The sequence below is a fragment of the Prionailurus viverrinus genome, chromosome A1, assembly GCF_022837055.1.
Source record: "Prionailurus viverrinus isolate Anna chromosome A1, UM_Priviv_1.0, whole genome shotgun sequence".
Taxonomy (NCBI): domain Eukaryota; kingdom Metazoa; phylum Chordata; class Mammalia; order Carnivora; family Felidae; genus Prionailurus; species Prionailurus viverrinus.
The window spans coordinates 115081849-115367332 of NC_062561.1; the positions used below are offsets into that span (position 1 = coordinate 115081849).

Here is a 285484-nt window from a genome sequence, read left to right on the forward strand (position 1 = left end):
TTAATAAAATAAAATCTTAAAAAAATTAAATTACATGAACAAATTATATTCAAAACAAAGATGACAAGTACTCAAAATTAATCTTTTCCTAATTATTTTCTGACATTTTACTATTATCTATACTCTTAAGGTTATTTATATGTCTATTACACCTATATGATAGAATACTATATAATGATGTGATACTGTTCATTTCTTCCTAAGTCCATGATGGTAGTTTGAAATAGGCCATGGTGGGAGTATTTACACCATGGAAATCAACAAACTCTACCAATCATGGCTTCTGTCACACCACAGCTGGTTGTTAAGCACCTACTTACCAGCATGCCATTGGTTCAGAGACACTCTTGTCTTGTGACAGGCCCACTCTACCTTCCTGTCATCATCTCCTGTGGTCTTCAGATCCAGATTTCCCTTCCTGGAAAAGAAAAACCAAGAGTTGGATCATCACTTAAAAACTAACGAGAGAGGGACACCTGAGTGGCTTAGTCAGTTAAGTATCCAACTTGGGCTCAGGTCATGATCTTGTAGTCCATGAGTACAAGCCCTGTTTCGGTCTCTGTGCTGACAGCTCAGAGCCTGGAGCCTGCTTCAGATTCTGTGTCTCCCTCTCTATCTGTCCCTCCCCTGTTCTCTCTCTCTGTCTCTCTCTCTCAAAAATAAATAAACATTAAAAAAGAAAAAAAGAAAGAAAACTAATGAGATAAAGGGGCACCTGGGCAGCTCAGTCGGGTAAGCAGCCAGCTCTTGGTTTCAGCTCAGGTCATGATCTCAGGGTTCGTGAGTCTGAGCCCCACATCAGGCTCTGTGCTGACAGTGGCAGAGCCTGCTTGGGATTCTCTCTCTCCCTCTCTCTCTGTTCCTCCCCAGCTCTCTCACAGTCTCTCTCTCTCAAAATAAACTTTAAACAAACAAACAAAACAACTAATGAGATAGGATGGCTGGCTTAGTTGGTAGAGCATGGGATTCTCAACCTTTGATGGCAGCCTACTTAAACAGTCAAGCAAACAATGAGACAATAGAGTTGGGGTTAAGGAAATGGATGCACAATGACTGTAAATGATTGGTAGACTCCAGTGTGGAGTGTCTATCTCTGGCTCATCTCTCTGTCCACATGAGGGACTTCCATCAGTCCAGTACAGGGATCTTATGTAGACATAGACCCAAAGCACCCCGAAGAAAGCATTGGTTGTTCTCTAGGTATCTGTCTTACAGATCTGTCCTGATGGCCAACTGAAGGATTCAAAGATAAATAAGATGAATCCATATGAAGAGCCAAGGAAGACAAGACTTCCCCATTTCTGGCCTATAATTACCTTGGGGACTAATAAATTTTGTAAACCTTAAAAGTAGGATTACAACATGTAGAAAGCTGGGGAAGTCTATAGAGGTCATTCATTGTTCAACATTTTCTGCATTCCCTCATTTTACGATGAAAAAACTGAGTCCACGTGGTAATAAATAGTTTACCCAAGGTTATACCACAAATTAGTGGCCAAAGCAGAAGGCTCCTAAGACCTGGGAGTAAAGTCCTTTCTTAACATCCTAAATTCCCATTGGAGAAATTATGTGAGCTTTGGAGAATCTGAGCGGAAGCATACACAATGTTTGCACACAAAAAGCTCACTACCTTCTCCTCTGTTTCCTATAGGGGATACAGAATAATAAGACCCAGGTGCTCACACACAGGAAGTGAATGTGGAGTCATTCCTAAAACTCTTTCAAGGAGCATGGCGGGGACTACCTCAGGGCTAACGGTGCTCTGACCCAACAGTGAGTGGCATGGAAATCAACGCTGCTGTCTTAAGAAGGTAACGTTTAAACATTAGATTCTTTTTTTTTTTAATTTTTTAAAATGCTTATTTATTTTTGAGAGGGAGAGAGACAGAGACCAAGCAGGACAGTGGCAGAGAGAGAGGAAGACACAGAACCCAAAGCAGGGTCCAGGGTCTGAGCTGTTGGCACAGAGCCAGTGTGGGGCTTGAACTCACGAACCATGAGATCATGACCTGAGCTGAAGCTGGACGCTTAACCGACTAAGCCACCCAGGCACCCCAGACATTAGATTCTTGACTGGGGAAAGTAGGAGGCAAACTCAGTGGGCTTTTCCCAAGTGACTCAAGTCTCAGATACCTCTTTTACCCAAGGAGAGAAGCCCACAAGCAAGCAGAGGAAGACAGTTAGTTGCTGGGCCAAGAGGCAGAGCTTTAGTTCATTAAGGACACTTTGCATTTGTGACATTCGCACGTATCCTCTTAGAAAAATGAAACAGAAAAAAATATATATACAAATTAGGAGCCCAAATTTCTTATCATTAGATTCAGCATATCTAAAATTATTACATCAAAATGCTGTAAAAATTTCTAAACACTTTCATTTCTGTACTTAGGTAACAGGTAACAGTTCACACACTAACACCAAACCTAGCCCATACTTTGAGTGCACTGCCCTAACAAATAAAAAAGCCTGATCACTCCTTGGCCCCTGGAGCTCCTTTGGTTGGGGGGAGTGCTTGAGCTCCCTTTCTCACCCAAATCAGGCGCCAGAGGGCTGGGATATGATCTGGATATTCAGGGTCACAGGGTGCTGAGTCAGGATGGTGCCTCCTCAGCCCTAGAAAAGAGTTTCACCAACCAAGTAGGAGCTCCACCCCTTCACTATGTGCCCAAACCTACCTAAATGGTGCCTCAGGTCCCTACTAGGGGCCACAATTTCTTTCATTCATTTGTTCATTCATTCATCTGTTCACTCATCCAGGCATCATCTCAAGCACTAAAGTCAATCTAGAAGAGAGATTCCTGGGGTGCCTGGCTGGCTCAGTCAGTAGAACATGTAACTCTTGATCTCAGGGTCATGGGTTCAAGCCCCATGTTGGACATAGAGATTACTTAAAAAACAAAATAACAAAAAATAAAATAAAACAAAATTAAATTAAATTTAAAAATAAAATAAAATATTCTTGCCTAAGGAGCTGATGTCCTAGCAACAGACTGGTGTCAGAAGGGCATCAGTCCTGGGATGCCTGGATGGCCCAGTCAGTTAAGCGTCTAACTTTGGCTCAGGTTATGATCTTGTGGTTTGTGAGTTCAAGCCCTGTGTCAGGCTCTGTGCTGACAGCTCCGAGTCTGCTTCAGATTCTGTCTCTCCCTCTCTCTCTCTGTCCCCTGCCAACTCGTGGTCTCTTTCTGTCTCTCTCACTCTCTATCTCAAAAACAAAGAAAGAAAGTCATCAATCTTTTCAAATACAGCCCTGGGTGGCCCGAAGATTGATTCTCACATGTAAAATGAAAGACCTTCTAGGAATGAAGGAAATTTACCAGAATTTACTTTGGTGGAATGTAATAGAAGGGCCTGTTACAGAGATACCCTCCGAAGTGATCTGTTTCATGGTCCCATGATTCCATGACTTTACAGTCACCAAGGAAGGAGGTAGGAAAGGTGCATTCACTTACTTTGGGAAAATGAGTAATAGAGGGTCCCCAGTAGGGTTCCTCTATAATTACTAATATTGGGGAAGAAGGCAGGACAAAGAGTGAGGTCTCACTGACAGATGAGGACACTGTAAATCTGAGGAATTGGTGACCTATCTTGAGGGTTAGGAACCTCATCTGCTCCAGCCTACAAGACTCTGAGAAACGAGCCATCAAGTAGGAAGAGACAAATCTGATTTATAGAGGAAAGAAATCTCAAGGGTAAGGAAAGGCTTCAGCCCTTCTGTCAGCCTGAGAGGGAAGAAGGGCTGGCAGGGCGGGGTGGGGCGGGGCTTTCCTTGGAGGTTTTGGGCTGAGTCCTTCCTTCCTGGTCCCCCATTGGGTCAGTGGCTCCTGCAGTCCTGCCAGTGAGGGACAAATGAGAAGAGCTGTTGATTTTTCCCCCTTGGCCATTCAGAATTTCCCCACGTAAATACTGAGAAAGACCCTGCCCTCTCCTCACTTCTCTGGAGTTGGCCCTGGGCTGGACCTGGTCCCCTGGGGGTGAGCAGGGCCATGGGAGACCTGTTTATGCTCAGGGTGGCTATTGGCATATGTTATGCCACCTTCAGTGCCTCTGCCTGGTAAGTCCTTGCCCCCTCCCTCCTCCACCACTCCCCACCAAGGAAACCCCCATTATATCATCCCCATTCACCACTTGCCTCACTTTTCCTCTTTTTGATAGGTCAGTGAACAATTTCCTGATAACAGGCCCTAAGGTAGGATGGTCTCTGGCTTCTGTTTTTACCCGTCTGGGTTCCTAAGGGAACTCTTTTGGGGAAAGAAAAGAGGGGAGGGGAGACAGACGGGGGGAACCCATAAGTTTTCCTTAATGGAGAGCTAACCCATTTGAGTCCTGCCTGCTCCCCTGCTCCCCCCAGACAACCTGACCTGAGCCAGAGCTGAACTTCATAGCCCTTTTCCCTTTGCCAGGCCTATCTGACCTACACTACTAGTGTGGCCCTAGGTGCCCAGAGTGGCATTGAGGAGTGTAAGTTCCAATTTGCTTGGGAACGCTGGAACTGCCCGGAAAATGCTCTCCAGCTGTCCACTCACAACAGGTTGAGAAGTGGTAAGTTTGTGCACCTGCACAAGGGGGTATATGTACATGGAGGTGGGTTTGTAGTATGTGTATACGTTGTATGTATGACATATATATGCACAGTGAAATGAAAAAGTTATCAGTGATCAGCTGATCTGCCATTTCCTTGCTGTGAAACCTTGAAATGAGTTACTTCCCCTCTCTTACCCCAGTTTTGTCATTTGGTCAATAAGGCCAGCTCTATTTAGGTCACCAGGAGTAATGAGGGCTACCTGGCTTAGGAAAGAGAAAAGGACTTTTACTTCCTTCTGACATGAAGCGGGAACCATGTAATAATCATAATGATCGTGGCTACCATTTATTGAGCTGGTATCTTACTAAACTCTCTAAAAAATCATTGTCCCATTTCATTTCCACACACTCCCCATTCTGAGTGTCTACTCCATGAGAATATATTTCTCTTCGTCACTATCATCTTCTTTACTACTCCCCACCTCTTCTCAGGCACCTCTTTATTGTTTCTATATAAACAACTTTTATGCAAACTACTACACACAGTTAAAAACAGCTGCACTGGTGCATACACACACGCACACCTCCACATGAGACACAGCTCAGTGTGATCTTTCATCATCTCTGTTGTTGGGATTTTATGACAGTTGGGCAAATGGGAAACTCCTCCAAGGCGACAAACACAGAGTCCTTTCCCTATTTTTATTTCATGTAACTCAGTGCAAGGTAAGTGTATACAAACACACAAATATGGGCATGCATTTTAAAAATAGAGATTATTACATTTTATAGAAATACTTTTGGGGGCACCTGGGTGGCTCAGTCAGTTAAACATCCTACTTTTTTTTTTAAAGGGTAATTTTAAAATTAAAAAAATTCTTTTTCACTGTTTATTTTTGAGAGAGAGACAGAGCACTAATGGGGGTGGGGCAGAGAGAGAGGGAGACACAGAATCTGAAGCAGGCTCCAGGCTCTGAGCTGTCAGCACAGAGCCTAACACAGGGCTCAAACCCATGAAAACCCATGAACCACCAGATCATGACCTAAGCCAAAGTCAGATGCTTACCTGACTGAGCCACCCAGGCACCCCTATAATTTTTTTTAAGTTTATTCATTTTGAGAGAGCGAGTGAGCCAGGGAGGGGCAGAGAGAGAAGGAGTGATAGAGAATCCCAGGCAGGCTTCACACTGCTAGCATGGAGCCTGATATGGGCCTCAAACCCAAGAACCATGAGATCATGACCTGAGACGAAACCAAGAGTCAGACACCAGCTGAGTCACTCAGGCACCCCAAGCATCTGACTCTTGATTTCAGCTCAGGTCATCATCTCATGGTTTGTGAGTTCAAGCCCTTTATCGGGCTCAGTGCTAATGGTGCAGAGCCTGCGTGGGATTCTGTCTCTCCTTCTCTCTGCCCATTGCCTGCCTCTCTCTCTCTCTCTCTCCCTCTCTCTCAAAATACATAAACAAACAAACAAACAAACAAACAAATAACAACAAAACAAAAAGAGATATTTTTGTATTCACCTCACTGAGTCCTCACTGCCTGAGGACTAGAAGCAGTGGCTAATGAACAGAAGCCCAGGCTGGTTTTCAAGACAGCAGGGTCTTGGTCCCAGTACAAGGGGTAAGGAGAGTGGCTTTGATCTCATCACTGTCTCTCTGGGCTTCACTTTCCCCATCTGTACATGGGGATGCTCATGTCTGTGTGAATGACAGTAAGGACGCTGGAAAGACATGCACTGTTCTCTCAAGTAGAAGAAAGTATCCTCTTCAACCCAAAGGGAGCAGGGGACAGGGGAGAGAAAGAGCATTGCTTTTCCAAAGCCTCTGCTTTTTTGGGTCATCAGAGCCCAAGTTTCCAGTCCCCTCTCTCTCTCCAAAGCCACCAGGGAGACTTCCTTCATTCATGCGATCAGCTCTGCTGGAGTCATGTACACCATCACCAAGAACTGTAGCATGGGTGACTTTGAAAACTGTGGCTGTGATGAGTCAAAAAACGGAAAAACAGGTAAGTTGTGCTCTCTGATGTGGGTGGGAAGAAGTGAGGGATGCAGAGCTACATTCAGGCTAAGGTCTTCCAGGAAAAGGTGGACACATTTCCCTCAAACCCCTAGATACTAGCAGCAACTTCTTGGTGGGAGGTCCTGAACCTATAGTCTCCCAAGAGTTGAGCCTGGGTCCCTGATTCCAGGATCACCAAGTAGCATTGAACTCTAGAACTAACAAGGCATCTAGGAATTAGAAGACCGAAGAGAGTTTAAAGCTAACCCTCATATTTCAGTCTGAGAACAGTTTGGCCATAATCCAGAGCTACTCAGTTACTTGTACACCATCTAAGAGAATCAGATTTGTCATTAATGAGGGAGGAGATGACTCTAACAAGACTACTGTAAGATAATGGTACAGAATTCCAGAATGTTTGAGCTGCAATGAACCTCTGAGATCATCTAGGTCAGGCTCAGTATGCCTTCTTTACTGTGGGTATAGAAACTAACTGCCTAGAGATAGAAAGTACCTGAGGATGAGCACTTGGCTTTGGGAACAGGACCTCACCCACCCACCCTGAGCACCTCCACGTACCTGTTTCACCTGCAGCTATAGCCTTACACTCTTCTAGGGCTCTTGGGGGATGGTTAGCCAAAGTGACCTTGACTCTTCTGAAATTGACCAGGGAAATGTGTGCAGAACTTACTCTTTCCTTATGTATAGGAGGTCATGGCTGGATCTGGGGAGGCTGCAGCGACAATGTGGAATTTGGGGAAAGGATCTCCAAACTCTTTGTGGACAGCCTGGAAAAGGGAAAGGATGCCAGAGCCCTGATGAATCTTCACAACAATAGGGCAGGCAGGCTGGTAGGTATAGGAGTCCACCAGTGAACTATCAGTTTCAGTACTGGCAATAGCCTCACATCTGTACAGCTTACCAAGAGCTGTCTCATACCCATATGTCATCCATACAGCAGTTATCAGGACTGGGAGGGCTACCCCCAGTCTCTGAATGACAATGCCAGTCAGGCTGAGCCAAGTGGCTTGGCCAAGGCAGTACAACTAACTAATAAGCGTCAGAACCAGGCAATAAACTCAGATCTTCTACTTTAGTCTTATCCCTAGACATTACGGTCTAGCCCCTTCCACAGGCAGGTTTCTGAGAACACAGAACAATATAGTACCAAAGCCTCGCTTCTATGACTTAAAATTTTACCCATTTCAACTGCATGTTCTAGGAAATTGATGGGGGTTTTCATCCAACCTGTGTCCTAAAATATGTCTGGGCTTCGAAGGATTGGGACTGATCTGGGCTTCTCTGGAGGGTCTATTTTACCCCAAAACTTCTGGATTATTCTGAACTCAAATCTGGAAACAAGCTGGATTTAGTGCTAAGAGCAGAAAAATTTCCCTTTGAACCTACATCTGGATGACCTAGTTGCCCAGGGCAAGGGTAAGAGGTTTTCAAGGCAATTAATTACACTCATGGGTAATTGCCTCAAGGGTAAGCGTTCAGACTGCAGGAGCTTCCCTCCCTCTGGGAGAGGACAAATCAAAACCCTTACAAATACTCCAGGTCCCACTTTCAGGACAATAACAGTGCCAATGATCATATTTTCCCCTTTACACAGTACTTTCTTGATCATTCTTATTCCAATGAGAGAGAGAAACAGGCTCAACAAGTGATGGAGTTGGGCCTAGAGCCCAAGGTTTCTGATTCTAGTAACCTCAACACTTGTCTGACTTTCCCGAAGAATACCCAAGGGAGCTTTAAAATTACCCACACTGAGGCCTTTATACCCCTGAACATTCCAATTGAGAAGATCTGAGGTGGGGCCCAAGAATAAGTGTTTTTCACAGGCCTCCCCAGTAATTCTGATGCCCTCCAAAGTTAAGAAGCTCAACTCTAAAATATTCCATTTAATTACTAGCCTTTGGTCTTCCCTACCCAGAGTCATTCTTTTTCGTTCTCTTTCTCTCTCTGAAGGCAGTGAGAGCCATTATGAAAAGGACCTGCAAATGTCATGGCATCTCTGGAAGCTGCAGTATCCAGACATGCTGGCTGCAGCTGGCTGACTTCCGGGAGATGGGAGACTACCTGAAAGCCAAGTACGAACGGGCCCTGAAAATCGAGATGGATAAGCGGCAGTTAAGGGCTGGGAACAGTGCTGAGGGCCACTGGGCACCCACTGAGGGATTCCTTCCTAGTGCAGAGGCTGAGCTGATCTTTTTGGAGGAATCACCAGATTACTGTACCCGCAATTCCAGCCTGGGCATCTATGGCACAGAAGGTCGGGAGTGTCTACAGAATAGCCACAACACATCCAGGTGGGAGCAACGCAGCTGTGGGCGCTTGTGCACCGAGTGTGGCCTGCAGGTGGAGGAGAGAAGAACTGAGGCTATCAGCAGCTGTAACTGCAAATTCCAGTGGTGTTGCACAGTCAGGTGTGACCAGTGTAGGCATGTGGTAAACAAGTACTACTGCACAAGCTCCCCAGGCAGTGCTTGATAGCACCCCACTCAAATTCACTTGCTCAGTTGCATGACAATGGAAGCGGACACAGCTTCTTTCGCAGAGAGAGTGAATTCGAAAACAACTGGAATATCACAGGGTTGGCCTGTAGTCGTCTTTGTATCTGCTATTCATGGGGGGAATGGAGGCCCACAGCATATTCTCCACAGAGTTGAAATTGGAACCTGGGGATTCTAACTTGGGCAGACCCCATTTCATCTTTCTTGTAAGTTATTTCCTGGTCTTTGTGCCTGTACTTTTGCAGCTTGTTAAAGGGGAGTTTGGTTTGGGGGTCATATACAGAAGGACCCTCAAAGTACTCGTTGCTGTAAGTTTCAAATCACATCCAACCCAGCTGTGCTGCTGAGAATCAGAGGGAATCAAAGAGTTCTGACAAGACTCCTGAAGGAGCAACCTTCCCCTGTGCTGTCTGGCTCCAGGAAGACCAACTATATGTTCATGAAGACAGATAAGTGGGGCAGAGACCTTATATCTGCCCAGTGGGAGGTTTTTAGGGTGTTGAGTTTTTCATCTGAGTATGCACTTTTATGAAGTTCTCAGGGGGCTTGCCTGGCTCAGTCAATAGAGCATGTGACTGTTGATCTTGGAGTTTTGAGTTCAAGCCCCACATTGCGTGTAGAGCTTACTTAAAAAAAAAATTCTCCTCATAAAACCCTGGGGAAACCAGGACCCCAACATAAGCTGAGGACTTTTCCACCTCAGAAACCATCTCTCTAGCCATAGAAAAAGGATGGTCACAGTAAGTGGACAGGTGACTCCAAAGTTACCTAGACAAGTCTCCTCCTGCCCCAATCATGCACCCAAAGAGGTATTTGTCCCCCCAAAAAGCTGTAAAATGACTGTTTTGTTATTTTCCCAGATTGGGAATTCAACCTCATTTTGCAATAAATGCTAGAATATATATCAATCTGAGACCTTTTATTTCTCTCTTTGTAAACCTTAGGATAAGAAAGGGAATGGGAAACCCTGCTTCTATATTCCAATTATACCCAAGGCTAAGGGGAAAATGGAAATATCCAACCCGCTTGATATAAGTGTTTGAGAGAGAATAAAATTGAGGACCAGGAACTGGCCAATAAGAAAATAATCCAAACTCCTAGATTTAGAAGGTATTACCCTTAATACAACCTAAGAAACTTGAGGAACAAGGAAGCCCTTTCAACTTGAACCATACTCAAAGTGTGTTTGTGCTTTTAAACTTGGGCTTCCTGGGGTGTCTGTATGCCTCAGGGAGAACGTGGGCAAGAGACTAGGAAAGTTATGGATTCTATCTTCTTCATTTGCACTTCTACATCTTCCAATGGCAAACTTTGGAGAAGGAGCTCCTGAGGGCTCAACAACTGGTCTCCTAAACCTGAGCATCTCAGCTTTAGGAGTCTCCCCTCTGTGCAAAGGCCAACCACCCTGCAGGGAGGAGGTATTTCAGATATGTTGAATACAAGTAAAATGAACGATCACCAAGAATGGAAAAACATTCTCAGCTTAATGTTTTAAATCAGAAAACAATTGGGGTGCCTGGGTGGCTCAATCAGTTAAGCTTCACCAAAGTCAGGTCATGATCTCATGGCTAGGATCCTGAGTTCAAGTCCTGCGTCGGGGTCTCTGCTATCAGCACAGAACCTGCTTCAGATCCTGTCTCCTCCCCTCTCTCTGCCCCTCCTCTGTTCTTTCTCTCTCAAAAATAAATAAACATCAAAAAAATAAATTAGAAAATAATTTAAATGTTCAACAGTAGGGCAAACTAGTTAAATCATGGCTCCACAATGAAATTATCAACCATTAAAATAATATTCTCGAGAAATACTTAGTAACATGAGAAACACACATGATATATTAAATGAATAAAATTAATCATAAAACAGCATGTTGAGGATAACCCAATTTTGTTTTTAAAAATATGAAAATACTCGGGCATCTGGCTGGCTCAGGTGGTAGAGCACATGACTCCTGATCTTGGGGTTGGGAGTTCAAGCCCCACACTGGGCATAGAACTTATGTTTAAAAATGTGAAAATATTTGCTATCATATAATACCAACATAGAGTGATTTGTTTTCCTTTTTGGGTTTTTCTGTATTTTTACACTTGTCTACAAAAAAACAAATATTTTTCTTATCAAAAAATAATGAGTTATTGGGGCACCTGGCTGGCTCAGTTGGTAGAACATGCAACACTTGATGTCAGGATTATGAGTTAGTGCTCCCTTAAAAAAATAAGTACTTAAAAAATACTTGCCATAAAATACTTTTTTAAAAAAAGAATAAGGGGTGCCTGGGTGGCTCAGTCGGTTAAGCGTCCGACTTCAGCTCAGGTCACGATCTCGCGGTCTATGAGTTCGAGCCCTGCGTCAGGCTCTGGGCTGATGGCTCAGAGCCTGGAGCCTGCTTCCGATTCTGTGTTTCCCTCTCTCTCTGGCCCTCCCCCGTTCATGCTCTGTCTCTCTCTGTCTCAAAAATAAATAAACTTTAAAAACAAAACAAAACAAAAAAAAGAATGAGAGGTGCCTGGATGGCTTAGTTGGTTACGCGTCTGACTTTGGTTCTGGTCATGATCTCACAGTTTGTGAGTTCGAGCCCCACATTGGGCTCCACGCTGACAGCTAGGAGGCTGGAGCCTGCTTCAGATCTGGTGTCTCCTTCTCTTTCTGCCCCCCACCCCCACCTGCTCACACTCTGTCTTTCTCTCTCTCTCTCAAAAATAAACATTAGAAAAAAATTTTAAATTACTAATTTTTTAAAATGCCATCAGGAAATAACCCACCTTTTCTTTCTTTCTCTTTCTTTCTTTCTTTCTTTCAGTAAAAAGGAAGGTGAAATATTCCTTCTGGTGCGTTTACAACTACCATAGATGCCAGAGACAAGGAGAAATCCATAAAGTGCAGCCTATGTCAAGGAAAGGGAAGATTTCCTTTACCTCTGTCCTAAGGAAGTTTACAGAAAGACACTACAGTTAGTGACACAGGAAATGTGTGTGTGTTGGTAGTGGAAAGGGGAGCAAGACACTAAGCACAAAAATTATGGTGAAGAAATAGGTAACCAAAACAATATTACCCTGGGGCTCTGAGGAAAAAAAAATTATAAAACGATCTGGCCTTGAGGTCAATCCTTTAATACACATAGATGCCAAAGTGTCCATTATGAAACCTGAGTTGTGACACTGTGCTAGGGAAATGAACAAACTAGATATTCTCCCTTCATTCCTAACTGAATCTCCATCCAAAGGACCCAGGTACCTACCTGATGCTTTGACATTTTCCCCCCAGGACCTCCCCGAGGTTCCCAAACAATCCTGAAGTGGGGGGGGGGGGGGGGATTCAAAAACAAAACAATTCCCGCTGCCCTGTACAAACATGATCATTCAAGAGGAGCATGCCTTGTGTTTTCTGTGGCTTTATATCTGAGGTTTTCACAGAACAACTGAGAATTCCTACTTCCCCAAAAAGCTCATAGTCTAGCTCCTTCCAAGTCTCTTCCATCCTCATTCATCTTACTTTCATGGCAATCAATCACATCAACCAATCTTCCCACATAGACCCTGAGCCAGGAACTAAAGGAATTTAGATTCTCTACATCCATCACCTTCCTGTCAGGGATTCATTCCAAGGCATTACAGTGTTATTCAGATTCACTAGTTACAACCCTACACTCCTTCCCTTTTGGCTTGTCCTTAACAAACTGGCTATCATTAAGGTGACAAAACAGTAAAACTCCTATGTTCAATAGGTTCAGGGCTCAAGACAGGGAGATTGGCCACAGTCTATGGTAGGTCTTGAAAACCTATTGAAAAAGGAACCAACTCAATAAGGGAATCCTGTCCATGAGCCTATTTGCATATTTCAGATCCAGGCACTGCTTCACATGGCCTGGAGAATAGAAGCCTGTATTTTCTCGGTCTGGATTAAAGGAAAATATTCTTATGCTTGCCAAGCCCCTCTCACCTCATCTCTGCTCCTCTCCCTCTCACCTCCTTTCTCCTCTCCTCCTCCTGGTCCTCATCCTTGTCCTAGTCCTCCTTCCTATCTGACCTTTGCCATGGGTAGAATCAGGGGCTTCTAAGAAAACCATGAGGCTTGTTCCTAGAGTCTCCTAGGGTCCCCTGCCAATTTCCTCAGGGCTTGCTACAGCTTCCTTGTAACAGTATGGTGAAAATAAAGTACTTGACCCACTAAGTGTCAAGTACTTAGTATCTATTATATCCTTCAATCCTGGGAACAATCCAATTAGAGAGTTACAATTATTCCCTTCTTATTACTGAGGAAACTGGTTCAGAGAGGTTAAGCACCTAACCTAAAATTAAACACAGGGGGGGGTGAATTTGAATTCACGCCACTATCACACAAACCAAACCCATACACTTTCTTTACACCACTTAGGCTCTGGAAGCCCAGGGATCTCTGGTGACATTCTTAACTGTTCTGACAGCTTTGTAGAATGACTACCATTCATATGCAGTGAAAGGTGTCCTCTTCTTCCCTCTCTGCAAGTAGGAGAGTTAAATTTCTCAGCCCTTCTCCAGAATGTAGAAACCTAACTTTTGACTTGCAAAGGCCTTCCTTAGAATGATAAAGCAAGATAGCCTGACTCCTGCTGACTTGGGAGGGCAGAATCCTGGTTTGCTAGGGGGTACTCAAAGAAAAATGCTAACAGTTATGGTCTATATTAGAGGTCAAAGTTTCAAAGGAATGTCAAAGGAGGAGTGTTTATTTTAGAGGGTCGAGGAAGGAAAAACAGGATCCAGAGAAAGACAAATTTCTAGCCCCAGATCACAAACTACTTACAATAATTGATCACAAAAGACAGAGAGAGACTGGGCCCAGATACAGATGTTTGGATTGAGGGGAAATGAAATGAAAGCACGGACCAGAGCAAAGTCTTTAGGAGAAGTTAAAGACCTTTGAGTAGGACTATAGCTCTAAACTAGCTAATCCTGCTGCATTCCCTAACAAACAGGGGAATGTTGGGTTCAGAGGAAGAAAGTAACCTGCCCAGGGTCACCAAATGAGATAAGTAAAGAGGTAACACGAGACTCCAAGGCCCTGAACATTCTCCACAGTTGGTGCTCTGCCTACCCTGCCAGAATGCCCTTTTCATCAGAAAAGGGATGTTTGGTGACCAGTGGAAGCAATGGGGAAATTAGGCCAAGGCTCCAGGAAGCCTCAGACCACATTAGGCCAGTAAAGGAGTAGGGAGACCAGATAGGGGAACAGAGGACGTAGGTAAGGGAAAAGGCCTGGTGGTGCACCAGGAACCCAAATTCATTCCCACATTCCTCTCTGATTCACAGTTAACTGTGCAAACCTATGTTGGGACTCAGAGGTATTGAAGTCCCTTATCATTTCTTTACCAGGAGCTTCTTGTAGTCTATATGAGATCACTTGATTCAGCCATGTGCTTCTTAACAGAAGAGTTCCTAATCAAACACCTAAGGAGGAGCATACTGTACACTCTTGAAAGACCATCAAGGGGGAAGGAAGCCAGTCCTTCCTGTCCTGTGATAAACTGCTTATCAGTTGCTGCAGGTCTAACCTGAATCAGCACTGCTTTATTTTAAGCCCACCAAATCTTCTAGGATCTCTCATTATGAATCAAGCCTTCAAACTCTCCTTTTCTCCAAGCTAAATAAACCTAATAACTCCAGTTTCTCACTAGTTCTCTCTCACACTCTTTTTCCCAGACTATGTTCAAATGCACCAAATTTAGGCTTCTATGAATAGTTAAGCAGGATGCAAACCACATATCCTTCTCAAGTCTCACTGCCATATCCTCTTTGCCCTCAAGTATCTGAAGAATCTACCTGTTCTCTGCCAACACAGCACTTTGCCCCTTCAGGCCCTATTTGCATTTCTCCATACCCCAAATTCATTTCTAACCCCCTTCATTTCAGCCAAGTAGCCTTGGTTCTCATCTCCATCAGCTGGGACCTCAAGCAGCAAAGTCCTCCATAGCAAGGGGCTTGCAGTGGTGCAGGGGCTTGCAGTGGCGCAGGGGCAAGAACATGAAACTAACAATCAGGACACACTTTTTTCTCTGCTTTCACCCTTGGAGAACTTACCTACTCTAAAACTCCAGTTTTGTTTCTCTGCTGATGATTCCTAAATCACCACCTCTGTGTAAATTCTAGGCACCACAGCTCTATTGTTTCTTACCATTTCTACCAGAGGGACAGCAGTGACTTTCTCTTATGACTTCTGTTTCTGTCAGGTGGTGTAAGGAAACTTTGAGGGACTGAGGCTTACTCCTGAATCTTCCCAGACTCACCTTTTCATACTTAATCGTCTTCCTTTGGTTTGCCTTCCAAATCTATTCCCTTCTCTTCATTGCCTTTGCCTCCAGTGGACTAACACTGTTGTACCGTGTAGATGAATTTTGCACTCAATAATTTGTATCTTGCTTCTCAACTCTCTATTTAACTCATTGTTACCACATTTATCTTACTAATATACTACATTCAGTTCATCATCATTTGATCAAAAAACAAAACAAACAAGGACACCTGGCTGGCTCAGTTGGTAGAGCATGCAACTCTTGATCTTGGGGTTGGGAGTTCAAGTCCCCATGTTGGGACATAGATTGTACTTGAAATAAAATTTTTAAACCTTTTTTAAAAAAAGAAACATGCAATGTCCTAGAGAATAAAATCCCAGTTCTTTGGCCTATGTTTGAAGTGTCCTAAACTAGACAATATCCCACAGTAAACATTTAAAAAATTTTTCTATACATACATTCTCATAAAAAATATGTTTTTGATGAAAAAATTCAAAAATTCAAACAATTTAGAAGTAAATAGATCAGAAAGTGAATAATCAGCTTTACTCCCTTCTTTTTCCAAGCCACTGCCCTTCCTACAGGTCACCTGCTCCTAACTTGCTTTTCCAATTTTATCCTTTGCTTCCTCAGCTCCAGCCAGACCAAGTCATGACAGTTCCTCACATATAGCATTCCCATGCAACTTCTGTGTCCCACTAGAGACCATCTTTTTTCTCCCTGAAATACTTTTGCCCTAACGATTGACTCTCCCTCTCCAAATACTCTGTCCTTAAGGTTTATTAGATGCTCTTTGAAATTGCCTGCCAATTATTTGATAGAATCTAAATATCGCTACCTATGATATCTAGGCATTATGTCTTTTTCTATGTCTCAACAAGAGGGCTGACAAATCTCCTCCTTGGAGGTAGAACCATGTTACCACCTCTCAGTGCCTCTGTAAGACTCTCACAACACTCTGCATGTGGTGGGTGATTACTGTTCTCCTGACATTAAATAGTTCATGGAATCTCAGAGAAAGGAGACCTAAGTCATCTCCTAGAACCCTCTCACCTTGCAAAAGAGGAAAGTAATTTGTTCACGGTTATTTGCCTATAGGTAAAAGTCAAGATGAAGATAGATCTCATGTCTCCTAATTCTAAGTTCAAGCAAACCCTAGGTCTTTTGCTCTGGGGTGGATCCATACTATTCTCAAAACTAACTAGTGGGGGCAATAACTCAGATAGGTAACTGATGGGCGAGGGCTTGGGTGTGCTATGTGAAATTAAAACAATTTTTTAATAACAAGAAGAAAAGAGGGGTGCCTGGGTGGCACAGTCAGTTAGGCTTCTGACTCTTGATTTGGGGTTAGGTCATGATCTTGTGGTTCATGGGATCAAGCCCCGCATTGGGCTTGGCACTGACAGTGCAAAGCCTGCTTAGGATTCCCTCTCTCTTCTCTGTCTCTCCCCTGCTCGCACTCTCTCTCTTTCTCTCTCTCTCTCTCAAAATAAAAAAATAAACACTAAAGAAAAAAAGAAGAAGAAAAGAGAAGAACATATGATGTTCCCAAACACACCCTTACCACTTAAGCCCAAGAAGAAGGAAAAGGTCAGTCCATTCCCTACTCTTCACTGCATGTCCCTTTCTATAGTACTCATTTTAACTTGGCTTTACCCGTATAAAAATATTGTAAGGCACAGGGATGCCTTGTTGGCTCAGTTGTAAGAGCACGCAACTCCTGATCTTGGGGTCATGATTTTGAGCCACACATTCGGTGTACAGATTACTAAAAAAAAATAAATAAATAAACTTGAAAAAAATTGTTGTAGGGTACTTCAGAGTACTTTGGACTTCTTTTATTTCTGGAAACTCTAGTGCTCTTTTTATTGCTTTATGATTTACCCCTATTGTCCCAAGTATAAATGTAATTGTGCTTCCTTTCACACTGAAAAGTTTCCTGTCTTGATGATGGTTATACACTGATCCTATTTATAACCTATTTCATTCATTCATTCATTCATTTAATAAATATTTACTGAGCACCTACTCTTTTATAGGCATAGAACAAATGCAGGTGATACAGAAGTTCATGACACTGACAGGTCTCTCTCTGCCCTCATGGAACTGGCATTCTAATGAGAACATATACAATGAGCAAATAAAAAATTAAATTATCACACACTGAGATAGAAATAATTATGATTGTTATAAGGCAGCAACATCTTTAGATAAAGTGGTCAGAGAAGGCTTTCTGTGAGTTGACATTTAGGCTGATACTCAGATGAACAGGATCCAATTATAAAAGCTTCAGGAAAGCATATTCCAGAAAGAAGTGTTATAAACAATAAAGTCCTGGGGCTTCTAGGTGGCTCAGTTGGTTGGGATTCTGACTCTTGATTTCGGCTCAGGTCATAATCCAGGGTCATGCAGTCAAGCCCTGCATCAAGCTTCACACTGGGTGTGGAGCCTGTTTAATATTCTCTCTCATTCTCTCTCTCTCTCTCTCTCTGAAATTTAAAATAATAAAGGGGGAGGGTGCCCGCGTGGCTCAGTTAGTTAAGCGTCTGACTTCGGCTCAGGTCATGATCTCACAGTTTGTGGGATTGAGCCCTGCGTCAGGCTCCAGGCTGACAGTTTGTAGACTGCTTGGGATTCTCTTTCTTTCCGCCTCTCTCTGCCCTTCCCCCACCCGCTCTCTCTTGCTCTCTCAAAATTGTAAATAAATAAACTTAAAAAAAAAAGAAAGAAAGCAATAAAGCCCAAAGCAGAAAAGAGCTTGAAAAATTCTAGGAGTTGATAAAAGCTTGATGTGACTAGAGCATGGTTTGTATGTGGTGGCATGAGGTGAACTTAGAGAAGCAGGCAGAGGTCAGATCATCCAAGATCCAGTGGGTCACAGTAAAAAAGTCTGAATTTTACTTCAGAGAAATGGGAAGCCACTAAAAGATTTTAAGTGGGTTGCTGATTGGATCCTATTTACTTTGTAAGAAAACTCATACTGGCTCATATGGAAAATGGACTGGAGAGAGACAAGCATGGATCCTGAAGACAAAAGGGCAATTATATATTAGGCCAGGCAAGAGCTGATGTAGCTTGGAATAAGGTAGGGTCAGTGCGACTAGAGAGAACAGGAAAAATGAGAAGTATGTACAAATGAAGTAGAACCAATAAAATTTGCTGAAGCACTGGATGTGGTGGGTGAGAAAAGAGGAGGGATCTAGGAAAACTTCTGGTTTTCTAGCTTTAGTAAGTGAGTGGCAGATGATGCCACTTATGGACATCAGCAAAATGAGAGAGGAAGACATTAGGGCTAATGGGAAGACAGGAATCAAGAGTTTCATTTTACCTTATTTTATTTTATGTAGGCTCCATGCCCAACGTGAGGCTTGAACTCATAGCCCTGAGATCAAGAGTCACATGCTGTACTGACTGAGCCAGCTAAGAACCCAAAGAGTTCCTTTTAAACTCAGTCAGTACAGCACAGGACTCTTGATCCTAGAGTCATTAGTTCAAGCCCCACTTTGGACATAGGGCATACATAAAAAAATAAAAATGAATTGCAAAGAGCTCCATTTTAAGCATGCAAACTTTGAAAATATTCTGAGACATTCAAGTGGAGATATCAGACAGGCAATTGGTTATTAAATCTGGGAAAGCTGACTAAATTAGAGAAGATATTTGAGATGGAGATGTAAATTTAGGAGTCATACACATACAGTTTTGAAGCCATGGGAATAAATGAGACTTCTACGAAAAGGAGGAGGTGAAGGGAAGAGAGTACAGGTTCAAGTCCAAAGAAACACCACACTTCTCCCACTGATGTCCACAAGTGCCTAATGAGGAAGCTAAGCAACTGGACCTCTTTTGCAATCTGGGAACAGACAGGTACAGACTTGTTGGCAGGTAGGGAAATAGATGAGCTGAACTTTGTGGGTTGGCATCTATCAATCTGTTCATTCAGTGAATGCCTTCTATGGGTCAGGGGCACAAAGATGAAGCGACATAGCCCTTTCCAATCCAGAAGGAAAGCACAATTGTGCCCATAAAAATGTGTTATATAGAAGTATTCCAGTGGAAGTATATATACAGGGGCAGTGTGAACACAGGGAAGACAACAAATGTCTGCCTGATCCAGAACCTAAGCAAAGCTCATTCAAGTGAGAGGAGCTGGATATTACAAGGGCGCTCTGAAGCCAGAAGGGCTTTTTCCCCCACCTCTCTTTGGTTGTTTGTTTCTGTTTTGAAGCAAATCTTGGGCCTCCTAGAATAAAGGTAAAATCCTGACAGGTTGGGGGGGGGGGGGTGTAAAAAAAAGAAGGCTTTGGTTTTCAGACCATTGACAAAAAAGAACAGTCCTTTTGGATGAGCCTTAATCAGGTGTGGGGTGGGGGTAGGAGTTGGAGGAAAATGTGGAAGATGAGAATGGTTTATTGCTGTTCACAACAAAAGCAATAAAATACTTTGCCCTGAGCTGCATAAGGGTCATAATCAGTATGATAAGCTATCATTTAACATGAGGAGGAAATTGAAGTTTCATTTCCTTGCTTTTGTGGCACCCCTTGAATTGAGTTGATGACACCATTCAGTCAGTCAGCATGAGGCCTGCCTTACCAATTTTGTTTTGCAAAACAAAGCCAGTCACGGTCAAACTCAGTTGGTCAATTCCATAGATTAACATGAGAGGCCCCAGGAAAGCAAGACAGCTGGGATAACTCTGGCTGGGAAATGATGGGTTAATCCTAGGCCAGCTTGGCAGGAAACTTCATAAGATCTTTCAGGTCCCTGGTATCCTCCCACTCCTCACCCCTCCAAGAGCTTCCCACACTCACTAGTGTCCTGGGGTTGACTCTGAATAATCTCCAGAGTTTGAAGGACAGGGCTGGGCTGAAGGTATGGATGTGGTTCCCCACTGTCATATAATTCTCCTTCTCAGTCTGATTTTAGACCCAGGCTGGGTAGTACTGTACCAAAGAAAAATGTGTGACCTGAATCTATATGAGCACAAACTGGGAAGAATGAAATTGTCTCAAAAATTTGACAACACAAAATTTCTCTTGAATCCTGGTCTCTAATAGGTGTACACACATAACCCACAACCTAAAGAAAACACTGAAGATAAAAATACTGTTAAAGCTATATTGAACAGCCAGATATTTTTGTTGCCTCTATGGCTAAAATACTAGAAAAGAATTGTTGATTTTCCTAGAGGATGACCCAAACCCATCCCAATTCCTCTCCGTGATCAGAAGTTGTTAAAAACTGAGGCCACTTTAGAATAGCTCACAATTTGGATATTTTCAAAGTTCCCATTTAGCTGAGATAATTCCCTTTTTCTCTCTTTCTGAATTCTGATGTTTCTGGTGAAAAAAATAATTCTGCCAGTAACACATAAGGACTGTTGAAAAGCCAGGAAAATCTGTATATGCAGTGAAGTTGCCTACATAATATGGCAGTTCACATTTCAAGGGAGATTAAGGTAATGTTTGATTTTAGTTCCCTAAAGGTTATATTTTTCCAAAAGTATTTATTCCTGCTATTTTTGTGATATCAACACAATTTAATTTTAATTTTCAAGTAATCAAGTAATGCAATTGGGCATTATTGGAAAAGTTTTGCCGATTTTGCCACAGATTTTACTATAATGCCATGCAAATCACTTCCTGAGCTTCAAAATCGTTACTATAAAAAGAATGGGACTGGATTCAAATGCATTAGATATGCACAAAACTTTTTCAGAATTCTAAAATTCTATTCTGAGCCCCTAAGTTCCTCTATCCTGACAGTCTGGCCTTCATATGATGTCTCATGCCAATTGCCATACAGAATAAATTAGAACTCCCTTTGGTTTCTAGAAGCTTATAGCCTGTAAAACAGCAATAGTAAGATGTTCTTCAAGTACATATGGTCTTATGATTAGATTTCAATAATTTGAATTTTGCGCTGAAGGCAGCTTATTTGTATATTATAATTTTTTAAAGGTTTACTGTTAAATTAATGCCACAAAAAAGACTGCAGGTGGAGGCTGTTAACAGCTTATAATAACAGTCTTTTCAAAAGTGCTTCTTCTCAAGGGGCTCCTTGCATAGTAAGTAGCACTCTGGATGTGATCCAGGAACCTGGCTCATCAGCCATTAGCTTGATGTGTGACCTTGGGCATGTCTCTTAGCTACCCTGCTTCAACTATAAATGAAGGGGTTGTATTATGTAGTTTAATATTCACTGGTAAAGCTAAGCAAGAACAAGTAGTGGTTAAATGTTGGGGCGCCTGGGTGGCGCAGTCGGTTAAGCGTCCGACTTCAGCCAGGTCACGATCTTGCGGTCCGTGAGTTCGAGCCCCGCGTCAGGCTCTGGGCTGATGGCTCGGAGCCTGGAGCCTGTTTCCAATTCTGTGTCTCCCTCTCTCTCTGCCCCTCCCCCGTTCATGCTCTGTCTCTCTCTGTCCCAAAAATAAAATAAAAACGTTGAAAAAAGAAAAAAATGTAAATAAAGGCATGAAAGCCTTTAGTAATATGGAAAATGAAAAGGGATTTGGAGGCATTTCATTTGTGATAAAGGAAACAAAACTGTGATTACCAGCCCCCAAAAGCAATAGCATAAATGTAGGAAAGCTCCAAGTTCCACTTCACTGATTTATACAAAATAAGTCCATTAAATGAATGAACTTGGTCTGTACACAACACTTAGCAGGACCTATGAAAAAAACAAGGTTTTCTAGGTCTGTGAAAAAAACACTATGAAGTCACGGAACGGCTTTTGAGCCAAATGTAACTAAGTTAAAAACTGTAGCTCTAATAATTCCTAGATATGGCCTCTAGATCCAATCATTTAAAAGAAATTTTTTAAAGAAATTTCTTAAGAATTTCTTAAGAAATTTATTTTGAGAGAGGGAGAGAGAGTGGGGGTGGGGGAGAGGGGAGTAGAGAAAGAGTGAATCCCAAGCAGGCCCCACATTGTCAACATGGAGCCTGATGTGGGGCTCGAACCCACAAACCTGAATTGAAACCAAGAGTTGGACACTTAACCTACTGAACCATCCAAGCACCCTGAGATCCATCATTTTAACCTCAAGATTGTTGTGAGAGTTAAATAATAAAAGTGCTTAGTATAGCGTTTGGCATGTAATAGGTAATAGGAGAAAGTTCTTCCATTAATGGTGGGAACATAATCCATATATAAATGAGTTAAAAATACAGGAGGTAGGGGCACCTGGCTGGCTCAGTCTAGTGGAGCATGTGACTCTTGATCTTGGGATCATGAGTTCAAGCCCAATATTGGGGCTAGAGTTTACTTAAGAAAAAAATTCATAATTAAAAACAATAATAAAATACATGAGGCAAATAATGATAGCTAACATTGACTAAGTGCTTACTCTGTGCCTCCAAGGTACTGTTGGGTGCTTTTACATTTCACACTTAATTCTTACAACAACCTGTCAGGTCAATACTATCATTATCCTCAATTTACAGATGAGGCAACAGTCTTAGAGATTAAGCAACTCCTCCCATGGTCACAGAACTAGGAAGTCATGGAGTTATGATACAAAACTGCTTTACTATTTCCAAAAGCCAAATGCTAAACCATTTGACCATATTACCCACTACATTATGTCTACGGAGTATATTATTAAGTGCCAGAGAAGTCAGAAATTAAGCATGAGTATTTCACAGGCACAAGAAGCAAGCATATTTTATTTTATTTTTTTTTAATTTTTTTTTCAACGTTTATTTATTTTTGGGACAGAGAGAGACAGAGCATGAACGGGGGAGGGGCAGAGAGAGAGGGAGACACAGAATCAGAAACAGGCTCCAGGCTCTTAGCCATCAGCCCTGAGCCTGACGCGGGGCTCAAACTCACGGACCGCGAGATCGTGACCTGGCTGAAGTCGGACGCTTAACCGACTGCGCCACCCAGGCGCCCCAGCAAGCATATTTTAGAGAAAAATTCTAGGAAATTGCCTTCTAAACTAGGAATTGCATAACCATAAAAGAGTAGGAGAGTCATCCAGTATTTGTGATGTGGGGATGCAGGAGTAAAGGAAGAGACTGGCTTCAGCAAATGAACACAATTAGGAACGAGCCACTAGACCACTCTAGCTAGAGCAGTGTTCATAAGGGCAAGTTCTGGTGTGATAAAGTTGGAAAGACAAGCACTGGCCAGTGTGTGAGAGCTCTGAATACCAGACCAACAAATATGATACTATTTTTAACGCATTAGGTATACATGAGATACTCAACAAATACTTGTTGTCACAAAATAGAATGAACGTCAAACCTAGCTACTCAATGGAAGAAGGAAACCTATTTTCATCATGGGCAGTGTCTATTCAACTTGAGTCCCCAGGCCAACTAGAACAGTAACAAAGTATGACAGCATAATGTTTTTAAGTACTTTAGTCTGTGATGTGCTTCATAACTTCAAAAAATCTTTATCTTTTTCAGTTTTATTGAGATTTAACCAACAAACCCAAACCTTTATAGCAGCTTATGTTGAGGTCAGGAATACCAAACTCACTGGTAAAGATAAAAGGAAATGATGATCAAGAAAAAAATGAAGAGACTTTAAGAATGGAGCTGTGACAGTAAGAAAAGTAAAAGAAGATGCAAGGGTGTGGAGTCCAGGGAAAAGGCCAGCCAGGTGGCTTAGGAGAGCCTACAGTCAGGCCCTGAGAGTCAGGTAACTATTGAAAGAGCTGAGAGAAGAAGGCAGGTAGGGGTATCCAGACCCGTGGGAATCTCAAGAAAAGGTCTGGCTTTCCATACACAATAGTGAATTCAGGCTTGGACCTATCGTATTCGCAATAGAAAGGGGGATGTAACATGGTGATTTGGCCGATGAGACAATACCTTAATAATATTACATTTTTACCTAACTCTAGTATTGTATTTCTCAGCACAAAGGTAACAGTGGTTTCAAAATTTCATTTTCTTACACCCCTGAGAGGCATGAAGGAACTCATAAAAGTGTGCCATTTGTGTGCTGAACTTGCATCTCTGAAAGGTGCAAACAAGTTAAACTAGACTAGAACTTGGGAGTCCTATCAGATGTAGTATTTTATTTCAATTGAACTTTGAAAGTAAAGACTGAAGCTTTAAAGCCTAAAGATTTTCAACTGGGATATTTAGTCTACAGCCAGTCATCAGATGGCTAGAAGTCTGGCATGACTAATTCTTCACAGTCCATTTGCTAAATGACACATTATAAAAAAGCAAGTACCACTGAAAAGGATGTGCTTGTTTTCAAGGCCTCAGCTTCATTGTAGACTGACTGTTTTATATTGGTCCTTGTCTAACCATTTTATGGTGCAAGAGGCTCTAACCACATATATATGTTAACGACTCCTTGAAATGTTCTCACATTGCAAGGACCAGAGACTAGATAAAGTCCAGAGAGGCTGTCATTCTGGCCTCAACATAAAGGCCACCCAGAAGGATCAGGGTTTTACAATCTTAAGATAAGACTTATTAACCCCTGAGATGCTTATTCTCATACAATAGCTTAACCCCTCTATCACACTATTATAAAACTTGTGCTGAAAAGTAACCAGATCCCAGAAGAATTGAGAATGCTAATTAAGTAAGCTCTGAATGGCTGCTTCAAAATAAAAAGCTGAACACAGAGAGTAGTAACAGAAAGTTTAAAGAAGGATCTAGAAACTATAGTTCAGGTGACAGACACATTGTTGATAATCCGTGTCTTTTAGGGGCTTTGTCTATTTCATCTAATTTGTCAAACTTATTGGCATAAAGTTATTCATAATATTCCCTTATTGTCCTTTTAATATCTATAAGGTCTGTAGTGATTTGACAATACTGGGCCCAATAAACAGAATTGGTTTAAGAAAGAAAAAAGGAAAAAAAAAAGAATTGAGGTTGATTTGATAAACAATATTGAAGCCATAATTCTTCCAAGAGGCATTCCACCCACTTCAGCTAAGAAATGCAGATGAGGCAAGTGGGGGAGGGGCAGGGGAAAAAGAAGTTTTTTATGGTTCTAGTGATGGGGCTGTCGGTCAGATTAGCTGCCCATTTGTCTGCAAGCTGCTTTCTCCTCCCATTCGGTGTTACTGGCCATCACAGTGCAGCTGCTGGCCAGGAAGCCTGAGGAAGGGGCTCCCTCTGGAGCTGATGGCAGTGGCACTTTGGAAAGTGCTAGCAGGGGGTGAGCTATAAAAAACAATTTGGTTTGGGGACAAAAGGTATCAATCAAAGCAATGTCATCAACCCTTGATTTGGATGGGAGAGAACTTTTTGGGTCACCTTGCAAGCAGGAAAGGAACAGACAATATCATTTTCTTTAGTTATCCTAGTCTAGTGGACTCAAGGGTCTAATTTAATAGGAAAGCCATGCACGACTGGTCCACAAAGCTCCTCCTTTAGTCATGTCCTTTGGTGAGGTAGGAGAAAGCTAACTCACACTATCTCAAATTGCCAGAAATCACTGGATTCTACCTTTAGAAGTAAATTCTGTTAAAGTTTCTCCTAAGTCTGACAGGGCTTTTGGAAAACAATTATGGATCTAAAATGAAAGGAATAAAGTTAGGATAGGGACTGCTGTTCGTGAGGGGACTAAGGAAAAGCATTTTGCCTTTCCAGGCAAAGCATCTGAAGTGAGAAAAATAGCAAACAAAGAATTGGGCCATCTCTGAATTAAGTCAAAGCTTAATTTAAATAGTTCTTATAAAGAGCTCCATAAAAGCAGTAGTAATATTTCTGAGCTAGGCAAGCACTTCTCGAAAGTATTTGTGACACTTTCAAATCAAGGTAATCTGTAGCACTCTTCTGCCAGGGCATATACACTACTGCCAGGAGCTCTCTTCTTCAAGCAATATTCTACCCTTCAAAACCCCCCAAACATATGCTGAGAAGATATGCCCAGGTTAGACATGTTATGCCATGTTTCCTGGCTAAGTATAAGAAGACTGGTAACAGGCACGGGAAGCTTCTAGATGTTATCCTGTATCTAAACTTCTACAGAAGTAAAGAAACATCTGAACCATTTAGTTCCAAATAATAACAGAATTACATGCTTGCTTGCTTGCTTTGGTCTCTTGGAGTCCTGGAGAAAGGAACTGAATTGAAGTGATCTATCTTGATTAATAAGGATATGACACTATCATTCAGTGTGAGAGAGATGCATTAAAGCACTTAACGATGACCTGTATGGGCACAGTACTCTGGTACTACATAAAAGGTTGGTCAGAAAGTGGTCTACTCCCTTCTCCAATGATCCAGGAAGTAAACAAGAAGGCGGTCTTCTTGGGCGCCTGGGTGGTTCAGTCGGTTAAGCGGCCGACTGAGCGGCCGGCTCAGGTCATGATCTCACGGTCCGTGAGTTCGAGCCCCACGTCGGGCTCTGTGCTGACGGCTCAGAGCCTGGAACCTGTTTCGGATTCTGTGTCTCCCTCTCTCTGACCCTCCCCCGTTCATGCTCCATCTCTCTCTGTCTCAAAAATAAATAAACGTTAAAAAAAAAATTAAAAAAAAAAAAAGAAGGCGGTCTTCTTGTTTTCCTATTCACCTTACGCTACCCTTTGCAGTATGGCCCATGAAATAATAACCTAAAGTTAAGGAATCCTGTGGCTAACTATAAATGTTTCCATGTGCATGTATTTTTGTCTATCCGATCTCCCAAATACATCTCAGATTAGTCTGTTTTCTCTCACCCCACTGCCCCATTTTTAAAAAACAGAAGACTGGAGCTGACTTCTAGAATGCAATTTTTCTGCCATATACAATGCTGCCTCTCTCTTCCACAAGAGGAATCTCTTGTGGTGGAAATGACCTCCTGAAGCTGTCACACTGGACTCTGATTGTAAAATTTGCTTTTTTCCTATGTGCTCTTGTCCATTGCTCAAAATACAACAATCTATTACTTACCTTGTTATTAAGATTTTGGTTGGTCTTCCCAACACTGATGCTGAAGGTGTTTTGAATACAGCAGGCATATTAGTCTCAGGAGGAATACATCCAAAAATTCAGATATACGCCAGCACTAAGAACTTGTAAAACATCTTGCCCATAGAAAGTCTATTAATAAAGAAATGTTGCCAACAATTTTAATGTTGACATCTATTAAGATGTTTATCTTTCTCAACCTTAGAAAAAATTACAAAAGCAGTAACATGAACACTGGAGAAATGCAACTGGAATTGTACTGAAAATACAACTAAGCAAAAATTAAAAAAAAAAAAAAACCAGCATCTTCCCACCTTCCAGACATTTTATAATAATAAGATATATAATAAGTGTGTATCCTTCCACATCATATTCTACATGTATATGCATATATGTATTTTTTTCATCAAAGTAGGATCACATTGTGCATACTGCTTTGTAATGTGTTCTTTTGGGTTAACAATCTTTACCTTCCAAGATAATACATTTTCATCTCATCTAATACTCAGTCTGAATTCAAATCTTCCCAGTTGTCTCTTCAAAAAGATCCTTTGCCCCTTGTCTGTCTAAACCAGGGTCCAATCTAGAAACAAGAATTGATTCTGATTATGTATCTTAAGTCTCTTTTAATCTAAAGTAGTCCCTTTTCTCATGACACCAATGTGTTAAGAAGATGGGGGCAGCTGTCCTGCCGAACATCCCATCTTCCAAATTTTTCTAGGTGCTTCTTACATTTTTTTTTTTAAGATTTTATTTTTAAACAATTTCTATACCTAATGTTGGGCTTGAGCTCACAACTCCAAGATTAAGACTTGCATGCTCCACCGAATGAGCCAGCCAGGTACATCTCTAGTTGCTTTTTTTTTTTTTTTTTAAGTTTATTTTTGAGAGAGAGAGAGAGAGGCAGAGTGCAAGCTAGGGAGGGTCAGAAAGAGAGGCAGACACAGAATCTGAGGCAGACCCCAAGGCTCTAAGCTGTCAGCACAGAGCCCAATGTGGGGCTTGAATTCACGAACCATGAGACCATGACCTGAGTCTAAGTTGGATACTTAACCGACTGAGCCACCCAGGGTACCCCAAGCATGCAGCTCTTGATCAGGGTTGTAAGTTCAAGCCCCATGCTGTATGTAGAGATTAGTTAAAAAATAAAATCTTTAAAATAATCTTAAGGTACTTACATTTGGCTAGAACACATCATAGATGACTAGTATATTTCATTTTGTATCAAGAGGTATACAACATCTTAGGGCGCCTATGTGGCTCAGATGGTTAAGCGTCCGACTTGGGCTCAGGTCATTCTTGTGGTTCAGGAGTTTGAGCCTTCAGTCAGCCTCTGTGCTGACAGCTCAGAGACTGCAGACTGCTTTGTGGATTCTGTGTCTCCCTTTCTCTCTCTGCCCCACTTGTTCTCTGTCTCTCTCTCTCTCTCTCTCAAAAATAAAAAAACATTAAAAAAAATAAAAACTAAATAAATAAAAAAAGAGGCATGTAACATCTGAATGTCTCCCTATCAATGATGTGAAAAACTTACTAGATTATGGTGATGACAGATCTTTTCTCTCTTTTTCCCCAACTTTATTTATTTATTTTATTTTTTTTTTAACGTTTATTTATTTTTGAGACAGAGAGAGACAGAGCATGAATGGAGGAGGGTCAGAGAGAGGGAGACACAGAATCTGAAACAGGCTCCAGGATCTGAGCTGTCAGCACAGAGCCCGACGCGAGGCTTGAACTCATGGACCATGAGATCATGACCTGAGCCGAAGTCGGCCACTTAACTGACTGCACCACCGAGGCGCCCCTCCCCAACTTTATTTATGAATAGTTTTAAAGCACAGAAAAGTTGAAAGAACAGTACAATGAACACTAGGGTGCCTACCACCTAGACTGAATAATTGTTAAATTATTTTGCTAACTTTGTTTTATCAAAAATGTATAAAAATATTTTCTTGACAAACCATTTGAAAATAAATTGCAAACATCAAAAACTTTATCCTAAATATTTCAGAATGCATGATCTAAAAATAATTACATTCTCCTTTTATGATCATACCATTTTGACCCTATGAAATTTAGCAATTATTCCTTATTACCACCTAATATTTAATCCATAGCTAAATGTCCTTAATTGTCCTCTAAAGATTTTTTAAAGTTTTTTTGTTGTTGTTGTTTATTTATTTTTGAGACTGAGTGCAATTGGGGGAGGGGCAGAGAGAAAGGGAGATAAAGAATCCAAAGCAGGCTCCAGGCACTGAGCTGGAAGTCCAGAGCCCAATGTGGGGCTTGAACTCAAAAACCATGAGATCACAACCTGAGCTGAAGTTGGAAGTTGAATGACTGAACCACCCAGAAGCCCCAAGATTTTTTTTAAGTTTATTTATTTTGAGAGAGAGAGAGCATGAGCAGGGGAGGGGCAAAAAGAGAAGGAGAGAGTATCCCAAGCAGGCTCTGCACCATCAGCACTGAGCCCAACGTGGGGCTCAAAGACATGAACCATGAGATCATGACCTAGGCCGAAACCAAGAGCCAGACACTTAGTCAACTAAGTCACCTAGGTGCCCCCAAGGATCTTATATATATATTCTAAAGTTTATTTATTATTTATTTTGAAAGAGAGAGAGCACAAACTGGGTGGGGGGGAGGGGGGAGTTGGGCAGAGAGAGAGAGAGAAAGAGAATCCCAAGCAGGCTTCACACTTGCCAGTGCAGAGCCTGGTGTGGAGCTCTAACCCATGAACCATGCGATCATGATCTGAGCTGGAATGAAGAGTTGGACACTTAACCAGCTGAACTACCCAGGTGCCGTGTGTGTGTGTGTGTGTGTGTGTGTGTGTGTGTGTATTTTCGAGACAGAAAGAGAGAACACAAGCGGGGGGGGGGGGTGCAGAGAGAGATGGGGACAGACAATCTGAATCGGGTTCTGAGCTGACAACAGCAATGCAGGGCTCAAACTCATGAACCATGAGATCATGACCTGAGCCAAAGTCGGATGTATAACCAACTGAGGCACCCAGGCACTCCCCTTTTTAAAACCAGGATCAAGTCACGATATCGTGAGATTTGGTTAGGATGCTTTTGGTTGCTTTTAGTTAGATGCTTTAATTTTAGAGGTCTCTTTAGTCTCTTAATGTAGAAGTTCTTCCACATTTCCACTTTTTGTTTAATAATGACATTGACTTTTTGAAGAGATTAGGCCAGGTTAAAAATCTGTTAATAAAGTGCTTTACAACCTATTTGTTCGTTTGTTTTTGAATAAATTAAAATTAAAGAATTGAGAAGCGCCTGGCTGGCTCAGTCAGTAGAACATGCAGTTCTTGATCTCAGGGTCATGAATTTGAGCCCCATGTTGGATATAGAGATTACTAAAATAAATAAATTTTTAAAAATTTAAGAAGTGAGAATTTTACATTTTCTTTTGAAACTAGTACCTTATCACAAAAACATAACTGGGAAATACTAACCTAAGGACTATTTGGTAGAGTGACCAAGCATTCCATTTTGCTCAGGACTAAGAAAGCTCCAGGATGCACAACTTTCAGTTATACAACCAGCAAAATCCTAGGCAAACAAAGATGAATTGTTACCCTACTCTCTGGTAATCCTTGGAAGGCACTTGTTGAGGAAATAGTTATATATAAGTGATTGGTTAAAATCATAATCTGGTTCTATTTTAATTATACAAAATGATTATTTAAACTTTTTGAACTAAACTGTCTGAAATGTGTATTAATTATGCATCTACATATAGGATATATGCTTAGGAAAATATCATAACTACAATTCTGTCTTGGGGCGTCTGGCTGGTCATTTGGTAGAGCATGTGACCTTTTAAAAAAAAACATTCATTTTGTAATTTTTGAGGGAGAGAGAGAATGTGCATGCATGAGCAGGAGAGGGGCAGAGAGAGAAGGGGACAGTGGATCCAAAGTAGGCTCTGTGCTGACAGCAGAGAGCCTCATGTGGGGAACTAACTCAGGAACCATGAGATTATGACCTGAGCCGAAGTCAAACACTTCACAGTCTGAGCCATCCAGGCATCCCAGGCATATAACTCTTGATCTCAGGGTCATGAGTTCAAGCCCCATACAAAGCTTAATTTAAAAATAAATTCCACGTCTTACTTCTCCAACTTAAAAAATAATAATAATACAGCAACATCTTTTATCAGTCTCCTATTACTTAATGTTACATCATTGTCAAAATCATACCATAAAATGACAGCCATTGCAGTACTCTGAGCTCTATAGGGACAGGACTAGGGCAAGTAAGAACCAGATGGGCAATGTGTGACTCTGTGTCACACTGGAAAAAAAAAAAAAAAAAAACTAAACATGGGCAAAGAAGATCCTAAGAGGCTGAGAAGCAAAATGTCATCATATGTACTCTTTGTGCAAACTTGCCAGGAGGAACACATGAAGCAACCAGATGCTTCAGTCACCTTCTCAGTTTTACAAAAGCACTCAGAGATGTGGATGACCATGTGTGATAAAGAGAAAGGTAACTTTGAAGATATGGCAAATACAGACAAGGCAGTTATAAAAGAAATGAAAACCTATATTCCTCCAAAAGGGGAAACAAAATGAAGGTCAAGGATCCCAATGTACTGAAGAAATCACCTTCAGTCTTTTTGTTTTTGAGTACTGGCCCAAATCCAAGGAGAACACCCTGGCCTATGCATTAGTGATGCTGCAAAGAAACAGGGAGAGATGTAGAGTAACACGGCTGCAGAGCACAAGCAGTCTTAGGAAAAGAAGGCTGCTAAGCTGAGGAAAATTACATAAATCAGATTGCTGCAATACCAAAATATGAAAACAAGCCTATGTGGCAAAACAAAAAAGTCATCAAGGCTGAAAACAAGAAAAAGAAGGAAGAGAAGAAAGATGGAAAGGACGAAGAGGATGATAATGAATACGTTAGTACTACTTTTGTTCTTGTCTGTAAAGTATTTAAACTCCCTGTACACAATTCACCCATTTGGAAGAAAAAAGGGGTGAAATCTAAGGCTGCATGAAACTTGTTTTTAAACTGTACAGTTTCAGGGTGCCAGAGTGGCTCAGTCAGTTAAGCTCAGGTCATGATCTCGTGGTCAGTGGGTTCCAGCCCCACATCAGGCTCTGTGCTGACAGCTCTCCCTGCCCCTCCCCTGCTCATGCTTATGCTCATGCTCTGTCTCTCTCTCTCTGTGTCTCCTTCTCTCTCTGCCCCTCCCCTGCTCATGCTCTCTCTTTTTCTCAAAAATAAACATTAAAAAAAATTAAAATGTACAGTTTCAGGGTGCCTGGGTGGCTCAGCTGGTTAAGTATCCAACTGTTGATTTTGGCTTAGGTCATGATCCCACGGTGATGGGATCCAGCCCTCTGTGTTGAGTGTGGAGTTTGTTTAACGTTCTCTCTCTCCCTCCCTCTCTCTCTCTCTTCCTCTGCCCCTCTCCATGGCTTGCGTGCTATCTCTAAAAATAAATAAACTGTACAGTATCTTCTTTTGTATAGTTAAAACACTATCAAAAGTATCTTTACCTAGTCTTGTCCTAGTGGCATTTTCAGCAGCCACTACCTTTGCTGAGTACAGTGTGGGAGTGTAAAGTAGCATGGAAATTTAAGAAAGGTTCTTTTTGGCACACAACATCAAGTAGTTATACATGGGGATGAGAGTCTTTTCATCTTCAGTTGTTTCTAATCCATCTTATTTTTTTGTAATGTATATTTATTTTTGAGGGAGGTACACAGAAAGAGAGAGAATCCCAAGCAGGCTCCATGCAGCCAGTGCAGAGTCTAGCTTGGAGCTTGAACTCACAGACTGCGAGACCAAACTGAGCAGAAATCAAGAGCTGGTTGTTTACCGAATGAGCCACCCCAGTGCCCCTCTAATGCATCTTATATGAATTAATTGTTCTCTTAATTGCAGAGTACCAGTCTGCAATTGCAAAACACTTAGAATTGTTTCATTAACATTCTAAATACTTCTAGATAAAATCAATTTTCTTATTAGAAAACAAAACCATACCCTAAACCTGTATTTTACCTTAGATAATGTTATCTTATGCACAAAACACATTCTTTTAAAACTTATAAAGACAATTTATTTCACATGCAGTTACTTAAACCCTTAGGAAGGTTTGTTTCTTTTATAGTAGAAGCGTGTCTTTTACATTAAGATAGTGATTTGTCCTTGGGGAACTTTATTTTACTAAAGTTCTTCTGCAGTTGGATTGTGACAAAGCTTTGGTTTGTTGGGATTATTTTTCAGCAGCCAATCAGCTAGCCAAATCTATGGAAAAAAGAAAAAAACTCTTAAGTTAATAAACATTTAATTATAAATACTATAAATGACAAATACTACGAATAGTATAAATATACTATATAAACATACACTACAAATAGTATAAATATGTACTATAGCAATTTATTTGTTGTTAAGTAGGCTTCACACCCAGCGCAGAGTCCAACATGGGGTTCCAACTCACAACCATGAGATCAAGACCTGAGTGGAGATCAAGAGTCAGATGCTCTTTTGCTAAGTTTATTTATTTATTTTGAGAGAGAGAGAGAATAACCATGTGCACATGTGAATGGGGGAAGGGGCAGAGAGAGAGGGAGAGAGAGAATCCCAAGCAGGCTCTGCACTGTCAGCACAGAGCCTTACATAGGGCTGAAACTCATGAACCGTGAGATCATGACCTGAGCTGAAACCAAGAGCCAGATGCTTAAGCCAATGAGGCACCCAGGTGCCTATATCAATTTAAAACCTAGTACTATATCAATTTAAAACCTAGCTTTCAAAATCACTCTAAGAATGAGAAAATGACTATTAAAAAATTAAAACATTAAGTTTTATATTATGCAAGATTATCAAGTAGAGATCCAAACTGGCAAAGAAGTAAAACTATTTCCTTTTACAGATGACATAATCCTATATATAGAAAATCCCAAAGAATCCACAAGAAAGTTACTACAACTAATAAATGAATTTGGTCATTGTTGAATCCAGACAAGATGACTTCAAAGACCATGTTTAGTAAATGGAACCAGAGGTATCTTTTTCTTTTCTTTACATTGTTCAGTAGTTTCAGGTTTCTTACTAAATAAACAGATGTTATTGTCACAATGAAAAGGAATTATTAAAGAAATAACCTAGGGGTGCCTAGGTGGCTCAGCTGGTTTGAGTGTTGGACTCTTAATTTTGGCTCAGGTCATGATCTCACAGTTTATGGGATAGACCCCCATCAGGCTCTGCGCTGCCAGCACGGATCCTGCTTGGGATTCTCTCTGTCCTTCTTTCTCTGCCCCTCTCCTGTGCACATGTGCATATACTCTCTCTCTTAAAATAAGTAAACATTTAAAAAAAGTAAAAAGTCCTGCCTAGGGGCACCTGGTTGGCTTAGTCGATAGAGTGTGTGACTCTTGATCTCAAGGGTCGTAAGTTCAAGCCCTACGTTGGATGTAGAGATTACTTAAAATAAGTAAATAAAATATAATAAAAAAAGAAATATCGTTTGTTTTTGGTAAAAGTGACAAAATTAGTAGGAGAAATTAAATCTTTGTCTTCCAAAGGGGATTCCCTTTGAGAATGGTAACAGAGGCTAGAGATAACTATTTTATCAGGGCTGGTATTGAAATAACCTTCCCAGAGGCACCTGGGTGGCTCAGTCAGTTAAGTGTCTGACTTTGGCTCAGGTCATGATCTTGCACTCCATGAGTTTGAGCCCCGTGTCAACACAGAACCAGGAGCCTGCTTTGGATTCTGTCTCTGTCTCCCTTTGCCCCTCCCCCACTCATACTCTGTCTCTCACTCTCAAAAATAAAATATACATTAAAAATTTTTTTTAATTTTTAAAAATGTTTTTATTTATTTTTGATACACAGAGAGACAGAGCATGAGCAGGGGAGGGGCAGAGAGAGAGGGAGACACAGAATCTGAAGCAGGCTCCAGGCTCTGAGTTGTCAGCACAGAGCCCGACGCGGGACTTGAACTCACAAGCTGTGAGATCATGACCGAAGCTGAAGTCAGACTCCCAACGGACTGAGGCACCCAGGTGCCCCCCAAAATATTTTTTAAATAACCTTTCCTGAGTTGCCTGGAGGGCTCAGTGGTAAGATCATGCCACTCTTGATCTTGGGGTTGTGAGTTCAAGCCCCACGTTGGGCACAGAGCTTACTTTAAAAAAATAAACACAGGGGTGCCTGGGTGGCTCAGTTGGTTAAGCGTCCGACTTCGGCTCAGGTCATGATCTTATAGTCTGTGAGTCCAAGCCCCACGTGGGGCTCTGTGCTGACAGCTCAGAGCCTGGAGCCTGTTTCACATCCTGTGTCTCCCTCTCTCTCTGCCCCTTCCCTTCTCATGCTCTGTCTCTGTCTCAAAAATAAAATAAACATTAAAAAAAATTTTTTAAAAATTTAAAAAAATAAATAAACACAATAAAATAACCTTTCCTCATTATCTCTGAGTCTTCAAATGAGTGAGAGTACCTGTAAAGAAGGAACCAGGAGCCTGTTTCCGATTCTGTGTCTCCCTCTCTCTCTGCCCCCTCCCCCATTCATGCTCTGTCTCTCTCTGTCCCCAAAATAAATAAAAGTTGAAAAAAAAAATTAAAAAAAAGAAGGAACCAGGAAGACATTTGGCCCTTGACAAGCACCCTAGTTCCTCCTATCCAACCATTCTTTCACCTGACTGAGCAGTAATGAAGTATCTAGGGATGTGAACAAATATAAATTTTCTAAGGGTGCCTGGGTGGCTCAGTTGGTCCCACTCTTAGTTTCAGCTCAGGTTATGATCTTAAAATTTATGGGTTTGATCAAGCCCTGGGTCAGGCTCCATGCTGACAGCACAGAGCCTGCTTGGGATTCTCTCTCCCTCTCTACTTCCCCCCACTAGCTCTGTCTCTCTTTCAAAATAAATAAATAAACATTAAAAAAAGTTTTCTATGAAAAAAAGTTAGATATCATTAAAAATAAAATGTCGAGAGGCATTTGGGTGGCTCAGTTGGTTAAGCATCCGACTCTTGATCTCAGCTCAGGTATCGATCTCAGGGTCATGAGTTCAAGTCCCACGTTGGGCTCCCTGCTGGGCGTGAAGCCTACTTTTAAAAAAATAATTTAAAAAATAATTTTGAATGTATTTAAATATATATCTAATTTTATCATGTGATTATATAAATCATACACAAAAACAATGCTCTGTAATTAAAGGATGCAGTATTGAAAATGTATTTAGAAACAATGTTTTTTCTTTGTTTTGTTGGAACAATTTTTTAAAAAATTTTTTATTATTTTTTTAATGTTTATTTATTTCTGAGATACAGAGAGGCAGAGCATGAGTGGGGGAGCAGCAGAGAGAGAGGGAGACACAGAATCAGAAGCAGGCTCCAGGTTCTGAGCTGTCAGCACAGAGCCCAATGCGGGGCTCGAACTCACAAACCGTGAGATCATGACCTGAGCTGAAGTCAGTTGCTCAACCGAATGAGCCACCCAGGTGCCCCATTTTTTTAATTTTTTAATGTTTATTTATTTATTTTTTTTTGAGAGAGAGAGAGTGCAAGCAAGAGTGGGGGAGGGGCAGAGAAAGAGGGAGACACAGGATCCAAAGCAGGCTACAGGTTCCCAGCTGTCAGCAGAGAGCCTGATGCAGGGCTTGAACCCATGAACTGAGAGATCATGACCTGAGCAGAAGTCGGATGCATAACTGACTGAGCCACCTTGGTGCCCCTAAAAACAATATTTTTTAAGAGGTAAAACACAGTAAGAGAATAAGTAATCCAAAGTTATACATAAGGGAGTATCTAAAATGTATAAGAGATAGTTCTTAAAATGCTCATTCACTGTTTCAAAAAATTTAATGTTTAAAATATTAAAACTATAGACAATTTCTTTAGAGTGAATAAAAACATTTCTTACAAAAGGATCTGCTGGTTTCTCCTTACAAAGGGCTGTGAGTCCTTTAAGCAGAGTTGGTGTTACATATAAATTTAAATAGTCCTTAGCAGCTTGTCCAACTGGAATAGGCTCAATAATCACTGTAAACACAAATGTATTCCCATTAAAATTAATACAAATGATGAAATATTATATAATCATTACAAAAGAAGAAATTTTAGTGGCATGATACTTACAAAGTTTTTTTTAAAAAAAGGAAACAAAACTAGAATATAGCATACATAGTTTGTTCAAAAACACATAAGCACACACAGAGAAATAATAAGACTATATAAGACAGGCAAGAAACAAACCAAAATGCTAACAGTGATCATGTATAAAGTTCTGATTATGTTTTCTACTATATCCTTGCCTGCATTTCCATTTCCATATTTTTTATAGTAAATATCACAATGGACAATGTCATGAAAAAGAAAAATATGAATATCATGTAAAATCTAGGAGATTAATTAATTCCAACAATTAATTGCTGCCAACAAAATGGCAGGCACTTTACAAAGTGGTATAGATATAACGGTGTACATGTATTTCTTGTTCTCTTATAGACTACTGAATATACACATAAAATCTATTTGTGTCTATGTAATATATATTAACACTCCTGCTTATTTTCAAGTTTTTAAATAAATTATATAACATATAGGAAAGTTTTAGTCTTTTTAGCTTTGTTTGAACACTATGTAGGTCAATCAGACTCGTAGTACCAAAGAATATATTTATACAAGGAAGAATGTAGTTTACAGTCTTAAGTCTTTTGAGGATGACCTCCATTAATGTGCAACTTTCAATAAAGATGGGGATGCAAAGCTACTGGTCTCACATGTTCAGATCTAAATCGTTACTGGCCCAAGGAAAAAGAGGGTGGGAAGAAAGATTTCTGTGTGACTAGTATATGGGCTCAATCTCAATGAGAGATACAACTAACAACAGGAGAGTCCTTTGCCAGGATGGCAGGTAAAGCTAGAAAACATCACAAAGGATTGGAATAAAAAGTTCCTTTCCTATTAGTCTCATTATAGCACTCTTTTTTGTACTGATTGTTGTAATAATTTTTAGTTACATAAATATTTAAGTTTATTTTTGAAGTGGGGTGGGAGGTTACAAGAGCATATGTGTGTGCATAGGGGAGAGGCAGAGAGAGAGGGAGACAGAGAATCCCAAGCAGACTCCTCACTGTCAGTGTAGAGCCTGACATGGGGCTTGAACTCACACACCGTGAGATTATGAGATTATGACCGGAGCCAAAATCAAGAGCTGGAGTGAATGAGCCACCCAGGTCCCCCTCCCCAGTGATTAATTATGTTTTAACACTTTTTCATGTGCTTATCAGCACATATCTTTCGTGAAATGTTTATTCAAATCTTTTACGTGTTTTTTTTTAATTTTTAAGGTTTTATTATTTATTTGTTTATTTATTTTAGAGAGAGCAAGAGCATGCACATTTAGGGGAGTGGAGCAGTGGGAAAGAGAGAACCTCAAGTAGGCTCCAGGTTCAGCACAGAGCCTGATGTGGGGCTGGACCTCATGACCCTGAGCTGAAATCAATAGTTGGATGCTCAACTGACTGAGCCACCCAGGCACCCCTGAAAGGTTTTATTTTTAAGTACTCTCCACACCCAATGTGGGGCTTGAACTCACAATGCTGAGGTCAAGAGTCACATGCTCTACTGACTAAGCCAGCCAGGTGCCTCTGCCTGATTTTTAATTGCCTGCCTTCTTTTTACTGAATTGTAAGAGTTCTTCATAAATTCTAGATACAAGTCTTTTATTTCATAAGATTTGCAAATATTTCTTATCACACTCTGTGGCTAATCTTTCCAATATTTTTAATGATGGCTTTTGAAACATAAAAGCTTTTAATTTTGATGTAGTCTAATTTATCAGTATTGTATCAGTATTGTATGGATCATGTTTTGAGGTCATATGCAAAAATCCTTTGTCCAACTCAAGGTCATGAAGATTTTCCATGTTTTCTTCTAGATATTTTTAGCCCTTATGCTTAGGTCTATGATCCATTATTGTTAAGTTTTCTAATTGGTAAGAAAAGAGGATCTGAGTTCTTTCTCTTTTTTGGCATGAGGATATTCAGTTATCTTACCATCATTTGTTGAAAAAGACTATCTTTTCCCCATCAAATTGTCTAGGCACTTTTGTTGAAAGTCAATCGACCATAAACGTATTTATGTAAGTATTTATTCCTAGATTCTTAATTCTGTTTCATTGATTAATATGACTCATACAATACTGCCTTAGTTACTGTGGTCTCATAGTAAGTTTTGTTTTTTTTTTAGTTTATTTATTTATTTTGAGAGAGAGAGAGAGAGAGAACAGGGGACAGGCAGAGAGAGAGGGAGAGTGAATCCCAAAAATTTCTGCACTGACAGTGCAGAGCCCAATGTGGAGTTGGAACCCCTGAACTGTGAGATCAAGACCTGAGCCAAAATCAAGAGTCCAACGCCTAATTTGACTGAGCCACCCTCATAGTAAGTTTTGAAATCAGGTTAGTGGAAGTTATCAAACTTTGTTCTTTTTGAAAGCTGTTTTAGCTTGTCTAGATCTTTTGCAATTATATATACATTTTTTAATGTTTATTTCTGAGACAGAGGGAGAGCATGAGTGGGGGAGGGGCAGAGAGAGAGGGGGACACAGAATCCGAAGCAGGCTCCAGGGTCTGAGCTGTCAGCACAGAGCCCGATGCGGGACTCGAACTCAAAGATTGTGAGATCACGACCTGAGCCAAAGTCAGACACTCAACCGACTGAGCCACCCAGGCGCCCACAATTACATATACATTTTAAAGTCAGCTTATCAACTTCTACATAAAAGAATGCATGGATTTTGACAGGGATTGCATTAATTGATCAATTTGGAGAGAAATGCCATCTTGACAACATTGACTCCTCTGATACATCAACGTGTGAGGTCTATTCATCTTAGATAGTCTTTGATTTCTTTCAGTAATGTTTTGTGCTTTTCATTGTACAAGAATTTGTACTTCTTTTGTTAAGCTTATTCCTAAGTATTTTATTATTTATTTAATTCCAGTATAATTAATATACAGTGTATTATATTAGTTTCAGGTGTACAATATAGTGATTCAACAATTCTATATACTACTCAGTGTTCATCAAAATAAGTGTACTCTTTTTTTTTTAATTTTTTTTTCAACGTTTATTTATTTTTGGGACAGAGAGAGACAGAGCATGAACGGGGGAGGGACAGAGAGAGAGGGAGACACAGAATCGGAAACAGGCTCCAGGCTCTGAGCTATCAGCCCAGAGCCCGACGCGGGGCTCGAACTCACAGACCGCAAGATCGTGACCTGGCTGAAGTCGGACGCTTAACCGACTGCGCCACCCAGGCGCCCCAAAATAAGTGTACTCTTAATCCCCACCACCTATTTCACCCAACACCCCACCCAGCTACCCTCTGGTAACCATCAGTTTCTTCTCTCTTTTTTTTGTTGTTGTTCTGTATTTTTAAGAGTCTAATTTTTTTTGTCTCTTTTTTTCTTTGTTCATTTTGTTTTGTAAATCCCACCTATGAGTGAAATAGTATTTTATTTTTTTGATGCTATTGTGAATGAAATTATTTCCTTAACTTTAGTTTTGGATTGTTCCTACCTCATCTATTTTTGCTGACCATTTATTATTTGTCTCTAGCAACTAGGGCCGGATGGATTAATGTGAAAATAAAGAATCTTTTCATGTTTCTTACAGAGATGAACCTTCATTGAACTTTTTGAAGCTTTCTAATAATATTTATAGTTTATACACTGCATTGCATATCTATTTTCATAGATTTTTAATATGTGATCATTTTGAGAGCAGGGACATATTCATCTTTGTATTTCTGGCACATAGTAGGTAATACAATAAACTTGTTGAAGCAATGGAATGTAACAAAACTTTGAGTTAGCCATCTCAAATCAAAGGGAAGCAAACTATATTTTTCAAAGGTTAGGAACATGTCTTTGAATATCTTTATAACTTGCTTGAGTGACTCATCATACTGAGTTTTGCACATAGTTCTTTTCATTTTTTTTAATGTTTATTTTATTTATCTTGAGAGAGCATGTAAGCAGGGGAGGAGCAGAAAGAGAGGGAGAGAGAGAACCCCAAGCAGGCTCCACACTGTGGTGCAGGGCCCAATGTGAGACGCAAACCCACAAACCACAATATCACGACCTGAGCCCAAACCAAGAGCCAGATGCTTAACTGACTGAGTCACCTAGACATCCCACTGCACATAGTTCTTGAGTGACTGATAAGCAAGAGGGAGCTCATATCCCTAACTGAAAATTTACTCCAGAGAGCTTCACATTCTCACAGCAAAAGATCTGCAACATAGTAGGTAATTAATCTTTATATTTATCCTGCAACAGCTGCTTCTCAAATGTCTGACTTTATCTCGTAAACTCATGTCTAGAGGACTAATTAATGGTAAAATCAAAAGCAATCTAAAATAACAACTGAGGAATATAATCCTATGAGTAAGAAGAGCTTTCAAAAAAAGGACTAGAAAAAACAAAACAATAATAGGAGTTAATATTTGAGCACAGATGCACAACACATTTTAAGAATTTTATATATATATGTATACATTTAACCCTAACAATATCCCTATTAGGTAGGAAGGTACTAATCTATTTGCATTTGACTGATGAGAACAGAAAGACTCACAGAGAGGTTAGATGTCTGGAGCCAGAAGAAAAGTCTAATTCGTTAGTACCTAGACTAAATCTAAGTACTATCACGTTAAAAAGACATTTCATGGGGGCACCAGTTGGCTCAATCATCAGAACATGTGACTCTTGATCTCAGGGTCGTGAATTTAAGCCCCACATTGGACATGAAACCTACTTAAAAAAATAAAGGGGGGCAGGGTGTGGGTGGCTCAGTCAGTTCAGTGTCTGACTTCAGCTCAGGTCATGATCTCGCGGTTCTTGAAATCGAGCCCCATATTGGGCTCTGTGCTGACAGCTCAGAGCCTGGAGCCTGTTTCAGATTCTGTGTCTCCCTTTCTCTCTGCCTCTCCCCTGATTGCTCTTACTCTGTGTCTCTGTCTCTCTCCTTCTCAAAAATAAATAAACATTTTTAAAAATTTGAAAAAAAGACATTTCATGTTTGAGATATAATTCAAAACAATATAGAAGATTGAGAAGTAGAAGCAGAGGTTATAGATGAAATAAGACTGACCAAAATTATTTAAATTGGGTGATAGTTTCATTAAGGGTTTATTATACTATTCTGTCTACTGTTGGTCATGTTTGGAGTTTTCTACAATAAACAATTCCAAAAAGATACCCTAATGGAAAGGATATGTGACAGAAATTAGCAAGAGTAAAATATATACAAATCCTTTTGGGTACAAATATCTATAAACAGGTGTTGTGGGGTGTCTGGCTGGCTCAGTTGGGCCCCATATTGGGCGTAGAGATTGCTTAAAAATAAAAAAGTAAAACAAAACAAAACAAACAAAAAAACACACCAGGTTTTGTTTAAGAATCAGGACTTTTAAAGTTCCAAGAGAGTTTTCAGTTTTCTTTGAATAAATCTTTCATAGAAAATACTGAGGAATAAGTCTAAATGACTTAAAAAAAAAATAGGCCAAAAATATTCTATGCTTCTCAATGCTGTAAGTTTTTTTAATGTTTATTTATTTTTGAGAAAGAGAGAGCTCACACAAGCGGGGAGGGTCAGAGAGAATGGGAAACAGAGGATCTGAAGTGGGCTCTTCACTGACAGCAGAGAGCCCAATGCAGGGGCCAGGGGCTCGAAGACACCAACCATGAAATCATGACCTGACCTGAAGTGGGATGCTCAATTGACTGAGCTACTCAGGCACTCAAATGCTTTACATTTAAAAAAAGATATTTATTTTGAGAGAGAGAGAGAGAGAGAGAGAGAGAGAGAGAGCACACATGAGCAGGGGACAGGCAGAGAGAGAGAGAGGGAGAGAGAAAAAGAATCCCAAGCAGACTCTGCACTGACAGATGGGGCTCCATCTCAGCAACCATGAGTCATGACCTGTGCCAATATCAAGACTTGAATGCTCAACCAATGGAGCCACGCAGGTGCCCCTACATTTTTTTCTGTACAACAGAAATCACCAAATTTTCTTCCTGATCTAAAAATATTACTGAAATAAACTAAAAACCTCAAAGCTGTTCTTTATTATGCCCATTTCTAAAAGGTTTACAACATCCATAACAGGATGGAAAAAAAAAAATGGGTCTGAGAACTATTAATTTCACAACTGCATGAGTATTCATTAGGCAACCAGTAGAGAAAATGTTACATCTATCCTAATTTGCAAGGGAGATTCTTTTTTTCATGTGTAACAAACTTTACTGACTCATTAGGGATAACTTAAGGAATTGCAACAAAGGAGAAGAAAAACCCTAAATAGGGCTAGTCTAAGAGAAAAGATAAAAAAAGCAAACCCTTCTCAAAAGATTCCCTAGAGGGCACAATTTAGTTATGAGGGAAATAGTGAGTTTTCCATTTTTGGCTTCAGATTTTTAAGTAACTATAACTTGAAAATATGACAAAATATATTGGAGAAAACCCCTGCTATTTTTCTTTCCAGCTATATCACCCAAATAAAAGAAAAAGCAAACAATAGGAACATGCAATACTCATCGATAACTCACCTTCAGGAAACATGAATCGAATTTCTCTTTCTGCTGCAGCAAAGTCATTACTCCCATGAAGTGCATTCCTTAGGTCATCTGTGCCATAAATTGCCCTTAGACTAAAAGCAAGTTAGAGATGATAACCATCCAATGTGATATCCTTTCCTTACTCTTTACATATGCATTCTGCTCAGGAAATTTACAGAAGCATTGCCACTTCTCACATATATGTAAGTTTTAATCTATTTTGATTTTAAGCCTAAATCTATCTAGATGAGGGTCAAATATATTTAAATCTGCAGGAGAGATACACTGGGAAAATAGGAGTTCTCTGGGTTAAGAAGAGGTGGTGTTTTGTGAGAAGTGAAAAGGCAATGCATATTCAAAAGTGCAAGAATTCAATGTCCTCAAGTTCCCAAACTTTAATGATAATGCTGAAAATCTGGTTTTATGGCCCTTTATTACCAATATTATTTTAAAAAGCCATGCCAATTTTCCTATGAAAAATCCCACTTCAGTGGCGGTTTGATTCAAGGATGAGAGAAGAATGAGGCTAATCAACCATAAATCAGACATTCCCTGAGGCCTTTTGTGGCACTTAGTATTAACACAGACATTTAAATAGCTACAGTGTAAAACTGACCTCCCTACCCCAACCAAAATACCAAAAAGTTGATTTAGGAAAACTTTCAAATGCAAAGACACCCCTATTATAATGAAATCAGTTTTTTGTTGTTGTTGTTGTTTGTTTTTGTTGGATTCCTTTTTTCCCCCTAGGAAAGTTACCTGTCTGAGTGTGTCTCCTTAGCTACTAAGGTATTACTTGGTCCCAAAAGTTCTTTCCAGTAAGAGATGGCTTTATGTCTAGCTAATATCATGGCAACAAGTGGTCCAGAACTCATGTAAGCTGTCAAATTGGGGAAAAACATTTTCCCATACTGTTCCACATAAAAGTTACTACAGTGCTCAGGGCTGAGATGTAGTTTTCTTCTCTATAAGAAAAACAAAGTCAACAAAAGTATTTAAAATGACAATTCAATAATAACTCATTGTCATTAGTAACTTGAAATTAATACTAATCTCATTACAAATTTGAGATTTTTGTATTATGAAGAAAGGGAGAGGGAAGAAAGTTAAATATAGGCTATAAATAAAATTCTATAAGTTATTTAACCAACACTTGCTCACTGTTGATATGAATGTAAACTGGCGAAACCACTTGGAAAACAGTATGGAGGTCCATCAAAATATTAAAAATAAAACTACCACATGACCCAGATCAAGATGTCATATGGATCAAGTATGTGTATGTATGTTTGCATATATATTGTATATACACTTAAAATATATATATATATATATATATATATATATATATATATATAATGGAATATTAATCAGCCTTGAAAGGAATGAGATCTTGCCATTCATGACGTGGATGGACCTAAAGGGTATTATGCTAAGTGAAACAAGTTTGAGAAAGACAGATACCATGATTTCACTTACATGTGGAATCTAATAAAACAAATGAATAAACAAACAATAACATACTCTTAAATACAGAGAATAAACTGGTAGTTGCCAGGGGGTTGGGAGGGATGAGCAAAACAGATGAAGGGAATTAAGAGGTAGGAACTTCTAGTTACAAAATAAATCACAGAGATGAAAAGTACAGCATAGGAAAGAGAGTCAGTAAAATTGTAATAACCTAGTATGGTGACAGATGGTGACCACATTTACTGTGGTAAGCTCTGAGGGATGTACAGAATTGTCAAATCAGTATGTTGTACACCTGAAACTAATATAACATTGTATATTAATTACACTTAAATAAAAAAGAGCTATTTAACCTAAGAAAAACTATTCCTATTTGGCAGTCTCCTTCAATATATGGTTTGTTAATGATGAATTCAGCTTATCTCCTTAAAGTAAAAAGACTACTATCACCAATATTTTGTTAATATATACTTTGTATACATTGAAGTAACAAAATTAGATTTTAGAACATTCCAAATTCATCTTTTACCTATTTGTGTGATATTTTCTTATTTATTGTGAAACTTTCCGACATTATTTTAGGGAGCTGGTCTCATTATGGTACTTAGAAATAACACCCAGTATAATGATGCTATAAACAAGTTTTTCTCTTGAATGTGAAAATTGTGTATTTATTCTGATTCTGCCATAAATATGTAGATTGACTGTGATGTTAAGAAAAAATAGTTGGTATTAAGTGTCTCAATTTGAAAGAATATAAATTGTTGAGGGCAAATAAACATTATTTTCTTCACAAATGAGACTATATGAATGAATCAGTAAAAATATCATAGAAGTCAGCCGTTCTTCTGGTTGGAGATCATCCTTCTCTAAAAGCAGCTATTTGAATGCTTTTTTTTTTTTTAATTTTTTTTTTCAACGTTTATTTATTTTGGGGACAGAGAGAGACAGAGCATGAACGGGGGAGGGGCAGAGAGAGAGGGAGACACAGAATCGGAAACAGGCTCCAGGCTCTGAGCCATCAGCCCAGAGCCTGACGCGGGGCTCGAACTCACGGACCGCAAGACCGTGACCTGGCTGAAGTCGGACGCTTAACCGACTGCGCCACCCAGGCGCCCCTTGAATGCTTTTTAAAAATCATCCATTAACGGGGCACACGGGTGGCTCAGTGGGTTGGGCATCTGACTCTTAGTTTCAGCTCAGGTCATGATCTCGTGGTTTGGGAGTTCAAGCCTTGCATCAGCACAGAGCCTGCTTAGAATGCTCTCTTTCTCCCTGCCTCTTCCCTGCTCATGCTCTCTCTCTCTCTCAAAAATAAATAAATAAACTTTAAAAAAATCATCCAATACTACTGTTTCTCAGTTCCACTAAAGGTGTATCATGAAGGAAAAGACACAAAATATAAAAGAGGGATTCAAAGCCCTCATTAAGGAAAACTTCTGGCTAGAGTAAAGATGATCAGAATGTGAATAAATCACTAGGTCAAAGCTACAAATCTCCATATTTAAGGCAGAGAGCTATCTTTCTAAAGTGGGTTAGATGTTCCTAAGAGTATAGTGTGAAATTTACCAAGTGATCTCTTAAAACTTTTTTTTTTTAATTTTTTTTTTCAACGTTTATTTATTTTTGGGACAGAGAGAGACAGAGCATGAACGGGGGAGGGGCAGAGAGAGAGGGAGACACAGAATTGGAAACAGGCTCCAGGCTCCGAGCCATCAGCCCAGAGCCTGACGCGGGGCTTGAATTCACGGACCGCGAGATGGTGACCTGGCCGAAGTCGGACGCTTAACCGACTGCGCCACCAGGCGCCCCAGTTCTCTTAAAACTTCTAATACTATCACGTATCCTCAGGTTTCAGAAACTTGGCCAAAGTGCCTAAAGCAAGAAATGGGAAGATGCTTACCTAGGTGGGTCAGCATTGCTGTAAACAGGCTCTACTGACAAACTTAACATTCTCACCAGCCAAGGATCAGCTACCACAAAACAGGTGCTTGGATCTGTTCTCATAGTGAAATTCATATACTCAAGAAAAAGAAACTCGAGAAATTATAAAACCCCCTGATTTAATATAATCCTTGATTCTTTATTTAAAATAAAAGATATGTCAGTATTTGTGATTCTTATGCATATTGGTATGGGGGGTTTGTTGCTGAGTTAAAAATAAAATTTTGATCTGTTAAAATGTAAGCCCTTGTCACACACCCCTTAACAACCAAGGGAACCCACCTTCTGCAGGTGTGTCACCTAATGCAGCATACTTACAAAAATTAAGAGCTCCTTTTATTTTTTTAAGTTTATTTATTTTGTGAGAGAGGTGGGGGAGGGGCAGAGAGAGAGGGAGAGAGGAGAGAAATCCAACCAGGCTTTGCATACTCAGGGCAGAGCTCCATGTGGGGAACAAACGCAGGAACTGAGAGATCATAACCTAAGCCAAAATCAAGAGTCAGAAGCTTAACCGACTTAACCACCCAGGCACTTCCAAGAGCTTTTTTTAAACTAAAATTGGGGGGCACCTGGGTGGTTCAGTCGGTTAAACGTCCGACTCTGGCTCAGGTCATGATCTCATGGTTTGTGAGTTCAAGCCTCACATTAAGCTTGCTGCTGTCAGCATGGAGCATACTCCGGATCCTATGTCCACCTCCAACTTGTGCGCCCTCTTTCTCAAAAAATAAAGTGAAATTAATACTGAATCAGTAATTATATTGATTTAAAATTACATCGGGGCACCTGGTTGGCTTGGTCAGTGAAACACGCAACTCTTGGTCTTGGGGATGTGAGGGTAAATATTTTCACAAAGAGAAGTAGTATTAAATGATATCAAAAAGGAACCATTAGTTTCTAAAAGAAGAAAGACTGCCACCTACTGAAAGGATACATCATTTTTCAGAAGGTTTTCCCTAGATGGGACAAGAAAGCCTCAAGTTCAATGGACTCCCAACTACAATAAAGCCTGCTTTAAAAGCATTCAATACAAAGAATATATACTATACAACTCTACTTACATGACACATCTAGAAAAGTCAAAGTCGGAGAGACAGAAAAAAACAGAATAGTGGTTACTAGAGGCTGAAAAGAGGGGTAAACAGAATGAGTGATTAATAAGCAGTCTCAGTTTCAGTTGACAAAAATTCTGGAGATGGATAGTGGTGATGGCTGCACAACAAAGGGAATGTACATAATGACATAATGGTACTGAACTGTACACCTAAAAATGGTGAAAATAGTAAATTTTATGTTGTGTATATTTTATCACAATTAAAACAAACAAAAAAAAGCATACAGTATACCAAGGCCTTCTTTGCTATGAAATTTACTGCTGATTAGGGAAAGTGTTAAATATTACCATTCATACTAATTTTTCATTCATAATTTAATGTATACTTAAATTTTCACTAATTATTTTTACTAAAATTTTTTTTGTTTACTTTTGAGAGAAACAGAGACAGAGTATGAGTGGGGGAGGCACAGAGATAGAGGGTGACAAAGAATCTGAAGTAGGTTCTAGGCTCTGAGCTGATGCTTAACTGACTAAATCACCCAGGCACTGCCCTGGGTAACCGTTTTTAATCTCCTAGTGTTTCATTTGCAAATATTGGCAAACATGAATATATATTACTTTTTCTCTTTCTACCACACAAGATTCTTATACACTGCTCTGCATCTTATTTTTTCCATAGCAGGACACAAACAGGTTCCTCTTTTTTCATTTTACAATTAGCTGCACTGTATTCAATTTGGTGGTTTCACCAGAGTTTACTTAACTAATTCTTTTTCTAAAGACTTTTTTTCTTTTTTTTTCATTTTTTAAAATTCACATCCAAATTAGTTAGGATATAGTACAACAATTTCAAGAGTAGATTCTTTAGTGCCCCTTACCCATTTAGCCCATCCCCCCTCCCACAACTCCTCCCATAACCCTCAGTTTGTTCTCCATATTTATGAGTCTCTTCTGTTTTGTCCCCCTCCCTGTTTTTATATTATTTTTGTTTCCCTTCCCTGATGTTCATCTGTTTTATCTCTTAAAGTCCTCATATGAGTGAAGTCATATGATTTTTGTCTTTCTCTAATTTCACTTAGCATTATACCCTCCAGTTCCATCCACGTAGGTGTAAATGGCAAGATTTCACTCTTTTTGATTGCTGAGTAATACTCCATTGTATATATATACTGCATCTTCTTTATCCATTCATCTATCGATGGACATTTGGGCTCTTTCCATACTTTGACTATTGATAGTGCTGCTATAAACAAGGGGGAGCATGTGTCCCTTTGAAACAGCACACCTGTATCCTGTGGATAAATGCCTAGTAGTGCAATTGTTGGGTCGTAGGGTAGTTCTATTTTTAGTTTTTTGAGGAACCCCCATACTGTTTTCCAGAGTGGCTGCACCAGCTTGCATTCCCATTTTTGAAAAAATTTTTTAATGTTTATTTATTCTTTGAGAGAGAGAGAGAGAGTGAGAGCATGAGTGGGGGAGGGGCAGAGAGCGGGGGAGACACAGAATCTGAAGCAGGCTCCAGTCTCCAAGTTGTCAGCACAGAGCCTGATGCAGGGCTTGAACCCATGAACCGTGAGATCATGACATGATCAGACACTTAACCAACTAAGACACCCAGATGCCCCTCTAAATACTTTAAGTAATCTCTATATCCAACTGGGGTTCGAACTCACAACCCTGAGATCAAGAGTAGCATGCTCTACAGACTGAGCCAGCCAGATGCCCCTATTTAACCAATTTTCTAATGCTAGGTTATTTTTAATCTTTTGCTGGAAAATAAACAATACCACAAAAAATAACTTGTATACATATAATGTCATATTAATACATGGGTCACAGGAGGGATCCCCAGCATTAGAAGTGCTAAGTCAAAGGGTAGATGCATCTGTAATATTGATAGATAACTGCAAGGTTCCCTTCTATAGCGGTTGTGCCATTTACTTTTATATTTTTGCCAGATGGTATTTCAGGGCTGTTTTCATTTGCTTTTTCCTTGTTAGAGATTGGTCATTTTTTCATATGTTTAAGATGCATTTGTTTTTCTTTTTCTGTGATCATCCACATGATCTATCCTTTTTTCTTTTAAAGTTTATTTCACAGAGAGAGAGAGCACCAGTTAGTGAGGGGCAGAGAGAGAGTGAGAGAGAATCCTATGCAGACTGCACACTGACAGTGCCCGATGAGGAGCCTGAGCTCACCTAAAGCAGGGCTTGAACTCACAAACTGTGCGATCATGACTTGAGCCAAAGTCAGACACTCAACTGACTGAGCCACCCAGGCACCCCAACATGTTCTGCCCATTTTCAACTGAATTTTTATCTTTTTCTAGGAACTCTTTATGTATTAAGGAGATTAGCCCTTTGCCTATCATGAATTGCAAATCTTTTTTCTAAGTTTTTATTTGCTTCTGACTGACTTTGTTTACAATGTTTACTTAGCTATGCAAAAGTTTCTTATGTTTATAGTTGTATCAATCTTTTCTTTTATGGCTCCTAGACAAGAAACCACAGTAAAAAAAAAAAAAAAAAAAAAAAAGGCTGTCCTACTCCAAGAACAAAAAGAAACTTAAGCATCTTTTTTTCTACAGTTTATATGTTTAATATTAATTTTTATTTTTTTAATGTTTTTATTTATTTTTGAGAGAGAGAAAGCAGGAGTAGGGGAGGGGCAGAGAGAGAGAGAGGGAGACATAGAATCTGAACCAGGCTCCAGGCTCTTAGCTGTCAGCACAGAGCCTGACTCAGGGCTAGAGCTCACGAGGCAAGAGATCATTATGTGAGCTGAAGTCAGACGCTTAGCTGAGTCACCCAGGCAACCCTATGTTTAATTTTTAAATACTTAAATCTTAAATCCATTTGGAGTTTACCCTGCTATACACAGTATAATATTTGAATCCAACTTTTTTTTTAACGGTTACCGAATTTTCCTAACATTTATTAAAAAGTTCTTAACCTGAGTCTTTTAAATATATTAAATATTTTATTATACATTCCTGCACTTTTTCCTTATACTTTCTTGTACCATTCCTACACTGAACCTCTACGTATCCTCCTAAGCTTATCTGAAATTCCTCATCTTTCCTGAGGACTGAAATTTTCTTTTTTCTTTCATAAAACACTGACAAAACAGATAATATGACACTGTAGAAATAAAAGAAAATTTAAAAATCCTGGAATTTTAAGTAGGGATGGTACAGAAAGGATTACTTAAAATATCCTGGGGTGCCTGGGTAACTCAATTGATTGAGTGTCTGGCTCTTGATTTTGGCTCAGGTTATGATCTCACCACTGGTGAGATGGAGTCTTGCACCAGGCTGTGTACAGAGCCTGCTTGTGATTCTTTGTCTCCCTCTCTCAATCTCTCTCAAAAACAAATATTTTTAAAAATCCCATTATATTTGATGATAATCTTTTAAGTTTATTTATTTATTTTTAGAGAGAGAGGAAGAGAGAGCATGAGTGGGGGAGGTGCAGAGAGAGGGAGGATCTTGGGATCCACACTGTCAGCATGGAGACCAATGGAGGGCTTGAGCCCACAAACTGTGAAATCATGACCTGAGCTGAAATCAAGAGCTGGACATTAATCGACTGAGCCACCCAGGCACCCCTAATGATAATCTTTAACAACACTCCTTTTACATACATTTTCAAACCTCTAACAACTGCAGAATAAGTGTAAGGCTTAACACTTTAAATGTCTGTAATAATTGAAAAAGAAAATACCAACAGTCCATCAATTGAGGAACAAGTAAATAAAGTGTGGTTCATTCACACAGGGGAGTATTACACAGAAGTTAGGAAGAATGAGAGATTCAGATGTAATAACATGGAATGCTATCTAAGCAACTTTGTCAAGGGAAGAGAACTGTACTATCTTATGGAGGGAAATGTTTGTAAATGCATTGAAAAATACTGAAAGGACAGAAAGCTTTAAGTAGTTGCCTTTCCCTGGAAACTGAAACTTGGGTGGGAGAGGAAGGTGGAGGAAAAAGGAATTTTAATTCTCATTTTAGATCCTTTTGAGGTGTGAAAAGCTTTTTAAAACACATATAACTTTTATACTTAAAATAAATGTTAAATTTAAAGCTAAATACTAGCAACTAAACAGGTTAACATGTTTACATAAACATTTAAAAAAGAAAAAAGGAAAGAGAAGAAAAAAACAAGATCATTATGCCCAGAAGTTACCTGAACAATGGTGAATCCAGATCTGAGAATAATATCTTGTATCTCCTCCTCTTTGTCAACAATATCCGGTTTGATAATAGCCAGAGTTTTTTCTACATATATCTGAGGTGGGGGCATTGATATCTGCATTCTGCCTTTTCGATGTAAATTTAGGAGACTCTCCACAGGAATCAACTGCAATGACAGGCATCAACCCCACCGCAAATTTAATGTAATTGTGACTAAGAACAGAGTTATTAGGCGCTTGATTTTATTAACTTATAAAATTAGAAACTGAGGAGTCTTTTTCTATAAGCAGTGTCTTGATATGATACGAGGTAGCAGGGAGCCTGGCTGGTTCAGTTCCAGGAGCATGAGACTCTCGATTTCTGGGTGGTGGGTTTGAGCCTCAGGTAGGGTATAGAGATTAAACTAAACTAAAACAAACAAACACCATTTCTCCTCTATGTCTAATTCATGCCCTTGGTTTTCCTAAGCGCTTTCCTTGAGGGGGAGAGGCAAGGGGCAGTCTGAAGGCCTGGGCCTGGCTCAGACGCTCAGGGTTGCAGGTGAAAACTCTGTTGGCCACTCTGCAGCAACTCTCTACTCTAGGGACAGGTAAGCGGCTTCGTTCCCACCCCTCCTGGAAGACCACACATAAGGCTGGCCTGGTTAGAAACCAGGATCGCCAAATTGCAGTGCATTTCCAAAGTGTACTGCAGATTCTGAGCAAGGACCTCATCTATGCACTCACCCTAGTGCCTGCTCCTCTAGTGCCGCCGTAGCTTGTTGCTAGGAGACCTGAAGCACAGTTCAGGGATGGTGGCTGCACAGGGCCAATCCAGCAGAGGGCCAATCCAGCAGAGTGTATCACAGGCTCTGGCTGGTTTCTTTTTTTTTTTTTTTAATTTTAGTATTTTTTAAATATGAAATTTATTGTCAAATTGGTTTCCATACAACACCCAGTGCTCATTCCAACAGGTGCCCTCAATACCCATCACCCATCTTCCCCTCCCTCCCACCCATCAACCCTAAGTTTGTTCTCAGTTTTTAAGAGTCTCTTATGTTTTGGCTCCCTCCCTCTCTAACCTCTTTTTTTTTTTTTTTCCTTCCCCATGGTCTTCTGTTAAAAGTTTCTCAGGATCCACATAAGAATGAAAACATATGGTATCTGTCTTTCTCTGTAGGACTTATTGCACTTAGCATAACACTCTCCAGTTCCATCCACGTTGCTACAAAAGGCCCTATTTCATTCTTTCTCATTGCCACGTAGTATTCCATTGTGTATATAAACCACAGTTTCTTTATCCATTCATCAGTTGATGGACATTTAGACTCTTCCCATAATTTGGCTATTGTTGAAAGTGCTGCTATAAACATTGGGGTACAAGTGCCCCTATGTATCAGCACTCCTGTATCCCTTGGGTAAATTCCTAGCAGTGCTATTGCTGGGTCATAAGGGTAGATCTATTTTTAATTTTTTGAGGAACCTCCACACTTTCCAGAGCGGCTGCACCAGTTTGCACTCCCACCAACAGTGCAAGAGGGTTCCCGTTTCTCCACATCCTTGCCAGCATCTATAGTGTCCTGATTTGTTCATTTTAGCCACTCTGACTGGCGTGAGGTGGTATCTGAGTGTAGTTTTGATTTATATTTCCCTGATGAGGAGTGATGTTGAGCATCTTTTCATGTGCCTGTGGGCCATCTGGATGTCCTCTTTAGAGAAGTGTCTATTCATGTTTTCTGCCCATTTCTTCACTGGATTATTTGTTTTTCGGGTGTGGAGTTTGGTGAGCTCTTTATAGATTTTGGATACTAGCCCATTGTCCGATATGTCATTGGCAAATATCTTTTCCCATTCCGTTGGTTGCCTTTTAGTTTTGTTGGTTGTTTCCTTTGCTGTGCAGAAGCTTTTTATCTTCATAAGGTCCCAGTCGTTCATTTTTGCTTTTAATTCACTTGCCTTTGGGGATGTGTCAAGTAAGAAATTGCTGTGGCTGGTTTCTTTTATCCAACAGAGCATGCCAGCCTACAGGCATCTTTATTCCCCCTTGGGAATCTTAAGAGCACTAGATGTTTTCTAACATTTTCATCTTATTTCACCCTCCTAGCCATTTGAAGGACGCTTCAATTATCTCAACTTTATAAATACGGAGACAAATCATAGACACTCTCGCTTCATCCTACACCATCCAACTGCAGACAGTATATGTAAGAAACCCAAATAAGTACCTTACTCATTCCACCAGATACTGTCCTTTAATACAAGATTCTGTAATCATTAAAAAGCAATCTATAACTTGTGAAATAACATTTATTTACAGAGCAGTTATAAGACGTTTAATTTAGTTACATCTAAATCCAGCCTATGGAACAAAGCTGTGGGCAACATTTATGGCTGAGCCCCAAATCTCAGCTTTCCCTGTTTTATGGTATGTCCACAGGCACCTTTGACTCCTTGGTTGTGAATTAAGGCATTTTTCTTATTAGAAAAGACAACAGAGAACTGGTAAACAAGTACTGGGATCTTCTGTAACTATCAATAAGAGGTCCCAAATCCAGAAAAGGTCAGGATAGCAGTTCCTGGTTAACAAAAAGAGGTTTTCCAACATCCACAGGCTTGGCTGGTTCTCATTCCATACTACTTAAGTCTCTTCTTTTGTCTAACCAAACACTCAGCACCTACAAAGACAAGGTAATAGCAAGCTATGAATCTTAAAAATTACAGAGATTTGACTGTGATTTTATTTCTTTTTCTGCAGTAAGATCTGACTATGCTTTTTTTCTTTAAAGTATGGTCTTGCCCAGAAAAGAAACTCTCTGTCCTCTTTTGGCTACCATGTCTTACCCCTATAGATGAGACAGTGTAAACATACATTAATATCAATAGGTAGAGCAACCAAAAAATGGAGTGACTCCAGTCTTTGGTTTGCATGGTTAGCCCCCTGATTTGAGGCTCTGGAAGTAGGAGCTCCTGTTACTTCTGTATTCCCAACTCTCTTGAGACTTCTTCACTGCTGCCTATATTCCTATACTACTTTACTTCATTATTCTATTAAAGCTGGTCCTACAGAGGTTTAGGGTTTTCCAAAGCAGTAGGTACAACGTTAGTACCTCAGGGATTTTAATCACCTTTAAACATAAACTCTGAGAACACAGGTCATTTTAACATCACTCTTATTCTCAGACTTACTAAAATCAGATTCCAGAGGCTGTACTCCTTCTTCTTATAAATCTCTTACATACACTACCTGAATCTGCTCCAAGACTTCTCGTTGCATCTCCACAGCCATATGGTACACATGATGATCAGAGTCATTGTACATCACAGCATTTTGGAACATCAGCATCAGGTCTCTCTGGAACTGAGCCATGGTACGAATCCGTCCCTTAGACAGATTCCTTTTCAGGCTAGTTAAGTCCATGGGTCTACAGATGGCCAAGAAAAACGAGAGAAAATCAAATTTTCATGGTGAATATGTGGGACCTAACATGCTCTCATGGAAAACCAGCTCTCCAAGTAGTAAATGAAAATAGCAAATAAAACAGTAGCAAAGATAACAATACCCATCAGATAATAAAATGCCAATAGCAGCTAACATTTGACTTCTTACAATAGGCCAAGAGTTGTGCTAGGTACTTTCTACATTAACTCACTTATCCTCTCAATAAACCTATAAGCTGGCACCTTATTATCACCAATTGACAAAGAGGAAACACATCTAGAGAGGCTAAATACTTGCTCAAAGTCACATAGCTTGGATTCCAATTCAGAGGCAGCCTGACTCCAGAGCCCACAAGCCCAGCTACTATACTCTTACTACTGTAGGAGGAATGCTAGCCCCAGGTACCAAAGTTGTAAAGAGCTCCAATGATGAGTCACTCCCATCGTACTGACTGACTGACTGTTTACAATGTGTAGTCATATACTTGTTTAATCTACTTCTCTTACTACATAATCAAAAGTTAAAAATGTCCTTCTCCTTGTGTGGAGATAAAGAGTGTGAATCAAGTCAATGTTTACCTAAATAATTATTTAATGAGACACAAAAAGTGGGTATATAAGAGAAGACACAGCAGTGTACAAAGAGGACTGAACTAGAAGTTAAGAACCGGGTTTAGCAATCCCTATCAAAATAAGACTAGCATTCTTCACAGAGCTAGAACAAACAATCCTAAAATTTGTATGGAACCAGAAAAGACCCCGAACAGCCAAAGCAATCTTGAAAAAGAAAACCAAAGCTGGAGGCATCACAATCCTGGTCTTCAAGTTCTTATTACAAAGCTGTAATCATCAAGAGAGTATGATACTGGCACAAAAACAGACATGCAGATCAATGGAACAGAATGGGAGAATCCAGAAATGGACCCACAAACATATGGGTTTCCTGCTTTGACAAAGCAGGAAAGAATATCAGATGGAATAGAGACAGTCTCTTCAGCAAATGGTGCTGGGAAAAGTGGACAGCAACAAGCAGAAAAATGAACCTGGACCACTTTCTTACACCATACACGAAAATAAACTCAAAATGGATGAAAGACATAAACATAAGACAGGAAGCCATCAAAACCCTGGGGGAGAAAGCAGGCAAAAACCTCTTTGACCACGGCTACAGCAACTTCTTACTCAACCCATCTCTGGAGGCAAGGGAAACAAAAGCAAAAATGAACAACTGGGACCTCATCAAAATAAAGCTTCTGCACAGTGAAGGAAACAATCAGCAAAACTAAAAGGCAACAGACAGAATGGGAGAAGATATTTGCAAATGACATTATCAGATAAAAAGTTAGTATCCAAAATCTATAAACAACTTACTAAATGCAACACCCAAAAAAACAAATAATCCAGTGAAGAAATGGGCAAAAGACATGAATAGATACTTCTCCAATGAAGACATCCAGATGGCTGACACATAAAAAAATGTTCAACATCACTCATCATCAGGGAAATATAAATCAAAACAACAATGAGATACCACCTTACACCTGTCAGACTGGCTAACATTAACAACTCAGGCGACAACAGATGTTGGCAAGGATGCGGAGAAAGAGGATCTCTTTTGCACTGCTGGTGGGAATGCAAACTGGTGCAGCCACTCTGGAAAACAGTATGAAGCTTCCTCAAAAAATTAAAAACAAAACTACCCTACGACCCCAGAAGCTGTACTACTAGGTATTACTCAAGGGATACAGGTATGCTGTTTCAAAGGGCCACATGCACCCCAATGTTTATAGCAATGCTGTCAGCAATAGCCGAAGTGTGGAAATAATCCAAATGTTCACCAATGGATGAATGGATAAGGAAGATGTGGTATATATACACAATGGAGTATTACTTGGCAATCAAAAAGAATGAAATCTTGCCATTTGCAACTATGTAGATGGAATAGAGGGTATTATGCTAAGTGAAATTAGTCACAGAAAGAATATACGACTTCACTCACATGAGGAATTTAAGATACAAAACAGATGGAACATAAGGGAAGCAAGAAGAATATAAAAACAGGGGAGGGACAAAACATAAGAGACTCTTAAACATAGAGAACAAACAGAGGGTTGCCGGAGGAGTTGTGGGAGGGGGGAAGGGCTAAATGGGTAAGGGGCATTAAGAAATGTACTCCTGAAATCATTGTTGCACTATATGCTAACTAACTTGGATGTAACTTAAAAAAAAAAAAAAAAAGAATCTGGCTTAGATCTAGTTCTGCTATTCACTGTTGATCACTCCCAAGTCATGAGCACATCTGAGCCTTACTTTCCTTATCTAGAGAATGAAGTAGTCTGTCTCCAAACATCCTTTCCTGATCTTTTACACTATTTATACACTAGTTTATGACAGCATTTTAGGTGAACTATGCTATAAAAATCCAAAATAGTGCTATCAACCAATGTGTGTAAATAAACATTTGGAGTAGCATCTTTGCCTTAGCATACCTACAACTGCTTGAATGAATATAGCATTCTTTTCAAAGTTTCATTCCAGGGGCGCCTGGGTAGCTCAATCAGTTAAGCATCCAAATCTTGATTTCGGCTCAGGTCAGGATCCCACAATACATGAGATCAAGCCCCACACTGGGCTTTGTGCTGACAGCACAGATCCTGCTTGAGATTCTCTCTCTCTCTCTCTCTCTCTCTCTCTCTCTCTCTCTCTCTCTCTCTGTCCCCCAACTCAAAATAAATAAATAAACTTAAAAAAAAATAAATTTAAAGTTTTGTTCCAAAAGAGCAGTATCAAACAGTATCAAAGACTAATATAAGATGAATGGATATTACTTAAAAATCAATGCTGAAAAAGAAAACAGCCTATTATTTATCCTTTGTTCCCTGCATTCCTTCTCAAATGAAGACCAAACTTACCATAACTTTACAAACTTGTTCAGCTGTAAAATATATCTTGAGTTTATAAGTAATGTAAATGAAATAAAGAAGTAATCAGGGTGCCTGGCTGACTCAGTTGGCAGAACATACATCTCTTGATCTCGGGGCTATAAGTTCAAGCCCAATGGTGGGTGTAGAGATTACTTAAAAATAAAATCTTTATGGGCCGCCTGGGTGGCTCAGTTGGTTAAGTGTCTGACTTCAGCTCAGGTCATGATCTGGCAGTTCATGGGTTTGAGCCCAGTGTTGGGTTGTGTGCTGACAGCTTAGAGCCTGGAGCCTGCTTCAGATTCTGTGTCTCCTGCTCTCTCTGCCCCTCCCCAACTCATATTCCCTCTTTCTCTCTCTCTCTCTCTCTCTCTCTCTCTCTCTCTCTCTCTCTCTCCCTCTCAAAAAAATAAACCATTAAAAAATATATTTAAAAAGTAAAATCTTTAAAAAAAGAAAGAGAGAGAAAGAGAGAGGAAGGAAGGAACTAATAAATGGGAAATAAAAGTATGAAAAGACAGATATAAAAGCAACCAACCTTTTTTGACCCCTTTTCACTGACCTTTTCACCACATCCTTGTATCCCGGGGCCTGCCTTTCTGATACAGGCTTCAGAAAAGGACTGCTGAACCTGTAAAGGGACAAACTCTGACAGGATGAAGAAACCCTGGAAAGTCACTGTAAATGAGAAGAGTGGCTGTGAATGCCAAGAGTGGTGTGGAGACCTACCTGTGACTGGCAATCATCTTCCAGACTGGCAAGAGAGTCTTCTTAAATAGCAAGTGATCCTGAACAGGGTCACTCTGGCCTAGATCAGACCTATGGGATAAAACAGGACAGAAAGGAAACAGTAACTTCACAAATGGTATTCTGTCTCTCCCAGGTGGGTAATAAGATTTTCTTAATACATAGCACTTCTAGTTAATATCTGAAGGGAGTAACACCATAGGAGTAAAAACATATTTAATGCTTCCATAAGAGACCCCAAACTCTATAAATATTCTCTTAATAATCACTATTAACCAAAAGTAATATCAAGTTTTATATTTCAAGTTAAGAGAAGCTGCTTTAGTATTTTTGAAAGAAGATTTTGAGTATTAGACTTGAGGGGCAACTTGACTGAGCCAGGTTTCCTGAATAAAAATAGTAATTAGAGAGAAAAGTTATTTATGAAAGAGATTCTCAATGTTGATGAAACAGTTTTTTTTTAAGTAGGCTCTACACCCAATGTGGGGCTCAAATTCACGACCCCAAGATCAAGAGTTGCATACTCTACTGACTGAGCCAGCCAGGCACCTGGAACAGATTTGTTTTATAAGAGGAAAACATACAGACTTCTATTTGTACAATAAAATTATATTTAAATCTACTTCTAGTGTTTTACAATTCTAATTTCCTTTAATTTATAAAAGTAATCCATGTTCATGGTAACAAATTCAAATAGGCATAAATAAGGGCACCTGGGTGACTCAGTCGGTTAAGCATCCGACTTCGGCTTGGGTCATGATCTCACAGGTCGTGAGTTTGAGCCCTGCGTCGGGCTCTGTGCTGACAGCTCAGAGCCTGGAGCCTGCTTCACATTCTATGTCTCCCTCTCTCTCTGCCCCTACCCTGCTCATGCTGTGTCTCTCTGTGTCTCAAAAATAAACACTAAAAAAAAAAACAAAAACAAATAGGCATAAATAAAAGTCTGAATCTTAACAACCTTGGATAAAAATCCATACTTACGACTTTGAGGAGGTAGCACGGCTGAAAAGGATATCCACCAAAGGAGTCTCCTGAATGCTGAAGCCTTCATCACACTCACCTGAACAGGGCTGGTCTTCCAACTCTGACACATACCCTTCACCCTTGTCCTCCTCTTTGGATTCTTGCTGAACCTTCCCCTGAGAATGCCAGGCAACAAAGGAAACTTTACAAAGAGATTTACTATCTGCAAGGTAATTCTATCTGCACGGGGTAAATGAAATCTGACCTTAAGATAAGAAGGGTCAATTATATAAAGCTATAAAAGAAATCAGAGAAAGGTGACTTAACTAGACCTACATCAATGATTTCTTGCTAACAATATGTCTGGAGAACTGTGATTCCATACCCCAAGAAAAAAATGAAAAAGCAATATACTAATTGCTAGATGGATGCTGTATTCTTTTAAAACTGTCAGCATGACATGTGGACCTTAAGTTAACTAGTCTAGCGGATCAGACAATATTAATGACAATGGCATTCTAAATTTTATCCATTGCTTACTATGACCCAAGTACTAAGCTAAGAGCTTTACACGAAATGTCTCATTTAGATTTCATAGCAAACCTAAGGTAGAGAAAGCACCATTATTCCATTTACAGCAGAAAAAGCTGAGGTTCTAAGATGTTCACTGACACACCCAAGGTCACACAGCTAACTGGTGCTAAAACCAGGATTTGAGCCCAGGTAGCTAACTCACTGGAGATAACCTATATGCAGTAACCACTCTGTTCTGCCTCCCTGGACAGACGACCAATCAGTCAGATGATTTAAGTTATCCACTTACTTCTTCACTCTCTGTGCGTAGTTGCTGAATTGCACAAACATCTGAGGGAGCTGGAGCCACCTCTGGCCTTCCATCTTCTCCCAGTGACTTCTTAGCTACTAAGGTGTCTACCCAGGCTGAAAGCTGTCCGGGCTGTCTACATGGTTCTTCTCCTTCAGTAGCTTCAATTTCCCTTCCCTCCTGTTGTTTGGCACCAGACGAAAGGCAGCAACCTTCACTTGATTCTTTGCTGCTAATGCACAGTGGCTCCATTAAATAAGCTACCTGCAATCATAGTTTATTATTAGATGCATAGGAACACCAATAGAAACGATCATCTACATATTAATATTGTTACATGATTATACTGTGAATGTGACTAAGTTTGAGATGGAAATGGATTAATTCATTCATTCCATCATTTAAAATGTATAAAATATCGGGGCACCTGGGTGGCTCAGTTGGCTGTGTCCAACTTCAGCTCAGGTCATGATCTCGCAGTTTGTTGGTTTAAGCCCCGCATCAGGCTGTGCTGACAGCTCACAGCCTGGAGCCTGCCTCAGTTACTGTCTATCTCTCACTGTCCCTCCTCTGCTTGTGCTCTCTCTCAAAATAAGTAAATAAACATTAAAAAAATAATAAAATGGGGGCGCCTGGGTGGCTCAGTCGGTTGAGCATCCGACTTCAGCTCAGGTCATGATCTCATAGTTTGTGGGTTTGAGCCCCATGCCAGGCTCTGTGCTGACAGCTCAGAGCCTGAAGCCTGCTTTGGATTCTGTGTCTTACTCTCTCTCTGTCTCTCCTCCACTCACACCGTGTGTCTTTCTCAAAAATAAATAAACATTTAAAAAAAATTTTTTAAATAAAATGTATAAAATATCTCATATACACAGACACTGGACTAGTTGCTAGGCACCTAACAGTAAACAAGATAGATATCGTTCTTGCCTCTTCAAGAAGCTTGCGTTCTCATTGTTCACGTTGTGTCAACCGTGATCAATTGGGAGTGGCAGTCTAGAAAAATGCTGAAAATTTTTATCCACCATGGACAATCCAGATAGAAGGAACACAACACAGGAGTTGGATTCTTGCTGATCTTTACCTAGGTTCTCCTGAATGTGTGAAGTTGCCACACAGACTCTGTCCAATTTAGTTTATTGCTGGTGGTAAACCTTAACCAAGGTAATAAGGACACTGCAAAATACTGCCTTCAAGTCACATTATAAGCTTCAAAAAGAGTCTGGGCATTGCCTCCCATAACTCAGAAAAACAAACTGCAATGCTATTCATAAGGTAGTCCTAGACAGAGAAATCCCACTTCCTATGACCTTGGGCTTCTAATACCTGGAATCTTAGAACATTCAGCCAAAAAGTACGTATTTGGCACACGTTTTGTATTAGCACCAAGTGCTAGAGACATAGCCATTAACTTAGTTCTTGCCACTATGGAGCTTTTGTTTTAGTCAACAATATCAAAAGTGGTAGAAATGTGTATGGGTAAGCATTCTCTTAGAAACTTGGGACTTCCAAACTTTGGAAACAATGGCTCCCCATTACCTCAGAAAGAAAGTGGAGCAGATTCTGGCAGCTGACTTGCTCTGCCTCTTCCTGAGATTCCTCACTGCTTCCGTCCCCCACAAGCAGCTCACTAGGTTCTCTCCCTGGGCTGCTTTCCTCTAGTTCCTCAGCCCCTGGCTCCTCTGTTTCTCTCCAGCTTCCCACATCAAGATCCAGACTGGAATCCCATGAGCTGAAGAGGGACCTGCAGTCGTTGCTCAGCTCAGAGTCATTGGGATAGTCTTGCTCTGAATCCAACCAAACCCACTCATGCCCCATCTGTAAATACACAGAAAAAAAATGCATTAAATTCACTCACATCACTGTTTTCAAGACGTTTCCATCTCCAAAGTTCAGTAGAAAGATAAAGGATCAGAAATTTCTTTCTACTCACCATTAGAAAGAATAAAAGCTAGCTGAAGGGAGACAGGAGAGGAAATCTTTGTCATTGGGAATAAAATGAAAAAGCCCCATGTCAAACAGTTAAAATAGTTTAACAAAGGTATTACCCAGTAATTCTTTCTTGGGTTTCCTTATACTCAAGGAAGGATGGAAGGATGGAAGGATGGAAGGATGGAAGGATGGAAGGATGGAAGGAAGGAAGGAAGGAAGGAAGGAAGGAAGGAAGGAAGGAAGGACAAGAGCATAGTTAGCTAGTTGAACAGAATTCCTCTATCCCAAATCACCCTTAAACTCAATTGGAAGGCAATCCATTTGAAAGACAAGAGATACTTTGCTCAGTGTACAGGCATTTTAAATTTATCAACCATTAAATCCTCAAAACATCCTTTAAAATTACCTGAAGCACCCTCCAGATCATATTTATCACTCACTTCTCAGAATGAGAACTGCAATATCAAGTTTTAAAAATACCCTCCTTCTCATTTACACTATCCTGGTTTTCTTACCCCTTTATCCTCCCTTTTACAAGTTTCAAGAAATCCTTGTCTTCTATATTGCTTGGCCTCTGCTTCCTCATGAATACTTCCTTAAAATAATGTCTGTATTTTAAGGTTTCAACTTTGATCAGATGACTCCTATTCAAATGGCTCCTAAACCTCTACCTTTACTTATGTGTATTCTGGTCTCATTTTTCCATGCATCCAAAAGTCAATTCCCCTCAGGTGCTCTACCACCTGCTTCAACTCAACATTTCTAAAACTCATTATCACTTCCTGAATATCTCCAAAATCATTTGCTCTCCCCAATTACCTTATGCCCACCATCAACGCTATTTACTTAATCCTCTTTCCTTCTCTGGTATTCAGTAAGCAAGCCCACTTCCCCATTTTCATCCACTATTTTTCTCAAAGTTCATCCTCTGTTCCGGAATAAATGTCATAGCCTCGTGGTCAGTGTCTTGATCTTTAATCTAACCGGCTCTGCCAAGCTTACCCATCACCTTCTCTGCCAAGCCAAAGTCTATGTCCTTTAACGGATCTCCTCCACAGTCCTCTCCAATTTTTAGGGCCTCACTGCTTGTATCACATGCAAGTTTGTAGACTGCTTTGAGAATATACTACTGTTACTTAATCTTCTAACTCCTGGATTGACTGAACTCTTTTCTATCACTTCACAGGAACATATCTTCTACTTCTTGAGCATCATAACAAGCTATATGGTTCAAGCCATAAAGATCCGCAACTTCCAATAACTTTCTTAAACACATCTTTCTTAAGGAGGTTCTACATTCTAGACAATACCCTATGTCTATTTCTTTTTTATTGACCTATTTCTTTATAATAAGGCTCATAACTATTTCGTTTCAGTTATTTAGTAACAAAATTTAGAATAAACTTAGATGATAAATTTGTTAACTCTTACATGGATTTTAGCCTTCAGATAACAATGAATTTATTATTTTTATTTTTTTGAAGTTTAGTTTTTGAGAGACAGAGCATGAGTGGGGGAGGTGCAGAGAGAGGGGGACACAGAACCTGAAGTAGGCTCCAGGCTCTGAGCTGTCAGCACAGAGCCCGATGTAGAGCTCAAACTCAAGAACCGCGGGATCATGAGCCGAGCCAGTCAGATGCTTACCCGACTGAGCCACCCAAGCACCCCAACAATGAATTTTAAACTACACATAAACCCTACATATAGAAATAGGAAGGAAATAGTATAATGTCCTAAAAATATCATCTGCAAAGACAGTACACTAGGTAGAACCAATGTCTGAGAAAAAGGTCAGTACGACCTATGTCCATGCTCTAATCCTCTTCAAAAGCAATGCCATGAACAGAACACTGAGAACTTTGTTTTCCCAAACATTCAAGAAAAGCTTAATAAGATTATCCTCATTGCATGATACAACACCTTAAAACATTACTTCTAAATTCAGTCTTGGTTACTTACCTTCTCCAAGCAGTTGAACAGCTCATATTTATAATACCACTCCCCCCGCAATAATCTTGTTTCCAGAGATGATAAAACAATTATCATGCAGAAAAAAACCCCACAAGTTTCTCATTCGCATACACAGAGAGAACACACCAAAGACTAGGCTTTTCTTTCAGAGTTTATTGTGTATTGTGTACACACACATTTCACAGGTGTTTTTCTGTTTTTGTTTTTTTAAAAAGTCTGTACACTTCACAAGACAGTACAAACTAGCTACAATCTGCTAGCTACACATTAGGACATTAACACAGCCCATGATTTTTGCCCTAAAACAGGCAACTGTGCTACTCCAACTCTCTGAGAGAGATTTCCCCAGCTCATGTCACATGGCCCAGATGCCTCCTCTTCTGTAACTTCCACTTCTGGAACTGGGCCCACAAGCCCAAGCTCTATCTTGTTTACTTCTACTTCAGGTTCAGCTCAGTGAGGGTACTCTGAAGCTTCACTTTTTCATCTTCATATCTGCTTCAATGGCACAGCGGCGCCCCCTGGTTCCCCCATCCTAGATGACAGGCAGACAAAGAAAGGGAGCATGAGTACAAGTTGCTGAGGAGGTGAGAGAGAAGTTGCAACAATATTGGGGATTTGGTTTCATGGGGAAAGAGGAAGAGAATCAGCAGAAAAATCCAGGATATGAAGGGCATAGATCTGTCTTCCCACAGAGTGGGCTAAAACTTCCTGGCAATAGTTTGTGAGAGGTAATGCAGGACAGAGTATCTTGCTCCTGCCCACTACAGAGGTCACTGGGGTTCACCTGGGGTCCCAAAGAATGACTATTAGTCATCCCACCCAGGCCCCAAACCATGTTCAAAGGAAGAGGAAGAGTAAAAGAAAGGTGGGAGGGTCAGAAAGGGCAGTGGATAGTGAGATTCTTGGCTAACATACCTGTCCAGCTGTTGGTCCCTATAAGAAAGGCCTTTCCTGCAGACTGACCCTGGCACTAGTTCCCTAGCACCTCCTGACAGTTGTTTTCCATGAGATCAGGACAATCAGAAGGCTTCTTTCCATTTGCTGCTCTCTCCCTGCAGCCCAGCTCCTTCCTCTCGTGCAATACTTTGCTGTCTTCAATAGATAAAAGATCCTATTAACCAGCTTTGCAACAGCCAGCCAACTGCTTGGGGATCCACAGTCATTGTTGCAGGCCAATAGGAAAGAAGGGAGATTACAGTGTTCCGTCTGTGGTACAGGCTGAATGAAGCCTGTAGGCAAGATGAATCAGTGAACACTTTTGCTGGGCTAGGCCATTTTTACATTCTTAACATGCAAGGACTCTAAAATTTTAAAAGCTCATGAACACAAGTTGCCTTTGAGGCGACATGAAGAATAAAAATACCACCTTGCATTTGTATAACACTTTAATTTTTTTCAAGCCAGTTCCATACTTATTATCTCATTTTATCCTCACAACATCCCTGTGAGGTAGGCTGGACAGGTACCTCGTTATATGAGCTCCATCACACAGATGAGGAAAACAAGGCTCCAACGGATAATCCAGTGAGTTTCAGAACATGTGGTTTTCTAGCCTGATGTTCTTCCATTACATCATGCCTCAATGCCCCATATGAACACAGAGCCAGAGGATTGTTCAATTTACAGAGGAAAACGATAATTGTTTAGGGCTAGCTTTACTAAGTTTATCTCTAATTCTACCAGCCACTACTATATGTAGTGGTCACTGTTCCTAAGAGCCTTATCTTAAATTGTATAGAGTGTTTGTGTATCAGGCATCAGTCATGCAACTTAATATTAGGGGAAAAGAAAATAATTATGTGCTGGGCATCTGCTGGTATGAGGAACACTTTTTAGAAGCCAGCTAGTAGCGGCTGCTCTGAGCAATCATTTATTTGTAAGAAAAGAATTGGCAAAAGGTGGAGTCAAGAAATGAGGAGCAGATGCATCCTAGATCCTTACCAAGAGTACCTCATTTCAGCCCAGTGAACTCATAAATAGTCCCTACCCAGCCCACACACACACACATGCAGAACGACAGAAATGCAGAAGAGACAGTTTCTTAATGACCTGAATAAAGAGAAGTTCAAGACACTGCCACGGTCTGCATGTTGGATTTCCCTCTGCCACCCACCCCCAGCAGGAGCTGAGAATTTTTGTGGCAACACCACCCCTTGCAGCCATTCAATACTTACAAAGAGAGAGAGAAGGAAGGCAGGAGAGCCCATGGGGACACTGTCCTGTTAGAGGACAAACAAACACTGATCAGGTTCCACAGAAACTCTCAGCCACAAGCACCCCAAACCTCAGGACAGAGACACAAGCACCACATACACAAAGACAAAATTAAAAAAAAACTCAAGAACAAGAGGAAAGAGAACCAAAAGCAGTCTGGCCATTATGCGTCTGGAACAGGAACTGATGGTCCCTGATCGCTGCAAGTCATTTCCCCCACCATGCAAGCACTCACGCAGAGAAACTAATAATTCACTCATTCAGCTCACAATTTCTTGTATGACTGGGCCCTTCAGTCACAGCAGGTTTCTTCAATGTTTGGATAAGTGCAAACTACCACCATCTTAAGATGTACACATGTCTATACACCACTGGAATGTAGCAGCCCAGCAGTTACCAAGTAGCAAGTAGTAACATAAGGCTCCTTAGATGCTTCAGACTTCTAGCACTGGAACACTGGCATACAAGGCTCCTTCTTGGTCTCCTCACCTTCTCTGAAGAATCCTGTTTGCGGGTAGAATCTCTCCCTCGAAGACTTTTAGCACTGATCCCAGACTCAGATGTCTGCATAATCAACTGTGTGGCGAGGAATTGCTACAGGGAAAAGAAACAGGGTTGGCCCCAAGATCTGAGCCAGTATGGAAGAATTCAGACACTTCTGGCTTGTAAACAGGATTTCATGTAGTACCCTTTTGCAAATAGCATTCAAACACTTCTCAACTGATTACAAGTTTTGCATTTCAGGTTTTAATTCTAGTTACATATGCTAAAGGAACTAAAAATGCTAAATATCTATAACCTTTTTTAAAATATTAATATTTGAGAGAGAGAGAGAGAGAGACAGAGACAGAGAGAGAGAGAGAGAAAGAACAAGTAGGGGAGGGACAGAGACAGAGGGAGACACAATCTGAAGCAGGCTCCAAGCTGTCTAAGGTGTCAGCACAGGGCCCGACACGGGGCCTGAACTCCCAAGCTGTGAGATCATGACCTGCACCAAAGTCAGATGCTTAACCTACTGAGCCACCCAGGTGCCCCTAAATACACATAACTTTTTTTTGGCCATCATACAAAATAAGTATCTCTTAAGAATGAGAAAGAGAAAAAAACGTGAACCAAAAGTCATTAGGCAATTTACTTTAGCAGACAATAGACAGATAACATCCCTTGGAAGCCCAATATCCCAAAGGGTGTCTGGTAATACTACTATAGAAGTCGATTATCTATGACGGAAAGAATAAACTATATCCTGTTTACTATGTACACACTTGATGTAATTTTTAAAAAGGTGTTTACCATTTTATAAATGAATTATTTAAAAACTTCAGGAAACTGAAGTTATTTGCCCAAGGGAGAATATTCTCATAACTCTTTTACCAAGCCAACATGAGAAAACCAACATGAATCCAGCAAGAATAAAATTTTATGTTCCTAATTGTGTCCCTGATGAATATTCTATGTAAAAGCCACAGCACCCTTTTTTGACATCAGTATCAACCCTTCACCTGAGTATTTTCATTTCATCCTTGCTAAAATACTAAAGATCCTCAAAGTACCTGGATCTGCTCTAAGACATCTCGCTGCATTTCTACTGCCATATGATAGACATCATGGTCCGAGCTATTATACATTACAGCATTCTGGAACATCAGCATAATGTCACGCTGAAATTCAGCTGTGCTGCGAATCAGTCCATTTTCAATGTTTTTCTTAATAGTTGACAAATCCATAGGCCTAAAAAAAAACAAAAAAAAACCAAAACAGGTAAATGGAAGAGAAGAGGACCCAAATGGATCTGAATATATTATTACCATATACATCTTCTCATATATACCCTTAGTCTTAGCTGCCAGGACTCAAATACTAACCCCCTCACCCCAAAATATGCACTTAATCCAAAAACCAAAGTTAATCTATACAGTAAGTATTGGCTGGGAAAGGTAATAAAGGGGGTTCTTTTAGACTATCTTTGGTGATCCAGCCACTGAAATGATTAGCTTACCACCTGGTTACCTTTACTCACATCAAAAACATTTGCTTTAAACTTACTGTCTAAAGCAAAAATCCATTAAAACTAAACAATTTACAATTCAGGCAAGTCAGTATGCTGAATGGATCATGGCTTACCTCTGTACAATGCTATGGTAGCCAGGTGCTATATCATCTGTAACAGGCTGCAGGAAGACATTGGCATATCTGTCCAAAAAGAGTAAGGTGCAATTACTTACCTATCCTTCAGAAGCAGGTGAGGGAACATGATTTAAGTAGCTAAAGGTTGTTAAGAGCCAATGCCACCAATCCCATATAAACCTACTCAGACTCTTCTCTAGTCACAAACATGCAGGAGGAATAGGAGAAAATGTTCCTACTGACTGGTAAAGCTCACTCACCTATGATTAGCTGCAGCTCTCCATACAAGCATGATAGCTTTCTTCCAGATTTTCTGTGCCTGAATAGCTTCTTGATCCTCACTACAGACGGAGCTGAAATAAGAGAGTCCCATTAAGCAGAAGTCAAAAAAAAAAAAAAAAAAAAAATCCTCATCATTTCTTGTCAACTATTAGTTCCAGACCAAGAAAGAGAAGATGAAAAAGTAAGACTCTCCCACTTCTCACCTCCACTATATCTTGACCTCAAAGAAGAATCTCAGATACTCACAACTGTGAAGAAGCAGGGCTGCTGGGGATGGAGTCTGCCAGTGTATGGGACTGCAGCGTAGCATTGTGTATGCTAAAGCCATCATCACTCTCGCTCACAGGGGGTTCATTATCCATTTCTGACAAATAGCCTTCTGCTTGATCTTCTTCCTTAGCCTCCTCGAGGCTGGCCGCTTCACTGACTCCATCTTCCTCCTCATCCTCACCTGGGGCATCCTTAGACACAGTGTGCTCCGGTCAACAAATGCAAGCAAAGCTATCCAGCAAAGTGTCATTAAACATGATCTTTTGGGTTAGATCAGTTCTAGAAAATGGCCTCACACTGTTTCCTGACTGAGCTCTCTATCACTTATACTACCATCTACTTACACTAACTGATCAAGTTTAATTTAGAACCTGGACAAAGAAGAAGACCCAGGATCTTTTTAAAAGGAAGAAAAAAAAAAGCTACTTACTTAAGACTAAGCTAAGAGGCGTTCCTTCTTTCCCCTTGCTCTTGAGAGGAACTCTGACCCTGGGTACAAAGTTATCAAAAATAGTTTTTATTTTGTGTCTCATCTGATGGAGCAAGCTCACATCGCATCACTTTAAATGTTTATTACTGTTTACAACTACTTTAGTAATTCTAAAAAGAAAACTCTGGATAACTTTCTTTGGATAGAGTAATAATTTGATTTCTGGTATGTTCTCCCTGACTCTGGCATCCCTATTTACTCCAAATCACTCTGAGGTATCAAAGTTTCTTTGTGCATTATAAATGCAAAAGAAAGCTCTGTGTGAAATTCACATATTCTTTCAGATGGGAAGCACATATGGCCACAGTACTGCCAGTATGCCTGACTGTCCACTGCAACTTTTCCCCACGCAACTCCTTTAACCAGTCTCATCTCAGAAAAAAAGATGCACGTTCACTGAAATTTATTACAAAGGTAGTGCTATTGGGAAATCTAGTCACACAGCAAGAGGAATAAAGAAAAGTCTGAAATACCTTTATCTGGCTTCCAAAAATAGTCCCTGATTCTTCTTTCAATGAGTCTGCAGAGGAGAGAAAGACTACCTGAAGATTTTTCCACCTTAGCCTTCCCCTTCCTATGGACAATAATCCCCTGCAGCTCTCCTTTCCATGCTGACCTATTCTACCTCCTCTACTTGCCCACAACCCACAATCCCTCAAGAAGCCTAAGCAAAGGATTTCAAGTTAGTTACAGAGTTCAGATTTCCTGGGCTTATTATTTACCTGACATTTCAAACTTGTGCTGAGTCTCTGCCTCTAAAGGATCTTCAATGGGATTTGAGCCATGTGATGGAGACAACATGCTTTCAGGGGATGCCTGAAGACCAAAAAGAATACATACCCTAAATACTGATACATCACTTCAGCTACAGAAGTTTATTTTTTCAATGTTTATTTCTTTTCAAGAGAGAGAGAATGAGCAGGGAGGGGAAGAGAGAGAGGGAGATATAGAATCTGAAGCAGACACAGGGCCCAAACACATGAACTGCAAGATCATGACCTGAGCCAAAGTCACATGCTTAACCGACTGAGCCACCCAGGCACCCCCAGAAGTTTATTTTTTAATGATCAGACTACAGAAGAAACTCTTAGTCCTACCCACGTAAAAGGAATCTAATGGTCACCTTACAAGGAACAGGATAAGCATATATAGCAATGATCACACCTATAGACTATGGCCACATCAACCATGTGACAATTCAGGAATGCAACAGGAAAACCAAAGGCCTAAGCATCACTTTTTTTTAAACATTTATTTCTGAGAAAGAGAGCGTGAGAGGGAGAGGGGCAGAGAGAGAGGGAGACACAGAATCTAAACCAGGCTCCAGGCTCCGAGCTGTCAGCACAGAGCCTAACGTGGGGCTCAAACTCATGAACTGCGAGATCATGACCTGAGCCAAAGTCAGACGCCCAACCAACTGAGCCACCCAGATGCCCCTTAAGCAGTCACCGCTTACCTAAAGTATAACCCTCCATCCTCCCAGGTCGATTTTATTTACTTATTTTTTAAAAAATGTTTTAGGGGCGCCTGGGTGGCTCAGTCGGTTAAGCGTCCGACTTCAGCCAGGTCACGATCTCACAGTCCGTGAGTTCGAGCCCCGCGTCAGGCTCTGGGCTGATGGCTCAGAGCCTGGAGCCTGTTTCCGATTCTGTGTCTCCCTCTCTCTCTGCCCCTCCCCCGTTCATGCTCTGTCTCTCTCTGTCCCAAAAATAAATAAACGTTGAAAAAAAAAAATTAAAAAAAAAAAATTTTTTTAAAGCTTTTCTTTAAAAAAAAAGTTTGAGTAAGAGAGAGAGTGGCCATGAGCAGGGGAGGGGCAGAGAGGGAGAGAGAGAGAGGATCCCAAGCAGGCTCTGCACTGCCAGCGCAGAGCCCGATGTGGGGCTCTAATCACGAACTGTAAGATCATGACCTGAGTTGAAACCAAGAGTTAGACACTTAACCAACTGAGACACCCAGGCGCCCCTAATATTTATTTTTTTTTTAAGTTTTTTTTTTTTTTTAACATTTATTTATTTTTGGGACAGAGAGAGACAGAGCATGAACGGGGGAGGGGCAGAGAGAGAGGGAGACACAGAATCGGAAGCAGGCTCCAGGCTCTGAGCCATCAGCCCAGAGCCTGACGCGGGGCTCGAACTCACGGACCGCGAGATCGTGACCCGGGCTGAAGTCGGATGCTTAACCGACTGAGCCACCCAGGCGCCCCTATTTTTGAGAGAGAAAGAGAGCTCGCACACATGCAAGTGGAGGTGCAGAAGGAGGGGAGGGGGGGGGAGAGAGAGAGAGAGAGAAAGAGAGAGAGAGAGGGGGGGGGAGAGGGGGGGAGAGGGAGAGAGAGGTTGAGAGAGAGAGAGAGAGAGAGAGAGAGAGAGAGAGAGAGAGAGAGAGATTGATTGATTCCCAAGCAGGCTCTGCTGACAGCACAGAGCCAGAGCCACAGCTGGGGCTCAGTCCCAGGAACAGTGAAATCATGACCTGAGCCAGAATCAAGAGTTGCCTGCTTAACCGACTGAACCATCCAGGTGCCCCTCCCAGGCCAATTTTAAATACCTCTGTCTTCACAGTTGTAAGTGGAGTCTCATCGCCTTTTCCACCGGAAACATCTGCTTCAGCAATCTCTCCTGGGGCAATGTTTCTTGGTTCCTCATCTAAGTCTTGACTTCTGAGTTCTGGTGGCTCCATACTTGTGGCTGGAACAACTCCAGCTACTATTTCAGGACCTGAGATGCCTTGCTCTGGTTCTGCAGGTTCCATTTTAATCTCAACACTGGGCTCCCTGATGTCCACCAGTTCATGGATTCCTTTGTTTTCGGTTTCCTCAAAGTCCAGCCTTTCTTGTTTGACTGTCATCTCCGGTGCAGGGAGAGATACTGGCTTGTCCCGCTCCTGCTGGATAGGGTGCTCCCAGGGGCCAGGCAGGGACTGGGGATCATCATTCTCTTCACAGAATGACAGTGCTGCTTCTACTGCTGCCACATCCAGCACTTCAGGATGATCATCTACCTGTCCCATAATACATACACTGTTGAAGTCAAAGAAAGAAGCCCAAGTCCCTCAATTCTGTTAGCACCAAATGAAATGACCTGAATCTATAGCTTCTCTCTCCATCTTCTCCATGTAGCAGATGCAACCAATGGGCAGGCACCTGTCCTATGCAAACCAGTAACACAGGGATGGCTGCGAGAGGACTAATGTGAGCACCAAAGGGCTTGGGACTATGGAGATGGAGATGGGCAGAAGCAGGAAAAATGTTTATGTACCTACAAGAAGCAAGGAGAGGCTGAGGAGAGAAGCCTATGTAGGACTGATGAGAGATTCTTTTGGGCTCTGTGAATAGTTACCTTGTCCTCAATGATGGCAATGATGTCTCCAACGGTCTCAAAGTCCAGCTCTTCACCTGTGTAGGACACAGCAATATCCATCTTCTCAGCCAAATCTAAATCTTCCTTCCCATCTATGCTGGGAGGCTTTGATCCTCCAGGAGCCTCGGCTACCCCTGATCGGAAACACTCTTCTTTGATAGAATTGATGATCATGGAGATTTCACTGCTATCCATGGAAACAGTCACAGTATGTGGATCCCCCACAGCCTCCATGGGGACACAGGTGTCAGGCTGATTCACTGAATAACAGGAAGAGAAAAGAATTTCAGAAGCTTATCTAGTACCAAGTGACCACCTGGATATCAACCAAGGCTATAGACAGATGTCAAGTACCCACACACTTAAGCTCACAAAGTTACCTTAGATCTACATCTGCCTATGTTTTTTGGTTCTCACTTTTATCTAGAAAGTAGGGTGAGCACACATTCTCAAGCCTACTCATATGTGTACACTTAGCCCCTTTCCCCCAACACATAAATGCCCGCCCACATCTTTTCATTCTTGTTTTTCTAAGGATAGAGATGTCCATGGAGAACAGTTACAGAAGCATCTGAATTGGAGATGATGCTCTTGGTCAGCTTTCTCTAACTGAAGCTCGAGATGAAATTCTGGACCTACTGGCTGCTCAGGGCGTGGGTCAGGGACGCACCTGGAGCTACACTCTCAGGAGTGGAGACAGCCGGAGCAGAGGATGGTGCTGGCAGCGCAGGCATCATGACAATGGTAGCCTGGGACACAGACTCTACAGGGGGTGGCACAAGTTTAACTGGAGGTTCACTGGCAACAGTAGTGAAGGAAGCAAGAGGAGTGGTGAACTGTGTAGGACCAGCTTCTAAAAGCCGGGAAAGAGTAGGAGCACCTAACAGACAAAGAGGTACACAAAATGAGGTAAGAGGAAAGCACATGAATACGAAGCAAGAGCCACTTTAAGACTCAACCAAGAAAAGTTTTAGTCCCAAAGGATGAAAGGAACTCTTCTTTTTTTTTAAGTAAGCTCATTATCTATTTCCTTACTTTTTCCAAGCTTTCTAATAAAGATCTTCTTCCAAGTTAGGAATAAACCAAAATACTAGAACACACAGGGTGTATGAAAAACAGGTGGAAATTTTTCACTGGAAGAAAATCAAACAATAACAAAACCACAAAAAACTGGTATGAATAAATCTGTCACTTCTGCTTCAGTTAAGCATGCTGTAAACCACCCAAGTTCAACACCATTCAAATATCAATAACTGAGGTTTGATATTTTGTAAAGCTTTTCTCTTTGCTTTACTTTTTCTATCTCACTCAATTCTCTCAACATCCTTGTAAAGTACATTATGTTGCAATTAATACAAAAGCAAAGTGGAGCTCAAGAGTTAAGTCATCTCGCCAAAGTCACAAAATCATTAATGTAGGAAGCCTGAGACTCAAGTCCAGTTCTCTGGCTCCAAATCTTGATCCCCTATACTACAGCCTCAGATATCTCTAGCGCCTTTCCATAATTTTGCAAGCCCCAGAGAAGCAGCTTCACTACTAACTTCACTATTCTTCTCATCATTATCTATGCTGTGGTCATCCAGAGATATTACTATTTAGAAGACAGAATGGATTTACAATCTGGGGCACTATGTGGTTTAACAGGTAAGGTAGCTCCAAAAAAAGTTGGGCTTTACATCTAGGATTGACAGTTGCTTATTATCAGAGGCTAGAAACCAAAGATAGTCAATACTAAAATTAACATCTTTGAAGTAAAGTAGATAATGGAAAAGTATTGACTTACCTGAGGCAGCAGGGGAGGCTGCAACAGTGTTGGGTGTTTGCTGCATCTCCCCACCATGTATCATGGGAAGAACCCCGCCTACCTCCAGGAGGACACCTGTACTGTTCAAGTGGCCAGAAGCCACAGCCATTTCACTCTCACTGACCTATTAGGGAAGAACAGAGGTGAAGGATACACTCAAGCTTTCCTTTACTACCATTTCCCAAAAAAGCTTCAGCAGTTGACCAAACTTCATGAAGTTAATATCCATAGAGAATAATTTCAGACACAAGGGAAGCTCTACTTTTTAAAACTTATTTGACAAGAGTTCTCTGTAGAAGAGAACCAAAACAGATGTGGTTTCAGATAACTCAGGACCCGAGGATACTATCAACTTATTGGTTTTTTGTTTCTGTTTTTGTTAAGTTAACATTTAATTAGGAGATCTCTTTCTCTTTTGAACTTTTTTTTTCCATGTCATATTTTAGGTCCCAGGCACTCCCTTCCAAAGTACTAAATCACCACAGCTCTCAAACACCCACAGAAGTCTCCATACCAGTCTGGGGCTAGTAGGCAGGAGGCTGCCCTTCTTCAAGAGCTCTGACAGCAGAGGGGAGGGGGGTGGAGTTGCTTTCTGTCCAAGCATCTTTTTCTGGGGTGAATCATCTGTTACTGGGGTCATGGGGGCTTCTAAGGGTGCAGAGCCTGGAGGAAGGGTGTCAGGAATCCCAGGAAACGAGGTGACTGGGGTACTCGGCAAAGTCCCAGGGGTTACCTAAGAGACAACAGAGAACCTTTATCTGACTTCTCATACTCTGGAAGGTTCCCTACTAATCTGGATGGGTTAGTGTGTCTAACTATTACTTTATTAGTCCTGAGTGTAACTGCCCAGAACCCTCTACCCCTCCTGCTCTCAGCCATATGTTTCTTCCAGGTTTCTCTGTTCCACCCAAACTCACAGTGACCCAAACATTCCACCCAACCTGCCTTTTACAAACTCCTTAACCACTACCAATATTATATTTACAAGAACACTATCCCTCATTTCAGCAGAAATTTTAAAAAACTAGTTTACTTACAAACAACTTCTTATTTTACCTATCTCTCAAAAGGTCAAAAGGCTCAACATTTTTAGGTCCATCCTTATCTTAAGAGCACAGAACATGGTAAATTAAGTCTTTGGCCTTCAGACCAAGAGAGGAAATTGCCTCTAGGCCAAAAGTGGTTTCCTCATCACTCAGCTCTCTGCTGGCTTATTGCCCCTTTGCTGATCAATTCCTGCAGATGAAAATATACTCACTCCAGAGGTGGCCTCTTCCATAGTGGTTGTGGTCAAGTCTCCAAGTGGATAATCACCTCCTGGGGAGGCAGAATCTATAGGAGAGCGGACCATCACAGTGGGTAATCTCCGAGGGGGTGTCTTTACTGCTTGACGAGCTAAAACATAAAAAGCAACAATTTTTAAGTTTTCACGATTAAATAAACGAAACTGGTCACTACTCTGCTATTACATAAAAGACAAATAGGGACGTTGCCTGATGAAAGCAGTATTCTACTTGTGGGAGACAGATACCTCTTTTTTAAAAGTTTATTTAAGTAATCTCTACACCCAACATGGGTCTCAAACTCACGGCCCTGAGATCAAATGTCAAATGCTCTCCCAACTGAGCCAGCCAGTCACCATGAGACAAGCAACTTTTTAAGACTCATTTTTCCTAAGCATAATTCTCACCCTAAGCAAACCCACTGAACTATCTCATAGGTTCTTGGAATAGGAAGGTGGCTTAAACATCCTTCAATATCCTCTTCAACAACTTATTATTACGATTTTGTTTTTAAGAAGAGAAAAGACCTCACTGGCTCAGAGCTAGAGCTACAAATGCTTATATTCTTATCCAATGACTGGGCTATTCTTAATCTTCTTATAGAGCTTTGCTTCCTAAAAACTTAATTATATTCAACATCTGTATTATCAAGCCTTCGCGTCCTAAAAGGACCCTAAGTCTAGTGAGAACAGAGCAGAGCTCATTTTCCAAGAGTTTCTTCCTGGATATAAAGGGATGTTTTTATTGTGGTAAAAAAGAAGAGGACATAGATAAGTGTGCAAATAAAATGAAATTAGTGGATTCTATGTTACAATATAGTCTTCAACTGTTATTAACATGCAGTACTGTATATATAGTTAACTGCTAAAGGGAGTCAGGAGGAGGTTCCATTTACCTTGATATGCAGCATCTGTAGCCTTCCTCTTTACTTCAGCCTCCTCTTCCTCCAATTTCTTTTTCCTAAAGCGGGAAGTAAGGGTAAGATCCTAGCCAGCTCTAACTCCTCCACAGGTCATAACACCCTCACAAAGAAATTTCTGCCAGGCTAGCACTCTATGGAGGAAAGGCCTAAAAAGGAATACTTCTCAGCAAAACAGGAAATTTTTAGTGTACTGCCAAACTACCAGCTCTTCATTCAGGCAAACTAAAGCCGCTTTTAAGTTAAAATTAAGTTGTATCTTCACACTGAAACATTCCACATTATTGTCTACAACTCATTCTCCCCTCCCAGCTACCAGGCCATGGGGCAGCTTTTCCCTTCCAGAATCACTCCAGACTAAAAGGATGGCAGATGGAGGAGATAAGCCAGAATATTTGAGGAGAAAAGGGGTAAAAACAGAGGAAGGTATACAGAAGGAAGAACAATATAATATAACCCACATCACAATGTCATTGCAAAGCTCATCCAGTCTGCTGTCCATGTGCCCAGCTTGAATTAGTTCTGCATCTCTTTTCAGCCGTCTAGAAATAAAGAGAAATGAGTTAACTGGGTCTTTTAATCTATTATTTAAAAAATTCTGACCAGTATCAAAAGTCAGCCCCTTTGGGGGCGCCTGGGTGGCTCAGTCCGTTGGGCGTCCGACTTCAGCTCAGGTCACGATCTCACGGTCCGTGAGTTCGAGCCCCGCGTCGGGCTCTGGGCTGATGGCTCAGAGCCTGGAGCCTGCTTCCGATTCTGTGTCTCCTTCTCTCTCTGCCCCTCCCCCATTCATGCTCTGTCTCTCTCTGTCTCAAAAATAAAATAAAAATGTTAAAAAAATAAAAATTAAAAAAAAAAAAAGTCAGCCCCTTTGGTCTCTCCCAACCATTTGGCATTCCCTCTGCTAAGTACCTATATTTTTCTTGGGTTTCCTTTATCACTTTCTTTAGTTCCTCAACTCGTTCAGCAGTCAATTTCCGAACAATGACATCTTCAACGGTTTCTACCACTTCGCCCTTTTCACCCCTTTTCCGTCTGTAGAAAATTTCAAAACAAAAATGCACATTTGCATAAAAGAACATTTGTTCCCACTCCCACTTGCTTTCTTTGAGCCTCTCCACCATCTAACCATAGATAACTTCTGCTCTATTTTTATCACCCAGTAATACTAATAATATAAATATATTATTTATATGTTATAATCATATATTATAAATTTATATATATTTAAAAATACTTATATATATATACAAATATATTATATATATATTTATATATTATAAATAATATAAAACTGACAGGATTCCTCAGTAAACATTCTCCACTAAAGAGATGTGGCTTGAACACCTGGCTTTGTACTCACTTTGGGGTCTCAGTGGTCTCTAGAAGCTCTGAGTACTGCGAAGCACAATGCTATGAAAAAAAAAGTAAAAATATGAACAAGCCTGGAAAGGAATGATCTTTCAAAGTTTCAACATCTCAAACTAAGGCTTGCAAAGAAGAGCTATATGTAAGATGAGTGGTCTCTAGAAGGGCAAATACTTTGCAGTCAAATCAGTTCAAAACACTTAGTACCAGGACATAGAACAGGGAGTCTTCTAACCTAGAATTTATATATGCAAGGAAAAGCAACCCAAAAGCCAAATGTATAGTTAATATCTACTGAGTAGTTACCACATGCAAGGTATTGTGCTATACGCTTTACTGGTATTGCCTCAACTAAATCTTTACAAGAATCCTGAAGTACCTTTTATCTCCATTTTACAAATGAGACAACTGAGAATCATGGTCTAAAGAGTCTAAGTGAAGTCATAGTAAACTCAGATCTTTTTAACTCTCAAGCTTGGACCCTCCTTACCTGTTAGTTACACAACAAGAAAAGTTTATAATATGAACATACATGGGTAGACTGGCCAACAGTGGGGAAAAAAGGAAACAGTATTCTCAACTCTTCTCTCTTTGTGGTATAAAAGACTTGTGATTAAAGAGCAAGGCCTGGAAGGGAATGCATTTCACGTTTCTAAGACTGCTATAAAAGAGCACTTGCCATTTGCACCTACATGGATGGAACTAGAGGGTATTATGCTAAGTGAAATTAGTCAGAGAAAGACAAATATCATAGGACTTCACTCATATGAGAACTTTAAGAGACAAAACAGATGATCATAAGAGAAGGGAAGCAAAAATAATATAAAAACAGGGAGGGGAACAAAACATAAGAGACTCTTAAATATGGAGAACAAACAGAGGGTTACTGGAGGGGTTGTCAGGGGGAGATGGGCTAAATGGGTAAGGGGCATTAAGGACTCTATTCCTGAAATCATTTTTGCGCTATATGCTAACTTGAATGTAAATCAAAAAACATAAAGTAAAAAACAAAAACAAAAACAAAAAAACTCACAGGAAAAAATAAATAAATAAAAAATAAAAGAGCACTTGCTTGGGAACTTACTTTTTGAGAGAACCAGTCTGGAGGGCGGCCAGGTTCTGCAAAGGGCTTGATTGCTCTGCTAACTGATACCCTACACAAAATGAGAAAAGCCTATTACACACTAAATAGAAAAAAAAGGGGGCGGGGGTGGGGGTTGAGGGGAAGCTATGCTAATAGTTCAAGGTTTGGAGTACAAAATTTAGAATAAATTGCCACCAGAAAGTATTCTAGAATATGTGACTATGGAAAATGACACAACTACTTTAAAATCATTTAGAGGTAAAGAATCATTGTGAAACCGTTCTCACAGGTGATATATTTCCTGGCTGAAGTGAAGGTATTAGTCTAGTACATCATCATTTCTGTTCATTTGAGAAAGTATTTTCATGTTGATTTTGGCTCTTTTAAAGAGATCTGTCTTTTGAAAATCAGTTTGTAATATATTTCAAACTAAAAAGTTATCTTTTAGGGTGCATGGGTGGCTCAATCGGTTAGCATACAACTTCAGCTCAGGTCATGATCCCACAGTTTGTGAGTTTGAGCCCCGCATCAGGCTCTGACAGTAAGGAGCCTGCTTGGGATTTCTCTCTTTGGCCTTTCCCCACTTCCACTCTGTCAAAATGAATAAACTTAAAAAAATTTTTTTTCTAATAAAAAAGTTATCTTTTGATCCACTAATACAATTCATAGGAATGTAATATAAAAAAATAACCTAACAGGGGTGCCTGGGTGGTTCTGACTCTTAGTTTCAGCTTAGGTCATGTTCTCAGAGTACCATGAGTTGGAGCCCCACCTCAGGCTCTGTACTAGTAGAGTGCAGTAGAGGCCCCCCTCTCTGCCCCTCCCCCACTCGCACTCTCTCTCAAAATAAACTTAAAAAAAATAGTAATAATCCAACAAAAAAGCAACTACCAAGAAGAAAGCATGATGTGGACTTGATCAGAACAACAGTTAAGTTTTTCCTAAATGCCTGCAAGGGATTTAACTTATGGCATTTCACCTCAACAAAACATTAAATAGACCATAAAAATAATTATAAAATGTATGTAGCAAAAAGAAACATATGTACTACATAATATTAAGTGAAAAAATGAGACAAATTTCGGCTATCATGTAATCAAGCAATCTTTTAAAAAGTTGTAGATAAAAAGACAAACAGACAGAAATAAAAACAAGACTAGAATGGGATCACAGTGGTATGCAAAGGGGCTTTAATTGTGTCTATGTTTATTTCTTTAAAAGGATGTGAAGAAAATATGACAAACTATTAAGATTTATTAAATCCAGGTACTGGATACATGGATATTCTACCTTATTCTCCACACTATATGGTTAAAAAACTACATAACTTTATTTTTTATTTTTATTTAAAAAAAAAATTTTTAACGTTTATTTATTTTTGAGACAGAGAGAGACAGAGCATGAACGGGGGAGGGGCAGAGAGAGAGGGAGACACAGAATCTGAAACAGGCTCCAGGCTCTGAGCAGTCAGCCCAGAGCCCGACGCGGGGCTCGAACTCACATACCGCGAGATCGTGACCTGAGCTGAAGTCGGACGCTTAACCGACTGAGCCACCCAGGCGCCCCAAAACTACATAACTTTAAAAAGAAGTTTTTTTTTAATTTGTATTGAGATAATGGTATCACACAGTTCTTTTCCTTTATAATATTGTTATTATGATATTGTTATATGGATAGCTATCAACAAAAAATAAAGTTCGATACATAATTTACACCTTGTACCAAGAAAAGCCCCAAATGAACCAAAGATTTAAATGTTTAAAAAAATTTTAACTAGGGGCACCTGGGTGGCTGTCAATTAAGCATCAGTTAAGGACTAAGTTAATCCCTGCTTGGGAGTGTCTCTCTCCCTCTCTTTGCTCCTCTTGCGCACCTGTTCATGCGCGCTCTTGTGCTCTCTCAAAATAAATAAACTAATTAACATTAAAAGAAATTTAACCATGGAAGTACGAGAAAAAAATCATAGAATTATTTTATAATCTCAGACTAGAGAAGAACCTTCTAAATAGGTCACAAAATCCAGGACCTGTCAAAAAAAAATTATTAATAAACTAAGTGTATTTTAAAAGTCTTAATGTAAAAATATTACCACAAGAAAAGACAATGGCACACTGGTTTTTAAAAAAATGCATGTCGGGGCACCTGGGTGGCACAGTCGGTTAAGCGTCCGACTTCGGCCAGGTCACGATCTCGCGGCCCGTGAGTTCGAGCCCCGCGTCGGGCTCTGGGCTGATGGCTCAGAGCCTGGAGGCTGTTTCCAATTCTGCCCCTACCCCGTTCATGCTCTGTCTCTCTCTGTCCCAAAAATAAATAAACGTTGAAAAAAAAAAAATTAAAAAAAAAATGCATCTCATAGCTCAAACAAATGGCTAATCTCCCTAGTATGTAAGGAGCCCTCTCCCAAGTAATGAGAAAAGACAAATAATCAAGAAGAAAAATGGAAGAAGGCATCTTACAAAAAAAGCACTATAAACAGCTCTTTAACACACAAAGATATTCAACCACACTCAACATAAGATAAATGTAAATGAAAAATATAAAAATATGAGAACCATTTCTCACCTTTTATAACACTGTGAAAGATCGAACCAAAAAACAAGCATTGTGATATATCACCAACGGGAATATAAATCGAAACAATTGGAGTAGGTCAATTTGAAATATTTATCAAATTCTGTATCATATATTCTTTGACCCAATAATCCTATTTTTATTTTACATACAAATATGCAAAGTCGTATTTGTATTAGGAAATGTCCATCAATAGAATACCAGGTAAATAAATTACAGTTACCTTTATCACAATACCACACAGACACTTAAGAAAAAACAGAATGAGACAGAGCTTCACATACACTAAGTTACAGAAAAAAAGACAAGCAACAGCAAGGTAAAGAACAGTATATATAGTATAAAACCATTTGTGTTTACAAAGTAGGAGGAGAGGGGTGCTTGGATGGCTCAGTCAGTTTAGGTGTCTGACTTCGGCTCAGGTCATGACCTCTCGGTCCCTGGGTTCCAGCCCCATGTCGGGCTCTGTGCTGACAGCTCAGAGCCTGGAACTTACTTCAGATTCTGTGTCTCCCTCTCTATCTGCCCATCCCTCACTCATGCTCTGTCACTCTCCCTTTCAAAATTAAACAGTAAAAAAAAAAAAAGGAGAAGAAAACATGTATTTGCTAATGTATATAAAATCAATGCCAGAGAAACACAAGTAATGAAACTCTAAGAAAATGCTAACACTGGTAGATGAGGTATAGCAATGGAAGACACTGTATGCCATTCTGAACTTGGAAACTTATGATTTAGTACCTCCAAAAAAAGAAATGCAATTTAAAATTTCAAAGTTTTACTTAAGTGTTCTTATACTATTTTTAATTTGTGATTTATCAAATTAGTGTGATGCATTTTGTCTTAGGGTTTACCATTTGATTTGGTTTAAAAACAGCTATTACCTAGGATATCCAGATTTCACCTTTGAAAAGTTATTTGAAGGGCACCTGGGTGGCTCAGTCGGTTAAGTGTCCGACTTTGGCTCAGGTTCTGATCTCACAGTTCATGGGTTCAAGCCCCACATCAGGTTCTGTGCTAGGCTCGGAGCCCGGAGCCTGCTTTGGATTCTGTGTCTTCCTTCCTCTCTCTCTGCCCCTCCCCTGCTCATGCTCTCTCTCAAATATAAATAAACATTAAAAAAAATTTTTAAGTTATTTGGAAAATATATAAAGCTGCAGAAATGTTAAGTGTAATGAGCAATGGTGCCTCTGTAGACTCATTTGAACAATTAAAATAGCAGAGATGTGCCACAAAACACAAATTTGTTTATTAAATAATTAACAGGCTTAAGACAAGTAAAAGGTGTCTTTTGATTCTGAGGAAAAACAAGCAAATGTTAAAAATAAAAACGGGTACGTCCTAGAAGTAAAAAAAAAAAAAAAAAAAAAAAAAAAAAATCGGAAACCAGAGTCCTTACTTTCTGGTCTCTAAAAAGAAATACTGAGTGCCAAGACAATTTCAATAGGAAAAGAACAGTCTTTTTAACAAAGACTGGAGACTGAGACAACTGCAAATCTACATGTAAAAAAGATCCCCGTCTTACAACCTACAGAAAAATTACTCAAAATGGATCACAGACCCATATATAGAGAGCTAAAACTATAAAGCTTTGGGGATGCCTGGCTGGCTCAGTCAGAAGAGCATGCAATTCTTGATCTCAGGGTTGTGAGCTCGAGCCTCCCACAATGGGGGGAGAGATTAAATAAAAACATAAACAAAATAAACCTAGCTTTGAAAACATAGAAGTAAATGGTCTCTTAGCTATGACACCAAAAGCATAAGCAACACAAGAAAAAATAAATTGGACATACCAGAATTAAAAACTTTTGTGCCATAAATTAAACCAATCAAAAAAAAAAAAAAAAAGACAACACACAAAAGAAAAATCTGCAAATTATCTGACAAGCAATTTGTGTCCAGAATATTTACAGATCTTAAAGCTCAATAATAAATATATAGATAATCCAAAGGATCTGAGCAGACATTTTCCCAAAGACAGACAAATGACCAATAAGCACCTGAAAAGATGCTCAACAACATTAATTATCAGGGATATACAAATCAAAACCACAATGAGATACCATTTCATACCCACTAGCATGACACACAGTAAGTGTTGTCAAGTATACAAAGAAAATTCATTGCCTGTGGGAATATAAAGACCATGGGGCCCTTTTATTTAAAAAAATTTTTTAAATGTTTACTAACTTTTGAGACAATGCGAGAGACAGAGTGCAAGCAGCAGAGGGGCAAACAGAGGGAGACAAAGAATCTGAAGCAGGCTCCAAGCTCTGAGCTCTCAGCCCAGAACCCCACGCGGGGCTCTAACTCACAAACCCTGAGATCATAACCTGAGCCGAAGTAGGAGGCTTCACCGACTGAGCCACTCAGGCGCCCTAAAATGGGGCCCTTTTAAAACATAGTTCTAGGGGCGCCTGGGTGGCGCAGTCGGTTAAGCGTCCGACTTCAGCCAGGTCAAGATCTCGCGGTCCGTGAGTTTGAGCCCGCCTCGGGCTCTGGGCTGATGTCTCAGAGCCTGGAGCCTGTTTCCGATTCTGTCTCTCCCTCTCTCTCTGCCCCTCCCCTGTTCATGCTCTGTCTCTCTCTGTCCCAAAAATAAATAAACGTTGAAAAAAAAATTAAAATAAAATAAAATAAAATAAAACATAGTTCTGCTATTCCTCAAATTTCATTTATATGAAATGTCCAGAATAGGCCATCTAGAGAGACAGGAAGCAGACGGGGTATTTTTGCCTGAGGGTGTGTGTGGGGGTGGATATTACGACTGTCAAGTGGCAGCTTAAGGAAGGGATAAGAGACTACTTTTAAGAGTAATGAAAACGTTCTAAAATTAGTCTGTGGAGATGATTACACAACTCTGTGAATATACTAGGTTACTTTTATGGTATTTGAATTAAATTTCAATAAAGCTGTTAAAAAACAAATACTGCTTAAAGGTTAGTATGATTAACTGTAAGATTGCACCAGTGTAATAAAAAAAATACCCAACAGTTTCTAAGACCCAAGAAAGCAGCCATCTTAGATGCCTTACCAATTTTGATCTCCACTCCTCATAACTGAAGAGGCTAAACAGAGCTTCTCTCGGATGGACCATGGCTCTGTAGGGCCAGTACTCAGCAGCTTGTGTTCTAAAAGGAGAAAAGACTTAGAGAACAAGCCACCCAGACACTAGTTCTAAGGCCCAAAGTAAGGACTAAAAGCCTAATGCAAAACATCCCGGATTCTAAGAACAAAATGAGTTACTATCACCGAATATTGATTTTCACCTAAGAAAATACCACCACCGAATGATTATTCCATATGAATTGCACTGAATATCTGGGAAACCTTTTACTTCTTCAAATGACATGGCTACCGTTTTATTCTAAAAATGGAAGGGGGGAGGTCAGAGTAAGATAAGGCACTTCCCGGAGAGGCCCAGTTTTAACATTTTATTCAAATTTGAACGCAAAGGCTTCTTCCCAGGATTCCGAGCGGCCACCCGCTCCTCCACCCCGAGCCTAGTGCCCTGCCTCCTTCTTAGCATAAACTTGTTTACTTCTCTCAGTACCTCCTCCCCCAAGTAGCTGTCGGGCCTAAAAGACCTTTTCAGTGTATCCAAAAGAGGAAAATGGCTGAGACGCAGAAAACGCAGTTTCCCTAGTGGCCGAAAAAACTAACAGTTAAAGTACCCTGTTTCTGTGGGAGATAGAGTACGGGCCTCAAAAACGTTGGTCAGAAAACGAATGGCTTTTGGAAATCAGGCTACTCCGTACGGCTACCGGCATTTCTTCGTCTGCACACCCAAGACTCCAGAGCCCCTTTATCTCTCACCCCGCAGAGCTCCCAAACACACAAAGATTCGCGGAGCTGCTCCTCTCAAATCTCCGCAGCCTCCCTGAAACACAAGACCGTTCGCTTCTGGGCGTCTAGTCGTTGGTCTTCACAGTACGGTCGAGCGCAGGTCTTTGAAGACCCTGGGTTCTTAAGCAAATCATTGCACCTGTTCCCTAAGCGCGTGACAGAAATGTGGTGCCTAGTCTCGGGTCTAAGAGGCCTTCCACACAAAAACAGCGGACATACTTACTACCCGTTCCTGTCGCCATCTTGGCCCCGAAGACTCCAACCCCCTCTCAGGGAGGACTGCCTGGTGGGGCTTAAGCCCGGGAACTCTGGGAAATAGATCGCTTGTTCGCGATGCCTCCTGGGAAGCGTAGTCCCAACCTTCAGGACTAGCAAGCTCCCTAAACCAGGTTTTTTGAGCGATCTTAGGAAGCAATGTGCTAAAAAGGATGGCTCTGAAGCCTCAGAATTTCCTTTAAGTTTCTTAGAAAAGAAACGCGTGTATCCAAGGAAAAGTGTTAAGCGCGAAAAATTCTAGGCTTTCCCAAATGCAAACTCCGACAGTTGGTAACCCGGACCCGCATGAGCAGGGTAGAGGTCAGACCAGAGCAAACGGTCTAAAAGGCTCCACCGCCCCCTTTGCTTGCGCTGATTGGCAGCTGCAGGCTCCGCTATCTGATTGGCCGAACGAACGCAGCGCGTAATTTAAAACATTGTATCAGTAACAAAGGTGCACCTCGTGGGTGGAGTTGTGCTCTCAGACTGCGAAAGTCCAGGTTCGGCTGCGGGGTGTGAGTGAGCCGGTACCGGAGGAGGAGCGAGTGTCGCGTCTTTGGTGAGTTTGCGGGTCTCCTGAAGTCCAGCGGCTGTACGAGTTCTTGCCCTCCCGGGATAGGTTTTCAGAAAGCGAAGCTGCCGCCATCCCTTTTTTTCTTTATACGTCTGTCCTGCCTTTGGGCCTGGGGGCCGGCTTCGAGAAGAAGCCTAAAGCTAATTATACCACCTTCTCTACACCGGTGGGTTAGGCACCCTAATTAGAGTGGGGATTTTGCTTTTGGAGTGAGGTATCTGTTCATTCCTCATGGCGGTCGGAAATGCCTAAGACTGGATTACATAATTAACCCGTCTCATCCCCTTCTTCTCTCCTGGCATTTGAAGGGAAAAGGGAGTAGGAATTCAAGCAGCGAGAGGAAGGTGTCCTGGGGCAAGAAAATTGTTTCCTAGCTAGAATTTGCAGCCCCTTGTGTCCTTTAAGGTTCTCCTCCCTACCCACTCTTGTCTCTTTGTAGACCTAAGCTGCCCCTGCTGTCATGTCGCAAGGGATCCTTTCTCCACCAGCCGGCTTGCTGTCAGATGAGGAAGTTGTAGTCTCCCCCATGTTTGAGTCCACAGCTGCAGATTTAGGGTCTGTGGTACGCAAGGACCTGATAACAGACTGTTCTGTCATCTCCACCTCCCTGGAGGATAAGCAGCAGGTAAAGGAGTTGGACAGTGGCTTGGCAGCAGAAAGTGATATCTTCAGCCTACTAGTTGTCCATACAGAATTAGTTTCAGGGCAAAGACCAATAATCCTGAGGGTCTGGGAGATGAATTCCAAATTAAGATCATGACAAGTAAAAAATGTAAATTTGTGTGTCCATAGGAAGAAACATTATTTACATTGTAAAAATGAAACATTCTCAAGTGCATACTCAGTTAATCCTGTGAGAGAAAGCTAATAGTTCTCTCTTCTTCACTGTGATGCCTAGATGTGTTAATTTACACAAGAGCATACTGCCCATTAAGTAAGGTTTTAATATCAACTGTAGCTTCCATTTATGGAGGCTTTCTGCTAAACTGGGGTTTCTTAGCTGCAGCATTAGTGACATTTGTGGCCAGATAATTTGTTACAGGGGGCTGTCTTCTACCTTGGAAGACGTTTAGCATCGTACCTGGCCTCTACCCACTAGATGTCACTAGCTCCTTCCCACTTGTCACAACCAAGGAACTTACCCTGACATACCTCAATGTCCCTTGGCAGGAAAGTGGCTCTGGTTGAGATCACTTCTACTGATAAGTCTCCTCTTTTATAGAGAAAGTTTCATGAGAGTAGGAGCCTTAAGAAAGTCCCTGACTCCAGACTACCAGTGCCTATTAAAGTTTGGGGGCCATAGTAGGCAGATCTCTAAATATCTGTTGAATGAATGAGGTGGGTTCTATTATTAACCCCATTCTACAGATCAGGAAAAAGAGGCAGAGAGTCTAAAGAACTTGTTCAAGGTGTCATTGTTCTAAGTGATGGAATTGGGACTGAAATTTAGGTGTGTCTGCTTCCAGGGTGCTTATCTGTTGTGTTTTGCCAAAATACCACATGCTGATTTTCATACCAGTTAACCAGTTCTGATTCAGAATGTCATTGTGGCAAGCCAGGTTTCCAAGATACTAAAGATAGTGAAGGGCGATGAAGTAGTGAAAAAACACATGTGGATTGAAATGATTATAGAACTATAGAGTAGCTGTACAGAGACATTTGAGGTGAAATGGAGGTAGTGTTAGCATGATTCTCTGGAACTACTCTATGTTTGCCCATCTGTTTGGAAGTAACTGCTGATTCCAGCCTGGAATTCTACCACAGGTTCCATCTGAGGATAGTACAGAGAAGGTGAAAGTATACCTGAGGGTCAGGCCCTTGTTACCTTCAGAGTTGGAACGACAGGAAGATCAGGTGAGTTTGTGAGGAGGGAGGATTCAAGATGGAATGATGCAGAACAGAAGGGGTTCCCAGGATTATTTTCTTCTGTGACAACCGTTTTCTTCCCCCTTCTCAGGATTGTGTCCGTATTGAGAATGTGGAGACCCTTGTTCTACAGGCACCTAAGGACTCCTTTGCCCAAAAGAGCAGTGAGCGGGGAATTGGACAAGCCACACATAGATTCACCTTTTCCCAGGTATGGAGGTACTGGTTTATGAGCAAGGGACCAACATGTAGAGACAGCTTTATTCTCTCTTTAAAGGGAAGCTTTTTACTTGACTCTAAGTTCCTTATATATGCATGTCTACAATTTTGGGGACTCTTGTTATGTGCTAACCAGTGCATCAAGTACTTTATGTGCATTAATTCCCAACATTTCTATTATTATTATTATTATCCCTATTTTCCTGATAAGGATATTATAGCTCAGTGAAGGTTATGTTGTGGAAGCCATGTAGCTAGTCAGTGGTAGAGTTGGGACTTGCACCTAGAGCTACCCATCCCCAAAGCCCACGCTTGTGATCATTGTGTTACCCCATTGTGTTTGCAGCATCAGATTTAGTGGCTAGCATTCCTTACGTATTTGTTGATTTGGATGAAAGATGCACTGGAAGAGAGTGGTTTTAATCTTTAATGTTTGTAGAGCAGCTGGCAGCACTGTAGGAAGAAGTTGCTTAAGTAGTGTCCAGAGGCAGTCACCCAGGAAGGGATGCTTCTGCCTCTACACAGATGAGGGATGGGCGTCTGAGAAATTGGGTCTATCTCTAGATCTTCGGGCCAGAAGTGGGACAGGCATCTTTCTTCAACCTGACTGTCAAAGAGATGGTAAAGGATGTACTCAAAGGGCAGAACTGGCTCATCTATACATACGGAGTCACCAACTCAGGGAAAACCCACACAATTCAAGGTGAGTTAGTAGGCCTCACAGAATTGCTGATTGGCCTGTAATGGTGTTTTCTTTGCCTTTTGATGCTTTGAATTGGGGAATAGCACTTAGCTGTCCATTTTTCGCATGCTTCCAGGTACCATCAAGGATGGGGGAATCCTACCCCGGTCCCTGGCTCTGATCTTCAATAGCCTCCAAGGCCAACTTCATGCAACACCTGATCTGAAGCCCATATTCTCCAATGAGGTCATCTGGCTAGACAGTAAGCAGATTCGACAGGAGGAGATAAAGAAACTGGCCCTGCTAAATGGAGGCCTCCAAGAGGTGAAGTGTTCATGTTCACAGAGGTGGGGATAAGAGGATAAATCTCTGGAAAGTTTTGTGCTTATCTTTTTCCTGCGCCCCTCCAGGAGGAGCTGTCCACCTCCTTGAAGAGGAGTGTCTACATTGAAGGACGGATGGGTACCAGTAGCAGCTTTGACAGTGGCATTGCTGGGCTCTCCTCCATCAGTCAAATGACAAGCAGTAGCCAACTGGATGGTATGTACCATGATTGAGCTTTGTGCCAAGTAACAGTAGAAACCCACTCCCTTGCTCCCAACAGCTGCCAGGGGTAAAGACCAGAGGTTGCAACCCAAGTTGCTCCTTCTAAGGCCACTGCAGACCATAGGGGAGATGGACTACTCTAGGGTTGATACCCTGTACATTGGCTTCTTCCCCAGAAATGAGTCACCGATGGGCACAGCCAGACACTGCCCCTGTGAGTGTCCCTGCAGACATCCGCTTCTCCATCTGGATCTCCTTCTTTGAGATCTACAACGAACTGCTTTATGACCTGTTAGAACCGCCTAGCCAGCAGCGCAAGAGGCAGACTCTGCGGCTGTGTGAGGATCAGAATGGCAATCCCTATGTGAAAGGTATGGGAAAGTGGGAGGCAGGGGACAACCCTGAAAGGGGACTTGGGAGAAACCAGGAAAAGTTAGGTGCTCCCATCTTATGCATTCCTCTCTCTTCTTTGCTTTAGATCTCAATTGGGTTCATGTTCAGGATGCTGAGGAGGCCTGGAAGCTGCTCAAAGTGGGTCGTAAAAACCAGAGCTTTGCCAGTACCCATCTGAACCAGAACTCTAGCCGCAGGTGAATGGGTTGTGAGAGTCAGCTTTTCACTGTGTTCTAGGAAACGTTGGTCCTCTACATAGTCATGGAAGATATACAGTAACTTCTCTTTTTTTCTTGATTTCCAGTCACAGCATCTTCTCAATCCGGATCCTGCACCTTCAAGGGGAAGGGGATATCATCCCCAAGATCAGCGAGTAAGTTTTTCCATTTAGAAATTTGGGCTTTGGAGCGCCTGGGTGGCTCAGTTCATTGAGCATCTGACTTCGGCTCAGGTCGTAATCTCACAGTTTGTGAGTTTGAGCCCCCTATTGGGCTTGCTGCTATCAGCCCAGAGACCCCTTTGGATCCTATGTCTCCCTCTCCTCTGCCCTTCCCCCTCTTGTGATCTCTGTCTCAAAAATAAATAAATCTTTAAAAAAAAAAAAAAAAAAAAAGAGGGGCGCCTGGGTGGCTCAGTCGGTTGGGGGACCGACTTCTGCTTAGGTCATGATCTCACTGCTAGTGAGTTCAAGCCCCACATCGGGCTCTGTGCTGACAGCTCAGAGACTGGAGCCTGCTTCAGATTCTGTGTCTCCCTCTCTCTGCCCCAACTCCCGCTTGTGCTCTGTCTCTCTTGGTCTCTCAAAAGTAAATAAACATTTAAAAAAATTAAAAAAAGAAAGAAATTTGGACTTCTTGGTCATAAGTGGTAATAGAAATAGGGGATAAGGGAGGGCCTCAGAGGAATTACTTCTGTTAGAGTCTCGCTCTGCTTCCTTGAGTACAGAGATTCTTGGTGGGTCCTCCCCTCCCCAGAACAATATGATGGGCTGGAAAGCTCATAACATGTGGGGTCCTTATGTCAGATCCTGTCCATTCTTCAAGGTTATCACTTTGTGATCTGGCTGGCTCAGAACGCTGCAAAGATCAGAAGAGTGGTGAGCGGCTGAAGGAAGCAGGAAACATTAATACTTCTTTGCACACCCTGGGCCGCTGTATTGCTGCCCTGCGCCAAAACCAGCAGAATCGGTGAGCTTCTGATTACAAGCCATGCGCTAGGATGATCTGGAGCACTACAGTTTGCTGAGAGACTTCCTGGTCACCACTGGGGATGGTGCTGGGTTACACCAAAGGCTGAAATTCTGCTCAAAGCTCTGTTCTCCCTGCTAGGTCAAAGCAGAACCTGGTTCCCTTTCGTGACAGCAAGTTGACTCGAGTGTTCCAAGGCTTCTTCACAGGCCGAGGCCGCTCCTGCATGATTGTCAATGTGAATCCCTGTGCATCTACCTATGATGAGACCCTTCATGTGGCCAAGTTCTCAGCCATTGCCAGCCAGGTAAGAAGTTGTAGGTGTGATGGTTGTGCTCACTTTGGGCTGGTACCTTTATTTAAGGAATCTACTAGGGACTAGTTATGAATTCAGTTGATTTCCCACCCCACCCCTAGCTTGTGCATGCTCCACCTGTGCAACTGGGATTCCCATTGCTACATTCATTCATCAAGGAACACAGTCTACGGGCATCTCCCAGCTTAGAGACAGGAGTTAAGACAGATCCAGGCCTTGATGAGGACACTGAAAATGAAGCTGACATTTCCATGTATGGCAAGGAGGTGAGAATGCAAAAAAGCTTTGGTGTATCAGCTTTATGGCCATGTATTTTCCATGCTGCCTTCCATCTGATCGCCTCTGTGTTTCTCCTAGGAGCTCCTACAAGTGGTAGAAGCCATGAAAGCACTGCTTTGTAAAGAACGGCAAGAAAAGTTGCAGCTGGAGATTCAGCTTCGTGATGAAATTTGCAATGAGATGGTGGAGCAGATGCAGCAGCGGGAACAGTGGTGCAGGTACCAGCTGAGTGACTCCTCTTGGTCTGTCAATAGGACCAGAGGGTGGGAAATAGAAACTATCATAGATCTTGTGCTTCAAGATCTGTCTCCCAAGCTTGCTTCTCAGAATCTTCACTCACTTATCTTCTCTTTTTTTAAAAAAATGTTTTATTGAAATATAAATGACACACAATGTTATATTAGTTTCACATGTACAACCTAGGGATTTGACACTTCTGTACATTATTCAGTGCTCACAATAGTAGTCACCATCTAGGGCACCTGGGTAGCTCAGTTGGGTAAGCATATGACTTTTGATTTTGGCTCAGGTTATGATCTGACAGTTTGTGAGTTCCAGCGCAGAGCTTGGTTGAGATTCTCTCTCTCTCCCTCTCTCTCTGTCTCCCACTCATGCATCCATGCTTTCTCTCTCTCTGTCTCAAAAAAAAGAAAGTGTAGTCCCCATTGGTCAACCATACATTATTATAATATTATTGAGCGTATTCCCTGTTTTACTTTTCATCTCTGTGACTTATTTTATAACTGGAAGTTTGTACCTTTGAATTGCTTTTACCTATTTTACCCATTTCCCCTACCCCCCTGCCCTCCAGTTTGTTCCCTGTATTTAACAGTCTGTTTTTTGTTTTAAAGTTGAGACCTGCATGGGGTGAGCTCGAGCCTTGCTTTAGGCCTCATGCTGACAGTGTGGAGCCTGTGTAGGATTCTCTCTCTGCCCCTCAGTCACCTGCACCATCTCTCTCTCTCAAAAATAAATTAAAAAAAGGGGCATCTGAGTGGGTCGGTTGAGCATCTGACTTTAGCTCAGGTCACGATCTCACGGTTCGTGAGTTCGAGCCCCACATCAGCTTGCTGCCGTCAGGCTGTCAGCGCAGAGCCCACTTCCTTTCCTCTGCTCCCCTCACTGGTTTGTGCTCTCTAAGAAAACAAAACAACAAAAAAATAACAAGACTGGGGGCACCTGGGTGGCTCAGTCAGTTAAGCGTCCAACTTCTGCTCAGGTCATGATCTTGCAGTTTGTGGGTTCGAGCCCCACATCAGGCTCTGTGCTGACAGCTCAGAGCCTGGAGCCTGCTTCTGATAGTGTGTCTCCCTCTCTCTCTGCCCCTCCCCTGTTCACTCTCTGTCTCTCAATAATAAATAAATGTTAAAAAAAACTTTTTTAAGTGACAAGACTGGAATAAAGTCTTAAGTTTAAAAATAAATAATTTTAAGTTTAATAGTATTTTTAAGTTCATTTGTTTTTAGATTTCACATATAAGTGAAATCATATGGTATTTTGTCTTTCTATTTATTTTGAGACAAAACATGAGTGGGGAGGGTCAGAGAGAGGAGACAGCAAAAATCCCAAGCAGGCTCCACACCAACAGGGCAGAGCCCATTGCAGGGCTCAAATGCACAAAGTGAGATCACAACCTGAGCCACAGTCAGATGCTCAACCAACTGAGCCACTCAGGTACCCATCTGATTTTGCTTAACCGAAGACTTTTCTCTGTCCATCCATATCACTGTAAACGGCAAGATTTCATTCTGTATAGCTGAGGAATATTGTGTGTGAGTGTGTGCATGCATGTGTGTGTATGGATACCACATCTTCTTTATCCATTTTTCTCCTCTGAAAGTGAACATTTGGATACCCAAAAGGAACTGTTAGAGGAAATGTATGAAGAGAAACTAAAGATCCTCAAGGAGTCACTGACAAGTTTTTACCAAGAAGAGCTTCAGGTGAGTTGTCCTGAACCAGCCCCAGCCAGCTACTGATTCCCATCACTGGGTTGCCTGAGATAAATAGATGTTATAAATGCTGGTACAGCAAGAATATGTAATTCAAGTTTTTTCTAGTGTCTTTGGTACTATATATGTGTCAGTCTATGAATTGATTAAGGATTTGTTTGGCCTAGAAAATGGTATAAGTGCTAACAGGCATTAAGTGTCAGGGAAGGTTTTATTCACCATTTGGCCATCTGTTCCTGTAGGATTTGTCTGACTGTGGATGGAATTGTGTTCTCTGCTTCCCTCTTAGGAGCGGGATGAGAAAATAGAAGAGCTAGAAGCTCTTTTGCAGGAAGCCAGACAGCAGCCAATAGCCCATCAACAACCAGGGTCTGAATTGTCCCTTCGGCGGTCACAAAGGTTGGCGGCTTCTGCCTCCAGCCAACAGCTCCAGGAGGTTAAAGCTAAACTGGAACAGTGCAGAGCAGAGCTACGTTCCACCACTGAAGGTGAGAGGTCACAAAGCATGAGAGTGGTTCAGAGAACTGGTTTTCAAACTTGGGCCTTCTGACTCCAACTCCAAAATACTTTCATCGACTTGGACCTGTATCTCCCTAACCTCTCACTCTAGATTGCACATTGCCTCACTTTCTGTATTTGTTGCAAGCTACTGTTAACTCAGTTAAGAGGGAAGTCGAAGGCTAGAAAGCCTACATTTTGAAGTTTCTTTTTTCCTTCTCTCAGAACTACAGAAGTATCAGAAAATGTTAGAACCACCACCATCAGCCAAGCCTTTCACCATTGATGTGGACAAGAAATTAGAAGAGGGACAGAAGGTAATTGATACCTTTCTCTGCTACCAAGGCTCTTACATAAAGCAATTTCCTTTCCAGTCTGATTTACATGAGGACCAGGGGGTTTTTGTGCTGTCCTGGAGAGTGGCTACCTCATTTAACTGACTAGCCTTTCTAATTTTACGTCTCTCAAATGGCTGTTGAGTGCCTCCAGATCATTATCCTGGTTGGTCTTGGCCAGTGTGGTTCCTACTCGTTTTTTTTCAGAATATAAGACTGCTGCGGACAGAGCTTCAGAAACTTGGTGAGTCTCTCCAGTCAGCAGAAAGAGCCTGTTGCCACAGCACTGGGGCAGGAAAACTTCGCCAAGCCTTGACCACTTGTGATGACATCTTAATCAAACAGGTAAGGACACCCTATATATTTCCTTCTCTCACATCAGCCCACCCCAGAGTATATGTGAGAAAGAATGAGAAGCAGATGAGAAAGGCAGACATTTGGGGGCTGATTTTAGAATAAGGAGAGTTTGTTTTCTTTGCAAAGTAAAAATAACCATTCACTAAGTACAAGGCACTATGCTATGTAATTTATAGGTGTTTTCTCTGTTGTAACAACCTGATGAAAATAAATAGTATTGTATTTCATCCAAAATGTGTAGACTTTAAGGGGTGCCTGGCTGGCTCAGGCAGTAGAGCATGAGACTCTTGATCTCGAGGTCATAAGTTTAGTTTATTCTTTTAATTAAAAAAAAATGTTTTTAATGTTTATTTTTCTGAGAGAGAGACAGAATGCAAGCAGGGGAGGGGCAAAAGAGAGGGAGACACAGAATCTGAAGCAGGATCCAGGCTCTGAGCCGGCAGCACAGAGCCCAATGTAGGCCTCAAACCCACAAACTGAGATCATGACCTGACACAAAGTTGAACCCTTAACTGACTGAGCCGCCCAGGCACCCCAAGTGGGTGTAGAGATTAGCAAAAATAAGTAAATAAACTAAAAAATAAAAAATAAAAAGGAGCTGTGTATCTTGATTTGATACCTAGGCACTAACGTTCTTGGAGGTTAAGTAAACTTATTCAAGTTCATGCCACCTCGTGTTAAAAAATGTCTTCCTCTTCAGTGCTATTTGTTGGGGTCTTAAGGAAAATACCCCCTATTCCATTAAAAGCTCTAACTTAAAGAATTAATCTTTTTAAAAACAGTTGTTAATAACAGATGGTGAGTACCTTACCCTTTTGTTTCTATAATACACCAGACAGAAAGGTTTTCTGTAACTTTATTCATCTTTCTAGGATCAGACCCTGGCTGAGCTGCAGAATAACATGATGCTAGTGAAACTGGACCTTCGGAAGAAGGCAGCATGCATCGCAGAGCAGTATCATACTGTACTAAAACTCCAAGGCCAGGCTTCTACCAAAAAACGCCTTGGTGCCAACCAGGAAAACCAGCAACCAAACCAACAGCCCCCAGGGAAGAAACCATTTCTTCGAAACTTACTCCCCAGAACACCCACCTGCCAGAGCTCAACAGACTGTAGCCCTTATGCACGGATCCTGCGCTCACGGCGCTCCCCTTTACTCAAATCCGGGCCCTTTGGCAAAAAATACTAAGGCTGTAGGGAAGGAGAGAGCAGTCGTTGCTCTGAGGCGGGTCAGCTGCTGGACAAATAGGTCTCTTTTAAGCTTTATCACATACCTGGAACTGTATCCAGAATGCAATATACAGGTACTAGTTATTTTCTTCCCTTTTGTAATATAATCACCTATGTAATCTCATTGCTTTTTTACTTATATGGTTTCTATGCACACACAAAGTTATATTAAATAAACATATTCACATTTTTTGTTTGAATTCCAAATTTAACAAATTCATTAAAACAGAACTTGTAAAATGGGAAAAAAATTTTTAAATTAAAAATTCAGGCCCTTTGGAACCTTGCACAGGAATGGCAGTAGAGACGTGTAACTAGTGTACAGCTAAGAAAACTTGGTAAAAAATGAATTCAAGGGACATTAGATATTCTAAACCTTCCTTAATATAAAATGAAGTGTCAGACTTTAGTTGGTGAATGGGTAACAAACTTGTTCTGGAAACAGTAAAGGAAGGCTGGACCCTGAGCTCAGAATAATCCATGGTATCTACAGTTCAAATTCATTACAGCAGACATTACAAGCATAGCATATATTACTTCCCACTGAATACACATGCACAGGCCTGAAACCCTCCAAGAGCACAGCAAGAATGACTCCCTTTGCCTTGTCTAAACAGGTGAAGCCTGAAAGGAACCATTCTGTTGGGAGAAAATAGGCATGGCGGCATGGGGGGGGGGGGGGGTTGGGGGGGGTTGGGGGGGTTGGGGGGGTTGGGGGGGTGGGTAGGGAACATAACTACATCGAAAATAACTACATCGAAAATATTTATTACAACAGACCAGGTTGAAATGGGTTTATTCTTGTCTATACGGTCACAAAACCTAACACCTCTTGAAAATCCATGAAATTATCTGTAATCCTGACTCCTTGCTTCGCTTTAGTAAGAGTATAGGTAACTCCATAGGCTCTTTTGCCATCAACAGTTCCATGCAAAGTAAGATTCTTTTTGCCCCCTCTTTCATTCAACTCTAGTAAGTTAATTCCAATATGAAAATTTCTATGAAGAGTTCTTAAAATTATGTTTCTGAAGAATGTCCCCCCAGAGCAAGAACAAATGTGTAGCTTCCGTTTAAATCTTACCTCTGACAGCATAGTCATGCTCAGTAAATCCAGAATGATGAGGTCATGTCTATCCGGTACCCTCACCTTCCTAGGGTATCCAGTGCCCCTACTGCCTGCAGAGGGTAGAGTGGCACACTGTTCTCCCTTCCATCCCTCCCTAAAGAAATCTCTCACTCCCAGCAGCATTAAAACTTGGTTTCTGTAAGCCTTGCCTGTACTAAAGTGCTGTTAAAGGGATGTTTTTTAGATGGGGAGAAAAGGTCTGGGAAGAAGGCCCGGATCCGTAGCCACTCTCTGAACAGAAGGGAAACAGAAGTGCTTCTAACCGGCAAAAGACCATGTCCGTTCCTGCCAGGATTATTCTGTCAGATTCTGTAAACCATCCCCAAGGAGCTGTTTCCATCTGTACAAACGGACAACTAAGGTCCTTGGAAGAACAGATGTGGCCATTCCTTACACAGAAGTAAGGCTTAACATGGGTCTAGTAGTATGCTGGCTTGAAAACAGCCAACTACGGTGTGACTGAAGACAGGTTGAGTGGAGAAACTCTGCGTGTGGGAGTGTTGTTAGCAGAAAGTGAAGCAGGGAGGAAAAAGGGAGCAGGCATCTCAGTGGAGGGAGTCTCCCCTTGGTTCCGAAGCTGTAGGATTTGCCGGAGCAAGGCCTTGCCTTCTTCCCTGGTCTGAAACAAAATCAGAAAAGTGTTTCAAAGTCTATCCAAGGCTATTCTCAAAAACCAGTTCTAAAATACTGATGTAAAAGTTTCACAGATCAAGGAAGCCTTTCCACTTACCTTCTTACCCATCTTCCACTCTCAGATGATCATAACCATCATATGTTTTGTTTGTTTTTAAATTTATTTTAAGAGAAAGAGCAAAGGCAGGGGAGGGGCAGAGAGACAGGAAGAGAGAACCCCAAGCAGGATCCACACTATCAACGCAGAGCCCAAGGTGGGGCTCAAACTCGCGAACCGTGAGATCATGACCTGAGCCAAAACCAAGAGTTGAATGCTCAACCGACTGAGCCACCCAGGTGCCTCTTAAACATCATATGTTTGAACCTAAAATCCAAACCCTTGAGCAAAGAACTGCTACTCACATCATTGAATGCACAACACTTTTGGGCACAAGTTGAAGCTTCATCCCACAGCTTGCACTTAAAATAGTACTGTGCCAAATAACGGAAAGCAGTGCTCTCCTCCAAGTGCTCCACTATTTCCTGGATAAGGAAAGCAAGAGTGACTAAGGCGATGAGAATACGATCAGCTACCCAGTTCGCATGGTCGTGAAACATACCCCACAGGAGTAGATGTCTTGGATATATTTGATGTAACACTGGGCAGCTTGTTCTGACTCAGTCAACTGTTCATGAAGCCTACAAAATAAATAGGTCTGTAAGTACAAATCAGATCTCAGAGCAAGCTAATGGTAAAACGCAAAGCACATGATTAAGACCCCAAAAATGGCAATACAGAGAAAACTACAAGGTTTGATATAAATGGCACACTGGGACCCAGAATAATATTAGTGTCCCAATGTGATGGATACCTCATCAAAACTCAGCCTCGTTCCTCTCCTACTGGTGATGGAGGGAGAGTAGGTAAATACTTATAGTGGACAACACACCTTTGCAAAATTCTCTGATAATACTCTGAGCAAAATTTTAAAAAGACACCAAGCAATTCAGACTTTTTTCTAAGAATTCAGAAAAGAACTGGCAGGAATAAGATTGCATTTAAGACTTGTTTGCCTGCTATTTCTGAGTCATTCCTTATTTCCTTGGGCTTTATCTGGAGGAGGATCAGTACTTAAAGTAGTTTTCCTAGACTGCTTTGACATGAAAATTTCATTCCTTTCAATTCATTCTTGATCCCTTGCCTAACAGGAAAGCAGTTCCCCCTTTAGAGAGGAGTCTCCTGAGTCAAGATGGCTTAACTTCCAGACCAGTATTCACACACCCTGATGCATCTGCACACTCATGTAGGAGGACGATGGGGGCTCTAGAGAGTACAGGATGAGCCGTACCAGAGAAGCCAGCAGAAATAACAACAGCATTTCATTCCTTTCACTCACTTGGCCAGTTTCACCAGAGCCATTTTCTCCACATCTCCCACGGCGTAAGCTCTCCAATAACACTGTCAAAACAATAAACTGATCACTTTTGACCACTGTCCCATATAAAGGCTCAAGTCCTACAAGCCTCCCAGAAGTTCAGATTTGCAGAATACAAAGCATTTGTACCAGACTGATAATCCCACTGACAATGTCAGCCATGCTTTGCTTTTTAGCCTATCCACCTATAAATACTTAAAACTTTCCTAGGTAGATAGATCAACATGAAGGAAAATTAGAGCACAGAGAGACCAACCCTTCATCCAAACAGCACATCTCCATTCAAATTCTCCAGGACCCAAATTCAGATACCTTTTTGGCTTCTACTAGTTGATTGAGTTTCTCATAACATTCTCCTAAAGCAACCAGCATACGAGAATCATTCGGCCTAAGAAAGAGGAGGAATAGGCAGTCTGAGCAAAGACTTTAAAAAGTTACTAAAGTCCAACCTTGAGGACATACCACCAACAACCACTAATTCAAATCCATGCAGGGATTAGCCTTTAATCCAATACTTCATATAATTACAGTATTTTGTGTTCACAATTATACTACCAACTAACCCATCAGAATATACTGCATAAAAATGACCAAGGAGCATAGGGCAAGTTTACACCCAGGTCTCTAAGAGTGAAAAACATTCATTCACTGTGATTCTTCAGTAGCTATCAAAAGATAAAGTACTAGCCCTTCTCATAACAAACACATCATCAACTGGTCAGATTTACCGAAGCTGATGGGCCCGTCTGTAATAATAAAGGCAGTAAAATGGCATCTTGAGGATTTCATAGGTCTGTCCAAGCCCATACCAGGCTCTGTAGTCCCGTTTATTGACCTCAATGGCATGTCTACGAAACAAAAGAGACATTGGTAAGAGGGGAGAATCAAGGTTAGAGACTTGCAGGCTCAAGAGAGGCTCCTAACATCAATCTCTTCCACCTCACCACTCAACCAGAAACTCACCTGTATGCCTGAATAGCAGCAGATGTGTTCTTCATTTCCATGTACTCATGTCCCATCAGTGTCCATGCCCCAAGATACCGAGGATTCAATTTCAGTGCTCTCTGGAAATATAAGGCTGCCTTCTCATGCTGAGAACGCAAACTATAGTAATTGCCTGATTGAAAAACAAAAGACATGTAAGTAACTAGAGAGATAAAAATAAAAGTTCCCTAAAATAGCATTCCACAGAGCAGGCATGAAACTATAACTCATTCCCCCAAAGTATTTGCAGAAAAGCCAAAATGTACATGAAGGGACCATCATTATTCCCTTGGGAAATATACTCATCTATCACACATATTGGTTTAAAAAAAAAAATGTTCCCTAACACTTCAAGTTTTTCTTCAGTTTATTTCATCTGGATATAGCACTTACACATATTTTCTTAACAAAGGATGGGAAATTTCTACAGTTTGGTAGTTTTCCAACTACATTCCCAGGTTTCTAAAGAGGTACTTCAAGGGATAAAAAGGTAGAGCTCTGAGCTCCTCTCTCCCATAAGAATCAAATCAGATCTATCATTGTTGGTCTTGAAAAGAGCAAGTGAGAGCTTTTAGGAATCTGTGGAAGATTTTATTTGCAGAAAGGGTATAAAACCCATTTATCTTAAGTCAACTGGCAAATGGATAAACAAAATATACATATCCAAACAATGGAGTACTACTCAACATTCAAAAGAACTACTGAGGGGTGTCTGGGTGGTTTCTCTCTTCCTCTCTCTCTGCCCCTCCCAATTTATGCACGTGCTGAGCTCTCTCTCAAAATAAATAAATAAACTTAAAAAAAAAAAAAAAACTACTGAAACATGCTACAACACTGGTGAATCTCAGAAACAGCTAAGTGAAAGAAGCCAAACAAGACTAAAAACTGCAAGATACCATTCACATGAAAATTTCTAGAAAAGGCAAAATATAGAGATAGAAGGCAAATCTGTGTCTGCTGGGGGATGCAAGAAGGACTGACTGCAAACAGACTCAAGGGAACTTCCAGGGGTGTCAGAATGTTCTAAACTGGATTTATGGTTATGGTTACACAACTGTATAAATTTACAAAAACTCCTTGAAGTATAAACTTATGTAAATTATACCTTAATAAGCCTGTTTTTTTTTTTCAATAAAGCTATTTTTAAAGTTTATTTATTTTTGAGAGAGCAAGGGAGAGGCAGAGAGCAAGGAGAGAGAAACCCAAGCAGGCTCCACGCTGTTAGCACAAAGCCCCAAATGGGGCTTGATCTCAAGAATCATAAGATAATGACCTTGAGCTGAGATCAAGAATCAGATGCTTAACCGACTGAGCCACCTAGGAACCTCAGGAATAAATTATTTTTTTAAAAAGATGAATGAATAGATAAAGGGGATTAAGAGGTACACATTTCCAGTTATAAAATAAGTAAGTCACAGAATGCAAAGTACAGCATAGGGAATACAGTCAATAAATCTGTAATAACTTTGTATCATGACTAGCTTATCATGGTGAGCATTCAATGATACACAGAATTGTAGAATCTCTATGTTATACACCTGGAACTAATATAACATTATACTTCAATAATAATTTTAAATCCCCACAAATCCTGTTTGTAATGTAGCTATGAAGAAGAATGTTTATAATAGTAAAAAAAATAAATAGTCATAAGTGAGAGAGTAGGGAAAGGGAAGATTAGAGCTATATACATCAGCATAGTACATTTCTAGGCCAAAATACTGATCCTCACCCAGGAAGAAGGGTATAGCCCTATATATGCCCTAGCTTCTAAAGGAGTGAGAATGATAGAGATATTAAGGAAGTCAGAATTGGCCAAGTTTTGAGCAAAGATCAAGTACATGAGATTTTTTTTTTTAATTTTTTTTTTCAATGTTTATTTATTTTTTTGGGACAGAGAGAGACAGAGCATGAACGGGGGAGGGACAGAGAGAGAGGGAGACACAGAATCGGAAACAGGCTCCAGGCTCCGAGCCATCAGCCCAGAGCCAGACGCGGGGCTCGAACTCACGGACTGCGAGATCGTGACCTGGCTGAAGTCGGACGCTTAACCAGCTGCGCCATCCAGGCGCCCCAGTACATGAGATTTTTAAAATCTCATTTGGAGCAGCTAAAATATACTAATGATTACAAGTGTGCTGGGCAACTACATTGCTGTAAGTGCTTTGTAGGCATTAATTTATCTAATCTTCATGACAATTACATGAGAGAAGGATCCATTATTATTGCTTTGTGAATGAGAAAACTATAGCAGAGACAGGTTAGGCCCAAAGTCACACAACTAGTTAGTAGTAGAACCGAGATTTAAACTTGGGTAGTCTGGTTCCAGAGTCCAAACTTAACTATGCTATATTGTAGTATATAAGCTGTTTCACATAGTACATAAAATGCTGCCTGTCAGACATTGGGACTCCAGAAAAGATAAAGAAGGAAACAATTCACATCGAAACATCAAAGCAGGGGCGCCTGGGTGGCGCAGTCGGTTAAGCGTCCGACTTCAGCCAGGTCACGATCTCGCGGTCCGTGAGTTCGAGCCCCGCGTCAGGCTCTGGGCTGACGGCTCGGAGCCTGGAGCCTGTTTCCGATTCTGTGTCTCCCTCTCTCTCTGCCCCTCCCCCGTTCATGCTCTGTCTCTCTCTGTCCCCCAAAAAATAAATAAACATTGAAAAAAAAATTAAAAAAAAAAAAAAGAAACATCAAAGCAGATGCAAGGACTAAACCAACAGGAGATCCTTGCGACCATTCTATTCATAAGAGCGTTCATTTTCTCTCAGGTCCTCAGGTTTTTTTTTTTCTCTCTACCCTTTTTTCTACTTTTACTTCCTCTGAATTGGCTATAATATGAAAGCTGAAGGATATTTTTTTTATCATAAACTAATATTCCTTATTTTTCATTCTTAAAGTAGGTGGGCTGAATTCAACAAACATTTATTGACCATATGTCAGGCACTGTGCTGGGCATTTAACACATATACTGAGGGGAAAAAAAAAACAACAGTTCATTAAGGAGTTCACCTCAAATGATTATTAAAAAAACAAGTAACTCTTGTAAATGCAAACTGGTGCAGGCACTCTGGAAAACAGTATGGAGTTTCCTCAAAAGGTTAAAAATAGAATTACCCTACAACCCAGCAATTGCACTACTAGGTATTTATCCAAGGGACACAGTGTGCTATTTCGAAGGGGCACATGTGCCCCAAATAGCAGCACTATCAACAATAGCCAAAGTATGGAAAGAGTCCAAATGTCCATTGACGAATGAATGGATAAAGAAGATGTGGTATATAAATACAATGGAGTATTACTCGGCAGTCAAAAAGAATGAAATCTTAGCATTTGCAACAACGTGGATGGAACTAGAGGGTACTATGCTAAGCGAAATTAGTCAGAGAAAGATAAATATAAGACTTCACTCATATGTGGAATTTAAGTTACAAAACAGAGGATCACAAGAGAAAGGAAGCAAAAAGAATATGAAAACAGGGAGGGGACAAAGCATAAGAGACTTTTAAGTATAGAGAACAAACTGAGGGTTGCCGGAAGGGTTGTGGGGGGCAGGGGGTAGGCTAAATGGGTAAGGGGCATTAAGGAAGACACTTGTTGGGAAGAGCACTGGATGTTACACATAGAGGATGAATCACTGGAATCTACTCCTGAAATCATTATAGCACTATATGTTAACTAACTTAGATGTAAACTTAAAAATTAAAAAATTTAAAAAAATTAAATAAAAAATAATAAAAGCTACTATAAAATCAAAACAAACAAGAAACTCCTAAATCATTGCTCTTCATATGTAAGTCTCTTTTGATTTTAACTGGCATTAAGTGTGGAGGTTTAAAAAAGGATTATTCATTCCTTTTCTCTCCCACCTCTATTTCCTTTCTTCATGTATAGAGCACTGTTATCCAACTGGTTGCCCAGTCACCAATTCCTATTTGTTCTACTTCTTTTTCAACGTTTATTTATTTTTGAGAGACAGAGACAGAGTGTGAGTGGGGGAGGGGCAGAGAGAGAAGGAGACACAGAATCTGAAGCAGGATCCAGGCTCTGAGCTGTGAACACAGAGCCTGATGTGGGGCTTGAACTCACAAACCATGAGATTATTACCTGAGCCGAAGTCGGACACTTAACCAACTGAGCCACCCAGGTGCCCCCTATTTGTTCTACTTCTTAAATACTTTTAAGTCCAACAGCCTCTCTCCATCCCTGCTGCCAATACTTCAGTGTAGGCTCTCATCATCCCTAGACTGGATTATTCCAAAAATCTGAAAATCTGAGAACATTCATCACTCTGGTTTACATTCCTTCAGAAGACTCCTACTGCCTTCATAATAAAATCCTAATGTTCAGCAAGGCATAAAAGCCTCTTCAAGATAGGGCCCCTTTTTGAACATTCCCACACCATGCTTCCAGATGCTGAGCTACTTCAGGCAGAATGCCTGTTTCATACTTTGGTGCTATACAGGGAATGCCCTTCCGAAGTCAATCCTTTTACTCTCTTACTGAACTGTTTTACTTCTGCCCAGCCTTCAAGCACCACCATCTCAGGAAGACTTCCCTAATAATCACAGGCTAGATTAGATACTTATGTACTCTCTTAGCATTTTAGGTTTACCTCAATCATAACACTCAACCCACTGCATTATAGTTATTTTTTTTTACTAGTCTTCCTCGATGGGCAATAAGGGTAGGTACTGCAAAAGAAAGCACAGGGTCTGGTACTCAGAAGATGCTTAAAAGATGAGGCACCTGGTTGGCACAGTTGGTTAAGCATCCAACTCTTGATCTTGGTTCACGTCATGATCTCAGGGTTTTTGAGTTTGACCCCTGCACTGGCTCTGTGCTGATGGTATGGAGCCTGCTTGGGATTCTGCCTCTCCTTCTCTTTGCCCCTCCCCAGCTTTTGCTCTCTCTCTCCCTCAAAATAAATACATAAACTTAAAAAAAAAAAAAAAAAAGATGTTCAAAAGATGTTTTCTGAATAAAATGGAATTATGCCCTCACCCTAATGGACTTTATATTTTCTTTATAATGTTCTGATATTGAAAAGATCATTTATTCTTATTCTCACCTATGTTCCAATAGAACCTATTACACTTTGGGGCGCCTGGGTGGCTCAGTCGGTTAAGCGTCTGACTTCAGCTCAGGTCATGATCTCACAGTTCGTGGGTTCGAGCCCCGCATCAGGCTCTGTGCTGACAGCTCAGGGTCCTGGAGCCTGTTTCAGATTCTGTGTCTCCCTCTCTCTCTGCCCCTCCCCGACTTGCACTCTGTTTCCCTCTGTCTCAAAAATAAACATTAAAAAAAAAATTAAAAAAAAAAAAAAACCTATTATATTTTTTTAAATGTTTATTTGTTTGGGTAGGGGGAGAGAGAGCCAGCACATGCATGAGCGGAGGAGGGGCATTCGAGAGAGGGAGGGAGAGAGAAGATCCCAAGCGGGTTCTGTACTGTCAGCACAGAGCCTCACATGGGGCTCAATCTCACAAACTGTGAGATCATGACCTGAGCTAAAATCCAGAGTCAGAAGCTCAAATGACTGAGCCCACCAGGCACCCCAGGACCTATTACATTTTTTTTTTAATGTTTTATTTATTTTTGAGCAAGAAAGAGCACAAGCAGGGGAGGGGCAGAAAGAGAGGGAGACAGGGTATCCAAAGGGGGCTCTGCACTGACAGCAGTGAGCCAGATGTGGAGCTCGAACTCATAAACCATGAAATCATGACCTGACCTGAAGTTGGATGCTCAACCAACCGAGCCACCCAAGCACCCTAGGACCTATTATATTTTTTAACGCTTATTTCCCACACTGAACTACAACTTACTCAAGGGCTAATAATATTAAATTAATGGATAGAAATTCTATCAGTTTACTAACAACTTCCTGACCTAGAAAGATATGAATGTACGATCTCAACGCCAGGTCACCAAACACCCAGGAAGGGGGATTTCCCTTTCATTTCCAGGGAACCTGGGCTTTCTGTCACAAACAACCAAGCTTACTTTTATCCAAATGTGGCCACTGATATGTTTATGTCAATTGATGATAAGGTCACAATAAGTGTGGTGGAGTACATAGGGCATGGTTCTCAACCATGGATGATTCTCAACCACAGATGATTATGACCCCAAGAGTTGGCAATATCTGCAAACATTTTTGGTTGTCACTATTGGGGGAAGAGGGTTATTGCCATCTAGTGGGTAGAGGCTAGTGATACTGCTAACACCCTCAATGTACAGGACGGCCCCCAACACACACAAAAAAATTATCAGCCCAAAATGTCAAAAGTACAAAGATTGAAATACCCCTATATGAAGAAAGAGGTTTTCTGATTTGTTTTCATAGGATTGGAAATTCTTTTTTTTTTTTTTTTTTTCAGTTTTACTTTAGAGAGAGAGAGAGCATGAGCAGGTGAGACGGTCAGAGGAGAGAGAGAACTTTAAGCAGGCTCCACACTCAGTGAGACCCCAACGCAGGGCTCAGTCTTACAACTGTGAGATCATGACCTGAGCCAAAATCAAGAGTCAGATGCTTAACCGACTAAGCCACATAGATGCCCCTAGGACTGGAAATTCTTATAAGCTTTTTAGTAATATTAAGGTTAAAATATACACACTTTTGATCCAACCTTCACTGCTAGGAATGGATCACATGGATGATAGTTGAATAAACATGAAAAAATAAATGTACACATACAAAGATGTTTCCTGAAACTATTTTTATATTAATAAATAGTGGCCACAACTTATACAATAGAAAATGGTTAAATAAAAATAAAAATGGTACATCTATGAAATAAAATACTGAATAGCCATCAAAAATAATACAAATCTTCATGTACTAAATAAAAAAATGAGAAAGCTTACTGTTAATATTTTTATTTTATTTTATTTATTTATTTTTTTTAATTTTTTAACATTTATTTATTTTTGAGACAGAGAGAGACAGAGCATGAATGGGGGAGGGTCAGAGAGAGAGGGAGACACAGAATCCGAAGCAGGCTCCAGGCTCTGAGCCATCAGCCCAGAGCCCGATGCGGGGCTCGAACTCACAGACCGCAAGATCGTGACCTGTGTTGAAGTCGGATGCTTAACCGACTGAGCCACCCAGGCGCCCTGCTTTTTTTTTGTTGTTGTTGTTAATATTTTTAAAAAGGAAAAGTTACAGAGCAGTGTGTATAATGATACAGTTTTTGCAAGCAAGTTATACATACACATGCACCCACACACACATTTTTAGCATTCACATGTATTCACATAGAAAAACATTCTGGAGTCATGCTCACCAAATAATCTAGGGGGTGGGATTACACTGTGCTTTTACATTCTATAGTATATATTTTGTTATCTTTGACACTTTTAAATGTTTATTTATTTTTCAGAGAGAGAGAGTGCAAGCGGAGGGGGGGCAGAGAGAGAGGGAGATAGAGGATCCGAAGTGGGCTCTGTGCTGACAGCAGAGTGCCCGATTTGGGGCTCAAACCCACAAACTGGAAGTTCATGACCTAAGCCATAGTCGGATGCTTGACCAACTGAGCTACCCAGGCACCCCTCTTTGACACTTTTAATTGTTATATTTTACATCTGTATTACTTACAGTAAAAATAAATCTTAAAAGAAAAAAAGTAGTGACTCTTACCAATTACACAGCATGTTTCCACACGATATTTATCAATCTCACAGAGGTTGTGAGCCAGGTAACTCAACTCTGATTTCATGCTCTAGAAGAAAACGGAAAGACAATCTAAGCATGAGTTAAGGAACCCCCTAGCTAATGCAACTTGTGACAATCCAACCCAAGAGATTAAAGCACAAAAGAGCTTGATCAATTCTAAGCAAAGGAAGCAGCTCACCCTGACATAAAGAAGGTTGGAGAATGTGTCCATATTTTCAATCCTGTATGGGTCTTGTTTCCTTAGTTCATTAAAAATAGAGAGGGCTTTGTCAATATCTGCAGGAAAAAAAGGTAAGAAAGTTTAGAAAACAACATAGTGCTACATTCAGGATTTGATGGTATTTCATTGTCCTTATTCACTCACCTCTGATATTGTGATAGGCAACTGCAATTTGGGAAACAATATATGAGCTCTTAGAGAAGCCCACATCAATGAGATTCTGATACTTTTGCAGGGCCTCCTCTATCAACTGCAACTCTGTGTATATATGAGCCAGAAAAAACTCTTTCATCCAGGTGTCTGGCAAAGACAGGAACTTCAGCTGCCAGCAGGAGAGAGAGGGACACACTTAATATACTTTGACCTCTCTCTCAAATGAACATCAAGGAACTGTCTTTTTGTCTAAAGAAATTTATCACCAAAACTTTAGAAGAGCACATAACAAACAGAGGGCAGTTCAATTAAGTGAACAGGACTTACAAGCACAATAGGGAGGAATGACCAAATTAAGGAAGACTTCAAAGAAAAGCCTAGTATTTCAGGTGAGTCTTATAGGATAGGTAGAACTTGAAAAGAAAAAGAGAGGAAGAAGAAAAAAACACTCTAAGCAGGGCAACAACATCAATAGAGGCAAAACAATCCTGAGTGTGAGTGAATAGGATGAGGAAACTAGCTTAGTTTGAGAGGAGGCTATGTGTTCAAAAATAGTGAAAAAAATAAGACTGAATGGATAGGGCAGGTCCTATGGCAAAACAGGAAGTGGGATCCAATAGGAAACCACTGAAATTTTTGGCAAGAGAACGACACAATGACATGGGTATTTTAAGAGTAAGTGTGAAAACAGTATGCACGATAGCGTAGGAATGGGAGTGTACAAATGGAAAAACTAGGTAGAAAAGTAACTATTACTTATAAGTAATCCAAATCTGAGATGAAAACCAAGATGGCAAAGAAAACCAAAAGAGATGCATGCAAGAAGGAGACCATGGCAATGTCTGGTGACTGACTAGATAAAAGGAGATAAGAGAAAGAGAAGAACAAATCTACTGATGAGGCATCAAGACTGGGTATCTTGAGAAATAGTGATGGTATCAAGGGAGTCTATCAAGCTGGGAGGAAGAAAGAATTTGGTAGGGAAGATCAGAAACTTGGTTTTGCATATTTTGAGTTCAGAGAAAAAACAAACTTTTAATGAAAGTCTATTAGGCAGTTAGAGATAATAAATAGGAGTAAGTCAAGATAAGACTTCAGACCCAGATTTAGTAGCATGTATCATTATTGGGGGAAGTCGACCAGCCTTCAGTTCTTTAGAGCCAACAAAAGCAAGTGTATTATCAATTCCGTTAACTACTGCAGAATGGCAAAATAAACTCTATAGACAATGTCCTATAATAACAATTAATAAAATGATTGCAGTTTATAAAGCAATTTCATATACTTTAATTCATTAAATAACAAATTTCTAAATCTCTACAAAGTCCTAGGACAGCTCAGCGGAGACCTTAAAAATGTTTTTAATACAATCCTTGATATCAGAGAAACCTTTCCTAAGGCATCTTTGGAATGAGGAAAAAAAAGTATAATAGCATTTAGTCTATAAAGCAAGTCACAGTAAAATGTGAATGTGAATCATAAAATAATGAAAAGATATTCTAACATAACTAGACACATATCCAACAGCAACCACCAAACAAGAGCCAGACATGAGTCTTTCAAACAAAGACCGAAATTCCAGCAATGAAAGAGACTAGAGAAGAAGAAAGATGTAACTACAAAGGTTTAGCAAACCTCTCTCTTCCCAGCCCATTACAGAATTACATTAAGACTTGGAGCAGAGGGTCTTTCACATAGCTCCTCTCAATTTACCATCTCTTTGTCCGTAATTAAATTACAGAGTTCTAGCCAGGCTCCCCAGTGCAAAGGCAAAACATGAGTAGCCTCCACAAACACATCAATAGCCTCTTTCACCAGGTCCAGTTTTCGAAGCACCACACCATATCTAGGAAAGAGACAATCACAGAAGTTAATGTTTCATAACACATCCCTCCCACTCTGGAGAAAATGTTATAGAAGGATCGAAATTACTCTACCACTTACAGATAAAGGCCAAATCCATCAAGTTCCCGAGCCTGGTGTTTTTTGCTAAGTTCCACTCTCAATTCTCTAAGTGCCTCATTTTTAACTTGTCCTTTCTCCAGGGGACCTAGGAAAGGAACCAAATCTCAGATCTAAGGAAAGACTGCCAATCTTCATTTCACGGACCTAGACATTCCCCTTGACATCAACCAAAGTTACACCTGGAACTTCCAGCAAATACTCAGAAGTGGCTAACAATACCTTACACAATCCACTTTATTCCAGAAATTACCACTGATAACTGGTCTACAGTCATATTTTGCTAGGCCCACAAAGGTTTTTAAAACTTTAAAATAATAATCAGTGTTTAAAAAGCAGAAGTCTCAACTAAAAAGCTGAATTTCCAGTTTCAGTTCCCAAAGAATGAGGTAGGGCCAAGGGAAGAAAGCCTTGACTACACTAGGCCCACATTTCCTCAAGGGAGCTGTCAGCAGGGCTGGGTAACAAGCAGGTTACAAGTTACCAAGTTGTGCTCCCCAATTTGCAACAGTCCTCCTAAGTCTACTTCACACCTTTATATTTTACCTGCCTGGCTCATATAGGCATTTGATTATGCAACCCCTGCTTTCATCCAAAAGGTAAGACAAAGAGATCCATACCTAGACTATCAACTGTTTCATCATCCTTCTTCTTTTCTCCAGACTGTAAGAGAAAATCAACAAATTGGTCTTTTCTCACTTTATTTTGAAACTCATTCTAAAACTAGCAGTCTGGTGGCGCCTGGGTGGCTCAGTTAAGCAACTGACTTCGGCTCAGGTCAAGATCTTGCCGTTTGTGGGTTCGGGCCCCGCGTTGGGCTCTGTGCTGACAGCTCAGAGCCTGGAGCCTGCTTCAGATTCTGTGTCTCCCTCTCTCTCTGTTCTTCCCCTGCTCATTCTCTGTCTCTCTCTGTCTCTCAAAAATAAATAAAAACATTAAAAAAAATTAAAATAAAATAAATTAAAACAAAACAAAACAAAATAAAATAAAATAAAATAAAAATAAAACTAGGAGTCTGATTCTAGCTAAAGGGTCCAAGTCCAACCAAAATGTCAACTACTACTGGTCACTACTTTTTTTTTTTTTCTTCAACGTTTTTTATTTATTTTTGGGACAGAGAGAGACAGAGCATGAACGGGGGAAGGGCAGAGAGAGAGGGAGACACAGAATCGGAAACAGGCTCCAGGCTCTGAGCCATCAGCCCAGAGCCCGACGCGGGGCTCGAACTCACGGACTGCGAGATCGTGACCTGGCTGAAGTCGGACGCTTAACCGACTGCGCCACCCAGGCGCCCCTGGTCACTACTTTTAAACAATAATTCAGGGGCTCCCACTGTCCAAATCTGGAATAATTTGAGCACTGACATAATTTATAAGTACAGTAATAAATTACAAACAATTACAAATATAAGAATCCTTGAATTCATACTGATGGTAAATAAATGGGGATGGTGAGGGAAAACTCTTGCATAGAGTAGAATGCCAAGTGGCTAGTAGCAAATGTGGAGAGAATACTGGAGTGGAAAATCATTATTTTGCAATATCATAGTAAAGAATACTTCAGGCAAGAATTAACAATGGATTTCTTGACTAATGAATATATATTGTTTATTTATTTTTGAGAGAGAGACAGAGTGCAAGCAGGAGAGGGGCAGAGAAAGACACAGACATAGAACCTGAAGCAGGCTCCAGGCTCTGTGCTATCAGCACAGAGCCAGACATGGGGCTCGAATCATGAATGGTGAGATCGTGACCTGAGCCGAAGTCTGATACCCAATTGACTGAGCCACCCAGGTGCCGCTTGACTAATGAATATTTAAGTTATTGACATTTTATGGCTATTACAAAAAATACTTTAATAAATAGCCCTGTTCATATATCATTGTGCACATATTGAACCCCATGTTGGGCTTGCATTGGGATTCTCTCTCTCCTCTCTCTGCTCCTCTCCTGCTTATGCTCTCTCTCAAAATAAATTTTTAAAAATTAAAAAATTTAAGGGGTGCCTGGATGGCACAGTAGGTTGAGTATCCAGCTTTGGCTCAGGTCATGAACTGGCAGTGTGTGGGTTCGAGCCCTGCGTCGGGCTCTGGGCTGACAGCTCAAAGCCTGGAGCCTGCTTCCGATTCAGTGCTTCTCTCTTTCTCTGTTCCTCTTTCTCTCAAAAATAAATAAGATTTAAAATTAAAAAAAAAAATTTTTTAATGTTTATTATTTTTGAAAGACAGAGACAGAATGCAAGCAGGGGAGGAGCAGAGAGAGAGGGAGACACAGAATTTGAAGCAGGCTCCAGGCTCCGAGCTGTCAGCAGAGAGCCTGACATGAGGCTCAAACCCAACAGGCCTCAAGATCATGACCTGAGCTGAAGTTGGCAGCTTAACCAACTGAGCCACCCAGGTGCTCCAAAGTTTTTTAAAAATTAAAAAAAAATTAATAAATAAAAAAATAAAAATAGGGAGCCTAGTGCCTATTTTATCAGTAATGAATATTATCAATTTTTTTAAGGATTTTATTTTTTTAAGTAATCTCTACACCCAATGTGGGTGGGGCTCGAACTCACAACCCTGAGATCAAGAGTCACATGCTCCACCAATTGAGCCAGCCATGGACTCCTATCAATATTTTTAATATTTTCCGGGCGCCTGGGTGGCTCAGTCGGTTGAACGTCCGACTCCGGCTCAGGTCATGATCTCGCGGTTTGTGAGTTTGAGCCCCACATCGGGCTCTATGCTGACAGCTTCGAGCCTAGAGCCTGCTTCAGATTCTGTGTCTCCGTCTCTCTCTGCCCCTCCCCCCCCCACTTGTGCTGTCTCTCTATCAAAAATAAATAAAATGTAATAAAAAATATTTTTAATATTTTCTTCTATATTGCCACTTTTTAACTTTATGACATCCTCTTTATTACTGTTAAGTATTTATAAAGTATATTTAGCAAGTAGACTACTGCTCAACTATTTAAAAGATTAAACTTTTCCCCCTTCGTTCTACATATGGATGCCTCATGGAAGGCAGATGACATCTTAAAATGGCCCTCACCAGATATCTAGAATACATGTATAGAAAATAGGCTTTTTTGCTATTGCAGCCATGCAGGAAATGTGCTGCCCGATCATACTCTTTAACATCAAAGTAGGCTTTGGCCAGGGTATAAGCATCCATATCCTGGGCATCCTCCTAGAAGAGAGACAAGTTTTTATAAGTGGTTGGGAACAAGACAACAAAAATTCAAATTCAAGAAGCATATTCATTAATTTCAAGATGTAAGAAAAAGTATTTTCTTCCTCCCCAAAACCTAGCATATACGTGTGTGTAGATATGTATACATATTTACATATACATAGAAATGTAAGTTACTTTTGTATATTTGTCTTATTATACACTAAGGTCATTGAACTTTTTTTCAAAATAAAAAGTTGGGAAAAACTAAAAATTTTAAAAACTGAACCAAGACACTCAGAAAGTTGTACTAGTTCTTTAAATGAGGTGTGAAGTTGCATAGGCTTTAGTGTTAGGGAACTGGATTCAAATTCTGATTCCTTGATTTCCTGGTTTCATGACATTAGTAGGGAAGTTACTTAGTTTCTCTGAGAACTCATTTTTTCATGGGTAAAATGGAGCAAATAATACACATTTGATGAGGAAAAAGTGGAAAAGTCATGGAAAATGTCTAGCATTAATATCTGACATTTGCTTCCTTTTCCAGGCTTTCAAAAATGTACAGAAATGCAACATGCTGTGCAATTACTTTTATTTTTTATACTTCAAAAAAGTTTTGACATGTTAGTATTGCAAAAAGTATAGAACACAGTCATAATTCTGTATATAAATGAAATGATGCACATTTAAGTTAATAAAGCATACAATCTCCCAAATTCTAGGGGTAAGTCGATTAAATCTTCATTTGCTACATTTTCCTCATCCTTCTTGGCCCAAATATTACTTGAACAAAACTGGAACCAAAACATGTTCAGTGTTTTCTTCATTGAATTAATAAATCCTAAATGTATCCATTCAACTTAGGAGTCTAGTGGCCTTTTTCACATGTCTTCATCAATTCCTTATTTCTTCACCCACCTCCTCTCACATGCATTATACCTTCTGATGTCAGAAACCTTCACTATTTTTAAGAGTGTGTGTGTGGGAATGCAAGCTGGTGCAGCCACTCTGGAAAACAATATGGAGGTTCCTCAAAAAACTAAAATAGAACTACCCTACGACTCAGCAATTGCACTACTAGGCATTTATCCACGGGATACAGGTGTGCTGTTTCAAATGGACACGTGCACCCCCTGTGTTTATAGCAGCACTATCAACAATAGCCAAAGTATGGAAAGAGCCCAAATGTCTATCGATGGATGAATGGATAAAGATGTGGTATATATGTACAGTGGAGTATTACTCGGCAATCAAAAAGAATGAAATCGTGCCATTTGCCACTAGGTGGATGGAATTGGAGGGCATTATGCTAAGTGAAATTAGACAAAGACAAAAATCATATGACTTCACTCATATGAGGACTTTAAGAGATAAAACAGATGAACATAAGGGAAGGGAAACAAAAATAATATAAAAACAGGGAGGGGGACAAAACAGAAGAGACTCATAAATATGGAGAACAAACTGTGGGTTACTGGAAGGGTTGTGGGAGGGGGGATGGGCTAAATGGGTAAAGGGCACTAAGGAATCTACTCTTGAAATCATTGTTGCACTATATGCTAATTTGGATGTAAATTTAAAAAAATAAAAAATTAAATTAAAAAAAAGTGTGTGGAGGGGAGGGGAATCAAGAAATGGCATCTTCAGGAGAAACAAAATGGATTGTGACAATTATTCAAACCACACAGACTATGTAAAAATACCTTCTGTAGATCAAACATAAAATATATTCCTATCTTATATAATTCTAGCAATATCCACTTAAGGTAGATACTATTATTATCCGCATTTCACAGATGAAAGTTGCCAAAAGTCCCTACTGTAGCTGAGATTTGAACCCAGAGCTATCTGAATCCAAAACCAGTTTTACATTGTTGTTAAAACCTTTGATTCTTCTCATCGTTAAGAACATTGTCTAGGCTAGGCTATCAAACTTAAAAGGCTGAAATCTTAAGCAAGGATTGTTTACTAATTCTCTCCAGCTTAAGTAAAGCACCACCAAATCTTCACAAAGATCAACAAAACCACACAGATAAAAATCGCTGAAAACATCCAGCTCTTTAAAAGCTTTAATTCTCTCTACAAACATTCCTGCTAAGCAGGACGGGATACACCATAAACCTTTGGGTTGGTGGGGAGCGCTCACAGTGATGGAAGTGCTTACCTCTGTAATAGGCGGCGGCGGCTGCAGCTCGGCCAGAGGCAAGGCAGGGAGCGAGAAGGCCAACTCCGCGGACCTGGAACACCCAAACTGAATTAATTCCAACAAGCCCCAAAGGCCAAGGATCCAAACCCAGTCTCTTCCGACCCTGACGTCTCACCATTTACTACTGTGCAGTAGACCCCGCTCCCGGGTAAGGCCCGCGATGAGTAGTAGCTGCTTCTTTATTTCTCGCAAATTTGAGAAATCGCTGCTCGATGACAGGACCGGCATCACCGGAGCAGCCATAGGGACTACAGAGGGACTCGCAGCCATTTTCCTGACTCGCCACTCCAACCAATCACCAGCGATAATACTAGCGGTCCGTCTGCGCCAAAAAAGTCTGCCAGTTATTGGTGGCCTTCTGCTCCAGAAAATCCAATCAGAAATGTTACTTCTCTCAACGTCACCAAAAGGCCGGGAAAGAAGACACAATCCCATCCCCGATTGGTCAAGAGTTACTAGGGCGGGAAATTTAGAACTAGAAGGGATAGAGGGAGGAAAAAAAAAAGAAGCGGGGCAAAGAGCTAGTGACTGGAATAGGTGGAATGGGAAGCTGGGGCTGCGAGTACGAGCAAGAAAGGGCGCAGAAGGGAAAGTGCCCTGAATCTTAGGGGTAATGTGGTTGGAAGGGAGAGTGTAGTTTGTCAGCAGATTCTGTGCCGCTGGACAACGAAATGGTGTATGTGTCTAGCAAGGATGCCTGCTATCCTCTGGATTTTTTTCTTACTTAGGAAGATGTATGGCCACAGGTGGAGATTCCTTCCTTCCTCATTTTCCACCCCATGGCGGGGGGCGGGGGGAGGATAGTTAACATTTATTGGGGATTTATCCTGTAACAGGTTATGTACTTTTACAGATATAATCTGGTTTGACCTTTAAAACAGCTCTGTGATATTCGTATCATCCCAATTTTACAGGTAAAATGAAACCTCAGGGAGTTTCTATCACTCTTCCAAGGAAGCAGTCTAGATTATGAGCCAAATCTAACCCTAACGTTCTTAAACATTACATGAACATTTTCAACGTTTTTTGTCTTTAACCCTTTCATATTAATAAATACTTTTACCAGCTTGAGAATTTTTCGAATCGTTTGTCATTCCTTGGCTGTTATATAGAACTACTTTTAGGTAAAGCATGTTGTTTTAGATTAATACATATTTTTAAAATTGTATTATAGAGGCGCCTCGATGGCTCAGTTGGTTAAGCGCCAGAGTTGGGCTTGGGGTGGTGATCTCCCTGCTCCTGGGTTAGAGCCCCATGTTTGGCTCTGCTGTTAGTGCGGAGCCTGCTTGGGATCCTCTGTTCCTCTCCTTCTGCCCTTCCCCTGCTCATGTTTTCTATCTCTTTCTCTCTCTCTCAAAATAAAAACATTAAAAAAAAAATTTAAATTGTATTATAGTCAACTTTATTGCACCATGATATACAATATATTGGCAGAATTCTACTTTTTTCTTGTTACACAAATGATGTACACTTTATACTTGTTTTAAATTTATAATAAGAAAAAGAATTTAATATAAATTCTTTTATATAAATATAAAATATGTATAGAATATAAATAAAATAAATATAAACATATAAATTACATAAATAACAAATAATAAATAAATAAATATAAATAAGAATATAAAAAGAATTTATAATAAGAAAAAAAGCATGATTTGTTAGCAAATACAAAAATTACATTATATCATACCCGTGTTATATATATTGAATATAAATTGAATATATACTGACTTATAGGATGAAATGTAATTGTTTATGGATTTATAGGTAGTCAAATAATACTTTTATGACTTGTTTAGAATTCTTAACTTTTCCCCTTAAGATATCACATTTTTTACAATTGTATTTGATTTTATAATTGTTTATGTCTTGTTTTTAATTTTTTTAATTCTTAAATATTATTTTAAAATTTTTAATGTTTATTCATTTTTTTGAGAGAGAGACACACACAGAGCATGAGTGGGGGAGGGAGAGAAGGAGGGAGACACAGAATCCGAAGCAGGCTCCAGGCTCTGAGTTGTCAGCACATGAGATCATGACTCAAGCCGAAGTCAGACACTTAACCGACTGAGCCATCCAAGTGCCCCCATTTTTTGTTTTCATTTGAGAGAGAGAGAGAGAGAGAGAGAGAGAGAGAGAGAGAGAGAGAATCCCAAGCAAGTTCCACACTCAGCACAGATTCCGATGCGGGGCTCAATCCCAAGACCCTGGAATAATGACCTGAGCTGAAAACAAGACTCAGACGCTGAACCAAGTGAGCCACCCAGATTTCCCTATGTCTTGGTTTTAAATAATAAGAAAACAGAGAAGTTTGGGGTGGGCACCTGAGTGGTTCAGTTGGTTGAGTGTCAGCCTCTTGATATCAGCTCAGATGATGATCTTTTAGACACAGGATGGAGCCCTGCATCAGGTTTCATCAGGTTTCTCACTGGGTTTCTCCCTGCCCCCTGCCTCAAAAATGAATAAACATTAAAAAAAAAAAAAGAAAAGAAAAAAGATTTCAAGATGCCTTTGGCAAGCACTTCTCCACAAACAACACATTTTGGGTATAACCAGTCTCTTGTCCCAATGAAAAGCTAAATTGGATAGAATTGTCATGCATTTTTTTCAATTTGAGAGAGAGAGAGAGAGAGCATGAAGGAGAGGAGGGACGGAGGGAGGGAGAAGGAGGGAAAGGGAGAAGGAAAGAGAGAGAAAGAGAGAGAATCCCAAGTAGGCTCCATGCTCAGCATGGAGCCCAACTCGGAGCTCCATCCCAAGACTCTGGGATCATGACTCATGACCTGGCCAAAATCAAGAGTCAGACGCTCAACCAACTGAGCCACCCAGTCACCCCAATTTTTTTTTTTTACAATATTTAAAACCAGAATCATTCTAGTTGTATCATTACTTTGTATTGTTTTTTAATGTAATATTATATAATATTTATTCCTCTACCATCCCTCCTCCCCAATCCTTCCTATGACATAAACTTTGTAGCTTTCTATTTTATAATGCATTTTTTCTATTACAAAAATAATGTATGGTTGGTGCGCCTGGGTGGCTCAGTCAGTTAAGCATCTGACTTTGGCTCAGATCATTATCTCACGATTTGTGGGTTAGAGCCCCATGTTGGGCTCTGTGCTGACAGCTCAGAGCCTGGAGCCTGCTTCAGATTCTGTGTCTCCCTCACTCTCTGCCTCTCCCCTGCTTACACTCTTTCTCTCTCTCAAAAATAAATAAACATTAAAAAAATAATAACATATCTTCAATGTAGAAATCTTGAAGAATACAATAATCATGAAGAATAATAAATATACTACTACATACCTATATTAGAATGACCAAAATCCAGAACACTGACAACACCAAATGCTGGCAAGGATGTGGAACAATAAGAATTCTCATTCATTGCTGCTAGGCATGTGAAATGTAAAAATACTGTGGAAGACAGTATGGCAGTTTCTTACAAAACTTTACATTTAATATACAATCCAGAGCAATCATGCAACCAAGGGAGTGGAAAACTTATATTACACAAAAACTTGTTTATAGCAGTTTTATTCAAAATTTCCACAACTTGACAACAATCAAGATGTCCTTTGGTAGGTGAATGGATGAATAAACTGGTACATTCAAAAAATGGAATGCTATTCAGCACTAAAAAGAAATGAGGTATCTGGGGAGCCTGGTGGCTCGGTTGATGAAGTGTCCCACTCTTGATTTTGGCTCAGATAATGATCTCACAGTTGGTGACTTCAAACCCCACATCAACTTCCCTTCCGTGCTGACAGCTCAGCGCCTGGCGCCTGCTTCCAATTCTGTGTGTGTCTCTCTCTCTGCCCCTACCCCACTTGTGTTCTCTCTCTCTCTCTCTCTCTCTCTCTCTCTCTCTCTCAAAAATAAATAAACATTAAAAAATTATCTTAAATAAATAAAAATAAACTTTAAAAAAAAGAAATGAGCTATTAAGCCATGAAAAGACACAGAGAAAATTTCAATGCATTTTACTAAGTGAAAGAAGCCAATCTGAAAAGGCTAGACATTGCATAATTCCAACTATATGACATTCTGGAAATGACAAAACTATAACCACAGTAAAAATCAGTGGCTTCTACCGGTCGGGTGAGAGTAGAATGAATAGGCATAACACAGAGGATTTTTAGGACAGTGAAACAACTCTGTATGATACCGTAAGGCTGAATACTTGTCATTATACACTTGTCTAAACCCATGTACAACACCCAGAGTGAATCCTAATGTAAACCCTAGACTTTGGGTGGTAAGGATGTGTCATGGTAGGTTCACCAACTGTATACCACTCTGGTGGGGAATATTGATAAGAGAGAAGCTCTGCACATATGAGGCAGGGAGCATACAGGAAATCTCTGTAACTTCTGCTCAACTTTGCTATAAACCTAAAAACTGTACTAAAAACATGAAGTCTATTAAATGAATGAATAAATAGAACAGTACCATATAAGTCCCATACAAAAGAAATAACTGGTTTCTGAATATTTTAATCCACCTGTGTACATAGCTTCATACTATCTTATTGTCCATATTTGTTACATAATTCACTATGAGCATTACCCCATCGTTAATAATTATTTTTCCCCATCATGCTCTTCAAAGTTGCATGGTAATCCATTATATGTATGTATCATAAACATACATAACCAGTCTCTGTGTTGGACCTGTATCTTATAATCATAATTTTTATAACCATAATTTTTTTAATTTTTTAAATTTTTACTTTTTATTTTATTTTAGAGAGAGAGCATGAACAGGAGAGAGGGGCAGAGGGAGAGAGAGAGAGAGAGAGAGAGCATCTTAATCGGGCTCCTTGCTGAGTGTGGAGCTTGACATGGGGCTCAATCCCACAACCCAGGGATCATGATATGAGCTGAAATCAAGAGTTACATGCTCAACCAACTGAGCCACCTATGTGCCCCTATAACCATTAACTAGTATTTCAGCATCAAGGTGGCTTATGCTTCAAAGTCCTTTTTTAAAAATATTTTTAGAAGCACCTGGGTGGCTCAGTCAGTGAAGTGTCTGACTTCAGCTCAGGTCGTGATCTCATGGCTCATGAGTTTGAGCTCCAGGTCGGGCTTTGTGCTGGCAGCACAGAGCCTGATTGAGATTCTTTCTCTCTCTCCCTCTCTCTCTCTGCACCTCCCCTGCTCGTTCTCTCTCTCTCTCTCAAAAATAAATAAACATTTAAAATTTTTAAATATTTTTACATTTTATTTTATATATAGAGAGATCAAGCAGGGGAAAGGGGCAGAGAGAGAGAATCTCAAGCAAGCTCCATACTCAGTGTGGAGGCTGACAACGGGCTCCATCCCACGACCACGAGATCATAACCTGAGCCAAAATCAAGAGTCAGATACTCAACCAACTGAGCCACTCAGGCGCCCCTATGCTTTGGAGTCTTTAATTATTACCCACTGTGGGTACATTTTAAATATTTGTATGACTTAAAATAAAACACGACAATAGTAAAAACCACCTCGGAGACTTCCAGTGCACAGGTGCATAATAAATCATTTCATGTTCATCTGACCATCAGGAACTACCTCACACTCATTCTTTCATTTAACCAAGACTCAAAACTGTTCCTTTTTTCAAAAGGAAAATATTTAAATAATTATCTTATTTGTGAAGTGTTTAAAAAAATGAAAGCCACTGTCATTACCTTTAGTGATGTGGAGCCTGGAACACCTGTGTGACTCCCCCCACCCTGAACTCCACCAACTTGCCCCTCTATACACCACCAATCTCAGCCTAATTCAAAGGTATTTCATCTCCAAACTGACATTAAGCATCTTTTCACCTTTCTTCTCCTCTCTCCAGAGGTAGAATGGTGGTAGTAATAAGAGTTCTTTTTTGGGGGAATATCATTTATTATTATATCATTTATTCCATGCCATCAAATAAGGATTATAACAATAATTTCTGCTATTCACTTGGGGTAAGAAATGAAAGAGATAGTCCCCATAATATATTTAGAGCAATTTTTAACATAATAAGTTTTGGATAAATGTAATATAAATGTAACATTCTTTTTTTTTTAAGTTTTTTTTTTCTTAAGTAATCTCTATACTCATTGTGGGACTTGAACTCACAACCCTGAGATCAAGAGTTGCATGATCCACTGACTGAGCCAGCCAGGGGCCCCAAATGTAAGGTATTCTTGAACACTTGGCTAGTCTCTTTACATATCTGATCACCAATCTTTGTGACAACCCTGTGAAGCAGGTATCATTAGCCCTATTTTACAGAGCAGAAATAGAGGCCCAGGCAACATATGTGAGGCAACAAGTTCTGTCTAACTAAAACTCATATTCTTCCACTACATTCCATAATGATAAGAAATTATTAATTCATCTTATGTGTATGGTTTACCATTTACAAATCATTTTCAAATGTTATCTTATTGAATCCCATGAAGTAGACCTATCTCTTTTTTTAAATGATAACAAGACCTACTTTAGAGACTTGTTATGGCAAAGAGAGATAGGTACACCTAGTAGTCACTGCCATTTCTATGAGAGGACACACAGCATGGGTTAGGAGTCATTCAGCCATGCAGAGGTAAAGAAAGCAAGACTCCGCATTGCTAGGTCAAACCTCTTCCCCCTTTGATGGCTGTCATCTAGAGACAGCCCAGATTGGAGATCCAGAAGTGCTGAAATCCACCTCGATCTAAACATATCTGAGAAAATCTCCCCTTTCCCACTCCTTCTCCCCACTGGGCTTCAGTTTTCCCCCTTGTAAAATGATAGCGTTGTGCAAGATGACTTCCAAGATTCCTTCTGCATCTGATAATTTCTGATTGGAGACTGGAATTCAGACTGCCTCTGCAAAAGTCAGGGGAGAGAAAACAACCTCCTTGTTTTTTAACAGTAAGTGAATGAAAAGGTAGCAAAAGTAATGAAGAGTTAAGTCAAAGTTATGGCTGGGATGCACAGCTCCACTCCCATTGGAAGTCTATGAGCCCCCTCCAGAAACCAGGTTCCATCCAAAGTGAGAGACCTAAGTCTCTCATTACCTCACCTACTTTCCAACAAGGACTATTCCCCTTGGCATAATATTTGATGGATACCTTGAAGGGGAGATGAGGTGAGAGGAGCCCAGAGTTCTATCTCTGTACTACAGTCAGAGATTGTATTTTCACTTGTCAGATGCCTCCTCTTTTTTTTTTTTTAACTTTTTTAATGTTTATTTTAGAGAGAGAGGGAGAGAGACAGCATGAGCAGGAGAGGGACAGGGAGAGAGGAAGACACAGAATCTGAAGCAGGCTCCAGGCTCTGAGCTGTCAGCATAGAGCCTGATGCAGGGCTTGAACCCAGGAACAGTGAGATCATAACCTGAGCTGAAGTCAGAGGCTAAACCAACTGAGCCACCTAGGCGCCCCACACAACTGTTTTTAATGCCCCTGCTGGGAAGAAACTTTACTCTGTCAGTGAAGAAGAAAAGGAGAGAGGGAGAGAAAGATTTTAATGTATTTTAGCTAATTATTGGGTAGGGTTTTTTTTGTTGTTGTTTTCTGTTTTAATTTTTTTAATATTTATTTTATTTCTGAGAGAGATAGAGAGAGACAGAGCATGAGTGGGGGAGGGGCAGAGAGAGAGAGGGAGACACAGAATCCAAAGAAGGGTCCAGGCTCTGAGCTGTCAGCACAGAGCCCAATGTAGGGCTTGAACTCACAAACTGTGAGATCATGACCTGAGCTGAAGTTGGACGCTTAACCAACTGAGCCACCCAGGCGCCTCATGATTATTGGGTAGTTTATATGTAATTTCTTCTCATTCTCACAATAGCCCTGTGTGATTGATTACTGACCATCAATATCATTGCCTTCCATTTTATAGCTGGAGAGGTTTAATTACTTGCAATTTGAACTCACGTCTCTCTGATTCTCAAGTTCATGTGTATTTCCATTACACCACAGAATTATTGTCAGAGAAAAAAATGATAAATAATAAAATAAATAAAATATAATACAAGAAGAAAGAATAAGGAGGAAAGCACTCCAAGAATAAGAAGTTGTTAAATACAATGAGGCCCTAAATACAATCCGCTATGCCCTAACCCCAAGCTTGTCACACAGGCAGCTTCAGTGACAACTTTATCCAGTCACTTGCTATCCCACTTACCATTCTCCAGCTGCCCTTGGGATGTGTAGTACAGTGAAGTATGACATACCTGAGGCCTCTGCTGGAAAAATCCAGTGTTCCCTGCTATAATGTGGGCTCTGGCCAACAGATGGAGCCATTTCCTCCCTACCCTCTCTTCAAACTGCTTATGTGAAAAAGCTGTTGCTCAAAGCTGTGAGGTCCGGGGATAGGAGGACTGTGGCTATCACCAGACACCAGAGGCTAAAGAAGGGTGAGGGCTAACTACTGCCAAGAAGAATTTATTACATCTAAACCCGGTGAGGATTGAAAGAACAGTCAGTTCCAGCAGAGTTTTGACCCTATCAACATTATGGGACAGACAATTCTTTGCTGGGGCTGGGGGAGGGCTGTCCTGTGCATTGTAAGATGTTTAGTGTCTCTGGATTTCACCCACTAGATGCTAGTGGCATGCCACTATCCCCCAGCTGTGACAACCAAAACTATCTCAAACATTGCCAAATGAACTGGGGAAGGGGGATCCAAATCACCCTTAGTTGAGAACCACTGGTTCACAACCAGTAGTCATGTAGGAACAGGGGTCTATATATAATGGACTCCTGGTGACCTTGGGGGAATGTACTCTGCCCTGAAAATCCAGTTTCTAATGCTTTAAAGTTCGGGTGAGGCTCTTAAAATAAGATAACTAGCAGCCCTCACTTAATGAGTAAGAAAAGTCAAGAGGGTCTCAAAGAAAAGGGGGGAGAATGAATGTGGAGTTGAAGCCCTCATAGTTAAGATTGTACTGTGAGGCGGAGTTACTTTTTATCCCTACTTTAAAGAAAAAAAAAAAAAACCTGAGGCTCAGAGAGATTAAGCAACTTGCCTAAGGTCAAACAGCTAGGAAGTGATAGAATTGGGATTCAAACCTGGGACTATCTCCAAAGCCTTATGCTGCATCTTTAGAATTCTAAGAACTTTATCTTCCATTTATTCATTCATTCATCCACCCATGTGTTCATTTACAACAACCTACCTAGCTCTCACTGTGTGCCAAGCTCTGGGAGAGTAATGAATGAGACACTCAACCCCCATATTCATAGAATTTGTCTAGCACTCTTTTTAATGCTTATTTATTTATTTTGAGAGGGATTGAGAGTGAGAGGAAGAGGGAGAGAGAGAGAGAGAGAGAGAGAGAGAGAGAGAGAGAGAAGAGAGAGAGAGAGACAGAATGAATCCCAAGCAGGCTCCCTGCTGTCAGTGAGATTGTGACCTCAGCCAAAATCAAGAGTTGGGACTTTTAACTTAGTGAGCCACCCAGGCACCCCCATACAAGGAATTATTTAATAACAGTTATGATAAGAGCTGTGAAAGAAAAGCTTAGGGAGCTATATGTGTGCTAACTATCCCTGGAGATGGGCCCTTTTGCAGTGTGACTTTATATCAAGAGATTAGTTACACTATTTCCCTGCCTTTGAATTTGTGCTGGCCTTGTGACTTTCTTTAACCAATAGAATGCTGTGGAAGTGACACTGTTATGTGACTTCTGAGCCTTGGCCTCAAGGGGCCTTGTAGTTTCCACTGCCACTGTTTTGCTGCCAGAAAATCACGATGTAAGGAAGCCTGAGGTTAGCCTACTGGCTGTCTCAGACATTCCACCTGTCCTAGCTGTTCCCATCATTCTGGCTAAGGCTCCTGACATATGAGAGAGGCTATCCAGAAAGAGCTAGCACCTAGTCAACCCAACAACTGATGGCAGCTGCAGAGGTCACCCCAGGCAAGACTGAGCCCAGTCAAAATCACAGAAGCACGAGCAAATACATGGTTGAGGGTGGTTTGTTACCCAGACAGAGAAAACCAATTCAAAGCCCTACCCTGGTCTGGGGGTGGGAGTGAGTTGGGTGGTTTCCTTGAAAACATTAGGTGCAAACTGAGACCTGGAGTAAGTGAGAGTCAGCACGGTAGAGAATGGGAAAAGAGTATCCAGGCAGCATAGACAACAGTTTGAAGGCCTGGAGCTAAATATGAACTCTGGGGGGTGCCTGGGTGGCTCAGTCAGTTGAGTGTCTGACTTCGGCTCGGGTCATGGTCTCAGGGTTTGTGAGTTCAAGCCCCACATCAGGTATGCTGCTATCACCCTGTCAGCACAGGGTCTGCTTTGGATCTTCTGGCCACCGCCCCCCCCCCCGTCCCTCCCCCACTCACTCTTGCTCTCTCTCTAAAATAAATAAATAATTAATTAACTTAAAAAAAAGATGAACTCTGTATGTCTGAGGACCTCAGCAGAGAATGGGCAGCATAAGATGGTGTAAAGAGAGAGGGGAGCCCAACACTGTAAGCAATGACCACCAGTAAGTGGAACGCTTTATTTACTACCCACTGCCCATCTCCATCCCCAGATCTACTTTTTGTAATATTCTGGATACTCTCACCGGCTGTGTCAAGCATATACATTTCATATATCATGTATGTTGAAGAATTAAAAAGTTGAAAATATAGATGGACATTAACCTGGCTCCCAGGAGCTTGGGGAAGGTTGAGTCACAGACTTCTGGGGATGAACAATATGAATATGACAAGGCAGCCTGAGCACAAAGGAAAAAAATGTATTTTTAATAGCTGTGATGACCATCTAAGCTATTATGGCTGTACCTTCACTGATCTAAGCTCATACTTAAATGGAAATTTACTTGAAAAGCCCTTTCTTTGCATAATGGAAAGGCAGGCTTGTCTAATTCCATTTCCCCAAGGTAATAGCCCCAGGATGTAATGGGATGCCTTGATACCAGCCCTGCTCCTCAGGGGCTCACAGCCTGGATACCCCCCTTCTGGTGTCCTTTATCCCTATGACTCAGGAAGGTCCCCCTAAGGATGCCTCACCTCCAAGGTCACTGCTGAGAACTGTAGGGAAGAGGGAGTATTGATGAGACTGACATCATTGTGTTGCTCCTTCTCTTTATCTCTGAGGGAGATAATCCAGCAGGAGCTCCCTCAGCAGGAGCATCAGACTGAGCCTGATCACAGCACATTCCCATTAGGCAGGCTTTCCCAAGGACAAGGACAAGACCCCACATCTAGGCCACTCATTGCTTCCAGCTGGGGAGAAAGGTGCTCTGGATGTGGCTCTGTTCTTATCCAACCTGGCAACTCCTGACTTTTCTCCTGTTGGGAAGAGGGTCCCACTGTTAGGCCCTACCAAACAGGGGTGGGGTTTACATTAAAAAAATTTTTTTTTAAGTTTATTTATTTTTTTGAGAGACAGAGCATGAGCAGGGGAGGGGCAGAGAGAGAGGAAGATAGAATCCGAAGTTGGCTGTCAGTGCAAAGCTCAACGTGGGGCTTGAACCATGAGATCATGACCTAAGCCGAAGGTGGATGTTCAACCAGCTGAGCTACCCAGGCATCCCTACATTTTCTTTACTATGAATATTCACTTAGAATAACAAAAGAAGTCATAAAAAATGATACATTTTAAAACACCGACAAATCCCAGAAGCACAACAAAATCCAGGGAGGAAAACCGTATGTGTTTATTAACTGCCTGACATCCATCCCTCCATAATATATTTTTCTCTACATTTTAGGCTGCAAAGTTTTTAAAAATGTTTGAACGCTTTGGGCACCTGGGTGGCTCAGTCAGCTAGACATCCTGCTCTTGATTTCGTCTCAGGTCATGATCTCACGGTTCTTGGGATGGAGCCCGGTATGGTTGGGCTCTGTGCTGACAATGCAGAGCCTGTTTGGGATTCTCGCTCTACCCTTCTCTCTGCCCCTTCCCCCAACACACTCATACGCTCCCTGTCTCTCTCTCAAAAATAAACTTTAAAAAACATTTTTTTTTAACCTTTCACTTCAACCCTGGCTCACAAGAGCTTCCTTTTGTTTTTCTTGTTCTTTTTTTTTTTGTTGTTGTTGTTGAGGTATAAGATACACACAAAAGTACATATTTTCACATGTGAAAAGTGCAGTACTGTGAACCAATGATGTAAGGAGAAACATTTTTAAAATAAAGCTAGAGAAGCCATTTGAGAAACGTCTTGCATGTCCTGTTTTCTAAACCTTTGAACTGGACCAAACCACCAATATTCTCAGAAGTCAGCAGGGACAAGAAAATCCTGTTTGAAAAGACTGATACTGACTTTTGCCCAGTGACTACTTCACCTGACCAATCAATGAAGTACAAACCTAGTCCTCCTTATCAGCACCAATCAACTCTTCTTAAAAACAACTTACCTAATCTTTCTTTTCTCCCCTATAAAAACCTTGAGTCCATCTCCTAGAATCAGGACACTATTTGGGTTTCCACATAAGTCTGTGTACTCTGAGTTTCAATTCTTTTATCCCAAGTTTTTCCTTTGAACTGGTTTCTTGATCTTAGGTTGACATTTCATTTCAATGATTTTTTTTTACATATGTGCACATTCATATAACCACCACCCCGATCAAGATATACAACATTTCTGAAAGGTGTCTACTCTTAACCCAATTTTATTACTAATAATACCATTTTTTAACATTGACTGAGGTCCAGGAATTAAGCTAACTGCTTTATGTGCATGGTATTCATTTGATCCTCACAACAAAGTACTGCCATCATCCCCATTTTACAGATGAAAAAACTGAGGCTTGGAGATTTTAACTGCCTTGCCTAAGGTCAGCCACAGAAACAGTTGCCAGTGTGGCACTCAAACCCAGGTCTGCCAGGCTCCAAGGCCCACATGCCTAACCAGTGTCATAGCATGGGGCACCTACTGGCACTACTTCAAAGTAACTTGCCTCCCCCATTTTTGTCTTTGATTGCTTATGTTCTCCAGGAACCTCTGCATTCCCTTTAAAACTTGGATAGACCAGTCTCTGCCCTCAGCATACCACCTCCCACAAGCTCAGTTCCCGATTCCTGTCCTCTGAGGTAGACATCAGAGGACCATCTACCACCCCATTGTTTCTAAAGGCCACAGTGGCCACTCTGGTGGGCTTTGAACCCTCCCTGAGAAAACAGCACAGTTCTTACACTTGCCCAGGGTCCATGAGTGTAGAAGGTACATCTCAGAACTGGGAATCCTCTTTATCTGGAGTTGGAATGGAAATGTCATGGGCTTTGAAGTCATGTGGTCTTTGGACAAATCCTGCTCCAGTCATTTCCTAGACAAGTAACCATGAGCAATTTGTTTTATCTCTTTAGAAGGACACTTCCCTTACCTTGAGTGGAAGGATATTAAGAGAAGCTTGCTGGGGTGGCGCCTGGGTTTAAGCATCTGACTTTGGCTCAGGTCATCATCTCATGGTTCCTGAGTTTGAGCCCCACATCAGGATCTGCGCTGATGGTGCAGAGCCTGCTTGGGCTTCTCTCTCTCCCTCTCTCTCTCCCTCTCTCTGCCCCTTCTCTGCTCTCTCTCTCTCTCAAAATAAATAAAATAAACTTTAAAAAACAAAGAGAAGCTTGCTTGTAGAGTTGTTTTGAGAATGAGATGAGATCATTGCAGGCATACGGTAGGTACACAAAAAGTGTTGCATTTTTTTTTTTAAGATTTACTGATTTTTGAGAGAGCGCAAGTGGGGGAAGGGCAGAGAGAGGGAGACAAAGGATCCGACGCAGGTTCTGCACTGACAGGCTGACAGCAGCGAGCCCTATATGGAGCTTGAACTCACTAACTTCAAGATCATGACCTGAGCTGAAGTCGGATGCTCAGCCGAGTCACCCAGGAACCCCAAAGACTTGCATTTTCAACAGGCATAAGGGTCTGGCGTCCTTTCACACATGCCAGATTAACAAGTGGGTCCAGGACAGGAAATAATCAACCACAATACATTTATAAGTGGTGGCAAATAACAAGAGGTAAGGGAGAAGAAGGGAGCCAGGAAGGTGAAAGACCTGGGCAGAGAGAATGAAGTACAAGCTGAGTCCTGAGTTGGCACCTCAGGCTTCAGACTGAGCCTTTACTGGAGCAGCCTGGCTCTGAGCATTGAAGCTTCCCTCGTCTTTGGATGGCCTTCCAGGTAGCTCACAGCTTGCACCTGTCTACTCTAAGGTCCCAAGTTGACCCAAGTTCAGAAAACACATCTCCACAGAGGTGACCTCATGCTGAGGTAGCATCTGGTTCAGTCCAGGCTTTGGCCAGGGCACACACAGAGACCTGCACAATAGGCCTTAGCAAGAGAAATGCAACTTCTCTCCTGTCTTTCTAATTTGGGAAGGCAGACAAGAGGGCTAAACCTACTCCCCTTCTGCACTGCCCTAAAAAGAAGAAAAACCACAAGTGCCCATTCACTAAGCAGCATTGGGGGTGAAGTGGGAAGGGGTCTGCACACTCATGCAAGTCAAAGCTAACCGTGAAGCCTAGTTTTCTCTAATTCTCACATCTCTGGAAAGGAAGTGTTATTTCCTCCTTCACAGCTATGAGGAAATTGAGGCTCTGAGAAGTTAACAGCAATGGCACAAGGCCAGTGGGTGACCAAGCCAGGATCCAAACCAAGACTTACCCCTAAGATCTTGTCCTTTTAACTAGTACATTTCCATTTCCATTAACCTTTGTAGTAAATGTTAGTGTTCCAAGTTGGGAGTTGAAGAACCTCAGGCTCAGAGAAATTTAGCAACTTGCCTGCAAGTACACAATTATTATTTTGCCCCACTACTCTCCTTGCTAATCTCTGACATCCCGTCTTTTGCCCTGAAAGAGCCTATCATTTGTTGACTCAGACTGGAGCTGGCTGGGTAAGTGTCCAATCTCCTATTTGCTCCACCATCGTGCCTAGTGCATGTGGCCTGCTTGTGGCCTCCATGCTTAGCCATGATCGTTAACTGAAACTAATCCCAAATGGCTGCCACAAGCTCTCCTCTGAAGGCCCCTTGGGTCCATAGAGGTGTGATGACCTCAGATTGGGCCAAAGGCAATAACCGGGAGCTGTTGGCATCCAGCCTGGGGTAGCAGCCAGAAGGCCCCAAAGCAAGTCTGATTTAATCCCATAATGGAAAGTGACTCAGATAAGGCTTTTATCAATCATTCCTGGGCTGTTGGGGGCAGGGACCATCCCAGAGTCATGAAGGCAAATATCCTGGGCCACACAAAAGTGTGCAAAGGCCTGGTCCCACTGGAAGGTCCAGGAGAAAATGGAGATATCAAGAGGCATTCGGAAATACTTTGCTCAAATTTCCAGGACGAGAGAACAAGAGAAAGAGGAGGATACTGGTGAATCCATGTATTCAGGTAGAGAGGACATCAAAGCCTAACACTTAAAATAATAACAACAACGGGGTGACTGGGTGGCTCAGTCGATTAAGCATCCTACTTCAGCACAGGTCATGATTTCGCAGTCCATGAGTTTGAACCCCACATCGGGCTCTGTGGTGACAGCTGAAAGCCCATAGCCCGCTTTGGATTCTGTGTCTCCCTCTCTCTCTGCCCCTCCCCTGCTCAAGCTCTGTCTCTCTCTGTCTCAAAAAATAATAATAATAATTATAATTATAACAATAACAGCAATTATTTATGAGGCATTATATTAAGCATTTTTTAAAATATTTATTTATTTATTTATTTATTTATTTATTTATTTATTTATTTATTTAGAGAAAGAGAGCAGGAGGGGTAGAGAGAGCAGAAGAGAGAGAATCCCAAGCAGTTTCTGCACTGATAGTGTGGAACCGATGAGGGGGCTTGATCTCACAGTTCGTGGGTTTGTGACCTGAGCCAAAACCAAGAGGTGATGCTGAACCAACTGAGCCACCAAGGCACCTCAGCTGTACTTAGCATTTAAATGCCTGTACAGTAGATACCATTTCATTCTTATTACAGAAGAGGAAACCAGACTCAGGTAAATTACCTGCCCAAGGTCACACAGCTGCTGAAACGGGAGAGCTGGGATTTATAACTCAAACCACCTAATTCCCATGCCTTCCTGCCTCACCCTTGCACTGATTGCAGGTACACCAATCACTCTTGCTCACAGACTTCTTCATCCCCAGAATTTGCCAGCACTTCATGAACTTGTCCTCTTCCTGGAAGAATTCCTGGAAGCTTTATGTAACCACAAGCTGCAGCCTCCCCATCACCCCAAAAGGGAAGGAATAAAGGATAAAGCTAGGTGAACTGACCAATCAGGAGCAGAGGGGCTACACTGCCCTCCCCCCAACTCCAAACCCCCAGGGACAGCCTCACCAAAGGCAAAGTGGAGTCTGGCCTTCTGCCAACTGCTTTCTCTGTCCCTCGCTCCCTCCCTCAGCCCTAACTCCCCACCCTCACTTATCATTTTTTCCTAGATCAACTTTACTTTCCAGGCCCCTACCTCATTGGCCTTGTTCATTCAAGAACACTTCTAAGTACCTACTATTAGCAATAGACTAGGGATTCACCTTCCTTGCTGCAGAGGAACATATACAATGCAATATTAATAGTAATAACAGCTAACACTTACTGAGCACTTACTATGTGCCAGTCACTTTTCTTTCGTTTTGAGCTTGAAAAAGCAGGCGGAACAAGCAGTAGCTTTGAAATCAATTATAAGACTAAGTCAGACAAAGGGAGACAACTAATATTCCATGAACTTTCACTATGTGCTAGGCTGGGAGAAAGAGCAGCATTGTAACAAAGAACTTGGACTCTGGGCTGAGGTCACCTTAGGTCAGAGGTCTGTCCTACTACTGACTCACTGCGTGTTTAGGGACAAGCTAATTCTCTGAGTCTCATAACATGTAAATAACAACGGTTCTTATCTCTAAGGTTTTTGAGGGGATTAAATAATATATACAAAGCACTTAGCAAATTCTCTGACACATAATAATCAATGTTCAGCAATTTTTTTTTTTTTTTTGAGAGAGAGAGCATGCGCGCATGCATGTGAGAGTGGGGAGGGGAAAGAGGAGTGGGAGAGAGAGAATCTTAAGCAGTCTCCGCACTCAGTGTGGAGCCTGACACGGGGCTCCGTCTCACAACCCTGGGATCACCACCTGAGCTGAGATCAAGAGTTGGTCACTTAACTGACTGAGCCACCCAGGTGCCCCAAGCAATTATTATTACTCATTCTTATAACGTTAGTGTAAAACAGCTAAATAATTACAAACTTTTTTTTCCCTAAACTTTTTTTAAGCTCTTCAGACCGAAGCAGGAATTTCTTTGTGTTCCTGTTTAATTACATGCGTGTAGTTGATTGGACTCCTTGGCACTAACAGGTCAAGGGTTTCCCTATTCTGCCTGCTGCTTAGAAGCATGCCTGACACCAGCTGTTAAAACAGAAATGGTTTGAGGCCTGTACACATAGATCTAAAAATCAGGGCATGGGTATGAATTACTGTTAGAGAGACAGAAGGGAGGCATTTTTGGATTTGTGTGCTTCATATGTTAGTTTGCTAGGGTTGCTGTGACAAAGTACCAAACACTGGGTGGCTTAAACAGCAGAAATGTATTGTCTCACAGTTCTGGAGGCTAGAAGTCCAAAATCAAGGTGTCAGTAGGGTCGGTTCCTATTAGGGGCTGTTAGAGAGAATCTATTCCAGGCCTCTCTCCTAGATGGTGATGTGCTGGCAATCTTTGGCATTCCCTGACTTGTAGAAGCACCATTGTGACCTCTGCCTTCATTTTCACATGACATTCTCCCTCTGTGCTTGTCAATGTCTAATTTTCCCCCCTTTGTATGGTTATCAGATATATTGGATTAGAGGCCCACCCTACTCCAGCAGCACCTCATCTGAACTAACCACATCTGCAATGGCCCTGTCTTCTAATAAGGTACTTCTGAGGTACCGAGGGTTAGTGCTTCAACACATGAATTTTGGGGAGATACAATTCAGCCCATAACATGTTAGCACTTCTCAACTAAGCTTATGACTTCAAACTTTTGAAAATTTCAGAATTTGCTGGTGTTTCTTCCTGTGGCCATTTTTTTTTTCCCCCAAGATTTTAAGTAATCTCTACACCTAACGTGGAGCTCGAACTCACTACCTGGAAGAGCAAGAGTCACATGCTCCACTGGCTGAACCAGCTGCCCCCTTGTGGCCATTTTGAAGTTGTAATTCCATGGAGGACTCCTCTTCACCCTTCTCATCTAACTACTTCTCATTATCAATCCTGTTTTAACAGAAGAGGAAGGAAGGAGGAACTCAGAAATGTTTAGTCACAATGAGTAGGACTGCAACCAGGGTTTACTTGACTCCAAATCCTGTGCTATTTATTTCTAGAGGTACAGGCCTATGCTATTGTAAAAAGCAATAGTCAGCTGAACAGCTTAAAACCATAACCTCAAATATGTTTGTAATCTGCAAACTTCCTCAAATGGCATTTACATCGATGACTCCAAATGAGCCCCCAGCAATTTGTGCAATGGTCAGGGCAGACTCAAATGAAGTTCCTTGTCCAGGGTACAGACAGGACACCACAGGACCAGGCTCCAGAATATGGTTGCTGGAGACCTGACCTGCTATCTGCAGTTGTTCTATCATCAAGAGTAGTTTCTGGTCTCCTGGTTCTCCCAAGTCAATGGGATTGTGTAGGTTAAGAAGCTCCTCTCCCCCAACTACCAACGCACCTTAAATACCCTTCTCTGGCGAACTTTGGCCTCTGTAGCCTCTTGGCAGATAATAGGAGATGGCACCACCCCCCACCCCAAGTTCAGAAAGAGAAGTACAAGAAGGATTTCTGGTTCAGGAGAAAAACTACCTCCCTTACACTTGGCTTCTTTTCCATTAAGATTGAAAGTTGCAAATCAATCAGGAGAAAATTGCCCTCGGGACTGTTGAGCAGACATCTGCTCAAATCAGATCCTGGATGTGTGTGTCAAAAGCACCTCACACTCTCATTCATTGCCAACCAAGTCTCTGGGGCAGTCCAATTGATTTAGGAGCATTCACTCAGAACTAACAATCACTGCACACATCTTCTGCTGCTGGGTGAGCCCTCTGATTACTACTTCTCACTCACTGGTCTAATGGGCAAGGTGAATCTACAGCACAATGGATAAGGACAATACTACGAAATCAAGGACAGAGCCCCTGTCCTCCACACTCCAGGATTACCAAGCTGAAAAAAAACCGTAGGTACTAAAAATTCTTTTAGGTTTTAAAGGAGTGGGGGAAGGAGTTGTCATGGGACATCCACCACATGCGAGGTGTTTGGCATACATTAGTTCGTTAAATCTTCATAACTCTAGTGGGTAGATGCTATTAATATCTTCATTTCTAGGTATAAACAATATTTTAGCTATGGAAAGTAGAATTTCTTAAACCTAAAAATAAATAATGAATAGGTTTTATGAGTGGACCATTTTCTTTAATTTCTCTCACAGAAGGGACCTAGAAAGAGCTCTCTGGGCAGGGTGGTTAAATGGTTATCACTCTTGCACTGCTTTGCCTGCTCTCATCTCCTGGGGAAAGCTTTAAGCACATCTTCATGGTCGGACAGATCTGGATTCAAATCATAGCTCTTACAGGAAAATTAATTTACTCGAACTATTTCAAACAGAGGAAATTTTAATATAGAGAGTTTAACACTGTGGCCACTCAGGTGGCAGAAGTGACAGAAGAACTTTAAAGCCATACGAGGTAAGTGAGGTAACCCAGAGATTAGCAAGAGCAAGAAACCACTACCATCTAGTCTGGAGGCCAAAGGAAGGACATGGAGCCCAGAAGCTGTCAAGGATAGGGGTATTCTGGGTCCTCCTATCCTCAGCTCTCCAATCTTGTACAGTGGCTACCATTGGCCAAAATCAGCCAAAATCCAGCTGACAAAGGAGCCTGGGAAATCCAGCCTGACGGGAGGTGGAATGGAGGTAGAAGTGTGGGGGTGGCCCACCCATGAAAAACAGTATCAGAAAGGGGGTGATGGATCTGAGGGCAAACAGGCAAATGATGGGCCCAGCCCTTGCTAGTTTCAAATTCCTCCTGTATAACCAATGATTTGTATTTCACAGGGTTGTTGTAAGAATTAAAGGAGCAAATACAAATAAATATTAGCACACTCCCTGGCACATAGTATGAAGGCAGCTATAAATTATTTTTCCCTGGATGGAAACGCTAATATTCAGACAGATGAGAACATTTGTTCAAGGAAAGGGCTTGGAGGCTGGAAGATGGCTGTGATGTTGGGCAGGTCACTTCATTTATTTGAGCCATCATTTCCTCATCCTACCAATTAACTCACTGGGTTGCTGAGGGGATTCATTCTTCCTGCAAATATTTACTGAGCACCGGCCATGTTCCAGGCTTTGTGGGCGCAGGTAAACAAAACAGATGTACACTGCCTCACTTTCCTGGAGTTTGCAATCTGGTCAGGAGAAAGGCATTGGCCAGAAAGTTGTACAGATCGCACACATGTAACAACACTGTGATAAATGCTATGAAGGAGAGGTAAGTACTGGGTGGGAGGGTTACAGGGTGGCCTGGCCTAGCCTGGGGCGGTCAGGGCAGCTTCCCTGTGACTAAGGTCACTGGGTCTGAAGGATGAGTGGCAGGGGGGCCGGTGAGGGGCAGTGGTAGAGTGAGTTGGGGAACCGCGGGAGGAGCTCTTTGGAATGTTTAAACGTTAACCCGTCATCGTATCCGCAGCCTCACCAGGATCAAGCGGCCATGCTCGCCTGCGAGGACCTCCAGCCTCCCTCGCCTTGCACCCCGCACCTCCCAGAGACTCCCGGGCGGCGCGCGCAGGCAGTGGTGCCCGCCCAGGCACCGGCTCTTCCCAGCAGGGCACCGCGTCCCGCCCTGGCCGCCTGACCCAGGAGCAGCTCGTGCGCTCGGCGGCCTCGCGACCTGTGCGGCCTCCGATCCTCTGCTAATGCGTATCGAATTTTTGTTGAATGCGGCCCCGGGCCCGCGCAGAGAGCGCGGCGGCGACGCTGCCAGAGCCTCTTAATTCCCTTTGCATCGATCCCGCCGTTAATGACCTAACCTTCTCCCCTAATTAACTGACAACTGCATTAGGCGGCGCGCCTCCCCGCACGCAGCCTGCGGCTTCCCCACCGCGGTTCTGCCCGCGCCGAGGAGCCCGCGCCGAGGAGCCGCGCCAGCGGTGGGAGTGGGGGCGGCCGTTACCGCCCTGACTAAACCCAGAGCCCTGCCACTGGGGTCCGACGTGGGGGGTCGTATTTCAGGTTTTGGATGCGCCTTCGGTCCTGATCCGTCACTAAACGTTTGCTGCCGTTGTTTATGCTGTTGTTGCTTAGTTTGTGCCAACACTGGGCAGAACATTTAACATGCTTTAAGCTTACTGATTCATTACAACGACCCAAGAGGCGGATGGAGGAAACTGGGCTCACAAGTGGAGGAACACAGCAATCACCAAGGCTGTGCAGCAAGCGGCTGAGGGAGGTGGGACTCCCACCCTTTCTTACCCGAGTGTGCCCTTACTCGTAAGCTTCCTACCCTCCAATATATAATTTAAACTGTACTTAAATGTGAAATTTAAACTAAATTTAAATGTAAAATATACAAAATGTTAAGTGCTTAGCACACTAGGTGGCAGATAATAAGCACTCAATATTTATTTTAGTGTGACAGGATAACTCATTGAAATATTGATTGGGGTTTATTCTCCTTTGCCTTCCCTCTCCTGAATGGTCATTTCACCCAAATGGTCAGGTCTGTAATCCCTTGGAGGACGGAGAAAGCAGAGGCAGCTTGTGGTCTTTTGACAAACACAAACACACAGGGGTCCCAAACTTCATACTTCAGTATAAGTTACAAAGGATTTTTCCTCCCTCCCCTTCACCCATGCACATTATATACTGGGACCAGGGCAGGATTTAACCTCAGTTTCATTTGTGAAATAGAAATATTACCTGTAGCTCTGGTTAAGATATATTTTCTAACCTCTACTACAGGCAAGTATTATATGCTAAGGGTTCTGTGAAAATGGGATTCATCTGCGCAGGACCTTTTCACAGGTTTTACAGGTTACTGAAATGATCTGGCGGTCATTCACTGTTTTACTCTGATTCTCTCTGCAACCTGGTTTGTGGGCCTTTATTTTCATTTTGTATTAGTTTTATTTTATTTTCTTAGTATATTTATTTATTTTGAGAGAGAGAGGGAGAGGAGTGGAAGAGAGAGAGAGAGAGAGGGAGAGAGAGAGAATCCCAAGCAGGTTCTTTGCTATTAAGCACAGAGCTTGACTTGGATCTCTGTCTCATGAACTGTGAGATCATGACCTGAGCCAAGATCAAGAGTCCAACGCTTAACCGACTAAGTCACCCAAGTGCCCCAAAATGTGTATTTTTAAAAGTCACCTCAGGGGCACCTGGATGGCTCAGTTGGTTAAGTGTCCAACTTCGGCTCAGATCATGATCTCAAGAGTTCGTGGTGAATTTGAGCCCCACATCAGGTTCTGTGCTGACGTTTGGAGCCTGGAGCCTGCTTCAGATCCTGTGTGTGTGTGTCTCCCTCTCTCTCTCTGCCCCTCCCCCACTCATGCCATGTCTTTTACTCTCAAAAATAAGCATTTTAAAACAATAAATAAATAAATAAATAAATATCACCTCAAATCTCCTCTGGGATGAGGCAAATTATGGAAAAATATATTTAAAAATAAAACGGATGAAATAGCAATTCAAGAGTTTGGCCAATATTCATTAAGTTGGGTTGGCATTTCAAAGTGAGGAAACTGAGGCTAGGAGAGGTTCATGGAATTGTTCCAGCAAGACAACAAGACTTCAGGACTGGGAACCCTGTCCATGCTTAGCCACCTCCTCCTCTCTTTCCTTCTACTTCTTGGGAGTCACCTTCCCACCCAAGTACCTAACATCTCATACTGTACACTTCCTGCAGGAGAAACCTGGATTTGACAAGTCCCTGACACCTAACACTGAAGTAAATATTAGATCAATATTCCCAGCCAGCCATTTCCTCTTCCTCTCTGACAAATCTGTCACCACTTTTTAGCAATAGTCATTTTCTAGATCAAGAGGCTGAAGCTTCACAAGATTAAGCAATTTGCTTGAATTCACTCAGCTGAGAGTTTTGCTGAAATTCAAACCCAGATCAGGCTGGATCCACTTTCCATTGTACTCTTTGCACTACATGTTTTTCTTAAAGACTAGAGAGCTACGTTCCCTAACACAAGCTTGACATGTAATTCCTTAAGAATTAAGTGATTTAACTTGGCCTAGAAGGGAGTTCTCTTCCACTTTGGGGCGTGGGGGTGGGTGGTAGGGAGCCAGCCTGAATTAGAGGGTCTCTTTCAGAAGCCACAAGGCCGCTTTGTGATGGAGACTGTTAAAGGGCACAGGCAGAATCTGCCTAGGGCAAAGATGGGAAATGAGGCAAGTCTCCTAAATGCAAGAGGAGAGGAACAAGATTGTCTCTCTCTGGACATCCCACTGTGTGATGTGCTCACCTCTTAGGTGTCGCTTCCTTCCTAAGAAACATTTCTGTCGCTCATCTCTGTTTGTTGAGCTTCTATTATCCTTTAAGGTTCTACTCAAATGTAGTCTCCGCCGAATGAAGCCCCCCCCACCATGAATTGACTGTCTTGACTGTCCCTCAGGAGTCTCACAGGCCCTGGATCACATGCTCTTTCACAACAAACAGAATCTGCTTCAAATGCACTTGCCAGTGATTAGCTGTGTGACTCTGGGCAAGAATTAACTTCTAGACTTCTATCCCCATCTGTAAAATGGGGATAATAGTGCCTGCCTTCAGAGCGTTGTAATGAAGTTTCAATTGGATTATACACGTGAGATAAGGGAAAAAATATTAACTGTATATATTCATGGCATAAACCTCTACCCAGGAGCATGGAGAGAGAGGAAAGATTGTGTAGAGATGGCTGCTTTGTACATATAATACAGAGAAACAGATGGGGAAAGAGGATTTTAAGTTTTGCTGTATATTTTTTCCAAAAGACTGTGCAATCATTATTTAAATTTGTTTCAAATATTGTGGATGCCAGGGGCGCCTGGGTGGCGCAGTCGGTTAAGCGTCCGACTTCAGCCAGGTCACGATCTCGCGGTCTGTGAGTTCGAGCCCCGCGTCAGGCTCTGGGCTGATGGCTCGGAGCCTGGAGCCTGTTTCCGATTCTGTGTCTCCCTCTCTCTCTGCTCCTCCCCCGTTCATGCTCTGTCTCTCTCTGTCCCAAAAATAAATAAACGTTGAAAAAAAAAATTAAAAAAAAAAATATTGTGGATGCCAGATTGATACCATGTGGAGACAAGCCTATGAGGCAGCTCAGCTTTAAAGATATACACATTGAGCTCTTAGTGCAGTGTTTGACACAGACCAAGTACTCAAATAATGATGTCTTTATTATTTGTCTATCTGTCTCTACCACAACACTTGTCTTCATCTCTGTGGCAACCTACTGCCTGCCCTATGTGGTCCACAGTAGATGCTCAGCAGGAAGAAGCCTCCATTGGAACCCCAAAGCCAACCAAAATCTGGGGAGACCATACTCCCAGAACAAATGCCTGATATTCAAGCTGACCACAGCAACTGGAGTGGGGTCAGCCCAGGGAGGGGCTATTTGCTCTAGCCCTCTGTGGGGGATGGGCTCCTCCTTTCTGCCTGTCACTGTTCCCAGCCCAGACACAGGCTCACTTCATCCTCTCCCTGCCACACACTGACCTCTGTGCCCTGGGATGTCAGCAAGGGGTCAAGGGGCCATGGAGCTCCCTGTGGTCGCGGATGCCAAGCATGCCAGGCCAGAAATCTTCACATTGTTTCCTCAGGATTCCTGCCTGGTCCATGGGCCTGGTTTTCAGGACAGCAGCTCTGCAGTTGGTGTGTCTGCAGAGGAGACACCTCCCCCGCCCAGGCAGTCAGGTTGGGAAATGAGTGACCCTGAAGACCTGGGAGCACCTTCCCCCCAGAGAACTCCAGTCATGGCAGACTACCTGTAATTCCCTCAACACTCTCTGCCCTTTCCAGTCTCTGTTTGCTCATTCTGGTTTTTGGGGTGCCCCCCCATTTCTGCCTAATTAAATCCTACTTCTTCAAGGTCCAGCCAAAATACCTTCTCTTCCCGGAAACCATAACTATAGCCTAAAAGAGCTCCCCCTTACCCCCACACTCCTCATCATAGTCTCTGTTCTAATTTAAGACATAGAGCCTCACCCCAACACTGGACAAATGTGATGTGTATCAAAGATTGTGCCTGGGAGTCAGGAAGGCTGAGGTTTGATTCCTGGATCAGTCACTTGTTAGCCCTGTAACTTGGACAAATTGCTTGGCCTTGTTAAGCCCCTTGTAAAACAGAGGGAAAAAATAGGATAGTTCTGAAAAGTAAATGAAATAATGCTCATTAAGCCATTAGCATTATGCTTTGCACACATGAAGCTCTTAATAAATGTTAGTCCTCCACCTCCACACCCACGTACAGTATGTCAGTTAGGGCCTTGACCAGCTCAATATGTGCAAGGGGAATTTTATTGGACCAAGTCTCCCAAGCTCCAGATGTGAAGAGTCTTCCTCCTGAGAGAAGAAGAGATGCTAAAAAGAGACTGGAGTTTCTGACAACCAGAGATCCTAAGAGAGGAAAGAGGGTGAGAGACTACGAATGTTGGTCAGATGGGATGTAGAGGTGAAGATAGAGGGTTATTAGCCAAAGAAATGGCAGTGCTTTTGTCAAAGGGAAAAATCTTTTCTTCTACCTCTTATGTTCAGTATCAGGAAACCTGTGTATTAAACTAACAAAACGCAGATTAACAGGAGAAAAGGCAAAAATTGTATTAATATTTACCTGCACAGGAGTTTACAAAAAGAAGTGAAACCCAAATAAGACCTGAGGTTAAATTAGGGGTCTTATATACCCTTTTAACAAAGTAAAGAGGGTTTGGGGTCACAGGACAATAAATTGTGGGGAAGTGACTAGGAAGTATATGGGGGAAACTAATGGAAGATAAGGGCTATTTTAGGAAGGCTGGTTTTTGCAAACTCATCTTGGTGTTGATTCCCCATCCTCAATCATGCCCTGCTTTCAGACAGTTAAGGGGAGAGCACAGAACTCTTCCTGAATCTGTTGATCCTCTATCATCTTCAGGTCAAAATAATCCTTACACCAAGTAGTATATTTAGGAATGGCATTCTCTGATTCCCTTCAATTTGCCTTACTCTTCAACTGCCAGAACCAAAAATCTAGCAAAGCCTCCTTCTGCAGCCATAAAGAACCTCCACTCAGGGGCACCTGGATGGCTCAGTTGGTTAAACATCTGACTTCGGTTCAGGTCATGAGATCATGGTTCATGAGTTCAAGCCCCCATCAGGCTCTGTGCTGACAGCTCAGAGCCTGGAGCTTACTTTGGACTCTGTGTCTCCCTCTCTGCCCCTCCCCTACTCATGCTCTGTCTCTGTCCCTCTCTCTCAAAAATAAACAAACATTAAAAAAAAAATTAAAAAAGAACCTCCACTCAGATCTACCTCCAAGGGTACTTCTCAGACCCAGAGCCTCAGCACCTGGTCTGTGTTCCTACATTCCCATCCCTTCAGGGCATCCAAGAAGGAAGCTCAGGAGATACTCCAAGGCCAGGAAAGAAGCCACAAAAGAAGCAAGCCCTGACTTCAGGTAATTAAGACCCACTGCAATTCCCTGACAGGAGTCTATGCCATTGGGCCTGTCTGAGCCACTCTGTGTCCCTCACACAGGCCTGGCATTGTCTCTCAACCCAGAAAAGCCAATCTAGAACCTATGCATAGACAATCAGATTTTCTGTGAATTTCGAACTAGAATGGGAGATCACTTAGGTGAACTCGAAGTAGGTCTGCAGAAAGAATGAAGTAGATGGTTCAAGATGTCTAGGCCTTCAAGAGAGGGCAATCAAGACTGGTTCCTGACTCACCAGTCTCAGCACCCCAAGGCCTGGATGAATTTCCTGGGGTTGGGTTTCAGGACATTCCCCTTTTACTAAGCAATTCCAATATTTCTGTTACATTCAACCAAAAGATCCTTGACTAACACATTAACTCTCTTTGACTCTGTGCCTTATCCAAGGTCCCTCAGATCTGAGACACAGACCCAGAGTTCTGGCTTACATCTTGGAGTTCAGAACTTGAATAGTATCTCCCAGGGGCAGCCCCACCCAGAATTCAGCCCACAGTTGGAAGGAAAGCCAGCACCATCACTCACCACTCCTCCTGGGCAGGAAGCAGAACATCTGGTACCCACAGATCCCCTCCCAGAGGTCATAATAATAATAGCTGCCATTTACTGAGTACCCATCTTGTATCAGATGCTGTGCTAAGTATTACTTCCAATCTTCAAAAAAATCGTGATTTTTAAAATAGGTTTTAAATATTTTTACTATTATCTAACTTAAATATGCATGGAGAGCAAAACAAGCATAAATTCCTCATGCTTATAAGCTTTTATAGAAATAAGAAGCCAAAAACTTGCCAACCAAAACCATTAAAATTGATATAAACATTAGTTGATACTGCCAATTAGTTTTTTTGGCTGAAGATAAATTGATGATGTTATATTTATTTTTGTAAGAAAAGCAAAACAGGGGTGCCAGTGGCTCAGTCGGTTAAGCATCTGATTGTTGGTTTTGGCTCAGGTCATGACTTCATGGTTTGTGGGTTTGAGCCCCATGTTGGGCTCTGTGCTACAGGCAGTGCAGAGTCTGCTTGGGATTCTTTCTCTCTCTGCCCCTCCCCAACTCTCTATGTAAATAAATAAACTTAAATTTTTTTTTTAAATTAGAAAAGCAAAATAAAAATGGCAACCCTTTAAGTTAGGTATTTCTATTGGCATCCCCAGTGGACAGGAAGAAATGGTGGCTCAGAGGGGTAAAGCGTATTTCCCAAGGTCAAAGAGCTGAGGGTTATAATCAACCAGAATAAATGAAAAGTCTCAACTGCCCAAACTTGAGGTCTGGCTGCTAGAGTCCTGGGCTGCCCCTTCACCAAAATGGCAGCTCATAAATGGTCAAGGAAAGATCTTGAAAAATACTTACAACCTGGCACAGAGCAAATGCTTGTTAAAGGTTTGTTGAATGAATGCATGAATGAATGAATGGGTGAATATGAAGGGCGTTGTTTAAAAGACAGTCTGGAAAAATAAATAAAATAAATAAAATAAAAGACAGTCTGCTCTACCCCAATGATGCAGAGGCCTGTAATTCAGCACTCCCCATTTACCACTGCTGTCAGTGGCCCTTCCCTCCTTGTTACCCAGGAGCTAGTCTAATGGCATTCGCCATTCCAATCAGCCAGGATACCATTAAAAGCTTCAGTCCAGCCACTGTGCCCCCACCCCAGGTCTTGGCTCTGGGCCCTGGGCTTGGGGAGTGGCCTAGTTGTTTACCAGAAATTTGGACCTTATTCAGAGAAAAGCACAGATGACCTATTAGTCTAATTCAAGCACTTAGCAAGGAATGACTGTACCATTCACACCCCCAGCCCCAGGCTAATGGAGTCAAAGCAAATGGAGAGGCTTTGCCAGCTCAGAGATCTTCCTGGGAGGGGTGAAGGGGAAGGTCTCCAAGTGCCCCCACTGAAGTTTGCAGGGAGGAATGTTGACCTAGCATTTTCTGGGGGCAGCGTGTACTATGGGGATACAAAAATGTGTAAGAAGAGGCTTCCCTATTCTACCCGCCACTCTGGCAGCATTTCTGCACATCCTACCCCCAGTCACCTGCTCACTACCTTAAAACTTGGTTGAGAGAAAAATGGGAAGACAACCAAATATCCATTGATAAATAACTGGTTAAATAAACGATATATGTAGGAATATGCATTCATATAAGTCCATGCTCTGAAGCTGATAAAAAGGATGATGTAGTTCAAGCTCTACTCATGCATGCTGAAAGATATCTGTGACTTACACAGTGACATGCAGTGTCTGATCCCACTTATATAAAGTTATACATACCCATAGATTTTCATGTGCACATATAGGCAGAGAGCATTTGGCAGTTTGCTGGTGGGATTTTAGAGTATTTTACTTTCTTCTTTATAATTGTCTGTATTGTCCAAATGTTCTACAAAAACCACATACTGTAATTGCTAACTTTTCTGAGTTCTTATATTGTGTCAGTTCCAATGCTTTTATATGGATTATCTCACTCCTTATGAAGTGGGTTCTATGCTTTTTCACATTACAGATGTAGATAATGAGGTCTAGAAAGGTTGAGCCCAAGGTCATATAGCTATTAACTAACAAAGTCAAATACTGTTGGAAGATCAAATGAATTAATGCATGTACTTGCATGCAGTAGAGGCTCAATAAATGATGGTTATTATTATAATTATTGTACAGCACTTATCGCACTGTCTTGTTCTTCTTGTCTTGTCTATTCCTCTGCTCTGGAGTGTAAAAGACTTGAAAACAGTACCTGAATCAGTACTCCAGAATCTCCTGCATCCAGCACAGTGCCTTGCTGAGCCAGCACTCATCAGATGCTTAAGGAAAGAGTGAGTGAATGAATAGACAAATGTCCACAGCTCTATAAATATATTTTCCCAACTACTTTGTTTCCTTATCCCAACAGGATTGCAAATGGGATTGAGGACCAGTCTCTCATTTCCTCTGGCCCCCATCATGGTCTGGAGCAAGCCAATAACACGAGCAGATGCTCAATAAATGCTTTGGTTGACTGGGGATACTCCCCTCTCAGCTCCTGTGGCAGATCCCAGGTAGCATACCAGATATGGCTGGATCTGGGACAGATACCAGGTCCAAAGCCTCACATAAGCTATATTTTTCCTTCCAACTCCATGTTAAGTACACAGGGATGTTGAGAGAATTCCTGAGGTCACACAGCAATTGGTGGGAGGGTAACTGTGTCTCCTGGTCCTGGCCACCTCTATTCTTGTACCTTTAACACTTCTAATTCTACATAAATTCACAATGCGAGAAAACAGGAAAAGAGCAAAGTTTTAAGCCAAATGTTTAATTATGATCCAAGGGGCTGGGGATACTTCAGGACAGTAGCAGGAAGAAAGCAAAACCCAAATGTTCCATCTCCTGAGGCTCAAATGCTCTGATGGATCCCCAGGTAGGGTAAGCACTAGGTTCCTATATCCCATTCAGAGGAGGAGACAAGGGGGTAGGAGTCTTGCACCAGCCTTCCTTACAATGGGGACTGTCTTTCTATGCTGCCTCAGAACATCCAGCCCTGCCTACCTGGAGAATGCAATAGATAATGACTGATTTGTTAGAGCCTGGGTGATTCTGGTGGGCAAGAGGAAAGGATTATAAGAGAGACTGGTAGAGATGGTCTCCACCAGAAGATATGGCTAAATCATGGTCACCAAGTCCTAAGGAAGGGCTGAGGAGGGAATGAGTCAGTTTCAACGATGGCCCCATGTGGAGTCAGTTGGATATGCAGTATGGACTGAGGGTCGCCATGTTGTTTACTGCACCTCCTTCCTGATGCCGCTCTTTCCTTACCCCTTGCAGGCTGAAGGTCAGGCTGGTGTGGTAGAGGGGAGAGGGGCCCAGGGGAAGTCCAGCTACCAGAGGCTCAGGAGAAGAATCAAAGTAAGTGTACAGGAGAAAAGAGAGGGCACCCAGGGCTGTGGCATCAGAGCAGGATTTTTGTTCTGTAGAAGAAATGGAATGGAGTCAGCTCCACCCCCTTCACCACTTTGGCATCAGTCAAAGCCTGTCCCCCCCCCCACCCCTGATGTGTCCATTAGAGATCTATAGTATTCATGACCACAATGAGGTCACCTCATCTGTCCCCTTGTCTGGGTTTCCCCCAGCTAGACCAGTAAAGGTAGGAGGTGTGTAATAAAGGAGACCCTACCTGGCGTTCCATCACGGAAAAGGTAGAGTCTGCCCAGTCCTGGGAGAAGAGTTGGCTGTGAAAACGCATCTTAGCTGCAATGGCCTCCACTGAGGAGAGGAGAGAAGGTAAACAGAAGCGGGCATATGTTGGAGATCTCTTAGGCTCCCATGAAAGAAAAGGGAATGTCTTAGGGACCCTGGCATATGGCAGGATTGGTAGGAATGGGATATTGTTTCATTCTGCTTGCTTATTCCTAAAGCTGAAGAGTGTCCCTGGGGCCAAGACAGGTTGAACAGGAAGCTTGAGGGGTCACCAGGGAGAAGGAGGGGGCTGCTCTGTCTGCAGGAGATGGATGGAACCAGTGTGGACCACAGAGCTGACCCTTTTCCTCAAACTGGGTCCAGCTGATCCAATCCTGGGGGCTGGGAGCAGGTGTAATGCACTCACTGAGGCAGGAGTTGTGGGAGAAGGACTCTTCCAGCTGTTCACACTCTTCCTGCCGGTTGCCACTGCCTCGACAGGTGCAGCTTAAGGCAACACTGATGTTGACATTGCTGACAAAGTTGGGAGTCATGGCAGTCCCTGTGGGGTGAATAAAGGACTGTCAGGGCCTAGGCCACCCAAACTTCAACCCCCACTCTCTGCCACCTGTCTCAGGACCACCCCATCTGGGTTCAGTCTCCAGAGGATTCTAACCCCCGGGAGTAGCCACCCTGTGGGCTCCCTTCATATGGCCCCCAGCCTCACCAATCAGCCCCATGTATGCTCGCAGACATCTGGACTGCTCTGTTGCACAGGTCCCTAGGATGTCCAAAGGATGGCAGTGGGTCTGGAAATCCACCAGGCGAGATCTGGAAGAAGGGAAATTTCAAGAGTCCCCATTGAGGGTCTGGTCTGCAGCCTTCACCCTTGCTCCCCTTTAGATGACAGACCAATCTTCATGCCAAATCCTCCTTTGCATTCAGGGCATGGTCCAGGGCTTCCCCCTCAGTGAAGCCTGTTTCTATCACAATTAAGGGCACGTTCACCCCAGTCCCAAGGTATGCCACTCTGAATTTGGGCTCCACAATCCCTAGGTATGAGATTTCAGGCACCTTCTTTAAACCTCAGTTTTGTCAACTATGAATAGAAATGAAAATAGTACTTCCTCATGGGTTTTTGTGAGGATGAGGTAAGAGACTGCATGTACAGCATTTAGCATAGTTGTTGGTACATATGAAATGTTCGTTAAATGTTAAAGACTGTTATTATTAACATTGATCCTACAATAGGTAAGGCTGGTTATCTTCAGATGATAAAATTACAAGTATGTTTTTCTGTACATATTTCTGCAATTTTCCTTACGTTTTGCCTTTTGTTGGATAGGTGGTTTATTTCTCTGTCACGCTCACCCAAAAGCAAACTCCTTGAAGGAAAGGACAGTATCTTAGTCATCCAGACCAGCACTTGTTATGTGATAGTAATAGCTATCAGCAACACAATAGGCAGTCTACAGAGCAGTTAGGCCAGACTCCAGGCCAGACTTCTTCATTCCAGACCTCATTCAGTAACCTGACTTACTACCTGGATGAGTCTCAACAAGCTATTTAAACATTCTCTGCTATGGTTTCTTCTCCGTAAAATGCAGATGATAAAACAACAACAGCACCATCTATCTTGTAAGGTTTACATGAGTTAATACATACTAAGTACCTAAAACAGTACCTAGCCCATAGTAAGTACTCACTAAGTGTTGGTGTTATGATGATTGAGAGCTTTTATGTAGTATTTTACAGAAGAAGGAAGTGGAGCTCAGAGAGGTTAAATAACTTTGCCCAAGGTTACGGAGAAATAAGGGGTAGAACCAGGCTGCAAAATAAGTGATCTCACTGTCAACGAATTCTACTTGAGTGGATGATAACTTCAATTTGGTGAATATTTTGTCCTGAGAAGGCAGAGGAAAGCCAGGTCAGAATATCAAATTATCTGGACAATACATATCAAACACCTTACCAACAGTTGTGTACTTTGATTTGGTAATGGCAGTTATGGCCACACAACCTAAGTAATAGTTAGATTTGTGCACAAAGATTAATGAACAAGTGATATTTACTGCATTATTTATAGCAATAAAAAAAGCAACCTAAACATCCAACAATTGAGGAAGGATTAAATAAAGTATGGGGCATCCATAAAATGGAATGCAATGTAGGCATTTAAAAATCAAGTTGCCAAAAGGACAGTAAAACACAAAATAAGCACCCACCATTTATTGAGCACTTATTCTGCACCAGTAAGCTAAGCACTCTACATAAATTATGTAATTTAACGCTCACCAGAATCCCATGAGGTCTGTATTATTATCCCACTTTTTACAGAGGACTCAGAGGAACGTTAGGTTAAGTGATGGAATTTTAGCTTAAAGTGACGGGCTCAAAATCGAACAGCGCCAGGATTTAAATTCACATCTGTCTGACTTCAGAGCCTGTCTTCACCACTGTTCCCTGCTGCCTCCATGGAAAAATGCTCAGGAGATACGCACATAAGTGAAAAAAAAAAAGAAGGTACAAATATATTTCTAGAAAATCCAGTTTTGTTTATGGGTATACAAAAAAGACTGGAAGGAAACGCTCCCAAAAGTATGTACATTATCTTCAGGTGATGGATTCTTATGGATTTTATACGTTTTATATTTTCTGAAGTTTTTACACAAAGGAAAACAATTTTTTTTGATCACAGGGTTTTCAGAAAATACTACAGGGTGAAGTCAGTCCACGGCCTCTGGGGGGCAAGCCCAGCTCTGCACAGGAAAGCACCCATAAGGAGTGGCGTGCACTGCGCCCTTACCCACACCCAGCCCTCCCGCCCTGGCACCGGCACCTGCACAGCGGGTCAGCGACGCAGAGGCTCTGCAGCTCCAGGCAGTTGGGGGCCCCAGACGGCAGAGCGCAGCTGGGAGCGATGGTGTTGCGCCGGCGTTGCCCGCAGCCCTGGTCGGCCGGTGCGCAGGGGCACAACAGGAGGCCCTGAGCGTGGGGCTCCGAAGCCTTCTCGAAGAAGGCGCGGAGCTGATGGAGGCAGGTGTGGCGCTGGCAGCGGGATCCCGAGCACGCTTCCCCATAGGCCTTGCGCAGCCGATCACACTTATCATTAAGAGTACATAGCATGGCAAACTTGAGGCAGAGGTCTGAGTCTGCAGGGATAAGGGCACCAAGTCACCAGTCCTCTCTGCAAACGTGCAGCCCAGTTTTGCTAGGAACCCCTGCAACCCTCGGATTTAACAAGGATGGTGGTGGGGGTAGGAGGAAAGGTAGGACTCTCTGGAATAAGTCCACTGCGAATCCTAGACTTTCCCTCTACCCATAAACTATATCTGGTATTTGTGAGCTTCCCGCATCCTACTCCTCAGCTTTCCTATGTGTTAAAAAAATAATAATAAAATAAAATAAAATAAATAAAATAAAATAGGCCATATACATATCTTACACTCATTTACCTAGACTTGAAGTGGCCAGAAAGCTCAAATAACCAAAACCCTTTCCTCAATCCTATGGTGGATTGAAGTCTCATGGTGGAAATCATCATCTAGAGGCCCTACAACATTCTAAAGCACTTTCTGAACTGTCCAAAACATAGGCAACTAAATTCTGCTGAGGATTTTTGTTTGGTTTTGCATCTATTTGGCCCATTTTTAATATTACCTGTCTGCCTTTAATGATTGATGCATGCATAAAAGTTCCCTGTGCTCTGAGGCTGGGGAAATTATGGTGATATTTTTACTGACAACATTCCAGCAGTCAGAACAATGGAGTAAATGGAACAGGTTATTCCCAGATTCCTTATAAGTAAGTGTTTATGCATAAATCTCTACACTTTTCTCTCAAAATACTAATTCCAATATACAGGACTAACTGTACAACAAAGCTCCTATCTTTCTCAAAAAGTGAGTGTCTGTGTGTGTGTGTGCCTTTCCAATTAACACAAGAGCCTCACTTTCCAAAAAAAAAAAAATGCATTTTAGTCCTTGCCAGACTGATGGCTCCCCACCCTGAGTAACCCCTGAGCAGTCACATTCTTTCTCACCATTTTCCCTGCCCAACACCTCACCCATCCCATTAAAATGGTATGAAAACAAGCAATTTCCTAGTCTTCAGGGACAAAAAGCTACTTTCCTGGCTGCCTCGAATGAGGGTAACTACTTTATTTCAGCATTTTTTTTTCTGGGACTGCTGCCACTCCATCAAACGCTTTGTAGAGACCCACCTTTTGGAACCAAGGAGCCCTAATGGCCTCCCTATTAACTATTTGTTGACATATAAGACCACAAATGCTCACAGCTCAGACTTCCACCCTGACACAATGCTTCTTTAGTTACGTGGCAGGCTAGAACTCTCTCCCAACACGCCCTCCGTCTGGCTTGTGTTCCCCATCAGTCACCCTTCCTTCAGGGTCCAGGTCCATCCCTCATGTCCCAACCTCAGACTGCCCTCCACACCTGGTTTGAGCATGTTCAGTTTGCTGAGATTCATTTTCCAGGGTTTTCTGGTCACGGTGTCTTCATAGGGGGAGACATCAAGTTCATAGTCACCTAGAGACAAGGTGATAAGAATCCTGAGGACCAGATTGGAGGGTGGGAACAGGAGGGGCTGTGGGCTCCTTAAGGGGACATAATAGATCATAAAGTCACTGCATAGCTCATAGACACAGTAGGTACTCAATAAATGTTGGCTAATCTTGTTGGAAGAGAAGGATGAAAGAGTGCAAAGTGTCACCCAGTTTGCCTTTGAGAATGCATCTATAGGGAGGAAAAAATATGGATGAGGTCAAGCAAGTAGGAAAGGATGGTCTGGATATCTGGGAAGCCCTGAAAGCTCCCAAGGGGAAAGGCAAGAAGACAAGAGGATCTAGGGAGAAGTCTCTGGGGAAATTCTGAAAGAGAACTGATTAGGATGAGGAGTGGAAAACAGGGAACAAAAAGGGTGGTAAATTGCATTACTGTTTCCAGCTATTTGCTAGCTACCCACCCTATGAGAAGATTATACACACACACACCCACCTCAGTTGCCATGTGACTTTCAGGGCCCCTATGAGAGGAGTATACTTCCACACCCTACTATAAGGATTGCCCATGTGATTTGCTTTGGCTTGTGGATTGTGAGCTGAAGTGACATAAATCACATCTGAGCAGAAGCTTTAAGAACCATCACATGGTCTTGCTGCTGCTCTTTTCCCTCTAGCAGCCTGGATCATCAAATGAAGAATACAGGTAGAGCAAAGACAAATCCCACTCAAGGAAGCCCACAGCTGATGTGTAACATGAACAAAAATTAATTTTTTTTTCTAGGAGGCCAGATATGTGGGGGTTGGTTGGTTATTACTGCAGTATAACCTGGCAAATTCTTATTAAAAATGTAATTGGTGGGGTTGTCTGGGTGGCTCAGTCGGTTAAGCATCTGACTCTTGATCTCAGCTCAGGTCTTGATCTCAGGGTCATGAGTGTAAGCCCCATGTTGGGTTCCACACTGGGCATGGAGCCTACTTAAAAAAATAAATTAAATAAAAATTAAAATTAAAAAATTTTAATTGGTATCTAGAAATGAGTGCTGCAGTAACAAAAAAAAATCTAAGATCTAAGATCTAAAAATCTAAAATTTTATTGGCTTTGGGACTGGGCAGTGAGTGGATGTAAATAAGCTGTTCCTGAAGTATGAAAAATGGCAGTCCTCAATATGCAGTGGGAAAGCATTTGGGAAAACTGTTGCCTGCAATAACTTGGAAGGAAGATGTTATATTGAATGAGCTTGTGCTTTAAGGAAAAGAAGCTGAGAAGCAGAAGGTTACTAGTATGTCTTCTTTTTTTAATTTTTAAATGTTTATTTATTTTTGAGAGACAAGAGTGTGAGTGGGGGAGGGGCAGAGAGAGAGAAGGAGACAGAATTTGAAGTAGGCTCCAGGCTCCCAACTGTTCCAAGCTGTCAGCACAGAGCCCAATGTGGGGCACGAACTCACGAACTAAAAGATCATGACCTGAGCCCAAGTCAGGAGCTTAACTGACTGAGCCACCCAGGTGCCCCTTTACTAATATGTCTTGATTGCCACTGGCTGCATTTTGCAAAGTACTACAAGAAAGTTAAGCTCAGAGAAGAATTGATCAGTTTGCAAATAGAGAGGAAAAAGAAAAGAAAAAATCCAGAAATTTCAGGATTTGCAGGATTAAGAGATGGAACTGTTTTTCATATTCAAATATTAAAATATAAAATTAAAAAAATGCTTTGAGTAATAAGGTCCATTAAGACTCAGCCTTGGGGCAAAGACCAATTCAAGTATATGGCTATCATGCCCTTTGTGGAGATCTCTCACTGATTAAGATGGTATCAATAAATCCTGCCAGTTATGCTCAGGAAAAAAAGACTAGGGTAGTGGCTCTCCCTCTGATAAGAGCAAGATACTTCTAATTAAGTCTAGAAAGAGATATATGTCTTGAAAAGAATTATAGGGAAGGCTACTGGCACCAGAGGTGACAGAAACCAAAGATATAAAAAAAGCAATTATGTTTTGAGAAAGGTGTACTGCTAAGAGCCACCAGCCAGGATTCAAATAGACTCTACTGGAGACTTAAAATGCCCCAACATTTCTCAGGTAGGCAGCAAGCTGAGAATGCTGTTCACTCCTCAAAGAGGTGAGAGTCTCCAATATCCTTCTCAGATATGGCCAAAGAAACCTGTCATGGGTAGGGGGCTGGCCCTGGAGAACAACAGATAAAGCAACTGTCCCAGGGAGCAAAAGCAGGGCCTTATTAAAGAGCAATTCCTACTCCCAGGGAAGATGGCCCTTAGACAACAATTTGTGCAGAGGACATCAGAACAGCTATGAAGTAATGTCTGCTGTGTGCTTCTCATTCCTCCTCTTTCTGAGAGTGTTTGTGGTGGTTCTCCAGTCCCTGTTCCACTGATGTATACTGAGAATATGTTGGAGGCAGGCAGATGACTGGTCCTTTTTGTCCACAGTTAACTAGATCAAGGGGAGTCCTATCCCCACCTGACAAAGAAATTATCACAAGATCCTAGTCTGGAAGCCTGCTATACTATTTGGATAGAACTCTTAGGTTTCCACACTTACTGCCATGTGATTTTCAGGGTCTCCTGTGGGAAGAGTATACTCCCCCTCACCAGGGATTCAGGCTTGGCCATGTGATCTGCTTTGTTTGTGGAATGTGAGCGTTAGTATTTTATGTAACATCTGAGTAGCTTTTAAAGGCATCATTTGCTTCTGCCATTACCCATTTCCCTCTGCCATGAGAAAAGAACATTCCAGATGGAGGCCGTACCTTCAGCCAGGATCCCAGAATGAAGAAGATACATGAAATAGTTAACACAGAACATGAGCAAGAATGAAAACTTTGTTTTACAAAACATTGTTTTGTTACTGCAGCACAGTCCAGTAAAAGCTGACTAATACAGAGAGGCGTCTCTGGAAAGAGTCAGAGGAAGCTCCTCTCTTTGGCTCTTCCAGTCCTTCTCTCTCACTATCTTCTGTCTGGTTAATGAGTATCCTTTCTGTCAAAGGCAGGACCAGGATGCTGTTTCCCACTCTCTCTGAACTTATGGATTATGTTGTATTTGGAATCTGTGTACGGGTTAAGACCATTTTCCTCCACCTTTTCTCCATACACTTCTGTCCCAGGAGCTCCCCAGGTTGGGCCACAGTCTGGATCAGAGCTCTGCCAAGAGGCAGCTACATGTTGCCAGGTAGGAAAGGGGGAAGTAGGAAGAAGAGAGAGCAGCACTGTGGGCGCCCAAAAGAATACTGCCAATTCCTCCCTCTACTTCTTGTAGATGTCAAGTGCAGAGCTTCATTACCATCCCAGCCAGAATCTACCATGCAGCCTATATCCTGTAGGATTAAACAACCACCCCACAAGAGCCATCTTCCTTAGCTTAGTCCACTCTATGAGGGGGGCCTCACCAAGGCTGCGGGCAAGGTGAATGGTCCAGTAAATGTCCAGGCAGGCAACTTGGTTCTTCATGCGCCGATGGCATGTGCAGCTCATCAGAGAGCTATTCCTGAGGTGCTTTGCTGCCTCCCTGCAGTCCTCAGGGACCAAAAGTTCCTGTGTGGGTGACGGGGTGCTTATACTAGAGGTGCAGGAATTCAGGTGGTGGTAGGCAGCACTGCAAACAGGACCGGCCTGGCACTTCCTCCTGGCCTGAATACAGCTGTTCACGAGCCGGCCCTCTATAGGGAGAGGGTCTGCTGTGGAGGAAGAGAGACCAGGTGAGGCTCACATAAGGTCAGAGTAGCTGCCTGGGAGTAACAAGGTGTGAGGTAGAGGATTCAAGATGAAACCTTGGGCAGGAAAGTCTTGGGGTGGCATAGAGGCCTTTAGGAATAAGTGGAGAGAAAAGCCCAGTAGGAGTAAAGAATCTGCAGCTGTCACAATCTGGACAGAATAGATGAGGCCCAAGAAGAGGTGGATTTGAAGAGAGGCTGCTCAGCCTCCTAACAGAAGGAAGGGGACTGTTGTCTGAAGCTGAGCCTGATATGACCCTGCCAGGCACAGGGAAGAGGGCCCTTGGCAGAGCAATGCACAGGCAGGGCTAGTATAATAACCAGAGAGTTGACAATGTGCATGGGAGTGCTAAATGACAGTCAGCTACAACTCTGAGGCTTCCATTAAAAGTCACCTTAAAATACCTTTACGGGGGAACTGTTTGGTGTTCATGTTGGGGAACTTTTGCTGATTCTGTCACTCAATAATACCGATGTTGGTTTATAGGTCAGCCTTGTGGATCTTCCCTACATCCTAGGACTTAGCATCCTTGTCAAAGGGTAGCCATCATGCTGCCAGTTTTGCAAGGCAAAACATCTAAGAGTCATTTTTAATTCTTCTCTTTCCTTCATATCCTATGTTCAATCCAGTAAGTCCTGCCAACTCCACAATATATCAGGACGCTGTCCACCTCTCTCCACATCTATCACCACATCCTCAAACCACCATCAGCTTTTGTCTGAACTACTGCCAAGACTCCTTATTGGTCTCCTTGATTCCATCCTCCAAATTCATTCTCTCATACCATTCGGCCATACTTTTTTTGTTTTGTTTTCCAGCTTTAGTGAAATTTAATGGACATAAAACATCGTGTAGGTTTTAGGTGGGCAACATGATGATTTGATTTACATATATATTGTGAAGTGATCAAGACAATAAGATTAGTTAATATATCCTTTACCTTACATAACTAACATTTTGCTGTTGCAGCCAACTTTCTTTAAAAATTTTTTTAATGTTTATTTTATTTTTGAGAGAGCAAGAGCGAGCACACAAGCAGGGGAGGGGCAGAGAGAGAGAGGGAGACACAGAATCCGAAGCAGGCTCCAAGCTCTAAACTGTCAGCACAGAGCCTGACTTGGGACTTGAACTCATGAACCACGAGATCATGACCTGAGCCCAAGTCGGAGCTTAACTGACTGAGCCACCTACGCACCCGCAGCCATCTTTTTTAAAGACCTTTTTTTTTTTTTTACACGTTGGAAACCATTCCCATTGAGATAAAATTCATACAACATAAAATTAACCATCTTAAAGGGCATAATTAAGTGGCATTCAGTACATTCATAATGTTGTACAACAATCGCTTCTATCTAATTCCAATATATTTTCATGACCCCAAAAGGAAACCCATACCCATTAAATAGTCACTCTCTCTTTTCCAACCTCTCTAGTCCCTGGCAACCACTAATCTGCTTTGTCTCTACAGATACCTATTCTAGATATTTTATGTAAATAGAATCATAAAATATGTAATATTTTGTATCTGGCTTCTTTCACCTAATATATTGCTTTTTTTTTTTAAGTTTATTTATTTTGAGAGAGAGCACATGCATGCATAAACAGGGAAGGGGCAGACAGATGGGAAGAGAGAATCTCAAGAGGTTCAACCACAGTGAGGACCCTGATGTAGTGCTCGAACCCATAAACTGTGAAATCATGAGCTGAGCCAAAATCGAGAGTTGGATGCTTAACCAACTGAGTCACCCAGGTACCCCTAACATATTGCTTTTTGAGGTTCATTCACATTACAGCGTGTATCACTACTTCATTCTTTTTTATGTATGGGTAAGATTTCATTGTATGGATATCCCATATTTTATCAGTCCATCAGTTGGTGGACATTAGGGTTGTTTCCATGCTTTGGTTATTGTGAATAATGCTTCTTTGAACATCCATGTACAAGTATTTGCTTGAATTCCTGCATAAAATTCTTTTAGGTGTACACCTATGAGTGAAATTTCTGGGTCGTATGGTAATTCTATGTTTAACTTTGTGAAGAATCGCCAAATTGTTTTTCACAGTGGCTGCACCATTTTTCATTCCCATTAGCAATGTACAAAGGTTCCAATTTGTCAATTCTTATTTTCCTTTTTTTTTTTAACCAGCCATCCTTATGGATGTGAGATAGTATATTACTGTGGTTTTCATTTGTGTTTCCCTAATAACTAACGATGTTGAGCATATTTTCATGTGTTTAGTAGTCATTTGTATATCATGTTTGATAATAATTTTTTATTAAAGTACAACATACAGAAACATGTATTAATCAAAATGTACAGTACAATGAATTTTAAATTTAATACACTGTGTAACCAGACCTCAGATAAGGAACCAGAACATTACCAGCGCCCCAGATGCCCTCTGCCAGGCACCAACCCCTCTGAAAGAAACCAATGTCTTGATTTCTAACATTAGAGATTACTTTTGCCTGCTTTTCAATCACACAACATGTGCTTTTGGTGTCTTAGTTTCTTTTGCTCAATATTACCTTTATGAAGTTCACCCACTAAGTAAAGTTTACCCATTAAGTTGCAACTAGCTTGTTTTCCTTGCTGTATATCATTCCATTGTGTGAATATAATGTAATTCTAATGCCGATTGGCATTATATGGGAGCATCTCTTAAATATTGTAAATGAGATCATCTCATTACTCTGCTTAAATTCTTCCAACAACCTCCAATGCACTTAGATTAGGGTCTAGTTTAGGGGTGCCTGGGTGGCTTAGCCGGTTAAGCGTCCAACTTGGGCTCAGGTCATGATCTCACAGCTCTTGAGTTTGAGCCCTGTGTCAGGCTCTGTGCTATCAGCTCAGAGCCTGGAGTTTGCTTCCAATTCTGCATCTCCCTCTCTCTCTGCCGCTCCCAGGCTCCCACTCTGTCTCTCTCTCCTTCAAAAATAAATAAACATTAAAAAAAAATTTAGATTAGGATCTAGTTTATATGCCCTGGTTTACAAACCCTTGTAAGACCAGGTCCCTGCTCACTTACCTAACCTTACCTTCCAGCCCTCTTCTCCTCTCCCACTTCCTTTCACCCACACTGGCCTTCCTTTTGTTGCCACTGAACAAGACAAGTCTGTGTCAACCTTAGCGTTTTTGCCCTAGCCTTTCTTTCTGCTTGGAATGCTCTTCTCCCTGATCTTCACATGGTTGGCCCTTTCTGGTAATTGAGTTCTCTGTCTAAATAGCATCGCAGAAAGGCCATCCCCAACCAACCAATGTGAAATAACCCCCTAGCTACTCTACTACATCATTCCTCCAATTCTCTGCATAGCACTTATCATCACTTAATTTTTTTAACTTGATTTTTTATTATCTCCCCCTCTGGACTTCTACATCTATCTTATCACTACTCTGTTGCCAGTGCCTAGAACAGTGCTGGTTCCTTATGAGCTCCTATTATTTAAAAAAATAACCAGGGTTGGGGTGCCTGGGTGGCTCAGTTGGTTAAGCACCAGACTTCAGCTTCAGCCATAATGATCTCACGGCTTGTGGGTTTGAGCCCCGCGTTTGGCTCTGTGCTGACAGCTCAGAGCCTGGAGCCAGCTTTGGATTCTTTGTCTCCCTCTCTCTCTGCCCCTCCCCTGCTAGCGCTCTCTCTCTCTTTCTCAAAAATAAACATTAAAAAAAATTTTTTTTTTAATAATAACCAGAGTTGCCTGGGTGGTTCAGTCAGTTAAGTGTCTGACTCTTGGTTTTGGCTCAGGTCATGATGTCACAGTTTCGTGAGTTCCAGCCCTATATCAGGCTCTGCACTGGTAGCACAGAGCCTGCTTGGGATTCTCTCTCTCCCTCATTCTCTGCCCCTCCCCCACTAGTGCTGTCTCTGTTTCTTTTAAAATAAATAATGAATAAACTTAAAAAAGAAATAAACAAATAACAGAGGAATTTTGTGAGTCACCTCTGTAACTTCTCTGAGCTCCTTCCCTCTATTTAAAATCAAAGAGTGCCAGAATGAGGAGGGGCATGAGTTTAGTTAGTCCAACCTTTTCTTTCAATCAAACAATAATTAAGTCAATTACTTATTAAAATGCAGATTTCTGACACCATCCCAGAACTACTGAATCAGAAACTGTGGTGATAATGCCTGGGAATCTGAGTTTTAGCAAGTTCACTGGAAAATATGATGCATCCCAAAGTTTGAGAATTGGTCATATCCAATGCACAAAGGCAGGATCAGTAGTATCGACTTCACCTTTTGCTTCAGGCTCCAATATGCTTCAGCATGACATTGTTACTCTTTTTATTTACATTTTTGATATTTTGCTCCTCATGGATTTGGGGGGGGGGAGCATTGATTTTGATTTTTAGTATATGTGCTGCTGAAGCAAGCATTGATTTTGATTTTTTTTTGAGAGAGAGATGACACAAGTAAGCGAGAGGCAGAGGGAGATGGGGGAGAGAAAGAATCCCACAAGGGGCAGAGAGAGAGAGAGAGGGAGAGAGAGTGGGGCTCACCTGAACGGGGCTCGTGTTCACCCTATGTGGGACTTGAACTCACAAACTGTGAGATCATGACCCGAGCCAAAGTCAGATGCTTAACTGACTGAGCCACGCAGGTGCCCAAGTCAGCACTGATTTTTATTTTTTTCTTTTTTTCCAACCAGGGTGGCTTGATTTTATTGCAGGGAAGCGAGGGAGAGGCTGGGCAAGTGAGGGTCTCTGTAGGAACCCCCATTGCTGAGTAGGACTGCCAGGCCCCAGGTCTGTCTGGAAGTCAGGAGAGGATCACAGGCCTGTCCCTTTTGGTCCATCTTGGGCCCAGGGGTCCAGGCCCTCACTACTTGGGGTCAAAGAAGGGAACAGCTTTTCCTGTTTTTCCCACAGTCTCCAGCAGAAGGTCCATGCTGTGCTCAGAGTTGATGCAAACCTTCTTGTTGAACAGGTCAATGTCAAACTCAACTTCTCCCACCTTGTTAAGCACCTGACTGACCTCATTAGAGCAGCCTTCACAGGTCATGTCTACAGAGAACTCGTGCGTCGGCATGACTGTGGATGTGATGGTGGCTGCAGCAGCAACGCCTCTGATTTTCATTAAAAAAAATTTTTTTTAACATTTATTTGTTTTTTGATAAATAAATTAAAAAAGCGAGAAAGATAGAGAATGAGCAGGGGAGGCACAGAGAGGGACAGAGGATCTGAAGCAGGTTCTGTGCTCATAGCAAAGAGCCTGAAGCAGGGCTTGAACTTTGAACTCATGAACCATGATATCATGACCTAAGCCGAAATCAGACCCTTAATTGACTGGGCCACCCAGGTGCCCCTGATTTTGCATTAAAAAAAAAATACTGCAGGGGCGCCTGGGTGGCTCAGTCGGTTAAGTGGCCAACTTCGGCTCAGGTCATGATCTCATGGTCCGTGAGTTCGAGCCCCGTGTTGGGCTCTGTGCTGACAGTTTAGAGCCTGGAGGCTGTTTCAGATTCTGTGTCTCCCTCTCTCTGACCCTCCCCTGTTCATGCTCTGTCTCTCCCTGTCTCAAAAATAAATAAAATGTTAAAAAAAATTTAAAAAAATATATAAAAAAAAAAGAAAAAAAAATACTGCATTAAGAAGCACCTGGCCAACTCAGTTGGTGGAGTATGAGACTCTTCTGATCTCAGAGTTGTGAGTTTAAGCCCACATTCACTGTAGAAATTACTTAAAAGAATTTTTAAAATCTTAAAAAAATATATATTGCATTAAAATATTCTTTATCTTGACTACTTTTTCAATGGCACCCCCTTCACTCACTCACCTTAGTCCCAGTTCTGCCTAGCACAATTTGCTTCACTTTCTGGACCTTAGTTTCCCAAATGTAAGGTGAGGAATTTGGATTAAACCAGTGTTTCTCAATGGAGGGCTAGGGAAGATATAGGTTAGGCCCCTTACAGGAGTATATCAGAATTTCCAAAGGTAATGGGTGGCTCAAAAAAGTATATTTGATCGTTATATATGTGGAAGATAAAAAATACTTTTGAAATTTCAAAAACATATTTAGAGAAGGCATGAGAGATTTATCTTTACCAAAAGAGAAACATGGATTTGGATGGTTTAAGAAGGGGAAGGGAAGGAAAAATAAGACAACAGAGAGAGAGGCAAACCATAAGAGATTCTTAAAGACAGAGAACAAACTAAGGGTTGCTGGAGGGGTGTGGGAGGGTGGGGATGGGCTAAATGGGTGATGGGCATTGAGGAGAGCACTTGCTGGGATGAGCACTGGGTGTTACATGTTAGTGATGAATCAGTAAATTCTACTCCTGAAACCATTATTACACTATATATTAACTAATTTGGATTTAAATAAAACAAACAACAAATGAAAAATACTCACCAACTTTAAATAAAACAGTTTGAGAAATATTATATATTTAAGATGTTACTGCTGGTACGTACCCAATAAGTGCTTGCTGAAAGAAATGTAGCAAGTCCACGTCTCACTGCTTAAACTGGACTAAATATTGAGTCAGAACAATTTTCAAAAGTAAACCTCCAAGTTCAGAGCTGATAGTTCAGAGTCTGAACAATGGTGGATTTAGGGGCAATTGCACTTCAACAAAAGAAGGTAGGGCCACCCTTCTTCTAACAAAAGAAGCTAGGGACAATGTTGAAGTTCATCATAACAGGGTAGAACTTGTTATACTTAATTGATTGATGGGGAAGGTGTTTAAGGTTTCCGCCTGATGTTAGGCATACCGTAAGGTTTCAGCCATACTGTTAGGGTTACTGAAATTTTCTGGGCAGTAAAATCAGATTGGTAATAACTTGCTGCCCTGATTTACTGATGGAGTGAATCTGGATAGACTAGTCCTTTCCCTCCTTCCTTCCATATCTGTCTTGCAGCCAAGGCTCCACATATATAGTATTTCATTTCTGCAGTGACTACTTTGTGAGCCGAAGTGACGGGTCCATGTATGGTCTCTGTCTCCACTGAGGCTCAGGGCAGGAGCCCCACAATGAGATTTCCATGCACCCGTCCCACTCCCAAAGGTCACAGGCATGTTCCCTGGGATCTTGGATCCAAGGCTACCCTTTTCTGGGGGAATGGCATAGTTCTAAAACCAGGCCCTGAACTATATATTCCACAAGATACTTATTGTGTATTTATAATAGAGCAACACACTGTGCTGAGCCATCTTCCCCAACAGTGAGTTTTCTGCTATAATTAAAATAATGAAAGTATGTTCTAAAAGGATGGAGGGGGTGGCAGTGAGAAATATTCTCAAATAATGATGTTAGAAGTTCTGGCAGCAGTTTATAACCCTAATTTGTAACAAGTCAGTTACAAAAAACTTCTTTCTTCACGCGTACCTACTGTCCACTTCCCCAGTCCTTACAGAGAGTGGAAGGGTTGAAGCCCATGTGCAGCAAATGGCACTCCAGCCTGATTCTCCTCACCTCCTAGAGATGCTGTTGTGGAAGTGGCCTGGCTGCTACTGTTCTGTGTCTGTGTAGACGCACCTCAAAAGAGGAAAGTGGGGGAATGGGGAGTAGGGGAACGAGGATATGCTTGGGTGTCCTGGCCATTACTGGCATTCAATCTACAACAGTTCAAAAACTGTACTAGGCATGGAAGGTAGCCCCTTCCCGGCACCCACGGCTTCCTTCCACGTACACAGGGCCACCTGGGACGGCGGTAGTGCGGTGTCTGAGCCCCCTCTTGACAACCGTGACCAATGCCCCCCCCACCCCCCCACCCCGTAGGTTCCTCTCCTCTCCCCTTAATGCCCTGGCCATAGCGGCCCCGCGTACGCACAGACGACACTCACCGGCTCCAAGCGGCAGCGGTAGCAGCAGCAGCAGGAATAAGGGCGCCAGTGGTCGCGGGTTAGGAGGACGAACCATGGCTCTGTCCGCACGCCGGCCGTCGGCTCCGGAGACGCTATGCCTGAACCCAGCGCCGTGCTCCCCTATCTCCTCGAGCTGAGGTTCTGCGAGCTGGGCTCCTCGACTGCCAGCCACTGCCGCCTCCCGCCCTTCCTCGCGCGAGGTGCCGACACTCTCCCACCAGAGTCCTGGGCGCCGCCCTCCAACTCCGAAGCGCGCGGATGAACCGCGTCGCTTCTACTCTATCGGGAAGACGGCGGGAGCGGGGGCGAAAAGGGCATGCGCCCGGCTTGTGCGTGCCAGAGAGAGGGTTCTCTACCCGAGCCGGCCCACCTGCCGTCCGTTGCCCACTTCGCTTAGAGGAGAAATTATGCCCAAGACAATTGTGGCAGCTGTAGCTGGAGACTCGCCATATCAGGAGATCAAGTATTTATCAAAAAAAAAAAAAAAAAAAAAAAGCACCATTTCTCACTTTCTGGACTCCGCACCCCCACCCCTTCCAAGAAAACTTGAACAAACAGCACCAAGGCACTTCTAGGTCCCCCCCCCCCTTAGAATTTGCACATCTTTGCCTCCATTTCCCCCTTGTAAGTATCTTCAAGGGTAAGGTCGGGCTGTTATCATTAACCCCATGATTCTGCAAAGATGGGTCCCAGACAGGTGAAATGGCTGTGCTGAGGACAGTCCTGCAGCCAGATTCCAGGACTTTTGCCAGACTAGCCTCCTCCAAAATTCAACCCCTTCAGTGTCATTAGGGAGGGTGGAAGGATTAAACCCTCCTCAGATTAGAGGTTTCCCTGGAGATAGTAAGACAGGATCCCTGAAGAAGGTGCTAGAGAGACCATTTAGCAGCCTCCTCATTTTCAGGTCGATGTTTCTGAAAGCAACCTACTCTATCAAGAGTAAACAGTGAGGTAGAAACACAGCTGTGCCAAGAGCCCAGGATTTCTACCCACAAGGGTAAGGGTATTTGTTGAGCCTAGGGTTGATTCCCACCTGCTCCCAGGATAAACAGAGGCACAATGACTTGGAAGAATAACTAAGCAGTGCTTAGAAAGAGAAAGAAGATAATGAAAGGAAGTGGAGGGTTTTGTCTCCTAACCCTGCAGCCCAAGCCCTCTCCTCACTTCTACAGAGGCCTGGCAGAGGGCCAGGAGGAGGGTATCAAGAAATGCAGTATAAACCTCCGAGATTTATTGGCTGCTGCTTCTCAATATGGCCATCCTGCTGTGGCCTCTGGGGGGCATTTGCCGATGTAATCAGCCCAGAAAGAGAGTCATCCCAGCCAGGGGTGTAAATCACCCTTCACAAAGCTAGGAGAGAGACATGTGGCCCTAGATAAGGAACAAGAGATGTGGCCTCTTGTGCCCTTTCCTCCTTTCCCCTGCCCAAGGGGAGCTGGTTCCTGAGCTGTAATGCACTTTAAATGGAGTTTGTGCTTCATTTTAATCTCTATCTGCCCTGCCAGTCTTCCAGGAGAGCTGTGAAAGTGAACATCTGGCTACTCAGCTTTTCTACAGGGCCTGTTTTTCCCCAAAGCCACACTACCTCCCTGTACCTTCTCCTCCAGTGAGGTTAGAAAGCTGTACTGGGGACCGATATCCCCTTTCCACTCCACTCTGGCAATAGTTTCAAAATGGGATCTACAAAGAGTAACAATTTCAGATGGTTGGAATGCTAAAAAAGGGCTGAGATGGATGAAATAACAGAGTTGTCGGGGGTGGGGGGTGCCAAGGGGTGTCGCCTCTGCTCTCCCCCTCCTTCAGCAACCAAGCCCAATCAAGTTTGGGTAGGAAGACAGGCTGGGAAAAGGCATTTCCTCAGGAGGCTCACTCTAAGTGTCTACTCAGTGCCATCCCCATGGAATGGACCAGGAAGGCAGGAACAGGGTCAAACTGCTAGGCTGAGAGCAATCCTAATTCCATATGTAATAGGCCAGCCTTTTTGTGAGAATAATGAGATGCCTGGAGCATCTTTCTGCCTGGGCACTGGAGTGGAGAGTCTGACATCACTGGACCTTTAATGACGATTGGTAACCAAAGCTAGGGGAGAGATGAGGAAGCCTCCGCAAATAAATTTGACACTTATATTGACAGCTTTTCCAGCACACCCTCTGCCCACCAACCATGTCCCCTGTGACTGCCAACACCTGCTAGATAAGCAGCATTGCCTTTGGGAACCTTGTAGATAATGACAAATGAGCCAGTCTTTTCTATAAAGATGATGTTATTCAACTGTCATTCAATTCAATAATGTCTTTTGAGACTGATTATGGGTTCAAATTTGTACCGGGTGCAAAAATGATTAAGAGACAAAACTTGCCCTATAAGGCTTTGCAATCCACTGAATGGGCTCAACAGTCTGAAAACCTTGCATCTTACTCCACTTCATTTGTAATCTTGGTTTCTGCCTTCTATCAGGCCCTCTCTCACTGGTAAGCTTTAATTCCTGCTGCTACCCTCACCTGGGATATTAACAGTGTGGTGAATAATTAAGAACACAAGCTTTATAGACCTTCTGGGTTCAACACATGCTGGATGACCTTGGGCAGAGCACTTAATTTTTCTGGGCTTCAGTTTCTTCATCTGTAAAATTAATAACAATACCTATTTCATACAACAGTTGTGAGGATTATACAACTATATATTGAGTAAAGACTTTAGCATAATGCCTATCCAGAGCAAGCACTGAATAAATGGTATCATTCCAGGTGGCATGCAGAAGTTAATTTTTCTGTGACCTTAGCCAGCCCCCACCACCAGATTTGTTGCTTTGGAGCTGAAGGCTACAGTACTTCTTCTCTTTGCCAGAGTGCTTATAGGGATGGGAAAAAAGGAAATCATTTTCTACATTGTCAGTCTCTCTTTTTTTAAAGTTTATTTATTTATTTACACAGCACACACCCACGAGCAGGGGAAGGAAAGAGAAAGAGAATCCCAAGCAGACTCCATGCTCAGTGCAGAACCCAACATGGGGTTCAAACCCATGAACCTCAATATCATGACCTGAGCTGAAATCGAGAGTCAGATGCTTAAATGACTAAGCCACCCAGGCGCCCCTACCCTGTCAGTCTCTTGAGGACAAGGGCAGTTTGTGAGATCAAGCCCTGCGGTTGGATTCTGTACTGACAGCACAGAGCCTGCTTGGGATTCTCTCTCTTTGCCCCTACCTGGGGCATGCACACACATGCACTCTCTCTCAAGATAAATAAATAAACTTCAAAAGAAAAGGTTTAAAAAATAAAATAAAATAGGGATGCCTGGGTGGTTCAGTCGGCTAAGTGTTAGATTTCAGCTCAGGTGATGATCTCGAGGTTTCTGAGTTTGAGACCCGCATTGGGCTCTCTGCTGTAAGCATGGAACCCACTTCAGATCCTCTGTCTCCCTCTCCCTCTGTCCTTCCACTGCTCTCTCTTTAAAATAAATAAACATTTGAGGGGCGCCTGGGTGGCTCGGTCGGTTGAGCGTCCGACTTCGGCTCAGGTCATGATCTCACGGTCCGTGAGTTCGAGTCCTGCGTCGGGCTCTGTGATGACAGCTCAGAGCCTGGAGCCTGTTTCGGATTCTGCGTCTCCCTCTCTCTCTGCCCCTCCCCTGTTCATGCTCTGTCTCTCTCTGTCTCAAAAATAAATAAACGTTAAAAAAATTTTTTAAAAATAAAATAAAATAAATAAACATTTGAAAAATAAATAATAAAAACAAAAGGAATTGGTGTTTCCTTAACATTTGCATGAATTGAATGGGGAAAGAGAATCTTCCATACCTCCTCCCACTTTCTATAAGGAAAGGAAAGGAAAGGAAAGGAAAGGAAAGGAAAGGGAAGGGAAGGGAAGGGAAGGAAAGGAAATGCCCCTGCCCTCTCTGTGGCAGAGGTCAGCCAGATCCTGGGCTGAGAGTGAAAACCATGTTTTCAGACTGAAAGATTTCCAGTCCTCATTTCTTGACTTTATAATGAACAGATACCAACCAGTCAGTGTTAGTGTAGAGGTAACCGACTATATACCTCATTCCAAGGTCTTTGGGCTAGGGTCTTAGCCCTTAACCTCATCTCCCAAGCCCAAGCAACCCTTATGGCCTTGACTTCTTAAGAAACTATAATTGAGGCACTCACTTACATATTTAACATGTAATACACTGTCAACTCTAGAGAGTCATATTCTTCTTTGTTGAGGATGTGGTAACGACAAACCCATTCAGAGTATGGACACTGGAGCCATATTGCCTGGGTTCAAATCCAGATTCCACCATTCATTCATTACCTATGTGAACTTTTTTTTTTAATTAATTTTTTTTTTTTTAACTTTAGAGAGAGAGAAAGCACAAGTGGGGGAGAGGGGCAGGCAGAGAGAGAGAGAATCTTAAGTAGGCTCCATGCTCAGCAGAGGCTAACTGGGATCATGACCTGAGCCAAAATCAAGAGTCATTTGCTTAACCAACTGAACCACCCAGGTGGCCCATTAGCTGTGTAATTTTTTAAAAGTTACTGAATCCCTCTGTTTCTTACTTTCTTTATCTGTAAAATGTGCCTAATAATAAGTACCTGCCTCACAGGAGTGTTGTGAAAATTAAACTAGTTGATACATATGAGTTCATAAAAAGTCTTGCATATAATAAGCACCCAAAAAATGTTAACTACTGTTATTATTCCTGAAAATAACATAAATCAAATCACATGGTACCTATGAGGTAGGAGGATATTACAAGAAATTATACAGGAAAATGGTGCCTTTTAGGCAAATACAATTTTTCATAAAGTAGGTAACTAATTAAGCCCTAGTTTTTGTTTTGAAACTCAGAATTTCCACTTAATTAAGATTACTGAAAGCGCTGCTATAAACATTTATAGCAGCGCTTTCAGTAATAGCCAAATTATGGAAAGAGCCTAAATGTCCATCACTAATGGATAAAGAAGATGTGGTTTATATATACAATGGAATACTATTTGACAATGAGAAAGAATGAAATCCTGCCATTTGCAACAACGTGGATGGAACTGGAGGATATTATGCTGAGTGAAATAAGTCAGTCAGAGAAAGACAGACACTATGTTTTCACTCATATGTGGATCCTGAGAAACTTAACAGAAGACCATGGGGGAGGGAAGGGGAAAAATAGTTACAGAGGGAGAGGGAGGCAAACCATAAGAGACTCAAATACAGAGAGCAAACAGAGGGTGGATGGGGGTGGTGGTGTGGGGGAGAGGGGAAAATGGGTGATGGGCACTTCTTGGGATGAGCACTGGGTGTTGTATGTAAGCGATGAATCATGGGAATCTACCCCCAAAACCAAGAGCACACTGTATATACACTATATGTTACCCAATTTGACAATAAATTATGTTAAAAAATAATACTAATAAAATAAAATGGGACTGGGAAAAAAAGTTACTGAAATATGAACATGAGCACCAGTCTCTTCCCAGGTGGGGGCTTGGTTCTACTTTTCTGGGGAAAATGATCAGGAAATGACCCACTAGGTTAGGCAATAAGTCAGGGGACTCCCTCCTCATATTTGGAAGTGGAGGTACTTCAAACATTTTCCTCCTCCGGCTACTAGGAGTACCTGTTTGGCAGGCGTAAGGATGTGGGAGTGGGACAGAGAAGCAGCATCTTCCCCTCAGCCTTCTGCACCTAATACAGCAACAGCTTTTCTCTCCTTTCCCCTCAGCCCTCTGAGCTCTGAGCTCAAGGCTCAGGGAGAAGGCCAGAGAGGTAGCTTCCTTCTGCGCAGAGAGGCAAGTGCAAGCAGCGGAGGCTGCAGACTCCAGAAGCTGCCTTAAAGAATACAGCAGCGCCCTCTGCTGGGAAGCACAACCGCCGCACTCCAAGAGAAGCACACTAGCGAACCTTGCAAACATCAATCCAGCTACTGCCCTTCTTCCCTCCCACTTACTTAAAAAAAGTCTCTTGGCCCCAGAACCTGGGAAGATGTCGCTTTTGTCTCTATTCTATCTCAGCCAGGCTTCAGAGCCCTTTGTCCTTTTCCAGTCCTGGGCTAGCACTCCTACCAGGTTAATGCAGAATGACAATGATCAGTGGCAATTCTACAACCACCCCAGGCCATAGTGCTGTATCTCACTATGAAGACGAAAGCCTGGTTACATTAAAGAACTCTAAGAACAGAAAGCCTGGGACAGTGCTGGAAAATAGTTGAAAAGGTCTTCCTTAAGTCTAACTGCTCCTGCTTACTACTTTTGTATCCTTTTATTCCTATCTTCAGATAGCACAGATATCTATTTTCAACTTTCCCAAGTCCTAAACTTATCTCTGTGAGATGTGAAATGGAGAAAAGACTGTGGGAAATGAGAAAAGTCAAAATTCCACTGTAGACAAGGAATCTTTTTGAGCCCAACTCAGAACTATAACCTGCCTTAGACATGGCAATCATCTTGGTTCTCTGAGCCTAGTTATCACAGCATGCTGAGTATGGGGCACACTTTTAGGTAACGCATACCTTGGAACGGTTTAGGAAAGGATAGCCAGGATACTGCTGGAGAATGCAGTTTAAAAGGTTTTCCTTCATTCCAGAGCAGAGGTTCTCAAGGCTTGGCATGCATCAGAATCACCTGAAAGGGAAATTTCAAAACCCAGAATTCTGAGCCCTAACTCAGAAGTTTTGTTTTAGTTAACTGTGTGATGCCTGAAAATTTACATTTCAAAGAAGTTCAGATGATGCTTACAGTTCAGGGCCCAAACTTTGAGAACCACAGGTCTAGAGAAAAGCACCTTGCCCTCAGCTATAAATCAAGATGGTTACACCTTTGTTTAAAGGAGTCTAATTTGGTGATCTCTTCCTTATAAAGACCTTCTAGGAGTAGACTGAGCTCACAATCAAATCTCTAATTTTGTAGTGTTTATTTTCTCATTTAAGAAAAAGAGAGAGAGGGAAACAAAGAAGGAATGTACAGAGAAAGAAGATGCCCAACTCCCTTGCACAGACCCAGGGAGAGAAAGAGCTGGCTGGCTTGTAATAAGACATTTAATTGTGAAGAGAATGTAACCACTTGCTGAAGCAACACAAATCTCCATCCAACCCAAAGCTACAGCCTTCTAAAGCCAGCAGTTTTGCTAAAACCAACCCCCAGGCCTAGAATTTCATTATCTTGGCAGCCTGTTGGTTTGCAGCCATCTTTTAACAATGTTGGGTTTTGCCACATTCAACATGGCTCTTTCTGTTCAGGGTTTCCACAGTGTCTTTGGGTGACTTGTAAGCAGCAAACCACTGATCCATAGTCATGGGCTCACATCCTTCATCAGTAAGGCAATCTGCTCCTGCAGCTGCCGCTCCCCTTCCCATGCTTTGCTCTGACTTCGACACCTCAGCAGCTCAGCCTTGTGGTCTTGGTGATGCATAGGGCAGTAGCTCTGTGGTTCACACAGTTCCTGAAAGGTAGGGGACAAAGTAAGGGATACTCCAGTTTCCAGAACTCTGCCTACTAACTATAATGGAGATGCTGATAGTAGTAGCTAAGAAGAGCAGCAGTTTCTTCTCGGAGGGCTTTGCAGGCCCTGGAAGTTTAATGCTAAAGTTGGCTCCCCCAAGTCTGAGCTCTCCTGTTGCCCACGTGCCCCATTCTTTACCGTATATTCTGGAAAGAAGTCTCTGTAGCCCCCTTTAAGGATATATAGCTCTGGGTAGTACAATGCAGGATACTGGTTCAGAGCCCTGTCCTCTTCTCTGAGAGAGCGGCACCTTCAGAGAAAACCCAGAGGTGAGTGGGGTGAAAAGAAGCAAGGTCAGAATTCTGTGGACCATTTGCTGGGGAGGGGAACAAAGAATAGACTATGGGTAACCCCAAAGGACTTCCAGATCTCACTGTTTTTGCAAAACAAGGTTCAAGTAGTCACTCTTTCTCCTTTCCTTTGTTGGTATCTCATTCCCAATCCTTTTTCCTTCACTACTCCAAACTTTAAAAAAAAAAAAACATGTTTTTTTTTAAGTTTACTTATTTTGATGGTTGGGGAGAGACAGAGAAAGAGGGCGAGAGAATCCCAAGCAGGTCCCACGCTGTCAGTGGGGAGCCTGATGCAGGGCTCCAACCCACAAACCGTGAGATCATGACCTGAGACGAAACCAAGAGTCAGATGCATAAGTGACTGAGCCACCCAGGCACCCCTCTGCTCCAAACTTTTAAATTGTAGAAACCTTTCCTTCCACTTCTCTAACCTTTAAGCTGCAATGGAAAATATGCATTCTTCATTCATTCATTCATTGATTCATTCATTCATTCATTCCAGTCTCTGTCTGAACTGGTCTGGGAAGGCTCTCTGGTTTTAAGTCCCAATTCAAGGTCCATTTCCAACATCTGCCCATGTAGACACTCACATTCGGGGACCCCTTTCTGAGGAGAATTCACAGTGGAACACGATGATTATTCTTTTCTGGGTGTCCAGAGGCATGACAGGCTTCTTCAGAAAGAAGTCATATAGTTCTTCCTGACTGTACAAATTTAAGGCTCCCTGTAGAAGAATTTTGGTAAGTACTGTATTTCCTTAAGCACCTCTGGATAGTTACAACACTTAGAAATAACTGGGATACCATCTTGGGATATCTGGGCAAAGAAGTCTAGACTATAAGCACTTTTGGGGCATAGATCTAATTATATCTCTGGGTCTATCCCCAAGGTCTGGCATAGAGCTTGGTATGTAGTAGGTATTCAATAAATGTTTGTAGAACTGACCCTCCAACCCCTAACATGTAGGAATCGTTGTGAGGAATGTCTGTGAGTATCTGCAAAGTGCTTCTCAGTCCTTGCATTAATATTTTAATTTGAAGTAGGAGCCCTTGGCTCCAACAAAATAGGGGGAGATCGGTCTAGGAGGAAAAGGGAAAGTAAATTGCTCGACGTACACAGAATTAGAATAGGAATGAGGACTTGCAGCCTTATCCAAATGTATAACCTCTGCCCTGGTTCTGGAGTTCATAGGGCTTTTATCCATAGACTCTGCTCGAGCTACCTCCAGCCCCTCCCAACTAATGTCCCCTATGTAACCTCACCTGGATGTGTCCTCCCTGGTACTCATATGGATAGCGGCAATCGATGATATAAAACTTCTCAATCAGACTCTGGAACTTCCCTGACAGTAAGGCAGCCACCTGCACAGAAACAATGATTAAACACTCTGCTCCCAGTCACTCCAAGGGAGAGAACAGCCCTTCACACAGTTCGTCATTTGTACTCCCTTTAGTCACCCAGGATTCTACTGTATGCCCGTCCTCCAAAGGCCCCCTATATTTTGAAATGGAGCAATGGTTGCATCCTTACCCCCCATTCAAGAGGATAAAATAGGAAATGGTCTTTTTGGAACACCGAAGTAGCTAGTATTGTCAAGACACCAGAGAAAATCGTATTCAAGCCACTCATCTGGAGGCAGGCATGGCTGCATTGAGCCTCTCAGAAGACACCCAAGGACTTCTGCAGTGGTACAGGTAGCAGGTAGCAATTCCGACTTTGCAGGAAGAAATGGGAAATGGTTCCCCATGCTCCATCGTAAAGGAAGAAAGCAAATCTTTCAGGAAAGGATAAGGAAGGAAAAGGTCGACATCCTTAAGCTACTTGTAACAGTGTAAATTGGTTCAACCTTTCTGGAGTGAATTTTGTAAATGTAAGTGTAATTACACTTTGACTCAGTAATTTCTATTTCAACATCTTTAGTGAACAGAAAAGTACGCAAAGATGTGGGACAACAATATTCATCCCTGCATTCATTATTTTAGGTTATCAAAATATTACAAATAACTTAAATATTCAATAATGGGGGTTTGGTTAAATTATACATGCCAATATAATAGAATATTATATAGTCATTGAAAGGATAATATAGATTTTTTTTATTGATGTAGAAACATATTTACAATGTCTTGCTAAGCTAACTTCAACATGTATAGAAGCTAACATGTTCATTATGATTCTATTTTTATCAAATATGTTCCAGAATAAAACGTGGAAGACCATAAGGAAAATATTACTAGTGGTTATCTCCAGTGATGAGATTATGGGTAGGGTGACCAAATAACTATTGCACAAAGTAGGACACTTTTGAGAGTGAAAGAGAACACTATAAATAATTACCACACGCTGAAAGGTGTCAATGGGATTGTAACCTCTAAACCAGGATATAAATTTGCCTCAACTGAGTGATTTTGACTTTTTTCCTGCCCTCCCTTCCTTTATTGTTTTCTCTCTTTCATAACAATTTTATATCACTGGTTTAATTAAAAATAAAGGCAACAGAATGGGATAAACGGGACTCCTTTAACACAGCTTCAGTTGAATGAGGTGCCTATGTGAGTGAACACAATGAAAGAAATATAATGGAAGTGGGATTTTAGGGACAGAACAGACCAGATGGTAGCTTATGTAACCAGTTACCATCTCCAGAAATCTGCTTACTGTTTCTGGGTTGATGTACTTCAGATCTTGGTGTCTCCCTGACACGGTTGGCAGCACACACACCTAGAAATACCCAAGAGCTGAAATAACAACAAATTTTCTATACCCCAATTTGAGATCAAAGACCACAAATTGTCCTCCTTTCCAACTGACCTTAAAACCCCAGATGCCTTCAAAACAATCAAGAGTCTCTATAACTTGCATATGTAGCAATCCATTTCTAAGAAGTGATTCTAAGGAACTAATCAAGGGTGTGTACAAAATTTTAGATTTAGCTATAAATATGTCCACCTTGGTACAGTTCAAAAGGAAAACTTGTAAAAGTAAATATGCTACAAGAACAGCTTTATCAAGAAATTATGGGCAGGAATGCCTGGCTGGCTCAGTTGGTAGAGCGCGTGACTCTTGATCTCAGAGTTGTGAGTTCAAGCCCCACAGTGGGTGTGGAGATTACTTACAAATAAAAAAGTAAAAAAATAAAAATCTTTTAAAAAAATTATGGGAATCCAAAAAGAAAAAGAAAGAAAGAAAGAAAGAAAGAAAGAAAGAAAGAAAGAAAGAAAGAAAGAAAAAAGAAATACTGTACTATTAAAAATTATGAAATGCTGTTGGGGTGCCTGAATGTCAGTTAAGCATCTGACTCTTGATTTTGGCTCAGGTCATAATCTCCTGGTTCATGGGTTTAAGCCCCATGTTGGGCTCTGCGCTGACAGTGCAGAGCCTGCTCGGGATTCTCTCTTTCCCTCTCTTTCTGCCCCTTCCCTGCTTTCACCCTCTCTCGAAAGAAAGAAAGAAAGAAAGAAAGAAAGAAAGAAAGAAAGAAAGAAAGAAAGAAAGTTTTTAAAATTATGAAATGATGAAGCAGAACTGTTTATTGACATGAAAAGATGTTCTTGATACATTAAATGAGGAAGAAAAAAAACCCCAGTAGATCACAAAACAGTATAAATCATTTTTTGTGAAAAAACAAAAAAACCCAAAAATATGTATTTGTGTATGTAAAATATGCATGTGTGTTTGTGAAAATACATAGAAAAAAGTCTGGAGGAATATATACCAAGATGTTCATAAGATTTGAGGTATATTGCATTTTCTACTTTTCCTGTAATGACCAAGTATTATTTATATAATTTTAAAAGATTTTTTTAAATGTTTTATTTAATTTTTGTGAGAGAGACACACAGAGTGTGAGAGGGTCACACAGAGTGTGAGAGCGTCAGAGGGAGAAGGAGACACAGAATCTGAAGCAGGCTCCAGGCTCTAAGCTGTCAGCACAGTGCGTGATGTGGGGCTCGAACTCAAAAACGGTGAGATCAGACCTGAGCCAAAGTCAGACGCTCAACTGACTGAGCCAGTCAGGCACCCTAAAAGATATTTTTAAAAAGAAAAAAGTAAAAAGCCTCACACTTCCCCACTGCTTTGGATTTTCCCAGAATTAATAAAAAGTACTTTTTCACTGGAAAGGCTTAGGGTCTAGATCTACCATGATAGCACCTTCAGTTTATCAAATAGTAGTTGGTGAGGATACATGATTATACCTAGTGTCCTCTGCAAGCAACAACAACAAAAAAAGAAGACTCAAATCCAAAATGACTCAGTGAAATATAGGATGAGTATAACCAAACTCACCTTGGAGAAATCACCAATCAGAGACCCCTGGTTAGACTCTTCCTCCAGCATCTGAGTGATATTAATGTCACAGAGAGAGACTGCCTTCTTTAGACCTAAGCCCTGAAGATGACAAGATTTCCCCCACCCCAATTCCTCATGTTAAAAGTTTAAAAACCAGGGGAGAGAAGGAGTGGAGACTTATTAAAAATATGCACACCTTTTGATCTAATAATTGTTTGTTTTCCTAGGGAAATAAAAATACGCACAAAGATTTATCTGTAAAAATGTATATCCCAGCAAGTTTATAATAGAGAAAGATTATTAATAAATAACAGGGTCTTGTTTAAACAAATCATATTCTACACATTATATATTACTATTATGCAATAACAAGTATGTTGTAGGGGCACCTGGGTGGCTCAGGGAGTTAAGTTTCTGACTTTGGCTAGGGTCATGATCTCATGGTTTGTGGGTTCAGGCCCCAAACAATGGGCTCTGTGCTGACGGCTCAGAGACTGGAGCCTGCTTTGGATTCCATCTCTTTCTCTCTCTCTCTCTGCTCCTCTCCTGCTCATGCTCTGTCTCTCTCTTTCTCAAAAATAAATAAACATTAAAAAAAAAAAGTATGTTGTAGATTAATTTCATTGACATGAAAATAAGTTCATGATACCCTTAAAAAAATGAGAAAACATGTGCTTTTGTAATACCACTTTAATAAAAGAAAACAAAAAACTGCATCCAAAAAAGAATCTGGAAGAACATACACCAGCTAACAATAATTATCTCTGGCCTATGGGATTATGGACATTTCACAACAGCTTCTTTTTTTCTTTTTTTTTTTTTAATGTTTTTTCATTTTTGAGAGACAGAGAGCGACAGAGTACGAGTCAAGGAGGGACAGAGAGAGAGAGGGGGAGACAGAAAATCTGAAGCAGGCTCCAGGCTCTGAGCTGTCAGCGCAGAGCATGATGCAGGGCTTGAACTCAGGAACCGCGAGATCGTGACCCAAGACGAAGCTGGATGCTCAACTGACTGAGACACCCAGGCGCCCCTCACAACAGCTTCTTTTGTTTATGTGAAACTTATGTACTATAAAACAGCCAAATGTATTTAGATTTTTTTTTATAAAGGAGAGGTAGGAAATGGGGGCTAAGCTTTTCAAAAGTTACTTGCCACCAAACAGTGTGTTCCATGATGCTGTTTCTGTCAGAATGCAGTTAAAACAGCAGTAAATATCCTTACCATTCAAGATTCCCTTGTATCCTCTCAGATCTTAAAAAAGAAAGTTGGGAAGACAGTATGCCAACATCATTTCCAGAAGTATAATATAAAAAATATTTACTGTTAAATATTTTATACATGGATGCAGATGTAGAAAAGACAGAACAAAGAGACAAAAAGCAAAAGTAATTAAAAAGAAGATATACTAAAGCAATCCTCATACCAAAAAAGCAGAAAAGACAAGAAAGAGCATTAAACAGATTCTCATCTTGAAAAGTTCTTACCTTCCTGAATTCTTTGTTGTGAGAACAATACTCCTGTTTTACTTTATCCGCTATGGGATTGTCCTTGAATTTTACCACCTGATTCAGTCTTGGCCTGTTCAGAGTCTCTGGCAGTGAAGGCGAGCGATACAAGGAGCTTCTATTCAAAGATGCCTGTATGGGAATATCACCCCCCGCCCCCCGCCATGTTCTTACTCCTCTAAGTGTGTCTGCAGGCCAGCAGCATGAATACTCTGGGGAGCTTGTTAGAAATGAAGAATCCTAGATATTGGACCCCAGACTGAATTAAAATCTGCACTTCAGCAAGTTGCGCAGGTGATTTCTAGCAACCCTAAAGTTTGATAGGCAAAACCTTAGGTAAGCAACCACTCTTCCCCTCCTGTTAACATCTTTCTCCTCAGACTGCATGATGTTTCATCTCCCCCAGATACATTAACTCTAAGCCAAACCAAATTCACCACGTGACCATCTTATACACACCAATTCTTGTAAGAGAAAGCAAGTGCAAACTCAATTCCTCCAGTCAAGGGAAAAAACAAACAAATGAACCTAATCCCACAATTTCTCTATAGGATCTTAAGACTCTGACAATCAACATTTAAGGACCCAAACAAAATAGAGGATGACAAACCAAAAAGGTCAGTCTGGGTAAAAAAAAATACTAGGCAGCAAGAGTATGTGTCACTTTTTTGGGTAGTAGTTTCTTAGAGGGACAGAGAAAAAATACCACTCAGCTTTCTTATAAAGGAGGTTGTTAGTGGGAAAGAAAAATAGCAAAATAAGCATCCTGCAAGGGAAACGGGAACACTAGAATCTAATATCAAGATTACTATTATAGGATTGATATTATGAAGACTATCATGGGAAAAATGGATTAAATACCATGAAGAACTAGCCTTGGAGTTACTGGCCCAGACTAAAGTGTAACATGATGGACTACTGTCTCCTTGAAAGCCATGATTTGGGTATTATAACCACAGGCAGAGGGATATATTAAATGACCTCTGATAACAACTTTCAACTTATCTAAGATTCTTTAAAAGAAATGTTTTTAAATAATCTTGACACCCAACATGAGGCTCGAACTCACAACACAGAGATCAAGAGTCCCATGTTCTAGTGACTGAGTCAGCCAGGTACCCCTCAACTAATCCAAGATTCTTATCCTCTGTTCCCATATACCTTCTATCTCTTGCCTAGATAAAAGCCAAAAGTTTCTACTTTATACACTCACCTCACTAACTGCTATGGATTGATTGAGAAGTGAGCTAGATAATAAGAGAGCTATAACTAGAAGACAAGTTGATGGTCAATGATTTCTGGGAGAATAAAAAAAGAACATCAAAATTTTACTTTATAGTAACTATATCTATTACAGTGTTTGTCACATCGATGGTCCCATCTAAGGAAAACTCCATTGTTCATGGTACCAGTTGCAGGTACAGTTCACATTTTATTTACCAATATTTTTACACAGACCTTTTCCCTTGGATCCATGCCAGTCAACTCCCTACATCCCCACAACCCTGTCCAGAGCCACTGACAGGCCCATATTGCTGGTTCAACACACCCATTTAGTAGCCTAGAATATGTAAAAATAATCTGGGCCAATTAGGTTCTCTCTCCTGGGAGTCTAACTTAGAAAATGGCAAAATAATTAGGCAGCAACAGAAGCCAAAGCTTAAAAGGAAGAAGTCAAGAGATACAGTCAAGGCCATGAGGCCAGTGATGAATGCATGGATGAACCGAAGGTATAGTGGCAGAGAGATGTAGTAAAGGAATGAGGAACAGGCTACCCAGACTTCTTGACCCACTATTCTTCATATAATTTCAATTTTGCCCTGAGAAGAAGGCAGGAGAAAGCCAGATAGGAATTTCAAATTTGATGGCCTTAGTGCAGTCTTTGTTTCTTTTAACCATAAGAGCCTTCCTAGAACATACCAAATTATTAGGCTAACGGCTCATTTTAAAGAGTTTGGAATGAATGAGCTACTAAGGGAAATGTATCCATTTTTTAATATTATATCTAAGAAACCTTTACCTAACCCATGGTCACAGAAATTTTCTCCCATGTTTTTTTCTTCAGATGTTTTATAGTTCCAGATTTTACATTTAGGTCTATGATCCGTTTTGTGCTAATTTCTATATATGGCATGAGGTATGGATTGAGGTTTTTGTTTTTCATATAGATTTTCAATTGCTCCAGCACAATTTGTTGAAAAGACCATGTTTTCTCCATTTAATTGCTTTTGTATCTTGGTCTAATTATCAACTGGCCATATATGCATGGGTCTATTTCTTGAATCTCTATTCTCTTGCATTGATGCTTTAGGTTTCTAGTAGGTATTATGGTGATAATGAAGGTGATAAATATCTTTTTGTGTTTTGTATAATCCAAAGCAAGAACCCAGAAATAAATGACAGCAGAAAACTACTTTAACAAACAGAAATAGCCACTACTTTTCTAACAGATTCTTTTCAACACATTGATATTAAAACAAAAGGCAATTTATTGCAAAGAGCATACATGCTTGGTCATGAAGACACGAGGATACTTTAGCTTTGTCTTGCTAGTCAAAATTTCCCAGTTCTCAGAAGCAGCAGTGGGGAGAACCAAGGACCAGCTGGCTTAGATGGCACTCAATATCTGCCAATTAGTGATTTTCCTTCTTTAAGGAATCAATAAATACTTTCAATATTTGGGAGTTTTAAGCATTGAAAAGGCCAGGAAGAAGAAAAGGAAACTTGCTAAGCTCGAGTCTATCTGCAGATTTTATAAAAAGATCTAATTGAATAATTATTATTTTGTAAACTGAGAAGGCATCACCATTTCCTCATGGCCTGCACACTCTTCTATACAAATAGACTTGGCTTCTGGTCTTGTCAAAGTTATCAGCAATCTTCATATCACTGTATCTTTAGACATATATCTTTCTGAACTTCATAGTAGCTTCCATGGAGTTGGCTACTGCCTTCTTCCTTGGCTTCAAGACACCTTCTAGTTTAGATTAGGGCTGGTACAGGCAATCCCTGAACTATAGAACCATGAAGCTTCTACCTCTCTGTTGCTCCTTCTCAGTCCTCTTTGTTGGGCCTCTTCACTACCAAACCTCTAACAGATGTTGGACGAGGGTTAGGTCCTGGCCCTTTTATATCTCCTCACTTTGGCCTTATGTGATTTTTTTTTTTCTATCTGTGAATTCAAATTTTCTGTTTTGAAAATAAGTATTGTTTATACTGATGACTCTCAAATATCTATTTCAAATCAAGACTTCTGCTCTTACTTCCAGATTTCCATATCCACATACTTCCTTGGCAGTTTCTGAGTACCTACTACGTGTCATAGCAGTGAATAAGGGAGTGGAAGAGACAAAGAAATATGTGCTTTTAAATTCTATAAGTAAAAAATAAGAAGAATAAAAAGATAGGGAATACATTTGGGTTGGAAAGCTTGTCAGGAAAGGCTTTTCTGATGGTTAACACATGTAGGGAAATGAGACTGAATTGAGGGAAAAAAATCCTGTGTTACCTATGGGAAGAATGTTCCAGGCTGAAACAACAATGCAAAGGCCCTGTAAGAATAGCAAGGCCAGTAATGGCCACATTTAGTATGGAGCATTTTTAGAAAGTTCAAAAACTAATTGAAGCAATACTATGAACCAACTAAACCTAACAGACATTACAGAAAACTGTACCCAACAACTGAACATGCATTCTTCTCAAATACACATGAAATATTCTCCAGGACAGATCATGCACTAGGTCATAAGACAAGACTCAATAAATATTAAAAGACTGAAATCATACAAAGTATGTTTTCTGACCACAATGGATTAATCAGAAATGAGTAACAGAAAAAAAATCTGGGAAATTCACAAATCAGGTGGAAATTAAACAACACACTCCAAAATAAACATTGGGTCAAAGAAGATCTCAAGAGAAATTAGAAAATACTTTTGGATGAATAAAAATGAAGACACAACATACCAAAATTTAGTTAAGGATACAGCTAAAGTAGTGCTTAAGTGAAACTTTACAGTTATAAAGGCCTGTAACAGAAAAAAAGGAATGATCTCAAGACAATGACCTAACCTTCCATCAAAAAGGAAACTAAATCCAAACCAAGCAGAAGCAAGGAAATAAAGATTAGAACAAAAACTTAATGAAGTAAAGAACAGAAAAGAGAAAACAACAGAACCAAAAGTTGATTTTTTGAAAAGATCAACAAAATTGATAAACTTTTACCTAGATTGACCAAGAAAAAAAAAGAGAAAAGACTCAAATTACTAAAATTAGGAATGAAAGAATGGACAGTACTAGCAATTATAATAAAAAAGATTATACAGGGATACTATGAACAACTACATACCAATGAATGAGAAAACTTAGATTAAATGGGCAAATTCCTAAAAAGACTGAAACTAATGAAGAAGGAATAGAAAATCTGACTAGATCTACAAAAAGTAAAAATTGAATTAGTAATTTTAAAACTTCCCACAAAGAAAAGCCCAGGTCCCGATGGCTTCATGGTGAATTTGGCCTAACATTAAAAAAACAAAAAACAAAAAACTCCAATTCTACACACACTCTTCCAGAAAACTGAAAAAGAGTGAATTCTTTCCAAATGATGACATTACACTGATACCAATATTACAGACATTACAAGGAAAACAAAACAGTAAAGATCAGAATCTGTCATGAGCATGGACTCAAAAATTCTCAGTAAAATTTCAGTAAATCAAATCCAACAACATGTAAAAAGGATAATACATCATGACTAAGTAAGGATATCACCTGCATGAGAGGTTGTTTAACATTCTAAGATCAATGTAATTAGCCATATTAATAAGTTAAAAAAAACTCCTAAGATCATCTCAATAGATGCAGAAAAAACATTTGACAGAATATTTTCTCTTCCTGCTAAAATCTCTCAGCAAACTAAGAATAGAAAGGAACTTCCTCAGCCTAATAAAGGGCATCTTAAGAAACCCATAACTAACAATACTCAACAGAGAAAAACTGGATGCTTTTCCCGTAAGACCAGGTACAAGGCAAAGTGTTCTCAACAATTTCTAAGATTGCAAAGGAATCCTGATACCAAAAAAATTGTGAAGTCTTCATCTAGGAGCAAGGGGGAAATGATAATACAGGAAGGAAAAAGAGCAGATTACTGCAGAAACAGTCAAGAGGAGATGCTTCCATGTGACTCAGGTTTTTGCAAAATCTTCACAGTGGCCTACAAGGCCCTATGTGACCTGTCCTTCTTACTACCTACACTTTGTCCCACTGCGCACCTGCTAACTTTGCTCCAGCCATACTGGCTTCTTGGTGTTCCACAGAGATGCCAAGCACATTCCCACTTCAAAAGCATTGCACTTGCTTTTCCTTCTGCCTAGAAAAACTCATCCCTCCTGATACCTGTTTGTTTGGTACCCTCACCTGCTTCAGATGTCTGCTAAAACATCGCTCTCAGAGAGGTCTTTTCTAATCTATGAAACCTATCAAAAATATCAACTCCCACTCTACTCTAGCCCAATCCAGGTACTCCCTATTCTCTTCACCCTGCATTTTTACCACAGTCTTTAACCATCTGTCATATTATAAATGTATTTGTTTATTTATCTGTTTCCTCCTGACTAGAATGTAAACTCCATGAGAGCAGACTTTGCTGAGTTGTTGTGTTCACTATTGTATCCCCAGTGTTACCAAATGAATGAATCAATCAATCAACAGGTGGAAGTGCAGAGGGGGAGGTAGCTTCAGATAGGGGGAGGGACACTTCATGCAGGATGACAAGAGGGATGGTAAATTATATGGGTATGATTGCTTCTGTTTTCCCTTTGAAACGGAAACACTTCAAACTTGTTTTTTTAATGTTTATTTTTGAGAGAGAATGTGTGAGACAGCACACGGGTGTCGTAGGGGGGCATGCAAAGGGAGAGAAGGGGAGAGAGGATCTGAAGTGGGCTCTGTGCTGACAGTAAAGACCCCAACACAGGGCTCGAAATCACCAACCGTGAGATCATGACCTGAGCCGAAGTCAGACACTTAAGTGACTGAGCCGCCCACGAGCCCCCAAAACACTTCAAATTTAACGTGTCTAAATCATCCTTGATCCTATCCTTCCTTCACAGCCTATATGCAACCCACCAAGTCCTGTCTACTCTGTATCCAAAATAGCTTTTGAATTTATCCATTTGTCTCTGTAGCCACCACCGTAGTCCAGGCTACCACCAACTTTCCCTGAAGCTACTGAAATAGCTTCCTGTCCTACTTGTACCTGCTTTCATTTCTTTTCCCACCTCCTTCCAACTCTTAATCCTCTCTAATCCATTCTTCATCGAGCAACAGGGCAGTCTTCACAAAATAAACCACATCATATTATTCCTCTGCTTAATATCCCCCAATAGCTTGCCAATGCACTAAGAATAAAATCCACACACTTACCATAGCCCTAAGGCCCTGTATCGTCTGTCTCTTGCTTACCTGCTATCCCACTTCAGGCAAATGTCACCCTCTTTCACACTGGCTTCTCAATTCCTTGCACACACCAAGATCTATTCAACCTTGGGAACTTTGCACCTACAATATGCTCCTCATGGAATCCTCCTGTCTCTAGTCAGGTCATGTATGGTTCCTGCACAACTAGAGTGACCAACTCATTCAAATCTGTCTATGATTTTCCCACTTCTGGCACTGAAAGACCCAGGTTGTAGGAGCCTCCTCAATGGCAGGCAAACTGGGACAGTTTATCAATATGTTCTCGACTAAATATCTCCTACTCAAGGAGGCCTTTCCTATTTATTCCCATTAAAAGGTTCCCTTCAATTAGTGTTTATTTCAGTCCCCATTTCGTTACCTTCTTTACACTTGAACAATTGCAATAATTAAATCATTTTGTCTGTTATGGCAGTCATTTGCAATTTGGCTAAAATTGGAGATTTGGTAAAATCTCAAATTAGATGGGAGGCAGTCCTGCATCCTGATAAGAAGGCCGAAGGGGGACAGGAATTCCTTTTTCCATTCTTTTATAGTCAACCGGATATTCCTGACTGCATTTTGAAACTTGAGGAATAACACAAAAAAAGCAAAAGGTTGGTTGAGACTTTTTTTTATGGTTGCAGCATCACAGTTGAGAATATAGTGGGTGGCAGCAAATGTCCCTGAGCAAGAGTCTAGCATCAGGTGGGATTACATCATGGGGCAGGGGGTTCAGTAATGGTGACATTAAGTGTCCAGGCAGCTGGTGGTAATGTCCTGAGAACAATGACCCCATAGCAGCACTGTGGCCAGGCCTTACCTTGTTTTCCAGCCTTCCTAGCAATTCTGAGCTCCTCAATACCCTCCAGAAAAATCCCTTTTCTGCCTAAGGTAAGTAATAATCAGTTTCTTTTGATTGCAACCAAGAATTCTAACTAGAACATGCATTACCCTGCCAAACGTGTGTTTGTTGTTGTTGATATCCCTTTGATAAGAATACGAACTCCAAGAGACCATAAACCTAGTATGTATTACTAACATGGTATCTGACACTTAATAGGTACTCAATAAATATTTTTTAAATGAATGAATCAAAAATCACTGAGGTTACACAAATCTCCTTATTCTATCAGGTATCTATTTCCATTTAGCATCAAGAATGTAAACCCCAAACAAACATCCCTATGTCTTTTCTATTCTAAAACCTACTGCTATGCATATTCTTATATAGTGTGAACTGAAAATGATGTTATATGAGTCACAATACATTAAAATGAGAACTTAAAGGGAATTATTATTTTTTAAAGACAAAATAAATATCTCACAGCCATATGCTACTCTTCCATGTAAATAAACATACTCTCCAGAGTATTTCCTAGGGTCCGTCTATTTTAATTTTTTTTTTTCAACGTTTATTTATTTTTGGACAGAGAGAGACAGAGCATGAACGGGGGAGGGGCAGAGAGAGAGGGAGACACAGAATCAGAAACAGGCTCCAGGCTCTGAGCCATCAGCCCAGAGCCCGACGCAGGGCTCGAACTCCCAGACCGCGAGATCGTGACCTGGCTGAAGTCGGACGCTCAACTGACTGCGCCACCCAGGCGCCCCTAGGGTCCATCTATTTTAAATCCATTCTTCCATACTGTCTATATTATACAATTCACAATGATGTTTCAAAGACAAGAAAAATTTCCATTATGTTCATTGTACTTATTTCATAAAAGCAGATTAAACACATTAGATAAATTTTCAACAATAAAATTGAAAACAAAAAATTTTCTCTTTAATCAACATTAAATTTAATTCCCTAAGTTAATACTAGTTGAGATTTGACTATTTTAGCTACATTTTGCAAACATGAAGACTAATATATATTTCTAAGAGCACCACTAAATGTTCACTCTATATTGCTCTTTGTTTTTCTCCAGAAGGCCTAGGAACCTTTCCCCATGCTAACTATGCCTAAACTTGCTGTTTTTCCACAGATCTACCCTCCATTACCAGTTAGCCCTCAATAATGTTTGTTTCAGGAAGGTCAACATCAATTCTCTCAATACCCACCCTGTCTCCTTCAGATCATATCTTGGTTCTGCTGTTTTCCTACAAACCAATGCCATTCGCTTGGAAGCTTTGTTAAAACAGACTGCTGGGCCCCACCCTTACAGTTTTTTGATTCAAAGTTTCTGGGATAGGGCCCCAAAATTTGCACTGCTAAGAAATTCCTGACACTGATGCTACTGCTCCAGGGACCATATGTTTAGAAGATTCTAGATCTGCACTACCCATTATAGTAACACTAGCCACACATGGTTGTCTGCATTAATTAAAACTCAACAAAATTATGGGGCACCTGGGTGGCTTGGTCGGTTAAGTGTCTAACTTCAGCTCAGGTCATGATCTCGCAGTTCGTGAGTTCGGGTCCCGCGTGGGGCTCTGTGATGACAGCTCGGAGCCTACAGCCTGCTTTGGATTCTGTGTCTTCCTCTCTCTCTGCCCCTAACCTACTCACATTCTGTCTCTGTCTCTCTCAAAAATAAACATTTAAAAAAAAATTTTTTTTAAAACTCAACAAAATTAAAAATTCAGTGTCTCAGTTGCACTAGCCACATTTTAAGTGCTCAAAACGCACATAGGGCTACTGTATTGGACAGATATAAAGCATTTCCATCATCTCAGGAAGTTTTACAGAACAGCACTGTTCTAGATAATTGATTCACCATCCTCCTGAACACTTCAATTCATTCAAACTGTGACTATTCAACCTTACCAACCCTACTCAAAAAGCAAATGTCATTACTATGTGTTCCTGGGACAACTTTCACCTTCCAGGTATCTTCATAAAAGACACCAAATACTGCTAGAAACATCAGCTCAGGAGTCAGGCAGATCTCACCTTAAATCCTGACACTGCCAATGGCTAATTTTGTGACCTTGGGTAAGAGCCTTTATCCCATGGCCAGATGTTCTCCTCCTAAGATAAGACTAAAGAAAGAACAAAAGGGAGAAAAGAAAGAAAATAAAGGGGCATCACACTCATATTTCAGGACTGACATGAAAATTAAACGCAATGACGGATATAAACTGTTCAACACACAATGCCCAGTACACTCTAAGTAGTCAATAAATGGGACCTACTATTATTACCTGGCTCTCATTTTTCTTTTCCAGTCTAGTCTCTGTTACACCAACAACACTAAAATCCCTATTTCTTCTCTCCTCAAACTCACAGTGTTCTGAAAACTGAAAACCCTTTGGACAGTGACTTCACAACTCAATAGTTGCACCAAGCTTCTCCTGCACTCCACATTAGCCTCTTGAAAAAGAGGGACCAAAAAAAAAAAAAAAAAAAGACAAAACAAAAAGAAAAAGATCTGCAACTATCCTCTATTACTCTACTATCAAGAATTCAAACTTGGCATGCTCTCAAACTGACTAAACTTTCCCCTAGTTCTCAAAGCTTTCTAAACTAGGCACTTCTTGCTCCTCAGCAACTTTCAACCACATTACTGTTTTTACTTTAGTGAGTCTACTCAGTGAGACATTTGGCTCCTTATCCAGGCTTTGATTCATCATCTTCTACTTCTCTGCTACCTTCACCATCACCTAGACTAACTCAACCCCTTTTTCATCTGCCATTAGCACCCTACAGCCCTCTCTTAATCATCTCTGGAGTTCCAAAGTCCCCAATCTTGCTTCTAGGCAACAGCACACTATGCCATGTAGGTCTATCATATAAAACAGCACAAATATCATTTTATTAGCCTTTTAATAATTCCCTTCTGTGGTTTCCGAAAGTTGATTATAACCTTCTCTAATCATGACTGTCATGTAACACTCACCACTGAGTCATGAGATTACTGCAACTTTCACTTCGCTTAGGACATCAAGGCTATTGAGCATCCCTTCTCCATCAATCTTTATAATTCCACATATTTTGGCCCTTACACTATAGTAATTAAGCACTCATACTACACTACAATAATTAAACATTAGTAATTGAGCAAGTATTGTTCTAACTGCTTTATGTACAATTAACTCATTTAATCATCACAACAACTCGATGAAATAGTTACCCAAACTTTTTCTTTTTTATAGATTAAGAAACTAAAGCATAGGGAAATCATATAAGTGTACCCATATTGTTAAAGAATCAAGCTATGGAACCCAGAAAGTCTGGGTCCAAAGTCTGTTACTTTCTAGACCAATATGTTCCACTAACTCCCACACTCTTGACTTTTCCCTATAATCCCAGATAATCTCAGATAATCTCAAAGTTGCTCTTCAATAGTGATCAGATAGGGTTAGCCTCAGCTATTACAGGTTGTTGTTGTTTTTTTTTTTTTTAAGAAGAATATATTCAGGTATAATTTGTGGAATAAAAAATATTTAAAATGATTTACTACAAAGCTACAGTAATCAAAACTATGGTATTGCTATAAAGATACACATATGGACCAATGGAATGGAATAGAGTCCAGAAATAAATCATCATGCATATGGTCGAATGATTTTTGACAAGGGAGCCAAGACCATTCAACAAGGAAAAGACAGTCTTTTCAACAAATGGTGCTGGGATAACTGAATATTCACATGCAAAAGAATGAAATTGGACCCTTACCTATCACTACACACAAAAATTAAATCAAAATGGACCAAGACCCAAATTTAAGAGCTATGGAGCACCTGGGTGTCTTAGTTGGTTAAGCTTCCAATTCTTGATTTCTTTTTTTTTTTTTAATTTTTTTTTTTTAACGTTTATTTATTTTTCAGACAGGGAGAGACAGAGCATGAACGGGGGAGGGTCAGAGAGAGGGAGACACAGAATCTGAAGCAGGCTCCAGGCTCTGAGCTGTCAGCACAGAGCCTGACGCGGGGCTCGAACTCACGGACTGCGAGATCATGACCTGAGCCGAAGTCGGCCGCTTAACCGACTGAGCCACCCAGGCGCCCCTCCAACTCTTGATTTCAGCTCAGGTCATGACCTCATGGTTCCTGGGTTTGAGCCCTACATCAGGCGCTGTGCTGACAGTACGGAAGCTGCTTAGGAGCAGAAAGCAATATACTGCCTCAGTATATGGCCAATAAGCCACAGGCTTCAGGTATGCCTCCCACTGACATGAGGAGGATAAAAGACAAAAGGATATATTGTAAAATACCTGAAAAATCATGCTAGGTATGTTCCATCCATTACTATTATCCTGGAGCCATCATTTACACCAAGTTACATTGATGGTGAGGTACTCAAACTACTAACTGGAACCTTCTCACCCAGCAGTAATAAGAATCCCATAGTTACCTGATATCCTATCGGGTAGCCCTTAGAGTTTAGAGATCATGTCTTCTTGATTTCTGCAGACCTACTACTTAGTAAGTGGTATATACTTCAGTAAGTATATACTGAAACCCAGTATATACACAACATTGTTAATTCAAGAATGAAGGAATATGGAAAATGCAAAGATACTGGGGAGCATTTTACCTTGATCTCTTCTTGATCTTCCAGAGAAAACTCCATCAATTCATTTGAAATCTCCTCTGCCTGGTGTTCTTCTAGTTCTGAATTTTTATCCAATTTTTGAAGTGTAGTAATGGGACTGCCCAGATATTTCATTTCTCCTTCCACCAACTTTCCATTGTCCTGTCAATTATATTGACAATATTAAAAACTATTCAGAACCCTTACGTTATACTATATACAAAAATTAAGTCAAAATGAAGCAAAGATTTGAAAGCTAGAATTATAAAACTCTTACAAGAAAACAGTGGGAAATGTTCATGACATTGGATTTGGCAATGATTTTGTGAATATGACAGAAGCACAGGCAATAAAAGAAAAAATGGGGGCGCCTGGGTGGCTCAGTCGGTTAAGCATCCGACTTCAGCTCAGGTCACGATCTCACGGTCCATGAGTTCGAGCCTCACGTCGGGCTCTGGGCTGACGGCTCAGAGCCTGGAGCCTGCTTCCGATTCTGTGTCTCCCTCTCTCTCTGCCCCTCCCCCGTTCATTCTCTGTCTCTGTCTCAAAAATAAATAAACGTTAAAAAAAAATTAAAAAAAAAAAAAAAGAAAAGAAAAAATGGACAAATTGGACTTAACAAAATTAAAAACTTTTGTGCATCAAAAATACCACCAAGAAAGTAAAAAGACAACCCACCAAATGGGAGAAAATATCAACAAATCATACATTTGATGAGGTATTAATATCCAGAATATATATATAAAAACTCATATAGCTCAACACCAAAAAACCAAATAGAATGAAAAATGGTGTAGCTGCCATGGATAACAGTATGGCAGCTTGCCTCCAAATTGAATATAGAATTATCTTATAATCCACCAATTCCATTTCTGGGTATATACCCTCAAAAAATGACAGCAAGGATTTGAACAGATATTTCTACATCAATGTTCATAGCAGCATTATTTGCAATAGTCAAAGGTGAAAACAACCTGGGCACCTGGGTGTCTCAATTGGTTAAGTGTCCAACTCTTGATTTTGGCTCACATCATGATCTCATGGTTTATGACTTTGAGCCCAACATCAGACTCTGTGCTGGCATCACAGAACCTACTTGGGATTCTCTGTCTCCCTATCTCTCTGCCCCTCCCCTGCTCTCTCTCTGAAAACAAACAAACAAGCAAACATTAAAAAATAAATAAATAAAGCTTTAAAAAAAAGAAGAAGACTACCCAGTAATTTACCAGGCTCCAAGTCTTCCTCTTCTCCAAGAAATCAAATATCCGAAACACGGTCAACTTAATCTACTTAGGATGTGCTGTGTTAAAAAGATTTTTCCCTAAGATTGAGATTAGACCCCAAATCCCTGGAATATCTTGAACCCACTGTCTATTAAAAGCAAGTGAATGCCTGGGTAACTTAAGACTCCAGTATCTAAATGGACAAAGGCACAATCATTTACTAGCAAAATGTGCATAGCTAATATTCACATGAAATCACTACTAATTGTTTTTAACATAAAACATTTATCAATCTAACTGGCAGTTAAAAAAATAAACATTTATCAAAAGAGCTATTGATTATTCATGAATTATGTAAATTCATAACTTTTTTTGAAAGGAATCTGGAAATATGTATCACAAATCTTAAAAATATATCCTTTAGCCTGGTAGTTATAATTCTTGGTACCAATCCTAAAGAAAAAATTTTGAAGTGTAGGCAAAGATTTATGCTCAAGACCTTACATAATAACATTATTTGTAAAAGCAAAATTGGGACCACTAAGTGTCCAAAAATAGGGAACTATGTAAATTGTGGTCCATTTGTTAGGGTAAAAGCATCCAACAAAGAATAATGTTTACTAGAAGTTTCAATATTAACTTTAAAAAAGCAGGATATAGGGGCGCCTGGGTGGCTCAGTCGGTTAAGCGTCCGACTTCAGCTCAGGTCACAATCTCACGGTCCGTGAGTTCGAGCCCCGCGTCGGGCTCTGGGCTGATGGCTCAGAGCCTGGAGCATGCTTCCGATTCTGTGTCTCCCTCTCTCTCTGCCCCCCTCCCCCATTCATGCTCTGTCTTGCTCTGTCTCAAAAATAAATAAACGTTAAAAAAAATATATCTTAAAAAAGCAGGATATAAAGTTATATATATGGGGCACCTGTGTGGCTCAGTTAAGCACCTGACTCTTGATTTCAGCTCAGGTAATAATCTCACAGTTCGTCAGATAGAGCCCCGCATCACGTTCTGCACTGTCAGATAATCTTGGGGTTCTCTCTCTCCCTCTCTCTCTGCCCCTCCCCCAACTCTCTCAAAAATAAATAAACTTTAAAAAAAAGGAATCTCTTTAAAAAAATGTTATACATATGTAATTAATATGACTTCAACTCTAACATTATATACATAGTTAAAAGACTATAAAAAAATGAGGTAAAATGTTAATAGTTTTTCTCTATGAGGTAACTATTTTCTTTTTTATATTCCCTATCATATATATATATATATATTTTTTTAAGTTTATTTATTTATTTTGAGAGAGAGAGAGAGAACACAAGGCAAAGAGGAACAGAGAGAGAAGGACAGAGAGAGGATCCCAAGCAAGCTTTGTACTGTTAGCAGAGTCTGGTGCAGATCTTGAACTCACAAACCGTGAGATCATGACCTGAGCTGAAATCAAGAGTTGGACGCATAACTGACTGAGCCACCCAGGAACCCCTATATTTGCTATATTTGTAAACCATTTTCACAATGGGCACATAGTACTTTTAAAATTAGGGTGGGAAGAATCACATAAATAATAAAATAGAAAAAATTAACAAAAAACCTTCTTTAACACTTATTTATTTTTGAGAAGGGGGGGGAAGGGCAGAGAGAGGAGACAGAGGATCCAAAGCAGGCTCTGTGGTGACAGCAGAGAGCCCAATAAGGGGCTTGAACTCACCAACCACAAGATCATGACCTAAGCTGAAGTCAGATGCTTAACTGACTGAGCCACCCAGGGGACCCCAAAATAGAACAACTTTAAAGGCCTAAGAATTTTTTTTAATGTTATTTTGCTTTGTTTTGTTTTGTTTTCATATTTGAGAGAGAGACAGACAAAGAGCGAGTAGGGGAGGGGCAGAAAGACAGAGACAGATTCCAAAGCAGGCTCCAGGCTCCAAGCTGTCAGCACAGAGCCAGACACAGAGGTCCAACTCACAAACTGTGAAATCATGATGTAAGCGGAACTCGGAAGCTTAACCACTTAACCGACTGAACCACCCAGGCGCCCCCTAAAGGCCTAAGAATTTTCTAACAAATAAAAACGTCAGAGGATGTCTCTTACTTTTCCCAGAGTTACTTCTCCAACCACTTTTCTCACCTAAGCCAGCTTAGAAAAATTGAAAGGGTTGTAATGCAGACCTGCCATCCTATAATCCACAACACCTCAGCAGACCCTTGATGAGGATGTTCAGTGACTCACCAGTAGAGAAAGGGGAGACATGTAAGGCTCCCCTGGTGTCTTTTGAAACTTCAGGCTCCTGGATGCCCACCACTCGGAGGACTTCAAAGTGTTATTCTTCTGCATAAGAAAAATTACATTGGCTGGAGGAAGACAAGTGTCAGCAAGCCCTGCCAAAAACATTTCATCAGGTGAAGCCATGAATAACCCTCACAAAACACATTAAGTATAATCAAGGTTGATCCTATATCCTGACAATACAAATTATGGTTTGGATTTGATGTATGATATGTAGATTTGCTTTGGAGGATACTGATTTTATGGTCACAAGCCAAAGGAAGGGAGGAAAAGGGGAGCCTGAGTAGGGAGGGGATGGTGAGATTTCCAAAAAGTGATTACAAGGACAGTGTCAAATCAAGAATAAGCTGATTAAAACAGACAAAAGCATGGGTATAACTTAGTCAATGTGAGAAAAGAAGAACAGCAGCTACCTTTTATAGATACTGACCTGGGGGAAAGGATGACAGGCAGGGGAAAGAAAAAGATGGCCAGAAAACACAATTCAGGGCACCTGGGTGGCTCATATAGTTAATGGTCCAACTCTTGATTCTGGCTGGGGTCATGATCTCCTTCCTGGTCATGGGATCGAGCCTTGTATCTGGCTTGGTGCAGAGGCTGGACTCTGCTTGGGATTCTCTCTCTCTCCCTCTTTGCTCCTCTCCTACTTGTGCTCTTTCGCACATGCGCTGTCTCTCAAAATAAATAAATACACATAAAAAAAAAAAATAAGAAAAGAGAATTCGTTGAAGGGATCGTTAGAGAACGATCTTGGTGATTAGGTGGCTCTGTCGAGCCCAGTTTCAACTTAGAACTGACTGAAGGCCGGAGGCTCAGACAAAAAGGCCCATGGCTTTCTGAGAACATGGGCTAAGAAGCTTGACTAAGGGAGAAATAAGAAGAAATTACGTAAACCCATACATGAAGCCATGCACAGAGTATGTGAACAACTTATATACATTATCTGTTTAAAAAAATAGCCCTAAATTCCCAAACTACACTAATAGAGATTTTTGCCCTTAAACCAATCAACTGAACATGAGGAATAATGATGATCTGCTCTGGAAGACATGGAGCTAGGTGTCTGTTCTAAGGTCAAATCTTAAAGATAAAAAACAAACCATAAATACTTTTTTGCCTTATAGTGAAGCAATTTGATTGTCTGCATACTGAGGGATAACAGTTCTGGGTCTCATAATGATACTGATGAGTTGCTCCCCTCACAGGGAGAAAAGTACTAATGTATCTGGGTTTCCATTTAACACTTACATTTTCTTTATTTGTGGGTGAGCTACATACTGCATCTTTCTTCCTGTTGCCATAGTCCAAAACATTTGGAGTGCTACAAAGCAGCTGTGCCTACAAGAGAACATTTTCTGAGAACATCCAGCATCCTTGAGCCACAGGTGAGGTGGAAAGCCTCTGCCTACCACCTGAGAAACAAACCCAAACCCAAGAAATAGATGTTACTCACTGGGCTGCATTTTGTAAAGTGCTGGTGATGATTCCTGAAGATCAAAAAAAGTGCCAGTCAGTAAACCCCAAATACTGTTTAGTTATTCCTCAATGGCTTGTGGCATCCCAACTTTTCCTTTTTTCCACTCTAGGAGCCCTATATCTAGTTGATATGTCTCCATACAATATGTAAAGTGCTCTCTGTGGCAAATATGAAGATGTTAAGTGACATCCTGGGGATAAGGCCCTCATAACGATATATAGAGATATCCATTAAAGATGATGAGCTTGTCCTACATCTTATGTAGACCAAATTTACTAATTTTCCAGCATTGACTATTGGGAGCTAATACTTATTTTTTATGAATTATTATCCCTACTGCCAAGATTTTATCCAGTTTGCATGAGTTAGGATTTTTAAAGCAAGTCAAATAAACTACAAGCAATCTAAAGTGAAATTTTCACATGTATTATTAAAAACAGTGGAAGGGCAGGGCGCCTGGGTGGCTCAGTCAATTAAGTATCTGACTTCGGCTCAGGTCATGATCTCTTGGTTCATGAGTTCAAGGCCCACATCAGGCTCTGTGCTGACAGCTCAGAGTCTGGAACCTGCTTTGGATTCTGTGTCTCCCTCTCTCTCTCTGTCCCTCCCCTGCTCACACTCTTTCTCTGTCTTGCAAAAATAAATAAAATGTTAAAAATTTAAAAAAACAAAACAAAACAAAAAAAAAAACAGTGGAAGGGCAGTTGGTGGGCTCAGTCAGTTAAACGGTTAAACAACTGATTCTTGATCTCAGCTCAGGTCATGATCCCTTGGTTGGTGGGATCCAACCCCGTGTCAGGCTCTGCCCTGGCAGTGTGGAGCCTGCTTGTGATGCTCTCTCTTCTTCTCTTTCTGCTCCTCCCCACTCTTACTCTCTCTCTCCCTCAAAAATAAACATTAAAAAAACTGTTAAAAAAAATAAAGTCTTAATAAATTAATTAACTCAAAACTAATTAAATTAATTATTTAAATCAATAATTAATTAAAACTAATAGGTTTAATTAATTAATTAAAAAACAGTCATGGAATGCTCTCACTAGTGTCCTAAAGTAGCTCCTAATTCACCTAAACATAGAAGGATAAAGTTCTAAAAAGATTAAAAGAGTCAAATGGAAACCTTACAATAAGTTTAAGAAGTTAATGAGTTGAATTGAAATAACTTCATTCCTGGAACATTCCCTGATTGAATATTTTAAGATGTCCAACAAAGAGTCCCCATGAATAACAATACTAAACATTATAAAATAGTTCATACGTGCTAAATTCCATCCTTACAAGAGCAGTTATGAAAAGTATTATTATTATGTCTATTGTTATTTATTACAAATGAAGAAATTGAGGTCCAGTGAAGTTAAGAAAATCTTCAGAATCACAGTTGGTGAAATAGTAAGCCACTGGAATCCAGATGCTCTAACACTGCACTATTCACATGCAGGAAACAGCTTAGGCCTAAATGCAATATACCCTTTCCTTCATTTTTAAAGATAATACGGGTTGTATGGAATGGTTAAAATGAACTATTTAGATCTGAGCAACTTAAAAAATCTTTCCAGTGAGGGACTGAGGCTTTCAAGCCAACTTATACCCAAAGTAAAATGTTCTACATACTGCAGAGATTGCACAGGATAAAATTCCTGTGCCAGAGCTGAAAAGGCTTCAGCATGGGGTTCATTTAGCAAAAGAACTTACATCCCAGTTAAATGTATGTCCTGAGGTCCTTTAGATTCCAACTGGCCTGCAATCAAATGTGAAGAGTTAATCTTGTCCACACATCCTGTCTTTCCTTCTCATTTTTTTCATTGCCAGTAAGCCACATTAATTTCAAAAGCTGATGTTTTGAATGCATGGGCTCCTGATAGGTACCAATTTATGGTACAAGGTACAAGTTCATGAAAACTTAAGAATTTATATATGTTACTTAAGAATTTATGCAGGAAATACTGCAGGACAATAACGAACAGAGATTTTTTTCATGGGTAGGAAATAATGCTGATTACTCAGGAAATAGACCATTTATTCTGAAAATAGAACAAATACTAAAATGGCCAACTAGTGGGGTGCCTTGGTGGCTCAGTCAGTTAAGTGTCCAACTCTTGACTTAGGCCCAGGTCATGATTTCATGGTTTTTTAGTTTGAGCCTGAATCAGGCTCTGCGCTGACAGCGTGGAGCCTGCTTGGGATTCTCTGTCTCCTTATCTCTCTGCCCCTCTCCTGCTTGCTCTCTATCTGTGTCAAAATAAATAAAAATAAACTTAAAAAAAAAAGATCGACTAGTGGGGCACCTGCATGGCTCAGTCAGTTAAGTATTGGACTTTGGCTCAGCTCATGATCTCACAGTTTGTGGGTTTGAGTCCCACATCAGGCTCTCTTCTGTCAGCACAGAGCCTTCTTTGGATCCTCTGTCTCGCTCTCTCTCTCTGCCCTTCCCCAGCTGGTGAGTGCTCATTCTCTCTCCCTCTCAAAAATAAACAAACATTAAAAAAAATTATTGACTAGTAAAACATACTCCTTTTGGGCTCAGGCCCTACAAAACCACAAGAATTAGTTAACAAAGTATTTCTTTATGTTTCTTTGCCTTTGCTGAGACTATACTAGAGCATAAAACTTCCCATTTTAACTACTACTTTCATTCCCATCATCAATCAGTTAACAAAATATTCCTTCTTGTCTAAATTTTTCAAATGCAAAATGACTCCTATTTATGTTATTACATTTCTCTTCTTGGCTTATCATTCTCAAAAATCCTCTAGGTACCCACAGAATTTCAACTTCAAGGATCTTTACCTTAAAATTAAAAAAAAATTTTTTTAATGTTTATTTATATTTGAGAGAGAGAGAGAGAGAGAGAGAGAGGGTCAGAGTGTGAGCAAGGTAGGGGCAGACAGAGAGGGAGACACAGAATCTAAAGCAGGATCCAGGCTCTGAGCTGCCAGCACAGAGCCCGATGTGGGGTTCGAACTCAAGAACCATGAGATCATGACCTGAACTGAAGTCGGATGGGCTTAACCGACTGAGCTACCCAGGCGCCCCTCTACCTAATTTTACCACCTTCCATCTCTATCTGACTACCCTGTTTTCTCCCTTAGAAGTTATTCTTTTCCTTGAGGCCTTTACCTCCCTTCTCCTTACCTGTTTCATCAAGGTCTGCAAAAGTGGTAAGCTGACTGGCAGACATCTCCCCACCACTGCTAAGATTGGAAAGATCAAGGCAACATTTTGGGGTTCCTCTGTTGAGACATAATAGTACAGCAAGATTCCCATTAAGTTGTAATAACCGTGAAAGGCAAAGATCACATTATCCTCTTCATCTGAAACACCCCTCAGGAACCTTTTCTCTACTCCAATAATTTGCATCTCATTTCCTCCTCACCAACATATTGAGACAAGTAATTTTTTTTCAAATTGAGGACCAAACATTATTGGCTGAGGTGGGTCTTGACCCCACATCTTTTGCCCTACGCACTGTGGGTACATAGATTTAGTTTCTCCCTGGAGTCTCTAGTACTTCTCAGGTCTATAACTCTCCAACTAGCCAAGGGATCAGAGCATGGCGTGACCAGAATTTAAAGTACAATAATAATAACACTAATATTAATACAAATAAAAATACCAACTCCTATAACAATAGAGTTTTCAAAGACTTTTCCCAGACATCACAACATTTAATTCTCATAAGATCCTAGTAAGATAGGAAGAGATTATTATTTCTATGTCACAGAAAAGAAGCCTGAGGGTCAAGAGTCACACTGTTACTGAAGGGCAGGGTTTAAAACTTAAACCCTGATCTTTGAGCCACAATAATTTTTTAAAAATGTTTTTTTAATATTTACTCATTTTTGAGAAAGAGAGAGAGGGGCAGAGAGAGAGGGAGACACAGAATGAGAAGCAGGCTCCAGGCTCTGAGCTGTCAGCACCCACAAACCTTGAGATCATGACCTGAGTCAAAGTCAGACACTTAACTGACTGAGCCACCCAAGCGCCTCCTCCCCACTTTTTTTTTTAAAGTTTATTTATTTTTGAGAGAGAGAGAGTGTGTGGGGGAGGGATATGGAGAGAGGGAGACACAGAATCTGAAGCAGGAGCCAAGATAATTTTTTAAAAACCCCAAGGCTGTGCCTGGGTGGCTCAGATGGTTAAGCCCCCAACTCTCACTTCATGATCTCACGGTTTGTGAGTTCCAGCCCTGCATGGGGCTCTGCACTGACATCACAGAGCCTGTTTGGGATTTTCTCTCTCTGCTCCTCCCCTGCTCATACTCTCTCTTTCTATCAAAATAAATAAATAAACTTTTACAATAAATAAACAAACAAATAAATAAATTGGGGCACCTGGGTGGCTCAGTCGGTTGAGCAACTAGCTTCAGCTCAGGTCATGATCTCAAAGCTGGTGAGTTCAAGCCCCACATCAGGCTTGCTGCTATCAGCTTGTGTCGGCTTCAGATCCTCTGTCCCCCTCTCTCTCTGCCCTTCTCCCAGTTGCTCACTCTCTCTCAAATATAAATAAACTTTTAAAAAAATAAATAAAAATCCCAAGGCTATTTGGAAAAGCAAAGGAGATAAGATGTAAAAGGTGGATTTACCCAGACAAAACACTTAGGTTTGCAGAATCGCCAAAGAGTTTGTTCACTGGAGTTCTAGGGAGATCTGGACAGGTGGTAAAGGAAGTGTCTCTCTCCAAGAGCAGGTTTAATATCTTCCTCTGACTGGACCTAAAACTGGGTCCTGAGCCAGGATGTACATCCCCTTCTGCAGATGAAATCAATTCTGCAGACATGGCCTCCTGAGAAAAAAAAAAATAACACCTACCTAAGAGGTGAACATCATCTACATAGGTCCCTCACAGGCTGTCCAGTTTTCACAACCTCCTCCACCCTTCCCAGCAGCAGCCCAGTGGCTCAGTACTGGAGAAAGGACATCCCTAGGATCACAACTAGGCATGAAAGTTTAATCCCACTTGCCCCAAGCACCTTGACCTTTTTCTTGGAGCCGAACTTATCTAGAGGCAAACGCGGGACTTTTTTTTTTTTTTTTTTTAAAGTAAGCTGTACACCTAAAGTGGGGCATGAACTCGCGAGAACAGTTCCACATTCCATTGACTAAGCCAGCCAGGCAACCCAAAACCAGGACTTCATTTAAAAAAGGAATGAGGGGCGCCTGCATGCCTCAGTCCGTTAAGCTTGGGGCTCTTGATTTCAGCTCAGGCCATGCTCTCATGATCTCACGGGGGTGAGATCGAGCCCCTCCAGGGCTCTGCCCTGGGCCTGGATCCTGCTTATGATTCTCCATCTCCCTCTGCCCTTCCCCCTTCCCCGCCCCCCCCCCCCCCCCCCCCGCTGACTCACCAGCTCTCGAAGGAAAAAAGGGAGAAAGGGATGAAAGAGAGAGACAGAGAGAGAGGAAAAAAGAAAGAAAAAAAAAAAAGAAAGAAAAGAAAAGAAAAGAAAAGAAAAAAGAAAAGAAAAGGCTTTCACTTATTCGGGGGCCACACAGCTAGTGACTACTGACAGGAAAGAATTCGGGTCTCCTAACTCACGATAATGCTTATTAAATCCCCTGAAGTTCTGTTTGTAGAGCCCCCACTGGACACTGGGGGACGCTGAGGTTTCCGTGATACTGGTGGAGCGGGTTCCCGGCTTACCTCAGATTGGAGCCAGAGATTCACCTTCAGGAAAAACAAAGGTGGGGAGTCAGTCACAAGCCAAAACTTGAGCAGAATTAAAGGAAATCTGACGAAAGGAGTCAATTAACCAGACTACGATTCTGCTTCTAGACTGGATAGGCCGAGAGGATCGAAGTTACAGCCACAGTGCAATAATATCAACAGTCACAGGGCCTGGCTATTCAAACCTTCCGCCTCCCCAGTAAACCTATCCCATTCACTTCAAGACTGCATCAGCCAATCTGCGCCCGCGCGCGCCCAGACTCCTTTGGCCAATCGTTTGGCTCTACATCACTAGGCGTGACCTTGCTTTGGAAGGAACACAATTTGCCCCGCCCCTCAGCCAGAGCAGGATGCCGATTGGTCAGGGTTCAGTAAACCGCTAGGTAAGCCCCGCCCCCCGGGTGCCTGGCACACCATTGGCTCTCCCTCTGGCCAATCTCCACACCCTTCCTGAGCACTCTATTCCCTTAGCCCTTCCAACCCCGGGAGATTTAAACTGGACTTCGGTAGCAAGTACTGCTCTTTAAGATAATACCTGGAGAGCGTTGTTTGGGTGACAGTGTGTTTTAAACTTTTCTTTCCCCTTGCTTCTTTCTTGTGTCGTTACTTGGGCCTTTTCATCTTCGTTTTTCTTGCTTTCCGTTGGAGATGGAGCATTTGCCACCGGTATGGCAGATGTTGAGGCGAGACAGGTGTGTGTATTTATGCTGCATTTATGTATTGACCCCTTCCAATAGCTTTCATTGTTTCCAGTTCCTTTTAGAGCTCAGCATCTCTGAGACTCTAGGTTATGCAGGATAAAGGAAATTCCTTTTCAGGGAAAACAGGGGAATTAAATCATCTCTTGGTATAATCCTTATCACAGTCCAAAGGATCCCAAGCTTTGGCCGTTTATGGAAATTTGAACATTGATAGGTGATACTAAGAATTTATTCTTAATGTTGGGGATTTGAATAATCCTGCGGGAGTGGTGGTGGGTATAGATGGTGGGTGGTGGGTATAGACGAAACAAGATTTGCCATGAGTATTAAGCAATGGGTAACTGGGGGTACATTATATCACTACTGTCAAAGTTTAATCATCTGGGGATCTTGTTAAAATGCAGGTTCTAATTCAGTAGGTCTGGGTTGGGGTCCAAGATTCTGCATTTCTAACAAGCTCCCAGCTGATGCTGATGCAGCTGGTCCTGAGACCATACTTTGAGTAGCAAAACATTATGGCATGCTCTTCTCTATTTTTTAAATCTTCTACACACACAAAAAGATGTTCAAAATGACTTGGAAGCTCTTTGAATGCAAGCTCCTTAAAATGATGAATCAATAAGTAGAGAGTGGGGCCTAGGAATTATCAAGGCACTACTCATGCTGATGGTTTGCAAATCACATTCTGAGAAACAAATAAGCAATGCAACAGTTCAGCCACAAACACAACCTTTATCCGGTGTCCACATCTTGGTGGTGGTAGTTGCTAAGAAGTACAGCATAGTCAGCTGGGTTTTATCCTAATACCCTTTTCATATGGAGAATCTGCTTCCCCAGAAAGGAGGTATGTGAAGAGTCTTTGTTCTCTGGGATTGAGATGGTGAGTGTGGGAGTCAGCACAGAGCCCTGCCATGCTAGGTGAGTTTGAAAAACAGACTAGGGGTTAAGGGAGTATGTGTGGGATGAGTTGGTTTTTACTTTGAAAACCATAATCACACTTCATGGGACCATTGTATACTTCCCCTGCAGGTGGGAGGTGGAGACAGATGAAGTTGTTCTACAGCGGCGGCAAAAACAGATAGATTATGGCAAGCGCACACCTGGTTACCAGTGTTTCCTGCAGCAGGTCCCCAAGTGAGTGCAGTTGTGCGGGGTCACAACAAGCATGTCAGCTAAGTGGCTTTGGTTCAATGTAGGGTGATGGAAAGATATTAGAATACGAATGCTCTCACAAAGTCTCATCATTACTAAAACTAAGTCTCCTGAAATGTAGCCCCTAAATAAATTTTCAAGACTTTTTTTTCAAATGGAACAAATCCTACTTGGCCCATGAGACTTTCAAAAACTCAATCCATGTTTGCTAATGAAGTTTTTCTTTCCAACCATTTTTACTTCATACCGCCAGCTGACTTCACTAATTACAACATACTTGCCTAATTACATGTAAGTTTCCATGCATACGGGCAAACTAAATGTATAAAGAGGTAGTATGTATTTTAAAGGGATGTCAGATACTGTCTTTTATATCTATCTTGACTTCTGAGGGAGTTGGAATATCTAAATTACCCTTGCCAGAAGAATATTAGGAATTTAGGAAGTTTGGTGCTTAATCCCAACTGAAGATTTATTTTTTCTATTGAATTGCGGGCATTGATCCTACCTGACTCTTAAGAAATCCTAATGAGTCTCCTGATTCACTGTGATAAACTGACCTGTGCCCCTTCCCCCTGACCTGAGTCTGACACATATCTGTCATTGCCAGGGCAAAGCGACAGCCAGGACTTCACCCTCAAACACCAAATAAGAACAGGAGGTACAGCCGTCGCTCGTGGGATGCCCAAATCAGGCAGTGGAGAAGAGCTCTACATTCTTGGGACCCCCCCAGCCAGCCTCTGCAGGGCAGGGGGGCTGAGGGGTGAGTGCATTATTCTTGGTTTCTTGTTTGAGTGGTGGACTGAGCCCCACCTCTCCTTACTTTGCAGGGGTTTAGCTTTTAATGGCTGAAAAGGGAAGAGTCTGAATAAGGTGCATGTTCCTCTGACTCTGCTGCATTCCTAGGCAGGGGATGGAGCATCTCTTAGAGCCAATGGGTTCCACCCCTTTGGATGACCTTTTGGATGACTGGTTCCAGGCCCTGGAACCCTCAACAAATCTGGATGGAGACCAGAAGGGAGCCCAGGTAGTCTTCTATCCACCTATCTTCTACCTGTCTTCTAAATCCCACTGGTGCACTGTTAGAGATGAAGTCTGGCCTATGAGGTGACAATTAGCATGGGGTTCAAGGTAGTAGTCCAAGAATGAAAGAAGGAAAATGGGGCAGCAAGAAAAAATGGACATGAATAAAAAATAGGACATGAATAAAAAACTCTGAGAACTAAAGGTGGCATAAAGAGATTTAATTATAGTTAGTAATGGCAGGGAAGTTGGGCTGCACTGGGGGCTATCTTATACTTGATGAAAGGGGTATAATTAATCTTCCTTGGAATTGAGGCCTGAAACCTGACGTGGAGGATTTGGGTGTTTGTTTTTTTCAAGTGTCTCATTTTATAAATGTTTTGCATATGAGCCAATGCTAACTTCTTATTCTCAATCATTGAACTTTATTAAAGCATTGTTAATAATAAAAGGATAATAAATAACAAAATTATAAAAGGATAATAAATAATAAAAAAAGGAGGATCATCAAGTGGTGAAGACCAAGGACTTTAAAGCATCAAGGACTGCTCTGTAATATTACCTTTGCCTACCAGATGGGCAGTCACTTAATCTCTCCAACCATTTCATCTGTCAAATAGAGACATTTGCTCATTTCATGATTCTAAGCAAAAATGAGAATACTTTTTTAAAGTATGTAGCACGGTGTCTGGTACATAATAAGTGCTCCACAACAGTAATTACTGGAAACCATGTCTCCTATACTTCATGGCCTTGTTCCCTCTTTTGCCAAGAAGAAATGTGCAGGGCAAGGGAATATGCAGTGCATCTATCTTCCCTCCACCCCTATTTTCTTGATAAATCTCACTTTCTCTTCACTCTTCTTTTTCAGTTTGCAGACTTGGTGGCTCCTGCCTACTCCCTTCCCTGGCTCTGTGAGGAAGATCCCCACCACTGGTGCTACTTTGTAGCTGATCAGTTACATATCTGTCCTAGACTTGAGTGGGGCACAAAATATTTAGAGAAAACAGACGTCTTTCAAGGGACTTGCTGCTAAGTTGTAATAGTGTAATAGTTGTAATAGTGAAGATTATTTGCATTACTGCTACTTCCCAATCGATTAAAAAAGAAATCTAAAACTGCTGTACAAAAAGATGGCAACACGAAGGCATTGTTTAAAGCCTCTTTTTCTTTTTGCCTTTCTTTCTAAACCTTTTTTGATAGCTGAGCCTCGAATTTACATGAAAGTCAGGAACCATTTAGCTGTTCCTCACCCTCTTTCCTACTAACGTCTACATGCAGCCTTTTCGAAAAAAGACTTAAACTTTGGCTGAGGTGGGAGATGGTGGTAGTGGTGGAGATTTAATAAAGGGTGGTATCCTGTTCCTAAAGAGGAAAAATACGGACATGAACATCTTTTCTCCAGCTGCCTGTTTCCTCCCTCCCTGTCTTAAGTGGTCCAGCTGTAACCACCATACTCCTCCTTCCCTCCCCCCCCGCCCAACCCACCCCCGCAAGCAACTGAACCGCCTATGATGTCATAATCACAACCCCATTACCTCATCCTGCTCGGGGGTGGGGGTGCGTAGAGGAAGGAAGAGTAGTGGACAGCCCTGGGCCCTCCGCAGCTTCACAAAGTGTTTTGGGTGAGGGCTAATTACAAAACCAATTTGGAACGGCCGCGCAACCGTTGCAAGTCCTGGGTTTATAAGGTTCGAGGCGATCCGGCAGCTTGAAGAGGGGCTCCTGGGACTCAGAGCAGGCCCTAATCGACTCTTGGACTACATTTCCCAGAAGCCTTCACGCCGCGGACGGGTCCTCTGCTGGCGGAAGGGGGATTCCTTCTCTGAAGCAGCCCTAGAGGGCCGGACAGGAGAGCAGGTAAGAGGAACTTCGGCTAATTCTGTTACGCGACTCAAATCGAGTAGAGGGCTGTACTTAGGCCAGTGTTGGAATGGAGGGTGAGGGGGATGGCTTTGTTTACCTTCGTCCAACACGGCCTCCCCCGCGGGTTTCGAGATGTGCCGCCAACTGGGTCCGTCCACATTCTGCAGTATTTCGGAGGGGGTGACTCGATAGTGAGGAAACCACCTTCGTCCCTAAATCAAAGAACCTGTCTCATTCCCGACAGTACTTTCCAAAATAGACTTTGGGAGAGAAACGGCGCAAGGCTCGAGCCTCCGCGGGCGGTTCAGGAGGATTCCGCGAACCAGAGCGATCTCCCTACTCTCCTTAGGGGCCCTTTGGTTCGCGCCGGCGCCTTTTAAGGGCACCGTGGGGCGAACGGAGCGCTCAGAGCTGCTCCGGCCGCGGCCCTGGGAGCAGGAGGAGCCGCGGTAGGTGGCGAGGGCAGGTGGCGCTGGGGCCTCGGGGCGGGCACCTCGGCCGTCCCTCCCTCCTTCCCTCTTTCCCTTCCCCCAGCCCGGCCGCGAGCGCCGCACGGCCTCTCTGGACGCCTCCGCGGGGAGAGCACGGGACCCGGTGGGGGAGGGGTTGGCGGAGTGCTAAGTCCCAGACCCTCTTCATCCCCAGCGTCCTGAGTTCGCTTCCCGCGGCCAGGTGATGGAAGCTGATATGGGAGGAGGCGAACTACAGCCCCCCTGAGCGAGCCCTTGTGCCCCCCTAGGGGCCAGCGGACGCCCCATGCCCCACCCCGCAGGGACAGGCAGGGCAACCGAGGGAGAGGTTGAAGACTGGAGGGGGGCCTAGCCTTTTGCTTCTTCATCGGGGTGGGGGGAGGGGTGCTCCCCACTTGTCACCCCTATCCCCGCCAGAGCCATATGGAAGAAGGAACAGTCAGATCCTCACTTACATGTTCATGCACCTCCCTGCCTTCCTCATGGTTTTCTTCAGTCTCCCCCAGAGGTGTGGGCCTGGGACCTGGGGGTGGGGTGGGGGGGAAGGTCCCCAGGGGATTTGTGACTCTCTTACCCCTTGGCCTGACTAGATCCTAGGTTCTTCAGTTTTCATCACAACCTCAGCATCCCTGAAACCCGAATGTCAGGGGTTACTGCCATCCAATAAGAGATGGGATGGGGGTCCAGTCTTTATGTTAGGGGGCTGATGGTGGAAGGAAAGCCTGGATTGAGAGTTGGGCCTGGTGGGGTCGTGGGGAGGGCCTAGCGGCCTGCTGCTCTGTGAAGGGCTGAGCCCTGTGCCAGTTGTTAAGCTGAGAAGTTTTAACTTGTTTAGTGAAGGTTCAGGGCTGTCTTTGCCCCTCAGATAAACAAAATGGAAGGGGAAGGAAGGCGGCAAGAGAGGGTTTCTTACACTTTTTTCTATGCCTGCCTGAGAAAGAGGAGGCCCCTCGCGGAGCTGGTTTGCCTTCTTTTGTGTCCTGGTTTGATTCCTTATGGCTTCCGTTCTGTTCCCCCTCTCAGGCTGGCCTGTTTTAGGAAACTCAGGCTGAGAGTATCAGTTGCGTGGTGGTAGTTGCATTGTTCCAATTACCGCCGTGTGTGGCCACATCCCAACAATTAAAATGCAGAAAAACACAAAATCACTCTCTTCACTTGATCCCAGAGAGGGCTGGGAGTTTGCTGTTTGGCCAAATGCCTCATGAAAAGCTTGAAAGAGTTTGCTTCACTCCCTGCTCTTCATGGCTGGTCAGTCTGAGGCCTGTGATCTGTGGGGTAAAAGCCTTCAGTTAGGTTCCCTCTCTAGTTGATCTTTTGGGGGCAGAGTTAAGAAACCAAGAGCAGAAAAGAAGCTTTAGCTTTTCCTCCAAGAACATAGAAGCTGCTGAAGGGAGCTCTCGGGAAGCTGGAACTTCGTTCAGGGTGGTGATAATTATGCGTGAAAATGATAGTTATCTGTAATGATGATTGACTTCTCCCAGACCTTTCTTCCAAAAAAACTCCACATATATCCACATGTATTTCTTTGCTTTTCCTTACCTACCTCTCTGAGGTGGGGATGGGGTCAAGATGATTCCCTCTTTTTTTTGCAAAAGTAGAAAGTGATCTGCCTCCAAGGTCACAGAAGAGCTGTTTTGGGCTTCCCTAGGTGTGCAGATGAGGAAGGGTGGCATCCAGCCAAATAGATAAACCCAATTGCCTTCTTTAGCTTAATATCATCACTTGTGGCATTCTTAGCCTGTGTAGAGCAACAAACAGGAGGGTTTGAGAAACAGCAGTCTTTGTGGAGTCCTGATTTGTACAGGCTAGATCGTATGCTTTTTACATTTTGGTATTTCATGTTATATGGTACCTGTGACAGGTTAAGACATTTATGTGCCCATTTTATATACAGGTTAACTAAGGCCAAGAAAAGTCAAGTGACTTCCCAGAACTGTCACAGCAAATTGGAGCAAGATTTAGATTTCTTGAATGTTTGTTTTATCTACTAGAGAATGCCATATACACCCTCTGATGAGCTGTCTGCCTGCTGGTCATTTCTGGGAATAGGCAGAACCATATGGAAATACTAGGTTAACCTCCTCTCCTCCATTGAGCAAGGCCCCTCAGGCAATTGTGTAGGCTGGAAGCCTGTTCTTTGATAGAATTAGTTTGCTTCTACTGAAATTGACCATGAGAAGGAGTCTCAGTTAATTGTATCCATGGTCTTTGAGTCAGATCAGGCTAAAAACTTAGTTGAATGAAGTCATACAGTTGTTAACATCTATAGAGTTGAAATGTAATTGGAATAATCCTGGTTCCATTTCTCTGTCTTCTTAGCTTTGTAAGAGAATGTATACAGTATCTGTTAGAAAACAGTATAACACAATATACATTCAGGCTAAGGGAGAACATGAAACCTTGTTCACTCTGATTGGTCTAAAGGAAAAAGTCATTCCTACAACCAGTGCTCCACCCTGTTCCCTATTACTATTTGTGTGGTTTAGGAAAAATGTATCTCTCTGTTTCTGATTAGAGGATAAAAGAAAATATTGGGGTAATCAGGATGGAAGTAACCATTTGGGTGTTGTCTCTCACTTGAGCTGTTTTTTAAGTGGTACCGGTAGTCTGGGTAGACAGAGCAGAGCATGAACCAGGTTAGGAGTGGCAAATAGGTTTCAACTTGCTTGCTAACTCCAGTTCATTTTACTGGTTAACTGGAGTGCCACGTTCAGAATGTTTCTGAGGCTGTGTTTAGGCTTAGCAGGAAAGAGCTGTGATCAATTAATGATGTCTGCCAGAGGCCTGGCATAGGGATGCTGTGGTATGTGTGCCATGCATTTTCCACCTTTGGGCCAGGTAAATCTCTAATATCACTTGGGGCTGGTCCCTCTGTAATTGGCAGACTCAGCAGGCATGACTGGAGAGGGGAGTCCCAATGGTGCTAGAATGGTGCTGCAGTGGCAGAAGACGGCTCACGAGTGAGGTCTGGAAGAACAACAGGGAAGACATCCATCATTTGCTCCAAAGTGTGCAAGTCATATCCTGGGGAGAATCATGATAACCCTGATCACTGAGCAGCTACAGAAGCAGACTCTGGATGAGCTGAAATGCACACGCTTCAGCATCAGTCTGGTAAAAGACCAGTCTTCCTGCTTCTCTACCATCCCCTCCCCCTTTTTTCTGAGGCTGTTTGTTGCTACTACTTTACCCATGTCCTGTGCCGTATGAGTCATGGTACTTGTACTGGAAGAGCCTACTAAAGGCTCAAAACCCAGCCCAAAAGGAAGGGGGCAGGTATTTTTCCACTGATAGAGAAGGGACACCAAAACTTGGGTGGAGAAGGGTATGAGATGTTGGAAGATGTGGATTATTTTACTCACTAACTTTGGGAAGACAACAAGAAGAGAACATTTAGGAGTCCCTAACATCTCTATAGCCCATGAATTACAGGGGTAAGCTGAAAAGGGCTTCCTGGAAATCTGTGTCCTGAGCCTGAATCATGATGGATATCCTCTCTCTCTCTTAGCCTCTGCCTGATCATGCAGACATCTCCAACTGTGGGAACCCTTTCCAACTTGTGTCTGGTAAGGCTTTGTATGTGTGTCTGTGTGTATCTACACCTTTCTTTCATTGGTTTCCAGTGACCAGGGCCAGCTAGTCTATCTCCACAATTTTCTTGCCGGGGTCACCTGCTGAGATTCACACTTATCTCCATTTTCCTGCACCTGCATGGAGCTTATTTGTTTAGTTTGCTCTTATTCTAGCCTTGACAGGACTTTTATAATCTGATTTTTTTTTAAATAGGTAATACATTCATGTGGTTCAAAAAATTTAAAGGGGCACTTGGGTGGCTCAGTCGGTTAAGTGTTCCACTCTTGATTTCAGCTCAGGTCATGATCTCAGGGTCGTGCCCCTCATTGGAGCTCACTTAAGATCCTCTCTCTCCTACTCCCTCTGCCCTTCTCCCACACACACTAAAAAAAAAAAATTTTTTAATCTTTATTTATTTTTGAGAGAGACAGAGTGTGAGCTGGGGAGGAACAGAGAGAGAGAGGGAGACACAGAATCCGAAGCAGGCTCCAGGCTCTGAGCTGTCAGCACAAAGCCCAACACAGGGCTCGAACTCATGAACCACGAGGTCATGACCTGAGCCGAAGTCGGACACTCAACCAACTGAGCCATCCGGGCACCCCTCAAAAAAAAATTTTGTGAATAACAAATACATTGAAAAAGTCTCCCTTCTCCATCTAGCTCCCGCCAGCTCCCCAAAAGCAGCTCGTGTTATGACTTTGTCTATCCAACTAGAGATTCTTTATACAAATAGAAGCAAATATAAATGTGTACTTTTTATTCCTTCAAAAGGTTGCACACTATATATATTATTTGGAACTTTTTATTTTTTTAGTTAACTACACTCTAGCTAGATCTTTTGGTATCAGTGTGTTAATTGGAGCATTTCTTTGTGGGTGGCTAGACAACAAAGGAACATGAATAGTCTTAGGGTTTCCCAAGCCTGGGTTCCATCATCAAAGGCCTTCCCCACTCTGTTTGCCCTCTCTAGGAATAAAAATGATCTCTTACCTGCTCGATTACCTCTTAATCCTTGGCAGCCCTAACTCTTGTCTGGGTGCTGGTGACATGTAGGAAGGAGAAAGATTAAAGAAGAGCATGGGCCTGCTTTTTACAACCTGGGGCTGGTAGGTATGGAAGCAGAGTAAGGCTAGGTGGAGTGAAGTATGAGCAGGGCACACATGCTTTTTTTTCTCTTGACTGTTTGTGCCTTTGAGAGGGAGTGATACGCGGTATTTGAGACTATTTTTAATTTCAGGTGGTTCCTCATAATGGAGGCAGTATAGTCTAGTGGTAAGAGACCTAGCCTTAGCATCACACAGACCTGGATTTGAATCCTCCTTTGATCATTTCATTCCTACATGACCTAGGACAGGTTACTGGACTTCTCTCATCTGTGAAATGGGGATAATAGTACCTACCTCCTGAGGTTTGGGGAAACCTCACATAAAGTGCTCATTATATTTTGTGGCATATAGTAAGCTCTTAAAAATATATTAGCTATCATTAATACTATTTTTATTATGAATGCTTTCCAGAAGGTGCTTCCTGGAGGGGCCTGCCCCACTGTTCCTGTGCTGAGTTCCAGGACAGCCTCAACCTCAGCTACCACCCCTCGGGCTTGAGCCTGCACCTCAGACCACCTAGCCCGGGAAGTTCCCCACAGGAGCAGCCCCTCTCCCAAGTCCTAAGCCCTGAGCCCCCAGATCCAGAGAAGCTTCCTGTGCCCCCTGCCCCTCCATCCAAGAGGCACTGCCGCTCACTCTCAGTGCCCGTGGACCTGTCTCGCTGGCAGCCGGTGTGGCGGCCCGCCCCCTCCAAGCTGTGGACTCCCATCAAGCACCGGGGCAGTGGTGGAGGGGGTGGGCCGCAGGTGCCTCACCAGAGCCCCCCAAAGCGGGTCTCCAGCCTCAGGTTCCTCCAAGCTCCCAGTGCCTCTTCTCAATGTGCCCCGGCCCACAGACCCTACAGTCCCCCTTTCTTCAGCCTGGCTCTGGCCCAAGATTCCTCTCGACCCTGTGCCACCTCCCCCCAGAGTGTCTCCTGGGAGAGTGATGCTGAGTCCCTGTCACCTTGCCCACCCCAGCGTCGCTTCTCCTTGTCACCTAGCCTGGGCCCGCAGGCAAGCCGCTTCTTGCCCTCTGCCCGGAGCTCCCCTGCATCCTCCCCAGAGCTGCCCTGGCGACCTCGAGGCCTCCGCAACCTTCCCCGAAGCCGCTCACAACCCTGTGATCTGGATGCTCGCAAAGCTGGAGTCAAACGGCGCCATGAGGAGGACCCCCGGCGGCTGCGGCCTTCTTTAGACTTTGACAAGATGAATCAGGTGGGACCAGCAGGACTAGGGAAACTTGGTTGGGAGGAGGGAGACTCTGTTCCATTTTTACTTCGAAGTGTCCCCTAGTTCCATGCACTCCTGACAGGTTCTTTTCTGTCTGAGCTTCTGCTAGTGTGATTCACCATCCTAGTTGTCCGGGACTGTACCTACTTTAGGATTCAGTGTCCCGTGTTGTGTGTAACTCCTTGGGCCTGGAGGTTCTAGAGAAGTTGAGGGGAGACCCATGGTAAATCTTCCAATAGGGATTCCTGATTGTTCTGCTAAAGGTGCTTTCCCTCCTCTTCTGAGGATGCATAAGCCTCAAAAGTCACATCATCAGTGCCCTACCCTTTCTTGACCTCTAGACTGATTTTGCCACTCTCCGTCAGTGCTTCCGCTGGGTGTGTGAGGGCTTCAGCAAAATGGGTTGCTGCCTTACTCATCTGTTCAGCAAATGGATTTTGACTTCCCAGTGTGAGTGCAGCTTATATGCACTTGTCCACTTTTTTCATACTCTTCCTACTAGTCCATTGGGTCACAAACCCCTTTGAGAATTTACTTATTCAGAGTCATTCCTCCAACCAGTCAGCAAATGTTACTGAATACCTGCTATGTACTGGGCTGTGACTAGGCACTTGCAATATTGTTGTGAGACACCCAGATAAGATTCCTGCCCACATGAAGCTTGTAAGTGAGCTCTTAATCTTGAACCCAACAGAAACTATGGGCTCTTTGCTCAAAGAACTGTGCCTGCATACTAAATTTTCTAAATGTTACCAGGGAGTTCACCCACGTCATGCCTAGGACTCATACCTGTAGGGGTAACCAAGAGGGATACTTTGAAATATAGCTTGGACTAGGGTTCTGTGGGAGTTGATATCTTTCTGCATTCTTAACTTTGTTGTTTGTTTGACAGAAACCATACTCAGGAGGTCTCTGTCTCCAAGAAACAGCCCGGGAAGGCAACAGCATCTCTCCACCGTGGTTCATGGCCTGTAGCCCCCCACCCCTCTCTGCTTCCTGCAGCCCCATTGGAGGTTCCTCCCAGGTGCTCAGTGAAAGCGAAGAGGAGGAGGAGGGGGCCGTGCGGTGGGGGCGGCAGGCACTGAGAAAGCGGACACTGTGCCAGCAGGACTTTGGGGACCTGGACTTGAATCTAATTGAGGAGAACTAAAACTGAGAGGCTACTTCCTGGGGCCACACAGACTGATTCTCTATGGCTACTAACAAGTGTCAAGGCCCCAAGGCCAGGGGCCCAGCCTGGGAATGGGGGTGAGTGGAGGGCTCCGACTCAGGGCAGCCGGAAATCTTCTCGCTCCAGGAAGCTCGACCATGCCAAGAGACTGGCCGGGACAAGATAAACGGAGCTGGTGGCGGGAGGGACAGCCCCAGAGCAGACCCTTCCCATGGCGGCCCTGAGTGTGAGTATCCCTGCCACCGAAAAAGCAATGGGCAGGGAAGGAAGGGGTCTGCTGACCCCAGCTCGGGGAATTTCACTAGCCCCTTTGCTTCAAAGGGCACTTGTGTCTTAGAATTTGGCCAGGGTGGGGGGTTCATTCAGCCTCCTTGGAGAAATTGTGTGAGAGTGTGCGCGTGCGTGGGAGTGTACTTGGGGAAAAGTGTGTTTGCGTAGCCTTAGGGAAGGAAGGCAGTTGCTCCATAACAGCAGAGCATCATGATACCCCCAGGATCTTGAGTTTGCACGGGATAGCAGGCTTATTCAAGGAGTCAAGAGGAGGGCACCAAGTTTTTCTTTTTTCTAAGTAGCTTGGTTTCAGAGCTGATAATCCATAAGCACTGTTGGCTCTGCAAAGGACTCTCTTTTGGGGGTGGCAGGGTCTTTTAAGTGCTGTGACCTTGGCTAATGGTCTTTGTCTTAGACCCGTCCCCTTCCCTAGATAGTTCTAATATTAGGGCTGGAGAGGGCTCTCTATGTTGATTCTGAGCTGGCCTTTTTTTCTTATCAGATTGCCTAGGCTATGTACAACCTGCCTCTTTCTCTAAGTAGATGTAAGCACGTGTGGACAACCGAGGCATGGTTGGATGGCTCCATTTTTCTCTTTCCCTCTCTACTGATGGGATTTTTTTCCCCTCACATTCTGAGCTTCGAGGGTCAAGAACAAGGAGGAAAGGCCCTGTGTTGGCCCTCATCATCTAAGGCCAACCTGCAGCAGAAGTGGCATTCAGTCCCCAGTAAGCATGGGTAAGCTCATTCCAGCACTATCTTTTGGAAACAGACTATAGGGAAACCTGTTGTCATTAGATCCAGGTCTAACCTCTTTTCAGACCTGCTTGACAAAGAGGAAGGGGATGTCAGCATTTACTAGTTTGCTTGTCTTCCATTCCTGCCTAGAAATGTTTATTTGCCTCTAATTGGACCTGAGAGACCTCAGGGAGGTTGGGGCTCACTAAGGGGTTGGCTGAGGTTGTGTAAAGCAAAGGCTGTGAGAAGCAGCTGGGAATTGTTGTTGTTGGATTGAATTTCCTTTTTTTGTTTCTCGCCCATAACTTAAGCCAGGGCATCAGGTCCCAGTGGCTGCAGGGATGGGTTTAACGACTGTAGGACCCTTGGTAGGGCTGGCACCAGTGAAGATATACTGAAGCAGCCGCCAAATAGCTTGTTAGGCTTTGTCCGGCTTTGGTTAGACCCTGCACGACTGAATTGGACCTGCCCTTGTTTATTGGAGGAAGGGCATTCTCTTGGATTTCCAGGGTGTGTTAGGACCCAGTTCCTCATGGTAAGGGGAGAAGACCAAAGTCCACACGTTTTCTTCCTCATGGGATTGAACCTGTCATTTTCTTGGTTTCCCACATGTCACATAGGAACATCACTGATGCTGCAGCCCTCTCACCTCCACTCCAGGGGAGGTGGCCATTTCTTCTTGAGGCTCTGGCCCTCAAAGGTTCTACCCTTCCAGGGCTCTTCCCCTTCTCCTGCTAGTTACCATGTATTACCAGTGAGCTACCAAGTCTGTAGGGGCCTGAGAAAGGCTCTCTGGAGAATCCAGGGAAACTGTGAGCCCAGTAGTTGCCCATCCTTGGTTTCATCCCTCCCTTGGCTCTTCTTCTTTAGGCCATAATTTCCCTGGTGCCAGCTTCTTTTCCTCCTGGGGCATCCTTATGCCTGGGCTCTCTGCTGCATATTGGCTGTGCCAGCTTCCAATAGGCCACTAGCAAGACCAGTGGTGTCTCTGTAAGCCCCAAGCTCAAGAAGTGAGGGCAGTAATTCTGCCTCTACCCTGGCTTCCCCAAAGCCCCAGGGTGCCATCCTTAGGGGAGAAGGTCTACAGATAATCATATTTGAATTCTATTACATTAAGATCTGGAAAGTTAAATTAGTTGAAACTGTCATCTTGCTTCCCAATCCGAGCACCCATGACCCTGGGACAAGCCTTTTCAAGAAGTGGTTCATTTTGCTTTACACAGTAGATCTGTTCCAAAAGTTCTGTATAAGCCAGATGCTATTTTGCAATGCATTTGGACTGCCGACCATTAAAAAGCAGCCTGTGTGATTGCTTCTTTTGTAAAGCAAGCAACCTCCCTCTACTTTAGCTGTTTTGACTATTTGGATTTTCACATATTGGGCTTACCCAGAGTGGAGCACACCTATACAGGGCTGTGGTTGACGCTGGGTAGACATCTGCATCTGTGTTGTGTGTGTGGTGTGGCTGACCAGTAGGTGAGTATTCCTGCGTGTGTGAGTGAAGCCACTCCCAGGCTGGTGCTCTCCTCCTGTGCCCGGTGACTGCCCAGTGGCAGCTCTAGCTGCCCTTCACTCCCACCTGCTGCCAAAGTCCCTGTGCTAATGGGATTACAAATACAAAAAGTGGAAAAAAAATTTTTCGTAAACTTTGTTTTATATTAAAAAAAATCCATAAGTCTGTGTGTGTTAAACATGAGGTCCTGCCTCTGTGGCTGTGTTTGAAAAAATAAAGTTTTATTAGAATAATTCATTTTCCCAAGCAATCTTGTGTACTACAGTGTCTTCTTCCCTTCTCCACAAAGAAAAGCAAGGAGGAAGCAGGGAGAAGGCCACCTAACTCTAACAGTCCCTTGCTCTAAGACATGGCTGGGCCTTTGCCCCTCGAGGGCAGTATCTGGTCCTAGGCCTTTTGCAGCCACAGAATTAATATCCTGTGGCCCAGCTTGTGAGATGGCCTTGGTTATTTTTGGCAGTCTGATTGGTCTTTGTTTCCCTGATAGTGGTAACTATCTCCTCTACCCTGTGGTCAGTCTTCCAATAAGTTGAAGTCAAGTACTAATACATTCTAGCTCCCTGAGAAATGCTTGATAGTCCAGTCAGGAACTTGTCTAGACTGATTTGTAGTCTTTAGGAAGTGGGAAGAAAGCAGTTTGAGAGACTTGACCAGGAATCTTTTTCTTTTTTAAGAGTTTTTACATCTTATGCCCTGGAGAGATGGAGATTTTAGTCTTGAGAATTCAGATTCCAAAGACCTAGGCAATTACTCCATTCTAAAAATAATGCTTTTGGAAAATTATCCTAACAGCAGAGCTTCTCTTTTGCCCCAGAAGTTGGTATTTTCCATAATGATTTAGTTTGGGATGTTCATGTGCTCAGGGAAGGTGTGTGGCTCACTCTCTTTAGACATTTCTATTCCACCCTTTTCCCTGTGTTAGCATTCTTGCAGTTTGGGTAAAATGTAGTTGCTTAGAGATCCAGGCAGGAGCCTCTGTCCCTAAGGAGTAGCCTTTCTTTACCAGTTGTGGTGCTGACTTGCCAGGCAGCAAGAAGAGTCAAGTTGCTTAGCCTCCGTCCCAGTTTCCTGCTTCAGATTTGTGGCACTCATCATTGAATACCAATGAAGTGTGCAAGAGGACAGGATTGGCTTGATAACCTGGAGCAGGAACCTTTGAGGGGATGAAAATACACTCCATAAATAGTGAGGGTTGTCACCTGCCCCAGAAACCAAGAAGAGGCTTTGAGGAGGGTGGGGCTTTGGCATGTGGTTAAAGAAGTCTCGGTATTATAAGTTTTTTCCTTACTTAACACTGCTGTTGTTTTCATTTCACCTACCGTTTGAGCAAGAGTCAAGTTTGAGCATCTCAAATGACTTTTTTTTTCCTTTCTGTTCATTTGTTGTTGTTGTTGTTGTTGTTGTTGTTGTTAGATTTTTCTACTGTTTATTTTCTGTGAAGCGAAGTGTGATTTCATTTTCTGTTCCTGAAGTCCTGCTAGTATAAGGAAGAACTCCATGAGAACACAAGGGTTCTGTTCAGTGTTGTGTCCCTGGCATGTTGAAAAGTTAATAGCACATGAAAAGTGCCTACTATGTTTGTTGAATGAATTTCTCATCTTTGCCTTCCCATCCCTGAGCTTAGGCATATTTCTGTCTCTGGTGCTGTGAGAATCCAGCTTTAGACACTGGGGCTGTAATTAGAGCTCCTTATGGGAGAAAGTCTCAACAGTGAATTTTGGTAGGAATCCTGCAAAGCAGGTAGGTCTTAGGGATTCACCCTGGTTCTATTACCAACTACAATTTGTGGGCCATGTGCTTTAAGAGGTGTCTTTTGGCCCAGGAAAGCATTCTGATTCAGGACTCAGGTTGGCTTATGGGAGGTGGAGGTTCTAAGGAATAGGAAGAGAAAAAGTCCAAGGAAATGTTTCCTTGGCATTCCACAAGGTTAGTTCTAGAATGACTTCCTCTAGTGGTTTTGTACTTTTAGAAAAGTCAGTAGTTGCTCCCCGATCCCCAGTGCAGACCCCAACCTTTGCAAGGAAAGTATGTCTAGGGTAAAGAAAAGATATAGTCAGGAGATAACTGGGTAAGCACTTAAGTCTTGGAGAAAGAACCAGCTACTGTTCTTTCTGTAGTGCAGATCATTGAAAGAAATGGCCACTTTGAGGGTAACAATCCATGATTTCTGGTTTGTATCTACTTCCATATATACTCGGTCTGCATCTATAAAGCTATAGAACCTGTGCTAGTCTCTGATATTACCAATATTAATGGATTTTTTTAATGTTTATTTTTGAGTGTGTATATTTGAGAGTGTGTGCAAGCGGGGGAGGGGCAGAGAAAGAGAGGAAGACACAGAATCCGAAGCAGGCTCCAGGCTTCAAGCTGTCAGTCAGAGCCTGATGCAGGGCTCAAACTCACGAGCCGTGAGATCATGACCTGAGCCAAAGTCGAATGCTTAACAGGCTGAGCCACCCAGGTACCCCACCAATGTTAATGTTTTAATGATTGAGGTTTCCCAGTGCCTGGTGTGAATGACCATCTAGGCAAAAAATTCAGTATCTCTCCCTCTCTACAATCCCTTTTCTAACAGGAACTATCAATCTCCCACACCTGTATTAAATGAATTGAGATAGGAGTGGTTGGGGTTTTTTGTTTTTTTTTTTGGCCCCCAACGTCACTACTTCCATGGTAAGATGAGGTGCTGTTGAGCCAAAGAGAATCTCTTTATTGCTGATCTCTTTCCAATTCCCCTAAAAGTTGAATTGAGAAACACCTGTACTGAATAACATTGGCAGACTTGGAAAGGGAAGAAGTTCCATCGGTTTAAGTAAATATACCAAGATGTTGGAAACACATTGGCCTTCACCCAGTGGAAAGAGTGGTATTACAACATCCAGTGGATGTAGCACATTGGTCAATGGAAAGGAACCTATGAAGTACTAGTAGTATAGAATAGGATGGTACCATGTTATGGGCCAGTGAGAAGACAATGTGTCCCAGGGACCAGTGGGGAGAGTTTTCTAAAAGACAATGACAGGACTGATAGGGCATATTTTCAGGATAGGAAATGAATAGTTATTGCGGTGCTAACTGCTGAGCTCAAAACGCTACCTCTAGGTACCTTGCCCCTCAAGCCCCCTACCCCAGGAAAAGTCTTGGGTGTCCAAGGCGGGTAAGCTACAGCCTTCTCACATATGGGACACCCCAGAAGGAAGGTTGGGACCAGGATGGTACCAAGGAAGACTGAAGGGCCCGCCCACTTCCCTACCCCCGCCTAAACTGCAATTCCCCTCCCTGCCGCAGGGGGCACTGCAGGCCCGGGGGAGGTTGGGGCGGAGCGCTGCGAGGGGCCCGGAGCTGCCGTCCCGCTCCAGAGCGCGGGGGGCGCTGTGCGGGGCCCGGGCTGCGGCTCCGCTCCCGGCCACGGGGGGCGCTGCGCGGCGCCGGTGGTTGGTGGTGGCTGTTGGGGGGGGGGGGGGGGGGAGCCGCGGCCGCGGGTGGTGCGGAGGGAGGCCTTGCGGGCGGATCGGGCGCTCAGCGGCAGAGGTGGTGGGAGGCGGCGGGTGGGAGCGCGGGTCTGGCCGGCCCTGGCGATGGCGGACGCGGCGGCCTCCCCGGTGGGCAAGCGGCTGCTGCTTCTGTTCGCGGATACCGCGGCCTCGTCCTCGGCCTCGGTCCCCGCGGCGGCGGCGGCGGCGGGTGGAGATCCGGGGCCTGCGCTGCGCACTCGGGCCTGGCGGGCCGGCACAGTGCGGGCTATGAGCGGGGCGGTGCCCCAGGACCTAGCGGTGAGTGGCGGCCGAGGCAGGCACTTGAGGCCGGGGCTGCGGGGCCTGCGGGCGGCCTCCCCGGGGGCCTTTGTGAGGGGGCGGTGGGGTGGGGGTGACCCAGTTCCTCGCCCCCAGATCTCCTCAGCGCCCCCCACCGGCTCCTCGGCACCCCGAGCTCTGGCCGGCATGGCTTCCGCGTCGGGGTGCGCGCCCCGGTTTCCCCCGGGGGGCAGCCAGGGCGCCAAGAGCTGCTGCCTCCACCCGACAGGCCCCGCCTCCTCAGCGACCCCTTTCTCAGCGTCCCCCCCCCCCACACCCCCAAAACACGCCTTGCGAGCAGGCTCCCGAACCCTGGGCTCCTGGGCCCCTCAGAGTTCGGCTGGTGCTGTCGCTGCTCCCTGAAAGACGCGGACCTGTAGTTCGCAGCCTCCCTGGAAATCTGCACCCTGTTCCCTTCCTCCCGGGAGCCCCGAGTGGGGCGGGAATGTGGGCAATTGTGGGAGGCACAGAGGCTGCAGTTAGAGCTGCTCGGGGCTTTTTTATCAGGCAGTTACTTCCTCCTTGTCTGAGCCGGGCTTGGCCTGGCGGTCTCCAGAAAGGCCAGCTCTCAGGACTCTCCAGGCTCCCTTTCTCTTTGAGCTTCTGGGTGACAGGAGGTGCGGTTGTGGCTGTTTTTGATAAGTTTGAGATCTGTCTTAGGAGCGGAATGGGGCTGCTAGGTGGTGCTTTTTTGCTCCCAGCTCGGCTACTCCCTCAACCCTGGGAGATGTTTTGTTTTGAAACTTTGTGTTGGAGCTTGGGCGTTTTTGAATACTTGGCCTTGGTGTATTTCGTGATTGAAGTTATTCAGTAAAATAGAACTTAACTAGCATTTGGGACCTTGTGTTATTTTTGTTAATGTGGCGGCACAATATTGTCTTTGAGCTTTGGCAAGCCTCTTTAGTTCCTCATTCTGATAGCAGCCCTAGCTTCTCTGTTAAGACTATGAAAATAGGGAGATTCTTTTGGAATGTAATAGACAGAAGGTAAATTTTCGTGATGAACTTGCTTCTGCAGATATTTTATTTGCTGTAAGTGGGAATGATTTCCTGAGATTTGATGTTAATATTGTAGGCTTCTGATACTCATTTTTCTACCTATTGATTAGTGGTGTTAGGCTTTTTTTTTTTTTTTTTTTTTTTGCTTTTTTTTTTTTCTTTTCCTCTGATATGCAGGCTTTATGGGTTGTTTAGCTTGCGGCTGGCTTAGCCTTTCCTTCTGCTACTTGAGTTCACATTCTTTGATCTTTCTCCATGCTAAATAAGAAAAGGCTGTTTGGGCATTTATGTGGCTTCAGTGGGGCGAATTAAAAAAAGCTACCAGGAATATAAAGGGATGAGGGTGATGCTTAAGGGGGGGATTTGGTTGTAAAATACTCTGTGCTTTCTTTAAAAGATTGCTTTCTAGGTTGGGATGGGGGAGAGGTGTCTATCTCAGATCCAAAAATTTACTCCCATAAATGAAAAACATAATTAGGATCCACTATTATATGCATACTTCGACCTAAGGCCTAGTCTACCCTAGCTTTTCAGTTAGAATTTTATATTCTAGTTGTTTCCTCCATCAGATGAATTGCTAATGAGCTCTGCACCTGAAATGGCTACCCATTCACTTTGTTGTTTGCTGAGCTCCCTAAGGACAGAGGTTTTTGAAGCTCACTGAAATGCTGGACACCTACTAAGCTTAATACTGAATAATTTTACCACTGGGCTCATGAAGTGGTTTCCCAAACCAAGTAAAAAGTTGCAGTGATTCTTGGAAATTAAAGTTAAGGGTACATTAGAAGTGTGTTGGGGTCTCTCATGGAGCTGTGTGCATACAGAAGCAAAGGCAGATTTAGTTTTGAGAATAAACTTAAGCTTGTATGTATATTAAGGGACATAGGTGAGAAAACTACCACAACAAAACTCACAGCCTTTAGAATTTTTCACCAGTTTGCAAAATTGCTCAAGAATTACAGTAGCTATGTTGAGGTTCTGTTAATGACAATGACTAGCCTAGAATGAGAACTGGACATTTGTTTTTCTTTTTCATTAAAGAGATTTCCTTTGGACCCTAGACATGTGGGCCTTTCCAATTTGCACCACACACGGTAGTAAACACAACCGTCTTCCAATCAAAAGTGTTCTTCCTGTACTCACGGGTGGAGTTTTCAAGCAGCTGGCCTGTGATTGGGCAGATTTTCATTCAGTTAGTTTAAGATGTTTTCAGGCATGCTTGGTTTTGAGCATTGCATAGCAGGGCGCCCCCTGTTAAGGATGAGTAATTGAGGGTTGGATGAATGAGTTTTTGAAGTGATTGAAAACACTTTTCAGTTTTAGGCTCCATTAATGGTCTCTTTCTAAATATTATTTGATCCTGAAATCTTTAAAAATGTAGTCCTGCCCCTTTTAATGAACCCTTTTCTGGAAAACAATACCAAAGCCATGTACTTCCTTAAGATGAAATATGAAAATAGAAAAGTCAGGATCCTGTTGATTGGGAGTTTGGTTGGTAAAGGTTTGCTAGAGGGCATTTTCATCTTCAAAGCTATGCTGACAAATAACTACTGAGAATTTTAGATGTAATAGGACAACAGCTTTTTACCACTACCCCCCCCCCCCATGGAGTAGTAGATTTATTTGTATTTCAAAATAGGCCTGTCCTGTTATGTTTAAAAAAAAAAATGTGTTGCTGCAAGATTAGTTTAATGGGTTTCTATGCATTTATTTCTGATTCTTCTAACTGTCCTCTTTGTGTTCCCAATCATTACTGGTCCGTATAAGTTGCAGAGACCTTGGGACCTTCATATATGTAGGTGTGGTAGTTAAACACACAGACCAAAAAAAAAAAAAAAAAAAAAAAAAAACATGGGTTTTCCTTTTTTTATTAAAAGGCAAAACTTCTATTTTGCGAAATGTCTAATAACCAAAAGAATACACAGGAAAAGCCAACAGTATCTTTCACAGGCTTCCACTTTGCAAAAAAAAGGCTTTGCTTGTCTTTTTTAATTTTTTTAAGTAAAAAAGCCCAGAGTGGGGCTTGAACTCACAACCCTGAGACCAAGCAAGGGTCACATGCTCTGTTGACTGAGCCAGCCAGGCACCCCATTATCTTTCTTAATACTGGTACAAAAAATATAAAAACATTCATCTGTATACAAAAGGTTGCTTTCATTAGTGAATAGTATCATACTGCAGCCTTCCCCTCCCCCCCTTTTTTGTAAGGACTTTTTTTTTTTTTTTAAGATTTTGTTTTTAAGTCATCTCTTTACCCAGTATGGGGCTCAAACTTAGAACCCCAGGATCAAGAGTTGCATGCTCTATGGACTGAGCCAGCCAGGCACCCCTCCCCTTTTTTCCATTTACCATTATACCATGGACATCAATACCTATAAATCTTACTCATCCTTTTAGATAACTACATGATATTTCATAGAACGGATGTACCATCATTTGTTTAATCATTCCTCCTTATCCTGGATGTTCAAGTTAGTTATATTTTTGGCACTACAAATAATGCTGTGCTTACTAAACTTGTACACATATCTTGTGTAATCATGGTTTTGTTTCTGTAGTTTAGACACCTAGGAGTGGGTTAGGAATTCTAGGAGTATATGAATCTTCAGTTGTATTAGATAATACCAGGTAGTTTTCCACTAAGATGATAGCATTTCTTATGCCCACCAGCAGTGCATACATGCAATGCTGGTTTCCACCTTTCCCATCACTCGTGTCATCAGTTTGTCTCTTTTGGCAATCTGATGGGTGAAAAATAATACCTAGCAGTTTCATGACTACTGGTCTTTTTCTATCTTTATTGGCCTTTTATATTTTTAATGAGTTATATACCTATCTTTTGTCCATTTAAAAAAAAATGGGAGTCTTTTCACTCTGTACAAGTTCTGTGCATTTTAAGGATATTAACTCCTTTATCCCTCAGGTGTGTTACAATTATTTTCTCTCGTTTGTCTTTGAACTTTATGAGTTGTTTTGCCATACAGAAAAACAAGATGTTTACATCATTATATTTCTTACACTTTTCTTAATGGTTTCTTTACTTGCTTGGGGATAGCTCCTTGCCCTTGAATCTATGTAAATGTTATTTAATGTTTCTGTATTTTTAACTTTAGATCTTTGGTCTGCCTGGAATATTTTTGTAAGTGGCATGTGCGGTGGGGGATCTAACTTGCTTCCTACTGAGTAATCAGTTGTGGTAGCACCAGTTTTATTCAATAAACTATCCTTTTCTTGCTGTTTGTTAGAATTAAATGATTCTTTTAGTAGCCAATGATTTGTTTTGAATGTGTATCTTAGCTATCACAGCTATCCAGAATTTGCAAGAGGAGTAGAAGCATATCTGCTTTGTTTTTATCCCTTAATCTTTCATCTTTATCTGGCAGAAAGGTGGACTCTAAAGTACTCCTTTCCTTTGATTCCAGATAATGTAATAATTGTAGCAGTGTCCAGGCTAGTACCATGTTTCTTCTATCTGGGAGTCTTCCAAGAGGAATGAAAACTTATCTGTATCTGCCTTATTTTTTTACGTCCTCCTCCAACCTTTCTTCCTTGTCTCAGGTTAGGTAGACTTTAAAATACCTCTCTACTTTGTTCCTAGATAATGATTATAATCAGGTCTAGGACAGTACTCTGTTTCCAGGGCACGATCTCCACCTATGTTCACACAAACGTAGAACTCAGCCCTAATTGAAATGGGAGTTAATGATTATCCTTAAGTGTCCTTTACTTTTAATTCCAGGAGTTTAATAAAAATCTGCCTGGTACATGATACACTGTTTATTAAAATAAATAGAATATGTTTTGTGGATCAGTGTACTGTTTACAGAACTGTAAATAAAAGTGAGATTATACAAAAGAATATGTAATGTTTAAGTGTGAGCCCCTCTAATGTTTTTCATCTTAATTCTCTTAGAGCAGGAGGTCTATTTTTGAACCTTAAGGTCTATTTTTGAACATTAAGCCATCCTTGAGTTTTTCAGGCACTCAAGTGCTTCATATAATTCATTTTTTTTTTTTTAAAGTTTGTCTTATTGTGTGTGTATAATTGTTAGTAGTTCTATCTTAATTTGCACTCTTTTGAGTTTAGAGCTGTGCAGTATGTCCACCAGTGATCACATACTCTGGCCATTTTGTCCATCCAGCATCCTCTCCCTTTAGTGCACAAATATTTCCTCTTAATTACTATTTATTTCTAAGAGTTGCTTCACTAATTCCCCACCTGCCAGGGGCTCAGTCCCTCCTTTAGTACTCGCTTGCCTACTTTTTATCTCCGACTTGTTATGGTTGATTCACTTGCCCCACTTCCCTTCTTGTAAATGGTGGGTGAATAACTGTAAATGGTGGGTAAGTTACGTGGCCTTTTCTGTTGTTAGTGATTTTCTCAACAGCTGGAGTTGATTCCTGTAGGGTTTGCTTCCACAAGGCCTGCGGGACTGACACCTGTTGCTGCTTCTCAGTTTTTCCACTGCCTTTGACCGGTTGGTGGTTTTTAAGCGCTCCCGACCCCACTATCCCGACTGCCAGAGTGTCTTTTACCCTTGTTCTGTAGGTGGATAAAACCTACCTGATGTTCAAGTAGTGACTCATATATATGACCTCTCTCAGTTTTGCAAGGGTAAAAACTCCATTTGTGTGTGTGTGTGTGTGTGTGTGTGTGTGTGTGTTTAGGGGTAATCAGGCTCTGGGGAACTGATTCTCACTAACCACACTCTCTGGAGACTGATTTGTAAATTCGCATATAAGGTTATTAATTTACAGTAGGAGATACACCTATCCAGAGATCTGCACACAGAGCCTCTTCCTGGTCTACTCACGAGACCAAATTATAGATACGAAGGACCCTTGGTGTGCAAAGAATCCTATGAGGGAAATTGGGTGTTGCCAAAAGGATGTTTATAGCAAGCAGCCCTGATTCAGTGATCCTCCACTTTCTTAGTACTTTTTGGCTTTTATTGCTTTGTTTCCCCTTTCCTCTTTGCTTTTAATATTAACCATCAAAATCCTATAAAGAGAAAGTTTGTCCATTCCAGGTTCTACCACCTCTATAAAGCCTTTCTGAATCCCCAACATGTTATTTTTTTCTTTGCTGTTGTAGCACTTTGTGATATACCTCTTTTGGAATATTAATCACATTTTTCTTCTTATAGATATATAACAAGATATATAGCTTATTTCCTCTACTAAATGTAAGTTCCATCAAGAACAGAATGTGAATTTTTCTGTTAGTATTTTTAAGAGGTCTTTTCTGACTACCATATCTTAAAAAGTAGACTAGGGGCACCTGGGTGGCACAGTCGGTTAAGCATCCGACTCTTGATGTTGGCTTCGGTCATGATCTCATGAATCATGGGTTTGCCCCGTATCAGGCTCTGCACTGATGTTGCAGAGCCTGCTTGGGATTCTGTCTACTTCTCTCTGACCCTCCCCTGCTTGTGCTCTCTCTCTCTCTCTCTCAAAATAAACTTACAAATTTTTTTTAAAGTAGACTATGTAGAAGCCAGTATTAGATTGTTAACTTTCATTTCTGATTTCTTACGGAATTTCTGCTCTGTGGCCTCCTGTTTTAAGGTGTTTATAATTGATCTTTAACTTTTTTCTGTTTATATATATATATATATATTTTTTTTTTTTTAACGTTTATTTATTATTGAGAGACAGAGACAGAGCATGAGCATGAGCATGGGAGAGGCAGAGAGAGGAGGAGCATAGAATCCGAAGCAGGCTCCAGTCTCTGAGCTATCCTCACAGAACCCGACGCAGGGCTTGAACTCACAAATCGCGAGATTATGACCTGAGCCGAAGTTGGACACTTAACCTACTGAGCCACCCAAGCACCCCTGTTTATATATTTTTATGGATATGGACTCACTACTAATTTTTTTGTCTTGAGATTATTGGAATCTTATTGGAGACCCCAATCCAAGGCCCATTGTCCACCTGACTTGTCACGTTAGAAGCTTTAGATGTTTTATTTTTGTGGTTTTGTGGTAATGCATGCCTGTAATACAAAATGAAGTTAATTTGATAATAATTTTAAAAGTCATCCCTGTATGTCACAACCAATTAGAAACAGCTGTTCATATTTTGATACATATTTTGATACATATTCATCTAATCTCTTTTTAGAATTGTCAGAAGTTGAATTCGTACTGTATTTTCAGTTTTGTGTTTTGCTATTTTACTTAATGTAGCACTTTTCCTGTATTACTGAAAACTTTTGTATATGGGTAATTTTAATTTTCTTGGGGCTTTATTTTCCACAGGTAACATGTATTGCTCTCGTAAGTGAAAGGAAAACAATAAAAGCTCTTTAAGAAAAATTTTATAATTTTTATTCTGGATAAATTATTAAACTGTTCCTCTTTCACTGAATATTGAAATTGTTTAAGATTTTAGACTTTATCAATAATGCTGTGTGAGCATTTTTGTGAATAAAGCCTTCCCTCTGTTTAAGGTTATTTCCTAGAATTATTGCTAGGAGTGGTTATTATGAAGACCCAGAGTATGCACATATTTAAGATTCTTGATAATATGTTTTCTTGTTTTTAAATCATACCAATTTATAATCTGACCAGTAGTGTGAGTTTCTTAAGGAGTGCATGTTTTTCAGGAGCCCCAAATCTGCTAGACATTTTATGCTTTCATTTCATTTAATCCTTAGACAATCCTTTGAGGTACTTACTGTCCCTATTTATAGGCAAAGGAAATGAGGCTCAAAGAGGCTAAAGTGTCTTGCCCTGGGCTACACAGCTAAGAAATAAGGAAGTTGGGATGCAAATTCAGTTCTTTATGATGCTACAGCCCCTAAAAACACTATATATTTGTATGCTTGAGTTTTTATTTAGGCTATCCTTATGATACTCAAGTACTTAACATTTCATATATTGTAGATGTTAGAAATTGGGGGGGGGGTTGATGAGGTTAATTGTTAGAAAGCTATCTCTTGAGAAAAAAAAGAAAGCTATCTCTTGATCAGATGAACCATATAGAAAAAATTGTTTTATATTTGAAAACAGCCGTCTTCTAGACGTGCATCATTCCCCATCTTGGCTGTCAAGATACCCCACAGTTTTGTAAAATCATTTCTTTAAAAAAAAATTTTTTTAAGTTTATTTTTCACAGAGAGAGAAAGAGAGCATGGGTGGGGGAGGGGCAGAAAGAGGGAGACACAGAATCCGAGGCAGGCTCCAGGCTCTGTCTGAGCTGTCAGCACAGAGACCGATGGGGGCTCAAACTAATGGACCGTGAGATCATGACCTGAGCCGAAGTGGGACGCTCAACCTACTGAGCCACTCAGGCACACCTGTAAAATCATTTCTAATAGACTTTACATTTTGTTTAGAATCATTTAAAAAATAAAATTCAGCTGGTAAATTTACAGATCTTCTTGGCTTTATTCAACAATACCTGAATCAATAGCATCCCTTCGAGCTGATAGAAAGGAGCTCCAGAGAGCTGTGCAAAATGGAAGACTTTAATAGGCAGAAGGAGGTGGCACAAGGTGGTTATTCTAGCAAAGAGCTGATTATTTCAGACAAGGTTACCTTCCTTTAGGGGAGAGCAGGGGTCCATCAGGCAGATTACCTCTCTAGTGCTGACCAGGTAATTCCAGATTTACTGGTTTAAGATTCCCTTCCTAGGAGAAGTTAAGTTGTGGTTTGATGACTTGAGCTTAGCACAAGTGACTCCATTTTGGGCTTGTGCCTTTTTTAATGGTATGTATGTAGGTAGAAAATTGGAAAACTTAGGGACTTCGGGAGTTGAGTTAATCTTCCTTTTCTCTTACTCTCAGCCATCATCATCTGTTATTTTTATCTCTGTAGTTTCTCAAATACACTTTGTTTTCCATTCATATCTTTTTGGATTAAGCCTTTTTCATCTTTTTACTGGATTATCATGACTTTGTAATTGGTCTCCCTGCCTCCAGTTTCTTCTTCTGTAATTAGTCTTCCACCCTGCTCCCAAAGTTAATTCTTTCCTTTTTAAAAAGTGTTAATTATTTAAGCATTATATGAATATAGATTTTGTTTTGTTTTGTTTTTAAAAAAGCATTTACTGATTAAGGCAAAAATGCTATTATCCCCTCTGTCCCAATCCTCCTATTCTCTCACATACACATCCTAAAATCTGCAACCAGCTTCTTTTGCATATAACACATCTTGGAGATCTTTCCATGTAGTCTTCTAGATATATCTCATTTTTTAAAACTTTTCGATATTTTTCCATAGTATGAATAAAGTGTTTTGCCATTCATCTAATTATAAAATACTTTGTAATTTCTATTTTGATTTTCTATTTAAATTGAGCATTGAGAAGTTTTCCCACAGATGATATTATCTTTATAAAACATTGTACCATGTCTTCCCCCTCCCCATTTAAAACTATCAGTGGCTCCCTCAAGGCCTATATCAGGGAACATAAACCCACTTGTGTCCAAGGTACCAGGTGTATGAAAACAGCTAGATGACAGACTAGAGAATATAGTGGATTGGCAACTGGAGAGTGCAGATACTGCCTACAGATGTTCAATGCACATTAAAAACAAATCAACAAAAAAAACACTCTGCTGGCCAAATATGATACCTTTGCCACCAGGTTTCAGTGCATCATGCATTAACATGCCAATCAGAGCCCTTACAGCTTACTTACTAACAGCTGCCACTGCTGCCTGGAACACTCAATCAGCTTTTATGTTTCTCTTCCTTTGCACCTGCCAGAAAGTCTTTCTCTGCCAGAAGGCAACTTGTCCTTTTAGACCCAGCTTGTATACTACTATCCCTTCAGTGAAACCATACTAGTTTCTCAAGGCAGATATGTTTTCTAGCCTAACATAACATGTTTGTTATTGCCCTTATTACACAGCTCTGTAATCATTTTTATACCTCTGTGTTGACTCTTTCGGGGTGTGAGTCCCTCCTGCCAATTGCTACCGTTATTCACCTTGATATTCTTGGTCAGTAAATGCTTTGTATATACATAAGAGATGTTCTATTTTTGGTGAGCATGACTGAATGAATAACTTTATTAATTATAGTAAGAGTAGCCTTAGGCAGAACCAGACCTCAAGCTGATATTAACACAATAAACATGAAAGCTTATATTACTTAGGTTACTTAGTTAGTATCTGATGTTATCAAACTTAGGAGAACTTAATTGATTTTATTAAAGAATTTCTTTGGTTTTAATGTCACTAAAATAAATGTAAGTCACATATATACCATAAAAGGAATTTTGAAATGAAAGCAAGAGTTTTACTACTATCTCTCCTTAACTCATGAAATATTTTACATCTACTGCTTGGATTCTAGCTATAGCATGTGTGGTTCTATTTGCTATTTTTATTCTAATAGTAGAAATTTTTAAAAGACTTTTTAAATAATCAACTCAAACTGTTTTAGTCTTGTTCTATTCAGATTATCAGCCTGTCTTGGTCATCTGTGACTCAGTTCAACCACAGCCATTGATTTTTTGTTAGTTTATATACCTTCTTCCTCTTCTCTGGTCTTGCCACTACCATTTTAAGAGTTCATGTTGTAGGTACTTTGATCTGAAATTATTGTTTACCTTATATGTTCTCCTTTGTTCCATTACCTCAGCTAGGAAGTAAAGCACAGTGCTAGGGCCAGAAATAAGCCTTAGTGTTCAGAGAACGTGCTTACATATATCCACATTCCATATTGCTCTTAAAACAGATTGATATTGGAGCTCCTGGGTCGCTCAACCAATTCAGTATCTGACTTAGTTTTGGCTCGGGTCTTGATCTTGCAGTTTGTGAATTCAAGCCCCTCATCCAGCTCCATGCTGACAGTGCAGAGTCTGCTTGCGATTCTCTCTCTCTCCCTCTCTCTGTCTGCTCCACCCCTGCTCGTGCTCTCTCTCTCAAAGTAAAGAAATAAACTTAAAAAAAAAATAGCAAACATTCATACTGTTAGCCTTGAACTGTAGCTTGATCCCAGAATGTGTAGCACTGTTGTTGTTGTCAAAGTAAACACTTCATTCCATATATGTCCTTTGCTGGGGTGGGTTGAAAGTTTATCTCCTTTAAGTTGGGTGAAATCTGGTTTTTCAGTAATTGAACTTTTCCCTGATGTTTTCAGGTAAGTGATGATAGGATTTCTGAATATTAACTTTTTGAGTGTTGAAGTTCTTTTGTAAAAGCAATAAAAATTGTTATAGCTATAGTACAATGACTTCTTTTAGTATTGTATTTGTGTATTGCTATAACTTAGAATTTTGTGACTCGCCTTTGATTTTTAAAGTGGTTTCAGCATCGCACCTTGCCATCAGTCACCGTGGAGCCTCAGCCTCTGGTTTTCTGAGTGATGCCTGGTAGCGTACTCAGGGTCAGACTCAGCCAGGGCATTTAATACTCCATGCTACTTTTCATGCCGTGCAAGGTTTTGTCTGTCCTCCAGCCATCTCCTCCTCTTGATATCAGTTATGTAATGGTATCACTCTGGTTCAAAATCCAAGTCATTTTTAAATTTTCCTTTATCCTTTTATCCAGCCATTCATCAAGCTTGATGATTCTTAACAACCACAAGTCACTCTTCTTCCTAGTCTCACTGCTCCCACTCTAGGTCATGTAAGAATACTCCCTATAACCTTCCCCCAACTCCAGTCTGTCTGTATCCACTGGTTAGTAGCTGAATTTCCTTAAAACCAACTACTCTGTTCATATCTTGACCTCATTTAGAAACCCTTTAATGACACTTGTGTGCATGCACACGTATACACACCCCTCCCATTGGCAGCTAGATGAAGCCTCAATTTTTTATCCCAGTATTCAAGGTTTGCCACATTGACTTTGTTTTTTTTTTAAGCCTCATCTCTCACTCCTTCCCCCACAGTCTGCTTATATAGTTCCTGGCCATCCTAGAACTTGAGTGGACTTTTGGGGGGGGGGGGGTAGGGGGCTCAGCCCATATCAGTCCCCTCTGCACCCTTAAATTGATCTCTCCTGCCTCTGAACATCCCCCGTAGTTGATTTTTTTACTTTATTTCTCCTTATTTTATGGCATATTATGCTTTTGAATCCATTACTTTATTTGAACTTCACAACCAGTCTATGAGATAAGGAAGACAAGTGTGTCTTATCACAGGGGAGAAAACCAAAACTTGAGGAGGGAAGAGTGACTTGTCCAAGTTTTGGGGTTAATAGGGTAGACTTCAGGGTGCCTGTGTGGCTCAGTCGGTTGAGCATCCAACTTCAGCTCAGGTCATGATCTCGCGGTTCGTGGGTTCGAGCCCTGTGTTGGGCTCTGTGCTGACAGCTCAGAGCCTGGAGCCTACTTCAACTGGTGTGTCTCCCTCTCTCTCTGCCCCTCCCCTGCTCGCTCTCTCTCTCTCTCTCTCTCTCTCAAAAATAAACATTAAAAAAAATTTTTTTTAATTTTTTTTTAAACATTTATTTATTTTTGAGACAGAGAGAGACAGAGCATGAATGGGGGAGGGTCAGAGAGAGAGGGAGGCGCAGAATCTGAAACAGGCTCCAGGCTCTGAGCTGTCAGCACAGAGTCCGATGTGGGGCTCGAACTCACAGACCACGGAGATCATGACCTGAGCCGAAGTCGGCCACTTAACCGACTGAGCCACCCAGGTGCCCCAATATTAAAAAAAAAAAATTTTAATAGTGTGGAACTGGTACTCAAATCCAAGTCTCCTGGAACATAAGCCCCAACCTGTGTTTATTATGCTGCTACACCTTTCTTGGTGCCTGAGTCTGCACATAAGTATAAGTTTGATTATCTCTTTCCAATGGTCTGCAAGTTATTTGAAGTTGTGTCTTATTCCCTTGGAACGTTTATGTATATATGAGTGAGCCCATTCATGTATTAAATATATTGCAATTCATTGTTCTCCTCTTTCTCAGTAAAAATTGTGCTTCTCGTTTCTGAACCTTGTTTCCCCACTGTGTGTGTGTGGGTGGGTATGTATATGTGTGTTTAATCAGAAGTGAAGCTTGGTATATTACAATAATAAAACTGGAGCTTTATATAGTGGATTTGATTTCTGGGATAACTTTTCAGCAACGCACTCCACATTCACAAGTATGCATTGACTGTGAAGAGATTAAGCCTAACACTAGGCTACTGCCCAGTGCTTTCACACTTTGTGAATGTAAGTATCCTAGATTTTCATTTAATTTTACCTTTAATTTTTATGTTGAATAGATGAGAACATGTATACCATGAAAGGCTGATATGAACTCAGTAACAATTTTAATGGATTTGAATTTTATTCATTGTATCATCTACATATATTTTAAAAATAACAGTACATACATGTACTGGAAGCTTCGTGTGAGAAATTTCTTACTGTGCCAAGAGGTTGGAAAAGCATTGCTTCCCTGAGTAATTACTTTGTTTTCCTTTTAGACCGTGGGAGGAGCTCCTGGCTCCTCCAGTTGGTAGAGCATGTAAGTTCAAGCCCCATGTTGGGTACAGAGTTTAATTAAAAAACAACAACAACAAAAAAAAAACCAGGCACCTGGGTGGTTCAGTCTGTTCAGTGTCCAACTTTGGCTCAGGTTATGATCTCTCAGTTCATGAGTTCAGGCCCGGGGTCAGGCTCTGTGCTGACAGCTGAGTTTGGAGCCTTCTTGGGATTCTGTGTCTCCCTCTCTTTCTCTGCCCCTCCCCCGCTTACACTCTATCTTCTTCTCTCTAGATTTTAAACAAATAAACATTACCAAAAATTTTTTTAAAAAAAGATGCTGACAGTGGAAACTATGCAACTAACCTCCTCATTTTCAAATTGGCCTTTAGGAAGCTCAGAGGCACATGTATCACTCAGTCATACAGCTGTATAGATCCTCGTGGCCAGCTTAAGTTTTCCCTTTTACACTTTCATAGTGACTTCTTGTTGTAGTTTGCTTGGCCTTGATTTTTTTTTTTTTCATTTGTATTTTGTCATTTTATTGCATGTGCTTCTCAAAAACCAACTAAAATCCTATGAAAATGAAGGGGCTATGAATAAAATAGTCTTTCACCAGCTATAATTTAAGTCCTGGGTATTTCTATGCTAACTATTGATACCTGTATGCATATGTCTTGCTCTTTATGCTGCATGTGAAACATACTCAGAATTTATATAGAAAAGCCAAACCTAAGCATACTAGTTATTAGAAAAATGTAGTTTTGGGGTACCTGGGTGGCTCAGTCGGTTAAGTGGCTGTCTTCGGCTCATTCATGACCTCACAGTTCAGGAGTTCAAGCCCTAAACTGGGCTCTCTGCTGTCAGCATGAAGCCCACTTCGGATCCTCTGTGTCACTCTTTCTGCCTCTTCCCTGCTCCTGCGGGTGTACTCTCTCTCTCTGTCTCTTTCAAAAATAAATATTATTTAAAAATTAAAATTAAAAAAAAAAAGAAAAATGTGGTTTAGGGGCGCCTGGGTGGCTCAGTAGGTTGAGCGTCCAACTCTTGATTTTGGCTCAGGTCATGATTCCTGGGATGTGGTATCAAGCCCTGCGTCAGGCTCCACACTCAGTGTGGAGCTGTCTCCCTCTGCCCCTCTCCCCCGCTCGCACTGTCTCTCTCTCTCTCTAAAGTAAAATAAAATGAAATAAAAGAAAAATGAAGTTTTGTTTAATCTGAATCACTTTTTAAAACTTTCTGCACTGTCTATGTAACTATATCTCAAAAAGTAGAGTATCTCTGCTGGGAGGAAGTGAAGTATTGTTGATGTTGACAGCATGCCTCTTCTAACAGATATGAGATCACTCCTGGCAGGGGCAGTTAAAAAATCCACATGCAGAACTGGGAAGGAACCTTTTTTTTGGTGTTCATCCTTTGAATTTTATATCATGTTCATATATCACCTATTCAAAAAAATTCCTCAAAGAAGTTCACTGGGGTGCCTGGGTAGCTCAGTTGAGAATCCGACTTCTGTTCAGGTCATGATTTCAAGGTTTGTAAGTTCAAGCTCTGCATCAAGGTCACTGCTGTCAGTACAGAGCCTGCTTTCGACCTCTGTCCCCCTCTCTCTACCCCTCCCCTGCTTGCACACTCTCAAAAAAAAAACAAAAAAACATTTTTTAAAAAGTTCTGTCATATTCAGTACAAGTGTAAAGAATTTCTCTCTAACCTGTTAGACTATGAGCTCCTTAAGACCAGGAAATGTGCTAGATTTCTCTATTTCTGAACCTAGCATGGTGTCTCATACATAGTAGGCCCCTAGCTGGTGTGCATAGATGTAAATTGGAAACCAAGAGTTACAAATTTCAATAGGATAACAGCTAAAAATTGCTAACTGTGGATGTGCCCCCTTAACTCTGCTACCCATTTCAAAGTGAAGCTGAGATCAGCTTCCTTGCTCTGAAATAAGATGGATTTTTATTGAAATTCATCAAAAGGACGTAAAAACAAATTAGAATTTTTCCTAGTCACAGTTTATGTCTGTTTATATATTATAATGTGGGATTTTTCCAAATGTGACCTCCAAACTCCTTTTTATCTCTTTTTGCAGATCTTTGTAGAATTTGATGGCTGTAACTGGAAGCAGCACTCCTGGGTTAAAGTTCATGCTGAAGAAGTTATTGTGCTTCTGCTGGAAGGGTCTCTGGTGTGGGCACCCCGGAAGGACCCAGTCCTTGTCCAGGGTACTCGAGTCTCAATTGCACAGTGGCCAGCCCTGGTGAGTGACTTACTGCCTACGAACATATTTGAGCTTTACTCCTGTACTATAACTGTAACTATGGTATTTATCCAATAGCTGAACTCCTGGGGCACCTGGGTGGCTACTCAGTTAGGTGTCTGACTTCAGCTCAGGTCACGATTTCACGGTCTGTGGGTTCAAGCCCTGCGTCGGGCTCTGTGCTGACAGGTCAGACTGGCCTGGAGCCTGCTTCAGATTCTCTGTCTCCCTCTCTCTCTGCCCCTCCCCTGCTCGTGCTCTGTAGATCTCTCAAGAATAATAAATACTTTTTAAAAAATAGCTGAACTCTTTAGAGTTCCCAAAGCATGTATATTCCTAACATACTTTTATTCTGATGCTGCTGAAGCAGAAAGTGGGAGATCTTTTCAACTGTCTTCTGAACTTGTTTTGTGTTTTTGAAATATAATTAACATACAGTGTTTATATTAGTTTTAGGTGTACACTATAATCATTCAACAGTTCTATTCATTACTCAGTGCTTGTAGTGATAAGTATTTCTGAAGTTTGACAAAATAATGCCATAAATTTAATCCTCTTTATTTCACTCATGGCCCCACCCATCTCCCCTCTGGCAACCACCAGTTCTCTGTATTAAAGAGTGTGGGGTTTTTGTCTCATTTTCTTTGTTCATTTATTTTGTTTCTTACATTCCACAAATGTGGAGTGCCTGAGTAGCTCAATCGATTTAAGCATCCAGCTCTTGATTTCAGCTCAGGTCATGATCTCACTGGTCAGGAGGTCAAGCCCTGTGCTGGACTCTGCCCTGATAGTGTGGAGCCTGCTTGGGATCCTCTCTCTCCCTTTCTCCCTGCCCCTACCCATCTTGGCATGCTCGCATGTGTGCTCTCTCTCTCACTCTCTTCCAAATAAATTAACAGTTAAAAAAAATCCACATATATGTGAAATCATATGGCATTTGTTTTTCTGTGACTTAATTCACTTAGCATTATACCCTCTGAGTCCATTCATGTGGTTGCATATGGCAAGATCTCGTTCTTTTTTTTTATGAATGAATAATATTTCTGTGTGTGTGTGTGTGTGTGTGTGTGTGTGTGTGTGTGTTCTTTATTCAGTTATGGATAGACATTTGAATTGCTTCCATGTCTTGCCTGTTGTAAATAATGCTGCAGGAAACATAGGGGTGCATGTATCTTTTTAAATTTGTGTTTTCGTTTTCTTTGGATAAGCACCTAGTTGTGGAATTCTTGGATCATATGGTAATTCTACTTTTAATTTTTTGAGGACCTTCCATACTATTTGCCACAGTGGTTACACTAATTTACCTTCCCACCAACAGTGCAGGAGAGTTTTTGTTCTCCACCTCCAACCCTTTTTGATACTCTCCATTCAGACAGATAGATGTGAGGTGGTATCTTGTGGTTTTGATGTGCATTCACCTGATGATTCGTGGTGTTGAGCATCTTTTTATGCACCTGTTGGCCATTTACATGTCTTCTCTGGAAAAGTGTCTGTTCAGGTCCTCTGCCCATTTTTAACTGGATTATTTGGACAGTTGTTGGTGTTACATATTTTGGATATTAACCCCTTATCAAGTATATCATTCTCTATGTATCTTCTCCCATACAGTAGGTTGCCATGTCATTTTTTGGGTGGTTTACTTTGCTGTGCAAAAGCTTTTTATTTTGGTGTAAAATCCCAATAGTTTATTTTTGCTTTTGTTTCCCTTGCTGAGATGTATTGAGAAAAATGTTTGTATGACCAATGTCTACAAAATACTGCCTTGTTTTTCTTCTAGGAGTTTTATGGTTCCAGGTCTTACCTTTAGATGTTTATTTTTGTATATGTTGTAAGAGAGGGGTCCAGTTTCATTCTTTTGCATGTAGCTGTCCAGTTTTCCCAGCACCATTTGTTGAAGAGACTGTCTTTTTGTCATTGTATAGTCTTGTGTCCTGTCTCAGAGATTAATTGATCATATAAGCTATAAGCATGGGTTTGTTTCTGGGCTCTTTATTCTGTTCTGTTGATCGCTATGTCTTTTTTTGTGCCAGTGCTGTATTCGATAATATTTGATACTTTTATTTCTAAAGAATTTTTTCACCTTAGTGTTTTCTCATGTAAGGTTGTGAAACAATGTTTGTAATCCTTAAAGCCTTTTCTTTCCATAAGAACTCTTATTTTTTTTCCCAGCCTTACTGAGGTAAAATTGACATATAACATTGTGCAAGTTTGTAACAATATAATAATTTTATATATATTGTGAAATGATTACCACAATAAAGTTAGTTAACACATCCACTGTTCACAGAGTTAACATTTTGTGTGTATGTGGTAAGAACTTTGAAGATTTAGTTTCTGGGGTGCCTAGGTGGCTCAGTCAGTTGAGCATCTGACTCTTGTTTTTGGCTCAGGTCTTGTTCTCATAGTTTGTGAGTTCGAGCCCTGCAATGGACTCTGTGCTGACATCATGGAGCCTGCTTGGGATTCTCCCTCTCTCTCTGACCCCCCCCCCCTTCCATTTGCATTCTCTGTCTCTCTCAAAATAAACTTAAAAAAAAAGAAAGAAAAGATTTACTTTCTTAGCAACTTTTAAGTATACATTATTGTTTTTTTAATGTTTAATTATGTTTAATTAATAATGTTTAATTATTTCTTTTTGAGAGGGGAAGGACCTAGCCAACCTAGCCGCTCAGGTGCCCCACATCATTGTTAACTATAGTCACCATGCTGTATGTTAGAACCCCAGAACTTATAACTGAAGTTTGTACCTTTTGACCACATTCACCACATTTCACATTCCCCACTGCCCACACCCATAGGAACTATCTACTCTAGGAGTTCTTTTTTTTTTTCACACGTAAGTGAAATCATACAGTATTTCATTTGCATTTGTGACTTATTTCACTTAGTTTAATGCCCTCAGGTTTTATCCATGTTGTAAATGGCAGGATTTCCTCCTCTTTTTTTTTTTTTTAATTTTTTTTTTAATGTTTATTTATCTTTGAGAGAGAGAGAAAGACAGAGAGCATGTGGGGGAGGGACAAAGAGAGTGGGAGACACAGAATCTGAAGCAGGCTCCAGGCTCTGAGCTGTCAGCACAGATCCCTACATGGGGCTCGAACTCACCATGAGATCATGACCCAAGCTGAAGTCGGACGTCCAACCAATTGAGCCACCCAGGCACCCCAGATTTCCTCCTTTTTTATGACTGAATAATATTTCTGTGTGTGTGTGTGTGTGTGTGTGTGTGTGTGCATACGCGCGTGCACGTGCATGCACATACACCTCACATCATTCCCCGTATCCATTCACCCATCACTGGAGGCTTAGGTTGTTTCTATATCTTAGCTGTTGTGAATAACACTGCAGTGAATGTGGGTGTGCAGATAATCCTTTGAAATGGTGATTTCATTTTCTTCAGATACATACTCAGAAGTGGGATTGCTGCATCATATGGTAGTTCTGCTCTTAATTTTTTGAGGAGCCTCCACACTGTTTTCTATGGTGGCTGCACCAATTTATAGTCCCACCAACTGCAAAAGGGTTTGCTTTTCTCTGCATCCTTGCCAGACCTTATTTTATTGTCTTTGATGATAGGTCTTCTAACAGGTGTGAAGTGATGGCTTCTTGTGGTATTGATTTGCATTTCCCTAATAATTAGTGTTGTTCACCCCTTTTTATATACCTATTGGCCATTTGTATATTTTCTTAGGAAAAATGTCTATTTAGGGTGATTTGCCCATTTTTAAAGTCAGATTATTTGGTCTTTTGCTTTTGAGTTGTATGAGTTCCTTATATATGTATTTGGATATTAACCTCTTGTGTGATACATGATTTGCAAATATTTTCTCTCATTGCTTACGTTGCCTTTCATTTTGCTGATCATTTTTTTGCTATGCATAAACTTTTTAGTTTGTTATAGCCCCACTTATTTATTTTTGCTTTTGTTGTTTGTGCTTTATTATTATTATTAAGTTTTGTTTTCTGAAGTTTGACAAAATAATGCCATAAATTTAATTCTGAGAGTATCCTTTTGTTTCTATCCTGTTAGCAAAGTAAAGGCATAAATGGCTACATTTAAAAAAAAACCTACTTCTATGGCTAACCAGATCAAATAAATAATATTCAAAGCAAATTTTCTACTTAATTGATTATATGTAACATCATTTACTATACTCTCCTTTTTCATTTGTTTTTGTTTGTTTGTTTGTTTGTTTGTTTGTTTTTTCCAGTTTATTCATTTTTGAAAGAGACAGCATGAGTTGGGGAGGGACAGAGAGAGGGAGACACAGAATCTGAAGCAGGCTCTAGGCTCTGAGCTGTCAGCACAGAGCCCGACTCAGGGCACGAACCATGAGATCATGACCTGAGCCGAAGTTGGACACTTAACCGATGTAGCCACCCAGGCACCCCCTTTTTTGTTTGTTTTTAAGTCCATTTCCAGTTGAACTTTTGGAAGAAGCTCAAATGGACATGGGCCCCAGGTGACTTTTATAAGCTATTCATTTATGAGACAGCAATATGAATTCACCCATGAGCATTTATACCAGTGATTATTTTACATATCTCCCAAAGATTTTAGGAGTTCTAGAGACGATAATGTTGTAAGTCTTTATTTTGGGAATTTACTGTAATTTAGCCCTCTTGAAGCCTGGCAAGATTAGTCAGATCCCTAGAGGTAATTGGGAATTTCTTATTCTTTGTGTCCTTTTCAGCTATAAATAGGAGTATTGGGCTGAGTTTCTGCTCTAGTTTGCTTCCTATGATTATTTGTGGGGTAGATGATGGGTTAGGAATGTTTTATGCTTTAGTTTATCTGTATTTACTGGGGTGAAAGATATATTAATGATGGATACTGTCTCTAAAGTTAGAGATGTGGATGAATTGTTACCTATTTTCTTTTCCAAGTTCTAATCAATTTCTTGTCATTTCTGTTTCACAGACTTTCACTCCCCTAGTAGATAAACTTGGTTTGGGTTCTGTGGTTCCAGTTGAATACCTTTTGGATCGAGAGCTTCGTTTCCTGTCAGATGCTAATGGATTGCATCTGTTTCAGGTACTTAATACTTCCTCCAGTCCTAAACTTATTTCCCTCCTGGCTAATTTGTTTGTTGATTATAAATATGTTTCCCCTTTTCTTTTAGTATTGAAACAAGTGCTTCCGTTAATTCCCTGTGCATTTTAAAGCTTTTCTGCTACCTTGAAAGTCCGTTCAGTGGCTGAGACTTGTTTCCTTTTCAGCACACCCCACCCTACCTTGAAACCACTTAAGACTTAAGACCACAATTCTTTTTATTATTATTTTTTTTAATGTTTTCATTTTATTTCTGAGAGAGAGAGAGAGAGCACGCAAGCAAGCAGGGGAGGGGCAGAGAGGGATAGATACAGAATCTGAAGTAGGCTCCAGGCTCTGAGCTGTCAACATAGAGCCTGACATGGGGCTCAAACTCATGAACTGTGAGATCATGACCTGAGCCAAAGTTGGATGCTTAACTGATTGAGCCACCCAGGTGCCCCAAAGACCACAATTCTAAGGGTCTCCTCAGAAGGTGGTTTCACAGAAGTGGCTGCTTGTATAACTTGAGGGGGCCTATACTTAGGTCAGTGGCAGAGAGGCTGGGAGTTTGGGCTTATTCCAAGCAGCATTAAATATTAAAGAGCTTAGGTGTATCTCTACTTAGAAAGAAAAGGGGTAAATTAGTAGTTTAAACAAACTAGCATCTGAGTTAGAGTTTGAAAATTTTTGGATGGTAATATTTATTTCTCACTTGTAAGATTTATTGTCTGAAGGCTAAAAATTAGGAAACTTCTAAGTTTTGCTGTCTTATTGAGGCAGCCAAGAACAGTATTTCCTTAACTGTGTTGTGTGAAATATTAGTGATGATTTCTTTGTTGATATGTCTTCCTTTCTCTTTCGGCCTCACTCCCTCTCACCACCCTTACTTTATTCATCTTTGCAATCTTAGTGTTTATATGAGTAGGCACTCAGTAAATGTTGAATAAATATCAACATATACCAAAAGATTTACATGGGATAAAATATTTTGTGGTCATATATGTGTGAGAAACCTAAACAATTTTTTTTTTACATGTCTTGTCAGAGCCTTTCATCTGCTACAACATGTAGAAAGATAGAGTATATAGTATTTCCTATATAATTAAATGATACGAGCATCATTTTTTGCAGAACATCTCATGAGACTAGGGTTCTACAGAACATTCTTTGGTGGGGTGCCTGGGTGGCTCACTTGGCTGAGCATCTGACTCTTGATTTTGGCTCACATCATGATCTCACAGTTTTGTGAGTTTGAGCCACATCTGGCTCTGTGCTAGCAGCGCGGGGCCTGCTTGGGATTCTCTTTCTCCCTCTACCCCTGCTCGCACTCTCTTTCTTTCTTTCCCTCAAAATAAATTTAAAAAAACAAACAAAAACAAAACAAAACAAAACAAAACATTCTTTGGCACTGTCAGTATAGAGCTCCTCAAGGGTATGATTTTCTCACCTGGTTAGATATTGCTATTTATTTTAATATTCGGTTGTTTTCTTTGTTTGTCTTTACCAGATGGGAACAGATAGCCAAAACCAGATTCTTTTAGAACATGCTGCACTGAGAGAAACAGTTAATGCTTTGATCAGTGACCAGAAGCTACAAGAGATATTCAGTCGAGGTAAGAACAAGCAGTCTTCTGTCCTTGAATCCTGAATCAGGTGTTTGGTCAGTGTTGAAGTGATAGTATGTGAAGGACACCATGCAACTCTAAACATTTGTGTTTCTTCTTGTGGGTAGAGTCCAGAGTATTTCCAGTTAGCAAGATCTTTAGAATAGATGGGAAAAATAGAATCTCACTCAGACCACAGTTACCTCTTTAAATTACATTTCATAATATCCAGTTTTGTTGTGAGTTTTGTTTTGTTTTGTTTTGTTTTCCATTTCCTAAATAGTTACCAAGGACAAATCTTGTACTAAACACAATGTTAAGGAACTAGAGCTAGAAAACCTCTGCCCTTATTGAGCTCAGTGTCTGTGAGGTTCCTAAGGACTAAAAAGACCAGTAACATAAATAACAACCTAGAGTGCAAGGTACATGTTCGTAAAAGAAGGTATCCACAGACTCGTTCACATTAACAACATGTTATTTTTTTAAGAATTAAAACAAAAGAATCCTTAGCTGTTTCCTGTTCAGATACAGATTTTGCCCAAGAGTCTACATAAACAATATTTATCCTTCCCTTCGTGTTGCACATCTACTCCTCTTTTTTTCTGAGCCTCTTGAAAATCATGATTTTCAGTGAAACAGCGTCCTTGGTTCTCTTTGTCAAACTGTATCTGAATGGGTAAAAGTAGGAAAACTGGCTTATTTGGAGAAGGAGAGTATCAGCATAAAGTGATGTTTAATGGTCAAGGAAAGATATGAAGGAGGAAAGAATGTGAGAAAAACTTGATAGAAGAAAACTGGACAGAATGAGAAGTGAATATGTACGTGGATACATAGAGAAACATTGAGGAAGCTTCATTATAGTTGTGAGAGATAATAATAATTTAAAATAAGTGATGACTTAACTATATAGTCTCAAATGTATGAGATAATGCAGAGGAGAGAAACTGTCCTTCTTGGAGGGCAAATGAAATTGCAGGGTAACATTACCTGCTGATAAAGTAATATCTTTAAAACTTTGTTTTCCTAGGAAGGCAGGTGCTATGTTTGTTCAGACTATTACTAGTGCAGAGGCTGGAGACCTCAAAAATGGAACTCTCCACCTATTGCTATTGAAAGTCAGCAGAGTACAGATGGTTATCTAACATTCCTATGGTCACATGACAAAATAGTATGTTCAACTTACTGACCTCCCTTTTTTGTTGTTTTTAATTTTTTATTTATTTTGAGAGCAAGAAAGAACGCGCCAGCCAAGGAGGGGCAGAGTGGGAGAAGGAGAGAGGGAGAGGGAGAGGGAGAGGGAGAGGGAGAGGGAGAGGGAGAGAGAGAGAGAGAGAGAGAGAGAGAGAGAATCCCAAGCAGGCTCCGCACTGTTAGCGCAGAGCTGGACTTGGGGCTCGATCCCACGAACTGTGAGATCATGACCTGAACTGAAATGAAAAGTTGGACACTCAACCAACTGGGCCACGCAGGCGCCCCACTGACCTCCCATTTTTTTTATATGTGTATATCAGATGAGATACGTCTGATAAATTTTCTTACTACCTGTAGTTTTTGTTTGTAAGTTTTGTCTTCCTTCTATTCCTTCTAGAATTGGAAGATTCAGATAGGGTGAAATCAGATTTGGAATGCTACAGAATCTCCACATAGAATTTACAAAGATCATGAGGAAAAATTATTTTGTTTTTAAGTGGCTTAATAACCATTTTATTCAGCTCTATACAAGAGAAGTGAAAGTGCTAAATATTTACACCAAAGTTTTCTTTCTGCTTTTATTTATTTTTTATTTTTTTATTTTTTTTTAACATTTATTTATTTTTGAGACAGAGAGAGACAGAGCATGAACGGGGGAGGGTCAGAGAGAGATGGAGACACAGAATCTGAAACAGGCTCCAGGCTCTGAGCGGTCAGCACAGAGCCCGACGCGGGGCTCGAACTCACGGACTGTGAGATCGTGACCTGAGCCGAAGTCGGCTGCTTAACCGACTGAGCCACCCAGGCGCCCCTCTTTCTGCTTTTAGAAAGAACCATGAATTATAACTTTGCCAAACATTTTCAGTACTGACTGATCTCTCCTGTAGGTCCCTACAGTGTTCAAGGTCACAGGGTCAAAGTATACCAGCCAGAGGGGGAAGAAAGTTGGCTCTGTGGTGTTGTAAGCCATCAAGACTCCATCACCCGTCTTATGGAAGTGTCTGTAACTGAGGTGAGGTTTGGGGTTATTTCCTTTACGATTCATCCATCCTCTTACAGAGGGTGGTGTAGAGAAAGGGAGCATTTAGCTATATGTAAGAAGACTTAGGTTCTGTCTCCAGCTCTTTCACTTAATGACTGTATGATCTTGAGAAAGGCTATTCAACTTTCTTAACCTCTTTGTTCTCATTTGTAAATTAAGAGATAATTAGGTAATCCCCCAGCCCCACCTCAGCACTGTTTTGGGAACTGGGATAGTAGATCTGAACGTGCTTTGCACTCTGTAAAACAGTGTAAAAATGTGAAGTAGAATTATCATTATTTTATCATATCCATAAAGGTTAGTAGTTTAAAATCTAGTCAGTTAGCATTTGCTTCTGTAATGCTTATGCCACTCCCCTTTGGACGGTGAACGTATCTAGAGCGACCTGGAGAATTGTCTCAGAAAAACAATAAATGAATGGGTTTTTTTAACTTATTTTTGAGAGAGAGAGAGAAAGCGCGAGGGAGGGGCAGAGAGCGAGAGGGAGGCATAGAATCTGAAGCAGGTTCTAGGCTCTGAGCTGTCCGCACAGCCCGACGTGGGGCTTGAACTCTTGAACTGAAAGATCATGACCTGAGCTGAGGGTGGATGGGCTTGACTGACTGAGCCACCCAGGCGCCCCTAGATGAGTGTTTTGAGGCAAACATAAATGTATTTATCTTTGAATTGGTTTCAGAGTTGTTCTTAACCACATATAATGTAAACATAAATGATTTTACTTAATTTTTTACTGAGTTTTCAAAAAAATTACTAATCTTCATTTTAAAATTTCAAAAATACACATATATAAAGTATATATTGGAAGCCACCCCTTCCCTCAGGGAAATATCACTCCCCTCAGTGGTAACCACCATTAACAGTTTGGTATGTATTATTTATATTCTTCCAAATATCTTCTGTGTGTATGTGTAATATTTGTATGTTATCTATTTATGTGATATATATGTATGAACCATACTTTATTAACAAATGGAATTATACCATACATATATAGTTCTTTACCTTTTTTACATAACTGTAAATTATCAATATCTTTCTTGTAAATATACATAGAAATTTGCCTTATCTACTGAATGGGTATGTCATAACTAATTTAATCTAAAGTTGGTGGACATTTACATAATTGCCATTATTTTCAGTAATACAAATAATGCTGCAGTGAATATCCTTGAATAGGTATCATTGTATACTGCCACACATTGTTTATTGGAATAAGTTTTTACATATATAATTTCTAGATCATAGGATATGCACATTAAATCTGACAGTGTCTGTCAAATTGGCTGCTCCCTAATGCTTTTATTCTTTATTAGTAGAGTGATTCCTTTAATGACTTGATTCTGTAGGTTTTTACTTTCTGATATGTACAGAATAGGAAGATTTTAGAGATGTAGAATTTGAAATTAACGTCTCTAAAAGAGACACTTGGTCATTGAGCTCAATTCTTTCATTCATGTAACAAATATTTGAGTGCTTACTGTATTCTAGACCTTGTTTTGGATGTTGTTATTGTGGCCGTGAATGAGATTGCAGGGATTCCTGGTTTCATGGAGCTTTCATTCTATTGGGGGAGTAGAAATAGATAATTACATGGATTAAAAAAATACATAATTATATCTTTGGACAGGGCTTAAATCTTTTTCCTCCCCTTTTTGATATTTTCTGCTATCCTTCTCCTACTCTAGAGTGGTGAGATCAAGTCCGTAGATCCCAGACTGATCCATGTGATGCTGATGGATAATTCAACTACTCAGAGCGAGGTACAGTAATCAACTGAGTCTCTGAGACTCATGAGCTTTCTTTATCTTATTATGCAGATTCCTCATGTGTGTGTTATCGATGGATGCCCTTTGGGTCTCCATTCTGGCCACTGTACATTTCTTGCTGTCACCACAGTCTTATCTACTTAAGGGAAATACAGTCTCAGGCAGGAGTTGTAGTCTAAGAAAACCCTTTTAATCATGACTGTGTTGCCTAGCCTTTTTAAAATCCATGCCCTAACTATTTCTTTTTACAGTCATTCAGGACAGATATATTTGAAAGATACACTAGACAGTTAAAGCTGTAATAAGCAGTAGTAATATTTATAACCCATTGTGTAATAAGAAATGGAGAAGATGCATCCTCTTTTTATTAGGTGGTAGTGAGTTCCAAGAAGTCTGAAATTTTGTACTCCAAGAAAACTCAAATCAAACAGGTGCCTAGTTCAGTGCTCAGCACACAGTGGATTACTCCATAATTACTGTGAACCAGGCCAGCTCTTGGTTCATTCAGAATTATCATAACCCAAATAAAGATACATAATAAATCAGTACCTAAATCAATCAGGAATCCTGTTTGAATTTCCTTCAGTAAGACATTGAGTATGACAGCCATCTATCCACATATTCCTGACAGTCTCTTAGCATCTCTGTAATATTGCTGTCTTGGCCACTCCTGCTAAGTAAGTATACATTTCTTCACATTTATCCAGTCATTCTTGACTTGATATAACAAGATCAAATTAGGAAAAGAAGAATCAGGGTTGAATTCAATAGCTTTTCACTACATGTTATATTGCCATAAGTAGGATATGCCTTTTGACTATAAACATGACTGAAAACACTTTTTACTTTGAGGGTGTGTTGGGCCCCTTTCCTATTCCCTTCCTTATTTCATTCATTCATTAACTACTACTTACATGCCAGCCACTATTCCGCTGGTCAGATATAGCTGGAGAGTACTAGTCTCAGTGTCTTATGCCATCTACTCACATGTGAGGAGCTCACTGTAAGTAGGACATACATATAATTTCAGGGAAGTTGCTGTGAGCCAAGATCAGCAACTTGGCTGGATGTGTTGGATAGAAGATCTGTGGTTTCCACAGCAGACTACCAACAGTATGGGGGGAACAGGAGTAAATCTTGGGTTTGGTTAAGAGCAGTAGAAGGAAATTAAGGAGAAAAGATGCAAATGAAGGCAGCAAAAAAGAGAGAATACAAAAGCTAGAACTGGCAAGATGAAATATAAAATTTGAAAAAGTTACAGTTATAACTATAGTAATGGTTACAATAAAAATATAGATCTGCTCAAAGATTCTATAAATACTCAAGAGCATTAAGAGTAGTTTAATGAAGTTGGTAAATATTAATGGCTAAATAACTACATATCACTAGCTTATTACCAGCCCAACACATGTTATTTGAGTAAAACTATCTGAAAGTTAACTGAATAAAGCTAAAAAAAAAAAAAAAAAATTTGCTTCATGGTGGGATACCAATCTAAGAATGTTCTAGACATAAGTTCTTCCTGCACAAAGATTGTTTGAGAGAATGGTACTGTGCTCCTAGCCCCTTTCCCCATGCTCTTGTCGGGGGAGGAGTTTATTCAGAGATAGGAATCATGTCTCCTAATCTATCTTTTAAGGTTGTTAGGCCTCTCAAATAAGACATAAGTAAGATTTCATAAAATGGGCTGAAATTATTGGAAAAGCTGCGGGATTTGGCTGTATGGTCTGTGGTAGCCTCCCTTTTTTGCTTTCCTGTGTCTAATACTTTGAAATAAGTTCTGGAAATTGTTTGAGTATTTATAGTGTCCACAAGAGCAATCCACACTTGTCTTTGTTGGGCTCACTTTTCCTTTGGTCATAGACTCACCACTGTTAGTCGTCTTATTGCTAAGTTGTCCCCAGTTTTTTAGTGACTTCTGGATAGAGGAGATTTTTATATTTCAATACTTGAAATGCGATTGTCAGGCAAACAAGGAGAAAACTATGAAAGAAAGCAGATTTTTTTTTCATCAAGGGGCAGTTGCGCTCCCAGCCTAGCAATAGCAGTCTTGTTTTATAAAAGAAATTCCACAAATTTTTAAAGCCCTCAAAAAAGTCCATTTGAGGAAGCATTTTATTTAAGGGGAGGGTTTGCCAAGTGAGTGAACTTGTAGTAACTCTTATCTTGAATATGTGTGTAAAATGAGTCACAGGAAGATTGGAGCTTTCTGACTAAGGGGATGTCTTAGAGCTGGCATTGGAATGTAGCAATCTGCCTGCTTTCATTGTCTGCTTCTAGAGATGGGAAAGAGCTAATGGTTTATGGTTTTCACAGAATGGAAGGTTCCTTGTAATAAATCTCTTTTGAATTTTGTTTTGTAGGGGGGTACGTTAAAAGCAGTAAAATCTTCCAAAGGAAAGAAGAAGAGAGAGAGCATAGAGGGGAAAGATGGCCGGAGGAGGAAAAGTGCTTCGGACTCTGGGTGTGACCCTGCATCAAAGAAATTAAAAGGAGACAGGGGTGAAGTAGACAGTAATGGGAGCGATGGAGGTGAGGCGAGCCGAGGGCCCTGGAAAGGAGGGAATGCCAGTGGAGAGCCAGGGCTGGATCAGAGAGCCAAGCAGCCACCGACTACATTTGTCCCCCAGATTAACCGCAACATTCGCTTTGCCACTTACACCAAAGAAAACGGCAGGACTCTGGTGGTACAGGATGAGCCTGTAGGTGGGGACACACCTGTACCTTTCACTCCATATTCTACAGCCACAGGTCAGACACCTTTGGCCCCAGAGGTGGGTGGAGCCGAAAACAAAGAGGCAGGAAAAACACTGGAACAAGTTGGCCAGGGCATGGTGGCTTCAGCAGCTGTGGTCACTACCGCCAGCTCCACCCCAACCACGGTGAGGATCTCAGACACTGGCCTTGCAGCAGGGACTGGGCCGGAAAAACAGAAAGGCAGCCGGTTACAGGCCCCAGGAGAGGTGAGTTGTTTCAGGGGCAGATTTGCAAGATTTGGGTTCATTCTTTTACCCTACTTTATTGTTAACACATTAAGAAGCATCTAAAATGCCACAGGAAAGGAAGTATTTCTGACATGTGCTTAAATTGTGCTCTGAACAGTCCTTTACTGCTCATTGGGCAAATGTGTATATTTTCATAACTTTATCAGCTATTAAAAGTCACCCGAACAATTGCACTAATCAAAAACTGATGATAAAACCCAATTTAATGAGATATTAAAGTAGATCTGATGGGGAATCTTTTTAATTCAATTATCTGTTTAGTTCACACAGTGGTTGAGCCTCTACCAGGCCTATGAGAGACAAGGTTAATGAATTACAGTGTTGGTAACAGTGAACACTATAATTAAGGCTATGTGAGAGCGACTATTACCATCCCCTGTTTTTAGTTCATCATTTTCTATGATATTTTCCTTTGAGGCTGGGCTTCTTTCCATGATTTGATATAGCTATAAAAGCGTTTTGGTTTTTTTTCTTTTCTTTTCTGACTTAATCTTTTTAAGCCTTACTGGAAAATTTGATGGAATTAATCACAGTAGTATCCAACTTCCTATGTTTTTTATCTGATTTGCATGTATTGTTGCTGAAATGGAACTTCTGTTAAATAAAAGTTAACATTGGGGCACCTGGGTAGCTCATTCGGTTAAATGTCCCACTATTAATTTCAGGTCAGGTCTTGATCTCAGGGTTGTGAGTTCAGGCTCCACATTGGGCTTCACACTGGGCATGAAACCTACTTAAAAACAGATAGATGGATGGATAGATAGATAGATAGATAGATAAACAAATTTCTAAAAAAATACAAGTTAAATTTGAAACAATATCAAAATCATTTCTCACAGTCTTGACTCTTGTACACCACAGAATGATTTATGATGCTAGTCATTTTCTTTCAAACTGGCTGTTTCTTCAAGCTGGAATATGTAATACAAAAAGTACTAAATGATTTTTTTAATTATGTATAAGAAACTACTGTGTGCTAAGTACTGTATATTATAGACAAGGAATTGAAATCCCTATTTGAAGGAGCTCACATCTTAAGATGGAATCATTATAGGCATAACAATGCCATATAAAACATAACATATACATTTCATCTGAGTTCGTCCCCTCCTAGCAAATGTGATTTGTGAATCCCTAGTGTGCGAGGATGGGCAGGGAGGTGAAATGTCCAGGCAGAAGAGAAGGTTTGTAAATGCAGATTTCATACTGATAAATGGTTTGTCCTTTGTTAGTTGACCAGCATTCCCAAGAGAAGTAGGTGAGGATCTTAAGTGAATTTCCACCGTGTATAAGTCATTATTATATTGCTCAAACTAATTAAAATCCACTCCATGCCGAAGGTTGTGTAGATGTAAAGGGGGTTACAAAGTAGACCAAATTTTATATGCTGGGAGATCCACTGAATGCTATTATTCTTGGGGTAGCAAAGCTGATTAGAAGAAATGTGGATTCAAAGGGCATTTCTTTTCCAAATAGATTGGAGAAGTTTCTGTGACTGTATCAGTGATTTTGGTAATGTGTCAGCCTAGGTATTCTCCTGGGATATGATTTAGAAGTACAGAAAAGGATGTTTCATTATGGTATCACATCTAAATTAGGGACATAGCCCCCAGGAAATTTCTTGCCCTAAAAATTAAGTTGAAATCAGTTTGTCATCACTTTCTTATAAGAAGAGGATTTAGAATTTAATCATGTGAAGGAAAATGAAAGACCATCCAAATTATTTTGCATTCATGTGTATATTTATTTTCAAAGGGTAACTTTAGTAGTGAAACCTAAGCTACCCATGCTGGATCCTTGGAGTCATGCAGGTGTCAAGGCTTCTGGCCAAATTCTGCTTAATGAAACAACAGACAATTCTTAGGGCTGTGTCTTTCTTGTCTCTTCTTTTTAGTTGGGAAGGGGTTTAAGTCAGTAGTAGTTGATTAGTGAGAAGGAAAAGAAAAAGTATAATGGGGTTACTGGCTGGCTCAGTTGGTAGTAGAACATGTGACTCTCGATCTCCGGTTCGTGAGTTTGACTAAGTAGAGTTTACCTTAAAGAAAATAAATAAATAAATAATAAACAACTTTAAGTTTTTAACTCTAAAATGCCCTGAAGCAGCCTCTGTAGCAAATGTCAACTGGAGACAAGCCATAGGTGGCATGCCTGGTTCTCATGCCTCTGTGCCATCCTCAAGGAAAGTCCTAATGTATGCTCTTCTTGCATATTTAATGAGTACCTTAAGTAAATTAACACCTTTTTTTGAACAATAGCCCTTTCATTTATCTGGAATAATTTTTTTTTAATGTGGAAAAGTAATAACCATTAGATTTACCATTTTAACCATTTAAAGTGTTCCAATACTGTAGTATTTAGTACATCCACAATGTTACACAAGAATCACCACTTTCTAGTGGTGATTTTCATCACCCCAGAAGGAAACTCCATATCTGTTAAGCACTCCTAGAATAATTTTTATTTGCCATGTTTTAAAATGAATGTTTAATGGTATCCTACTACTACTACCTGAAGGTTGATTTTAAATGTTCAAACCCACCTGTGGATGAATGTTTCCCTCTTTGTATAATATATATGAAAGTGATCCTCCCCTTCTTTATGCACACACCTTTTATTTACATGCAGAAGTTAACATTAACAAGGTGAAAAAAAGGAAAATTTTTTTTCATTCTCCAATTTGTTAGGCTGAATGCTTTTGTTTGGTGGGTGTATCAGTATCTACACTTTTCTTGTTTGGAGGCTTGTTAGATCCTAATGATAACAGAAGGGTTCAGTAATGAGTGCTTTGTAATTCAACATCTTTTTTTTTTAACATCTTTTATTTTGAGAGAGAGTGAGTGAGCACGAATGTGGAAGGGGCAGAGAGAGAGAAGGAGACACAGAATCTGAAGCAGGCTCCAGACTCCCGAGCTGTCAGCACAGTCTAACGTGGGGCTCGAACCCACGGACCGTGAGATCCTGACCTGAGCTGAAGTCGGGCACTTAACCGACTGAGTCACTCAGATGCCCTGATAATTTAACACCTTTAGGTCTAACTTTAATTGAAGTAGATACTCAACTTTTAGATTGATTTGGACGCATAAATAAATGGCCAAATTCTAAAAGGGTCCATCTTGGGGAGTTTCAGACTAAGAAAGAGAATATTTTTCCTTGTTATGGGGCAGAAGTCACTTTTGTAAAATGGGCAGTTAGTTTCAATAAATCGAAACTTTGACAGTAGCTAAGATCATTGAGGGAGATTAATATAACAGGGTCACTAGGTACATTTCAGAGTAAAAGCTAGTATCTGTCTGTTCAGGAATCCTTTTCTCCAATTCCTGGTAGAATCTTCCATTTCCAAGTAGAAACTGAGAATCCTACACAGCCTCCTAGTACTGTGACAGCCAGTTGGCTAACAGTCAAGGGAGGGGCAGGGTGAGTGACATCCTGCTGTCTATAGCTCACCTTGTTACAGATGCCCTCTGTGTGGTCTGTGGCAGGTGTCATCTCTAACTCTGGTAAAAATCTAGTTATAAGAGCAGTTTTCATGGAATTGTAGGGGAGAAAAGTTGATTTGACCCACAAGAAATGTTGGCCTAGGCCCAGGAAAGAGGTGGTAAGGTTGTCAAGAGAAACTAAAATTACTAATTCAGGCTATCTTCTTTTCAGAATTCAAGAAGTACTGTTCTGGCCTCTTCTGGATTTGGAGCATCTCTCCCAAGTTCATCACAACCTTTGACTTTTGGAAGTGGAAGAAGCCAGTCCAATGGGGTTCTAGCCACAGAGAATAAACCTTTGGGTTTCTCTTTTGGGTGTAGCTCTGCACCAGAGTCTCAGAAAGACTCTGATCTCTCCAAAAACTTGTTTTTTCAGTGCATGTCCCAAACTTTACCCACCAGTAACTACTTCACTACCGTTTCAGAGAGTTTGGCTGATGATTCCTCCAGTCGAGACTCATTCAAACAAAGCCTTGAGAGCCTGTGTAAAGGCAGATCGGCTCTTGGAGCAGACACTAAATCAGGCTCTAAAGCTGGCAGCTCTGTGGACCGGAAGGTGCCTGCAGAGTCCATGCCCACCCTCACGCCAGCCTTCCCACGGAGCCTCCTAAACGCCCGCACCCCAGAGAGTCATGAAAATCTATTTTTACAACCCCCTAAACTATCCCGAGAAGAGCCCTCTAACCCTTTCCTAGCATTTGTGGAGAAAGTTGAACATAGCCCTTTCAGCAGCTTTGCATCTCAGGCGTCAGGTAGCTCTTCCTCTGCTACCACTGTCACCTCTAAGGCAGCACCCAGCTGGCCCGAGGCTCACTCTTCTACAGATTCGGCATCTTTAGCAAAGAAGAAAACCCTCTTCATCACAACTGACTCCTCCAAACTGGTGTCTGGTGTTCTGGGCTCAACTCTTACCACCGGGGGTCCGAGCCTCTCTGCCATGGGGAATGGCCGCTCCAGTTCACCCACCAGCAGCCTCACCCAACCCATTGAGATGCCTACTCTCTCCTCCAGCCCCACAGAGGAGAGGCCAACTGTGGGGCCTGGGCAACAGGACAATCCCCTCCTCAAAACCTTTAGTAACGTCTTTGGCAGGCACTCAGGCAGCTTTCTGTCCTCCCCAGCAGATTTTTCACAGGAGAACAAAGCTCCTTTTGAAGCTGTGAAAAGGTTCTCACTGGATGAGCGAAGCTTGGCTTGCAGACAGGACTCGGACTCAAGTACCAACAGTGACCTATCAGATTTGAGCGACTCTGAGGAGCAGCTGCAGGCCAAGACTGGCCTGAAGGGGATTCCAGAGCACCTGATGGGAAAGCTGGGCCCCAATGGGGAGCGCAGTGCTGAGCTATTACTGGGCAAAGGCAAAGGGAAGCAGGCCCCGAAGGGCCGGCCACGGACCGCCCCCCTGAAAGGTGATCTTGCTGGGCTTATTCATGGGCTTGGCTCTGGCACTGGCTTCGAATGCCTATTGTGGTCTTGGGCAGCAGAAGCCCTTTCTTTGATGGAAAGTTCTGTAATCACATAGAATAACATGGCCAAAAGGGCCTATTAGAGGCCCCTCATCAGACCTGTTGGTTCAGGGCAGGATTGCGTCTAAACCCCAACACTGTAAGAAGGATATCTACCTGTATAATGAGGACAGAGAAAGGGAAGACCCCTGATACTCCTTTCAGTCAAGAGTTCTTTCCCGGTGTTTTTCTCATCCCTTTCTACTTCTCTTTGGCCCATCCTCTTTAATTTACTTTAGAGGAATTACTGAGTACTGGACTCTGTTCTCACATAGCAGCCTTTCATAGACTTAATTAGGCAAAAAGAATCACCCCTCAAATTTACTTCTCTCTGTTACATATAGCAGGTTTTAACACCTCTTCCAAAAGCCATTAACTCCTATGCTGTGAGCTTCTAGCCCAGAAATGTGTAAGGGCAAGCGTCCATTACTATTGTCATTAGGAATTGGTACCATGGGGACCCAACAGTCTGTGATTAGTAGAACAGTCGTATCCTGAGAATCTAGAGGCAAGTGGCTACCTTCTGCCTTCTTGGGTTTTCCTCACCCATACCAGAGTTGTTTCCTTGTAATGGGGCAATGCCCACAAATTCTCCATGGTCCTTAGCTTCCTTTTGAAGCCTCTTGGCTCCCTCCCTTTCTGTCACGGCTGGACATGATGCACACAAGCCCAGCCATGGCAAGGAGCAATGACCCAGGTCAGGACAAGAATTCATCCCCAAGAGGATTATGTTATTAGGTCTCATTAATACCAATCATGACCAACTATTTCTCCTTCCCTTGCCACAGTTGGCCAGTCAGTGCTAAAAGATGTGAGCAAGGTGAAGAAGCTGAAGCAGTCTGGAGAGCCCTTCCTGCAGGATGGGTCATGCATCAATGTAGCTCCTCACCTGCACAAGTGTCGGGAATGCCGCCTGGAGCGGTATCGGAAGTTTAAAGAACAGGAGCAAGATGATTCCACTGTGGCCTGCCGCTTCTTTCACTTCCGGAGGTACCCAAACCTGCCTGTCTCCTTCCCACTTTCCAATAGTGATATACAACTCCCACTCTCTGAATCTGTAAGCATATGTCCAGTCTATTCCTTGTTTTCCTTAACCTGTTTGCTCTTGAGTCTTTGCTGAGGCTCTATCCATAGTAGCCATTCAGTTTGGATTGTGAAGTGACTTGTGGCTTTGTCCTTAGGGAACTGAACAGCTCAGCCGCTGGCCCCTGAACTACGTTGAGTCATTCCTAATTTGGATTCCATTTGAAACCAGTGGTAGAAGCAGAGGATGCTATTTTGTATTATGGATGTGTCCGACCCTTAATTCCTCTACAGTGCTAGAGTAACTTGAGTCTCAGGGAGAAGGGCAAGTAAGATGAGGAGATACTGTGAAGTGTCTTTGGAATAGATATAACTGATGAAAATCCTGGGAGTATCCTCTGCTTTTACCAAACAGCAGATAGTCACTTTTTCCTGCTTGATAAACGTAGAAGAAGAATTTCTTCTAAACAATCTTCCAAGAATTCTTAATTTTTAAGATACAGAAATCCAAATGATTTATCCACATAGTGTAGCTTCACTTACTCTGCAAATGTTTACTGAGCACATACTCTGTGCCAGCCATCGTTGTAGGCATTGAGGATTAAACACTGTATAAAACCATAAAAATCTAGCCCTTCAGAGGTTTGCTGAGGAGGCAGACAATAAATAAGGAAAAGAGATTAAATGTATGGCATGTTAGCTGTTAATAACTGAGAAAAATAAGGACAGGAAAGAGGATTGAACCGTGGGGAGGTTAGAAAGCCTACAGTTTAGTGGGGGGTTTTTGTTTTTGTTTTTTTTGAGAGAGAGCATGTGCATGTGAGCGAGGGAGAGGCAGAGGGAGTGGGGCACAGAGGATCCAAAGCAGGCCATGTGCTGATAGCAGTGAGCCCAATGCGGGGCTCCAACTCACGAACCACAAGATCCTGACCTGAGCCAAAGTCAGACACTCCACTCACCGAACCACCCAGGCGCCCCTAGAGAGGCTATAGTTTAAATAGGATGACTTGAGAAGATAAGTAAGACTTGAGTAAAGACATGAAGGAGGTGAGGGAGTGGACCACACATGTCTCTGAGAGACAAGTTTTCCGGTAGAGGGCACAAGGGCAACTGTCCTGAGGTTGGAATATTCCTGGTGTGTTTGTGGACCTAGGGTGGCTAAAATACAGAATGGGGGCAGGGGAATTGAGGTCACAAAATTAATGATGAGTCCATATTTTAAAGGACTAATCTAAGGGCCTTGGCTTTTGTGCTGAATAAGAAGTCATTGGAGGTTTTGAGTTGATGAGTGACACTGAGGAATGTTTTAAAGGATCACTGTGACTACCTTACTGAGGATAGATTATATTGAAGCAAAGGCAGGAGCACAGAGAAATTAGGAGGCTGTTGGAATTATCCAGGTGAGAATGACAGTAGCTTAGTGATGGAAGTGATGAGTCCAGTTGGATTAAGGATATATTTTGAAGGTAGAACTCACAGGATTTTCTGATTGATCAGATGTGGAGCATGAAAGAAGAAATGGATTCTACAGCTTTTGACCTGAAAACTGGAAAAATGGGACTGCAATTTACTGATAAGGAGATTCCTTAGGGAAAAGCGGGTTTGGGGAAGAAAATGGGAACTTTTAATTTGGGCATGTAAAATTTGAGATGCCTATTAGATTTCTAGATTGAGGGGCACCTGGGTGGCTCTGTCGGTTGAATGTCCAACTTTTGATTTTGGCTCAGGTCATGAAATCAGGGTTTTTGGGTTAGGGCCCCGCATCAGGCTCCATGCTGACAGGGCAGAGCCTGCTTGGGATTCTCTCTCTCTCCCTCTCTCTCTGCCCCTCCTCTGAATTAACTAACACTCTCTCTTTCTCTCTCACTCACTCTCTCTCTCTCTCTCTCTCTCTCTCTCTCTTTCTCTCTCTCTCTCAAAAATAAATGAATAAACTTAAAAAAAAAAAAAAGATTTCTAGATGGAGATGTTGAAAGGGCAGCTGGAAACTCAACTCTAGAGTTGAGGGGAAAAGTCCAGGCAGATAAAAATTTCGATGTCATCAGGTATTTAATCCTAATTGAGATTACTGAAAGAGTCCAAATGTAGACAAAGAAGAAAAGCATTCCTAGGACCGAGTCCTGGAGTTCTCCCACACTGACAGATGGGAAAGATGAGGAGGAGCTAGTAAAGGCAGCTAAGAAAGAACAGCCAGTAAGGTATCCTGGAAGGCAAGTGAAGAAAGTATTTCCAGGAAGGAATAATGAACTCTGGCAAATACTGGGGATTGGGTCAAGTCAGATGAGAACAGAAAGTGACCGTTGGATTTAATGAGGGGTAATGACCTTGTCAAAAAACGGTTTTGGTATGTTGGTGAGGGAAAGCCTGATTGGAGTGGAGTAAGAAAATGAAAGGGAAGAGGAGCTGGTAACAATCAGTATAGACAACTCGGTCAAGAAACATTGCTCTTACAAGCAGATAAATGGAGGGGGGTGTGGGATCGAGAGGATTTTTGAGATAGAAAATTCTTAGAGAATTTTTGAGATAGTTCAAATACAAGAATGATTCAGTAGAGAGGAAGATAGATGATGTAGAAGAAAGAATATGTGGAGGGCTGCCTACGTGAGAGGATGTAGAGGATGTAGAGCATAGGTGGAGAGATTGGTCTTCGCTGGGATCCTAGTTCATTCCTAGCAGCAGCACGTCAGATGGAACATGGGCCCAGTTGCAGGAAGGCATGGTAGTATGGTGTTGGGAACTTGGGGGACATCTCTTCTGACTCCTTGTATTTTCTTCATGGAATACATAACAAGGTCCTCATGAGAGAATTATATTGGAGGTTAGAAAAGAAAAGAGAAGCTACAAAACAGGCATCTAGGAGAGGGCGTGCACCAGGAAACTGTTGTAACTGGAAGGCAACATGAAGGGCTCAGCTGACATAGTTAGACGTGAATTTCAAATGTGACAATGAGCATGGCTGTTTTCCTCTGGTCACATTCAGTGGTGTGGGTGCACACCACTCAGGTGGATAGAGAAACTGAAAGATGTTTCTTGACACAGCTTTTTAAAGAACCCAGACATATTAAGTGTTAATAATAAGCCTTTCTACTATTGCAGAGAATGTGTACTGTGTTGGTCAAATAGGGTGAAAATTCGTTTTTATTTTTATTTTTTTGTTTTGTTTTTATTTTTTGAAAATTAGTTTTTAAACAAAATTTGGGGGCACCTGGCTGGCTCAGTTGGATAAGCGTCTGACTCTGGCTCAGGTCATGATATCATGGTTGGTGAGTTCAAGCGCCACATTGGGCTCTGTGCTGACAGCTTGGAGCCTGGAACCTGCTTCAGATTCTGTGTCTCCCTCCGTCTCTGCTCCTCCCCCGCTACACTCTGTCTCTCTCTCTGTCTCAAAAATAAATAAACATTAAAAAAAATAGATAAATAAAATTTGGAGGGGTGCCTGTGTGGTTCAGCCAGTTAAGCATCTGACTCTTGATGTTGGCTCAGGTCATGATCTCACAGCTCATGAGATCAAGCCTCACATCAGGCTCTGTGCTCATGGCGTGGAGCCTCCTTGGGATTCTTTTTTCTCCCTATCTCTGCCCGTATCTATCCCTCTAACATTCTTTCTTTCTCAGAGTAAATGAATAAACTTAAAAAAAATTTTTTTTCCTTTTTTTTTAAATTTTTAAATTTTTTTATTTTTTTACATTTATTTATTTATTTTTTTTTAATTTTTTTTTTTCAACATTTTATTTTATTTTTTGGGACAGAGAGAGACAGAGCATGAACGGGGCAGGGGCAGAGAGAGAGGGAGACACAGAATCGGAAACAGGCTCCAGGCTCTGAGCCATCAGCCCACAGCCCGACGCGGGGCTCGAACTCACGGACCGTGAGATCGTGACCTGAGCTGAAGTCGGCCGCTTAACCAACTGCGCCACCCAGGCGCCCCTACATTTATTTATTTTTGAGACAGAGAGAGACAGGGCATGAACGGGGGAGGGTCAGAGAGAGAGAGGGAGACACAGAATCTGAAACAGGCTCCAGGCTCTGAGCGGTCAGCACAGAGCCCGACGGGGGCTTGAACTCACGAACCGCAAGATCATGACCTGAGCCGAGGTCGGACGCTTAACCGACTGAGCCACCCAGGTACCCTTTTTTTTTTCCTTTTTAAATATGTCTACACCCAATGTGGGGATGGAACTCATAAACCCAAGATCAAGAGTCACATGCTTTTCTGACTGAGCTAGCCAGGTGCCCCACTAGGGTGAAAATTCTTAATGCACTCTAATGCCTTTTAAGGCTCATTTAATTTTTGTAGATCCTAGGCTTTTAGGTGTGTTTTAGTTTGCATGGCTGCTGTTTACCATGTATTTGATTATCTGCCTTCCTATCTCAGGTTGATCTTCACTCGAAAGGGAGTACTCCGTGTGGAGGGGTTTCTGAGTCCCCAGCAAAGTGACCCTGATGCCATGAACCTGTGGATTCCCTCTTCCTCCCTTGCAGAAGGAATAGACCTAGAAACCTCAAAATACATCCTGGCCAACGTTGGGGACCAGTTCTGCCAGCTCGTGATGTCAGAGAAAGAGGCCATGATGATGGTGGAGCCACATCGTAAGACACCCACTTCCTTGTCTTCCAGGCACTTCTATTTGGGAACTTGTATTTTCTGTTACGTCACAGGAGTAGAAGGAGTGACAAATGGCATTCTCTGTGGACAAATTAAGACTGATAAGACTTCTCTTTGTAGCAAACTAAGGAGCTGAGGCTCTAACTATATCCAGCAGACATTATTCCTTCCTTGATCCCTGTCTGGGTTTGGGTCACTCTAAATACTTTGAGTTTGCTTTGAACCTATTTGTATTAGTAAGTGATATTATGTGGTTTGTGAGTAGATGAAGTGCTAGTGGGAGCAATGTTTCATACCTAGAACCCGCTGTTATTCAGACATTGATGATGTTTCCATATCTGTGAGATACTGTACCCTATTTCTACACCAAGGAAAATTCTCCCAAGACATTATACCCTACATTTCAAGTGAAGAATCCTCTTATTTCAGACTCCCCCACATTGACATTTTTACAGTATCTTTAAGTAACAACACGTGGCATTTATATCGTTGACACTTGTTTAGAAATATTAACAATTCCATCTATTTTTTTCTCTTACATTTATAGAAACACTAACTTCTTGCATCTTTGAGTTTGATTGCTGGACAAAACAGTTTGAGGAGCAGTCAGTGGATCTGTAGTCTTTTACTGTTATTCAGGATGATCAATGCCAACAATATCCCTCTTCCTCTTTCCACCAGAGAAAGTGGCATGGAAGCGAGCAGTGCGTGGTGTGCGGGAGATGTGTGATGTATGTGAAACAACTCTCTTCAACATCCACTGGGTTTGTCGCAAATGTGGATTTGGGGTCTGCCTTGACTGTTACAGGCTCAGAAAAAGCCGTCCGCGCAGTGGTGAGCAAATATTGTCCTGTTCAATTCTAAAGGTAACCTGTCATTGGAGGTATGGGACTTGAAGCAAGAATGGGTTTGTGCCCCCATTTTAGCTGCTTAGCTTCACTCATTTTTGTTGCATTATGAGGCGTTATGGTTGCCAATATTCCAGCCTAACTGGGAAGGCTAAAACAATCCAAGGAGAGTTATTCTTCATCTTCCCTTGTGTGTTTTTTTTTTTTTTTAACAGCATCTTTATTGAGATATAATTCACATGCCATAAAATTCACCCTTTTAAAGTGTACAATTCAAAAGTTTCTAGTATATTCTCAAGGTTGTGCAACCATTTCCACTATCAAATTTCACTTTTGTCATTCCAAAAAAAAATGTAACCTGTAGCACTAACTCCCTATTTTTCTCCCTCTCCTCAACCCTTGGTAACCATTAATCTTCTTACTGTCTCATCTCTCCCTGTTCTGTACATGTCATATAAATGGAATCATACGATATTGGCCTCCTGTGACTTGACTTCTTTCATTTTAGCATACTGTTTTAAAGCTTCATCCATGTGATAGCACGTATCATTAACTCATTCTTTTGTGTTGCCAAATAATATTCCATTGTATGGGTATATTATATTTTGTCTATCCATTCATTAGTCAGTGGACATGTAGGTTGTGTCTGTTTTGAGCTATTATGAAAAGTACCACTATGAACATTTGTGTACAGATTTTTGTGTGAACATAGGTTTTCATTTCTTTTGAGTATATACCTAATGGATTTTATGTGTTATATGGCAGTCCTATGTTTTTAATTCTTTCAGAAACTGGCAAGTTGTATTCCATAGTAGCTACATCATTTTATAATCCCACTAGCAATGCACCAGGCTTCCACTTTTTCCACGTCTTTGCCAATGCTTATTATTGTCTGCCTTTTAGGTTATAGCCATCACAGTGGCTATGAAGTAGTCCCTGTTTCATTGTGTGATTCTGATTTGCATTTCCCTGGTGACTAATGGTGTTGACCGTCTTTTCATGTGCTTGTTGGCTGTATTCATCTTTGGAAAAAGGCTATTCAAATCTTGTGCTTCCTTTTTTCCTTGCTTTATCTTACTACTTGTCCCTTAACCTCATTCTTCCCTCTTCAGAGATATTGTGCAACCATTGGAACATGGTGGTTTAGAGGTATGCAACTGGGATTTGAATCCTACTTCCACATCTTTTACACCACCTGTGGTATCTTAGGCTATTTTCTTAATCCCTCAGAGCTTCAGTTTCCTTATCTATAAAACAAAGATAATATGAGTATTTCTCTCACAGCATTGTTGTGAGGATTAAATGAGATCATGTACTTGAAATGGTTAGCACAGGGCCTGACATCTACTAAGTACTATGTGTTATGTAGCTATTAGATCTTCCACTTCTGCCCACGAAAGATTAACTTCTACAGGAATTGCCCTCCTGCCATAAACAATAAGAAAACCAGACTAAATATATGAAATCATGGATTTAAACATTGGACAGCAGGCAGCATGAGTCTGTCTCTTAAGAGAAGGGAAGAAACAAGGCACATCCTACAATTGCTCCTGTTTACTGCCCGCAGGCAGTTTCCAGGCTGTAGTAGAGGGAAAAGCAACTACAACGGTTTGACAGTCTCACTGAACTGAAAAAGAGAAGAGTCTGAGAAGAGTGAGGCAGAGTGCTGAAGACGTTAGAACTGCAGAGAGATCACCTCAGTTTTTGGCTCTGTAGTGATCTGCACACACATGAGGTGAAACTCCTTAAGGCCCAAAAAGGAACTTTCAGAAAGCAATTGACTGAATAATTTCCAGAACTTACCATTTGTATTGCCACGAGCCAGACTGGAAAGACTCTGGATAAGAGTGCACAATGGTCACGTTTTAGCAGTGGGACTAATGTAGTCCTAGAATAATGGCTGCTGTGGAGATGCCATAACAAAGTGTAAAGCAAGCCTTGGAGGGATCAAACTGATCTGCAGGTTACTTAACTATGCACCAGACTAAAATCAAACATTCTTTAAAGGATTACAACAAAATCCAGTACTCTGAAACATTAAAGTCACAAAGCTCTGCATTCAATCAGGAAAAATCAGGGTATGAGTAATAATCAGCTAAATGGCTGGCTCATTTGGTAGAGCCAAGGTCTTTAGTTTGAGCCCCCCAATGAGGATAGAGTTTACTTAAAAAAAAAAAAAAAAAAGCATAATCAGGTGTGAGTCTCTTAAGTAAATGGTGCTGAGAAAACTAGACAGCTACATGCAAAGGAATGAAACTGGACTACCCCCTTACCCCATACACAAAAATAAACTCAAAATGGATTAAAGAATTAAATGTGAGACCCAAAACCATAAAACACCGGTAAGAAAACACAGGCAGTAATCTCTTGGGCACTGGCCATAGCAACATTTTTCTGGATATGTCTCCTCAGGCAAGGAAAACAAAAGAAAAATAAATGAAAGCTTTTGCACAGCAAAGGAAACCACCAACAAAACAAAAAGGCAACCTTCTGAATGGGAAAAGATATTTGATATTTGCAAATGATATATCCAATAAAGAGTTAATATCCAAACTAGAATACTTACACAACTCAACACCAAAAAAAAAAAAAAAAAAAACAAAACTAAAACTGCCTGATTAAAAAGTGGGCAGAGGACCTGCATAGACATTTTTTCAAAGAAGACCTACAGATGGCCAAAAGATACATGAAGACACGCTGCACATCACTCTCATCAGGTAAATGCACATAAAAACTACAATGAGATACCACCTCACACCTGTCAGAATGGCTAGTATCAAAAAGACAAGAAATGACAAGTGTTGGGGAGGGTGTGGAAATAAAAGGAACAGTTGTGCATTGTTGGTGGCAATGTAAATCTGTGTAGCCACTGTGGAAACAGTGTGGAAGTCTCTCAAAAAATAAAATACAGAAATGCAATCCAGTAATTCCACTACTGGGTAATTACTCAAAGAAGATGGAAACACTAATTCAAAAAGATATATGCACCCCTATGTTTACTGCACTGTTATTTACAACAGGCAAGATATAGAAGTAGCCTAAGTGTGTATATACATGTATACACCTACATATACATTATGGAATATTACTTGGCCATAAAAAACTATGACATCTTGCCGCTTGCAGCAACAGAGATGGACATACAGGGTATTACACTAAGTGAAATAAAGATACCATATTTTTCACTTACATGTGGAATCTAAAAAACAAAACGGGGGTGCCTCTCTGGCTCAGTCACTAGAGCATGCATGTCTTGATCCTGGGAACATGAGTTCACGCTCCACGTTGAGCATAGAAACCACTTTAAAAAAATAGGGGTGCCTGGGTGGCTCAGTCGGTTAAGCATCCAGCTTTTGCTCAGGTCATGATCTCATGGTTTGTGAGTTCAAGCCCCACATTGGGCTCTCTGCTGTCAGTGCAGAGCCCGCTTCACTTGCTCTGTCTCCCTCTCTCTCTGCTCCTCCCCTACTCTTGCTTTCTCTCTCAAAAATGAAACTTTAAAAAAAAAATAAAAATTAAAAAAAAAAAACAAGACAAACTCATAAATGCAGAAAACAAACTAGTGATTGCCAGAAGGGAGGCAATGGGGGTGGGGCGAGTGAAATACGTATCAGGGAGTAAGCAGTACAAACTTCCAATGATAAATAAGTCAAAAGTATGACACAGAGAATATAGTCAATAATATTGTAATGACATTGTATGGTGACATATGGCAACTACATTTATTATAGTGAGCATTGCATAATGTATAGAATTGTCAAATCACTGTGTTGTACACCGGAACTACTTTAGTATGTTAACTGTACATGTCAACTATACTTTAGTGATAAAGTTTTGTTAAATAAAAGAATAATCAAGTATGCAAAAAAGAATGTGACCAATAATCTGGGGGAAAGAAACATTCAATAGAAACACATCCAGAAATGACAGTGATGATAGAATTACTGTAAAAAGGCCTTAAAGCAGCAATTATAAATCATATGAATATATTTAAAGACATAAAGGGAAGAGCGCCTGGGTAACTCAGTCAATTGAGCATCCGACTCTTGATTTCAGCTGGTTGAACATCCGACTCGATTTCGGCTCAATTCATCATCTCACGGTAGTGAGATCAAACCCCATGTTGGGCTCCACACTGGGCATGGATTTTCCCCCTCCCTCTGCCCCTTCCTCACTCAAGCACATGCTCACTCGCTCTCCCTCTCCCTCCGTCTCTCTCTCTCTCTCTTTCTCAAAAAATAAAAATAAATACATAAAGGGAAATATGAGAGAAATAGAAAATACATAAAAGACCCAAATAAATGGTCTAGAGATTAAAAAATCCCCAAAAAATTATGCTAGGTGGGATTAATGGCAAATTAGATACTGCACAAGAAGCTGAATTTAAAGATGTAACAATAGAAACTATCCAAAACTAAGCACAGAGAGAAGAAAGACTTAAATTTATAAGTTAAAGAGTGCCTTGTTTATGTATAGGAAATATCAGGCAGCCTGCCAGAACTTTAACTAGAGTTTCAGAAAGAGAAATGGTCAGAGAGCAGATACAAAAAATACCTGAAAAATTCCAAAAATTTTCCAAATTTGATGAAAAAGCTATAAAACCACAAATCAACAATAAATCTCAAATAGAAGAAGCATGGGCACATGGGTGGCTCAGTGGTTAAACATCCAACTTTGGCCCAGGTCATGATCCCATAGTTTGTGTGTTTGAGCCTCTTGTCGGGCTCTGCTGACAGCTCAGAGCCTGGAGCCTGCTTCCGATTCTGTGTCTCCCTCTTTCTGTGTCCCTCCGCTGCTTGCACTCTGTCTCTCTTTCTCAAAAATAAACATTTTTTAAATTAAAAGAAAACCACACCAAAGCACATCATTACCCACCTTACTGAAAAGCAATAAGGAGAAAATCTGAAAATCACAAGAGGGGGAAAAAAGTACTTTATATATACAAACTAACAAAGATGACAGCCAAGTTGTCAGAAACGCACTTCCACTGAAGACAACGGAACAGCATCTTAAAGTGCTGAAAACCAATTATTAACCTAAAATTCATACCTAGTGAGAATATCTTCAAAAACGAGAGTGAAATTAGTCTTTCAGACAAAGAAAAGCTGGTAGAATTCATCACCAGCAGATTCACAGTGCAAACAAAGGTAGTTATTCAAGGGGAAAAAAAGATACAGTAAGGGAATTTGGATTTACACAAAGGAATGAAGAACATCTATGGGTAAATATGTGACTACATATAAAAGACTTTTTCTTATTTTTAAACTTTTTAAAAGATAATTGTTTAAAGCAAAAGTAACAAAGTAATTTGGGACTTATAATGTGTAAAATTAGGGGTGCCTGGGTGGCTCAGTTGGTTAAACATCCAACTTCGGCTCAGGTCATGATCTCATGATTTGTGGGTTCAAGCCCAGCATTGGGCTCTTTGCTGATAGCTCAGAGCCTGGAGCCTGCTTTGGATTCTGTCTGTCTGTCTGTCTTTCTGTCTGTCTGTCTGTCTGTCTGTCTCTCTCTCTCTCTCTCTCTGCCCCTCCCCTGCTTGCACTCTGTCTCCCTCAAAAATAAACATTAAAAAATTTTTTAAAATGTGTAAAATTAAAATATGTAATAGCACAAAGGAAAGGAAGGGGAAATGGAAGAATATAAGAATCTTACACAGTGTGTGAAGAATGGTATACTATTTGAAGACAGACTGTGGTAAGCTAGAGATACTACAAGCCCAAGAACAAACAGTAGCAAATAAAGAGGTGTATATAGCCAGTCAGCCAAAAGTGGAGACAAAGGCAAATCATACAAAAGCAGTTAATTCAAAAGAAGAAGGAAAATGAAACAGTATATACAATACAGATCTGTAGTGTATCTTGCATTCAGTTTTCTTGGGGTGGGTAGTATAATTACCAAAAAAAAAAAAAATGTCTATAAAGGTCTTGGGAGGGAAGTGATAAAGAAATAAGGGTCGAAAAACACTGAACCTAGGTATAGATAGGAACATCTTACATAATGTAAGAGACTGAATATTTCTCCTTAAGATCAGGAGCAAACAAAAATACCTGTTTTCACAGCTTCTATTCAGCACTGAGCTGGAGTTACTAGTCAGCATGAGAAATAAAAGACAAAAGCATAATGCCATCCCTCCCGCAAAAAGCATATACTGGAATGAAGTAAAAAAAAAATTTTAAGAATTTATTTATTTTTGAAAGAGAGACAGCAAGTGAGGGAGAGAAGGACGGGACAGAAGATTGGAAGCAGGCTCTACACTGACAGGAGCAAGCCTGATGCAGGGCTCAAACTCATGAGCCGTGAGATCATGACCCGAGCCAAAGTCAGCCATTTAACCAACTGAGCCACCCAGGTGCCCCAAGTAAAATGTGTTTTATTCTCAGGTGACATGATCATCTATATAGAAAACCCCAAGGAGGGCTTCCTGCCGGGCTTGGTCGGAAGAGCATATGGCTCTTGATCTGGGGCCATGGGTTTGTGCCCCACGTTGGGTGGGGCGCCTGGGTGGCTCAGTCAGTTAACTCTCTGAATCTTGGTTTCAGCTCGGTTCATGGAATTGAGCTCAAAGAGCTGCGCTGAGCTCTTTGCTGAGAGCATGGAGCCTGCTTGGGATTCTCTCTGCCTCTCCCCTGCTTGCACTCCCTCTCCCTCTGTCTCTCAAATAAACTTAAAAAAAAAAAAAAACGTAATAAAGAAAACCCCAAGTAATCTACAAAAAAAGCTACAAGAACTAATAAGTGAGTTTAAGCAAGATTATTGGACAAACTGAACAAAAATCAATTATATTTCTATATGCTGTCAATGAGCAACTAGAAATTGAATTTTTAAATTAATATCATTTATAGTAACATCAAAAAACCATGAAGTGCTTAAGGATAAATTCAATTAATAGGTAAGAAACACATGGGGTGGGGCGCCTGGGTGGCGCAGTCGGTTGAGCGTCCGACTTCAGCCAGGTCACGATCTCGCGGTCCGGGAGTTCGAGCCCCACGTCAGGCTCTGGGCTGATGGCTCAGAGCCTGGAACCTGTTTCTGATTCTGTGTCTCCCTCTCTCTCTGCCCCTCCCCCGTTCATGCTCTGTCTCTCTCTGTCCCAAAAATAAATAAACGTTGAAAAAAAAAATTTTTTTTTTTAAATTAAAAAAAAAAAAAAAACACATGGGGTGCCTTGGTGGCTCAGTTGATTGAGCATCCATCTCTTGATTTCGGCTCAGGTCATGATCCCAGGGTTGTGGGATGGAGCCCAATGTTAGGCTCCGTGTTCAGCGTGGAGCCTGCCTAAAATTCTCTTTCTGTCCCCCACTCACACTGTCTCTCTCAAAAAATAAATTTAAGGGTGCCTAGGTGGCTCAGTTGGTTGAGGGTCTGACTTCAGTTTGGGTCATGATCTCATGGTTCATGAGTTCAAGCACCACGTTGGGCTCTCTGCTGTCAGCACAGAACCTGTTTTGGATCTTCTGTCCCTCTCTCTCTCTCTCTCTCTCTCTCTCTCTCTCTCTGCCCCTCCTCTGCTTGCATGTTCTCTCTCAAAAATAAACTTAAAAAAAAAAAAGACTAGAATAACAAAAACAATTTTGAGAAAGAAGGCATTTGGAGGATTTATACTATTTCATTTTAAGACTATACAGCTACAGGAATTTAAGGCACTGTGGTAATACAACAGCAGAGATGTACACACATATATAGTCAGCTGATTAGGTAATGAAGGTGCCAAGATAATTCAGTTGGGAAGAGATAGTTCAACAACTGGTACTGGGATAATTGTGTATCTGTACTAAATAAAGTGAACTTTATTTGTTTATTTTTTAGTGTTTATTTTTGAGACAGATAGAGAATGAGTGGGGGAGGGGCACAGAGAGAGGGAGACACAGAATCTGAAGCAGGCTCTAGACTCTGAGCTGTCAGCACAGAGCCTGACGTGGGGCTCAAACTCATGAACCATGAGATCATGACCTGAGCCGAAGTCGGATGGACACATAACTGACTGAGCCACCCAGGCGCCCCAAATGAGCTTTATTTTTACCCACACGATATATCAAAAGTAAATTGTAGGCCTAACCATAAAAAGCTAAAACTACAAAATTTCTAGAAAAAAAAATAGGAGAAAATCTTTGTGTCCTTGGGTTGGGTAACTACTTATATGGACACAAAAAGCAAAAGAAAAATTGTTACCAAATTTGAAATATTTTGCTCCTCAAACAACACTTTGAGTAAATGAAAAGACAAGCCACAGATTGGGAGAAAAGATTTGCTGATTGCCTATTTGTTAAAGGACTTGAATCCACCATAAAGAGCTCTCACAACTCAGTAAGAAGACAACAACCTGATTTTTAAGTGAGCAAAAGATTTGAACAGATACTTTATCAAAGAAGATAGATCAATGGAAAATAAATGCATTAAAAAAATTACCACTACTCATTCGGAAAAGGAAAAAATAAAACCGTAACGAGAAACCCCTCTACCCACTTAGAAGGCTAGAATTTTAGAAACTGACAGTACCTGGTGTTTCCAAGAATGTGGAGGAACTAGAACTCTTAACAGTTGCTGGTAGGAATGGAAATTGGTACCATCCTTTTGGAAAACGGTATGACTATATAAGTTTAAACATAAATTTTCCATGTGACCCAGCATCCCACTTCTACATGTTTATGAGAGAAATGAAAATGTGTCCACACATGGGGCACCTGGGTGGCTCAGTTAATTGAGCGTCCGACTGCAGCTGAGGTCATGATCTCACAGCTTGTGAGTTTGAGCCCAGAGTTGGGCTCTGTTGCTGACAGCCCAGAGCCTGGAACCTGCTTCGGATTCTGTGTCTCCCTCCCTCCTTCCCTCCGTCTCTCTCTCTCTCTCTCCCTCCCTCCCCCAGCTCGTGCTTTCTCTCTCTCTTTCTCTCTGTCTATCCATCTCATAAGTAAACATCAGGGGCACCTGGGTGGCTCTCTTGGTTAGGCGTCTGACTTCGGCTCAGGTCACAGTCTCACGGTTCGTGGGTTTGAGCCCTGCGTCAGGCTCTTTGCTGACGGCTCTGAGCCTGGAGCCTTCTTTGGATTCTGTGTCCCCATCTCTCTCTGCCCCTCCCCACTTGTGCTCTGTGTCTCTCTCAAACATAAATAAACACATAAAATAAACAAACATTTTAAAAAATGAGAAAAGAAAATATGTCCACACAAAAGATTGTACTTGGATGTTAATAGTAGTTTTATTCATAATAGCCCCAAATTGGAAATAATCCAACTGTTCACCAGCTGGTAAATGGGTAATAAAAATGTATATCCATACCACAGTATAGTATTCAGCCATGAAAGGAAATGAATTGCCAATACATGAACAATATGGATGAATTTCCAATCATGCTAAATGAAATAAATCCAACACAAATGACTATATACTGTATGCTTCCAGTTATATGAAATTCTAAAAAAAGCAAAAATATTAGTATTAGGAAGTTGACCACTGGTGACCAGGGGTTAAGAAAAGGCTATTGACTTTAAGCAAAGGGCTTGAAGGAACTTTAGGAAGGAAGATGGAAATGTTCTATATTATGATTGTGGTAGTGCTTATGCAGCTGTATACATTTATGAAAATTCATGGGAGTGCACACTAAATTGTTGGATTTTTTGTATGTAGATACAATAAATAACAGTAAATCAGTGAAGTAGATTTTTTTGAGTTAGATACTATCTTCTTTGGCTGAAGAGAAAATTGGCCTTTAGGATCTGACACTCTGACTCACTAAGAGGGATACATCTTATGACCCTAGTAATATACATAAAGTCGTTTCATTTCTGTTTCAGAGACGGAGGAGATGGGTGATGAAGAAGTTTTCTCCTGGTTGAAGTGTGCAAAGGGGCAGTCCCATGAACCAGAGAATCTCATGCCTACACAGATTATCCCTGGCACAGGTAAGGGAGTTCTTTTTTTTTTTTTTAAGTTTATTTCTTTTGAGAGAGAGAAAGAGTATGCAAGCAGGAGAGGGGCAGAGAGAGAGAGAGAATCCCAAGCAGACTCTGCACTGCCAGTGCAGAGCCCAACTTGGGGCTTGATCCTATGAACTGTGAGATCCTGACCTGAGTGGAAATCAAGAGTTAGATGCTTAAATGACTGAGCTTCCCAGGCACCCAAAGGAGTTCTTTTTTAAATTTGATGAAAGAGTGGCTACTGGCTGACTCAGTCAGAGGAGCATGTGGCTGTCGATCTTGGGGTCATGAGTTCGAGCCTCACATTGGGTATTGAGATTACTTGAATAAAAAAACTTAAAAAATAAATAAGTAAATAAATAGGGGCACCTGGTTGGCTCACTCAGTTAAGTGTCTCACTCTTGGTTTAAGCTCAGGTCCTGATTTCTGGGGTTCGTGGGATCAAGCTGCGCATCCGACTTTGCTCTGACAGCAGGAAGCTTGCTTGAGATTTTCTCTCTCCTTCTGTCTCTGTTCCTCTCCCACTTGCACACTCTATCTCAGAATAAATAAACCTTAAAAAATATTTTTAAGCAAAGAAAAAATAAAAATACATAAATTTGGTGGAAAAAAAGTTTTTTATTTAGTTGAGGTTTAATTCATACATCATAAGATCTGGTAAAATGGTTTTATCTCAGCCTGATTTTTGTTAAGCTTCCCCAGATTTTTCTGAGTATTTGAATCTTCAGATATGTGTTAGATTCTATGCAGCCATTGCACACACTATGCCTTTCAGGTTAGAGAATTTGGTTACTTTTCTACATAACATTTTACATTCCTGTGGTTGGCAGGACCAGAATAGAAAAAAGTCCCACATGCTTCCAGAAAGACCTTTGCTTTTAGGCTTGTAAAAATCCAGCTGAAGGTAAGCAAACCTTTTGAATCCATGAAGGCAGCCTATGAATGGTCATGTTTATGTCACTATTGAAATCATTATTTCAATGATTCCTCCAAAAAGTGTGTTTTCACCTTCCATACTTACAATAACACACATTGAAGATGATCAATCTACTGCCTATATTCTCCTCCAGTGTGACAGAGGGCACTCGTTGAATCCTTTATACCCCAGCACTTCCAAGCAGAGGGGCTCCCTCAGGGCACTGGTAGGATGCTTGCTCCCTACTGATCTAAGCATTGGTTAAATGTTCACGTTAAGTTTACATTGGTCTGCTTTTTCCCCACTTTTCCTTTTTTTTTAGATATAAGTTAAAGTATATAAATCTCACGTGTACAATTTATTTTTTTTTTTCAACGTTTATTTATTTTTGGGACAGAGAGAGACAGAGCATGAACGGGGGAGGGGCAGAGAGAGAGGGAGACACAGAATCGGAAACAGGCTCCAGGCTCTGAGCCATCAGCCCAGAGCCCGACGCGGGGCTCGAACTCACGGACCGCGAGATCGTGACCTGGCTGAAGTCGGACGCCTAACCGACTGCGCCACCCAGGCGCCCCTCACGTGTACAATTTAAAATGTTTACATGGTCGGGAAGCCTGGGTGGCTCAGTGGGTTGAGCGTCTGACTTCAGCTCAGGTCATGATCTCATGGTTCGTGAGTTCGGCCCTGCATCGGGCTCTGTGCTGACAGCTCAGAGCCTGGAGCTTGCTTTGGATTCTGTGTTTCCCTCGCTCTATGCCCCTCCCCCACTCACGCTCTGTCTCTTTCTGTCAAAAATAAAGAAAACTAATAAAAAAAAAATGGGGGCGCCTGGGTGGCTCAGTCAGTTAAGCGTCCGACTTCAGCTCAGGTCATGATCTCGCGGTCCGTGAGTTCGAGCCCCGCGTCAGGCTCTGTGCTGACAGCTCAGAGCCTGGAGCCTGCTTCGGATTCTGTGTCTCCCTCTCTCTCTGACCCTCCCCTGTTCATGCTCTGTCTCTCTCTGTCTCAAAAATAAATAAACATTAAAAAAAAAAAATTAAAATGTTTTACATGCTCTTGAATGGAAGGGAATCTACCCCCTAGAGTTTCTCCTGCAAGACACCTTAATATTTACTGTAACAGGGAGAGAGTGTAACTTGTTAAGAGTACACAGAACTTTAGGCTAGTTATACTTGGGTTAAAGTATTAGTACTTCCATTTACCAACTATATGTGTTTGAGAAATGATGTTCTCTGAGTATCAGTTTCATCATCAAAAATTGAGAGTATGGGGTGCTTGGCTGGTTCATTTGGTGGAGTATGAGACTCTTGATCTTGGGGTTGTGCGTTCAAGTCCCACATTGGGTGTAGAAATTATTTAAAAACTAAAATCCTTAGGGGCACATATCTAGCTCAGTTGGTAGCATATGGCACTCCTTATTTTTATTTTTTTAATGTTTATTAATTTTTGAGAGATGGAGACAGAGCATGAGCGGGGAAGGGACAGAGAGAGAGGGAGACATAGAATCTAAAGCAGGCTCCAGGCTCTGAGCTGTCAGCACAGAGCCCAACACAGGCTCGAACTCACAAATGGTGAGATCATGACTTGAACTGAAGTCTGATGCTGATTGACAGAGCCACCCTGGTGCCCCGCACATGGGCCTCTTAATCTCAGGTTTGTGAGTTCAAGCCCCATGTTGGGTGTGGAGCCTGCTTAAAAAATGAACTTACGAAAATAGTCTTTTTTTTGTTGTTGTTAAGTTTGTTTATTTCGAGAGAAAATGGGAGAGGGGCAGAGAGAGAGAGAGAGAGAGAGAAAGAATCCCAAGCAGGCTCCACAGTCAGCACCAGAGCCAGACTCGGGGCTCCATCCCATAAACTGTGAGATCACAACCTGAGCCAAAATCAAGAGTCAGATGCTTAACCGACTGAGTCACATAGGTGCCCTAATAAATAATATCTTTAAAAAAATGTTGAGGGTAATAGCTGCCACCTCATTGAAATGTGGGTAAGGATTGAGGAAGATAATGTAAATGAGATCGTTAGCACAATATCTGGCACATAAAACATTCTGAGGCTTCTGTTGCTCTCTTTCTCCCAGCTCTTTACAATATTGGAGACATGGTACATGCTGCCCGGGGCAAGTGGGGAATAAAAGCAAACTGCCCTTGTATTAGTCGGCAGAACAAATCTGTGTTGAGACCTGCTGTCACCAATGGGATGTCACAGGTAAAGTGGTATGTGTGGGTATGAATGAGAGAAACTTCTCTTCTTAGTACCAGGAAATGCCCCATTTTCACCTGTGTTGTCCTAGGCTACTGTAGGATTCCTGAGGAATTAGGGGATGGAGAAGCCTATCTAGAGAGAACCCCCAAAAAGTTACTCAAGGGATTTTAATTCCCTCCAGCTGGTATGAGTTTCTCTTCATTTGTCTTTAAAACCAATTCAGGCTGGGTTGATAAGTAGCACAATCATCTTGTCAAGATTTATACCTCAGGGTCCTTGTATAGGTGAAGAGTATAGAAAAGGTTAACAGGAAGGCAGTCCAATATGTGTGCATGGTCCCTGTCCTTGTCATGTTAGGTACTGAGGACAGAAATATGAAGATTGGCCTGCTGAGCTGGGATCATTCTACTCTGAAAACAATCCCAAGCCTCCAGAGAGGCAGTGGTTTGCTCATTGCTCTATCAGAGGTGGAGGTCATTCCGGTTTGATGGTAACTGTTTTGAACAAGAGGCCGTTTTAAACACACACGCACGCGCGCACACACACACACACACACACACACACACACAGCTAACTTGCTTATATTTGGAGTGCTTTCCAGGAACACTACTAATTCATGGTCTGTAGGAAGTACAGGAATTAAGGCTGAGGGATCTCAAGATATATTTTCAATAGAGTTGACATATTAGAGCAAATCATGTGGAAAATTCAGTAATAGAATAGTAAACATTTATGGAACATTTATGTATGCCAAACACTCTACTAAGCTTTTTGCATATACTGTCTCATTTAATCCTCAGAACAGCTTTATGAGGTCACATTTTAATCATCGGTTTACCATTGCAGAAACTGAGCCTCAGGCATGCTAAATAAATATATTTTAATATTTTAAAATAAATTGTATTATTTATTTTTATGTTCACTGATCTTTTCACAGAACCAAGCATAGTTTCTGTCATGTTGTAGGACTCCTTAAATATGTGTTAAATTAATCAATGAATGAAATAGTTTATGAGACAGTTTCAGGTTGTTTTCCCAGACTTTTTTAGTGTCAGTAGCCCTTGCTATGTGTTTGTTTGGTTTTTTTCCTACACAAGAACAGCACTCTAACCATGTTGGCCTTCTGTGCTTTAGCTCCCTAGCATAAACCCTAGTGCCTCTTCTGGAAATGAAACCACTTTCTCAGGCGGAGGAGGAACTGCAGCAGTAACAACATCAGAGACTGACCATGTTCCCAAAGCTGACAGCACTGACATCAGATCTGATGAGTCTCTGAAAGCAGATAGTTCGACTTCAAATAGCAATAGTGAGCTAAAAACCATCAGGCCCCCTTGCCCTGACACAGCCCCCCCCTCATCTGCCCTGCACTGGTTGGCGGATTTAGCAACTCAGAAGGCTAAAGAAGAAACAAAAGGTGAGATGAACACAAGCCTCTGCCCTGCCTTTGGGTGGAACCTGGACTTATTCCCGGATTCTTCAAACTCACACATGACCATCCACGTTTATGAAACATGATGCTTGCTTTCTCTGGGTAATCACATAAAATGAGGGAATTGCTTTCAATATTTTTGCAGAAGTGGAGCTTTTTTAAAAAAGACACATGCCTGGGTACCTGAGTGGCTCAGTTGGTAGAGCATCCGATTCTTGATCTCAGGGTGATGAGTTCAAGCCCCACATTGGGCGTGGAGTCTACTTTTAAGAAAATAAAACATAAAACTTCAAAAGAAAAGGCACATGCCTGGGCTGTACCCCAGACCTCTTTAGTCAGAATTGATAGGAGATTTTTATTAACCTTCCAGGTGGTTCTGTTATGCAGCCAGGGTTGATTTTCCATGGGCCCAAGAGTTGCCTGGGGAATTATTATAAATAGAGATTCCTGGGCCCCACCAGAACTGTTAAATGACATTCTCTTAGAGTACAAACAGGAATCTCCATTTTTAGTAAACACTCCAGGTGATTCCAGTACAAGTATTCTGAAGACCCCCTTGCAGAAACACTATGTTAGAAAGTGAGGGAGATGAAAGATGGATTGGAACAAAAGGAAATTTGAAATCCAGATCTGGTAAAGGAAGGAAGAAGTAGGAGAGCTTCTCCTTGGCCATGATCCTGCTATAGTCATAACCTTGTCAAGGTTGGCCTGGACAAACTGTATGTAGTTTGTGGACCAGGGAAGGGGAAAGTCCTCCTCCCCTCTTGGCTCATTTTTAGGAGTCATTTGCTTGCTGGGTATTACTTGTCATGCCTAATGCTATTCCTGGTTATGTCCTTACAGAAGCAGGGTCCCTGAGGTCGGTGCTCAGTAAAGAGTCTCATTCACCCTTTGGGCTGGACTCGTTCAACTCCACTGCAAAGGTCTCTCCGTTGACTCCAAAGCTTTTTAACAGTCTGTTACTGGGTCCCACTGCCTCCAACAACAAAACCGAAGGCTCTAGCCTTCGAGACCTCCTTCACTCCGGACCCGGAAAGCTTCCTCAAGCCCCCTTGGACACAGGCATACCCTTCCCCCCGGTCTTCTCTACATCCTCAGCAGTAAGTGTCCTTTCTACAACTCTAGCCTTTGCTGCTTTTCCAAGGAAGAGCCATCAGAGATCTGATAACTGGATTAGAGTATATATGGGTAACTTGTGTTATCTGTGTTGTCTGTCCAACTGACAAGTTATTTACATCGCGTTTGGGAAATGTTTGAGATCCGTTTAAATAGTGAACCTTTTGTGCCATGTTAAGAAGTCAATAGGGGCGCCTGGGTGGCTTGGTCGGTTAAGCGTCCGACTTCGGCTCAGGTCATGATCTCACGGTCCGTGAGTTCGAGCCCCGCATCGGGCTCTGCTGACAGCTCAGAGCCTGGAGCCTGTTTCAGATTCTGTGTCTCCCTCTCTCTTTGCCCCTCCCCTGTTCATGCTCTGTCTCTCTCTGTCTCAAATAAACGTTAAAAAAAAATTTTTTTTTTAAAAAGAAGTCAATAGAAATTGAGACATTGAAATTTTCAGTCAGCAGGAATCACTATTTTCTTGACAATAACAGGCATTATTATTTTTTTTAACCTAGACAGTACATTCATACTGCCTTTTCTTGGATATCTATAATAGACACCTAAACCTAACACATCTAAGACCACATGCCTGATCTTCTGCGTATAAGCCTCTTTCTCCTGTAGTTTCCTCTCTTGGTCATGACCATCTGCATTCTTCCAGTTGCTTGGCCAAAAATCTTGGAGTCATTTGGGACTCCCCTCTCTCATATTTCCTATCTAATCTGCCAGCACATCCTTTTAGTCTGATCTTTAAAATGTATGCAGGGGCACCTCAGTGGCTCAGCCATTTGAGCGTCCAGCTCTCAATTTCAGCTCAGGTCGTGATCCCAGGGTCATGGAATCGAGCCCTGCATCAAGCTCTGTGCTGAGCATGGAACCTGCTTAAGATTTTCTCTCTTTCCTTTTGCCCCTCTCGCTCTCTCTCTCTGTCTCTGTCTCTCTCAAATAAAAAATAACATGTATTCAGAGTCCACCCATTTCTCATTAGCTCCACCACTTCCTCTCTGGTCTGAGCCAACATCCTCTCTTGCCTGCATGTTTGCAGTAAACTTCTTACAGGTCTCCTTTATTTCTTCCCTTTTCCACTCTATAGTCTATTGTCAACACAGCAGCTTGAGTGGTTCTTTTTAAATATGAGTGGTTTCATTGACATGATTTTTGTTAGCTCTGCTGAAAATCCTTCAAGGGCTTCCTATTTCTCTGATAATATAAACAGAATCCTTTCAGTGGACAATAATGCTCTAGCTTTATCTGTGCAAGACTTCTTCCTTGCACTTCTCTGACTTCACCCACCACTTTCCTTGTTCACTCTGCTCTGACCACACCCACCTTCTTACTGACCGTGACCAGGCAAGAATCCCTCTTCAGAGCCTTTGCGCTTACCCTTTTCTTCCACTTGGAACTCTCTTTGCCATGTAACCATATGCTTGCTTCATCATTAATTTCATCTCCTCCCTTCTGAAATGTCACGTCCTGTAGGCCTTCTTAAACCACCCTTTGTAAAATCCATCATGGGGCGCCTGGGTGGCGCAGTCGGTTAAGCGTCCGACTTCAGCCAGGTCACGATCTCGTGGTCTGTGAGTTCGAGCCCCGCGTCGGGCTCTGGGCTGATGGCTCAGAGCCTGGAGCCTGTTTCTGATTCTGTGTCTCCCTCTCTTTCTGCCCTTCCCCCGTTCATGCTTTGTCTCTCTCTGTCCCAAAAATAAATAAACGTTGAAAAAAAAAATTTAAAAAAAAAAAAAAAGAAAAAAAAATCCATCACAGCTCCATCCTCCATATCTGTTTTGTCTGCACTTACTATTTTTTCCATAGCATTCATTACCATGATTGATTTGTTGTCTGTCTTCCCTTTCCTTAAAAGATTTTTGATGGGCGCCTGGGTGGCGCAGTCGGTTAAGCGTCCGACTTCAGCCAGGTCACGATCTCACGGTCTGTGAGTTCGAGCCCCGCGTCAGGCTCTGGGCTGATGGCTCAGAGCCTGGAGCCTGTTTCCGATTCTGTGTCTCCCTCTCTCTCTGCCCCACCCCCGTTCATGCTCTGTCTCTCTCTGTCCCAAAAATAAATAAATGTTGAAAAAAAAATTAAAAAAAAAAAAAAGATTTTTGACTGTTTTATTCACTGCTGTATCACTAGTGCCACAGTGTTTGATACATAGTAGGTATTCGGTAAGCATTTACTGAATGAATGAATTCACAAGATAAAAATTTAAATGATGTAGTGAAAAGTCTTCTTCCCATCATCATCTCCCAGCCACCTGTTTTCTTTTCTGCAGGTCAGTCATTGTATGGTTTTTTTCCTCCTTTTTTTACTCAGATGCTCTACACCTTGCTTTTCTGTTTTCAGTGTGTATTGTCTTAGAGATCATTTCAAACAAGTACATGAATATATTTCTCATTCTATTTTATAATTAGTGGCTAAAATTCAGTGAGCTGTGGGTGGTTGAGCCATGTATGATGTGGGTTATTTGTTTCTTTTGCATTAGTGACTTGAAAAAATTACTTTTGGCTCTCTTTTATATGTACTTGCTCTGACCTTCAGTTCTCCTTTTTCTTTTTTGATTTTCCCAGGAAGTTCTATGATTACATGTACTTTGTAGAGATAATAATTAGTGATACTTCAGACTTAGGAATACTTCAGGCTTTTTATAAAAGCCCTCTCAGTTCTGTGACATTAGGTATGTCACTTTGATTTTTGAGCCTGGTGATTTCATCACCTGGAACGTGTGAGAGATTCTCAGTGGGGTGATAAGCAAGGGAAGAATTGAACATGAGGAGACTACTTTCAGAATATTTAGTTCCTTTTGAATACTTTCATTTACCACTTTTTTGGGGTATACTCCCTGGTTAAAAAACAAACAAACAAACAAACAAAAAACCACTGCCTTGGCACCTGGGTGGCTCCGTTGTTAAGTGTCCAACTTTGACCCAGGTCATGATCTCACAATTCGTGAATTCAAGCCCCGCGTCGGGCTCTGTGCTGACAGCTCAAAGCCTGGAGCCTGCTTTGCATTCTGTGTCTCCGTCTCTCTCTACCCCTGCCCTGCTTGCACTCTGACCCCCTCTCTCTCTCAAAAATAAAAATAAACATTAAAAGAAATAAAAAACACTGCCTTGATAAGTCACTCTATTATTTAGTTGAAGTATCCTTGGGCATGCTAGACAGAAAAAAATTTATAAGCCTCTAAGTAAATAATCTTTTTCACTCAGTTAAAGCATTTTGTGATCCTTGTGGTCCACATGCAAATCCTTAATACAAGGCTGGATGGTAAAGACATTTCTTAGGTCTCTAGGCTCTTGAGGCAGATGCGATCTTTGCATACTTTTCTTGCATAAATGTAAAGCACAGTATAAAAGATGGAAATTTAAGATACTGACTTCATAAACCCCCATTCAATTACAAAAAGTATCTCAGAAAAAAAAAAAAGTATCTCAGAAACGTTTGTGAAACTTAATCAGGTAAGTCATAACTCCTTCTTGTGAGTACAGTTGTGAGACGGTTTTTTGAATGCTCTTCTCATGGTGCCTCATTCATACTTACCTGATAGAATTGTATCTGGCAGGGAGTGAAGAACAAGGCCAGCCTACCCAACTTCCTTGACCACATCATTGCCTCAGTAGTAGAAAATAAGAAAACCTCAGATGCTGCAAAGCGGGCCTGTAACTTGACTGATACCCAAAAGGAAGTGAAGGAGATGGTGATGGGGTTGAATGTGCTGGACCCCCATACATCTCACTCCTGGCTCTGTGATGGCCGACTTCTGTGTCTTCATGACCCCAGCAACAAAAACAATTGGAAGATCTTCCGGGAATGTTGGAAGCAAGGCCAGGTAAGTAAGGATAAGTAGCTACCAGGACCAGCTGGCTGCTTGCCCACCACAACTACAACAATAGTTTCAATTCTGTCTAGGAGATTTTTTGACAGGGAGATTGAGACATAGTAAGTTCACTGAAAACTTCCTTGCTACTTTGATTTTACTTGGATTTTAAAAAATCAGAAGATTCCTAGAAATATATTGTGGTTCCTTCTATTTCTAAGCTCTATAGGTCTGCGTTCTGAAAAGGGTAGTTGAAATTTCTGGGAAGTGGTGATCTGGCATTAATGACACTTTTAGAGGAAAATCCTTAAGTGTGATAGGGGTATGGTGAAGGTGGGTAGAAATGGGTAGGACTTTTCTAGGTAAATGTTCCAAGGCTGCACAAATTTGGATGCTGGTGTGATAACACTTCCTAATTTTTATACTTTAGCAGGTGCTTGAAAAACGGGGAGCTTATGGAATTGTCTGGATAGTTCTTCATTCTCACTGTGAGGAAGTATTCTCAAAGTTGCATTAGTCAGCTTTTTGTCCTCTCACCTCAAAATAGTGGTAGATACCAGAGCAACAGAAGTAATTTCTGTAGCATGCTTCCCAGCATGAAACTCAAAAATTGTAATGGAGAAGTGGTTTCCATTTCCTGCACCTGACATGTTGAAACATATAGATTCTGAAGCTGGGACAGAACAGTAAATCATCATGAAGAAGAGGTTGTCCTCAGGAAACCTATCCTGTCCTTGAGCTCTGAGCTAAAAAGTATTTCCTAAATGGTTCTGATTGGCATATTTTGTTTCCACAGCCAGTGTTGGTTTCAGGGGTACATAAAAAGCTCAAGTCTGAACTCTGGAAGCCAGAAGCCTTTAGCCAGGAATTTGGAGACCAAGATGTGGACTTAGTGAACTGCAGGAACTGTGCTATAATTTCCGATGTGAAAGTTCGGGATTTCTGGGATGGCTTTGAGATCATATGCAGTAAGTAGTTTTGATGACAGCAGACTGGAAAGGAAGTCCAGCTCTGCCCTTGGACACAAATCATACCCCCTTGGCGGGGGGACAGTCTGTCTTGGTGCCAACCAAGCTAGCTCTCCTGGCAATCATTGGCTCCCAGAGCACACCTGGGCTTAAGCACCTTCTCCCATGGGTTGTGTGGAGCCCTTTCACTCTTGAGGCTGGAATTCTTGTGAGATGGAAAAATATAGCATGTGTTAAATAAAGCAGTGGGCGAGGAAAACAAAGCTCACCTAATCCATTAGGATGGGTTACAAGTGTGAAAATAAGTTAGTCTCCTAAAACTTGCAGTCTTTGGAAAACCAGGCAGCAGCCAAACAAGCAGATTGTGGGAGTGCTGTCTGTCTTTCAGAGCGATTAAGATCAGAAGATGGGCAGCCTATGGTGCTTAAACTCAAGGACTGGCCTCCTGGGGAAGATTTTCGAGACATGATGCCCACAAGGTTAGTGAACTACAGTAGGTCATCTTGAGACCCTGTGCCTTGCTGAAGCATCACAAAGTAATGATAGAAAAGTGGACTTTGCCTCTTTGCTTTTTTCCCTCTTAACAAGCTAAGTCATCTTTCCTGATCTTCTGTAGGTTTGAAGATCTGATGGAGAATCTTCCTCTGCCAGAGTACACCAAACGAGATGGCAGGCTCAATCTGGCTTCTAGGCTACCCAGCTACTTTGTAAGGCCTGATCTGGGCCCCAAGATGTACAATGCCTACGGTATGAAGAAGCCAAAGCCGTAATTGCCCTTTTGGGACACTACTGTTCCCCATTTCACCTATAGAGGGAGATATTTAGTCAAGGTCCTGTGTAGAGCTAATAGAGCACAAAGTGACAGGTGCTAAAGAATTTAACAGTAGCCATAATGGTTTGAGGTTTGTTTGTTTGTTTGTTTGTTAAGATTTTTTTTATTTTTAAGTAATCTTTATACCCATTATGGGGCTTGAACTTACAACCCTGAGATCAAGAGTCACATGCTCTACCAACTGAGCCAGGCACAGGCCCCAGGGTGGATTTAAATGCGATGGCTTTTGTCATACTGATTTGTATCACATCTATACTTTGTATATCTACAATAATTAGAAAGTTTCCTCTCAAACATTCTGTGCAAGAAGACATGATTCTTAGTTTTTAAGAGCCTTGATAAAATAACAGTGAAGAAGACAGAGTTCCATACCACCCAGCAAGCTCTTTGTGAAGTCATAATAAGGCCATAAATCACTGTGAAAGCCAATTCTCATTTGTATGTCAGTAATGCACATATCTGTTTTGCTTTTAAAGGAAAGATTGTTGGGGTGCCTGGGTGACTCAGTCAGTTTAGCATCCAACTTCAGCTCACATCATGATCTCACAGTTCATGAGTTCAAGCCCTGCATCGGGCTTGCTGCTTTCACTGCAGAGCCTGCTTCAAATCCTCTGTTCTGCCCCTCTCCTGCTCATTCTATCTCAGAAAGAAACATTAAAAAAAAAAAAAATAGAGATAGTGTTGTAGGGAGTGGAATTGGTTCAGTGAATGGCCAAAACTATAGTGTCAACCGAGCTAGAAATCAATCTTAAAACACTAGAAAAGAGATGAGAGTGATTTTTTTTAATAAACAGATATACTTCACTCTCCCTGTTACCCATTTAAGAACATCTTAGAGTATGTTCTCACTTGTAGAGTTGGTATGGATTTTTCACAATATTGCCCTTTCACCCTGCATATCCTCCTTTTCCCTCAGGCTTAATAACTGCAGAAGATAGAAGAGTTGGCACAACAAACCTTCATTTAGATGTATCTGATGCAGTCAATGTGATGGTGTATGTTGGGATCCCCATCGGGGAGGGTGCTCATGATGAAGGTACTATTTCTATATACCCTCTACCTCAGGATGGTGAGGCTCAACGTCAGTAGTAGAATTGGGTGTCTTTCTCCTCAGAGCCTATGCATAGTAGGTGCCCAGTAGATGTTGCTAAGTGAAAGGAGGTTTTAGGAAAGAAGAGTGGTACTTGTGTATCTCTGACCACAGTCATTCTCTTTCTGGGAATGCTCCCTTTTCCACTGAGTATAGAGCATCAGAAATAGGAGCAAAGAAGGAAGGGCAGTCTGGCTCACTTGCCATCAGCCAGATCAGTTTATCAGATGATAAAGCCAGCTTATTTGCGCAGAACGAAAGCATCAAAGTGATATTTTGCTGCATTTTTACTCCCTGCCATCTCAGTATAAAATTAATATGTGTTAATTATGGACATTTTATAAAATGTACAAAATGTTAAAGAAATACGTAATTCAAAATCTCACAGTTCAGGGATTATTGGTGTCATTATTTTGGATATTTGCTGCCACACATTTGCTTTTAATGCGATACACCTGCAGATCCTTCCGTTAGTTGTCCTTTAGAGGATTATAATAGACAAGCATTAGAAGTCTACCCTCTTAACTTGCCAGAGAAGCTTTATGTTTCATGGCCATATATCCGTAGAACCCTAGAGTTTATAAAGAGGGCTTGAAAAAGTACATGGAGTCTGTCTACTTACAGCAGGAAATAACCTGCATTTTGAACATAAGATGTGGCTGAACAGTTTGAGCAAGAAATATGTTTTAAAAGACTACTCTCCCTCCAAAAAAATGCAGAGTGTCTATTAAGGAAGATTTAGGGTTGCTCTTACTGTGTGTAGAAAGCTTAGGCAAATATGAGTTTTGATTCTTTGATTCTACCTTACGTTGTTTCAGAGAGATGGAGAATAATAGAGACTGAGCTTGTTTGAATTGAACATTTTGCTTTACTCAGAGGAAGTGAAATGACTGGAAAAGTAATTTTGCTCTTTTCAGAGGTACTCAAGACAATTGATGAGGGAGATGCTGATGAGGTGACAAAGCAGAGGATTCATGATGGAAAGGAGAAGCCTGGTGCTTTGTGGCACATCTATGCAGCCAAGGATGCAGAAAAGATCCGGGAATTGCTACGAAAGGTATGCCCCCAAGTAGGCTATCCACTCACGGATGAAGGGTCTGGGGGTGATGAGACCACCTGTTTAGGTTTCTCGTGTGGGGTTTCTTGGCTTTTAAGACCTGTACTTTTGGGATGCCTGGGAGGCTCAGTTAAGTGTCTGACTTTGGCTCACGGTTTGTGAGTTCGAGTCCCGTGTCTGGCTCTGTGCTGACAGCTTGGAGCCTGGAGCCTGCTTTGGATTCTGTGTCTCCCTATCTCTCTGTGCCTCCCCTGCTCATGCTCTGTCTCTCTCTGTCTCTCAAAAATAAATAAATGTTAAAAAAAAAAAAAAATTAAAGACAGGTACTTTTTGTCCAAATGCCCTGAAGGCCTGAATCCACACCTGGAGGGTGTTGAATAGAATAAAGCAGAAGACTTTGGCCCCACTAGGGACATTGCTGCAGGAAGTTGGGTTTATGCTATAATTTTTATGCATTGATTTTTCCATCTTTGGGTTTGGTTATGGCTTCAGGTTGGAGAAGAGCAAGGCCAAGAGAATCCCCCTGATCATGACCCAATCCATGACCAAAGTTGGTACCTGGACCAGACCCTCCGTAAGCGACTCTATGAGGAGTATGGTGTGCAAGGCTGGGCCATCGTTCAGTTCCTGGGAGATGCTGTCTTCATACCTGCTGGAGCCCCACACCAGGTGGGTTCCACTGGATTCCATAGGCTTCCTTATTTCTGAGTTTCCTACTAATCTGGCAATAGATACATATAAATGGCTGCGTTAGGCTGACTGTTCTTAAACTGCAACTTCTTTTTTGCTCTTTAAGTTTCTTCAGTGTAATTCTCAATGCACGTTTGAAAATTTTTAAATAAGGGAGAAAGTGAAAGTCCCAACTCGGCTACTTGTGCCATGCCCCTTTTCCATCCCCTCACCCTGCTTTCTCCAGAAGTAGCTTGTGGTTAACAGTTTGGTATATATTTTTCCAGATCCTCTTCTGTGAGAATACTAACATTTTCATTTATAAATATATACTTGGAATTTTTCTGCTTTTGTTTTTATGACAATGGAATATCATAAGCATTTCTCAAGTTTGGGGGGTTTTGTCTTCTTTTTAAAACTATGTCATGGATATTTTCCATATATTGCTGAACATCTCAGGGCTCTTTTCCCTCTGAACTTTTCCTCTCCCAGGTGCACAATCTATACAGTTGCATAAAAGTAGCAGAAGACTTTGTATCTCCAGAACATGTAAAGCACTGTTTCCGCCTGACACAGGAATTCAGGCATCTCTCTAACACTCATACAAACCATGAGGATAAACTGCAGGTAAATAACTCCTCCTTCACCCCCACTCTCTCTCCTTATCTCCTGCTTGCCTACATACATAGGATGAGCATTCTGCTTTCTGAGGGTATTCTACGGGAGGTATTACTGGAGAGATGATCCTCTTCCACAGAGTATTTAATGAGTCCTCTTCCGATTTGCTTTTAGAGGATACACATCTTTTAACCTAGTCATTTCTGCTATCATCTTCTATTTCTCTGCCCCTGGGAGATAAAGTATTTCAGTGTTATTTCAGTGTTAATAACTGACTAGACTGACTTTTCCCAGTTAGATGGTGAAAGCACTGTGGCAGAGTGTTCCAAGCATGTTTCCAAGAAGGGCATTTCCCCAGAGCTGCTTCTCACAGCATGTTTCTGTGCAGGCTCCATTCCTTAATGCCCTGCTAGGTACTGCAATCCATATCCCTAAGAATTGTTGGGTGCTTTAGTAGCATTAAAAAAAAAGAAGAAGAAGAAGGAAGCAAGATTTCCCAGGCAGGACTTCAGCAATCTGAATATAGTCTCCCAGCCTCCCGCAGGTAGATTCAGACATCTTCAACCCTGAGTCTCCTCATTTTTGCTGTTCCTTTTTAAAAATTAAGAACATTTCAGGCTGCCTGGGTGGCTCAGTCGGTTAAGCATCTAACTCTTGATTTTGACTCAGGTCTTGATCTCTGGGTTTGTGTTCCGAGCCCTGCCTCCAGCTCTGTGCTGACAGATCAGAGCCTACTTGGGATTCGGTCTCCCTCTCTCTCTGCCCCTCCTGCTTACACTCACTCTCTCTCCCTCAAAAATAAATAAACTTAAAAATTTTTTTTGAACGTTTCAACCTTAAAGTTCTTATTACAAAGTACAATCATATTGATAGATAACATTGATATTATAGATATAATGCAAATATGCAGACATATATATTTTCAGATCTCAGCTCCATTAGGTCTCTATTTATAATATGTCACCTCCAATACTCCCAATCCTCTGTCACTGCTCTATTTTTGTCTGTAGTATTTTTTATTGTCTAACATATTATGTATTTTTTCTGTTTGTTTGTATCCCTACTAGAATATAAGCTATTTAAGCTCCATGAAGGCAGGAATTTTACTCCTTTATTCACTGCTTTTCCCTAGCATGATATCTGATACATAGTAGGTACTCAGTAAATATTTGTTGAATTAGGGGCGCCTGGGTGGCTCAGTCGGTTAGGCATCCGACTTGGGCTCAGGCCATATTCTCACGGTTTGTGAGTTTGAGCCCCATGTTGGGCTCTGTGCTGACAGCTCGGAGTCTGGAGCCTGCTTCAGATTCTGTGTCTCCCTCTCTGTCCCTGTCCCTCCCCTGCTCACGCTCTGTCTCTCAATAATAAATAAACATTAAAAAAATTAAATAAAAAAAATATTTGTTTAATTAATACAAAAATTATTTTTTTTAACGTTTATTCATTTTTGAGAGACGGAGAGACAGAGCACTAGTAAGGGAGAGGCAGAGAGAGAGGTTGACACAGAATCTTAAAGCAGGCTCCAGCCTCTGAGCTG

The 285484-nt window shown here is 41.5% G+C and overlaps 11 protein-coding genes, 1 long non-coding RNA gene and 1 pseudogene across 24 annotated transcripts in view; 7 read left to right on the forward strand and 6 right to left on the reverse strand.

Annotated features, from left to right (window-relative positions):
• The first annotated feature begins 1687 nt into the window (after positions 1-1687).
• Positions 1688-9465, forward strand: WNT8A (Wnt family member 8A). Its single transcript, XM_047868681.1, has 6 exons — positions 1688-1811; positions 4156-4189; positions 4404-4542; positions 6409-6534; positions 7236-7378; positions 8499-9465. Exons 1-6 carry the CDS (start codon positions 1783-1785, stop codon positions 9018-9020), a joined length of 993 nt encoding a protein of 330 aa, XP_047724637.1. The 5' UTR covers positions 1688-1782; the 3' UTR covers positions 9021-9465.
• A 22046-nt stretch (positions 9466-31511) lies between these two features.
• LOC125164271 (high mobility group protein B1-like) lies at positions 31512-32191 on the forward strand (annotated as a pseudogene).
• A 1081-nt stretch (positions 32192-33272) lies between these two features.
• NME5 (NME/NM23 family member 5) lies at positions 33273-53193 on the reverse strand. The gene is made up of 6 exons (XM_047872241.1): positions 53162-53193; positions 52429-52602; positions 44533-44738; positions 43765-43865; positions 37071-37189; positions 33273-33447 (listed from the first exon to the last, which is right to left on the reverse strand). The coding sequence occupies exons 2-6, from the start codon at positions 52555-52557 to the stop codon at positions 33367-33369; spliced, it is 636 nt and encodes a 211-aa protein (XP_047728197.1). The 5' UTR covers positions 52558-52602; positions 53162-53193; the 3' UTR covers positions 33273-33366.
• Positions 53194-54703: 1510 nt separating this feature from the next.
• LOC125158534 (bromodomain-containing protein 8-like) lies at positions 54704-60321 on the reverse strand. The gene is made up of 4 exons (XM_047845803.1): positions 59503-60321; positions 59336-59404; positions 55659-55836; positions 54704-55089 (listed from the first exon to the last, which is right to left on the reverse strand). Exons 1-4 carry the CDS (start codon positions 59517-59519, stop codon positions 55039-55041), a joined length of 315 nt encoding a protein of 104 aa, XP_047701759.1. The 5' UTR covers positions 59520-60321; the 3' UTR covers positions 54704-55038.
• An 84-nt stretch (positions 60322-60405) lies between these two features.
• BRD8 (bromodomain containing 8) lies at positions 60406-87387 on the reverse strand. Of its 3 annotated transcripts, XM_047844962.1 has the most exons (24): positions 87053-87387; positions 86018-86114; positions 80413-80482; positions 79324-79373; positions 78873-78995; positions 78422-78502; positions 77937-78001; positions 77017-77153; positions 76273-76491; positions 75738-75882; positions 74625-74834; positions 73934-74214; positions 73143-73595; positions 71315-71408; positions 71066-71112; positions 70079-70293; positions 69811-69903; positions 69548-69616; positions 68977-69154; positions 67913-68017; positions 67384-67428; positions 62843-63121; positions 61307-61570; positions 60406-60659 (listed from the first exon to the last, which is right to left on the reverse strand). In XM_047844962.1, the coding sequence occupies exons 1-24, from the start codon at positions 87069-87071 to the stop codon at positions 60498-60500; spliced, it is 3501 nt and encodes a 1166-aa protein (XP_047700918.1). In that variant the 5' UTR covers positions 87072-87387; the 3' UTR covers positions 60406-60497. The 3 variants fall into 3 exon arrangements, with proteins under 3 accessions (XP_047700918.1, XP_047700989.1, XP_047701033.1); XM_047845033.1 differs by lacking the exons at positions 60406-60659; positions 61307-61570; positions 62843-63121 and adding an exon at positions 65345-65741 and having other exon boundaries at positions 87053-87380; XM_047845077.1 differs by lacking the exons at positions 60406-60659; positions 61307-61570; positions 62843-63121; positions 67384-67428 and adding an exon at positions 65345-65741 and having other exon boundaries at positions 87053-87380.
• A 123-nt stretch (positions 87388-87510) lies between these two features.
• KIF20A (kinesin family member 20A) lies at positions 87511-97719 on the forward strand. 3 transcript variants are annotated; one of them, XM_047845104.1, is made up of 19 exons: positions 87511-87643; positions 88098-88283; positions 89423-89512; positions 89616-89735; positions 90308-90446; positions 90562-90749; positions 90836-90965; positions 91148-91342; positions 91450-91561; positions 91669-91737; positions 92408-92551; positions 92693-92858; positions 93026-93133; positions 93225-93364; positions 94987-95089; positions 95388-95586; positions 95822-95913; positions 96139-96276; positions 97161-97719. In XM_047845104.1, exons 2-19 carry the CDS (start codon positions 88119-88121, stop codon positions 97476-97478), a joined length of 2616 nt encoding a protein of 871 aa, XP_047701060.1. In that variant the 5' UTR covers positions 87511-87643; positions 88098-88118; the 3' UTR covers positions 97479-97719. The 3 variants fall into 3 exon arrangements, with proteins under 3 accessions (XP_047701060.1, XP_047701047.1, XP_047701138.1); XM_047845091.1 differs by having other exon boundaries at positions 87512-87643; positions 92969-93133; XM_047845182.1 differs by lacking the exon at positions 88098-88283 and having other exon boundaries at positions 87515-87643; positions 92969-93133.
• A 548-nt stretch (positions 97720-98267) lies between these two features.
• CDC23 (cell division cycle 23) lies at positions 98268-143114 on the reverse strand. Of its 3 annotated transcripts, none has more exons than XM_047845363.1 (17): positions 141694-143114; positions 117167-117373; positions 117010-117082; positions 114726-114863; positions 112311-112353; positions 111673-111778; positions 111442-111574; positions 109720-109897; positions 109534-109631; positions 109320-109401; positions 101657-101810; positions 101422-101541; positions 101006-101081; positions 100655-100716; positions 99878-99956; positions 99681-99800; positions 98268-99264 (listed from the first exon to the last, which is right to left on the reverse strand). In XM_047845363.1, the coding sequence occupies exons 2-17, from the start codon at positions 117319-117321 to the stop codon at positions 99094-99096; spliced, it is 1788 nt and encodes a 595-aa protein (XP_047701319.1). In that variant the 5' UTR covers positions 117322-117373; positions 141694-143114; the 3' UTR covers positions 98268-99093. The 3 variants fall into 3 exon arrangements, with proteins under 3 accessions (XP_047701319.1, XP_047701410.1, XP_047701242.1); XM_047845454.1 differs by lacking the exon at positions 141694-143114 and adding an exon at positions 119379-119393; XM_047845286.1 differs by lacking the exon at positions 141694-143114 and having other exon boundaries at positions 117167-118003.
• On the forward strand, positions 136004-146473 carry LOC125158601 (uncharacterized). The gene is made up of 4 exons (XR_007149448.1): positions 136004-136179; positions 137686-138485; positions 143554-143629; positions 146377-146473. It is a non-coding gene; the product is annotated as an uncharacterized LOC125158601 (long non-coding RNA).
• Positions 146474-146941: 468 nt separating this feature from the next.
• GFRA3 (GDNF family receptor alpha 3) lies at positions 146942-164300 on the reverse strand. Of its 2 annotated transcripts, none has more exons than XM_047845677.1 (8): positions 163853-164300; positions 155742-156026; positions 152272-152364; positions 150657-150969; positions 148545-148648; positions 148245-148379; positions 147816-147904; positions 146942-147609 (listed from the first exon to the last, which is right to left on the reverse strand). In XM_047845677.1, the coding sequence occupies exons 1-8, from the start codon at positions 163926-163928 to the stop codon at positions 147520-147522; spliced, it is 1185 nt and encodes a 394-aa protein (XP_047701633.1). In that variant the 5' UTR covers positions 163929-164300; the 3' UTR covers positions 146942-147519. The 2 variants fall into 2 exon arrangements, with proteins under 2 accessions (XP_047701633.1, XP_047701542.1); XM_047845586.1 differs by having other exon boundaries at positions 155742-156029.
• A 4920-nt stretch (positions 164301-169220) lies between these two features.
• CDC25C (cell division cycle 25C) lies at positions 169221-205721 on the reverse strand. 3 transcript variants are annotated; one of them, XM_047872506.1, is made up of 17 exons: positions 205678-205721; positions 204850-204964; positions 199987-200010; positions 198929-199128; positions 197479-197576; positions 196039-196084; positions 194326-194359; positions 194121-194210; positions 192816-192914; positions 189378-189536; positions 177419-177571; positions 175932-176033; positions 174303-174365; positions 172907-173005; positions 172235-172368; positions 171490-171601; positions 169223-171291 (listed from the first exon to the last, which is right to left on the reverse strand). In XM_047872506.1, exons 1-17 carry the CDS (start codon positions 205704-205706, stop codon positions 171142-171144), a joined length of 1707 nt encoding a protein of 568 aa, XP_047728462.1. In that variant the 5' UTR covers positions 205707-205721; the 3' UTR covers positions 169223-171141. The 3 variants fall into 3 exon arrangements, with proteins under 3 accessions (XP_047728469.1, XP_047728479.1, XP_047728462.1); XM_047872513.1 differs by lacking the exons at positions 198929-199128; positions 204850-204964; positions 205678-205721 and adding an exon at positions 193303-193540 and having other exon boundaries at positions 169221-171291; positions 192816-192964; positions 199987-200355; XM_047872523.1 differs by lacking the exons at positions 196039-196084; positions 198929-199128; positions 204850-204964; positions 205678-205721 and adding an exon at positions 193303-193544 and having other exon boundaries at positions 169221-171291; positions 192816-192964; positions 199987-200355.
• LOC125173427 (oocyte-specific histone RNA stem-loop-binding protein 2-like) lies at positions 200600-203887 on the forward strand. Its single transcript, XM_047872555.1, is given in 7 exon segments — positions 200600-200702; positions 201549-201629; positions 201741-201845; positions 202474-202626; positions 202770-202890; positions 203758-203840; positions 203842-203887. Coding segments are annotated over 7 exon segments (633 nt in total). The 5' UTR covers positions 200600-200658.
• Positions 204460-215054, forward strand: FAM53C (family with sequence similarity 53 member C). 2 transcript variants are annotated; one of them, XM_047872545.1, is made up of 6 exons: positions 204460-204511; positions 204660-204746; positions 208107-208336; positions 208731-208788; positions 210313-211097; positions 212005-215054. In XM_047872545.1, exons 3-6 carry the CDS (start codon positions 208259-208261, stop codon positions 212260-212262), a joined length of 1179 nt encoding a protein of 392 aa, XP_047728501.1. In that variant the 5' UTR covers positions 204460-204511; positions 204660-204746; positions 208107-208258; the 3' UTR covers positions 212263-215054. The 2 variants fall into 2 exon arrangements, with proteins under 2 accessions (XP_047728501.1, XP_047728493.1); XM_047872537.1 differs by lacking the exons at positions 204460-204511; positions 204660-204746 and adding an exon at positions 204991-205201.
• The window catches only part of KDM3B (lysine demethylase 3B), a 75891-nt gene continuing 2794 nt past the window's right edge, over positions 212388-285484 (forward strand). The window contains exons 1-23 of one of the 3 annotated variants that reach the window (XM_047872488.1): positions 212388-212509; positions 234064-234231; positions 239153-239266; positions 240774-240879; positions 242949-243073; positions 244789-244863; positions 247233-247832; positions 251523-252759; positions 253644-253845; positions 258254-258468; positions 259166-259318; positions 269127-269234; positions 272245-272372; positions 273504-273783; positions 274642-274898; positions 278459-278725; positions 279510-279681; positions 280070-280160; positions 280298-280428; positions 281430-281549; positions 282521-282660; positions 283153-283329; positions 283822-283956. In XM_047872488.1, coding sequence (XP_047728444.1) covers positions 212495-212509; positions 234064-234231; positions 239153-239266; positions 240774-240879; positions 242949-243073; positions 244789-244863; positions 247233-247832; positions 251523-252759; positions 253644-253845; positions 258254-258468; positions 259166-259318; positions 269127-269234; positions 272245-272372; positions 273504-273783; positions 274642-274898; positions 278459-278725; positions 279510-279681; positions 280070-280160; positions 280298-280428; positions 281430-281549; positions 282521-282660; positions 283153-283329; positions 283822-283956 — 5016 coding nt within the window. In that variant the 5' untranslated portion in view covers positions 212388-212494. Of the gene's footprint in view, positions 212510-218337; positions 218578-234063; positions 234232-239152; positions 239267-240773; positions 240880-242948; positions 243074-244788; positions 244864-247232; positions 247833-251522; positions 252760-253643; positions 253846-258253; positions 258469-259165; positions 259319-269126; positions 269235-272244; positions 272373-273503; positions 273784-274641; positions 274899-278458; positions 278726-279509; positions 279682-280069; positions 280161-280297; positions 280429-281429; positions 281550-282520; positions 282661-283152; positions 283330-283821; positions 283957-285484 lie in introns of those variants that run through there. The other 2 variants (XM_047872478.1, XM_047872497.1) reach the window with 2 other exon arrangements.

Bases quoted from the DNA above. Each gene is read 5' to 3' on its own strand.
- BRD8 (XM_047844962.1), bottom strand. The intron at 77,154-77,936 runs GTAAATGGAACC...TTTATGTTTTAG, and splicing joins TACAGATGCTGCATATCAAG to CTCGTCAAGCAGTAAAGACA. The intron at 73,596-73,933 runs GTAACTATTCAC...ATTATGGGACAG, and splicing joins TTGCCATCATTGAGGACAAG to GTAGATGATCATCCTGAAGT.
- FAM53C (XM_047872545.1), top strand. From the start codon at position 208,259: ATGATAACCCTGATCACTGAGCAGCTACAGAAGCAGACTCTGGATGAG. The intron at 208,337-208,730 runs GTAAAAGACCAG...TCTCTCTCTTAG, and splicing joins CACGCTTCAGCATCAGTCTG to CCTCTGCCTGATCATGCAGA. The intron at 211,098-212,004 runs GTGGGACCAGCA...TTTGTTTGACAG, and splicing joins ACTTTGACAAGATGAATCAG to AAACCATACTCAGGAGGTCT.
- KIF20A (XM_047845091.1), top strand. From the start codon at position 88,119: ATGTCGCAAGGGATCCTTTCTCCACCAGCCGGCTTGCTGTCAGATGAG. The intron at 91,343-91,449 runs GTATGGGAAAGT...TCTTTGCTTTAG, and splicing joins TGGCAATCCCTATGTGAAAG to ATCTCAATTGGGTTCATGTT. The intron at 92,859-92,968 runs GTAAGAAGTTGT...CCCCACCCCTAG, and splicing joins TCTCAGCCATTGCCAGCCAG to CTTGTGCATGCTCCACCTGT.
- WNT8A (XM_047868681.1), top strand. From the start codon at position 1,783: ATGGAAATCAACGCTGCTGTCTTAAGAAG. The intron at 1,812-4,155 runs GTAACGTTTAAA...TCTTTTTGATAG, and splicing joins AACGCTGCTGTCTTAAGAAG to GTCAGTGAACAATTTCCTGA. The intron at 6,535-7,235 runs GTAAGTTGTGCT...CCTTATGTATAG, and splicing joins GTCAAAAAACGGAAAAACAG to GAGGTCATGGCTGGATCTGG.
- NME5 (XM_047872241.1), bottom strand. From the start codon at position 52,557: ATGCAGATATCAATGCCCCCACCTCAGATATATGTAGAAAAAACTCTG. The intron at 43,866-44,532 runs GTAACTTTCCTA...ACTTGCTTTTAG, and splicing joins AAGGAGACACACTCAGACAG to TCTAAGGGCAATTTATGGCA. The intron at 33,448-37,070 runs GTAAGAAATGTT...TTTTTTCCATAG, and splicing joins AGAAACCAGCAGATCCTTTT to ATTTGGCTAGCTGATTGGCT.
- CDC23 (XM_047845286.1), bottom strand. From the start codon at position 117,486: ATGGGATTGTGTCTTCTTTCCCGGCCTTTTGGTGACGTTGAGAGAAGT. The intron at 112,354-114,725 runs GTGAGGGCCATT...TTTCTCTTACAG, and splicing joins ACATGTATTCTAGATATCTG to TCTGGAGAAAAGAAGAAGGA. The intron at 111,575-111,672 runs GTAAGTGGTAGA...TCTCTTTCCTAG, and splicing joins GATGGATTTGGCCTTTATCT to ATATGGTGTGGTGCTTCGAA.
- CDC25C (XM_047872506.1), bottom strand. From the start codon at position 205,706: ATGAGGAAGGCAGGGAGGTGCATGAACAT. The intron at 194,211-194,325 runs GTGAGTAACATC...GTTCTCTTGTAG, and splicing joins ACTTTACAAAATGCAGCCCA to GCACAGCTGCTTTGTAGCAC. The intron at 171,292-171,489 runs GTAAAGAATGGG...CCTACCTTTCAG, and splicing joins ACTTCTTTCCAGAATATACG to GAACTGTGTGAACCACAGAG.
- LOC125158534 (XM_047845803.1), bottom strand. The intron at 55,837-59,335 runs GTCAGTGAAAAG...GGCCATCTGTAG, and splicing joins TACAAGGATGTGGTGAAAAG to ACCCATGGACTTAACTAGCC. The intron at 55,090-55,658 runs GTAGTGTATGTA...TTGTCTTTGTAG, and splicing joins AAGTCTTGGAGCAGATTCAG to GTGCTGAGTGTTTGGTTAGA.
- GFRA3 (XM_047845586.1), bottom strand. From the start codon at position 163,928: ATGGTTCGTCCTCCTAACCCGCGACCACTGGCGCCCTTATTCCTGCTG. The intron at 148,380-148,544 runs GTGAGGCTGGGG...TTCACCCCACAG, and splicing joins AGCATACATGGGGCTGATTG to GGACTGCCATGACTCCCAAC. The intron at 147,610-147,815 runs GTAGGGTCTCCT...TTTCTTCTACAG, and splicing joins TTTCCGTGATGGAACGCCAG to AACAAAAATCCTGCTCTGAT.